This window comes from Eublepharis macularius, chromosome 14 (genome assembly GCF_028583425.1).
Source record: "Eublepharis macularius isolate TG4126 chromosome 14, MPM_Emac_v1.0, whole genome shotgun sequence".
NCBI classification, from domain to species: Eukaryota; Metazoa; Chordata; class Lepidosauria; order Squamata; family Eublepharidae; genus Eublepharis; species Eublepharis macularius.
Genome location: NC_072803.1, coordinates 69,288,070 through 69,519,350, shown reverse-complemented (window position 1 = coordinate 69,519,350; position 231,281 = coordinate 69,288,070). Strand labels below are relative to the sequence as shown.

General features: G+C 45.7%; 5 protein-coding genes and 1 pseudogene across 13 annotated transcripts; 2 read left to right on the top strand and 4 right to left on the bottom strand.

Annotated features, from left to right (window-relative positions):
- Window positions 1-7,278: 7,278 nt before the first annotated feature.
- ENTR1 (endosome associated trafficking regulator 1) lies at window positions 7,279-33,146 on the bottom strand. 4 transcript variants are annotated; one of them, XM_054997671.1, is made up of 9 exons: window positions 33,040-33,146; window positions 31,319-31,434; window positions 28,764-29,150; window positions 26,387-26,460; window positions 25,998-26,109; window positions 20,764-20,826; window positions 19,405-19,544; window positions 13,145-13,295; window positions 7,279-7,800 (listed from the first exon to the last, which is right to left on the bottom strand). In XM_054997671.1, the coding sequence occupies exons 1-8, from the start codon at window positions 33,095-33,097 to the stop codon at window positions 13,187-13,189; spliced, it is 1,059 nt and encodes a 352-aa protein (XP_054853646.1). In that variant the 5' UTR covers window positions 33,098-33,146; the 3' UTR covers window positions 7,279-7,800; window positions 13,145-13,186. The 4 variants fall into 4 exon arrangements, with proteins under 4 accessions (XP_054853646.1, XP_054853649.1, XP_054853650.1 ...); XM_054997674.1 differs by having other exon boundaries at window positions 31,331-31,434; XM_054997672.1 differs by lacking the exon at window positions 7,279-7,800 and adding an exon at window positions 8,889-9,625.
- Window positions 33,147-33,258: 112 nt separating this feature from the next.
- Window positions 33,259-61,529, top strand: PMPCA (peptidase, mitochondrial processing subunit alpha). Its single transcript, XM_054998329.1, has 13 exons — window positions 33,259-33,325; window positions 33,467-33,672; window positions 34,567-34,646; window positions 34,874-34,956; window positions 37,506-37,600; window positions 38,019-38,119; window positions 46,874-47,137; window positions 55,172-55,264; window positions 56,853-56,971; window positions 58,875-58,965; window positions 60,051-60,113; window positions 60,433-60,577; window positions 60,980-61,529. Exons 1-13 carry the CDS (start codon window positions 33,279-33,281, stop codon window positions 61,147-61,149), a joined length of 1,557 nt encoding a protein of 518 aa, XP_054854304.1. The 5' UTR covers window positions 33,259-33,278; the 3' UTR covers window positions 61,150-61,529.
- A 1,220-nt stretch (window positions 61,530-62,749) lies between these two features.
- LOC129341928 (uncharacterized) lies at window positions 62,750-70,401 on the bottom strand (annotated as a pseudogene).
- Window positions 70,402-86,452: 16,051 nt separating this feature from the next.
- INPP5E (inositol polyphosphate-5-phosphatase E) lies at window positions 86,453-143,758 on the bottom strand. 4 transcript variants are annotated; one of them, XM_054997539.1, is made up of 11 exons: window positions 143,644-143,758; window positions 139,844-140,605; window positions 126,037-126,160; window positions 124,650-124,747; window positions 123,964-124,088; window positions 111,039-111,158; window positions 110,130-110,237; window positions 108,904-109,065; window positions 97,158-97,273; window positions 94,683-94,819; window positions 86,453-87,462 (listed from the first exon to the last, which is right to left on the bottom strand). In XM_054997539.1, the coding sequence occupies exons 2-11, from the start codon at window positions 140,554-140,556 to the stop codon at window positions 87,336-87,338; spliced, it is 1,830 nt and encodes a 609-aa protein (XP_054853514.1). In that variant the 5' UTR covers window positions 140,557-140,605; window positions 143,644-143,758; the 3' UTR covers window positions 86,453-87,335. The 4 variants fall into 4 exon arrangements, with proteins under 4 accessions (XP_054853514.1, XP_054853515.1, XP_054853516.1 ...); XM_054997540.1 differs by having other exon boundaries at window positions 108,904-109,062; XM_054997541.1 differs by having other exon boundaries at window positions 87,320-87,462; window positions 94,703-94,819.
- Window positions 101,484-104,135, top strand: LOC129342059 (uncharacterized). Its single transcript, XM_054997543.1, has 3 exons — window positions 101,484-102,269; window positions 103,116-103,263; window positions 104,061-104,135. The coding sequence occupies exons 1-3, from the start codon at window positions 101,680-101,682 to the stop codon at window positions 104,094-104,096; spliced, it is 774 nt and encodes a 257-aa protein (XP_054853518.1). The 5' UTR covers window positions 101,484-101,679; the 3' UTR covers window positions 104,097-104,135.
- A 5,107-nt stretch (window positions 143,759-148,865) lies between the features above and the next one.
- Window positions 148,866-228,722, bottom strand: SEC16A (SEC16 homolog A, endoplasmic reticulum export factor). Of its 3 annotated transcripts, none has more exons than XM_054998244.1 (31): window positions 228,644-228,722; window positions 223,006-226,725; window positions 210,200-210,339; window positions 209,155-209,243; window positions 208,051-208,186; window positions 206,638-206,827; window positions 199,165-199,339; window positions 198,434-198,576; window positions 197,212-197,273; window positions 191,073-191,211; window positions 183,715-183,957; window positions 182,450-182,547; window positions 182,152-182,233; window positions 181,338-181,455; window positions 175,045-175,156; window positions 174,291-174,396; window positions 172,540-172,680; window positions 171,699-171,812; window positions 170,986-171,190; window positions 165,010-165,228; window positions 163,619-163,707; window positions 163,035-163,082; window positions 162,723-162,872; window positions 161,736-161,813; window positions 160,969-161,025; window positions 160,332-160,443; window positions 154,222-154,359; window positions 153,532-153,626; window positions 153,223-153,297; window positions 150,612-150,677; window positions 148,866-150,308 (listed from the first exon to the last, which is right to left on the bottom strand). In XM_054998244.1, the coding sequence occupies exons 2-31, from the start codon at window positions 226,660-226,662 to the stop codon at window positions 150,237-150,239; spliced, it is 7,149 nt and encodes a 2,382-aa protein (XP_054854219.1). In that variant the 5' UTR covers window positions 226,663-226,725; window positions 228,644-228,722; the 3' UTR covers window positions 148,866-150,236. The 3 variants fall into 3 exon arrangements, with proteins under 3 accessions (XP_054854219.1, XP_054854218.1, XP_054854220.1); XM_054998243.1 differs by lacking the exon at window positions 228,644-228,722 and adding an exon at window positions 227,671-227,735; XM_054998245.1 differs by lacking the exons at window positions 148,866-150,308; window positions 150,612-150,677; window positions 153,223-153,297; ... (7 more) ...; window positions 163,619-163,707; window positions 165,010-165,228 and adding an exon at window positions 227,671-227,735 and having other exon boundaries at window positions 171,108-171,812; window positions 228,644-228,660.
- Window positions 228,723-231,281: the final 2,559 nt, after the last annotated feature.

Genomic DNA, 231,281 nt, shown 5'->3' with positions numbered 1-231,281 from the left:
CAATCATGTCCCCCCTCAACCTCCTCCTCTCCAAACCAAACACTCCCAAGGCCCTCAGCCTTCCCTGTAGGGCCGTCTCCAGACCCCCGACCACTCCCGTTGCTCTCCTCTGCACCCTCCCGACCCCATCCACATCCCCCCTGAAGTGAGGCCTCCAGAATTTGAGGAGGTAGCTAACCCCTTTTTCAATAGTGACAACAAATACTCAAAAATAAGGTTTAGGGAGCATGAAAAGGGAGAAAATGTAGTAAAGATCAAGTGTAGTATCTGTTCTTATCAGTTCAATAGGGTGGCATGTCCCCCATTGGCTGGTGGTTCGGACTGCACATATGATCTTCACATATACACTTTCCTACTACAACTGCGCTGAGAAGAGGCGATGCAAACATTAGCTACTGTCTCTTTGAGGCGGAGTTAAGTCAATTTACTACCCAGGAAATGAATCACTTCCACTTATGTCCATAAGAGGAACTTGTGGAAGCTTTACAGTCATTCAGTATAATTTGGGCTACTTCTCCTGAGGAGGAGATCTGGGGAACAGGAGCTGTGCTATGAGTCTGAGAGTGGACACATTATGGTGGAGGATCTGGCCTCTGTGGATGAGATCTGGGGTGTCCGGTAAATGTATGAAATGGTTCTGGGACATGTCCCACAGAGTCAGAAACCAGTTTTGGTGTGGCCAGAAAGGTGTAATGAGGATGCAGTGTGTTTGGAAGTGGCGGATTCTGCACAGCTCTTCAGGAATTAGTGAGATGGGAGGAAAGGTCTTGAGTCCAGGCGATCTAAAAAGTATCCCCCACAGAGCTGGGGTCTTTGCCTGCCGTGGAACAAAAAGTCCTGGCCTTGGTGCTTGAGGAGGTTGCAAAGAGGTCCATCTCCAGGAACCCCCCCCCCCTTTCTGGAGTACAGGAAGTATGTAGCTGTTGTTGATTGACCACTCGTGTGGTTTAAATATCCTGCTTAGGGAATCTGCTTCTCCGTTTGTCTGCTATGTGAATTGCCTGTGGGAGGACGTTGTTCTGTATGGCCCACTGCCATAGTTCCGATGTCTCGGCATACAATGTCAGTGAAGCCGTTCCCCCTTGCTTGTTCAGGTAGTAAAGTGCAAGTGTGTTGTCAGTGTGTACCTGAGCTCTTTTATTCAGTAAGAGAACTGCAAAGGAAGCAAGGGAGCATCAGACTGCCCTTAGTTAAGAACGTTTATGTGTGTCTTAGATTCTGCATTTGACCACATATTCTGGGTGGAAAGGAAGGCCCTCCCCACACTAACATCAGATGTGGCCCCTATGAATTGGATAGATTGGGTAGCAGAGAGAGATGATTTCTTCCAATTAATAATGAGGCCTGGAGAAGACATCATTCATATGGTGATGTTGACATGCTCTAGGAGTAGGGCTCTAAGGCAGGCAACAATGAGCCAGTCATCTAGGTTAGGGGTAGATGGAACACCCTCTGGACCTAAGAAGCCTACCACAGTAGCCATGCACTTAGTGAATACCCATGAGGCAGAGGATAATCCAAAGGAGAGGGCAGTGTACTGGAAGACTTCCCTTTCGTATAAGAACCTGACATATTTCCTATGGTCAGGGTGTATAGCAATGTGTGAAAATATGTGTTCTTGAGATCTGTTATGGCAAACCAATCATCTGGTTTTAGATACAGTATGACACTGGATAGGGTTAACATTTGAAACTTTTCAACTTATTTAAACTACTGAGATCCAAAATGGGATGAACTCCACCATCCTTCTTATCAGTAAGAAAGTATCTTGAGAAAAACCGCAGGAGGGAACATCCTGAAGCACTTTTTCTATAGCTCCTTTGGACAGCAACTCAACAGTTGCAGAGTAGAGCTCTTGAGTGGAGGGATTCCCTGGAGAGGTTAAAGGGGGCTGTTCCAAAAAACATAGGCAGTAACCCTGGCCCACAACTTTAAGAACCCAGGAGTCATTTGTAATCATGCTCCAAATCGACTGAAAAGGAGCTGGTCTGTCCTTAAAAGGCTGTGGAACAGTCAGTCAGAAGAAGGGCTTCTGCAGTTGAGAAGATTTTGTAGACTGAGGCTGTTTGGATCTCAATTTGGTAGGGCGTTTTCCTCCCGGTCGATGGTAGAAGGAGTAGCTTCTTTGGGGTTGGTATGGCTGGTACATATACCTTTTAGATTGTTGATGGTAAGGTTGACAGTTCTGGTACCAATACTTGGACTGTTATTGTTGAGGTGCAATGACACCCAGTGAACAGGCCATTTGATGATGATTCTTCATTTGGAGAAGGGAATCATCAGTCTTTTCAGAGAAAAGGGAAGTACCCTTGAACGAGAAGTCTTCAATTTTATTATGTTTGTCCTGTAGCAGGGTGATAGAACGTAGCCAAGAATGATGAAGCAGAACAACCAAAGAAGCCATGGACCTGGCAAAGCAGTTGGCCGCATGTTTCCTAGCCGACATCTGTTGTTTGGCCAGCCTTGTGGCCTCACCCTGTAGTACCCTTACAAGTGCTTTCTTGTCCTTGGGTAAGTCTTGGACATAATTTGAGAGATGTTCCCACAGGAATAGATTGTAGGAGCCCATTATAGCCTGAAAGCTGGCTATGCGGAAGTTAAGAGCTGTAGAGGAATGTACCTTCCTTCCTAGAGTATCAAGTTTGTGCCCTTCTCTGTCCAGAGGGGAAGAGTGAGATCCATAACAGAATTTTGATTTGATCTCTTCAGCCACAAGTGATGAAGGACGTGGGTGATTGAAGAGGAAGGTGCAGTCTTGTTGCTTCAGTTTATAATAATTTTCAATTTTGAGAGGCATGACAGGTATGGATGCTGGTTTTTCTCAGATGCTATATGCAATATCCAGGAGGTCTTCAACAGCAGGGAAGGCCATGGAAGTTGGTGAGTCCGTGTAAAAGGCCTGGAGGACCTTAGTCTTTGGTTTGGATGTTGCTGTGGAGGCATTCAACTCAAGGGCCCTCGCCATCCTCAACTTCTGTTCGGAGAAAGGTGGAAGTCATCATTGGGAGTCAATGAAGCAGTTTCTCTGACCACTTCCTCAGGAGAGGGGTCCAATGTGAGGTCAAATGTGACATCTGAACATGAGACCACATCTTCCTCTGCCTCAGAATCTGAGGGAGTCGGGGATCAAGTTTGAAGGTTGCATGATGGAACTGACGTTTCCATTGGAACCAATGAGGTTGGAACCAATGTATTTGGTATGGAAGCAAGCAATGGTGCTATCAGTCCGTGGCAAGTAAATCCCCAAGTTCTCCACAGCAATCACACAGGTGAATTGGTTGAAGTAACTTTTATTAGAGATCTATCAGGTTCAAGGTGCTCAGACAGTGGAATTGGGAGAAGTGAGTATTGAGGAAAAGCATGGTTAGTTATAGGTTAATATCCCGCCCCCAGGTTAGTAGCCCGTTGAAATTCTGGCGCAAATGCCAGAGACAAAAAATATCACAGTTTAGACTACATATACAGAGTAAGCATGAAATCATCCCTGTTCCCAGGGGAAGCCTTGTTTGTGTTAGGTGCAGCTGGTCTCAAGGCTGATCGCTTTAAAAGAGAAAATATTCTGCTTTTTCGGGAAAGTGTTTACATTCATAGTAGAGATAACACACTTAATTTCCAGGCAACAGGCAAGAAAAGTTAACCAGAACTCTTCATAGTGTCAGAGGATTAATAGACCACCCACAATATGCTTATGGCATGTTTTGCAGATAGGCATACATGACTGGCGCAGCCTGCAGCCAGGACATGAATTCTTGCCAGTTTGGCATCTGAGGCGGGTAAAAGGAGCCTGGTGGCCAGGGCATAGGAGAAGGCGGAAGTACACTTGGTGGAATCATTAGTTGGTTCCATTGAGGTTGTTAGTGAATCGTATCTTGACTTGGTGGTTGGGCGGATGCAGATGTCATCGGAGTAGAAAGTGTTGGAATCAGGACGGTTGGAACTGATGTTGATGGAACTGACTGAGTCAGATCCACAGTGAAGACAGAGTGTAGTTCTTCCGTTGGACTCATGTCTTCCTCATGATGTAAAGTTGGCATAGGAAATGAAGGGGTAGACGGAGCAGTAATTATCCCCTCCTTGACAATTAACGATGGGGTTGAAGATGGAGAGTGATGGTGATGACGATGTGAAGACATCGAAGCTGGTCGCTTAGGATGTTTGCTCTTTGTTTGGACCTTTTTGGCTGGCGGCTCCGATGTAGTATGAACAAATCTATCTGGCGATCAGCGCTTAGTGGCATCCGCCTTGTGTTTTGGTCATCGGACAGGTGTAATTGCTGGGACAGGAGAGGTTCCGTAGGTGGTATGTTTGGAACTGGTGAACGGTTTTGGGTCAGACCTGGTATATGAGCCTTCTGAATTAAAGAAGGTTGTTGACTGGGCATAGCACCCCCTACCATTGAGAGCTTGGAAATCTTTCTCCATGACTGGGCTGTGCCTGTGAGACTGCACAGAAGACTGACAACAAACTGATTATTACCATCATAGTCACCATCATACACCCAGTATGACAGCTCTGATCCTCAAATCAAGGCCTGCTTAAGGTGCCAAAATGTAGGCAAATACGGTATTCAGTTGAGCCAAACCCGAGCATTTTCTGCAGTAACTCCTGTATTAGGGACAGCTCAGAAAAAACATGCATGTTATTGGTATTCTGGTGCCAGTGCAGAGTTGTTTAGAAAAGCCTTTCCAGAGTAGCAGTTTTTGTGGCTAAGATGTATGACCTTCAACTGTCTGGATTAACTTAACATATTTGTAGTTTTTAGTCTGATATATTTTATATGGATTTTAAATATAACCCATGTTGAATCCAGGAGATTAAAAATGCCAATAATGATGTGCTTTCTGTAAATACTAGGACTGATCCCACCAGATTTTATGTTGATGAAAAGGAGGAAGGCTTCAAATACTGGATGTATCTGCAAGCTAAAACTGAATCCCACGAAGATGGAGGTCCTGCACCTGGGTCGCGAGCTGACAGATTCCGTGATCCACTTCCCAACCCTTGATGGGACTCCATTGGCCCCTGGGCTGCTGGTGGTGAGTTCAGATGTGGTCTTGGATGCCTCCTGGACAATGGAGGCCCAGGTCATGGCAGTTGCCAGGTCTGTGTTTTTTATCTTTGCCAGGCCAGGCAGCTTGCTCCTTACCGCTCAACCGATGACCTAGCTGCAGTGATCCATGCAACGGTCACCTCCAGGTTAGACTACTGCAGCTTGCTCTAAGCTGGGTTGCCCTTGAGTCTGTTCCAGAAGCTACAACTGGTCCAAAATGCAGTGGTGTGTATCCTGGCCGGGATGCCGTTCCAGTAACATATTACACTGGTTTTGCGCCAGCTGTACTGGGTCTCAGTGGAATTCCGGATCAGGTTCAAGGTTTTGGTTCTAACCTTTTAAGGCTCTTAGTGGACTGGGACCAGTATACCTGTGGGACCGGCTCTCACCGTATGTTCCCCAGAGGCTGCTTCTTTCAGCAGACAAACACCTACTGGTGGTCCCCAACCACAAGGTAGTTTGCCTTGCCTCAACCAGAGCCAGGGCTTTCTTGGTCCTGGCACCAACCTGGTAGACCTCTGTCTGCAGTAACCCAGGCTCTTTTGGATTTGTTATCTTTCTCCAGGCCTGCAAGACAGAGATGTTTCATTAGGCATATGGTAACTGAGGCAGGCGAGCTGTCCAAACGGTCTGCGCTGGCCTCCTGCCATGGGGAGGGGGGATGTGTGACCCCCCCAATTCAGTGTCCATCTATAACTGGCCACCCTGCCCAGTTTGTTTAGGCTAAATGGATAGTGCAATATGTGCACAGCTGTTTTATACATTATATTGTTAATTGCTGATTTTACATTTATGCTGCCAAGTTTTATTACTGTATTTATTACTGTATATTTTACACAGTTGTGATTCACTCTGAGCCTGCTTGCGGGGAGAGTGGAATACAAATTTAAATAAATAAATAAGCTACATTGGTTACCATTTTGTTAAATTAAAGGTGCTAGTTATAATCTCTGAAGCCCTTCATTGCCTAGGTTCCACAAAGGGGAAAGACCACCTCTCCCCATATGCTGTTTGCCAACTGGCTGCTATGTTCTGGTTGCTCCTCTGCTCACTTGGCATCTACTATAGCCCATTTCTTTTCCATAATGGCTTTCACCTTGTGGAACTGGCTCTCTGAAATTACAACTGGTGTGCCATATGAAGAATTGGAGATGCTGTAAGGCAGTTTTATTTCGGGGAGGGGAATTTTGTTATATTTTGTATATTTTTAAACTTGGAATTGAGTCTTGAGCCACAAGGGAAAGACAGAGCACAAATTCTGTCAATGATAAAAGGAACAGTCAGTTCAGTTGCTGGAAGGCAAAGGAACAGGCAGGTAATGTTCTGCCTGGAAGCTTTACTTCCCTGGACACATTATTGCACAGTACCCAGTAGCAGCTTCAGAGAGGAAAAGTAGCGGTGTTTCAGGTGGGTAGCCATGTTGGTCTGCAGTAGAAGAGCAAGATTTGAGTTCACTAGCACCTTGAAGACCAGTGAGATTTCCCAGGGTTTAAACTTTCAAGAGTCAAAGCTACCTTTGTCAGGTACAAGTAGGTAAAGTGCGGTCACTGGACCAAAAGTCTGGCTTCCAACAATTTTTGCATTACCTGATCTTCATTTTGCCCATGATACTTTTCATTAAATATTTCAATACATTGCAAAGTTATCCCAATTATTTTGGGTCCTCCAGGCCAAATTTGACAAGCCAGTAAGGTAGGAAATTTTTTTTTAGGTCTGTATGTTTAAGTGGGTCCTGCCAAAACTGCAGGAACTTGTTGGATTTTTAGACCAAGTTTAGTGGGGCTGCTATTGGCTGTTTAAATTGTTTGGGAAGTAAATCCAGACCTTGGAAGGAAGGAAAACACAGTAATGGGTCTTAACCTGTACGCCTCCAGCTCATAATGTGCAGGAGCAGAACCTCGTGAGCCCTGGCTTGTGGGCAGACAACCGTTGAACTGGAGTGGAGAGTTTTCCGAAGTAATCAGGTATTTCTGGAGGAGTAACTGAATGCTGCTGCTAGTCTTTTGGGACAACTTCGTGTTTCATTACTGCCGTCTGAATGATTTTAAATTTGTTAGCTACCTTGATCAGGTCTCTGAAAAGGCAACAAAGAGATCTTCCAAACAAAACACAGAGCCTGAACAGTTCCAACTGTTCACCCCAATTTTTCATTAGCAAGTGATGGAATATATGAAAATGAATTGTTCTGGATGTAAGCCCAAATGTTCTCATAAACAAACAAACCAGACTACTATATATAAGCATTTTATTTTAAGAAAATTAAAATAGAATTACTATTACAAAACCTAATGGAATTAAGAAGTTTCAAAATGGCCCATTCAGGAAATTACTTTTTTATATTTTTGTTTCTTTACTAAACAAAATGTGATTAGATATCTCTCATCTAATGAACATTTTGAATGAAGCTCATGATAAATATCAAATCTTTTACTGCATCTTTTAAACAAGAGGCAGACAACATGACCATGGGAAAATGGAACCCTAGCAAGCATTTGTAAGTCAAGTAAGTTGTGTACTTACACAGGACCAGGGTGTAATATTCAAAGGCTGTATATTTCTAACAAGTTATACCATGTTAAACTATGGCAAGGCATCTTTTCAATACTCATTCCCAATAATTTATGTCAAGTTTCTCCAAGAATCTTCCTTGTAGTTTTCATGGTGAACCTTCAGGTATCTCAGAAATTCTGTCTATAGACTTAAGGAGATCAGCTACAAGTTGCAGTTCTTCTGCACCAGAGAGCAGTTGCCTAGAAAGACAAGGCTTGTTGTCAGTGAGCAGAAACAGGTTAAAGCAACATTGACAGACTAGTGACAAAGGCAGTGAAATGACTACAGCCACAAATGTTACGTCATGTGGGAAGGGTTAGAGTGACATCCTTATACACAGGCTGCCTTTGTTTATCCGTCCCTCTGGTTTCTTTCCAGAAGAATGTTTTCAGGGTTGGGAACTCAGTAACTTGGTTCAGAATAAAGCATCTATAGCTGGACATACTTGCTGCAGCATATAATGAAACACTGGACTTATTAGTAAAAAGTCCAGTGGCACCTTTAAAAACAACCAACTTTATTGAGGCATAAGCTTTCGAGAACCACAGCTCTCTTCATCAGATGCAAGTGGACTTATTGTGAGGGTTTTTTCCCCATCAACTGACTGGAGGGTCTCCTTGGGAGGGTTACTCTTCCCATCCACTCCAAAGGCAGGGCTGCGTTGAAGCTCTTGAATCACTTTCCAGCAGGAGGCTGATCCCCAAAACATGTCCTGCAGCGGCACAGAAGAAACAGATGCATCCTCTAGCTGAACTGGTCTACACAGGTGGCAGAATTCTGAGGTGCTAAAATGAGCGGCACCTTTCCAGGCAGCAGGTGGGGATTTACACTTCCTGTAAATCCAGCAGTGGCAGTTCAGGGAGAAAGGATACAGCTCAATCCTTGACATGCTGTGCTAGTTTTCCACTTACAGGGAATTATTATTGTCATAGAACTATGAAAAATGAAATCCCTTGCTGACTGAAACGGCACATTGCATTCTATCACAGCTCTCTGGCCCTTCTTGCTCTATGTGTATACCAGGAGTGAGTTGCTAATTGAACTAAGGGCTGCACCCTAAACAGGTCCAAGGGGTAGCAGGACAAGTACAGTCTCTTATTCTGTCTAACCATATATGACACCCTCTCCCTCCTCCCCTCACCCCCTATATCTGGCCATTTTCTTCATACCCTCCATGCATCTGACGAAGAGAGTTGTGGTTCTTGAAAGCTTATGCCTCAGTAAAGTTGATTAGTCTTAAAGGTGCTACTGGACTTCTTACTATTCAGGAAAAAGGATATCAGAGCTCAGTACTCTCTCAATAAGCAAAATTTTGCATTGGTCTCACAAGAACTCTGATGATATGAACAGATCCCCCACCCCTTTCATTCTGAAAAGTAGTTCCTCTGCACAGAAACCAAGAATGAGTTCTCTTTGAATCCATATAACGGACTATCATATTGGTGCCTAAAAATCCTACTATCTCAAAAGATTTATCTTTTACTCTTGGATAGCTTTCAGCAATTAGTAAGGCCTGTCAAACAGAACTGCTCTTTGAACAATTCTGCTTATCAGTACATTATTTATATAGGGTCTTTTTTGTTTTGCCCCTTCTCATCAAAGTACACAGACACCTTTCTAGAGTTTTGTCATGTCTGAGCCCCATCCATGCCAATGCTACTAATGAGCCATTGCTAATGCTGTACCTTAATGTCATTTTGCAAATGCCTTAACCATGCCTTACTGCCTGAACCATCACTTTCGTTTCATAAGCATCCTGAGAACACAGCTGGCTTATCTCTTTCCTTTGAAGCTCCCAGAAGCGACCTTGCACTGTCTGAAATGTTACAGTTTCTTCTTATGCCTTTTGTCCTGTCTAGGCTGATGCATAAACCCTGGAAGAAATTCCCAGAACATTTCCTGCACAAACCTGTGGTTTAGTTGGGAGGGGGGAATGATGGGGTATTTAGAGGTGTACTTTCTCCAAGTTTCCATTCCTGTCAAGGTGTGAGTACTGCTTAGATGCTTTCTTGCTTTTGAGTAATCCTATGGACATATATATGGAAATGATTTGATTTCTGAATAAAACCATTTAACCAAGAGCCTGGACTTCTTGTTGCAATGGTACAGGGATTTATTTCCTTTATTGAAATTACACCCTAGTTTTTTAATGAAACAAGTTATCCAAATATATATGGTTATTAATATAAATCCTATAAAAACAGAACACTGAAAGGCAATAAGAATTAGGTTTGCTAACATTCTCCCATGGAGGAAAACAACGGGCAACCCTGATGTGGAATTGGAGGAAAGCAACAAGACCAGGGAACCACAATGATATACAAAATTGTTGTTAATCAATCAAAGTGCAAAACGTGCAAAAGTGCCAATGTGAATAAATACAACGATGATTACAATACAATCATATAATACAAAAATACAGAGTCCATCAATGTATATCACACGCAATTCAAATTAGATATTCAAAGTCCGTAGAACTCATTCAACATCTTTAAAGTGCAACATGCCAACAGTAATAAGCAGCCAGTAGGTAGGAAGTAGTGCAAGATGTTATTCCTTTAACAGTCCAATAAATTAATATAATGCATCACAATGTATTTCTATGCTTACAGTGTGTCCAGTCCGAATTGTTATATGCCCAGGATGAAGCGAGGTTCCACTCACGAAACGGGTTAATGAAAAATTTGCCTGCATATTCCCGTCGGCGATTTGTGATGCATTATAATAACATCTTGCACTACTTCCTACCTACTGGCTGCTTATTACTGTTGGCATGTTGCACTTTAAAGATGTTGAATGAGTTCTACGGACTTTGAATATCTAATTTGAATTGCGTGTGATATACATTGATGGACTCTGTATTTTTGTATTATATGATTGTATTGTAATCATCGTTGTATTTATTCACATTGGCACTTTTGCACGTTTTGCACTTTGATTGATTAACAACAATTTTGTATATCATTGTGGTTCCCTGGTCTTGTAACATTCTCCCATGGTCAAGAGTGGGGCAGTACAGTACTCATGGAGAAGTAGCTCCTCCTCTTGCACAGGGTCAGACTAATCATCAATCCTGGAGGGGAGGGGCTCTTCCCTGGCACGCCAGTTTTTTCCAGCCCTGCTCAACCAGGGACACGAATCTCTTTGCTCCTGAGAGCAAACGATCCCAGACAACACAAATGGAAGAAAAAAATCGCAGCGACAAACTAGCACAGTGCTTAGCTTGCCTGGGAAAAGGGAAGGGCCTGTCCCTCCTCCCCCCATTCTCCTCCACTTTACGATTGGCATGCACGAGGGGCAGGGTGAGCACAGCCGACACCTCCTAAACTGTCTGGGACCTGACTCTGTCGAGGCAAAAGAAGAAGAGCACGCGAAGGAGGTGAAAAACACCAACGTGAGTGCAGCCTCCAAAATCAGGCACACAGAAGGAGCAGTTGTTAAAGCAGCCCTCAGAGTTCCTCTCATTCGGGTAACAGCGGCGGCCACAACAGAGAAATGCACAACTCACTGAATCATAGTAAGCGACCCCGGGAGAAACCTTAAACAGCCCTATCAGACCCCTAGTGAGAAAACAAATATTTGCTTTCACTCCCCCTCCCCCCGCTTCCACCTTGTCTTTTAGGCAGGAAAAAGAACCTGTAGGGCAGGAATGGCAACCAAGATGGGCTCTGTAGCATCCAAATCAACAGAGGGAGCTGTAAGCAGCTTGGAGCCACCGAGCTCACCCATATTCATGCAATCTCTACCAGGGTCCAGTGGAGAAAGCCAGGATAACAATGATCTAGACCTCTCAAGCCCAAACACCAAGGCAAACATGTTGGCATCGTTAAGAAATGAAATGAGGAAGGAACTCGGAGAGGCAGTGAAGGGAATAAAGGGACAAGAGGCACAAAAACTAGGTCCCAGTAAGGGCAAAAGACCAGTAAAAACTCATTCTCAAACAAAAACCAAAAGGAGGAAGAGAGCGGAAAATTGGATAGAAAGGGAATCAAGTCCTTCAGACAAACCCCCACTCAGGATCAGACCCTTCAGATGAATTATCAGAAAGTGAGGAGGGGGAACTATCGGACGAGGAAGCGATTGACCCCATACAAACCAGGTTATTCCCCCAGGAGCTGTACTCCAAATTACTTCCGAAAGTATTAAGAACCCTGGAAATAGCCCAAACAACTACAGGGAAGGAGGATGCAGACACATCCTATCCCCAAGGCTTGGAAAGGGCACCACCGAAAATAGGATCAACACAAAGAGGAGTGCCTTTACCAGCAATGTCCCATAGCATCCTTACAGCAGAATGGGAGAACCCGGCTAGGCCAAAAATACACCAATCTGTATTCAACAAGTTTTATTCCTTGGTACCAGACGCGACAAAGAAGATAAGACTGCCCATAGTGGATGATCCAATCTCTAGCCTGGCTACTAATTCAGTCTTACCTATGGATGCAGAGGGAATGCCGAAAGACCCATCTGACAAGAAGACAGAACAAGTGTTACGCAGAAACTTCGAAGCATCGGTAGCTTCCCTAAGAGCGTCAGCCACAGGATCACTTGGGCCTCAGACCTAGCAGCAGCGGGTAGCGAAGTGCCCAAAAGAAATCAAGAACGGTCAAGAAAATAGCTCTGGCAGCGGTTTTTGCAGCAGACGCCACTTTAGACTCATTCCAGGTGTCACCCAGAGCCACGGCTGAGAAACTGGGACGTAGATCCCCCAGCACGCAATAAGGCAGCAGCAATGCCCTTTGCAGGATCCAAACTATTTGGAGAAGCCCTGGGTAAATTTTTGGTGGAAGACGCTAAAAAAAGTCCTCCCATCAAAGAAAATTGAGAATTAAGAGTAGACGTTCCTTTCGTGACTCCAAATGAACCTCCAAACAAGGAAGCAACAGACCTTACAAGAGTCGATGGCAAGCCAGACCGAGAAATGACAGTAGGCCCTTCACCTTTAGAAAGCCAGGACAGCAATCAAAGGGTCAAAAGAAAGGAAATCAGGCATGACAATCAACCACAACAAACAGCCATTCAAATAGGGGGGTGACTACAGGAGTTTGCAAATCAGTGGCAATAATTAATAATAGACAAATGGGTAGTAGACACCGTATCCAAGGGCTACTCCTTGGAATTCGAAACAATCCCGCCAAATCGTCTCATCTAAATTCCAAGAAATCAGATGAAACAGAAACACACAAGGATAAAGGAAGCCATACACCTTTTAAGGATCAAAGTAATACAACCAGTACTATCGCAATACAAGACCCATGGGGTCTATTCAGTGCTGTTCATCATACCGAAGAAGAATGGGGATGTCAGGGCCATCTTGGACCTAAAATGGTTAAATCATCATATAAAATCACACAAGTTCAAGATGGAGACCATGAAATCCACCATTGGAGCTATCCAGAAAGAGAATTTTCTAGCCTCCATAGATCTATCAGAGGCCTATCTACACGTCCCTATAAGGGAGACTCTCAGGAAATACCTACATTTTGTGTACAATGGGGAACACTGCCAGTACAAAGCACTATTCATTCGGTCTGAAATCCTCACCAAGAGTGTTTATGAAGGTTCTCGTGACCCTTGTAGCCTTCCTCAGACTTCAAGGAATAGCCCTGTCTCCATACTTGGACGACGGAGAAGCCATCTGTGTAATCCGAGCTCGCTTCCATGGGAGACATTCCCTTCAAGGCTTGATGGAGAGCTAGGGGAGAGGGGCCAGTTAAGAGTGACTGCTACGAATAAAATGCAACAGCTCAGGGCCCAGATGGGGGAGATGCAATGTGACATGCATGCCTTTTTATGGAATCTTCAAGAGGCAAAAACCCGCCAACCAGCAACTACTCCTCCATTCCCCCCACAGACAAGGAGCCCATGCGCCTCTGGATCAACAGCCGCTGCCGCTGGACAGGCAGGCCCCAGTGAGGCTACCTGCATAACCTGTTCTTCCCGGCCCAGCACTGCTACTCCAGCAGCTGCCAGGAAGACTGTTGGGACTGCCTGCACAACCTGCTCCTCCCAGTCCAGCACTGCTGCTTCAGGTGCCACTAGGCAGGCAGGTGCTGTTGGGATTGCCGGCACAACCTGCTCCTCCTGGCCTGGCGTTGCCGCTCCAGCTGCTGCCAGGAGGGCTGGTGCTGGTAGGACTGCCCGCAAACCCGTTTGCCAGGGACCGGTGCAGCCACCACCCCAGCAGTTAGTAGGGCCAGAGGAAGTTTGAAGCCCGCTTTGACAGAAACTGAGGAGTTAGAATACTTTTTAGTGTAAGCAGCTGAGTTCTTACGAGAGTGGGGAGATACCTTCCCTGTTGAAGAAAGCTGGGTGAACTATTTAGGGTCCCAGCTGGGAGGGGAAGCTACAAAGTAATGCACTGCTCTGCCCAAGCCCTGGAGATCCAGAGTGTGAGAGCTTTTATGCGGGCACTGAGATTGCAATACGAAGATCCCCTGGAGGGGGAGAGGGCAAGAACTAAATTGAAGTGCATGTCACAAGCCAACTGATAACAGTCGAGCTGCAGCACTTTGCACTAATTGGAGCCTCCCAGTTAGCTTAGATGGGAGACCTATGTATAATGTATTACAATAGTCAAGCCTCGATGTTACCATAGCATGGAACCAGGTGGCCAGGTTGGCCGTGTCAAGATAAGCGAACTTCCAGGCAAGAGTGGGGTTGTAAAAAGCATTTTTTGCCGCTAGCTACAAAGGAAGGCTATGCTATGAGATACCCGTGAGGATTAATTTTGAAGAAAGCATTGGTTGAAGAGAATACTGACTGTACTCTTTGAAAAAGATGATTTGAAACGGGCAATTGGGATCTAGACAACCCGTTTCTAGACAACCTGTTAGAGGAATTACTACCAAGAAGAATGACTACCAAGTCATTTCATCAGAAAAAATATTATTCTGAATGAGTTACAGCCATCTGTGAGGAAATTGACATTGAATAATTCTTACCTACGAAGCAGATCACGGTGCTGTGGAAACTACAATAGCTGAGTGGACTTTTTTATATGGTGTTCTTAATGCATTTGCACTTTATTTTTTCTGTGCAATATATGAATAGCACTTCAGACACCTTGCACTTTATTTATTGGCATAGAACTTCCATGTTAGCACTGGTATGAATGGTTTTCCGCCTATGAGTAGGGTTTGCAATTATTAAAACTGAAGAAATTGTATATTAAGCCTCGTACTTCTGTGTGAATTGCTTTATACCACTGTGAGGCTTGACATTGGTTGTATTATAGATTTATTAGTGTTAGTAAGCCAGACGTGGGTAATTTTGCTTTTCGTCTGCATATTGATGACACCCAACTCCATAGTTGTGAATGAGTTCTCCTAAAGGCTTTACGTGGAGGTTGAATAACATGGGAGATAAGATTGCGCCCTGTGGAACTCCACAAGATAGTTTCCATTCTGGAGATAGCTAATCTCCAATGGCAACCCTTTGAGTCCGTTCCATGAGAAATGATTTAAACCAGTCCAGGGCACATCCTCGGATGCCCACTTGTTTCTAAATGCCTCAACAGGATGGCCTGGTCTACTGTGTCAAAGGCTGCAGATAGATCCAGGAGGAGTAATAAGGAGGTGTGGCCTTTGTCTATATTCAGACAGAGATAATCTACTAATGCCACTAGTGCCTTCTCTGTTCCATGCCCTGGTGTGAATCCTGACTGGAAAGGGTCCAGAACGCTAGAGTTATCCAAGAAGGTCTGAAGTTGGTCAGCTACTGCTCTCTCAATCACTTTGGCCAGAAAGGGCAGATTAGAGACTGGGCGATAATTGGCCACATCATTTTTGTCTAGGGATGGTTTTTTAAGTAGTGGATGGATAACAGCCTGTTTGAGCTGCTGGGGAAAACTGCCCTGAGTGAGCAACTGATTTACAACAGACCTCAGTGGTTCACTTATGTGGTCCTTACTTGATTTTAACAGCCAGGATGGGCAAGAATCGAGTGAACAAGTAGTAGCTTTCATAGACATCAGGATCCTGTTGTCATTGTAATTGGTTCAAGGCAGTCCAAATGTAAGCTAGATGGTGTATGAAGCATTTCTTCCATCTCATTTGCATTGCACTTAGAGTCTAGATCAGAGCGTATTCATGCTATTTTATCAGCAAAAAGCTAATTGTCAGTTCTTGGGACTTTAAAGATTCAGATTTAGGGGTCAGGAGGCATCTGGATATCTTAAACAATTGGGATGGTTGTGAACTAGCTGATGCAATGGTTGCCAAAAAATGACACTTCTTTGCTGCTTTCATTTCCGCTTCATAGGTCCTCCAATGGGTTCTTTAGCATGCTCTATCTGCGTCCGCACGATTTTTTCACCAGCGTCTTTCTAGATGTCTTCCAATCCTCTTTAAGTCAGCCAGCTCTGTGGTAAACCATGGGGCTGTCCCAAGGGCCAGAGCGGTCGACAAGGAACAATGGAGTCAAGAGCTTCAAGAAGCTTTGCGTTCCATGTTCCTACAGCAACTTCTGTGAAGCGTGTGTCTGGAATTCTAAAATTCCCAAAGAAATTCTCAGATACTGAGAGGAATTGGGCGGTGTGGGGAAAAGAAGCTGCCGCTGTAAAATTGGCACTTTTGACGAGGAGGCATTTGCTAGAGGGGGCAAAAATACCCTTTGAGGCATGGTCAGATCATAAAAATTTGGAAACTCTTCGTGTACACTCAGAAAACTGGGAGCAAAGCAGCTAAGATGAGTAGAGTTTTTCTCTTAAGTTCCAGTTCACCCTTAAGCATCTCCCTCAGAAATCAAACTTCTTGGCTGACGTCTTATCTCACCTCCCCCAACATGACAGTCAGAGGGAGGAAATCAGTGACTCTGTGTTTACACCTAGTCAGCTGGGAGAAGTTGTAGCACGATCTCAACTCCATCGGTCCCCTCCGCCCCAGCCTGACTCTTGGTTAGACAGAGTAAAGGCGGAAACTGAAAAGGAGGAGGAGCTACCGTTTTTGGTGAAAGGGGAAGATGGATGCTGGTATCGACAAGGGCGTTTATATATTCCAGAAACCTTAAGGGAAGAAATACTGAAACAGTGTCATGATGACAAAACCACGGGCCACTTCGGGTTTGTTAAAACCCTCCACTTAACACAGAGACAGTTCTGGTGGCCAGGAATGAGAAGGGATGTGTCTCAGTATGCGTCTACCTGTCAAGTCTGTGTAATGTGAAAGAAAAGAGGGGGAAAGCCGCCTGGCCTTTTTCAGCCTTTGGAGGCTCCATTCATTCATTCATTCATTCATTCATTCATTCATTCATTCATTCATTCATTCATTCATTGCAGCCATGTGCCTTTAATTTTTTAACTGTTACTGATTAACCAAAACGAAACACACAAAATGTACAATACTCCAATACCCATAATAACTTAAAAAATTAAAATGAAAAAATTAAAATAAAAAAAAAAAGTTCAATTCATTCAAAAAAACATCATAATCCTTCCTATTTGGGAGTTCAATTCATTCAAAAACACATCGTAATCTTTCCTATTTGGGATAATATTATTACACTTTAGATACTCTAATACCATATTCCAGCCCTCTTCATGACTAGCTTTCCACATATTTATGACATTTTCCTCAAAAAAGGAATTGTTGATTATTCTACTCATTGCATACATCTCCCATATTTTATTATACCATTGCATCTTTGTAGGTGGTGTATCCGATTTCCAATGTTTAGATCTTAATAACCTTGCTGCTGCCAACAATATGGGCTAGCAGTTTTAAACACTGATTTAAACTTAGATGGAGTCAAATACCAATTTGAAAACATTTTATAATATTGATATTTAACACACAAAATTTTTGATGTATTTGAAGGTGAGGCCCAAATTTTCTCCCAGTCTGGTTCAGTTAGCTCTTTTACTCCATCCTTTTGCCAACTTGTGACGTATCTTGGTAAAGGGGGATAGAATATTTTCACCAAATGTTTATATAACTTTGGGAGGCTCCCTTTAGACCTTGGGCTACCATTTCCATGGATTTCATCACAGACCTTCCCTCATACAAAGGGAAGACAGTAATTCTGGTAACTGTGGATCTATTTTCTAAGCAAGCCCATTCTGTTGCCTGCTCTAAAATCCCCACTGCAAAAAACCTAGCCCACTTGTTTATATAACATGTAGTACGTTTACATTCCTTTCCCAACAAGGTAATTTCTGACAGGGGGCCCCAGTTCGTTGCCACCTTCTGGCAGGAGTTACTAAAAGTAACTGGAACTGAACAGGGGCTGAGCTCCTCCCATCATCCAGAGACTGATGGACAAAGTGGAAGATTAAATCAGATTTTGGAGCAATTTTTAAGACGTTGTATCAATTACCAACAGTTTGGTGTAGTGGTTAACAGCACGGGACTCTAATCTGGAGAGCCGGGTTTGATTCCCCACTTCTCCACTTGAAGCCAACTGGGTGACCTTGGGTGAGTCACGGCTCTCTGGAGCTCTCTCAGCCCCACCCACCTCACAGGGTGTTTTGTTGTGGGGATAATAATGGCATACTTTGTAAACTGCTCTGAGTGGGCATTAAGTTGTCCTGAAGAGCAGTATATAAATCGAATGTAATAACAATAACAATAACAATAGGGTAGACTTTCTTCTGTTTGCATAATACTGTTACAACAACAGTGTACACAGCTCTACTGGAGCCACCCCCTTTAAAATTATGCAAGGATTTGAAGGGAAACCCATGCCCTTATTCAAGTCTGTCCCAGCAAAGGGGGGGGGGTGATTTACAGCAATGGTGGACAGGCATCATAAATCAATGGGATGTGATAAAGCAATCCTTGGAACAAGCTAAGCTGGACTATAAACATCAAGTAGACAAGAAAAGCTCTCCCCCCTGGGAATTAAAGGTGGGGATGGGAATAGTGTGTACATTTCTACCAAGTATCTAAGAAGCAATCAACCAAGAAAAAATGTAGTTGGAAGTTTGTGGGACCATTCAAAGTGATTTGTCTAATTAATTATGTTACTGTGGAGCTGGAGCTACCTAAAAATCTGAAACAGGCACACCCAGTATTTCATTTCAGCCTTCTGAAAAAGGACCCAGGACCCAGTGACACCCAGAACCAGCAACACCGCCTCCCATTATGGTTGAAGGACAGCACCACCATAACATCGAACTTGTGCTGGACTCTAAACCGAAAGGCAGAAAACTATACTATCTTTTCCAGTGGAAATACTTCCCGAAAAGCCAGGCTGAATGGGTAAAATCCACTGACATTTGGGCCCCTAAACTAATAAAAGACTTTCACATAAAGTATCCAGAGAAATCAGGAGAGTGACTCTTGGGGCAGCCGGATGTCAGAGGCTAGCATCTGCCATTGCCATGCTGGAAGAGGGGAGGTGGAGCTGACTGTTTTCACTAACCTGCTCCTAGCGCTGGGAAAAGAGTCTCGGTGGCCTTGGAGGCTTCAAGGCCCTGTACACACAGTTCCCAGCACTAAGTGGGGGAGGGATGCTAGCCTGGGAGGGATTTATGTGTCTATGCTGTTGTAGTGCCTTATTCTGGACAAAGACCATTGTAGGATGAGTATCGTAAGGTTATGATACTAGACTTGTTCAATAAAGCTTTACAAATCCTGTGGAGAATATTGGAAACGTGTCTTGGCATAATCCTTACAATAAGAGGGACTTAACCAAATAGCATAATTAGTCTATATTACCAAAATACTTTTTTAAAGAGCAGGCAGTCATTTGTTATATTAGTAGTTGACAGAAGAGGTTGTGTTAACCAGAGTCTCTAAAACTGCTGTCAAACTACCGCTATGTGGCATTTTAGTCTACCTACTTCAAAGGTTGAAAAAACCTACCTGATAGATGAGTGGGACTTTGTTATGACAGCAAGAAGGTTCTGCAAGGCAGTATCTGCATTTTGTCTCATTACAACCAAATCTGCAGAATGGCGAGACTTCAGGCCTTCGTTTTCCAACATGCAGTTCTTCATTTGAACCTTTAGGAAAACAACATGGCAGCTAATTTCGTTAAAGCTCCACACACAACCCGGGAAAAGTCCAGGAAAGCTAAACCCCAAGGATTTATTTTGAGTCTATTATTTTGAACATTACTGCTTACATTGAGGTCCTAAGGGTATCTTCTTGGGAAACCAGTCTTACCTGGCTTGATTGGGACTTCTTTACACATTTGCTTAGGTCTGGCTCAGAACTGAAAGTTCAGTGCCAGGGAGACTGCAGTGCAGTGCGGTGCTGGCCGAGGAAACAGTATATTCACTGATGAGACCTTGTACTTCCCACAGCACCATATTTAAACTGGGCTGCAAACTGTTCAAGTCAACTATACAGCACCTTGTGCAAGTAAGAAGTCCCACAAGAGAGATTTTTCTCCCTCACCTAATGCCATATTTAAAGCAGATTTGAAAAATCAATTGAATACTTCTGCCAGTAGTCTACTAGCTTACATAACCCTATGCTAGGTTACTACATCCTCATCTTTAGAAAATCGCTATTTCTATTTGCATCATCTTGTTTCCCATCTCCTTGTTGACTATCCAGGCGAAAAGACTGGTTTTTTCTTCTGGTGAGGATTTATAAGTCCCAGAATATTTCAAGACAAAAAGTCTTCCCCAATCATCCCACAAAGCACTACAAACCACTTGCAAGGCAGGGTGGGGTGGGGAGAGCAACAACACAGGAATGTTTGGCAATCGCTTGTGTAAGAAGCACAGCTACAGTGGCAGTTACATATACAGTTACACATACAGTTGTGCATGGACAAGAGCCAGTGGTTAGACTAGGCTCTGGGAGACCCAGGTTCAAAGCCCCGCTCTGCCCATGGAAGCTTGCTGGAGGACTTTGAGCCACTCACACTCTCAACCTAATTCAAAGGGTTGTTGTGAGGATAAAATGCAGGTGGGGGAGAAAGGTATTGTAAGCTGCCCTGCATCCCCACCGGGAAGAAAAACAGGATAACCTAAGGTAAGTTTTCAATAGCATTATCTAAAATAGGTTGGCTGACTAATGGGAGCACAGCTGCAACTGTTATACAGCCCCATCCATCCTGCATCCTAAGCCAGTCTTCCACAGCTACTGCTGAAGTTTCTGCAACAACCTGGTGTGCCAGTCAGGGCTCAGCAGTTCACAGACAACTATTGAGAAGAGTGCTTTCTTCATTTTTGTTGCCCCTGAACAAGCAAGCCCCAGTAGCTCCTGTACCTGAAGTCGTGCATTTTCTTGCTTCAGCTTTATGACACTGTTCTCTGCTTTCATGGCCCGTTTCTGGAATAGCAGATAACAAAACACGTGACTTGGCATCTGTCAGGACTAGTCCAGATGAAATGAAACAAGCTGCTCCTAACCTAAGAAACGCAAGCAGTCAGGGGAGCTAACTGCCAGGGAACCTGAGCTCTAGTGTGTTGTAGGAGTTGAAGACCAGAACTGGGATCTGGGAGACCCGAGTTCTGCATTTTTTTTGAATTTTATCTGCATTTTTTTTGAATTTTACGTTCAGCCTACTAAGAGTGCAGCAATGGGATGCATTTTGCAGCCAAAGGGGCCTACAGGGTGTGATTCTTCTTGCTGAGGATATGAGCAACATTTCCCAATAATGGAAGTTATGGAAATCCCTCCCCAGAGAGATTTGTCTATACTCCTCCATCATTGTTTTCCACCAGTGCATGAAGACTTTTGTTTCATTTGGCATTCCCTTACTGATCCTTCTTTTTAAAAATTATTTATATGTACTGTTGCTAAAAGTTGATTTTTAATCTCTTAATTGTTCACCACCTTGAAGAGCAGAAAGTGGCACACAAGTGCTTTAAATAATAAATAAATGATAAATGTTTCACCACAATCCCCAACAGGCAGTGAACATCCTGGGCGCTTTGGCCCCTGGAACAGGAGCTATGGAGGCGAAGGACTTGCACGCACCCTCTAGAGGAGCAACACAAGCTGCCTTGGGGCCACACTCTGAAGAAGCGCAGGCTGTCAACGAAGCAGACAAGTACATTTCCGAACAGCATTCGAACAGCAGCTCTAAGCAGGCGACCGAGACAGAACAGAATGGAGCAGAGCCTGCTTTAGCCTCCCAGAGCACTACAAACCTGCCTGTGAAAAGTGAACAGACAAGGAAGAAAGCCAGGAAGCTGATGATGTCCACTGCGACCAGGGTGTATGTGCCCATCTTCCCAAACTGCATGCCATGGGCCGGCCAGGGCACGGCAGCACTGAGGGCTCGTCAGGGGAAGAGGAGCCCCGGGGAGCCAGCCCTGAACAGAAACGAGCAAGCAGACGACGAGCGGCAGCCTCATCAGGACCAAGAGCCAGCAGCTGAGGCAGAGCCAGCCCGGAAGGAGCAACAGGTGAAATTCAGTCGATTGTTCCCAACCCTCCAGCATCACCTACCCCCTTGGAGCACTGGAGACAAAGGCAAAGAGCCAGCCTGCAGCCCGATGCCAGCTGCTTGCTGATAGTGATCAGGATCACTCCCAAGCAGCTGGCTTCAAGCCCAGCCCTCTGGTACCTAGCCATAAAACCCAGCCAAGAGAGACCATCAGGCATGGAAGCAACAAGCTGCCACCCCTCTGGCTCTTGCATTGGCTCCTGCCTTTTCCTGAAACTCCTTGGACTGGCCATGACTCTGCCTAGTCCTGGAACTTGCCTATAGACAACTATCAGAACTCCTGACCTTGCATATTGGACCAGGCTTTTTGGACTCTGTGCTTTTGACCTAGGGCCTTCTGGGGTGCTTTCTCTTTTAGAATGGAGTAGCCAATGCCTTTATCAAGCTTTCCTTCTAGATTTCCCCTTCGATAAAAGAACAGCCCAGAAACTGCTTAGGAGTTTTTGTACTTCACAGGGTATTCCTGCAGACTCAGGCTTCTTTCATGCCCTGCAGGAGCACATAAAAGTGCCCCTTCCGTCACAGCATGCACGCCACACAAGACAGGATGCCCGAGGGCCTCGGCTCAGTGGTACTGCTCCAGCTTTGCAGATTTAGTTCTCAGTTAAAGCACGCCACACAAGACAGGATGCCCGAGGGCCTCGGCTCAGTGGTACTGCTCCAGCTTTGCAGATTTAGTTCTCAGTTAAAGCACGCCACACAAGACAGGATGCTTGAGGGCCTCGGCTCAGTGGTACTGCTCCAGCTTTGCAGATTTAGTTCTCAGTTAAAGCACGCCACACAAGACAGGATGCTTGAGGGCCTCGGCTCAGTGGTACTGCTCCAGCTTTGCAGATTTAGTTCTCAGTTAAAGCACGCCACACAAGACAGGATGCCCGAGGGCCTCGGCTCAGTGGTACTGCTCCAGCTTTGCAGATTTAGTTCTCAGTTAAAGCACGCCACACAAGACAGGATGCCCGAGGGCCTCGGCTCAGTGGTACTGCTCCAGCTTTGCAGATTTAGTTCTCAGTTAAAGCACGCCACACAAGACAGGATGCCCGAGGGCCTCGGCTCAGTGGTACTGCTCCAGCTTTGCAGATTTAGTTCTCAGTTAAAGCACGCCACACAAGACAGGATGCCCGAGGGCCTCGGCTCAGTGGTACTGCTCCAGCTTTGCAGATTTAGTTCTCAGTTAAAGCACGCCACACAAGACAGGATGCCCGAGGGCCTCGGCTCAGTGGTACTGCTCCAGCTTTGCAGATTTAGTTCTCAGTTAAAGCACGCCACACAAGACAGGATGCCCGAGGGCCTCGGCTCAGTGGTACTGCTCCAGCTTTGCAGATTTAGTTCTCAGTTAAAGCATTTCAAGTAGCAGAGCACTTCTCTGCTATCACTTAAAGCGAGCACTACTGACCTTTGTGGGCCAAAGTTCAAGCTTATTCAGAGGCCATTTCATATGACCATAGTTGCGGGGGTGGGGGTGGGTGGGATCAGCTCTTTCAGGGGACCACAAAAACCAGAGAAGGGGCTGTATGAGTGCTTGTTTTTAACACTTTTATTTCTGAGTTAAAATTTATCTTGATTGGTTTTCAAACCATGATAAAAGTTTCTGGGTGGCCCAGGAGGTAGATTAGGGCTGTCTGAAGTGGGTAATGACCCTGGCACAGGAGTTAGAAAAGAGAGCAGAAGTTTACTATCTCCTCAGGGCAGCATGCGAGTCCCCTGCATTTTCTGGAAAACAAAGCATTGCTCAGGAGATAACAAATTCAGCTCCACAGTGAAGTAACAAGCAAGGTGAAATATTTGGGAATTGAACTGACTGCAAAGAACATAGACTTATTTAAAAACAATTATGAAAAACTATGGATTCAGATAGAGAGAGACTTGATTAAATGGAATAGGCTGAATCTGTCATGGTTGGGTAGGATTGCAGCAGTTAAGATGAATGTGTTACCAAGAGTAATGTTTTTGCTACAGACAATACCAATCATCAGAGACTCTAAACAATTTGAAAAATGGCAGAGGAAATTATCAGATTTTGTATGGGCAGGCAAGAAGCCTCGAGTGAAAATGAAAGTTTTACAAGATGCAAAGGAAAGAGGCGGAATGCAACTGCCCAATCTGAGACTCTATCACGATGCAATCTGCCTAGTGTGGCTGAAAGAGTGGATGACATTAAAGAATAAGAAATTATTAGCCCTAGAGGGATACAAAAAAATATTTGGATGGCACGCATACCTATGGCACGATAAAGTAAAGGTCAACTCGATGTTCCTGCATCATTTTATACGGAGAAGTCTATATACAATCTGGAAGAAGTACAGAATTTATCTACAAGAAGGAACTCCTTTGTGGGTAGTTCCATATGAGGTGATAGACCCGAGAGCTGTTGATAATGAACAACAATGTTTAACTTATAAAGAAATAACTAGAATTGAACTATCTAAACTTAGAATAAAGACGCAAGAGGAACTATCACCTCATTACGATTGGTTCCAGTATAGACAGATCAGAGACTTATATAATTCGGACTCTGTAAAGGGAGGTATACGAATAGAGAATTCGGAACTAGAGCAGACCCTTCTTAAAGAAGATAAGAAGAGAATATCTAAGGTATACCAAGTACTGTTGAAATGGTATACTGAGGATGAGACAGTTAAAACACAAATGGTGAAATGGGCTATAAATTTTAACAAAGAAATAACAATGGAGGCATGGGAATACTTGTGGAAGACTACAATGAAGACAACGACATGTACTAGCATTAAAGAGAACATTTACAAAATGATTTACCGTTGGTACATGACACCAAAGAAGACTGCGCTAGGGAATTTGAATATTTCTAATAAATGCTGGAAATGTAGGAAGCATGAGGGCTCCCTCTATCATATGTGGTGGTCGTGTGAGGTAGCTAGGCAGTACTGGGGGGAAATAATAAGGGAAATGAGTGAAATTTTACAATTTCAAATTAATAAGAACCCAGAACTCCTGCTACTAAACTTGGGAATGGAGGGAATTCCAGCCCATCATAGGACATTGATATTTTATATGACGGCAGCGGCTAGACTTTTGTATGCGCAAAAATGGAAAGTACAAGAAGTGCCAACTATTGAAGATTGGATTTACAAATTGCTGTATATGGCTGAAATGGACAAGATGACAAGAAAACTGAGAAATCTGGACTCAGGGCAGTTTAACACAGATTGGGAGAAGCTGAAACAATATTTGGAGAAGAAATGGGAGGTGGGAGGAAAACTGTGGCAGTTTGAGAACTACTGATGTACAACAAAGTGCAGAGGAGGGTGACTTTACCGGGGGGGAGAAGAGAAAAAAGCGAATCTATAAGCAGTTAGATTAATAGATGGATATATATATAGATATATGAAGGCTAACAAATAGAACATTGATAAAAAATAATTAACTATAAGGATTAAATATAAGGATTGAGTAACCAATAATATTTTCTTTCTTTGGTAAGATCTGTATAATGTACCAAACTGAATGTCTAAGGATAAAGATGAGTCAAATTGATTGACTATATGATTGATTGACTATGATGAGAGCTATATTGAATTATATTGAATTATTATAAGAAGACAGCAATATATGGAGTATAAGTTAAATTGTTTGACTTAAATGAATGTATGATTTACATGGTTTATGGGTTATAGAAATATTTGAATTATAGAAATTGGGATAAATTGTTTATCCAAGATGGAAATAAGGACTTACAGTTTGGGTATAGAATATTAAAAATAGTTAAGGATGTACTGCTTAGAATAAAGGAGAATATATATTTGTTTTAGGTAGAGGAATCAAATAGAAGTAAGGGAAAAGGGACAAGGGGTTGGAAAGCTGTTGGAAGTCAATAAAAGGGGGGGAAAGGGAGGGGGTTAGAAATGAAAAATTGGGGATAATTGAATGTAATGTAAAAATAATGGATTCTAACCCAATAAAAATTTTTTCAAAAAAAAACAAAAACAAATTCAGCTCCACAGAAATTGGCTCCTTAGCAGGACTTTGTCTGCAGGCCCTGCTTTTGAAGGTAGGGGGGGGGGGCGGGACTCACAGTCATCAGCTGGAGGTTTTCTTCCACCTGTTGCACCATGGCTTCTAAGTCTCGGGCCTCTTTGGCTTCTTTCAGTTTGTGATTCTCTAGCATTCTTTCCAGCTCTTTTACCCTAGTTTAAGAGAAAAGAAGGAAGGGGTATGTATTTGACTGTGGGTGATCTTTTCTGCAAGGTATATCAGGTTTATTTCATTGTCATGCATACGTGAAATAGTTTAAATACTCAACAGAGCTAGAAAACCACTGGCATTGTTACAGCTACACTGGGGACGCCTAGGTCTTACATTTACATACAAGTTACAGTTATGTTCTATAATAATTTGGGATGTATACAACATTGCAAGGGGGATCATCTTACATTTAAAGTTGGTTTTGAGTAAATACATTACCTGTTTGCCTGAGCTTCACAAAGTGCTTGAAGATAGCTCATTTTGTTCTTCAACTTTGAATTGTCTTGTTTTAGCTGCAAAAAAAAAGAGGGGGGGGGGGGAGAGAACATCCTCAACAGAAGTGTGCCTAGTTATGGTAATACCACTGATGTGAGAACGGCTGGACAAAGCCTGAGAAGACTGAAGTCAGAAATAATTGTTTGTGTAGTCCAGCACCCCATTTTCAAGAATGGCCAACCAGATGCTAAAAGAAGCCTACAAGTAGAACTCTTGATAATAGCTAGCTTGTTACCAAGGTCACTCTTCCCAGGTATGTGCTGTCTGCTCTGACTCCATCTTGGCTAGATTCATTGTGGCAGCCATTTCAGGAGCTAGCAATGTCATACTTTGGAGAAGGAAAAGCTCTTTTCAGCCTATGCTAATGAGTGGCCATAACTTTGGGCAGGAGACTGATTCGCTGATGGGACATCTGCATACCTACCCATTGCCACAGGGGCTTGCACCCACCTAGATCTATCAATTTAACCTCACCTGCATGGACATGTCTTCCTGAGCACAAAATATGATCACTATCAAGCACCTAGAAGGGCTTGATTATTTGTACTGACCCTGTCTGGATGTCTCCTATCAACTTGTTACAGGCATGAGCGAAGCCTCCACCCTGCCAGCCTTTTTGTCCATACTGCCTACCTTTTTGTTACCTTTCTGGGAAACCTCCTTCTAGCTCATTCCAATTCAGGAAATGCACACATTCACACCGCCTGAATTCCTGGGCATTACAAATATTCTTTTGTGCAGGCTCCTTTAACTACTATAACTATTGCTGTTCAGCTAGCCAAAGGCAGGCAACCCTAATCCCCTCTGCTGGTTCAGAGGCTGCCCACTCATGTCGCCTCTGGAACCAGCCAGCCTTTTCCTGGGGACCTTCAGAAGCCCTGCCTGAGGTCCTCCTCTCTCAATTTCTGGACCGTCAAAGCGGACAACATACTCGACACACCTCAGCAGACTGAGGATAGGGAAACTCCTTCTCTGTTCACTCCTTTTCTCTGAAAAATCTCGCCCCCCCCCCTTTGTAGCCATTCCAAGGTGCACAGTCCCCTCTCAGCCATAGGCCTGATTTTCCTCTTACTTTCTCTCCTTTCATGTAACTCTCCATATGCTTGGCCCTCTGAACACAACAACTGCACTGTTCTTAGGTTTGAGCACCTTTTGAGTTCCTGAGTCCATGTATTTCCTGCAATAAATTCTGATCCTTGCTTTCGAAAATATTTGGTTGTTTCATGGTAACTGGTAGCGTATTAGGGGCACTTTGTGCTTGCCTGCCCACTATCCAGGTGAAACATCCCTAAATCACATGTTCTGCTCCCCGTTACTGACAAGTGTGTCAGTTTTCCAAGCTACCAGGCTGTGGAAGCAAGAAGACGGTTCCCCTTGACACTGAGCTTAATTCCCCCCAATTGTTTGTGGTTCTGGGTGAGTGCCCCGAACCCAAGTTAGAGAGTCTATGCGTGCCTAAGGAAACACGTGAAAGGGAGCACCTGTGGTAACGAGCTCTCTTCCGCTGACTGTTTCCTAGTATCTGGCTACCAGAGCCATTGACCCTCAAAACCTGCAAGCCCCATTTGGCTATCATAGCCAATGACAGACTATCTACCATAAATCTGTCCTGCACCCTTTCAAATCCATCACATTTTGTGACAGCAAATTCCACAAATCAACTACCTTTTTTATTACGTAGTACTTCCTTTTGCCCGTCTTGAATCTGCTACCAATTTCATCTAGTGACCTCAATTTCAAGTATTATGGGGAGAGCATTAAGTTTCTATCTGTATGGTTTTGTAGGTTTCTCTATCATGTTACCCTTCAGTTGTCTGTAGTATTATTATTAGTGCCTGCACTTTTCATGCTTTGGCCACAATTTGGAAGACAAACTGTTTGGGGAAAAAATGAAAAATTAAGTGCAGGTTCTGCAACAGCCAACATTGCTAAGCTATCACAGTCGATCCAAAAGTAAGAGAAGAAAGAGCCCTGCTTGAAGAATTAAAAAATACCAGCCTTTTAGCCAACTCATTGTGAGGGGTGGGGTGTGTCACTATTATTTCGATTCTTCATCTGTTGCAAAGACTGAGAGTAGTAAAGGGCGCACAGCACAACTAGAGGGATGGCTGGAAGGAGCCATTTTTGGACTCGCTTTACTGCAGCCCTTGCCTGGCAGAAAATCAGCGCATAGCTGAAGAAGTAAAACAATCTGCTTCTGAAAATTCTGGCCACCACAGCTGGCTTGCAAGAAGCCCAGTGCTTGCTCTCCAGATGGAGGGAAGGAAGAAAGAAAAGGAACATTAGCAACGGCACCCATCAGAGCTTCCTAGTCCCTTACTTCTTCATAGCTTGGCTGCAAAGGTTGATAAAAGCTATCTTCTACGCTGTCTTCATCAAGAGAGAAGCTTTGGTCTCCCTTTCCAAGAAGGCCATGTTGATAACAGTCACTCCTTCCTAGCTGCCATGGTGAAAAAGTCTGAAGATTAGAGGAGTCACAATAAAAGGATTCAACAGTGCTGCTCAATGAGATACTGGGAACCCTGGCCAAGTGAGCCTCTTCCACAGCGGATGGCTGGTATGTGCCAATCCATCCATCCTCTTCATCTTCTAGCAAAGCACTTGTCACTGCTGAGTCTGGGGGAAATGGTTCCTGGCATTCCAAGCTCAATCCTAATGACTTAGGAGATGAGTTATTATCCAGCATTAGGGAGAACCTAGCAGACTCCTGAAGCGACAAAAGAAAAAAAAATCAGTCGTTCTACTGATATTTGATTTTACAACAAAGAAGAAAAAAGGGGGTGTGGGGGAAGGTTCCCACAAACTCAACCCAAACAAGCAGGAGAACAGAACAGAGGGGTCAAGCAACAACCTGAAAAAAAAAAATATATATATATATATATAAAAAATATTATATATTTTATATATATATATATATATATATATATATATATATATATATATATATATATATATATATATATATATATATATATATATATATATATATAACTTATATATATATAAGTTATTTATTATAGACGTGCACAAGTGTAGATTAAAAACAAGGCCTGAATGGCAGGCTACATGTATATGCTAAAACCTGCTACAACATCTCAAGGTACTGATGATGGTACAGCGCAATGACCAACACAGATTTTACACCAGAAAGACTTAATTAACATTACTTTCTTTGTGCACAACCAGGAACTGATAATGTCTCAATTTTATCTAAATGGCGCAGCATTAACCTAGATCAGTGTCTCTCAAGTTATAGGTTATGACACAAAAATGGGTTGTGAGACTCAAACGCTTGAGACGGAAAACAAGACTCTGGTTCCACTCATTTCAACAGTAAGGGAAGTAAGGTGGCTGCCAACCTCCAGCTGCACAGGGGACAGTGAGCATCACTTATAGCCTTGTTTCTAGACCCCTACTGCTAGGAGCCTATAGCAGTTAGTTACAAAATACACAGTGCGTTTGGAAAATGCACTAGTCTGTAGATTTACCTTGCCACAGCAGCACAGAGAACCAGCTCCTCTAGACCTTGGACACTGGCCAAGCCAAGGAATTCTTCCATCTCTGCACCTACAAGCATGACTAAGGCCTTGCCCAGACAATCGCCTGAGGCTAATCTGTGAGCACTGTCCATTTTGCCCTCTGAGACATCTGGGGATTAACCAGCGGCAGTCCAAGTCTCCATCAAGCACATGCCACCTACTTGATTCCGCTCAATCCTCAGAAGGGCAGCCAGTACAAGAGAGAGAGAGAGTGAAAGGCCTTTGTAGGAATTGCCCACAGGAAGGGCCAATACTCCTCGCCCTGCAACTCCGAGGCCCTGCTTTGTGCCTGGTCTCTTGCTACCCAGTGCCTTGTTATCGCAGGGACTGTTTGCTGCACTTGTGCACCATTGGGGGATCAGCTAATTGCCCACAGACTACCCTACTCCTGTGGTACCCCTTTTAGACAGTGTGTTTGAGCAGTGGAAGTCTGTGTGGTACAGAGAACAGTGACCAGCATTTAATAATTAAATAGCATTTATTAAAAAGTGAAAATGTTCACTCATACTTTCAAGCACAGCAACATATTTGAGCAAGGGATCCTAAAAGAAATGTGGAAAAACACGTCCTCTGCCCTAAGGCCAGCTCTTAAACTTAGAAGGTTCCAGCTTACTGTGAAGTTCCAATACTTTGCAGCCCTGGTTCAGGCCTCCACCGTCCGCATGACCAACAGCTGCCTGCAGGAGCTGAATGCCTGAGCTCCATCAGCCTTCAGACAAAATCAGTCAAAGAGAGCCTCCTCCCTGTGCCAGGAGATTTTATCATCTCCCTCTGCTCACCTACTGGGCAGGTCAAAGGGGCAGAGAGGATTTTCCTGAAGGTTCCAAAAAGAATCCACCCTGGCATTCTAGCCCTCCAAATCCTTGTTCCCTCCCACACACACGCATCTGGAAGGATCACCTTTTCGGAGAAAGCCTTCACTGGCCACCTCTTTATCCTCTGCCATGAAGGAGGGGGTCTGCATGACTAATGCCGCAGGCTGGGCATGGCTTGGGAAGCATTTGCCTTCCACTCCCCACTCCAGCCTGTTCTCAGCTAAAGGACAATTTTTAAACTAGGAGTGAAGGTGTTGATATAGTCCAAACCTACAAATAAAAAATATTTCTCCACACCCCTTTTGTTGCCTACAGGGGGATAATCCATAAAGCCATCCCTTGAGTGAGTTCTTTCCACCGCCATACAACACATTCCCTCAACACTCCTCTTGTCAGAGAGAAAACACAACTCCCCTGAGCCTGCCTATTTCTCCTGCACACTGCTGGCAAGTTCTCAGAATCGACGACCAAATACACAGGGCAAAGATGAAAATGAGCAGGCATTGCTTGCCCACCCTTACGTTGAAACTGGCCTTATTGCTACTGCCACTGTTGACATCCACTGCAGCATCACGCTGGCTCTGGCTCCGCACAAACTCCTTGAAGGAGAAAGGGTTGGCTTCCTCAGCAGCTCCATCTGAAAAAGAGGAGGCAGTAAGGGGTCAAGATGCTTTGTACTTGCCTAGAAGCAGACATGCAGGCAAAGAGAGGCTGTTTTCACATGCCTGTAAACCCTCTGGAAAATCACACAAAACTCATGGTATGATGGCGTCTTCATAGTGCGATTTCCCATCATGATCCCGTTTAACGGCGCAATGACATCAGAAATCGCACCATTAAATGGGATGACGAGAAATTGCGCTATAAAGATACCATCATACGTGAGTTTTGTGCGATTTTCCAGAGGTTACAGGCGTGTGAAAATGGTGAGAGAGAGAACTGTAGACAGACCATCAAACAACTGATTCTTCCCAGAGAATCTGCTTGTAACCTAAGTTTTTTTGCCTGAATACAGCACAAACAGGATGTGTGCAAGAACAGATTATAGCATCGTGGCCAGAGATGTAAGCTTTTCAGAAATTTTCTCTAAAATAATTACAAATTTGGGGGGAAACTGAAACATTATGGAGCTCTGCTCCATAAACATATGGAGCAGAGGTCCATCAGGGGCTATTAGCCACAAGGTATAGATGGAACTCTCTGTCTAGAGCAGTGATGCTCTGTATTCTTGGTGTTTGGGGGGGGGAGCAATCAGTGGGAGGGCTTCTAGTGTCCCTTCCCCACTGGCAGACCTCCTGGTGACACCTGGTTTTTGGCCACTTTGTGACACAGAGTGTTGGACTGGATGGGCCATTGGCCTGATCCAACATGGCTTCTCTTATGGTCTTATGTTCATTCACAATATTTACTTACCTGTCAAATCTAAGCTTCTTTTACCAACTAACTGACGTAAGGTGCATCATTTACAAGTTAGTCAACATATAAGACTGTACTGTCTTACATAATTATGTAATTTAAAAGCATAAGATCTTCATTTTCTGTAGAAAAAAACCACAAGTATACCCAATACTTTAGAAAAAGTTGCAAAATGCTGGACCCTATACTATCAAACACATATATCTTTATTTTTGCCATTTGAAAGGGAGGAAAAAATAGGCACTGAGGTTAAAAAGTAAATTCTTCAATAAATAAAGGAGATAGTGTATTATTAGGGCAGAAATACTGTCACAGAGTCACAAAAGATAAGATTACCAACATGTTTGGATAACAAGCTGAACTGCACGCTGAGTTCCCACTCATTAACCATGTTTTATTATCACACACCTTCCAGCACTTTGGTAACAACATTATTTAAACAACTGTAGTATATGTCTACTTCTTTTAAGCGCTGCCCAAATGTACTCAGACTTTTGCACTCCGTATATCTAGAAAAAACTAAACGCTTCGTAAAACGACGAGGAGAAAATGTTTCATGGCTTTTTCTTGCGCCTCCCAACATTTCCCCATGTTTTCATTGGGAAAACGGAAAAGCCCCCGGGGCTTCCTCAGGCGAGGCATCCTGAGCGTGGACACGCCCCCCCCCGCCCCAATCCCCATTTGAAAGCCCGGCCGCCTCACGGGCAAGAGCGGGGGCTTCGCGGCAGGCAGGAAGGCTCGCCCGCCCGGGCTGCTTTCGGGGCGCTCAGCGGCTCGCGCGGCTATTCGGCCGTCCCTCAGGACGCGCTTTCCCGGCTCGGCTCACCGGCTGTGCCCGCCCGGGGCTTCTCGGGCGCGGCCGGGCGACCCCCGCGGGCAGCCATGACCCCCGGCCCCTTCAGCCCTCGCTCGCTCGCTCGCCCGAGCGGCGGCGCCTCGCAACCACTTCCGGGGTGCTGCGCCGCCGGAAGCGCTCGTGCCAGGCCGGCCCCGCCCCTCAGGCCGGCGCCCATTGGGCGTCGCGCGGTGGCGTCACGGGAGAGGCCGGGCAGGAGCGGAGCCGACATGGCGGCCGGCGCGGTGCGGCGCTGGCCTTGGGGCCCGGCGCGCAGGTGAGGCGCGACGGAAGGGCCCTCGGCGGCTCTCCGCCCCGGCCTTGGCTTGGCGGGGCGGGTGGGGGGACGGGGACGAGGCCTGGCGGGCGCGCCGGCGCCGCTGACTGCCCTTCTCGCTCTCTTTCTCGCCCGCCTCAGGCTCGGGCTGTCCGCCTGCCGCAGCTACAGCAGTGGCGGGAGCAGCTCCCCCGGGGTCCCCCTGACGGCGCCTCTGCCCGGTGCGCCGACGCCCCTCTTCGCCACCGCCGACGCCCGGGAGGGCTTCGAGACGAAGGTGACGGTGCTGGAGAACGGGCTGCGGGTGGCCTCCCAGAACAAGTTCGGCCAGTTCTGCACGGTTGGGAGTAAGTAAGGCCCGCCGCGGCCGTACCCTGGGGAGCGGGCCTGGCGGTGGGCCTCTGGGCGCCTGCCCGTGCTTCCTGCCCGGCTTCGGCAGGCCTGAGAAGCGGGGCGGAGGCCAGGGATCTTCCCCCGACGGAAGGGCGGCCGCTTCGCCTGTGCAGAAGCCGCTCTCGTGCCCCGCTTGGTTTGCAAGCCTCTCACACGGGGGGGGGGCATCTGAGCTCCCCACAAGGGACCCTGCCGGCCTTGCAGGTGCATTTCTGAACAGGAGCTTCTGCCTTCCGGCTTTTCCAGGTATGAGGAAAAGAAACAGGCGGGTCTGATGATCCCGAAGTAACACCAGAGACCTTAACTGGCACCTTGGTTATGGATATGCTGTAATCTACTATTTCCATATTCACAGCTGTTCATGCTTGTGAAATACCTGCCATACAGTTTCCATCAAGTAAAGAGAAAACATAGGAAACCCAGCCAAGTTTTATTTGAAAATAATCTGCAGAGGAAATCCCTATCAAGGATTTACTGAAATTCAGGTACCTAGGTAGTGTAATGGGGCTGCCAAAAACACGAAGGCCTTTCAGGGAGCATTGCTAGAAGCACAGCACCCAGATCCTAAGAAGTAGCCGTTCAGGAACATAGGCAGACATATCCCCCCCGCCCCCCAGCTTAGGCCAGATTGTTTGTGGGAAAGACAGGCTCTGAAGGGAGAGACGGGCCAGACATCAGAGGCAGCCGCATGGCAGCACAGAGGATCCTTTGGTCCACTTGGAATATAGAGTTGGAAAGGTAGGATGTGCTGCTGAACTGGCTGCTCTGCTCAGCTTGATGTCTATCGATATTCTAAAGCTGTTTTGGGGTGCTGGAAGACTTCTGTCCTTTCTCTTTTGCTTCAATAGTTCTTATAAATTCAGGATCAAGATATGAAGCGAAATATGTTGGTGGTATTTCTCATTTTCTGGAAAAGCTGGCTTTTTCGGTAAGTAAAATGGTGTCTTGTGTTCTTGATCTTCTCTCTACCACCTTGAAGACCTGAACTGTATTATTCCAGAAATCTTTCAGAAGTTTCCTGTGAGGCACACTAATTTGCTTTGTCATTCTCTTGAACTGATTTCTTTCCGTGCAGTTACCATTCAGCCTTATTTAGTAGAAGTTAAAATACGATTTTTTAAAGGATCCAAGGCTTTTTCTCTTCTTTTCTGTCAGTCCACAGCTCAGTTTGGCAGTAAGGATGAAATCCTCCTCACCTTGGAAAAGCATGGTGGCATCAGTGATTGCCAGGCATCAAGGTATATACCTCTTTATTAATGGAAGCATATGGGTAGTCTTTCTCTATATTTTTTTTTCATATTGGGATGCACTTTTAAGCCCAACAGTTTATATTCATTTTTCTGGTGGGCAGCCATGGTGCATCTGCAGTAGAAGAGCAAAATTCAAGTCCACTAGCATGTTAGAGACCAACTAGATTTCCAGTGTATGAGCTTGGACTATGAAGTCTTCTACTGCTTTCCACTCCTTGTATCTGACCAAGGGAGCTTTGACTTTCAAAAGCTCACACCCTAGAAATCTAGTTGGTCTTCATAAGGTCCTTCTGGACGTCAGTCTCGCTATTCATTTTTCTGTTCCTCTTTCTCCTTTTGTCCATCTGGATTTACGATTAATGCCTGCACATAGTCTCTCAGTTGTTCAACCTCGTATTTTGCATTTTTGTGCCTCTCAAAGCATTTTCTCTACCATTTGGTTTCATTTGCTGTCTTATACCATAGTTTTTAAGAATGATTATTACATTATTTAATGTAACAGTTTTCTGTATGCAATGGCACTACTTTTGGAGTTCAAGGAGTTTATTTCTGGTAAATATCTATCTCCCACCACATGTTCCTTGGTCTAAGATCTTGCAGTGCTGGAACCAGTTAGATGTCTACTTGAAGAGTTTGGCTAGGCTTCAACCTGCAACAACAGTACTTTTGGCCAGGGATTTCAATGCTAGGGTTGGAGAGACAAATGAGGATCTTTTCCTGAAATGTTTTTAAAACCCAGATAAAAGAAAACTCATTAATGCTTTATAGAAGATCCAAAGATAGGAAAATTAATGATACTGGCAGACATTTTGCATCCTTTTTATCAAAGAATGATTTGGTGATATTAAATGGATGCATCCAGTTTGATGGAAAAGGAGACTATACTTGTATGAATCATACAGGGGCAGGTGAAGTATATTTTATTGCTTCTGCTGATTTACTCAAAAGAGTTGAAGTAATGGATTATTTTGGAGGTGATTACTGCCCAGTGCAATTACTATTGCACCTAGATATCTGTCGCCTTTCATGTAATGAACTTGGCTTTAGCCCAGACACACAGCACCTTAAGATCATTGAGATGGTGTAAAACTATGGAAGAGAAAGTTAATATAGAATTGTTAACTATAATAACTGTTTTATATATTTTAACCTTTATGTATTTTGTAATCTGCCCTGAGCCTACTGGAAATGTGGGGAGGGCGGAATAAAAATGGAAAATAGTAAATAAATAAAAAATGAATGCACAAATGGTTTTGATGAAAACTAGATACATAGGTTCCCAAGAAACCAAGCATATGGGAAATATGGAATTTCTTACTGAACTAATTGCCCTTTTAAAGCCTTTCTTGTGGAGCAGGGTATACCCAACAGAAGCAACTGGTATGATTCTGACTGTAAGGCACTAAAAAGATAAATTAGGAGCCTTTATAGACAGTTTAAATATTTGAACAGAACAGAGATATTGCCAAGTATTTTGAAGCTGAAAAAATATTTTAAAATATTGAAATTTAAGAAGTTTGAGGCCCAAAAAAGCAAATGGAAATGTTTATTCTGGGCCTAAAAATGAAAAAAAAAATCTGGTCTTTAATAGCGAAAGGATTAAAGGTTCTCAGTACCTTGCCACATTTCTGCAGCGGTTTGGGAAGCTTTTTTACTTCTGTTTTTGCAAATAGAAATAGAGATACGGCGGATGACAGACCAAAGCTGCCACTGAGCATGAAAGAATGGCCCCCAGTAACGGCCAAAGGTCAGGTTCTTAATCAAGCAACAACAACAAAAAAAAGGAAAAGCGCCTGACCCTGACCTAATACCAGTGAAATTATTTAAAATTGACCAGGGTTGGTGGGCACAGACTTTGGATTCAGTTTTTACAGACATAAATAAGATAGAAAATATGCCTGAAGTCTGGCACAGTATGATAATCGTCCCAATCTATAAAAGGGGGGATCTGATGGACCCAGCGAATTATCGTCCGGTAAATCTGTTATCCACCATAAGAAAACTCTATGCCGCAATGCTTTTTGAAAAGCTTAGATCCTGGGTCAGAAATAATATTCTGTGGAATGAACAGGCTGGTTTTAGGAAAGGAATAAGTACCATTGATCATTGTCATACACTCCAGTATTTGGTAGAAGGCATGCTGGCAACTGCCTTCATGGATCTTAAATCAGCATTTGATTTAAGGCCCTACTTATGGGGGAAAATGAAGAAGTATGGCATTGAATCGTGTCTCCTTTACCTAATACAACAGCTATACAGCAATCCTACTGCCTGAGTTAGATGTGGAGATTCAGGGCAGCTATCTGAGCCATTTACCTTAGATAAAGGCATCAAGCAGGGGTGTATTATTGCACTCCTGCTGTTTAAATTATAGATAAATGATCTTAGATTATTACATTATTTGAGAAGCAGGTTGATGGAATCCATTAAAAAGTGACTAACAGTGAAATCCTAAGAAGAGTAATTGAAGTCAATGAACTTTGACTGGAGTAACTGTAAAGCTACTGAATGTAAACCCAGTTTTGCTATGCTTTTAGGGATACCACAATGTATGCCATTTCTGCAGATGTTAAAGGCCTGGATACTGTAGTTGGTTTGCTGGCTGATGTGGTGCTGCAGCCCAGGTTAACAGGTGAGATAATACAAAATTTGATATTTTGAGGAGTAAAAACATAACTCCATGACCAGTTTTCTTGCAAGCAAAAATGTAGTAAATGTATTGTGTCAAGATCAGACATGAGATCTTGCATTGGCACAATGAAGAATGTACCACTTATAGTGGAAATTGCAGTTTGGCTGGTTGGAAGAGGTATTCTGTTAGGGCCTGGGTCGGAAAAAAGATATAGATGCATACTCCAGCAGAATCTGTCAGAGATTGACTCAGCTGATAGCTGTTGCTTAAAATGTTTGACTCTTTGGAGATTTGGGAAGGAATTTTCAACCAGGTCAGATTGACTTGTGAGACACTGTTATGACCTGCCCTTCTCAGTGTCACACTGTGTGGGCCTGGATTCCGTGGAGTTTATCCTTGTTTATTTCTCTTGGAATAGATGAAGAGATTGAAATGACTCGTATGGCAGTTCGCTTTGAATTGGAGGACTTAAACATGAGACCTGATCCAGAGCCATTGCTCACAGAGATGATTCATGCGGTAGGTTTTATAACCAGCTGGTGGTGAGTGGAATTCTTTGAGCACTTTGCAGTGAGACCCAGTCCATGTCTCGGGTCCACTTTCAGTTGTGCAGGGTTTGTGCAAGTAGGGCAGACTTATTTTTATCACCTTCTGTTTCCCAAAGCTTGCATCAAAAATGGGCTTGAACTTTTTAACTGCTCACTCTCCAGCGCAGCTTGCTTTGTACCCAAGAGATATGGGGCAGAAAAATATTTGAAATAGAACACATTCCACTGCTTGACTTTTTTCACAGAAAATTTTCCATTTCTAGAGATTCACTGGATGGATGTTGTTGCCAATACAATGAATGAACATTGTTGTCTATAAATATGAGGAAAGCCTGGTAGTTCCCTAGTTAACTATGTTCAGATGATTATTCTTTGGAATTGTGTGAGAGTATAAATGTATGTTTTATTGTTGGGAGGGAATAAAACCAAAAATATATAATATTCCATATTAAAAACTCATTAGGAATTCCCTTTTTTGGTCATGTAGGTCAAATCAAAATGAAACTAAATTTCTTGTTTATATGTCTTTTATCACATAGTGGAAGGGATATTGCACTGGGGATGTGCAATTCAGTTTTGGGGTTTGGTAAAAAATACTGAATTTTACCTCAATCCAGTATTGCTGAAGTGATTAGCAGTACTGAAGTGAAGTTTACCAAATTTATTCAGTAAACTTCAGGAGCTGTGGCAAGAAACTTCGGGAGCTGTCGACAAGAAACTGCTTCCTGCCTTTTTCCAATAGGAAACTTGATTTGGGGTTTTCCGGGGGCTCTGGTGGGCCATTTTTGGACCAAATTTTAACAACTTTTCTGGGGACATACTCCTAAGTGTCCTCTAACAACAACCCCCCCCCCCAAAGTTTCATGAAGATTGGACATTGTATTGCCCCTAGCCAGCCCATTTGTTTCTGTTGTGGGGAAAAAATAACTCCCTCCACAGAAACACAAGGATCATGGTTTCCATGTCTATAAGTACACTCCCAATTACAGTCAACTAGAGATGGGCATGATCTGCATTACGATAAAAAACCCCCCACAATAATGGCAATCTCCCGATCGTGACCTGGTGGATCGTTGTCTTCCACGGCAAACGATCCAGCAGTTGGGAGGGGGCTGGACCGGGGTGATCGTGATAGGATCGGGAAGTTAGACATTCAGGCGCCAACAATCTATTCCCCTGGCAACGGAGGCAGGGGAATGCCTGAGCTCTGTTTGAAACTTGATCATATTTCCCCTAGCGAGGAAAAGCAAACAGTTGTGAGTGAAAAGGTGGCTTCCTGAGAAAAATATAAGCAAAGTGATTGGGAGGGGAAGAGGTTAAGAAGAGAGAGAAAACAAAAACCCCTGGCTTTGAGTGCGGCTATCAGCAGAAGCTGTTTTGCGCTCCTCCTGAGTTCATTCAGTGCGTTGAAAGAGTTAACACTGAGAGTTAAAAACTTTTTACCCCTCTGCTCTAAGCGCGCGCGCGCGCGTGTGTATGTGTGTGTGTGTGTGTGTGTGTGTGTGAGAGAGAGAGAGAGAGAGAGAGAGAGAGAGAGAGAGAGAGAGAGAGAGAGAGAGAACGTCCCCTCCCTGAGGGGAGGCGGCTCGTCGCTGGGTTAAAAACTCCCCCCCCTCTGCTCTAAGTGTGTTGGGGGGGGGGAGGCGCCCCCTCCGCTTTGGCCTCTCAGATCCCAGATCGGAAACGGGACTTTATCGGAGTGAATCGGTGATCTGGGGTCATTGCCAGCGCAGATCCACGATCAGCTTGATCGATATTTTTTTTTGGATCGTGCCCATGTCTACAGTCATGAAGCCCCTCCCCAAAATACCCCAGTACTTGCTGAGCAGAGTGACCAGCCACTTTCCATTAGTTTCTATTGTGGGGAAACAATGGCTAAATTTTACTGAATTTGCTCTGTATTGCCAAGCTGAACTGGAGAATGAATTTTGCAATTGGACAATAACAAGTTTTTTTCTGATTCAGTATACCGAATCCAAACCAGCCATTTTTTTTTTCAGTCCATACCCCTAGTAACCACTAGGGCTGTGCAGTGCCAGTAATATTCGGGTTTCCCACTTCAGTATTTCTGAAGCAGGAAAAAGATTCAAAATCAAGCGATTTCCAAAGCGGCAAGTCACTTTGGAAATCGCTATTCAGGCCACGTCGAGTATGATTAGGAAAGATTCGGCCATTATTTTCAATAGGGACTGTGGTTTCCAAAGTCTTGGGGGTGCCATTTTCTTTCTGAATCATACCAGGCTTGGTGGGGACCTTCTATCTCTCCTCTAATAACCCCCCAAGTTTCAGAAGGATTGGACTTCGGGGGGCCATGTTATGGCCCCCCAAAGAAGGCACCCCCATCTGCCTCCACTCTCCATTATTCCCTGTGGGGAAAAACAAGGTCTTTCGAGGTGGCTTGGGGTGGCATTTTGCAAGCAAAATGTACCAAATTTTCAGGGGACCTGCTCCAACCTGTCCTCCCATGCGCCCCCCCCCCCCAAGTTTCAGGGATACTGGAGTTTGGATGGCATTGGGGGGGGGCAGGTGGTTTCCATCCCACACCATGTTTCTGCTGTGGGGAGAACTCCCACACAGCAGAAACACATGGATTGTGGCAACCAGTGGCTGCAGCCACAGTCCCACTTAAAATCCACCTCCCCAACAGCCCAACTGAACCCATGCCCCCAAATTCCCTGTCACACCCATAGTTGACTGGCCAGCCACTCTCCATTCTTCCCTATGAGGGCTAACCATCACACCAGAGAATCACACATACACAAAAATAATTTTAATTTTAATTTCTTAATAACAGCATTAAACATCACACCGCTATTAAATCACAACTTACAGTCCTAGATTAAGACAACCCCCACCATCACACCAGAGAATCACACACACACTGAAACTAGTTTTTAAACATTTTATTTCTGGGATTTCTTGCTTGCCCTCCCCACAAGTGGGCTGAAGGGAGGGTTACAGCATATAACAACATTAGTACAACATTGATTATACCCCCACCCAATAGACCTAAAGTGGTTCAAAGGGAACTGCACCATAGTATCACTTACATTCCACTCAAACCGAACTGAACCAGGGGAGACTCTTGCAACTCAGTCCAGCAGAACCATTGTCATTTCCTGCAGCCAGGCTCTGAGTTCAGCCAGTGGGGAAACACCACAGAGCAGAACTAGACAGTACAAAGCCACAAGCACAACACGATGGTATTTGCAGAGCACAGTTGCAAAGGATCCCCCCCCTTCCCCCCCAGCTTCAGGCTGAAAACTACAGTGTTGGAATCTAGCCTTCATCATCAGCTGGCGCCTGCCTGCACCATTCCTCCCTGCTCCTCCCACCCCTTCAAATGAGAACATTTAACAGCAACAACATTTAACAACAACAGCATGCTGCTCAGCATAGCTTAGTTTGGCTGCTTCTCTGGGTTTCCAGTTGTATGTCCCTCTCTAGTTCATCTAACCTAATCTCTCTTCCTCTCTTCTCATTCCAGTGGCAATCAACGTTTCTGGGGCCTCTGTTTTCAATTATCAGAATTTGTGCCCACAAGGACTGGGCCAGTATTGCATTGTGTATGTGTATGTGTGTGTGTGGGGGGGGGGGGCTGCCAAATTGCAAGGTGCGTTCCTTTTGCCACTGAGTTCCACCTGCCTCCTGCTGGTGTCCTAAGTTTATTTTTGGGAAGAGCGTTATTCCCCAGGTCATAGACTTGCAGAGGATGCAGGCCACAATGAGGGCTCGCTTCATTTGCTCTGGAAGTCCACTCTTGAAAAATCGAAGAGCTGCATGTTGACCTTCAGGAAGACCAACTGCTCAACTCTCCATGGGAGAAGGCGAGTGCGATGTACACTGACAATGTCGCTTGCATAAGAAAAGATGCGCTCGCTCTCCATGCTTGTTGGAGGGCATGAGAGGAGCCGCTGCGCCTTGAGGGAAAGGTCCAGCCAGATCACCTCCTTCTTGACCCAGTAGATCGGTAGACACCAACTCCAGAGCACCACAAACTAGTCCCTGACCATTGCCTCCACCGAATCCTGTCTCACACGACTCACGATCCCAGAGGGGCCAATGTCCTCCCAGAGCATCTCCATGGATATCCTGATGGTGCCTGCGGGGAGAGCCTGCTCAGAAGGGGCACGAGAGGGACTCACAGGGCTTGACCCCCTGCCCGTCCCCTCTGATGACAGGTGGCCCCTCTTGGCCTGCCTATACCTCACCCATACACAGAATCTCTGGGCATCTCTGGTACTTCTGAGGTTCCCATCCCGCTTGGCGAAAGTGCCCTTAATGCATGGGTCGCGCATGGTCGCCAACATATACACTCCTTCTCCGTGAGAGGCTTTAGCTTGGCAGCAATGCCCTGCTGCAGCCTTTTCATGAGCGTGAGTGCTTCTGGAACCAAGTCTGCACGTGGTGTTGCGTCTGGGTCCACAAAGGAGGCCATTGAACTCTGGAGCGTGTGCACCAGAGGAATGACCAGACCCAGGGTCACCGTGTCAGATGAGACTGCCACAGTAAAGTCCTTGAAGGGCTTCAGGACCTCCACCGTCTGGGAGATGGTGAGCAAATCCTCTTGGCTGAACTCACCCTCCTGCCTCCAAGCGTCACTCTCTTGAGAGCCACGCCTGGAGGGCGGCCTGCTGCTCCATCAAGCACTCCAGCATGGCACAGGTGGAGTTCCAGTGAGTGACTACGTCTGAGATCAGGCGATGCTCTGGCACACCTGTCCTGTCCTGCTTCTGGCGCAGTTCATGAGTGGACTTCACATTGCACGACAAGTGACTTGTGAGTCTCCAACATTTTTGCAGGAGACATTGGAGGTCACGAGTTGCAGGTTCCTGGGGTTCTGTGGGGGAGCCCAAACCAAGTGCAGTCCTCACCACAAGGTGAAGTTTGTGGGGCGCACAGTAAAAGCGCTCCCAGCCCACCAGCGCCAGTGCTGCCCTCATGTTTCAGCCACTGTCACCCTACATCCCATGGTGACGCTGCTGTTGCCTGCCCAGTCATCCAACTTCTCAAGGTGGTTGTGATGTTCTGCACCGTGTGCGTCACATCAAGAACCTCAGCATGGAGCAGAGCCTTGCAGTAGCTGGCCCAACAGTCTCCCATCCATCCCAGTCTAACACTGGGCACCCCACCACCGCCCTGAAGGTCCTTGGGTTGCCACCAGTGAGCAGTAAGTGACAGGTGCGCATGCTGCACACTAGAGCTGAAGCTGAGCAGAAGACCGAGACCTGGGTGAGGGAGGGCGAGACAGTCGCCTTGGGAGAACTGACCCCACAAGGTTTCTCGGTCCTTCACTAGTCCCAGACAGATGGCTGGGGGGGAGGGGTGGCAATACTCATTCAAGAGTCTCTCTCTTTCGGGACACTCCCCACACCAAAGATCGCTGGCATTGATTGTGTTAGCCTGGTGTGGGATGCAGAGGAGAGTTTGGCTATCTACTTGGTGTACCGACCGCCTAGCGCACCAGTAGCTACCCTGTCAAGCTTGTAAGAGGCGGTATCGGGGTGGGCCTTGGAACATCCTAGACTGTTCGTCTTGGGTGATTTCAATGTCCGTGTTGACGGTCCCACCTCTTCTCAGGCTACAGACCTGGTGTCATCCATGGCAGCACTGGGACTCTCCCAATTTGTTTCTGCTCCTACACATCAAGCGGGTTACACGCTTGATTTGATCTTTGGGGTGGAGGTTCAGGTGAACATTTGATCTTTGGGGTGGGGGTTCCTACACTAACTACCAGCTGGTAACTCTTTTAACACTCCCCCCAAGCACCTAGACAAAAGTTTGTTTAGTTTCTAAGCCTACCTACCTACCTACTCTAGATCTTTGTTTTTTGTGGCTCTGTTCCTTGAGATGGTCACAAAATCTCTTTTTGTGAACCCACACTAGCAAACAGCTGAATTCTTTTTCAGGAATCAAGGTGGTCCCTAAACCCCAATATAAAGGGAAACTTATTACAAAAAACGTGCCCCGGCCTGGCTCCAAGGGTGCCAGAGGTCGGCAGGGAAACCCTATTTAAGTGAGTACTAATGGGCAGCCTATTTATATGAATAAAATTTAAGCAGAACCTGAGCTCCCACTAAATCCATTCCTACACAAGCCTATTAAACAGGGAAAAGTAGCCTTTGATCCCTAACAATTTAGAGGGCAAATATTCAATGAATAACACAGGCCTACAACTAACCTACCTTATAAAAACAGTAAGAACAGTACTCTCAGAAACCCAAAGTATGCTACCCAAACACTACTATAATTACAAACACCACCACCCCAACTAACAAAACAACATCAACCATTAACAACAAACTCAAACTGTAAAACACCAACACCAACTAGTCTAAAAAACACCAACTCCAAACACCAACACTAAAATTTGCCCCCAAAGCCCCCAAAACAAAATCAAGCAAAGAAAACAGCAAAGCAACCCCCCTGAGTCAAGCACCCCCCCTCCCATCGAAGACCAGCTACCCCTCCCCAACGCACACAGCAGAAACCTTTAGCAAAGAAGCCAAAAAAAATTAAAACAAAATTAACAAACTCGGCCCCCCCCCAATTAAGCAAAGCAACCCCCCCAGTCAAGCAGTATCCTCCCATTGAAGCCCAGCTACATCCCCACACACAGCAGGAACCCTTATCAGTCAAATCAAATTAACAGGAATTTATTTATTTATTTTATATCATTTATATTCTGCCTTTCTTACTGAGGTTGAAGACGGATTACATAGTGTGAGATTAGTACAATCGGTGGCAAGGACAAGGGCAGGCATTTCCATACAGTGTCAAGAAAAGCAAGATTAACAAAATCAAGCCAAGCAAGCAATCCCGCCCCCCCCCCCCCCAAAAAAAGGCCCAGACACTCAAGCCAAATATAATCGAGCCAAGGAAGGCCATAAACAAGCAGGAAAATGTTTAAAAATAATTAAAATTCAAACAAAAAAAATTACCTTCCCTATTCCCCCCCCACCAACCCCCTCCTCCCAAAGAGAAAACCCAGTGAGTCAGTGACTGACCCTCCTACCAGTCTCCTGAAGTCCAGCGGTGAGTCAGTCAGTCACCAGGGAATCCAGTCCTCACAGTCCAGATGAGTCCAGCAGGCCAGCCAAGTCCCAGACCACCACAGAGACAGAGAATCCATCAGGAAGTCTCAATGTCTCTCTCTAGGCCAGGGAAGTTTGCTACAAGGCAAGCCTCCAATTTAAATCCCTGCATTAAGGTACTCTCCTTCCAGAGAATACCATTGGCTGGAAGGAGGATGCAGCTGCAGGATTGGACACTCCTAACTCCTCCTCCTTTCTCTGATCTCCCTCCTCCCCTTTGTACTCATCCTCACCCCTCCTTACCCCTCCTATCCAGGAAAATAGGCAGGAATCTCTGAAAGCACTTTTCTTGCTGTTCGCAAGCAACTTTGCAAACAGCAAGAAAACTGTATTGTCGAAGGCTTTCACGGCCGGAGAACGATGGTTGTTGTGGGTTTTCCGGGCTGTATTGCCGTGGTCTTGGCATTGTAGTTCCTGACGTTTCGCCCGCAGCTGTGGCTGGCATCTTCAGAGGTGTAGCACCAAAAGACAGAGATCTCTCAGTGTCACAGTGAAAAGAAAACTGCTTTCAAGCAAGAAAACTGCTTTCAAGCTTCCTGCCTATTATTACAAGATGGGAGGGGGGAGGTTGTAGTGAGTCACTCCCTCCTTCTCCCTCCTCCCCTCTCCTAAGAAAGAGTGGGAATTTGCCCCAGAACTTTGCTGGCGTTTTGCAATGCAAGCAGCTAGCAAAGTGCTGCCGGCTGCTCCTGAAGCTTTCTAAAGCGGACCGAATTGCTTCAGTAAGCTTTGTTTCAGTATTTCCGAATCCGGGCAAGCATGCTGGCCATGATTCAGACATACTGAATCTTTCTGAATTGGGCCAGATTCAGGTATTTTACAGAATCTGATACCCGAAGCACACACCCCTATTAACCACCAGGTTGATCTGAAAATAGCAAGTGATACTAAAGAGAGTAACAGGGAAACTGAGGTGTGCTGTAGTTGAGAATTACATTCTGTTGAAGCAGATGTGCTGTGGACATGGCACTCCTCTCATCAAGTACATTTCTTTGAGTTCGCTGAAATGCTGAATAGATTTCAGTGCCTTTTTAAAAACAATAACAACAATGCAGAGGAAAGTACATGCTATATTGTCTCCTCCAATTGCATAGGCTTTCCACTAATGCTGTGTTTACCAGATCAGGTAAAAAGGGGCTCTTAATACTGCGCAAATATGACTTGCTTTCTCACTTATTCTTGGGATTTTCAAATGAGTATCATTAGTTGGCTGGCTTATTGGCAAAGTACTGTCTGGCAGTTAAAAGATGTTTCCACTCATTGTGTTGTTACGTAGAAACCGAGAAATGTCAAGCATAAGGACAAATAGTTCCAGTCCTTTGGACAAGTATGTATTTTAAGATTGTCCTTGAATCTTCTAGTTTCAGATTCCGTTAAGAATGGGAAATAATCATGCCATTCTTTCATGCACCAACTTGTGTTTCCGTTCCATGCATAAAATTAGCCCCTAAAGGAATCAAAACCTGTTATGATAACACACTCGTTTTCTAAGCAGAAATGTACTTCATCTCACATAGTAAGGTACAGCAAAAAGAGCGTGTGTGGGGGAACCTCTCCTTCCCCATAGCCTTCTGCCAAGTGCTTGTGTGTCTCATCCAAATTCATGCCTGTGCTTTTTTTGCCTCTTGCAGGCAGCTTACAGAGGAAACACTGTGGGATTGAATAGGTTCTGTCAAGCAGAGAACATTGAGAAAATCGACAGAAAAGTCCTCCATTCATACCTGCAGAATTACTACACACCTGACAGGATGGTGTTGGCTGCTGTAGGGATTGAGCATGAAAGGCTTGTGAACTATGCCAAGAAGTACCTCCTTGGAATCAAGCCAGTGTGGGGAAGTGCAGTGGTCAAGGCTGTCGACAAGTCAGTTGCCCAGTACACTGGCGGGATACTCAAGGTAAAGCAAAACAAGGGTCACCGTTATCCTTTGGTCAGTCACGAGTCACATGGTTGCTTTTAGGGAATTTGTGGCTTCCTGGGATATCTGCCAAGATGAAACGTGCAATCAGAAGACCTTCTACTCCAGAACAATCATGAGCCCCCTGGTGACTGAGATGTTTTCTGGACAGGATAACTGTCCAGGGAATAAATGGAATCCAGAAAAACTTCTCAAACATCTCCAACCTGATTTGAATGTAACCTCGAGAGAGGCAAAATCCCATTTCTCTGAGGCTTTGCACTCATTTTGCTTCTCATTTAAGCTGAGTGCAAACTTGTCGGCTGTGGGGAGATAAAGCCAGCCACACAGGTGTGTCTCTTGCCTCCCCCTTCTTCCTCTCATTTTGGAACATTCGAAGGGTAAGCTCAGCACAAGGTGAGTTCTAGATGTTTGTGTATGCCCTTCCTGACCCCAAAGTGGCAATCGGCATTACCCTGGGCACATCAGAAAGGGCCATGAGAGCTGAGCTCTGACTCATCCCTTCCTGTCCTCCCTGTCATGATCTGCCTAAGTTCACACTGACAGATGGCCATATAGCTTCTGCGTAAAAATCTCCAAAGGAGAGTCTGCTGCCTTCCGAGGAAGCCTGTTTCACTACTCTTATCAGCAGGAAGTTCTTCCTCATATTTAACCAAAAGCTCTTCTAGTTTAATTTTTACCCGTTGGTTCTGGTCTGACTCCTAGGACAGCAGAAGACAACTGCGCTCCATCCTTTACATGCCAGCCCTTCAGATACTTGAAGATGGCTATCGTAGCATCTCTCAGTTGTCTTCTTCCCAGGCTAAACATACCGAGCTCCTGTAATCTTTTTTCGTAGGATTTAGTCTCTAGACCCCTCACTCATTTTGTAGCCTTCCTTTGGATGCATTCCATCTTGTCAACATCCTTTTTAAACTGTGGTGGTCAAAACTGAACATGATGCTCCAAATAAGGTCCACCCAGAGCAAAGTGATACCTTTACCTCATGTGATCTGGGCACTATACTTCTGTTGATACAGCCCAAAATCGTATTTGCTTTTTTAGCTGCTGCATCACACTGCTGACATTTTCAGGGTATGGTATACTGAGACCCCTAGATCCTTTACACATGTACTGCTGCCCAGACAGGTCTCCCCAATCCTGTAAGTATCCCTTTGATTTTTTCCCACCTAACTGCAGAACTTTACATTTTTCTGTTGAAATTAATTTTTTAGTTTTAGCTGTTTTTCAGCCTAAGATCATTCTAAATCTTGATTCCATTATTATATTAGCTCCCCCTCCCAATTTAGTGTTGTCTGCAGATTTAATGAGCATCCCCTCTATTCTTTCATATGAGTTATTTATAAAGATGTGGAACAACACATGGCCCTGGACAGATCCCTGAGGCACTCCACTTGTCACTGCTTTCCAAGAGGATGAGATACCATTTATGAACACTCTGGGTACAATTTGTACCCATTACAAATCCTCCTTCAGAAGGTCTTGGGAGAAAAAAATAAAAAAGAGTCCAGTAGCACCTTTAAGACTAACCAACTTTACTGTAGCATAAGCTTTCGAGAATCACAGTTCAATTTGTCAGATGCATGGAGGGTATGATGAAACTTGCTAGATATATATAGGTGGAGAGGCGAGGGAGAGTAGATGCAATCAGTGGCTTCTGATAATGGGATCAGTTGGCTTCTGATAATGAAATCAGTTACTTCTGATAATGAGATAACCATTCATAGTCCCTATTCAATCCAAGCCTGACTGAGTCAAATTTACATATGAATTCCAATTCAGCAGCTTACCGTTGGATTTTGTTTTTGAAAGGTTTCTGTTGAACTACAGTGACCTTTAAGTCCTTGATGGAATGTCCTGGTAGATTGAAGTGTTCTCCCACTGGTTTCTGGATGTTGCCATTTTTAATGTCAGATTCGTGTCCATTTATTGTTTTGCGCAGAGGTTGGCTGATTTGTCCAATGTACAGAGCAGATGGACATTGTTGGCACATGAGGGCATATATCACGTTGGAGGATGAGCAGCTGTAAGAGCCAGAGACAGTGTAGTTGGTGCCATTGGGTCCTGTAATTGTATTTCCTGGGTAGATATAAGGGCAGAGCTGGCATCTGGGTCTGTTGCAGGGCCTGGTACCTGTGCGGGTGACTCTGCTAGCCGATTCATGATTGTAGGTGAAAAGTCATTTAAGGTTGGGGGGCTGTCTGTAGGCAAGGAGAGGTCTTCCACCCAGGGCTTGTGAGAGTGAGGCATCATTTTCCAGGATGGGTTGTAGGTCACTGATGATACGTTGGATGGGTTTGAGCTGGGAACTGTAGGTGACAACCAGTGGTGTTCTGTTGTTAGTTCCTTTAGGTTTGTCCAGGAGCAGGCTATTTCTGGGTACTAGTCTGGCCCTGTTGATTTGTTTCCTCACTTCATTAGGTGGGTACTGTAGCCCCAAAAATGCTTGTTGTAAATCTCTTAAGTGGGAGTCCTGATCAAGAGCATTTGAGCAGATACAATTGTAATGTAAGGCTTGGCTGTAGACAATCAACCGAGTGGTATGTTTAGGGTGGTAGCTGCAGGCATGTAGATACAAGTATCGGTCGGTGGGTTTCCGGTATAAGGTGGTATTTATTTGTCCATTATGTAGTTGTACAGTGGTGTCCAGGAAGTGTACCTGTTGTGTAGAATGGTCCAGGCTCAGGTTGATAGTAGGGTGAAAGCTGTTGAAGTCCTGATGAAATCTCTCAAGGGCTTCCTTCCCATGGGTCCAAATGATGAAGTTGTCATCCAAGAATCTTAAGTACAGGAGTGGTTTCAGTAGATGGGAGCTGAGGAAGCGTTGCTCCAAGTCCGCCATGAATATGTTAGCATATTGTGGTGCCATGTGTGTGCCCATGGCTGTGCCGTTAACCTGTAGATGTAAGCTGTCACCAAATTTGAAGTAATTGTGAGTGAGTACGAAGTGGCAAAGTTCAGTGACGAGGTATGATGTGGTTTTGTCCGGGATAATATTCCTGATGGCTTGCAGTCCATCTGCATGTGGGATATTTGTGTACAGAGCCTCCACATCCGTGATTGCTAGGATGGTGTCATCTGGTAGGTTGTCAATGGACTATATTTTCCTGAGGAAGTCAGTGGTGTCCTGTAAATAGCTGGGTGTGGTGGTGGCATAGGGTTTGAGGACTGAGTCCATATATCCTGAGACTCCTACTGTGATAGTGCCAATTCCTGAAACAATGGGGCATCCTGAGTTAACTGGTTTGTGGATTTTGTGTAATATGTAGAATGTTCCTGGTTGTGGTTCCTGGGGTGTGTCCATACGGATACGTTCTTGTATGTCTCTTTTGTATTACTCCATAGGGTCAGAAGGTAGCGTTTTATAGAATGTTGTGTTGAAGAGTTGTCTCTCTGCTTCCTATATATAGTTATGTTTGTCCATGATGACAACTGCGCCACCTTTGTCAGCTTCCTTGATTACGATGCCAGAATTATTTTGGAGGCTGTTTATGGCATCTCTTTCTGCACAGCTGATATTCTGCTTTAAGTGGTGTTGTTTGCCAATTATCTCAGCTTGTGTATGTCGACGGAAGCATTCAGTGTAGAAGTCCAGTGAGGAGTTGCGGCCCTCAGGGGGTGTCCATGTGGAATTCTTTTTTCTGGAGCTTTGTAACGGTGATTTTGCATTGCTGGGTTGGGAGGGTGATTGCTGCTGTGATGGTGTCTGTTCAGTGCTTTGTTCATCATTTTGTTCAGCGGAGCGGTTGAAGAATTCCTTCAGTCTTAGGCATCTAAAATAGGCCTCCAGGTCTCCACAGAGTTGTATGGTTTGTGTGGGTCTGGCTGGGCAAAAAGAGATGTAAATTTGTAAATTTACATATGTAAATTAAACATATGTAAATTTGACTCAGTCAGGCTTGGACTGAATAGGGACTATGAATGGTTATCTCATTATCAGAAGTAACTGATTTCATTATCAGGAGTCAACTGATCCCATTATCAAAAGCTACTGATTGCATCTCCTCCACGCTCCCCTCACCACCTATATACATATATATGGCCAGTTTCTTCTTACCCTCCATGCATCTGATGAAGAGAACTGTGATTCTTGAAAGCTTATGCTACAGTAAAGTTGGTTAGTCTTAAAGGTGCTACTGGACTCTTCTATTTTGCTACTACAGACTAACATGGCTAACTCCTCTGGATCTTGGGAGAGAGTATCTAGACCCATTTTAGTCTTTTCTGGTTACAATTTTTATTTTATTGTGGAAAAGTTAAAAAGATAGTACAGAAAAGAGGGGAAAAAACATAAAGCATAACAATGACGTACAACTACTAAAGGCCTACAGTGGCCTACACATACTACCAGACAATAAAAAAGAAAAAAACAGTTTAATAGCTGTATTGTTAATCCTTACAGTTTTTTCCCTACGACACTTCCTCCTCTCATACTGATCACCTTGTGGTCTAATTAATATCTTTTTTATTTATCTCATCTCATCTTAACATCCCAACTCCTTATTCTTAATTCCACCAATGATTAGTTCATTTTTCTTAATCTCTCGCAGAGATTCATAAAGAGTTTCCAATTTGCCATGTGTGTAGACAATGATTTTATCTCTCATTAAAACTATAAGTTTGGCTGTCTCAGCTGAAACTCATCTTTCCAGTCCAATCTAATCTTCCACAGAAGGGTAAATCCTTACACCTCCATTTTAAGCATATATAATGTCGCTATTACCACATGTAACATTTTAAAAACATACCCTTTCCCCAAATTTTTATCCATATTTCCCAACATATAAAACTCCAGTCTAAACTATAAATCTTCAAAATTCTCATTGACATATATAATTATAGCCAAATTTTTTTCATTTTGTTACCACTCCACCAAAGATAATAACATAACCCTAACCCTACTGTTCCCCTTTCCAGTTCTTTAACATATCTTTAGTCATTTTTACTATTTTATCTAAAAACATCAATAATTTTTTTAGGGAGTTCTTAAGAATTTAACACAAAATAAATGTAGGGCCTACATATTTTCCATTCATCCATTTATTTATTTATGACCAAAGTTCTTTGCTCAAGTCCTCATCGCTGTTCTGTTCTTGTTCCTCTTCTTCCCCTTCCAGTCTAGGATATTCCTTTATTCCCACTCCTTCAAAAGATAATAAAAAACCCTTCATTTTATAATAACCTTCTTCACAACATGAATTATGACGTCTCTTGCTAGTTTATTTTGGGTTGCAAATCTGGTATAAACCTTGTAAATTCTGTTTCTACTTTTTGGGCATCTGTGTATAAGAAGCTGACTAATGCCTGAACCATTCTTTATCTGATATTTTCATCTTTTCTTTCTTTGATCCCACGAAGTAAATTCCTTCTCTCTTAACTCCAGTAAAGTCAGATTATTTTGATGAATCTCAAACTCTTTGTCAAATATCTCTTTTAGTAGTCCAATTTAATAAGAAAGAATTATAGAGTGCTATTTCTCATCAATCCAGAGGGTGGTGGTATTAGTCCAGAGTTTTATAATCAGGAAGGTAGAATAAAAAATTTTTACAGAGCGAGTTGTGTTATTTCCCCAGCTGGTAGTTGTCTTATTTCCTTTACTCAAGGTTAATCTCCACAGTAATTTTCCTCTTCTCCAGGCCAAACCTTTCCACTTGCCAAGACAAAACATAGCCTTCATCAAACATAGCCCTATGCCCGTTTGAATCTTTCTTTTTTCCAATGTAGATATAAACCAAGCTCTTAAGTATATTCATTTTCCTTAATTCTTTTTTTTTCAACAAGGAAAGCACATCAAAATTAGACTAGGGACTGTTTCTCACCCCAAGCTGCACAATTACTTCTCTGTCGCAGGTTCTAGACTGTAGTTAGAAATTCAGTGAGAAAAGTTGATAGATTTAAGATTGGGAGGCGGTCATACTTCACTCCAGCACAGCTTACAGCATAGCCCAGGCAGTAATTACTTCCATTGAATTAATCAAATGAGGCACAAATAGGTACTCTTCCGATCACTCTCTACCAAGAGTGATAAATGGCTGAAATGTGACTCTCCAGCCAAAAAAACAGCTGCGTTGTCTCTCCCATGGACATGGGAGCTTCAGGAAGCCATTGCCTCCCAAAGGGGCCAACCCATTTCAGTCTTGATTCAGGCTTGAGTTCGGGGAGGAAACAACCTCGGTTACCTTGACTCATATTTTTTCCAGGAGAGTGATGAGTGCCTCCCTGTTGATTCTTCTGAACCTTTCAGCAGTTTTCAGTATAATTGACCATAGTACTCTTCTGGAGATATTGGCTGGGTTGGAAATGGCTCTTCGACACTCTTTGTGCCTGCAGGAGCGATGTGGGTGGTGATAGAAACAGGGGTTTTAGGCCCCTCACCTATGGGATATTCTTTCCCTTGAGGCTTACCTGGCACCTGCCCTGGTGTATTTTAGGCACCAGGCCAAAATGTTTCAAACTAGACTTTTAATTAAGAGATTAATCTTTTAAATTTGTTTTTATAGCTTGAGGATTGTTTTTGAATCTCCTTTTAAGTGGCTTCATGTTTTATTCTGATTTTAATGCTGAGTTTTGAAATATCTTGTCAATTTTGAACAATTTTATATGTTATCATGTTTGTAAGCCTCCTTGAGCAGGTTTCCTGGAGAAATGGCACATAAATTTTCTAAATAAACAACAGATGGAGTGAGGGATTGGGGCAGCAGAACATCTGAGGCTTCTATTGCTAGAAATGACTTAGAGTTTGCATGCAGAGGGGTACGAGGCTGCCGTGTGCCCACTTCCATGCTTCGAGGTGTCTTCTTTTGGGTTTTCTGTTCCAGGGCATCTGCCACAGGGATAGGTAGGGCAGCTGTCTGATCTTTCATGCACACCTCCTTCAGGCGGTTCAGACTGAACCTTTTCATTTCTACTGGCCCATGCTTTGACAGATGGTGCTTCAGTGTGTTCTCCGTGTCTTTTTTTTCTCTACCTTTCCTCTCTCCAGGGGCTGCTGTCATTGCTTTGTAATGCCTCATTGTCTGAATCACTGGTGGGGTAACAGAGAATGTTCCTACTTAGTTAACCCTTCTTCAAATAGGGTTTATCCAGTAAGCAGAGTTCTTTAGCCCATAGTAACTTTTGGATCAGAATTATTTTTTGAGCAGAATAAAGGTCATATTTATTACTGAGGAAGTGACTGGCTGGTGAGGGAGTAGTGGGTGATACCTTCTAGCCCAGGCCCAGGCAGTTGTTTGTTCTATAAAGAATCCCTTTACTAGTGAATAGATAGGACAGCACCCAATTGTCTAGAATTGTCTGGTGAACAAGTAGAAAGAGAATTCGCTGGGTAAACAGATTCTCAGATGTAAATGTTTGTAACTTGTCTTTTAAATCTGTAAGCTGCATTATGAACCAATATCATTATGTCTGATTTTGAGCTGGGCCATAGAGTATGGATCAAAAAATCCACAGAATGGAGCTAGGAACGGACAAGAAGTACGGCTCTGTAAGCTCGGGGGGAAAGCTCCAGTTTTGCAGAAAAGTATGAAATTTAACAAAAAATTACATCTTGGGTTAGAAGAACCCAAAAAGCATAGAAGCAATGCTTGTTTTTTAAAGCAAGGTATGCCGCTTAAGATCACACGAGACTACATTGCGAGATACTGGTGGTCATTTTGGGGGAGGCTAAGCAGCCCACAGCCGCCATCGCTGAGAATTCCAAGCCTCAGTTAGTGTTGGTCTGGGGAAGGTGAAGAGAGATGGAAACGGTCAAACATGGCAAGGAAAGGATGGAAAATTTGGAGTGGGGAGGAACAGAAACCTCAAGAAGGTAAAACCTGAAATGGCCGAGGGGAACAGAAAAGGCTCAGGTTTTGACGGATGGGAGAGAAGCCTGTGGGTGGCGGCATGGCAAGCGTGGCAGTGTGGTGCCCGTTGTCTGGATCACCGGTATCAAGCTTCTGGCTTCTTTTCTTTATACAGGCCCAAGTTTTCCTAGTTCAGATCTCCACTTAATGTCTTCCTCCCTTCCCACAGCTTGAAAAGGACATGTCAGAGGTTAGTTTGGGGCCTACTCCAATTCCAGAATTGACCCACATCATGATTGGGCTGGAAACCTGTTCATTTCTGGTAAGCATTAATCCTAGAAATCCTTGCTCGGATGCAAAGCAGACAAGATGCATACAGTCCTTGAATCATGTTTGAGTTGGACTTGGGCAGAATTAGCACTTTCTATCCATTCCCCCTTCCTGCTGCAGGCAGCCCTTCTGCCGTCCCTCAGGTTCCCCTGTTTCCCAGGAGCAGCATTTGGTGATCAGTGAGCTGTAGTTGGAGGAGAGAGACGTGAAAGCTCTGTTCCACTGATAGTGTAGTCTGGATCTGGCTGCTACCCAAGTTTGTCCCCTGCCTCCAGAAGCATGCCTCTGAGCACGACCAAAGTGCAAACCAAAACAATAACACTGGATGCACGTCTACGCTGGAATCTTTTCCTATGTTAAAATAAACAAATAAAAAATATGCATATCAGGGTCCAGTGGTAGGGCTTTTGTTGGTTATGGTGGGCAGGGGACACCATTTACATAGGAGAGAAAAATCTCATAACTCTCTTGTGTTACAACTCATTATTGTGGGGAATTGAATGTCATGTGACAAATGCGATGAACCGCTTAGACATGAGTTTCTGGTATAAAAATGCTTACCAATTCACCATAGACATATACAGAAACGAGAAGAAATGCAATAAAAATTTACATGACAACGAACTGAGCACCAACAAGACCAGTCTGGAGTACGGTTTTCCATTCACAAGGCAGATGCAAATGCCACTTTCAGCTTCTAAGAACTAACACGAGGCTTAGTCACAATAATGTACAATATCAAAGGAAAGGTCACCAAGGCAAGGATTAAAAAAAACACTACAGAAATGTAAGCAAAGAGAGGCATGATGGCCTGCACACATGCCATAAGCGAGGATAGTTTCCACTATATACAGAACCAATGAGCATAGATTGCTTTTAAGCCGTATTGTTGTGATTTATCTTTTAATGCTTACATGTGGGTGCATAATAAGACCATATTACCTGTCCTGAAGAGCTGACCGTTGGGAGGTTTTTCTCCACTATTCTTCATGAGGTTTTCCCAAATTCAGTGGGGCAAATTGAGAAGAAAAGTTTAGCATTGCAGGTGCTGGAAAGGAAAGAATGGCACTGGACACTTTGAACGTGATAGAAAACACACACAGACCAAAGCATACAGAGCCACTGAAGGTGGCCAAACAGCATGTAAACCTCTTTTAATTTTTATAAAAAATAAGGCATCTAATTACCTATGATTGCTAGAGTAATCTTTGTGCTCTTTATGTGAGATACGTTTTGATCACTGGGGTGGGGCGGGTTAACTCCAGTGTGCAGCTGCGTTCAAGTCTTTCTTGTTGTGCTTACAGAGTAGGTGGGGGTTGAAGTGGCCCCCCTTCTTTTGGCTGTCTCTTACGCCGACTTCTCTTCAAGGATCTTCACGGTTCATTTCGAGTAGGGGGGGTGGGGGTCGCAGCAAATAAGCCATATCTTCCCCTTCCGGCTTGCACATGCTAGTGGACTATGCATTCATTATAAATATTGTTTATGTGCAAAAGCATAAGAGAGCAAATAAAATGGCTGCTAGGACATCACACTAAACGAGTATGCATAACTGAGCCAGCTTCTTTGTTCTGTTATTCCAGGAAGAAGACTTCATTCCCTTTGCTGTGTTAAACATGATGATGGGTGGCGGTGGATCTTTTTCAGCTGGAGGGCCAGGCAAAGGCATGTTCACCCGGCTGTATCTTAATGTACTCAACCGGTGAGTCTCCTGGAGTAGAAACAATTCCTCTGCTGAACGGTAGTGCCCGCAGGTGACCCCAGTGCAGGGGCATTTGGCCAGACTGGGTGGCAACAGTGCTGGCTCTAGTCTTTCATGTCTCTTCCTCCTGTGCTACCAGGGCCTGAGCTTGGCTCACTCCTGGCTGCCCTACAGGGCAGGAGCCCACTGGGAATTTTCCCCATATGATAACGGGCCAATTCACCCCTAGTCCTCCTGCCATGCCTCATTGTCTGAAGGCCTGGAACTCTACAGCTTTTTCTGAGGCAGGTGATGAAGACCGGAGAGCAAGCCAAACTGAACCGGACCTGCCGGAGTGGCCAGTTCCCCTTCTTGCCAAGGTTTCTGCTCTCCTGTGGGACTTGTCAGTTTCTCAGAGTGGACAAGTCTTTGGGAGTACTTCTCTCTGCTTCTCTTTGGAGTTGTGGTGTAGAAGCCTCTCAAGCTGGCTTTAGGCTGAAAGATCCTTTGGCCTCAGTAAGTAAGTGGCCAGAAGGAGAGTCACGCCATCCCACTCTCAGGAATAGCACGATGGGGTTTTCTTTCAGAAGCAAGTTTTTGCTGCTTTTTTCCAAAGACATAATTCTAGTTCTTTCTTCCTTTTTCTGCGACCATTGCATCCCCCCGGCATGGTGTTATTCTGCATCCCTGACATCCCAGGCATGAGCCAGGACAGAGGCCACCTGTGGCCACCTGCAACTCCTCATTCTCAGAGTGGGATTTCTAGTGGCAGCCTGCTCTGCACGGAGCACTTAGGGATTTTCTGCTCCCTCTCCTGAATGCCACATCCATAGAGACAAAATGTTTATGGGCTCAGAGCAGTTCTGCCTCAGGAGACCTTCTGAGTTCCGTCTGGACTGGGGGCTGGTCCTTCCCACCTGACTCTCGAATTCAGCCTGGGAAGCAGAGAGGGCTGATGCCGCCTGGCTACTCGGAGGGCGCTGTCATCCTGCTGCCTGGGCTGTTTGTTTGCTAGTCAGACCCTCTGCCTTTGCAGAGATTCAACTATTGGATCACAGCTACCACCCTCTGTTACCAAGCTATGTACTGGCCCATAAACCTCTTCCTGGGACACTCAGAACTCATTCCACCGGAGTTGTTCCCACCTCTGGCCATGGGACCCCCTCTTCTGAGCTCCGTGCTCTGCTTTTGTGAGGCACTTTGCCCTTGACACCAGAGCAGTCACACCTTTTGGAAAGGGCAGTGCTCAGCACCCTCTTCTAGAGGCACCTGTACCCCCTCCAGTAGGTGAGCTTGCTGGACTGCACCCATCCGTGATACGGAGAGACCACAAAATAGCAAAAATAAGTTGCTATTTAAGTATTTGTGTTGTGCTTTTCTCCCTGGAGGGACGCCAAGTAGCTTACAATAATAAAAAAAATACAGTATAAGTAAACTAACAAAACAAGAGTACATCTCTGGCTGACCCAGGATTCATTGGCTCGCTTGTCCAGGTTAGATGGAGAGCCCAGGCCGGGGGCTTCTGGCCACACCAAGCCACCTGCAACAGAAAGGGGGGAAAGCAGAAGCTGAGCCAGGATGTCACAGATGGCAAAGACTTCCCTCCCAGTCTTTCTGTCCTTGTTCTCCATGTTTTCTTTGCATTCATATGACCCACCCATCTTCCCTCAGCCAGGTGCCTTTTGCTTGCTGCAGCATAGGGATTTGGAAGGAATTTAGCAATGGCACATCCCTCAGCCCTGGGCAAGCCCTTACCTTATTTGTCATTGGCTGGTATGTTATTTGCAACAACTTCAAGATGTGGTGGACAAAACCCCTATCGTAAGCTTCCTTTGCAGTGACCTTCTTTGGCTGTTTCCTGTCCTGGTATTCTTTGAAGCACCCGAGTGCTCTTTCCTAACTCAGGCTCTTTCCCCCGTCTCAGGCATCACTGGATGTATAATGCTACCTCCTACCATCACAGCTACGAGGATACGGGCCTTATGTGCATCCATGCCAGTGCAGACCCAAGGCAGGTAGGTGGTCGCTCTTTAATTTACTCCCTGCTGTGAACCAGTGTCCTCCAGCACAGGAACATCCTTTCTCTGTGGTGTCTGCTGGCCTGCAGCTAATACTGCCATTTGAAGAGGATGGCTTACATTTCTTGCTATTTAAATAATGTTTACTCTGTTCCTACAGCCTCTCAAGGTGGGATCCACAAGATAAAAAGAATGAAATCAATTTAGGACTAAAATTGTGTGCACGCGCATATACTTGCAAACACAAGGCAATTGGCATTCAAGATAACAGAAGTACCTCCCTGGTACTCTACTGTAAGGAAGTGGTTGCAGAGATAGGGGTTTGCAGTTCTGTTCAGAATTCCGATTAAAATACCAATTTTGGCTGATTTGGTAAAGTCTGGGTATTCCGAATCAAAACCCTGGCATTCCAAAATTTTCAGTAAAAATGTGGTCATATTTGGCCTTTGTTTTCTATGGGGAAATCACGGGGGGCTACCTAGTAGGGGGTTATTTTTCAACCAAACTTCACCAAATTTGGATGGAAGCTACTCCAGACCGTCATTTAAAGACTCCCCAAGTTTCATGAAGATTAGACCCAGAGGGTCAATTTTATGGACCCCCCAAAGAAGGTGTTCCCTCCCATTTTCCATTATTCCCTGTGTGTGTGTGGGGGGGGGGGAGTGTCTGGGGGCTGTCCAGGGGCTGGAGGGCATGTTTCAAGCACAAGTCCATTCTACCATAACCAAACTGAAGCAAGGGAGAGCCTTGTGCTTGTGGCTGGGTGCTGCTTGGTTCTGTTCTGTGGTGTTCCCCCACTCACTGAACCCAGTGCCTGACTTCTCAGTGGTTTGGATGGAATGAGTGTGAATAAAATTAAATAAAAGAAATACAATAAGCAGCCTAATGTATTACATATAGTGCTAAACCTCTCAAGCAAAGAGCCAGCTCCTGCTCTGTTTGCCCAGCAGCTTGGCAAGATTGGGCCCGTTCCTTTTTTTTTGCCCTGTATCCTTTGTCTTCAGAGAGAAATAAGACTTGAACGAAGCCTCTTTTCCTGGCCATTCTAGGGTAACCCCCTCCCCCCCTTTTTTTCTTGCAAGGTCCGAGAAATGGTGGAAATAATTACCCGGGAGTTCATTTTAATGGCAGGAGCAGTGGGAGAGGTAAGTCCCTCAAATTTCCTTATCATCTTAAAAGTATTTTCCACAGTACAGTAGTCTGCAAATTGTGGGTTCCTGCCAGTGTTTGCTTTTCATGGCATCCTGGTATCTGCTTTGGTGTTGGAGGGGTCAGAGGTCGTTGCCCCAGGGCTGTGCCTGGCTGAGCTCTCTGCCTCCACTATGTTGTATCCTGCAGTTTCAGATGTTTGCAATATGAGACGCACTGCTAGGGCTCGCTTGACTGAAATGCTCAGTGGCCAGTAGCCCAGTGAACTAAATTAGCCTCTTCAGGGGCTGAAGCCACGTTCTTCTGCTCCTTCAGGTTGAGCTTGAGCGAGCCAAGACCCAGTTGCAGTCCATGCTCATGATGAACCTGGAGTCCCGGCCAGTGATTTTTGAGGATGTCGGGAGGCAAGTGTTGGCAACAGGCATGCGGAAGCTGCCGCATGAGCTCTGTGTTCTGATAGGTAAGTAAACCTGCTGACCTGGCCTGCCTCTTGCTGGAGTCTCTTTTTTGGCTTGAGATAACATCTTAGAATGTTTTGCTACCTTTTGGACCAGCCATTCCTGTCTCTTGCTTCTCTTTTTTTTTCTTGCTCCACTGCACACTGCTGTTCATTGGATTCTCTCTCCTTCCTGGCCCAAGCCTTCTTCCTTCGTCTGCCATATTCTCTTCCTTTTTCTCCTTACAACAAACAGCTGTTGGAGCTAGGACTTGCACATTAACTCTATAGCCTGTGTAAATTGAGCAAGTTTGCATAATTCAGCATTTGTTATTTATTGAAGGAGAAAGGAAATGGAAATGATCCTCATGGCTTCCCACAGCCACTGTAACACTGCCTGATGGCTTATGTTTCCCTCTGTTGTAGGTAAAGTAGGAACAGAAGACATCAAGAGGGTGGTAACAGAGATGCTGCATAAAAAGCCAGCAGTTGCTGCACTAGGGGACTTAACAGAGCTGCCCAGTTATGAAAATATCCAGGCAGCCCTCTCCAGTAAAGATGGGCGACTCCCGCGAGTATACCGGCTGTTTCGGTAAAGCTGCAGCAGACACCGCACAGAGGTTTCCTGTGGTGTGGAATAGGGTATTGGCGTGTGCAAGAAGTGCAGCAGATCACTCTTCAGCCACCTGCAGAGCTGGTCTGGTGTGTGTCAGTTCAGGTGCCTTGGGCCGTCACTCTTCCCTGCAAGACTTCTTGAGGTGCTGAGATAGCTTGCTTGGTTTCTTCCGGATTTGAGGTGTTATCCATGCTGATATCTTAAATCAGATGACTGTTAAGCAGCTGACCAAGACCTGTCATGAATCATGGAAGATAATACAAATTAAAAGTTCAGTAGGCCAGGCATCCTGTAACATCTTGATTTTTACTTGTGCATAAAAAAAGACTTCTTGTGGTTAGTAAACCCATCTTCCTTTAATCACCAGTGAGTTACTGTTGTGATTGTTCTTGATAAAGTTATGTAAGAGTTTTCTTTTGTTGCAGCACAAAATCTTGTGGTAGCTTCGTCAAGATTAGGTGAGGGCATAAACATTCATCGTCCGGAGGGGTAGCAGTATTAGTCTGCGTCAACTACACAAGCGGCAAAGCCTGCTGCTTAGGTACTTGACACAGACTTAGGGGAACCAGAAGTGTTACTTCTGACAACCCATGTTCCCTTTTTGTTTGCAGATAGTAAGATAGTAAGTAAGTATATATATGCTAATAAATTAAAATTAGGATCAAATAACCAGATGTAACTTTCAGCTTACACCAAGGAAGATTTGTGTCTGAAAATCTGGGGGACAGTAGTTTGAAAGAAGGGGTAGGGAGTGCCCTTGTGTAAAAATAAAAAAAATCACTAATGGCAAGTGAAATACATAGACTTGGTCATAGTGTCCATCGTCATTTAGCCAGTTAAGCTTTGTTTACTACTGAAAGAATGTAATTCAGGGTGCATAATTCTTGTGAATTTCTTACGGGCATGAGGAAGTCCCCTCATGGGAAGGGTGGGGTATAAGCTGAATAAAATAAATAATTGTATGTTCTGGGCGTGGGGTTGCCTGGGAGTAGGGATCCCTCAGTGCCAACCTCCACCCCCTGCCACGACTCAGGCCTCCTGGGCACACCTCCAGCCCGGTGTGACCATGGCCGTTTTCACACAGCCAAATATAGTGCAAATTTTGCAGAATGAATTGCTTACCTGCAAGATCCGCCTTGTCGCGCTCCCAGCAGTTCACACTTGCTTCAGAAATCACACAACAGTGGTCAGTATGTGTTCATGTCACAGTTGACATCAGGGCCATACCGCCTGCTTTCTCCACCTTTTTTTTTTTAAAAAAAGTAACCAAAATTTGTGCTATTTCAAAAATTAATTAGGCACTCTCGTCCTTCTGCACCGCAGCGCTTCCTGGAGACCTCCGCCTGCTCCCTCCCCACCCCCGATGGCTGCAGCAGGCAGGCTGGCCGGAGGCTCTCCCCCGCCTGGTGACCTTCCCCCCCCAGCCCTGGCTCCCTTGAAATATCACAATAGTGCAAATCACTTCCCTTTTTAAAAAAAACAACTGGTCAGCTTTGTTCATTCAGAGAAACATCGCAATAGCGCAATTTGTTTTTCTTCTTTTTTTAAAAAAAGGGGACGTCACTGGGATCCTGCAAAGGCTAGGGGAACCCCTGGACTTGCACGGGAAAATCCCAACGGTTCTGTACAAGAAAATGGGGAAGGGGCTAAGTGGGAAGTCTCTAATGAAGCATTTCCAATACTTTTTAATCGTCTCCAGTCGTTCCCACGAACAGCTAAAAAAGTGTCACGAAGCAGAATAAAGGGAACTCCACGATTGTGGGATGATACAGGTATTCACAGGTTTTAGAAGAAGAATAGCGAAAGTATGCGTGAGTTTTGCGCTACAATAAGGCCGTGTGAAAACGGCCAGTGTCACTCCCTGAAGTGACATCAGTGCACAGACCCTGGGAGGCCTCCCACACTTCGTCCCCAAATCTGTCCAGTGTGAAGTGTGGGAGCCCTCCCAGGGTCTATAAGATGACATCACTTTGCACATGCACAAAAAGATTGAAAAGGTAAGTGTTGCCTCTCAACACCCCCCCCCCCCCCCGCAGAAAGAGTGACCTGGCAAAACCTATCTGGGAGATATCAAAGAATCCTAGAGTTGTAAGGGGCCTTACAGACCATCTAGTCCAACCTCCTGCCCAATGCAGGAAAAGTCTAAAGCATCCCCAACAAGTATTCGTCCAGCTGATCCTTGAAGACTGCCAATGAGGAGGAACCACCACACCCCTAGGCAGCCAATTCCATTGTTGAATTTTCTTAATACGAAGTTTTTCCTAATGTCCAGATGGTACCTTCCCTCCTGTAGTTTAAACCAATTGTTTTGAGTCTTATCCTTTGTTGCCAACAGGAACAGCTCCCTCCCCTCCCCTTAGTGACAGCCTTTTAAACACTTAAAGAGAGCAATCATGCCCCCCCCACCTCCTCCGAACTGAACATTCCCAAGTCCCTCAGTCTTTCCTCGTAGGGCTTGGTTTCCAGTCCCTTTATCATCCTGGTTGCTCTCCTCTGCACCCGTTCCAGTTTGTCCACATCCTTTTTGAAGTGCACACAATACTCCAGGTGGGCCCTGACCAATACGGTATATAGTGGGACAATGACATCCTGTGATTTGGATGTTATGCCTTTGTTGTGCATTTGCCTTTTTTGCTGCTGCATCACACAGACGGCTCATATTTAGCTTCCCATCCACCCGTATCCCAAGTTCTTCACACACACACTGCTACTCAGAAGTGTATCCCTCATCCAGTATGCATGCTTTGCATTTTTGCTACCCAGGTGCAGAACTGGCACTTACCCATGTTAAATTACATCTTATTCAAATCCACCACCTTTCCGGGTATTCAGATCTCATTGAATTCTATCTCTGTCTTCAAGGGTGTTTGCTAGTCCTCCCAGTTTGGTGTCATCTGCAAACTTAATGAGGAATCCCTTAATACCCTTTTCAAGATCATTTATAAAAATATTGAAAGGCAGTGGACTCTGAACCCAGCCCTATCACAATCCACTGGACACCTTCCAGTCAGAAATGATGCCATCAATAACTACCCTGGGTCCAGTTAAGCAGCCAGTTCCCTATCCATCTTATTATCCTAGAGTCCAGTCCACAGTCCTCCAGTTTATCCCTCAGAACGTCATGAGGAACTTTGTTAAAAGCTTTATTGAAATCCAGATAAGCTACATCAGTGGCATTCCCAAGATCCAGTAAGCCTGTCACTTGGTCGTAGGAGGAGATGAGGTTGGTTGGGCAGGACCTGTTGGGGACAAATCCATACTGACTTCCCTGTATCACCATGTTTTCCATCAGATGCTTGCAGACTGATGCCTTTAATACCTGCTTCAGTATCTTCTCTGGGACAGAGGTTAGGCTGATTGGTCTTTTGTTCCCTGGATCGTCTTTTTTACTTTTCTTGAAGATTGGGATGACGTGTGATCTCCTCCAATCTTCTGGCATATCACTTGTCTCCAAGAGGTCTGGAAGATGATCAACAAAGGATCTGTAAGCTGTTTTGAAAGTTCTTTAAGGACTCTCAGGTGCAGCCCATCTGGCTCAGGGGATCTGTACACATCCAGTGGAGCAAAGTGCATCTCAACAACTCTGCCCATGTCAATTGGCAGCCCTGGTGCTGTGCCTTGCCTACTACATCTCTAGATGGACCTATTCTCTCCCTCTGGGGGAAAAACTGAGGCAAAATAGGCCTTGAGCCTTTCTGCCTTCTCTCTGTCCTCTGTCAGAGTTTCTCCAGCAGTTGCGGTATCATCCCATTTACTTGTTTGCTCCTCATGTATCTGAAGTCTATTGGTCTGTCTATCACATCTATAAACTTTCAAGGTACATTCAGCTCTGCTAGTTTTCTGTCCAAAATTTCAGCTGTGACGGGGAAGGGGGGTGGTTCTGCAGAAGGAGCTGGGTGCCCCTGTGAAAGCGTGGGCACTTCCCTTAGGGAACGGCTGGTTTCACTGTGTGTATTGCAGATCAGAAATCAATCATGACATCTGTACTATTTGGGTTGTCGCCACTGCTTGAGATTTCTAATTCTTTATTGCAAAGCTGAACTCACATAGACCTTTGAAGATATTAACAGTATATAATCAAAAAGAGTCCAGTAGCACCTTTAAGACTAACCAATTTTATTGTAGCATAAGCTTTCGAGAATCAAGTTCTCTTCGTCAGATGCCTGATACAGAGACTGGTCAAATACAGAGGAGGAGGGAGGAGAAGAGGAGGAGAGAGAAGAGGCAATTAGGGGGGGAGGGGGAGGGAGCAACCAAAACATTCCTTTGCTAGTATATGTAAACATCTCCTTTTAGTGTGTGTATCAGTTGGCTTCAAAGGAGTTTGCCCTGTTAGTCTGTAGCAGCCAAACAGCTAGACCATCCAATTCCAATGCAGTATGAGCCTTCGATAACCACAGCTCTCCCTGCCAGATGCATCTGACAAAGAGATCTGTGGTCCCCGAAAGCCCACGCCAGGTGTCACTGAGCTCCCCCAGACCCCACCTCTGTAAAGGAAATCTGTTACCTGTGATAGTGTGATTACCATTCATAGTCCCTATTCAGTCCCAGCTTGACAGAGTCAAATTTGCATATGAATTCCAGTTCAGCAGCCTCCCGTTGGATTTTGTTTTTGAAAGGTTTCTGTTGAACTACAGCGACCTTTAAGTCTTTGATGGAATGTCCTGGTGTATCAGTCTCTGTATCATGCATCTGACGAAGAGAACTGTGGTTCTCAAAAGCTTATGCTACAATAAAATTGGTTAGTCTTAAAGGTGCTACTGGACTCTTTTTGATTTTGCTACCACAGACTAACACGGCTAACTCCTCTGTAACAGTATATAAGAAAACTGATATAGTCAATAGCTAGGTGTAAAGATTTAAATAGAACACAATCCTACTTTGCAGAATTCTAACCAAAGAAAAAAATGCAGTGCAGTTCTCCGGTGGTCAGCAGGAGTGTGGCATTCCTTGCGATTGGGAAGCAGCTCCTCCTCTAGTGCAGGGTCAGATGACTTTCAGTTGAGCCTGGATAGGGGAGGGGCTCAACTAAAAGTCATCTCGTCGCGCCAGTTTTTTCTGGCCCTGCCTGAGTGCAGGACGTCGACAACTCGCTCCGTGCGAGCGCACAATCCCAGCTCCAGAAGGCAAAAATAGCAGAGGCTCGTGGGGGGAGGATAAGCCTGGCAGCGTCTCCCTCCCCTTTGGCTCGCTGCGGGCGTGACGGCGAGTGGCGCTAGGCTTGCCCAGCTTCCATGGCTCGCGCAAGGCCTCCCGCACCTTTCCCTCTCTCCCAGGAGAAGGGCCTGCCTCCCCTTTCGACCTCGGGGTGTGTGGCGGAGCAAACGCTGGCAGAGTGACGCAGGGGCCAAAAAAGCATCGCTCGCAGCTCTCCACTGCCGCAGCTGGACTCCAAACCTCCATTTCAGCAAGGCAGAGTAGTGCTGCAGAAAGATTGGCAAGAGGCCCTTTGGGACGCTCTTTTTTTCCTTTCCCCTCTTCCCGCGCTTTAAGGCTTTCCCCTCCCACCGCTCTCCCTGGGACGGTGTCCCTGGGACGCCTGCCATTTTCTCCTCTCCTTGACGGTGGGGAGACAGGGGATGGCATCTAAGGCAGGACTCAACCTGGCCTCTAGTGATGGGGAGGCCGTTTGCAATCTGGACCTTCCCAGCTCCCCTGCCTCCTTTTCCGCCACGCAATCTCCCAGGGGGGAAGGAGGGACTCCTTTGGACCCAGATATGATGGGATCAGTAGCCAAGGCTGAGTTGTCTTCCTGGCTTGGCACTGAAGTTAGGAGACACTTTAAAGAAGTCCTCGGGGAGCATGGTTTCCTCAATGAGGACTCTGGAGTTCCCAAGAAGCAAGGGCAGCCTAGATGTGCGGGCTCCAGTAAAAGGGAAAGAGGACATAAGGGCTCACTCCTACCCCCAAAGTTAAGAGACGGATGGAGGAGGGGAATCTTGCCTTACACAGGGACCCCAGTCCCTCGGACGAAGATGAGAGATCTGTCTCCAACAATTCAGAGATATCCTCAGCAGTAGAGGAGGGAGAGTTGTCTGAAGAGGAAGAGGACACCTCCCCCTCCCCACAGGTGAGGCTGTTCCCTCACGAGGTGTACACTAGGTTGCTTCCATAGGTCCTGAGAGTGCTGGAAATACAGCCTACATCTTCGGACAAGAAGGAAACAGACCCTGCCTTCCCTCAGGGGTCAGAAAGGGTCTTAGCCAAAAGGAACCAGACGCAAGCTGGTGTTCCTCTTCCAGTGGTCTTCCATGACATCCTGAAGGCGGAATGGGAGGCTCCTGCTAAAGCCCAAACCTACCAGCCTATCGTCAACAAACTTTACTCACGACAGATGCCTCCAAGAAAATAAAGTTACCGATCGTGGATGACCTGGTATCTAGTTTGGCATCCACATCAGTCCTTCCTATGGGAGCAGATGGCCTCCCAAAAGAACACTGCGACAGGCACTTTGTAGAAACTTTGAGGTGTCAGCTACTTCCTTCAGGGCCTCAGTGACCGGCTCCCTCTTTGCAAGGGCGGCCTTCTCCTGGGCCTCTGACTGGCAGCAGCCGAGAGCAATGTACCCAAGGAAATCATAGAATCATAGAGTTGGAAGGGGCCATACAGACCATCCAGTCCAACCCCCTGCCCAGTGCAGGAGCAGCCTAAAGCATCTCTGACAAGTATTCATCCAGCCTCTTCTTGAAAACTGCCAGTGAGGGGGAGCTCACCACCTCCCTAGGCAGCTGATTCCACTTTTGAACTACTCTGACCGTGAATAAGTTCTTTCTAATATCCAGCCGGTACCTTTGTGCATGTAATTTAAGCCCATTGCTTCGGGTCCTACCCTCTGCTGCCAACTGCAACAGCTCCTTGCCCTCCTCCAAATGACAGCCTTTCAAATATTTAGAGAGCAATCATGTCCCCCCTCAACCTCCTCGTCTCCAAACTAAACATTCCCAAGGCCCTCAGCCTTTCCTCGTAGGGCTCAGTCTCCAGACCCCTGATCATCCTCGTTGCTCTCTTCTGCACCCTCTCAATTTTGTCCACATCGTTTTTGAAGTGGGGCCTCCAGAACTGCACACAGCACTCCAGGTGTGGCCTAACCAAGGCAGTATAGTGAGGGGCTATGACCTCCTGCGATTTCGATGCAATGGCCCCTTTGATACAACCCAGGATTGAATTAGCCTTTTTTGCCACCACATCACACTGACTGCTCATATTTAGTTTACAGTCCACTCTTACCCCAAGATCCCTTTCACATATACTACTGCCCAGAAGTGTATCCCCCATCCAGTATTTGTGCTTCCCATTTTTGTGGCCCAGATGTAATACTGTGCACTTGTCTTGGTTGAATTGCATCCTATTCACAGCTGCTCACTTCTCCAGAGTCTTCAGGTCTTGTTGAATGTTAATTCTATCTTCTTGGGTGTTTGCTACCGCTCCCAATTTGGTATCGTCAGCAAATTGAATGAGCAGCCCTTCCACTCCTTCATCCAGATCATTGATAAAAATATTGAAAAGTACCGGGCCCAAAACCGAGCCCTGTGGCACCCCACTGGACACCTCCTTCCAACCTGATGAAACGTCATTGACCACCACTCTTTGGGTGCAGTCCTCTAATCACCTCAAGCATGAGGTGATTAGAGGTAAAGAAGGATGAGGTGAAGAAGATAGCACTTGCTACAGCTTTTGCAGCAGAAGCCTCCATGGATGCTCTCCAGTTTTCCTCCAGGGCCATGGGATTTAACGTAGTGGCGAGGAGAAACACCTGGCTGCATAAATGGGAGGTTGATGCGTCGGTGCAGGCAAAAGTTGCGGCTATTCCCTTTAGTGGGATGAACCTCTTCGGTGAAGCTTTGGAGAAATATTTGGTGGAGGATAAGGAAAAGAAGAAGGTTCTTCCATCAAAGAAGAAGGAATCACATCTTAAGAAGAGGTCTCAGCCCTTTCGTGACAACAGAAGAGCTTCCAGATTTGGAACTTCTGGGCCCGCAAAGGGATGCCGGTAGTCCAGATCCAGATCAGACAATAGGTCAGGTTCCTTCTTTTCCAAATTTAGCCTCTTCTCCAGTGGTTCAAAGAAGGACTCTTCTGCATGACTACAGAGGCCCAGAAAGCGGCCTACCTTTAGGGAGCAGGTTACTGGACTTTGCAAACGTATTGCTTCAGGATGTGTCAGACAAATGGGTCCTGGACATTGCAACAAATGGATACTCTTTGGAGTTCAAGACCTTCCCCAGGACGCATGTTATTCGAATGCCAAAACCCTCAGATGCCTGAAAACACCTGGAGATGCTGCAAGCCATCCAGCACCTTCTCAAGATAAGGGCAATAGAGCCAGTTCCTGCCCACCAACGGAATCTGGGAGTTTAATCGATCTTCCTTGTGCCAACAAAGAATGGAGACATCAGAGCCATCTTAGACCTCCAGTGGCTGAACAAACACCTCAAGACTTGCAAGTTCCGGATGGAAACATTGCGGTCCATTGTCACAACCATCCAGAAGGGGGACTTCCTGGCCTTAGTGGACCTATCGGAAGCATATTTACACACACCCCTCAAGGGACCTCACAGGAGGTTCCTTCGGTTTGCCTACAATGGGGATCATTTTCAATATCGAGCTCTCCCCTTCGGCCTCAAATCCTCACCCAGGGTGTTCACCAAAGTCTTGGTGACTCTGATGGCTCTTCTTCGGCAACAGGGAGTCTCTCTTTTTCCTTACCTCGATGACCTCTTGATAAAAGCCCCATCTCTACATCAGGGTGTGGAGGCAGTAAAGAAAACAACAGAGTGCCTGGAGAGGCATGGCTTTGTTATCAACTTGAAGAAGACCAATCTAACTCCAGCACAGAAGATTGTCCATTTGGGCGTTCTGATAGATACAACAGCGGACAGGATGTTTCTGTCCTTGGAGAGACGACAAAAGATTCTGGCGATGATATCCCAAATCCTCAGGAACCGTCAACAGGACTTGATGTTCTTGGCACAACTGGTAGGTGTCTTGGTGTTGTGTCAGGATTTGCTCCAGTGGGCACACTTTCATACATGACCGCTCCAGAGGGTTTCTTCTTCCTTACCAGAGAGCCATCGCACACAAAGCCCACCTCACGGTATCCATACTGGAAGGTCTCCTGCAGGAGATGAGCTGGTGGACCAGCCTGTCCAGGTTCCAACTTGGTGTCCCTCTTTGGGAGCCCAAGAGGGTCATCATAACCACAGACACCAGTCAGTGGGGCTGGGGGGCACATTCTCAGGGCCTTTCAGCTCAGAGGTCTTGGTCAGAAGAAGAAAGATCCAAAAGTATGAACCTGTTGGAACTGAGGGCGGTCAGGAAAGGTCTGGAGCTCAAGGACCAGCTTTCAGGCGCTCATGTTCTGGTTCAGACAGACAATATAACAGCGAAGGTGTACCTCAAGAAGCAGGGCAGAACCAGGTTCAAGACTCTACACAGAGAGGCCTGTGCCATGATGTCCTGGGGAGAAATCAATGTCCTCTCCCTGAAGGCTGTGCATGTGGCCGGAAAATCCAACGTCATGTTAGACTTTAGGCGAGCTTTGAGTTTCTATATTGATAGAACCAAAAGTTTTTGTAAGTTGGAATCCCTGTTTGTTTCTTTCAGAAAGTCTTGTGGGAAAGAGAATGTCCACTTCCACTCTCAGCAGGTGGATTAGGGGGTGCATTATCCTGGCCTACAAGGCGTGAGAATTGGACCCTCCTGAGGGTATTGTGGTGCATTCTCTAAGGGGAGCAGCCACTTCTGCTGCGTATAGATATTTCCCCTCCTTAGAACTGATTTACAAGGCGGCCACTTGGAAGTCTGTGCATTCGTTTACCAGACATTACAAGATAGCTTCAGCAGAAGCTGCCTTTGGGAGGAGGGTGCTGCAGCACACAATCTAACTCTGGACTCTTATTTAACCATCCCTGTGGCAACCAGCTTTATGATGTCCCAATCGTAAGGAATGCCACACTCCCGCTGACCACCGGAGAATGGAAGATTTCTTTTCACTTACCGTGAAGCTTCCTTTCTTGGTGGTCATCCAACCCTGAAATTAGGAGGAGCTACTTCCCAAATGTAGTTTGAATGCCCCACTCCTGGACCACTGAGAAAGGAAGCTTCATGGCAGAATGTTATGTATGTATGTCTACATATCTGCCATGAGTATTTTTCTGTATTCTGTGCTCTGTACTGATCCTCCGAGAGTATAGGAAGTTGCCTATCAGTGGCCTGTTCAGCTGGGAGTTGCATATCTTACAAGTGCCTACTGTGGTGTCTGCTTTCGTTTTCGCAGCCACTGGAGAATGTGTCCTTGAGAGCTGGCTTGCGCCTTGGAACTGAAAAGACTTCATTTTTGCTTCTCTCTTTCAATTCTCCTTTGCTCCTATCTCAAAACCCATTCCTGGCTTTTTCACACCAGAATCCTAACTGTCTATATCCTACAGGCAGAAACTTGCCCTATAACTAACCCCTCCAAACCTTTACACATCACTTCTGCCAATGCCGTTGTCTGTGTTTGCTGATATTGATGGATCTCTAATAAAGTAACTTTAATTCATACATTGGAGTGTGCAGTGGAGTACTATGGGGATCTAACTGCCAGAACCTGATATTTTGGCAGAAGTCACCCCAGTACTTCTGGAACCGGGACCCCGACTGAGACGGCTTGTGTGATGGTGGGATTCCTTGAGAAGCCAGAAGGGACCAAACCTAAAGACCCTGCAGAGCTGCATGGGCTCAGTGCAACCGCGCTGACAGGAAGTGAACCGGGCCTGTGGTGGGCCGCTGGCTTGGAATGCTGGGTCAGCTCACCATTGAGAAGTAGTTACCTGCCATGGGGGGACGTTACACCCCCCGAATTGCGCCTTCTTGGAGCTGAGAACCCTGAAGAGGGGAGGTGCAAATGGAGTCATTGGAGAAGCATCTGCCAAAGGACTTCGTTTCTCGACAGAGAACCCCCAGTAGGAGAAGGTGAACTGACGGCAATAGAAAAAGGGGAAGATTTGTTTTTGGTTTTTTTAATGAAATTTTATTGGATTAGAATATATAATCATTCAATGCAAACATTCCCCCTTTGTAAATATCTACTTCTAATCCCCTCCCTTTCCTCCCCCCTTTTGTTTGACTTCCAACAGTTTTCCAACCCTTTGTCTATCTTATTACTTACTTACTTAATACCTCATATAATCTATTAAACATACACTTAAACTCTCTTCTAAGCTTATCATTTTTTATAACACAGAATTTCCTTTAACCCCTTTTACTAAATCTTATATTCTGAATAACACATTGCTAGCATATATTAATAGTCTTTATATTATTAGTATAACATTTTATCAATTTTCTATTCCCTTACTTAATCTCTTTACTCTCCCCCATATAAGTTAATCAATTTAACTTATATTCTATATATTTCTTTAAACATTTCTTATTCTCAATCTATTTTAATTATATAAAATCTGTTATACTAAAAACTTAACTACAATAAAAAATACCTAGCTAGCATGCTCCTATATATTCATAATAATGCATCTATTATTTAATACTGTGTATAATAAAAAAGAAAAAAAAATTTTCTTAACCCTAATAATAGCTTAGAATCTAATAGTTAAATCCCCCTTTCCCGGTAAAGCCACTTCTCTCTTCCTTTATAAAGTCTCAGTAATTCTCGAACTGCCACAGTTTTCCCTCCATATCCCATTTTTTCTCCAAATATTGCTTCAATTTCTCCCAATCCATATTAAACTGTCCTGGATCAAGGTCTCTTAGCTTCCTTGTCATTTTGTCCATCTCAGCCATGTACAGCAATTTATAAATCCAGTCTTCAATAGTTGGTACTTCTTGCAATTTCCATTTCTGCGCATATAAAAGTCTAGCCGCAGTTGTCATATAGAATAACAATGTTCTATATTGTGCTGGAACAGCTTCCATTCCCAAGTTCAGTAGCAGCAATTCTGGGTTTCTGTTAACTTGAAATTGTAAAATCTCATTAATCGCTTCTATTATTCCTCCCCAGTATTGCTTAGCTACCTCGCAAGTCCACCACATATGATACAAAGATCCTTCATGCTTTTTACATTTCCAGCATTTATTTGACATATTAATATTTCCTAATGCAATTTTCTTTGGTGTCAAGTACCAACGATATATCATTTTATAAACGTTCTCTTTAATATTTGTACATGTCGTGATCTTCAAGGTCGTTTTCCACAGGTATTCCCACGCCTCCATTGTTACCTCTTTATGAAAATTTATCTCCCACTTCACCATTTGGACTTTAACTGTCTCATCTTCTGTATACTATTTTAAAAGTACTTTATAAATCCTTGAAATTTCCTTTTTACCCTCTTGAAAAATTACCTCTTCTAATTCTGAATTCTCCGTTCTTAGTCCTCCTTTCACACAATCCGAATTGTAAAGATCTCTTATCTGTCTATATTGAAACCATCCATAACTGGAGGACAGCTCCTCTTCCGTCTTTATTCTTAATTTAGAGAATTCCAATAATGTTATCTCCTTATATGTTAAACACTGTTGTTCATTTCCGACAGTTCTTGGATCTATTACTTCGAACGGAACCACCCACAGGGGAATTCCGTCCTTCAGGTATTTTTTGTACTTCTTCCAGACAGTAAAAAGGCTTCTCCGAATATAATGGTGTAAGAACATAGAGTCAGCTTTTACTTTATCATACCACAGGTATGCATGCCATCCGAATGTTTTTTTATATCCCTCCAAGCCAGTAGCTTGCAATCATAAGAACATAAGAACATAAGCAAAGCCATGTTGGATCAGGCCAGTGGCCCATCCAGTCCAACATTCTGTCACACACAGTGGCTAGAAATCCAGTGCCATCTAAAGGACTGTCAGTGAGGCCAGGACACCAGAAGCCCTCCCACTGCCTTCCTTCCAGCACCAAGACAACAGAGCACCACCTCCCCACAAAGAGAATACCATCTATCTCCTGTGTCTAATAGCCACTGATGGACCTCTGCTCCATATATTTGTCCAGTCCCCTCTTGAAGCTGGCAATGCTTGTAGCTGCCACCACCTCCTGTGGCAACGAATTCCATGTGTTTATCACCCTTTGTGTAAAGTAGTATTTTCTTCTATCTGTTCTAACCCGACTGCTCAATAATTTCATAGAGTGCCCACGAGTTCTTGTATTGTGAGAAAGGGAGAAAAACACATCTTTCTCGACCTTCTCTAACCCGTGCATTATCTTGTAAACCTCTATCATGTCTCCCCTCAGTCGTCTTTTCTCCAGGCTAAAGAGCCCCAAGCGCCTCAATCTTTCCTCATAGGGAAAGTGTTCCAACCCTTTAATCATTTTAGTTGCCCTTCTCTGTACTTTTTCCAGTGCTATGATATCTTTTTTCAGGTGTGGCGACCAGAACTGTACACAGTACTCCAAATGAGGCCTCACCATCGATCCTTCAACGTCATCCACTCTTTTATCCAAGTCAGGCAAATTGCTTCATGATATAGTCTTAGATTGGGCAGCTGCATTCCACCTCTCTCTTTAGCATCCTGTAGTACTTTCATTTTCACCTAAAAAAAAAGGGGGGGAAGATTTGTTAATGACCCTCTGTGAGGAGTTACTCATGACGAAATGTGACTTACTAGCCCTGACCAGGCTCATGCGGAGATGGATGAGAGCAGCCTTACAGGCTCCCCCTTGGGAGTCGAAGGGCCAAAGGCCACTGCGATGGAGGAAATCCCCCTCAAATCGGACAAAGAATTGGACCTCGAGTACTCAAATCCGTCCGAGGACCTGTGGAACGTACGCCTCGAGATGGAAATGGTCTGGGGAGAGTTGGGCAACCTCAAGGCCAACATGAAGCAAGTGATGGGCGGCTTACAGGAGCTAATGCGCCACCTGCCCACTCCCATGAGCACCGAACGGTGATTCCACCACTCCAAGGAGCGCCCATCACGCTATCTGTGACACCTCTGACTGTGCTGCAGCATCCAGGAGGGCCGGGGGCCCCACCAGGAGCTCCCCCGCCCGTAGAATGGTGTAAATTAGATGTCCGCTTTGAAGGAGACCCCGAAGAACTAGGGTTCTTCCTAGTACAAGCGATGGAATTCTTCCAAGAGTGGGGCCACACCTTCCCGAATGAACACAGCTGAGTAAGCTACTTGTACTCGTGACTGGGTGGCCCAGCAGCCAAGTGGTATGTCACCCTGTATGAAGCTGAAGCCCAGGAGTTAAATTATTTCAAAGCGTTTGTAAGGGCTCTCCGGGCTCAGTTTGAGGATCCTTTGGAAGAGGAGCGGGCTAAAACCAAGCTGAAACGAATAAGACAAGGCTGCTGGGCCGTGCGAGATTATGCAGCAGAGTTCCGGTAGTATGCGCCCAAAGTGTGGGACTGGACAGAGGGGATCAAGATCGAGTTCTTCTGGGCCAGCCTGAACCCCAACCTGGTGGCCAAAGTGCTGGTACAAGATGACCCCAGAAATTTGCTGGGATGGATCCAACTCTTGTGTGAGGTGGAGAACCGGGAGCAAGTAGTTAAACTTCTGAAAATACAACACCAAGTGGGGGTGTGGAGAACCCACCCAGAGCGGTCCCCAGGAGAGAAGAGGCTCCCGAAAATGTGGTCTCTGGAGACGGAGAAGGCTGTCGGGATGACAAGCGAGCTTTGTCTCCCATGCAGGGGACTGGCCACTTTGCTGCCGACTGCCCTGGGGTGAAGAGGGGACCACAAGAGAAACCTTTGGCTGTGCAGAAGGCTGGAGCATCAATGGATAAGACCTCATGTAACCCCTCTAAGAGACGGGGTGAAGCCGCGACCAGCCTGGATGTGGGAGGAAACCTGGAACCCTCAAGTGCAGATCTTTCTGAGGAGGAAGAAAACCCCCAGTGCCAGCGGGAAATGCCACCAATCTGCCGTGAGGAGGCCCCATCAGCAGGTTGCTGAGGAACCAGCACCCACCGAGGTGAGACCAAAAGGAGCTTTGCTTTACATGACAGTGACTCTAGTTAATCCTTGGAGGGGGACTCACATTCGAGTGCACACTCTGACTGACTCTGAGTGCACTCGAGACTTGATTGCCCCTGCATGTTATGGGCTTGGGGCTAAATATGTATAAATTAGCCCACCCTTTAATTTTCGAGCAAATGGATGGGTCTCGAATGAAAGGGGCTCCCCCCAGCCACAAGACTGAACTAACCCCCATGGGAATGGGGAGTCATTGGGAAGCCAGGAGCTTTGTAGTTAGCAAAACCACCACATTTCCTATGATGCTGGGGATACAATGGCTATGGGATCATGACCCATACGTAAGGTGGAAGACGGGCAAACTATGGTTTGTGGGAGGGAGCTGCCAGGACCGGACCATATGTGGAACAATGAATGGGGACTGACTGCACCCCATCTCCCGGAGGTGGGCGTTATTAAGTCAGGAGGAGCAAGGGCAGATCCCTCCAGAATACCGTGATTTGAAGCAAGTGTTTGATGAGAAGAAGGTGGATGAACTTCTCCCCCATAGGGCTACAGACTGTGCCATTGAACTCATCCCAGGGCAGAAACTGCCCAAAGGGAAGCTGTACTCTATGAGCCCTATCGAATGGGAGGAGCTACAGAAGTTCATTGACAGGAACTTGGCTAGAGGCTTTATCTGTTCCGCCACTTCCCCGCATGCCACCCTGTACTGTTCTGAAAGAAAAAGGATGGGGGGGTTGAGACTGTGTACCAATTATAAGGGGATCAATGCAGTGTCGATGTCCAATGCCTACCCCCTTCCCCTCATCAAGGACCTTCTGACTGTGGTTGCCCAAGGGAAGATCTTTCCTAAATTGGCGTTAAGGGATGTCTACTTTCGAGTAAGAATCAAAGAGGGGGATTAATGGAAAACTGCCTTCAACACCCCGTTGGTACAGTTCGAATACCGGGTCATGCCTTTTGGATTACAAGGGGCCCCTGGGGTTTTTATGAATTTAATTAACGAGGTTTTGCTTAAGTACCTGTATAAAGGTGTGGTTGTTTACCTTGATGACATGTTGATTTATTCACAAGATTACAAGTCCTACGTAAAAATGGTGCAACAGGTATTGAAAGCCCTAATGGATAACAATTTACTGGTAAAGCTGTCCAAATGTGAATTTCACAAAGAGGAGTTGGACTTCCTGGGGTACAGAATCTCGGGACACGGGCTGAAGATGGACCCCGCTAAGATACAAGCGGTAGTGGGATGGGAACCCCCCAAAACAAGGAGACAGTTACAATCATTTCTGGGCTTTGCTAACTTTTACCAACCTTTTATAAGGAAATTTATGATGGACTTGCTGAAAACTAAGGGGAAGGGACAGCAGGGGGTAAAGTCGAATGTTAAGCTGAACTGGACACAAAACTGTCAGGATGCATTTGAGCGCCTGAAAACCTTATTTATGTCTGAGCACACCCTGCAGCACCCCAATGAAAATCACAAGTTCATTGTGCAAGTAGACACTAGCGACGTAGCCATGGGGTGGTGGTGGGGGTCCTACTACAGAAAGATGATGAAGGGAAATTACACCCCTGTGCTTATGTCTCAAAAAAATTCTCGGAGATTGTATGCCACTGGGCTGTGTGGGATAAAGAGGCCTGTTAGATTAGCCCTAAATATCTAGAGGCACTGGTTAGAAGGGCTAAGCAGCCGTTTGAAGTATGGACAGATCATAAGAATTTAGAAGTGCTGCGGACCCCATGCAGATTGAATGCCAAACAGTTGCACTGGGCAGAGTTCTCCTTTTCAATTTTGTGTTAAAGCACCTTCCTGGGAAATCTAATTTTCTGGCAGATGCCCTTTCCCACGTCTCAACATGACAGCATAAGGGAGAAAGAGTGGACACCATGTTCTCACCAGTGCAGTTGGGATGAATGGTGACTACTTGGGGCCAGGCAAAGTCCGCAAAATCTAATACTGGCCAGAAGGTGTTGGAGGAAAAGGTGAAAAGAGAGACAGAAAAAGGGGGAGGAATGCCAAAAATTAACTGGAAAAGTGAAAACAAGTTGGTACAGACATGGTAAAATGTACATTCCAGCTAGCTTGAGGGGGGAAGTCTTAAAGAACTGTCATGATTCTAAGCTAGCTGGACATTTTGGGTATGTGAAAACATTACACCTAGTGCAGAGACAGTTTTGGTGGCCCTATATGAGATGGGATATTTCTCAGTATGTATCTTCTTGCCAAGTGTGCTTTATGGGGGGGAAAAGAGGGGGAAAGCCACCCGGACTACTATGACCCATGGAAACCCCCTCCCAAGGGTGGGCAGCGATATCAATGGATTTTATTACTAATCTTCCCTCTTCTAACGGGAAAACTCATTCTGGTGGTGGTGGATTTATTTTCCAAGCAAACTCATTTCATCCCATGTTCCAAAATCCCAACTGCCCCCAAACTGGCCACCCTCTTCATGCAGCACGTAGTCAGGCTGCACTCGTTTCCGGAGAAAGTAATTTCTGACTGAGGAGTACAGCTCATTGCCAACTTTTGGCGGGAGCTAATGAAAGTAGCAGGGATTGAACAGGGACTTAGCTCCGCCCATCATCCCAAGACTGACGGCCAAACTGAAAGGATTAATCAAGTGTTGGAGCAGTTCTTACATTGCTATATCAATTACCAACGGGACAACTGGACAGACTTCCTAGTTTTTGCAGAATATTGTTACAATAATTCAGTGCATAGTTCAACAGGGGCTTCCCTGTTCATGATTGCTCAGGGCTATGAGAGCACTGCAATGGCGTTTGTCAAGAAACCCCCTAATATGAAACCTGGGGACTTTTCAGAATGGTGGTCCAAACTAACAAACCAATGGAGAGTGATAAAGGAAACTGGATAAAGCAAAAGAGGACTATAAAAACAGGTGGACAAAAAGAGGTCTAATCCATGGACTTTGCAAGTAGGAGACTATGTGTATATTTCTACTAAAGAATCTGAGGGGAGAGCAACCAAGTAAAAAACTGGGTTGGAAATTCTTGGGGTCTTTTCCAGTAAAGCGAGTAATTAATGAGGTGACTGTAGAGGTACAATTACCAAAGAACCTGAGAAAAGTTCACCCTGTATTTCATTTCAGCCTCCTGAAGAAAGCTCCCCCTCCTGACAAATGGCACCTGAACCAGGGAGTTCCCCCCTCCCCGCTCTCCTGGTGGACAGACAGCCACAATATGAAGATATTCTGGACTCTAAACGAAAATGTGAAGAACTTTTTTACTTGATTCAATGGGTCCACTTTGATAAAAGTAATATAGAATGGGTAAAAGACTCCAACGTGAAAGCCCTTAAGCTTTTATGCAGATTTCATAAAGCCTACCCTGAAAAACACGGCCCCTCATGAGGTGGGGCCCATCGGGGGGGGGGCAGTATGTCATATACGTCTTTCTACATATCTGCCATGAGTATTTTTCTGTATTCTGTGCTCTGTACTGATCCTCTGAGAGTGTAGGAAGTTGCCTATCAGTGGCCTGTTCAGCTGGGAGTTGCAAGTTGCCTATCAGTGGCCTGTTCAGCTGGGAGTTACAAGTGCCTACTGTGGTGTCCTACTTTCGTTTTCGCAGCCTCTGGAGAATGTGTCCTTGAGAGCCGGCTTGCGCCTCGGAACTGAAAAGACTTCATTTTTGCTTCTCTCCTCCAATTCTCCTTTGCTCCTATCTCAAAACCCATTCCCTCCCCTTCCTGGCTCTTTCGCACCAGAATCCTAACCGTCCATATCCTACAGGTGGGAACTTGCCCTATAACTAACTCCTCCATACCTTTACATATCACTTCTGCCAATGCCCTTGTCTGTGTTTGCTGATATTGATGGACCTGTAATAAAGTAATTTTAACTCATACATTGGAGTGTGTGCAGTGGAGTACTATGGGGATCTAACTGCCAGAACCTGACACAGAGTCTCTCCCTCATGGGGATCTTTTTATATCTCCCCTCTAACACCATGGAGGGGAGAACTCGCCATCTTGCCAGGGAGAAAATCATGTAGCCAATTATCGCCTAGTCTCTAATTGACCCTTTCTGGGCAAAGTGGTTGAGATAGAAATAGCTGACCAACTCTAGGCCTTCTAGGACAATTCTGGTGCTTTGGACCCTTTTTGGGGGTTCCACAAGGCACAATACTATCCCCAATCTCTATGTAAGGCCTTTAGAAGAACTCATTCACAACTATGGAATTGGATTCCTTCAATATGCAGATGACATCCAGCTCTATAGCTTGTTATCCAAATCCATTGATGATGCAGTAGAGGTACTGAGTAGCTGCTTGACTGCTGTTGTCAACTGACTTAAAGCAAATATTGAAAATGAACCCAGAGAATATGGAAGTGATGCTGGGTGGAAAAGCAGAGATCATGAAGGACATCATGCTGCTGATCTTTGATGGAGTTCAGCTGACCCTGGCTGACTCAGAGCCTAGGGCAGGGTTTCCCAACCTTTTTGAGCCGGCAGGCACATTTGGAGTTCTGACACAGTGTAGTGGGCGCAGCAACAATATGGCTGCTACACAATGAGTGCTGCAGGAGATAGAGCCAGACACAAAATGGCTGCTACTGCTTACCTTTAGTCATACAGTGAAGATCCTTGTGCTGTGGAAACAGTTTCTGCCAAAGCAATGTTTTTAAAAATCTGCAGAGCCTATCAATATCCCAATGGCCAATCAAAAACAATGCTTTGCAAAAGTCCCATATTGTGGATTTTCCTCTTTTCCTCTCTTTAATTGTGTTCTCATGATTGCTAGTGTGTGCACAGTGTTTTCCTTCTTTAGACACAAGAGTAGATGTGAAAGTTACTGTGTTTTTAACGTCTTTGAATCTTAAAAGTTAGAGAGAGAAAAAGTTAGACGTTTAAAATAAGCCTCTGAGTTTATTATCCGTCAGCCCCCCCCCCCTTTTCTGCTAGGTTTCTGTGACACTGAGCATGGTCAGATTCTGGCCGCCTGACAAGATACTGACCTGCTATCGATTTTTGCTTCTGTACACTGGCTAATGCAAACAGCAAAAGCAAACACCACTTGTCCTCTCCTGTTCAGAATATGTCATTTTGGAATCTGTCCCAAATGAGCATAGCTTAATGTCAAGTAAAATATTCTGGTGCTTTTCGTGCTTAAAAGAAAAATGGCTTCAGGGTATCATGACTATGCTAGGCCTCACTATACAGGAATACAACGGTTATCTCCTGCGATAGGTGAAAGGCAGACACCACCTTAGGCAGGAATTTGAGGCATGGCCTCAGGACCACCCTATTGCTGTGGAACAGAATGAAAGGCGGGTCAGCCCTAAGTGCTGACAGCTCACTTACCCTCCCGGCAGACGTTATAGCCACTAGAAATGTTACCTTATAGGACAACAAGTCCAAAGGGCATGTGGCTAACGGCTCAAACGGAGGCAACATCAGCCTCGACAGCACCAGGGATAGTGACCATTGAGGCACCGGGTGTGACACGGGGGTAGAGGTTAAACATCCCCTTCAGGCACTGGCGGGACTTACAGTGCGAAAAAACTGTGCCACCGTCTACTTGAGCATGGAAGGCTGAAATAGCCGCAAGATGGATTTTGAGGGAGGTAACTCTTAAACCCTGCTCCCTCAACTGGCATAGATAATCAAATATGAGCCCCAGGGGGCTATTGGCACTTTGGACTTGTTGTCCTATAAGGTAACATTTCTAGTGGCTATAACGTCTGCCGGGAGGGTAAGTGAGCTGTCAGCACTTAGGGCTGACTCGCCTTTAGCAAGTGCCCAAGCCTCAAACCTACTCCACTTAGCCTCATAGGACCGTCTAGTGGACGGCTTCCTAGCGTTCAACAAGACCCTGTCCACCTGCTCTGAAAACACTACAGGCGGGGCTGGATCCGCCAGGCTGACAGGTGTAGCTTTGTGGGTTCGTGATGGAACAGGCTCCCGTTCTGCAGGAGATCCTGCCGGGGAGGCAGACTCACATAAGTCCTTTTGGACAGGTGCAGGAGCTTGGGGACCCATACCTGCCTCGGCCAAAACGGGGCCACAAGTATGCAATCCGAATTGTCCTCCTCTATCTTGCACAGTACCCTGGGTATCAGTGGGAATGGCGGAAACATATAGTGCAACCAAGTACCAAGTACCGACTCTTCTCCTTGGAAGGGTGGAGGCAGCCAACCCTGCCTTGAAGTCGAAGGCATCGGTTCCGAGAGCTCAAACCCGGCAGGGGCCCCCTTCCAATGGCAGTGGTAGGCCGGAGGTATGTATGAGGCCTGGCGATGGCGCGAGTCTAAGGAGTGCATGGAACCAACGCTCCCCGCCTCAGAACGGCGCCGGCTCTGGGTGGAAGCCGCCGGGGACCGGAGAGCAGCTGGAGCAGGTGACGGTCGGTTCCGATGGTGGGTTGATGGGCTCGGATCCGCAGCCGGGGAGTGATCACTAGGGATCACAATGAAGGCCCCAGGATCCGGTACCTCTTCCGGAGCGGGCGAATCCAGGTGCGGGGAAGGTGTGCGAGGGACCACCATCACGACCTCCTCAGCAGACGCCTGACGTGGCGACCGAGAGCGCCAACGCTTGGCCTTCTTCGGTTTTTTCGAAGGAGGCTCAGAAGAGGCCCTTGGAACCAAAGCCCTTTCAGTGGTCGGCCTCTTGCTCGAACTCGGCTTCGGATCCGACACTTTCCTCGGGGTCGGCTTCCCGGCGGCGAGCTGTGGTCTCGGCGCCGCACCAGCCGTCGGATCCACCCATGACCTCGGATCTGCGCTCCTCGGTTCCGAGTCCGATGCCCTCGGATCCGACCGAGTCAAAGAAGCGCTATGGGGCGGTCTCACCGACCCCTGCACCGGAGAGGCCGTTCTCGATGCCACAGCACTCGTCGGCCGAGATATCGACGCTGACTTCATGGACGCCGCTGAGCCTGCTCTCAAATGCCGTTCAGCAGAGGGGCTAGGGCCGGCCTTGGGGGAGGGCAATGGAGTAGTCTCCGACATCACTTTTCCACAAGGAGGAGTTTAAGCGGGCCTGATGCTCCTGCCGGGCCTTGTGGGTAAAGTTCTGGCATATCTTACACGCCGTAACGTTGTGGGTCTCCCCCAGGCAAAATAAACACAACTCATGGCCATCGGTCTGGGCCATTTTTGTGTGGCACTGAATACAGTGCTTGACTAAAGCTTTGGAAGCCATATTAGGGTCGGGAAAAAGAGTAGTCAAACAGTCCGAGGTTATATTTACCGAGTCCAAAACAAGATCCAAATCAGCAAGACGAAGAATAGTCAAATCCGAAGTCCGAAGTCAAAAAACCAGATTCACCAGATCAAGCAATAAAGCACTAAAGCACGGAGCTGCAAAGCAGACGTTCTCTCCAAGCGGCAGCAAGAAGAGAACTGAGGAAAAGGGGCCGTTGGTCGCTGGAGGAGCATGTGACTGTTTGGGCGGGAAAACGGTCACTGAGGCGTGTGACTAACGGCCCCTTCGGAGCTATAGAAGCGATAAAGAATTCTCCGGCGGCTGGCCTGCGCAGTCCCCCCCCCCATGTGTGGAGGCACAGAAGAACGAAAATGAACAAGCAGGATAGCTCAGAAGAAGGAATTTGACACTTAGAGCAAGGCTTTATCACTTGTCCACAGATTTGTGTGCTGGCAGCTAGAATGTATGCTCAGAGCAAGATCCCATAAAATGAGGCCTAAAAATTCCCTAACACCTAGCAGTGGCATTTCTAATACTGTGGAATCTGTTTCATGCCTTATGTTAGTCCCAGTTCCAGTCCAGGTTTTACTCATGTCTGTGTAAATTGGTTGAAGGACTGCTAAGGAAGGCCTGTGCTACGCCTTGCGTTCTTTTGTTTCTGCTAAATAAAGTTACTCTGTGCTGACTAAGAGAGACCCTCTACACAGTCCGAAATGACTGCTGAGTCTTACAGCAGTGAGACTGAGAACTGTGGAGAGAGCCAGCACCAGTCCCTGGCAGGAAAAGGGAGGGCAGCATGCATGGAACCAATGGGGGGAAAACTGCCTTCAGAAAGCACTGGGCTTAGAGGTGCAGGTGTATCATCTCTGTTAAAACAGATGCCGCTGAGGAGCCCCAATCATCAGACCGATGGTTCCAGGCTGCGATGTCACTGTGTGAGTGCTGTGTTAACTCCTCCCTCCAGGGACGGCATCTCGGAACCAAGGGCAGCATGGGGGGGGGAGAGGAGGAATTCCTTGAGACAGGCAGGCACATTTCCAAAGGCCGGAGGCAGGGGGGAGACTCCGCCTTGGCTTGCAGGCCTCTGTTAAGCTACACCTCCAGGTGCCTCCCTCAGAGCCAAAGCGGGGTGGGGGGGCTTTATCCAGGCAGACATGCAGGCAAAGCCTTTGGAAAGAGCCTCAGACATGAGGGCTCTGTCAGGCCGCATTTCCAGGCTTCTCCCCTTCGAAGCGAGGGGGCAGGTGCCTTTATTCAGGCTGTTGTGCCTTGAGGGAAGAGCCATTGTGGGGAGGCTCTGAGGGGCCATACCTCTCAGACCTTGATACTCGAGGATGCCAGCGTGGCAATCAGGCTGGCATGAAGCCACAGCCTTGGCAAAGAGCCGTTCTGGGGAGGCTCTGAGGAGCCACAGCTCTGGACTTGGCCCTTGGTACTCAAGAGGCCAGGGAGGGGGCAGGTGCCTTTATTTAGGCTGGTGTTTTCCAGCATCTTGAGGAAGCCCTTCTTGAACCATAACAGCGAAGGGAGACAGAAACTTATTCTTTAAATGTAGTTTTATTCTTCACTAGAACATATATTGATGATTAAAAACTTTTAAGAGAAGCAAGTCTCCTCAGCCTCAAAGATGAGGTGAGGAAAAAGTGGAGAAAAACAGTGGAGATACTCTCTCAGCGGTGGCAAAAAGAGAACAGAGGGAATAGTGCTGACCCTCCTGGTAGGGTTGTCAATTCCTGATAGAGAAATACTGGAGATTTTAGGCGTGGAGATTGGGGGTGGATGGGGTTTAGGGGAGTGTTTAATAAACTCATCTCAGCATCTGGGAGTATTAGAAGCCAAGTCCTGTAATAAATGCATGCGCAAGGAGTGCTGATGCTGAATATAAATGCACCACTGAAGAGGGAATAATTATAACAACATTCGCTTTATATACTGCCCTTCAGGAGAACTTAATGCCTACTGAGAACAGTTTAGAAAGTGTGTTGTTATTATTGTCCCAGAATCACCCTGTGAGGTGGGTGGGACTGAGAGAGCTCTGAAGACCTGTGAATGATCCAAGGTCACCCAGCTGGCTTCAGGCAGAGGAGTGCAGAATCAAACCCAGCCCTCCAGATTAGAATCCTGCCACTCTTAACCACTTCACCAAACTTGTTCGCAATGCCAATGAGTTTCTGCCCCCTTTTTAGCATCTAATGTATGGCATGTTACTTCTTTGCAACATACACAAAGCAAAAATGTTAGCCATTACCTATTATTTATTAAAACATTTATACCCCACTTTCCCATAAAGTTAAAGGCAGCTTACAACAGATTAAAAACATTTACAATTAAAATGGAAATAATTCCCAAATTCTTGTCTCCCTTAAAAGATGCCTGCCCTTCACACTCTAAATTTTTTTTCTGATTTGTTTGTTGCTCTGCTTCCATTAATGTGGCTATTCTATGTGACCGAGGGGCAGTATACAGTTTACGCTACAACTGATCCCCAAGGGTACAGCCTCAGGTGTGTGCCAGCATCGTCCCCTGCAATCCTTTCCAACTGGGAAGACCAAAGATCAAAGCTGGGGCATTCTGGAGGTCAATTATACATGTCAGTGCACAGCCCCCCCTGCCACCATTGCTATCCCTAATGCCTCCTCTTGCAGCGAATACTAGTGTGTAACATTCTTTCAGTAAAGAGAGTAGATGAGTGCTTAACTGTGGCTTTCTATCAGGAGTTCAAAGCTTGTAACTAAATATGTGGTGGTGAATTTCCAGACAATTCGCTCCTACTTCGGAGAGGGGCTGTCAAGATTCTTTTTCCTTTTCCTGTGCCTGACTCTTCTTTTCTAAGACTGCACCTCTAGGCCTGCTGTGCCATACTGGGAGATTCAAGCCATTCAGCCAAACTTCAAACCCTCCCCCAGTTCCTTAGGGCATTACAGAACCAATACCAGGCATCAGCATTATGTATGAATGCAGAATCTGCTGCAATATGTAGAAATCAGCATACTAAAAACTAGCATTTTGTTTTCTGAAAATAAGCTCCTACGCTAAATGGCCAGATGAAATGGTGTCAAACTACTCTGACTACATCATCCACATCCTGGATGGGAACCTCGTGTGGGCTACGAGTGGTTGAAACACACCCACTTATTGGGCTCAACTGTACAAAGGAAAGAAAGAAAAACTGGAAACAAACTTAATGTCGAGCTCCTTTATTTGTTAAAAAATTTTTTGGACACAAACAAGTTCCAGAGCAACAAGTGGTTGAATGGGACAAAGGCACATCCCAATCAATGTGAACATTCCTTGGATCCCCTGGCAAGCACTTGAAAGGCACGAGCAAGCCAGAAAGAGGCGTCTTCAGGTCCTCCACTTTAAGCCGGCTTGCACTGTACCTCTTCAGCTAACCAGCAGAATCTTTCAAAAAGTTGCTAATATGGATTGTCCCAGGGGAAGTCAACCTAGCCCGGTGCCCTTGGCTTGTGCTAAACCACGATCAAGGGAGGTGCCTGAGAGGCGCTTAGGACTCCAGAGCAGGTTGAATAGCAACAGCTCATTTCTCTTTGGGATATCTCACCAGGGCTTCTACTCCAGTGTACCTTTATTTCTAAAATACAGAAAATTGGGTGCTCTGGATACCTAAATTAGCATCCTTTTCACTTTTCCTTCTTATTCTGCTACCTGGCTGCAAATGCCGGAGGAAGAATAAAACCACCACACCAAGAGGCACCTGACAAAAGTTGTGGCCTTCCCAGATCTAGGTGTGTTGGTTAGGTCCTTCATTTCAGGCACAACTTTTCAAAAAACGCAGAAATGAGCCAGAACAGCATCTCATGCAGTGGATAAAAATGCCCTCCTTTGACAGATCTGCCAGTGCATCAAACCTATTTGAAACGGCAGGTGCACTTGACCAAAGGACATTCGCTCATTTCTCCCCATCACTGCAGCACACACCCAAGGAGAGCTTGAAGACCCAACTGCATAAGCCTCCAACAAGTCGCTAAGGCTCAACTCCAGGACTTTTCAGCATAGAGTTGGCTGAAGGCTGCCTCAAACTTCCTTTGGGTGGCATTTTAAGATCAGGAAACGGAACAGACGGTGCTGCCTTTCTGGTCAGCCTGCTTTTTCTGAAGTTCTCTTGTGATCCGTCGCTTGATGCCAATTAAATACAGCTCTCGGTCAAACTGGCCAGCAGCAAGTGGAATGCTGTAAAATACAGGGATGCAGTTAAATTAATGCCACTCAGTTGCAGCCAAAACACAAAAAGAAACTGAAGGAACACTTACACTATCTAGTTAAACTAGATTATCAAGAGAAGTCAAGGCAGTGCTTTGGAATGTGAAGGCTGCATTTTGCTGTGTCACTACCTTTAAAGCCATTGCCACATTTTGTAACAGTGAATTTTGCAAGTTAATCATGTGTTGTATGAATCACTCTTTATCTGTCCTGAACCTAAAGTTAGTTAATTTCACTTATTATTAGATGTGGCAGAGGTGGGGATGGGGGGCTCTTCTCCACCTTCTGGCTCTTCTGCAGATAGAAGGGATAAAAGGAAGCACTTCTTCACCCAAAGCATGATTAACACATGGAATTCACTGCCACAGGAGACGGTGGCAGCTTCAAGCATAGACAGCTTCAAGAGGGGATTGGATAAACATATGGAGCAGAGGTCCACCAGTGGCTATTAGCCACAAGGTATAGATGGAACTCTCTATTTTATTTATTTATTTACCTTCAATTTCTATTCCGCCCTCTCCAAACTGGCAGGCTCAGGGCGGATTACATTCTATAAAACAGCACATTAATAATAATGATTTAAAATTTTAAAATTAAACAATATAAAAAGATATATTGTCGAAGGCTTTCACGGCCGGAGAACGATGGTTGTTGTGGATTTTCCGGGCTGTATTGCCGTGGTCCTGGCATTGTAGTTCCTGACATTTCGCCAGCAGCTGTGACTGGCATCTTCAGAGGTGTAGCACCAAAAGACAGGGATCTCTCCGTGTCAAACATTGACAGTGTCTCTCAGTTTGACACTGAGAGATCCCTGTCTTTCGGTGCTACACCTCTGAAGATGCCAGTCACAGCTGCTGGCGAAACGTCAGGAACTACAATGCCAAGACCAATACAGCCCGGAAAATCCACAACAACCATCAATATAAAAACAGTACAATAAAAGTATTCAAAAGTACAAGGAAGGCAGCGCAGGAGTAATCAGTTTATCGATTTCAGACTGCCCCCAACCCACCATATTAAGATTCCTTGTGTAGTTGGTTAAAAGGTCAATGGTGGATGCCTCTAGCAGGGAGGACATTCACCTCTATTTGGCTGGTAGGGGCCCAGCTCAGCCTCCACCATATGCCTGGCAGAACAGCTGTCTTACAGGCCTGGCGGAAGGATAACAAATCCTGCCAGGCCCTAGTCTCATTGGACAGAGCGTTCCACCAGGCTGGAGCCAGGACTGAAAAGGCCCTGGCCCTGGTTGAGGCTAAGCGGGCCTCCCTGGGGCCAGCAGTTGTTTGTCACCTGATCGAAGCATCTTCTGGGGCACATATAGGGAGAGGCAGTCCCTGTCTGCATAGGGCTTTATAGGTATGTACCAAAACCTTGAATCTGATTTGGTACTCCACTGGCAGCCAATGCAGCTGGCGCAATACCGGTGTTATATGTGCACTACTAGGCACCCCGGTGGTGACACACACCACTGCATTTTGAACCAGCTGCAACTGCCGTATCAGACTCAAGGGAAGCCCCACGTAGAGCGCATTACAGTAGTCTAGCCTAGAGGTGACCATTGCCTGGATCACTGTTGTTAAGTCACGGGCAGAAAGATAAGGGGCAAGCTGTCTGGTCTGTCAAAGCTGGAAAAAGCAGACATGGTAACTGCTGTGACCTGAGCCTCCATTTTCAAGGAGGCATCTAGGATCACCCCCAGGCTCCTGACCTTCAGAACTGGCATAAGCAATGCCCCATCGAGGGCTGGGAGCCAGAGCCCCGAATCCACACACCCACGACTCAAGTACAGGATCTCCACCTTCATAGGGTTTAGTTTCAGCCGACTTTGTTTCAACCATCCAGTCATGGCTTCAAAAGCATGCTCCAGGACATCCAGGGCCAAGCCAGGCCAGCCGTCCATCAGCATACTGGTGACATCCAAGTCTGAAACTCCGCACTAACTGGGGCAAGGGGGCGCATATAGATGTTAAACAAGGGCAGTGATGCTCTGTATTTTTGGTGTTTGGGGGGGCAATCAGTGGGAGGGCTTCTAGTGTCCCCCACTGGCAGACCTCTTGAGGACACCTGGTTTTTTGGCCACTGTGTGACACAAGAGTGTTGGACTGGATGGGCCATTTGGCCTGATCCAACATGGCTTATGTTCTTATGTGCAGTGCTATTGAAGGGGGTGGCTCACCTCTCCCTCCTACCATAACTAGTTTTCCCAATAAAAACTGAGTTGCTGAGTTGCCTTTGAGCCTATCTTTTTTCCCCACACTGCCCAGGAAGCTAATTGAATTACTATCTTCCACCACAGGCAGAGACTCACCTGAACTCAACAGCTCCCTTTACTGCTATGAACCAACTCCAAACAGTTCCCTTTAGCCACCCACCCTACCCCTTTTGAAACCTTAGGGGGCAGAGCTGCGCCTATACTGTGAGTTGGTTCCCCCAAACCTGACTAGGTCTGGTTAATCCCCAAGGTCACTGCTCCTCTAATCCTCCTTCATCCCTTCTCTGTGCCTTTGCCAGCGAGCTTGCCTTTCTCGCTCTGCCCCTTCCCTTTTTTTATGCTGGCGATATCCATCTCTACTTCTGTCATCGCTAGGCTCTGTTCAACTCTTAACCCCTTCATTGCCTTGCCCGACCCCAGTTGGGTTTGCATAGGGCAATCCAGAGACCCTTGCTATCAGCCTTGCCCCCAGCCAAAAGCACAGGCTGGCAAAACTCCTGCTCCTGACACTGGGGGTGGGAAGGCTTTGCTGCGAGTGGTGCGCGCATGTGTGCGCACATGCACACACACCTTGGGCCATTATGCTCAGGGCTTTTTTTGAGGGGGAACGCTCTGGAATGCTGTCCCAGAAGCTCTAGAATATGCCCACCTGATTCCTTCCTCCTTCGGCCCTGTGGGCTCTGCAGAGGAGGTTAAGCTGCTTTGAGTTCATTCTGCTTTCTTGAGTGAGAGAGCGGGAGCAAGCAGACACTGCTTGGGCGCAGCACGGGCTCTGCAGAGGAGGATAGGCTGCTTTGAGTCCATTCTGCTTTTTCCCCATTCCTCTGTGAGTGTGTGTGAGAGAGAGAGAGTGAGAGAGAGCTGGGGCCCAGCACAAACTCTGCAGAGGAGGTTTAGCTGCTTAGAGTTCATTCTGCTTTTTTTTCATTTGTGAGTGACGGGGAGAGAGAGAGAGAGAGAGAAAGCAAGCAAGCAGAGCTGCTGGGGCTGGCTCTGCAAGAGGAGGCTTAGCTGCTTTGAGTTTATTCTGCTTTTTTTTCATTCGTGTGTGTGTGTGTGTGAGAGAGAGAGCAAGCAAGCAAGCAAGCAAGCAAGCAAGCAAAGCTACTGGGGCCAGCTCTGCAGAGGAGTCTTAGCTGCTTTGAGTTTATTCTGCTTTCTTGAGAGAAAGAGAGCGAGAGGGAGAGCAAGCAGACACTGCTCAGGCCTGGCACGGGCTCTGCAGAGGACAGTAAGCTGCTTTGATTTCATTCTGCTTTTTTTCATTCCTCTGTGTGAGTGTGTGAGAGAAAGTGAGAAAACAAGAGAAAGCAAGCAGAGCTGCTGGGGCCGGTTCTGCAGAGGAGGCGTAGCTGCTTTGAGTTTGTTCTGCTTTCTTGAGTGAGAGAGAGAGAGAGCACAAGCAGACGCTGCTCGGGCTGGGGCCCACCATGAGCTCTGCAGAGGCTTAGCTGCTTTGAGTTCATTCTGCTTTTTTTTCCATTTCTCTCTCTGTGTGTGTGATGTATGCCAGCATACCTACCATTATTGTATTCTGCATTTTGTGCTTATCATTACTGTTTTACTACAGTTGTATTCTGTCATAGCATCTGAGAGCGTGTAAACTACTAACATGAAAGGCAGGAGAGCCAGTGAGGCCTCTCCGTTATCTGTTGAAAATATGTACTTTCACATTTCCAGCAAGTGTCCTTGAAGGCGAGCTGATAGCAGCGAATGTTATATCTTTTCCCAGAGACTGGGATATTTTCACTTTGTATTTCATTTAGTCTAAACTAATCAGTTCCTATGTAACTTCTTTGGGGTTTCGTGCCAGAATGTCAACGGCTCCAAAGGGCAAGAAGTTTCCCTATAATTAATAATGCCCTTTGTTTGAATTGTCACTTCTGCCAATTGCCACCTTTGTGTGAACACCCTGAACTGTATGGATCTCAATAAAGTTGCTTCAGCTGGAACACCTGTGTGTTAACTGTGGAGAGCTTGAGGTACCTAACTACCAGGGACTGACAGTGTGTGTGTGTGTGTGTGTGAGCGAGAGAGAGAGAGAGAGAGAGAGAGAGATGGGGCCAGGCACAAGCTCTGCAGAGGCGGTTTAGCTGCTTTGAGTTAACTCTGCTTTTTTCCGTGTGTGTGTGTGTGTGTGTGTGTGAGAGAGAGAGACAGAGAGAGAGAATGCAAGCAAAGCTGCTGGGACCGCCTCTCCAAAGGAGGCTAAGCTGCTTTGAGTTCATCTTTTATTTCATTCAGGGGCTTCTATGTATGTGTGTGTTGCTTTGAGTTCATTATGTTTTATTTTCATTGTGGGAGTGGGTGGGTAGGGCTGCGTGTGTATGTGTGCTGCTTTGAGTTCATTCTGCTTTCTTTTCATGGGGGTGGGTGGGGCTGTGTGTGTGTTGCTTTCATTCTTTTATTGACTGAAGTTGACATTGTTATGGTTCCCACAACTTTTGAATGCAGTTTGGTTCTGTGTTAGTTAAATATATCAGTTACGGTTATTTGTATTAGTTAAAATAACAGTTATGGTTATTCCAGTTTTATGCTAGGAATGGATCACTGTGCACTGTGTCCAAGTCACAGAAGGCTTTTATCAATATATTCATCAGCATATAGGTGTTATTATGTCTTAATAGCTGCAACTCAAATGGTTCTCCCCATCCTCAGCTGATTAACATCACTGAAATTGCAGTGGACGTATGGGTGTTAAGGAAGTTTTTATGAATATTGTTTGTCTGGGACATTGGAATATTTATGAGCATTTCACAATGTCACGACGACTTAGCCATCGGTAAGGTAGAGTTGGCAGGCAACAAAAAAAGGCCATTTTAAACTAAGTATAAATCTAGTGCAGCTAAAGTTGAGTATCTAATTTTGAATTGTTCCAGTAAAGCAAAACATTCCCTGAAAATTTGAAAATTCAATTTTCATTAGATTAGGAATTTCAGACTCTGGAATTTTGAGAAAGAATTTTGGATTTTTTTTTCTATACTGGCAGAGAGAATCTGTTAGAATTTAGATTTGTGAGATGGGTTTTGGATTTTTAGAGGCCCCCTCCTTCTTGCATATTTTAAACTATGATTCCAAAGAAATGAAATGTTTTGGAAAGGGAATGGAAGATTTCACTTTTTGTGGAAGATACAAAAAGGAAAAAACCCATTCTCATAATAGTGTGATTTTCCAAGCTTGTTAACATTTGTTTTGTCATAATGCATTGTGCTGAGTTCCGGGAAGCGGCATCCGACGTTGGGCAGAGTGTTAGATAGTCTACAGGGCCCCTTACAACTCTAGGATTCTGTGATTCATTTCCATTAACCTACTCTGGAAAGACGCTGCTGGAGCTGTTTCTGTTTATCCACAACTTAGCTACCTACTTGCTCTACCTCAAAAAATGCTTCTTTCCAGTGAGTGGGCAACTAGGCATCACAATGTATCTATGCATTGTGATGGAGGACAGAGAAAAAGCAGACAGGTATAATGACTTTTTTGCTTCTGTTTTCTCCCTGAAGAACCTGAGCCCATCTAGAGATGGTAGAAGACATGATAGGGCACTTGGGAGGCTGGTTGACTTTGACAGAAGTGGGCGGTTCTGGAGAAGTGGGCGGTTGTGAACAGGATGCAATTCAACATAGGTAAGTGAACAGTATTACATCTGGGTCACAAAAATGTGAAGCACAAATACAGGATGGGGGATACACTTCTGGGTGGTAGTATATGCAAAACACATCTTGGAGTAAGAGTGGACTGTAAATTAGATATGAGCAGTCAGTGTGATGCGGTGGCAAAAAAGGCAAACTCAGTTTTGGGTTGTATCAAAAGGGTCATTGCATCGAAATCGCAGGAGGTTATAGTCCCTCTCTATACTGCCTTGGTCAGGCTGCACCTGGAGTACTGTGTGCAGTTCTGGAGGCCTCACTACAAAAAGGATGTGGCCAAAATCGAGAGGGTACAGAAGAGAGTGACGAGGATGATCAGGGGTCTGGAGACAGCCCTATGAGGAAAGGCGAGGGGGCCTTAAGAATGTTTAGTTTGGAGGAGATTAAGGGGGGGGGGACATGATTGCTCTCTTTAAATATTTGAAATATTTGGAGGAGGGCAAGGAACTGTTCCAGTTGGCAGCAGAGGATAGGACTCAAAGCAACAGGCTTAAATTACATGAAGAAAGGTATCGGCTGGATATTAAGAAAAACTTTTTCATGGTCAGAGTAGTTCAAAGGTGGAATCAGCTGCCTAGGGAGGTGGTGAGCTCCCCTTCACTGGCAGTTTTCAAGAACAGGCTGGATATTTGTCAGGGATGCTTTAGGCTTATCCTGCATTGGGCAGAAGGTTGGACTAGAAGGTCTGTATGGCCCCTTCCAACTCTGTGATTCTATGATACAGAAGCCCATTTCTGCACATAGATCTACTTTGCTGGATCAAGACAAGAAAGTTCCCAGTTCTCTATTCTTGCCTTCCCGAACACCAAAATCACATTTAAGTCACACTATGAAGTCCTAGCTTAGCATGAATAGTTTTGAAAAGGAAATGCCTTATCTTCATGTTAACTGTTAATATTTTCATCAGCTTATTTTATTGCAAATAAACTTCATTCTTATTCTCTCTTTTTAAAGAAAAATCATCTTGCCTCTGTCAAGTTACTTTATACCTCAGATACTAACCCAAGGCTCAGGTGAGGTATATCTCCAAGCTAAAATTCTATCCCCCAATATTATTCCCCTCTGGGATTCCCGGTGCAGTGGGGAAAGTAGGAAAGGGACATGTTCTGGGGTAGGCAATGACTTATTCCCTTTATCTTCTTCCAACTGAGTGTCAGCAGCAGCTGTTTCCAGGACTGAGGCTGCACTTTTCTCAGCAGCTTTCCCCAGGAAAATGGTTCTTGGATCATGATGCATAGAGGATGCCTTACACCTGGGTTGTGTTGGCTGGATAAGAAGAGTCCAAGATCCCAGATGTTAGCTATTAGTGCACCCTTAAATGTGGTACTAACTTGTCCCTTCCGGGCCTCACTTTAACACGAAATAACCCATAAACAGGTCGGTGGTCTGATGTTTTCATCCCAAGGCAGGAAGAGTATTTCACAGCTTGAATGTCACCGTTATTACGGCATCGGAATATCACTCGATCCTGAGAAAAGGGGGAAAGGCGAGTGAGAAATGGGAAGAAATGGCCAGCAGACACTGCAGAAATTAACGCTGGAAGAAGGTCTTTTCTTGCCCCTGGGAGGATCACGTGCATACCTAGATGGGTTACTCCTCCCATCGACATTATTCATGTCATTGAGAAGACAGGACTGGACTGGGGAAAGTTGTCCACTCTTTTCATCCTGCTGTCTGAGCCCACGTAGGTAGGTAATAGTTATGTGCACTCTCTTTTAAAGCTTGTGTGTGTGGTTTTTTAAAAAAGGAGATACATCAAGCTTCAAGCGGGCCAACAAGCCACTGAGTGGTGCAAACTCTTAGCCAGTCTGCAACAGCACCTTCACAGTGCAGAGACAGCAATTTATTTATTTATGTCATTTAGAGTCCTCTTTTTTCAGTGAGACTCAAGGCGGATTACATAATGTGAGATTAGTAGAGGCCCTCAGTAGAGGCCTGACAGCTGTGCTTTATTGGCCAAAAGTGAACAAATTGAAACTGAACCCAGACAAGATGGAAGTGATGCTAGTTGGGAAGGAAGAGACACTGAGGACACGGTGCTCACTTTTGATGCGGTTCAGCCAACCTTTTCAGACTTAGTCAAGAGCCTAGGGGTTATACTGGGCCCAGCACTGCAGCTAGGAAATCAAATTAGTGCAGCTGCAAAAAAGTCTTCTACAAACTCAGTCTAGTCCAGGAGATGGCCCCCGACCTTGACATGGCTGATCTGGCCACCTAGATCCATGGCACGTTAATATTGAGATCAGATTACTGCAATGCAGTCTACACAGGTCTCCCCTTAAAGTCATCTTGGAGACTCCAGCTGCTATAAAAAGCCACAGCTGGGTTACTATCAAGAGCTGGGTGGAGCATGAACATTACTCCCATTTTGCAGTCCTTCCATCAGCTACCCATCAGTTACCGGGCTCAATTCAAGGTATTGGGTATCACATGCAAAACTCTTCATGGCCTTGATCCAGCACAGTTATGCGACTGCTTCTCTCTCTTATGTTCTTCCACAGCAGCTTCGCTCGTATGAACAGGGCCTCTTGCAAGTGCCACCCTGCACATGGGCAAAATCAACAGCTGCTTGTACACATGCATTCTTTGCGGTGGCTGCAACCCTATGTAACGGCTTGCCTGAAGAGATCAGGAGAGCCCCCACTGTCCTGGCTTTCCGCAAACAATGTAAAACTGAATTTTTCAAGAGGGCTTTTTACTCAGATAGGAGTAAAAAGGTGTTCTCAAAGAGGAGCTTCACTAAAGAGATGGGGAACACAGATTTCACGGTTGTGTACTATTTTCTACCTTATGCCCTATCTGTTGCTTTAAGTAGGATCCTACTGGGTAGTTCTGTGGTTGTTTAATGTCAGGTTTAGAATTACTATGCACTGTTTCAGCATTTCTTCAATTCTGTATTGAATTTTTGCTGATGCGTTTGCAAATTTTCATTTATATATCCTATGCCATTGTTTATTGAAATGTCTTTGATACTGCCTGTACTAATCTCACACTATGTAATTTGCCTTGAGTCTCAGTAAGAAAGGCGGATTATAAATGACATAAGTAAATAAATAAAACACCACGTAGGATCATACTTAAAGCATAGTAACACACAGTGGTGAAGTCTATGTCCCTATCTATTTAGCGGAGCATCTCTCTGAAGCCATCTCCTTACAGTACAGCCCTTCCATCTGAGTAAGAAAACCCTCTTGAAAGCAAAGCATGTTGTGTCTCCCCTACAACTGCTTCAAGCAGGGGGCCTTCGGCAGCATCAGCTTGAGCTGCAAAAGCGAATGCACTCTGCAGCCCCGCTTGCTTGCTTGTCAGAGCCTTGCAGACCACATTAGAAGGGATGCAGTCCTCCCCTTGCAGGAGGAGACCTCAAGTCTTCAGAGAGGTTGCAGACTTTAAGCAGAAGCAGTAGGAGACCATCTCATGATCCAGGTGGGTGTTGACAGGGGGGGACCTAGAGGTGAGCTTTAATGCAAGACCACTCAAGAGACTCTCCAGGCCTAGGCTAAAGCACCCAAAGGGGCCTTGGTACTCTCCCTTCTCTTACCATCATTTAAAGATCCACGCAGCGGCCTAACACCCAGTCCTGCTGGGCAGCCCTTGGTGTCTTACGGGTGGATGAAGCAGAGATGCCAGAAGCCTTTGTAAGTTCTGTCTCCTCTAAGATAAGAAGAGTCACCCATCTAAGGATGTCCTCCTTTTCCACAAGCAGGAAGAAGAAGTCCAACATTCCTATTTCACCATGGTAGTTTCCTCCTTTCCGAAGCATACAATTCTAGCGTGGAATACTTGTCCCTCCTTTGAGTCCTTACCGTGTATGAAGGTGTCCTCTGTTTGGAGGTAGTGTCATAAGTGTCCCGGCCAACATCAAATTTGTAGGAAGGACAGAAATGGATGGGAGCCTCTTGGAACCCCTTGAAAACAGTCCCTAATGGAGCAGATAATGTGAAGGGTTACATTTTCATCACCAAATCTCATCATGTCTACATTCCAATTCTATACTGGTTAGAAAAAATGAGAAAAGCAGGGAATAAATACACAATAAGCAGAGACTGCTGCTTGCTGCCGTGTCCAGGAGATTGCTGACTCCCTAGTAGTCTCTGGCAAACTGCTTCAATGTGGGTAAAGATGTCTCCAATCCACCAATGAGAACACCTGTGGCAGGTGACATGTTTTGTTCTGCATCGCGGCAGGAAAATGTCCCTCAGATGGGCTGTGCTTCCCACTCCTTCTGTAGGCAGAATTCAAGCAAGTTTCCTTTGCAAGCCTTCCACATCCAGTCTGAGACAGATCTCTAGAACATGCCCTGGTAAGCTCTGCAGCTAGACGAGCTTCCACAGCCATCTTCCTACTAAGGTTAATTATGCTGAAAAACTAAGATAAACCACAGACACCAGGCTCCTCAGCTGGGGAGAGGAAAATGCTTTCATTAAATAGCCCAGGGCAAACTGAGGGACTCAAAGACCAAATGCAGCACCAATAAGCTAGAACTGAAAGCCATCTGCCTGTCCCTCGTCTCATTCCAGTATCTCGTGAAGGAAATTCACACCCTCAGTCTCAGCAACATGAAGACGAAGACCCATGTAAATCTACAGGGAAACACAAGATCACACTCCCTTCTGCAGGCAGAAATGCTTCTTTGGGCAGAAACAAACATCCCCTCCCCCTTTGGGCACAGTATCTCTGGGACATCTTAAATCTGAATACCAAGTGACTGAGATGGCAGGACTTGGACCCAGGTGAATGGGTCCTGAAACCCAAGTTTCCAGAGTAGTAACCAGGCAGCTAGACCTCCTGTGTCTGGACCTGTTCATATTCATAGCCAACAGTAATCCACTAAGATTCCCACTAGAATTCCAATCTGAGGGAGAAGGCATCCTCACTGTGTCAGGCAGGCAAGCCAGCCTGCCTGCCATGACTGTGAAGGCATGTCTACTGGGGTGGGTGGGTTGGGTGGACTATCTTCCTGTAGTGCAGCTTCCTTCACTATGCCTATGCTTCGCTATGAGACCTTATCAGTGCAGCTGGTAGTGTGTGGAAACCAGGCGTGGGAACTTTGGCTGAGCATCTTTTGCAGGACTTTTGCTCGATGGATTTTTTTGGACTGGGGGAGGGGAACTCTTGAGGAGACTGTACTTCAGCATTCTGGGCAATCTCTATGTATCGGTGCACTTCTAGGGAGTTTTATCTGAATAAAGTCCCTTTTAACTCATACCACTGTGTTGGATGGAGAGTTTGAGAGAATCCCCTAGCCAGTCTGACACACTGCACTAAGGCATCTGGTCTTTTCTACACCTCCCCTGGCTCCCATCATATTCAGAATCCTCAACAAGATCAATCAGGAAGCACACAGGTCCTCTCATGGCCCCCCTACTGGCCATGACTACTGGGTTCTTCCAACCTAGTAATAATGCTGCAACATTCACTCTGGATCATTCTGCCAGCTCATGACATCCTAGTTTAGGGCCCATTCCTCCATCCCAACTTGGGATGGCATCAAGTTCAAGTTTATTCAAGTTTAACAGCCGACAGGCCATACACTATAAAAACAAAATGTAACAACTGAAAACCACAACAAAAGTTTGCTACATCCATAATGCAGCTTTTTCAGAGGCTACTCAGAAGTCATCTTAATCTTGAAGTGTCAGGGATGGCCAAATACTTCAGTAGCCATTCCCTAAGAAGTCTCTCCCTGGCTGCTGCATACTTTGGACAGTAGAAACAGGCACGGGACAATGAATCAACCACTGCCAAAGGGCAGTTGCAGAAGTGCTGATCTGGAGGTGGCCTAAGGAAACAGCCCCTCGCCTGGGCTGCTGGCAGTGCATTGCAACATACAATCATGTATGACCACCTCAACTTTGGAGCACTCAGCCTATTAAGATACTGAGGAGGATCAAACTGGGTAGAGTACTTAATTCCCAGATGGAGTGGGGAACATTTTCATGCAGCATTTTTTTGGAGGGAGCCCCAGTCCAGTTTAAGCACCTTCTCTGTAAGTAATGTTCGTCTTCTTTCAGTTAAATTCTTTGATTCCCATGAACCTAATCAGTTTATTTTCATATCCACAGTTCTATTCCATTTTTTTGTGGTTGCCTAGCAACGCCAACTGAGTACACTGGTTTCTTGGGGGTTTTTTTTGGTGACTGTTTTTTTCTTAACTGTTTAACTTTTCTTAACTGCTGGAGAGAATTGGCTGAGTTGCTACTGTGTGGAAGGAGAAAGTCTGACTAGTGAGGAACTGCTGTTTCTGTCTGTCTGTGGCCTGGGCTGCAGCGGAGTGCAGCTGATTGCATGAGCTGATTGTTGCTGACTGGAAGTGTGTGTGTGCGAGAGCCAAAGGGCTCTTGGCCTGGGGGCTCTGAAAGAAGCCAAGGAAGGACCCACGGGGCAAAGGCCTAGTCTCCCAGTGTTCCCGATAAGGTAAGCAGGCTTTCCACAAGGAGAGCCACATAAATACGCAGGGTATTAAAAGGGGGAATATATATATTTATATATAAAAAATAAAAAGAAATTATGAAGGTAGTATGCCAGCAGGGGGTTGGGGGCTATCCAATGTTTTGCACTGAGTGTCACATGTAGGACTATCTGCCCCCTGGGCAGAAGTCTTGGGTGTCCGCTCGGTGCAAGGAGCTCCTGGTTCTCAGGGAGCGAGTTCCCACCCTTGAGGCTGAGGTGGATAACCTGGAGAAGCAGACACAGTCGGTCAGACACGTGGAGAAGACTCTGGGGGACTTGTTAGATGTGTCCCACTCTGAGAATGGCAGCCCCACCGCTGCCAGGGAGCATGAGGGTCAAGAGGAGACAGGGCACGGTGCTAAGGATAAGAGGAATATGCCCTCAGGAGGGACCTCTTCTTCAGTTGGTGAACAAGTATCCTTTCGCACCAAGGAACCATCCCTGGGCAAGGAGGGAGGGGGCTCTTGGTAGTTGGTGATTTGATCCTTAGGTGGGTAGGCAGCTGGGTGGCAAACCCACGTACTGACTGTATGGTGACTTGCCTGCCTGGTGCGAAGGTAGCGGACATCATGCAGGTTCTAGATAGGTTGGTAGACAGTGCTGGGGAGGAGCCAGTGGTCATGGTACATGTTGGTACCAACAATGTGGGGAAATGCAAGCGTGAGGTCCTGGAGGAAAAATTTAGGCTGCTAGGCAGGAAACGCAAGGCCAGGACCTCCAAGGTAGCCTTTTCAGAAGTGCTACCCATTCCATGCACAGGGTCAGAGAGAGAGGCTCAGATTAGGAGTCTCAATGCATGGATGAGATGATGGTGTGGGGAGGAAGGGTTCAAGTTTGTGACGCACTGGGATGCTTTTTGGAACAAGCGGGAGCTGTACAAAAGAGACGGTCTCCACTTGTCCTGAGAAGGAACCAGACTGCTGATGCTTAAAATCAAAAAGGTGGCAGAGCAGTTTTTAAACTGAATCCTGGGGGAAAGCCAACAGGAGACTAAATGTCTCTAGTTTGGGATGGTTCATCTCAAAGAGATGAAGGGTTAGCTGTTACTTTTCTACAGGGAAATGGATTACAGTTGTCCACTGAGACGGTGACAAACAATAAGGACTGCCTGGCAAGGTCTCGAGGCAGCAGGAGGAAAGTTGCAGACCGAACGTGCCTGGGAAATTATAGATGTTTAAATACGAATGCTAGAAGCGTCCAAGGTAAAATCGGGGAGTTGGAATGCTTAGTGCTGGGGGAAAAAATAGACATTGTGAGCATTACAGAAACTTGGTGGGATGAGGAAAATCAGTGGGATACGGCAATTCATGGATGTAAGTTATATCGTAAGGATAGGGAGGGAAGGGTTGGAGGTGGGGTGGCTCTGTATGTCAGAGAGGGTATACAGTCCAGTAAGATTGAGAAGAGAATTAGATGCATTTCTGGAAATACTATGGATTAAAATAGTGGGCCCAAAAGGAAACTTAACTCTAGGAGTTTGTTATCGCCCACCGGATCAAAAGATAGAGAATGATTATAACATGATGAAAGAAATAAGGATAGCGGCTAGATGAAATAACTGTAGTAATAGGTGATTTCAATTACCCACACATTGATTGGGTCAACACGCGTTCAAGTCGGGAGAAAGAGACTGAGTTTCTAGACACTCTCAATGACTGTGCTATGGAGCAGATGGTTGCAGAACCTTCCAGGGGAGAGGCGATCCTGGACTTGGTCCTAAGTAATGCCCAAGATCTGGTGAGAGATGTAAAAGTGGTTGCAGCGCTTGGGAACAGTGACCATAATGTTATTGAGTTCAGCATTTGCATAAATAGGGAGTTGCCCAAAAAGACCAACACAACCACTTTTAACTTGAATAGGGGTAACTTCTCTGAGATGAGGGGGCTTGTGAAGAAGAAACTGAAAGGTCAAAAGGGTCAAAACCCTTGGGGAAGCTTGGAGACTAAAACTACAATCCTAAAAGCTCAGAAAAAATATATACAGCAGGTTAGGAAAGGCACAAATAGGTATAAAAAAAGGCCTGCATGGTTAACAAACAAAGTAAAGGAAGCTAGAAAAGGTAAGAAGGTTTCCTTTAAAGGGTGGAAAGCTAGTCGGAGTGAGGTATATAAAAGGGAACACAGGCTGTGGCAAAGAAAATGCAAGTCTGTGATCAGGCAGGCAAAAAGGGACTATGAGGAACACATTGCAAAAAACATAAAGACCAACAATAAACATTTCTTCAAATATATTAGAAGCAGGAAACCAGCCAGGGAGGCAGTGGGGCCCCTGGATGATCAAGGGGTAAAAGGATTACTGAAGAACAATAGGGAAATGGCCGAGAAGCTACATGCATTTTTTGCCTCTGTCTTCACTGTAGAAGATGAGAGGTGCTTGCCCACTCCAGAACCGCTGATTTCGGGAGGAGTGCTGAAAGACCTGAGTCAGATTGAGGTGATGAGAAAGGAGGTCCTACGACTGATAAGGTAATTTAAAAACCAACAAATCACCAGGCCCAAATGGCATACATCCAAGAGTACTGAACGAACTCAAATGTGAACTTGTGGATCTCCTGACAAAGATATGTAACCTTTCATTAACATCTGCCTCCATTCCTGAGGACTAGAAGGTAGCTAATGTCACCCCCATCTTTAAAAAGGGTTCCAGAGGAGATCCAGGAAATTACAGGCTAGTCAGTCTAACGTCAATACCAGGTAAGTTGGTGGAAACCGTTATTAAAGAGAGAATTAGTAGGCACATTGATGAACAAAAGCTATTGAGAAAGACTCAGCATGGGTTCTGTAAGGGAAGAGCTTGTCTCACGAACCTGTTAGAGTTCTTTGACGGAGTGAACAAACATGTGGACAAGGGGGAAAACAGAGTTGCGCTTACCGTAACTGCTGTTCATTGACATCTTCTGTGCAGGCACACATGGGACTGCGCATGCACAGGCTTGCCGACCGTAAATTTCTTTGTAGCTAAAAACTCCACCAGGGGGCGCTCGCCTGCCGAGTGTGCATGCGCGGCATTTCCCGCTGAACACAACATCCGGCCACGGCGGCCCCTCACCCTCAGTTTCTCCTATGCTGCCGAACCTCCTGCAGTAACACAAGGAGGAACAAAGCGGGACAGGAGGGAGGGTTTGTGTGCCTGCACAGAAGACGTCAATGAACTGCAGTTACAGTAAGCGCAACTCTGTTTTCATTGTCGGTCTTCTGTGCAGTCCCACATGGGAGACTCACAAGCCACTTACCTTGGAGGTGGGCATGTTCCTCAAAGAAAAAGTGATTGGCGAACAGCCTGACCAACTGCTGCCTCTTTCTGCTCCAAAGTATCCAGGGCGTAATGTCTGGCAAACGTCTCCGAGGAGGACCAGGTGGCCACCCTGCAGATGTCACGAAGTGGAATCCCTCTCAGGAATGCCGCAGACGAGGCTTGTGCCCTTATCGAATGCGCTTTGACCTCCAAAGGGCAAGGAAGGTTAGCCTGTAAATAACAAGTCTTAACAGCCATAGTGACCCACCTAGACATCGATTGAGGGGTGGCCACCTTCCCTTTCCTAGCATCAGCATAACACACAAATAACTGTTGTGCTCTCCTAAATTGACTAGTCCTCTGGAGGTAAAACAGAATCGCCCTACGAACATCTAACTAGTGTAGAGCCCTTTCTGCATTATCTACAGGAGAGGGGAAAAACACAGGTAAAATAATGTCCTGAGAAGTGTGAAACTCAAGAAACCTTGGGTCGGAACCGAAGGTCTGGTCTAAGGACCACTTTATTCAGATGAAACTTTAGAAAAGGAGGGTCGTGTTGAAGGGCCGCCAGTTCACTAACCCTTCAGGCTGAGGTAATCGTCACTAAAAACGATACCTTGAAAGAGAGAAACTTTAACTCGCAAGAAGCTAAAGGCTCAAATGGGGCCTTCATTAGCTCTGCTAATACTAATCTAAGGGACCATTGAGGTACAATTTCTCTAACAGGAGGAAATGTATTCTGTAACCCCTTAAGAAAAGTCTTAGACAATGAGAAAAAACAGTCTTCCCATCTACCCTGGGATGAAATGCTGATATGGCTGCCAAATAAACCTTTACTGAGGAATTGGACAGCCCCTCATCCTTCAGACTTAATAAGAAATAAAAAATGGTGCCAAGTTGGCAAGTCCAAACATCCAACCCTTTAGTAGAGGCCCAATTTTCAAAACGCTTCCACTTGGCAGCGTAAGACTTGCGGGTATTATCCCTTCTAGCATTAGTCAAAATTTCTGTCACCCTTTCAGACAGTCCTATCGACCCGGAATAAGCCAAGCTGTTAGCCTCAGTCTGGGAAGATCGTGATATAGGATCCCTCTGCCGGACAGGAGATCTGGGTCCTGTCTGAACTGATAAGAGGATCCTAGTGATAGTTGCATCACCAGATGGAACCAGGGCTGACGAGGCCAAAAAGGAGTCACCAAAACCACGCGAGTCCCGTCCCGTTGAATCTTGCTGAGTGTCCTGGCAATCAATGAGAACGGAAGGAATGCATATAAGAGGTGCCCTGTCCAAATGATCTGGAAGGCGTCTCCCAGAGAACGGTGTCTGAGACCTCCCCTGGAACAAAACTGTGGAGCTTTCTTGTTGATTTCTGAGGCGAACAGGTCCACCTCGGGAAAACCCAAGTCAAGAACACCTCGCGTAAATGGGAATCTGCAATTGTCCACTCATAATCGTCAGAGACCAGACGGCTCAGCTTGTCTGCAATCACGTTCGACTTGCCTGGGATGTGAACGGCCTGTATGACAATGTCCCTGTCCAGGGCCCACTCCCAAATCTGCATGGCTTCGTCGCAGAGAGCCCGAGAAGTGGTGCCCCCCTGCTTGTTCAAATAAAACATGGCTGTACAATTGTCTGTTAGGATTTGAACCGTCTTGTGTTGCAGGGTATCTTCAAATGCGATAAGGGCAAAACGTATGGCCTTTAATTCTAACAGGTTTATGTGGAGTTCCCTATACTGGTGAGTCCAGGTGCCATGCGCCCTGAAGGGGCCACCTGAGCACCCCACCCTGTAGTACTTGCATCAGTGGAAATGGTAGCCTGAAACTGAACAGTACCCAAAGCAATCCCTTTGCATAAATTGCCATCATGGAGCCACCAACCCAGGGAATGAATTACCCCCTGGGGAATAGAGTATTTCTTGTCCTGACCCCCTAGCTGGAAATCATGCACTGACAGGAACCAAAGTTGGAGTGACCGCATGTGCAGTCTAGCCATAGGGGTTACAGCTGTGGCCGAAGCCATAAGGCCGAATAATGTCTGTATAGCTACTGCGGACTGAAAATGACATCTCGAGAAGAACCCTAATAAGTGTTTAATACGCAAAGCACGTTCAGGTGGCAAAAAACCCTTGTTTGACACTCCATCCAGGATCATGCCTATAAAGCGGGCTTTCTGTGAAGGAATGAGGACTGACTTCTGAAAGTTCACTAATAATCCCAGACGTGAGCAAGTGTGCACCACAAATCCTATCTGCCCTAGGAGTAACTCAGCAGAAGGGGCTGTAAGAAGCCAGTCATCTAAATAAGGACAGACTGAACAGCCCTCCTTTCTAAGGAAAGCCACCTCCGCAGCCATGCACTTGGTGAAAACCCAGGGAGCAGTGGACAATCCGAAGGGCAGAACCTGGTATTGGAAGATCCTTCCATTACAAATAAAGCTAAGGAACTTCCTATGTTCTGGGTGTATGGAAATATGAAAGTATGCATCCTTAAGGTCCAGGACAGCGAACCACATATTTTCGGGCATCAACTGAAGAACTGTAGTAAGGGTAAGCATCCTAAACTTTTTAACACGTACAAACCTATTCAGACATCTCAAGTCCAGAATAGGATGTGTTCCACTGCTGTATTCCTGTATAGTGAAGCCAGCCTATCCTTCGATCAGATCCTGGAATCCATCTTAAGTATGGAAAGCACCAGAATATTATTTTTCAGGCACAAAGCTGTGTCGCATCTGGAAAGATCCCAAATGACATGTTCTCTGAACAGGGAAGGACAAGTGATGTTTGCTTTTGCCGATGTTTGCATTAGCTTATGTGGACTGGGACAAAATCAATAATGGGAAGAGGGTCAGTGTTTTGACAACTGTCCAAGATTCGGTCAATCTCTAGAAAAAATGTCACAAAAGCCTAGAAGAAGAAGGGGGGGCTGATGGATTACAAGCCGTAGATTTTAAAAGGACAATCTTTTTTCCTTTTTCCTTTTAGCTTGTTCCACAGCTGTGAATGGGACAGCGTTAAAAGGCATCCCTTAAATCAATTAATGCTGCATATAGGGAACTTGGCGAGGCTAACACATATTTGCTTACCAGTGAGGCAAGTGTAAGGCAATGGTCTACACAAGTGTGACGCTTTCTGAAGTCAGCTTGTTTGTTGCCCAATACCTTCTCATCTATCCAGTGCAGCAGGGTTTTTTTTTTTTTGCAAAAGAGATTAGTACAGCTTGCTGATTACTGCCAGGAGACTAATTGGCCAATAGTTGTTTGGATCGGTTTTATCGCCTTTTTATATATCTCTATATATAAAGGCGATAAAACCGATCCAAACAACTATTGGCCAATTACACCTATGGGTAATCAGTGATGTTTTCCAAATATCTGGCATAATTCCATTCAGATTTACCAATGTGAACAAAGGTGCAAGCACTTAAGCCCACCAATCAGGGGCTATCTTCATAAGTTCAGCAGGGCCAGGGGACTTCCCCATTTCCGAGCTTTGATCAGTTCAACTATCTCATGGCAGGTAACAGGTTTCCATTTCGGAATTTGCTTAAGGTTGATTTCAAAGTCCAAATCCAGTTTGAGACTGTGTCTCTTATAGAGATTCTTAAAATGCTTTTCCTAGGTAGTTGGTAATATGGGAGTTACAGTATTGCTTCATGGTTTCAATATTGGAATAATTAAATGCCATGGAACCCATATTAAGGGTTTTTTTAACTGCTGCCATTATTCTGTCCCATAGAGATTTCATAGACTGGTGTTTCTTCTTCAGCATAGCTTTATATTCCCTTCTGGCTCGTATCAATGAATATGTTGTGATAATTGCATAACTATGTCTAAAAAGTTTGTAGTTCCGTTAAAGTTCCTGCAGTCCTTATCAAACCAGCTCTTTGTGTGATGGTAGAAATTGTTTGATCTACACTTTTTATTCCTGCTATTTAGTAGAACTGGATCAAACAGTTTGATGAGCAGATGAGGATTCCAATGCTGTGTGACAAACTTGTTCCATCTGAATCTCCTTTTTCAGATTTTGTGCTTCGATAGTGTGGAGCACTTTTATAGCAGCTTCTGCTGATTTGGACCAGCTTCATTTAGATGGCAATACTTTGGGGGCAGTTTGGTCAGTACTTGGGTTTAATGTGGTCTCCATTGATATTATGATGGAGATTGGGAGATGATAACTTATTCCATAGTCTTCTACCTTGAACTCTAAGACTTTAGAGAGGCAGGAATCTCCAATGAGCATATAGTCAATTACACTTGCTCCTTGTAGAGAGATGAATGTATAATCTCCTGAAGAATCAATGGTGCTATTTCCATTAATAATCGCCAGGGACAACTTGGAAACCATATTCATCAGCACCTGATCTATTTATTCTCTTGTTCTTGTCATGTCTGTAGCCCCTACACCCATGTCATAGTTCTAGGGGTGCTAAATGCTAATACTGTATTACTGTCTGATTTCATATTGCAACTGCTATGTACATCACTGTTTGACTTCATAGACTGTATGCATCACTTTTATTTCTCCCTCTCACAGCCTGGGAACACAGCTGGGAGAGCAGTGGGTAATCTCTTCCTTTGAAGCTCATTGAAATGACATTGTAATGTCTGAAATGTTACAGTTCTCTATATCTTGTCTAGCTAATGTATAAACTCCAGAAAAGTTTCCCAAACTTCTTCCCACTCAAACTTGTGGTTTAGAAGGGAGGGGAATGTTTGAGTATTTAGACCTATACTTTCCTCAAGCCTTCATTCCTTTCAAAGAAGCTGTACTGCTTAGTTACTCTTTGCCTCTAAGTAAATCTATGGACCTGTGCATCTGGACAATATCTGATTTCTGAATAAAGCCATTCAACCAAGGACCTGTGTCTTGCTGCAATGATCCAGGGATCTGTCTGCCATAGCCTGTCATCCATAGCCTGACAGTTCTTGGAGTGCTGTGCTCCCTCTGCAGCGTTGCAATAGAAGAAATTATCTTTCCAGAGTTTGGAGAGGAGTAGTTTGAACCGATTCTGGCACTGAAGCCCCCCACCCTGGCTATCATAATAGCTTGTGGGTAGCTACTTTGTGGGTCCAATAAATAGTCTTCCAGATAGACATTTACCAACAAGACTTCCTTTGGGCTGGTGGCGATCTTAACTGCCGTTGCCATGTTTGTGGGGCAGGGAGGAGGAAGAGATAGTTTGCCCAAGTTATTTGAAATAAAGCAGAGTAGGCCCCCTTGAGAGCACCCTTTTTGCATCTCTGCATTCAAATCACAAGAATTACTGAGTCAGGATTCTTGAATCATGATGCAATTGAAATTTGCCAGAAAACGGAAGCTTTCACCTTTTATGGAGGGGAAAGAAGAAAGTGTTCATGCGTAGTGGGAGGGGTCTTTGCCACAGAGCAAGCAGGGTATGGACTGGGCAACCACCTTGAGTTGCGAGAGGAAAACTGCAATAACTGATTGCTGCACCTGTAAAGTACATGGGAGATGTAACCCTCACAACAACATCCTGCTTCACCGAAAGAGAACTAGAAATGATTGCGCCATCATTCTGAAAGGACTGGAACACGTTGAGAAATGGCCTAGGTTCTTCACAGCTCTACTTCCTTTCATCCCTATAGAGCAATTCAGGATTGATTACTTGCTTCTGAGAAATGGAATATACCGCTTAGCTAATGGATTCCTAAGCCTTAGCATACAAATACAAACTCGCCACAGATAGCAAGATAGATTGACACCTCAGAATTCAACAAAGGCACACTGCTTCTGCAGCTAGAATTAAGCATGTTAAGCTACACATTGGCTGTCAGTGGCAGAACTTGCAAGTGCTTTGGAGAACTAAGAAGGAAGGTTGGGATAGGGAAAGCTGTCCTTACCATTATCCATTTCCTTCAATAGCTGGTCACACTGTAGCAACTTAGACAAGTCTGTTTCCAGACCTCGGCTGAGGATCTGCTCCACCACCTCCCGATCCTCGTTCAGGCGGAAGTTGAAGTCTCCAAACCAGAAGACATCATCAAACCGTGTTGTGACGTCTGCTGTAGAACCAAGCAAGAGAGTGAGAGAGGGAGGAGCAACCGAGGAGCACAAACTGACCATCAGAGAAAAGCCAGGCAACAGCCCAAACTGGGAGGAAGTGAAATGCAATGGAACTGCCAACCATCATAGAAACAATTTCAGTGCCTATTCAATCCCACTACTTAGTTTTAAATGGTAGAATACCTAATTTCCTTATTTAGTCAACAACTTTAATGGTGTATGTAACTGTAATAGTACAGACTAGTCTGAGCTTCAAAGCTAAGCAGGGATGGCCATGGGAGACCACCAAGAAAGACCAAGGTTTAGGTGTATAAACTTAAAAAATGGTATTTTCCAGATTTGAGTACTGCGAATCCTATGAATATTGGTATTCCCGACATTCAGATCCAAAGTACCATTTTTGAATTCAAAATCTGGTTTGGGGGGGGGATTGGGGGGATTTTGAAAATAACTTGATTCTATTATTCACTATGGGAAGACTGGTTCAAGGGATCCAATTCTGCCAGCTCCTGAACAAATCCTCCCCAGCTACTCTCCATTGGGGGAGGGGGTCCCATACTTTCTCCAGGACAAAGAAACCTTAGCCAAGCACACAAGAGCAACTACTGACCCAAACCCTTTCAAAAATAACAAAGCCCAACAGAACTAGAGAATCCCAGCAAAACTAACCTGGCAGAAGGCTCACACTTCTTGCCTAGAAGCTCCATCTTTGGTTTTTGTGTGCTTTTCAAAACTTTCCTGGGCCATGGAGGGAGGGGGGAAGGGAAGCAATTCACACAGGAGAATGGAATTGCATGTTAGGGAGAGCTGAACCGTCTGAATAGTTGTGATTGGACAGACAGTTCAGCTCTCCCTAACATGCAATTCCACTGCCCCCCACCTCAAAAAAAAACAACAAAAAACTGGCCCATAGACCAGTGTCAGCACCAAACCACATCTTTATTGAAGAAAGTTTCACTGCTGCACAGAGTAATTGGTAACAATGACTTGGAAAGGACAGATAAATTTATAGTGTAAAATCTTTGTATAAAAAGAGGGTACTTTTGACTGCCAAGTGACTTACACGGACTGGAGCGATAGGGATTAGTATCCGGAATGTTTCTGGGTAGTGAAAGAGCCTGGATGGTCTTGTTGTAGTCCAGCACCCTCTCATACACTTTGCCATCTCCAGCTGAAAAAGATGATATCTATGCAAGGCCTCAGAGAACAAGACTGGGGGCAGAGATCTGTATCAGCTGCCACTTGTGCTGAAATGAATTTCTAAGCAAAGAGGAGAAAATGGATGTCACTTCCAGGCCTGGCTCAGATTTCACTTGGCCAGCTTCAGAGAACTGAAGAGACCAAGGCAAAGCCTTGCAGAAATACTGAGCATGACATCAGGTTGTACCAAGGGAAGCCCCAAGCAAGTTAAGCACAGTTCTATCCAGATCCAGGTTTTCAAAGATCATGGAATATTTAAGAAGGAACATTTTTTCTAGCAATGGAAAAGTGGGAATGATATAGAGATTGATAAGAGGGATAAAAATGCTAGGAGACAGCAGCGAGATTAGGAAATGTGCCTTAACTCTGGCAAGTCCTATCTTGTTCCCTCCTGAAACTTCAGCGGGCACCCCATGCATATTTTCAGGCTCTGCTGCAAGGATTCAAACTTGCTTGGTGGCAAGAGAAGAGCAAGGAAGCGGAACTTTTAAGGATTCCACAGATCACATTCTGCAGTTGCACATCCACTGCAGTTTATGGAGGACATCCCATCCATCATAATACAGGATAATTCTCTCAGAACATTTCTTACCATCTTTTTTCTCTGTAAGACACAGTATGTACACGCATCCCCCCCCCCAACCAATCCCTTGCTTTTGTCTCTGAAAAAGATGACCTGCCTAATCTTCAGACCCTAGTAAACATCTGTCTATGGTCCAGAACAAAGTCTCCTTCCCCGTCTTATGCTGGTAGGAATTCGGGAGCTACTTACATGTGAAATGGGATGTGATGAAAAGGAAGGATGTGCCGAAGAAAGTAAAGCAGATTCCCAGAGTACCTTTGGTTTTGATCTGAGACACAATGCGAGTTGTCACTGTGGCATACTCTACCTCTGGAAAAAAACAAGGCCTGTAAAAGGGTATGTCGGGTAAATCCAGCCAAGGTACCACTAGAACCAACTCTTCGTCAATTGTTATCTCTAGCCCTTTAATTTCTATGGCCATTCTGACTGCTGTGGGTTTGGCCTATCATTCCCACAAAAATGGTAGTGCCTGTTTATTAAAATAACAGAGCTGCACTTACCTGTAACCATTGTCCATCAAGTTCTTCTGTGCAGGCACATATTGGCACTGCACATGCCCAGGCCGGCTGCTCTGCAGTTTTCCTTGCTTCTTTAAAGCTCCATTAGGGGCTGCTTCTCTCTACGTATGTAGGCACCGCTTTGCTGCCTATACGGTTAGGTGTTCTGAGAGAGGAGCAGCCCCTTCCCTCAGGTCTCCTGAGCTGCCGTGAGCCTCTGCTATATATCTTGCACCATAGAGTTCACAGCGGAGCAGGAGTTCTTCTCTGCCTGCACAGAAGAACTCAATGAACAATGGTTTTAGGAAAGGAGAACCCTGTTTTCACCTTCATTCTTCTGTGCACTCCCCCGTTGGGAGATACCAAGCAGCACACAAAGGAAGTGGGGTGAAATCTCTCCAAAATATAAAACTTTATTAATAACAGTTAACAATTACAAAGTGTGACGAGCTGTTGGCATAATCGAACTCTTGAGTAAAGGAACTTGCAACAAACAATTCAATGTTATAGACGTTAAGAGTCAAATAATCTCTATTGTTGTTTCATACTAGGTAAACAGAGAGTGCAATAAGGCTTTCCCAACAGCAGCGTCACATCTGGAATTAATGTCTAGCGCATAGGGTTTAACAAACGTGTTCGAGGATAACCAAGTAGCTGCTTTGCAGATGTCCTGTAGAGACACACCGTGGAGAAAGGTGGATGATGAGGCCTGAGACCTTGCTGAATGTGCTTTTGGTTGAAGCGGACAATTGACTGCAGCTTGCTTGTATGCTGATAGGATCATTGAGACAATGCACCTGGACACAATTTGGACAGAAGCTCTCTTGTCCCTATTGGGATCGCCAAAACACATGAAAAGATGAGGCTCTGTATGAATTGAGTTTGTTCTATGTAGATAAAAGGATAATGCCCTTTTGATGTCAAGCGTGTGTAATGCTCTCTTTCCTTTTGACTGTGGTTTAGGAAAAAACACAGGCATTGTTATGTCTTGTGCTAAGTGGAATTTTGATGCCTCCTTTGGCAAGAACTCTAAGCTGGGTCTGAGAATCACCTCCTCCTCATAAAACTTGATACAGGGATATTTTGACTTAGTTTTTTCTGTATTGATCACTAAACCTAGAGAACTGCATGTTCTTTTGACCAAATCTACATGTTCTGAAAGCAGACCCCTTGAAGATGCTGCTATAAGCCAGACATCCAAGTATGGAGAAACAGAGCACCTCAGAGACCTGAAATGGGCTATCACAGGTGCCATACATTTGATGAATACTCTAGGGACAGTGGAAATTCTGAATGGTAATGCAGTGTTCTGGTAGGAGGTATTATTATATTTAAAACACAGGTATTTCCTGTGAGCTTTGTGAATGGCTATATGAAAATATGCATCCTTAAGGTCAAGAACAGCAAACTATCCTTCTCAAGGAGTGCCAATATAGCTGCAAGGGTAACCATTCAGATCTTTGTTACCTTGAGAAATGAATTAAGATTATATTAAGATCCAGTATGGGCCTAAGGCCACCATCCTTAGGTACAAGGAAAAATCTAGAAAATAAACCATATTCTGACTCCCCCCCCCTCCCCGGGGGATCCTTTGTATTGTCTCTTTAAACAAGAGGAACTGCATCTCTGTCTCTAGTTGAGGCAGAATGTTATTTACAGCATGTTCAGCCAGTCGACAATATAGTGATTCATTGACAGGGTGGATAAAAATCAATGATATTTTAATTTTTTTTAAAAATGGACTTTTTTATTTAAATTGAATTTTTAAAATTTAAATCTATTTTTTTTAAATAAAATGTTTTTTGAGGAAAAAATTTATCTAAACATAGTTTTCTATTTAAGATACATTATAGTCCAAAGGTTATCATCATGAAATAAGGATTAGTTTTTAATTATGTAGCATGAGGCTGTATATTCATGCAATGTTTTAAATTTTTTGGAAAACGAATTCCATTAATCCATTCACAATGTCATGCTCTTCCAGAGGTTTCTGTAAGATTATTGGGCAATTTTTCTATCTAGAAGGTATTATCACAGATGCTTGGTTTTACAGTTCTCAAAACTGTGAACTTGTGTCTGCAGAGATCACGTCTCTTCTTCACAGCAAAAAGGTTATAAAATAAACATACACAGTTGAGAAAAAGATGTTAATCTCATTGTTCCTTTGCAAATCTTTGTACACAGAACCAACCCCTCACGTCTTAAGTGCTACGTTTCAAAAAATTCAATGAATAGAAGGTTGTTGGGAGTAGAACAGATCTGCACAAGAAGCTAAGTGTGAGGAGTCTTTATGTAGAAAACCATGATTTAAATCTAGTCTTACTGACTAGTGATCTCACTATAGCTAAGACCCAAGTGTCAGATGTTATAGCCTCTCAGTTAGAGGTATAGAATGACACTCTGTTCAATGAGATGGGCCAGCAGTAGGGAGTCCAGGCTCCAGTTAGAGCTGCTTCCTATGGCCCCGTTAATCCTTTTGATGCTGTGTGGGATGGGAGGGCCTCTCCTTGGCTGTGCAGGTGGGGCACTGTGAGAATGCTGATGTGTAGGCTAGGTCTGTGGTTGGTAATGCCTCTGTGATCTGTTGTAGTGATAGTGGTGGCGTTGGAAGAAATGTGGCCTCCTTTGTAGTTGTTTGGATGTTGTGACTCTGAGGGACTTGGTAGTATGCTTGTTTTTCATTTCTGAGAAAGCATATCATTATTTTTATCGGAGAAGTGAGTAGGGCCTTTGAAGAGTAATGCTTCCACCTTGATCCTGGTATCCAGAGGTAGAGCTGTTGACCGCAGCCATGAGTGGCATCTAGTAAGTATGGTGCTCGGCACCCCCCGGCCGCGGTCTCCACTACATGCCTGTCAGTGCTCATTTGTTTAGATAGTCGCACCGCCTGATTGTAGTAATTTTATGAGTGCTTTCTTATCTTCAGGAAGGAGTCTAATTTTCCCCTTATGTAGAGTTGATATGCCCTTGCAATCATTTGGTGGTTACCAATTCTAAAGTTTAGGGCCGAAATAGAATACTTGATGTCTCCCCATGTAGTCTAACTTCCTGCCCTCCTTGTCAGTGGGGGCAGAGTGCAAACCAGAGTGATGTCTCATTTGAATTTCCTCAGTCACTAAAGAGGAAGGTGGTGGAGGGGTACTTAAGGAAGCCAAGTACTTTATATAGGTGTTTAATTTTCCCAGGTGTGGGAGGCAAGGCAGCTGGTTTTTCCGTTATTTCAGTAACCATGTCACTAAAGCCTTCTAAAATGGGGAATGTGACCATAGGTGGAGTATCATTGTATAGTCTCCTAAGGATTTCATCTTTGGTTTTAGGATAATAAAAACAACAACATTCAATTTATCTACTGCCCTTCAAGGCAACTAACACCCACTCCGAGTGGTTTACAAAGCATGTCATTATTATCGCCACAACAAACACCCTGTGAGGTGGGTGGGGCTGAAAGAGCTCCTAGAAGCTGTGACTAACCCAAGGTCACCCAGCTGGCTTCAAGTGGAGGAATGGGGAATCAAACCCGGTTCTCCAGATTAGAGTCCCGCTGCTCTTAACCACTACACCAAACTGATCAGATGAGGAGATGTCTATCTCAAGTACTTGTGTTATGTCTTGCCCATGGAAGGAGATGGTCTTGGTTCTGGGGAGGCATGGCATTATCCAGACCCTTCTGGCCACTGGAAATGTCAAGGTGGAGGTACATAATGGGTACAACACTAAACATGTGGTTCTGCATGATGATATTGGATGTGTTTTGGTGTAGACTGGTGCCTGGAATGGAAGATTTGTATTTACTTACTGTGAAGCTTCCTTTCTCTGTGGTCAGGGAGTGGGGCAGTCTGTGACTCATGGGAAGCAGCTCCTCTTTGCACAGGGTCGGATTAATCAATCCCATAGGGGAGGGGTTCTTCCCTAATGCCAATTAATTTTCAAGCCCATATTCTCCATGCGTCTGTCGATACCTTCTTTTCTTCCCATCATCTCTTCATTATCCTATAATGCTTAATTGGAATGCTAACATAACTATATACAAACACACAATAATTTCTCCCCTTTTGTTCTGACTGAATTATATTCTCTGTATTTCCCGTATCCCCACTTCTACTAGAAATCTGGTGGGTTGGATTGCCCCACTCCCTGACCACAGAGAATGGAAGCTTCACAGTAAGTGAATACAAATCTTCCATTCTCCCATGGTCGAGGGACTGGGGCAGTCCATGACTTGTGATTTTTGGAGGGTTTATCAGCGTGATTCCTCTCAGGAATCTTTTAACATGTGGGCGTCTGGTAAGAGATGTTCCGTTCTTAGTTCCCTGTATGACCGAGATGGCTGCTACTTGCCATTTAAATGTGCTGGTGATCAAAACTCTGTCCAAACCTTCTTGTAGAAACAGCAGAATTTTTTTATGGGTGTAGTTAGGGGACTGCATCCTCTATCTGAACACCATCTGTGGAACACCTGCCAGGTCTTATTGTAACTCTTGTTTGTTGAGAGTTTCCTAGATGCCAGCTGTCAGGTCTTGCCAGGTAAATCCCCAAGCAGTTCATTGCATCACTCAGGTATATGAGTTAAAGTTACTTTATTGAAGAGAAATACAAGTATCAAGATGGGCAGACAGGATCACTGGCTGAAGTGACTCAAGGTAGCAAAGCAAGATTATAGGACAAAGTCCATGCCCCCCCCCCAGTGGGAAAGAAAGTCTTTTAGGAGTCAGGGGAAAAGGGAGGAGGGAAAGGATGAGCTCTGCTCAGTCTCTTAGGAGGTTGGTGCAGTCTCTGCTGGAACTTCAAGGCCACAATCTCAGGACTGCCAGGAAATTGTAACCCAAACACCTGCAAGATAAGCAGCTAGCAACCCGTCAGCAAAACAGGTTCCCTCTGCATGTTTTCAGAGGTATACTACACACTGCAACAAGGAATCCATAACTCATGACAGATATGCTGGAGGTGTATATGACACCAGCATGGTAGCAATTACTTTTTCTGTATACCCTAGTTCTTTCAACTGGTAGTACTCAATCTCCATGCTGTTAGATTCATGATTGTCAGGTTTGGATGCTGAATCTTCCCTTGTGTTAGCAGATCCATTCTGTGTGGCAGTTTCCATGGTTCTGCGTTCGATAGATGCACCACTTCTTGGAACCATGCCCTTCTCAGCCAGTATGGAGTGATTAGTATCACCTCTACCTGTTGCTCCACTATTTTTTGTATTACCCTGTGTAGTATTTGTATTGGTTCAAATGCATATAGTAGGGTCCAAGGCCATTCTTCGTTTTCTGGAAAAGAACCTGGGCACTTGGATGTTCTGTGCCATCGTGAATAGATCAATACCCTGTATTTCTTGCACACCTGCTCAAACACTTGTTCGTTCACCTTCCATTCCGCCTGATCCCCTGTGCTTTTGCTTAGCCAGTCTGCTGTCGTATTCTCTTGACCTGCTACATGTATGGCTCTTATCAATCTCAGATTCGATTCTGCCCATATCATTATCTCCTTCGCTTCCGAGTTCAATGTTCTGAACCTGGTGCCTCCTTGTCTGTTTACGTATGCTTTTGCAGTTTTGTTGTCGGTTTGCACCATGATGTGACATCCTGCTAGGTCGTCTTGGAACTCTCTTAGTCCTTTCTTGATGGCCCTTAGTTCCAGTAGGTTTATGCTGTTTTTCTTTTCCTGTCTTGACCAGGTGCCTTGGGCAAGTCTACCCTCCATTTGTGCTCCCCATCCTGTCAGACTCGTGTCTGTTGTCATCACAACTCTCTTTGGTTCCCTGAGAGATGTGACTTCGTTGAATCTGTTGGGTTCTGTCCACCAGCTCATTTCTCTGCGTAAAGTCTCTGGCATGCGTACTCTTTTCTGGAGTTTGTGTGATATGATCTTTTTTTTTTTTGTTAAAATTTTTATTGGGTGAGTATAAATTGCTATTACAAATTTTTCATTAATACCCTTATTTCTGATACCCCCCCACCCTTTCCCTCCCCTCTTTATCTAGGACTTCCAACAGTTTTCCCACCCTCTGTTAAATTTTATTACCTACTTCTCTATTCTTTTATTACATATCCTAATATATTATTATACTGGATAATATATTAATAATTTCAATAAACCTTGATATCAATCTAATAATAACAATTATAGTATATCTTTCTTCTTCTCTAGTAAAGATCTATACCTCTTCCAATCTACAAAATTAATAATTTTCTAACAACCATAATTTCCCCTTTACGTCCCACTTTTTCTCTAAATACTGTTTTAGTCTCCCCCAGTCTTTAAAGAATTCTTCTGGATTCTGATCTCTCAACCTTCTCGTCATTTTATCCATTTCTGCCATGTGCAGCAATTTTTGTATCCAATTTTCAATCGATGGTACTTCTTGTGTTTTCCACTTCTGTGCATATAAAATTCTTGCCGTTGTTGTCATATAAAATAGTAATGTTCTATATTGCATAGCGATTTCTTCTATGTTCAAGTTCAGCAGCAACAGTTCTGGGTTCTTTTTTATTGAAAATTGTAAAATTTCATTAATAACTTCTATAATATCTCCCCAGAACTGTTTAGCTACCTCACAGGTCCACCACATATGATACAATGATCCTTCATGGTTATTACACTTCCAACATTTATCTGACATTTTGGCATTCCCATATGCTATTTTCTTCGGCGTTAAGTACCACCTGTATATCATCTTATATACATTCTCTCTAATATTGGTACAGGTTGAAATCTTCAATGTATTTTTCCACAAGTATTCCACGATTCCATCATTATATCTCTGTTACAATTGATGGCCCACTTCACCATCTGAGCTTTAACAGTTTCATCTCCTGTATACCACTTTAGCAGTATCTTGTAAACTTTAGATATCATTTTCTTGCCTTCTTGAAGTATATTTTCTTCCAGTTCTGAATTTTTCCATTTAAGCCCCCATTTTAGACGATCCAAGTCATATAAGTCTTTAATCTGTCTGTATTGAAACTATCCATAGTGAGAAATAGTTCTTCTTCTGTTTTAATCTTTGTCACATTTTGCTCCATTTTCAATATCTCTTTATATGGCAAACACTGTTCTTTATTATAGATAGTTCTCGGATCAATAACTTCAAATGGTACCACCCAGATGGGGATACCCTCGCCCAAATACTTTTTATATTTTTTCCAAATTGTGAAGAGGCTTCGTCTAATGTAATGATGCAGAAACATAGAATCTGCTTTTAATTTGTCGTGCCATAAATACGCATGCCAACCAAATAGTTTCTTATATCCTTCAAGAGTTAGAAGTTTACAATTTTCCAACAACATCCAATCTCTTAACCACACCAAACATACTGCTTCATGGTATAATCTGATATTTGGTAATTGCAGCCCTCCTCTATCTTTAGCATCACATAAAACTTTCATCTTCACTCGGGGTTTCTTGCCTGCCCATACAAAGTCCGAAATTTTCCTTTGCCATTTTTCAACTTATTATCTCTTATTATCGGTATTGTTTGCAACAAAAACATAATCCGTGGTAACACATTCATCTTGATTGCAGCTATTCTTCCCAGCCATGACAAATTTAATTTGTTCCATTTAATTAAGTCTCTGTCTATTTGCTGCCATAGCTTTTCATAGTTGTTCTTAAATAAATCAATACTTTTTGCAGTAAGTTCTATTCCTAGATACTTTACTTTATGTGTTACTTCACAGTTGGTAATTTCCATTAATTCTTGTTGTCTTTGTTTCACCATGTTCTTGCATAGTATCTTTGATTTTCTTTTGTTAACAAGGAATCCGGCTAAATCACCACATTCTTTTATCTTGTCCAACAGTCTCGGCATATTTTGAACTGGGTCTTCTACAATAACCATTACATCATCTGCAAAAGCTCTAACTTTATAAGTAAATTCCTTCATTTTTATACCTTTTATGGCATCATCTTCTCGTATCTGCATCAATAGAATTTCCAGAATCATAATAAACAACAGTGGAGACAGTGGGCAACCTTGTCTTGTACCTTTCCTTATTTCTAGTTTTTTAGTTAATTCATCATTTACTACAATTGCTGCACATTGGTCTTTATATATCGCTCTCACCGCTTGGATGAATTCTTTTCCCATCTGTAACTTTTCCATTGTGGCGAACATAAAATTCCAATTTAAATTGTCAAAAGCTTTCTCTGCGTCAATAAAAAAGAAACCAACTTCTTTCTCACAATGCCTATCATAATACTCTATTGCGTTTATTACAGTTCTTAAATTATCCTTGTGATATGATCTTTTGATACGGTCGCCGAAAACTCTGTAGAGGGCGAGTGTGAAATCTTGACCACTGCAGAGTGTCTTAGCAAGACACCATCATTCCTTGGAGTTTTGCTAGTTGCATCACCTCCACTGTTTTCTGTTTCTGAACTGCTCTGACCATGGAGATGATTTTCTGTTGTCTCTCCTTTGATACAAAGACTTTGTCCTTGATTGTGTCTATCATTACTCCCAGGTGTAGGATTTTCTGTACTGGTGTCAGGATGCTCTTTGCCTTGTTGATCATGGATCCGTGGCTTTCCAAGCAGTCCATGGTGTGTTTCACAGCTTCCAAACCCGAGGCTAGGGATGGGGCCTTGATGAGTATATCGTCCAGGTATGGGTACAGGGATATTCCTTGGAGTCTGATGAATGCTATTAATGTCACCAAGACCTTTGTAAACACTCTTGGTGAGGATTTCAGTCCGAATGGTAGAGCCCTGTATTGATAGTGTTCCCCATCCTATGTGAAGCATAGGTATTTTCTGTGTGCTTCCCTTATGGGTATGTGCAGATAGACCTCTGACAGATCTATGGAGGCTTGGTAGTCTCCTTTCTATATGGCCCCTGCGGTAGATTTTATTGTTTCCATCTTGAACTTTCGGGATTTCATGTATTGATTCAACCACTTCAGGTCCAAAACAGCTCTGACACCCCCATTTTTCTTTGGTATGATGAAGAACACTGAGTAGACCCCCCGGTTCTGTTATGGAGTTGGTACTGGTTCTATTGCGTTTATCTCTAAGAGATGTTATATGGCCTCCTTTATCTTAACATGCTTTTGTTTCAGTGTGTTTTTGGAAGTAGAATAAGGTGTCTTGATGCAATCGTGTCAAACTCTAGGGAATAGTCCATAGATACCGTGTTCAGTACCCATTTTCTGTTATTGTTTGTTGCCACCGGTTCACGAATTCCTGCAGTTGACCTCCAATCTGCATGACTTTCTTTTGATCTTGATAGTCATGGCAGGTGTCCTTCCTTTTTGTCCTTTCTGTCCTGCCAACTTGTTGGCAACCGAGACCCAGAAGCGACAATAGGTCCAAGGACCTATTGTCGCTTCTGGGTCTCGGTTGTCAACAAGTTTTAAAGGGTTTGGCGTTTCCCAGTCACAGGGGGTGCCTGTTGTTACAAAAGGAGTGCCCGCTCTTGATCTTTGCCTCTCTCTTTTTTGATGGTATTACTTTTTTCTTCTCAGTATCCTCCACCAAATATCTGTCTAGGGCTTCTCCAAAGAGTTTTGCCCCAGTAAAGGGTATTGCCGCTACCTTATTACGTGCAGAGGGGTCGACATCCCAGTTTCTTAGCCATGTATTACATCTTGCAGTGACATTGAATCCCATGGCCCTTGAGGCCATTTAGAAGGAGTCCAGCGTGGTTTCTGCGGCAGAAATTGAAGCCAGGGCTATTTTCTTGGCTTCATTTTTGATCTCCTTAGCACCTCGCTGCCTGCCCCCGCTAGGTCTGAGGCCCAAGTGAACGCTGTCCCAGCAAACAGTGAGCCAGTTGTAAGTAATTGTAAAACGTATTATGGTCATTAACCAGTAAATAGTTTGAAGGGAAGCAAATAAATAACAATTAAGAAAAAAATGATGTTAAAAACAGACTACATTCCCATATAAACAGAGGTTTAAAATTTCAAATATTCTAAAAATTAAGTTAAAATATCAAAATTGAAGATACAATTAAACTTGTGGAGGTTCTTAAGGATGCTGCCAAAGCCTCAAAGCTTCTGCACGCCTGCTCTATCTTCTTGTCTGATGGGTTCTTAAGCAGCCCTTCTGCGTCCATTGGAAGGACTGAAGTAGTTGCCAGGCTTATAATGGGATCATCCACTGCCAGCAGTTTGATTTTCTTCACTGCCTCTGGTACCAGTGAGTAGAACGTATTGAACACAGACTGTGAGGATTTTGGCTTGGCTGGGTTATCCTATTCTGCCTGCATAATGCTATGGAATATTACTGGTAACGGTACTCCTGTTTGTATGGTCCCCAGTTTTGGAAGCGCCCTCTCTAAGCCTTGGGGAAAGGCTGGGTCTGACTCCACCTTTCTCGTGTCCGTTTGTGTAATTTCTAGGGCTCTGAGAACCTTTGGAAGTAGCCAAGAATACACTTCTTGAGGAAAAAGCCTAGTTTGTATAGGGCCAACTGTTTCCTCTTCTTCTTCTGAGCTCCCCTTCCTCGCTTTCTGAGGGTGGGTCAGAGTTCCGATTCAGAGTGGGGGGTCCTCTGAGGGGCTAGAGTCCTCGGGGACCCTGATTACTGCCCTTCTTCTTCTTTTGGCTTTTGGGGGGCAGGAAGGTTCTTAGATCTTTGGCCCTTGCTTAGGACTACACTTCAGTCCCCCCTTTTGGCAGTGTCTTCCTGCCCCTTAAATTCTTTAATGGCCTCTTTGAATTCTTTTTTGATTTCTGTCCTAAGCCATGCCAACAAATTGGATTTTGCATCTTGGCCAGACAGATCAATTTCACTGCCTTTCTGACCCTCCCAGTTGGGGGATTGAAGTGAATGATTGGAGGCAAGAGGCCTAAGCCACAATGGTCTCCCTCTACAGATCTGGATGCATCCAGTCCCGCCTTGGCTATCATTCCCTCCCATGGGTTTCCCATCTAAAAGAAAGAGCAGGAAAGGGAGGGGGATGAGTAAAGAGGGAAGGAAAGAGAGAGAGAGAGAGATTTTTTTATAAAGACCTCTGTTGGTAGCGCAAGGCTCTAGGGCTCCCAGGTGTGTATTCCGCTCTGGGTAAATCTCTACTTGGGAGCAGAGCCTCCCATCCAACCAGTGCCTCTGACGCGGTCACTTACTGGGGTTTAGCAGGCTGAGTGACGTGCTTTCTATTGTTGAGGCTGTTGTTGTCTGCTCCAACACAGCCTCAGTGGCTATGTAGCCTCAACGTCATTTGTGGCTGAAATAAGGACTGTGTCAGGCTCTGCTGCTCATCCTGCACTGCTCGCGCTGACAAATGGAGATGGGGGGGAGGGCCAGGCCCTTTTCCTCAGCGAGCGTTGTTCTTGCTTCTCCTTTTTTCCTTCTTCTTCACGTTGTCCTGGATCATTTGCTCTCTGGAGCAAGGTAATTCGATGCCCTACGAGAGCCAGTTTGGTGTAGTGGTTAAGAGCATGGGACTCTAATCTGGAAAACAAGGTTTGATTCCTCACTCCTCCACTTGAAGCCAGCTGAGTGACCTTGGGTCAGTCACAGCTTCTAGGGGCTCTCAACCCCACCCACCTCACAGGGTGTTTTGTCGTGAGGATAATAATAACACTTTGTAAACCACTCTGAGTGGGTGTTAAGTCATCCTGAAGGGTAGTATATAAATGGAATGTTGTTATTATTATTATTATGTTGAGCAGGGCTGGAAAAAATTGGCGTGTTAAGGAAGAGCTCCTCCCCTATGGGATCAATTAATTTGACTGACCCTGCACGAAGAGGAGTTGCTTGCCATGAGTCACGGACTGCCCCACTCCCTCGACCACGGGAGAATGTGCTCTTGGATCTGACCTGATCAATGAAGAGGCTCTCATATTAGACCAATGCTTCAAGGACGTTCTTGGATCCAACCTGGACCCACTCTCAATTCCAAATTATCATGAGGTGGAGATCTGGATGTGAGGGAAACTCTGCCGAGCAGCTGGTCTGCACATGCGCAGTCCCAATATAGGACTGCACAGAAGAATGAAGGTGAAGGAGGTGTTCTCACTAGGGGTGTGTGCACCTGGAAAAAATATGGTTTTCCTGCTTTGTGTTTACCCGAAGCAGGAAAATGATCTGTAATATCCCGAAAGCCAAATAAGAGTTTTTATCCATGGCCTTTTTAAAGGGCCTTACACCCTAGGGATGTTTAATAATAAAGCAGCAGTTTGAATTCTGAACAATTTTATCATTTCAATTTTAAAACATTAACAAGCTCACAATCTGTTTAGCTCCTATACATGTTCTTACATGTTATTTACTCTGCTACTGATTGTTGTTAAATAAAATAAATATGTTAACATTCTCCAGTGTCAGTCTTATGTGCAGATGATTAACCATAAGGGAAATACACAATCCATAGGCAGACAATCCAAGAATGCTGCACAGGTAGCCCTATGTCAGTTTTTTCAAGCCTTGGAAAATGGTTACAGCAACTTGTAAATGGTAAACAAATCCTTATCGTTTATTATTTAAACATCTAGTGTTTTCCATCCCTACTATTTGCCTTTAGTCTCAAAGACAGAGGCAGACTATAAATGAAGTAATAAATAAAATCCACTATTTTCCAAGTCCTCCAAAAGACAACTTTAAATTACCAATATGTGAATTAGTTAAGTCAAACACTTTATTAAAAACGTCTAATTGGCAAATCACACCTGAACAGAACCAGATAAGATCCCTTCTCAAGAAGATGGACATGTAAAGCACTCCATGGGCAGCTGCGTACAGCATGACGTAATGGGGGCCCAGCGTCTCCTGCAGGCGGATCTCCCATTCTCGCCTAGTGAAGAGAAGCAAAACAAAGCTGTTCCTCGTTACTTCTCAATAAATCACAGACTCTACCAGATTCAAGTAAAACTCAACGGGAAATTAATGACAAGATGGGCTTGCTTAGATGAGGTGGGCTACCTGAAATGAGTTTCGAGGTCATCAGTGCAGCGTACCTTATTTACCTAGGTAGGGTAAATAATACTTATGTCTGTGCTGGCAGGAAATTCTGGTCACGTGATACAGAGACAAGGCAATAGCCTCCAGTTACAAGGGAATGCTGTGTTTTCTGTATCTGACTTGGTGAATTAATAATCTGAGATTAACAAACAGGAAAATTGAAATGATGGTGAACATCATTTCATTCCCTCAGAATAAGACCTATAGTAGCAACATTTTAAAATGAAGTTGAAGACTGTTTTACCAGATGCAGAACGAGTTTGCTACAAATTTAGACTCCTAGTACAATCATCCTACATGCAAGGCTAAAGGTAGACAAGGTAGCATGCTTGAAAATGGTGGGTGGGTGAAAAATGACATTTGGTTTGAAAATCACTTCCCTCTGTTTTCATACCTATCGGGACAGCCTTCTTGGATTCCTATCACATACATGTCTTGGGCAAAGTCAGGATCTGATGGCAACAGCAAGTCATCCAGCAGTTCAGGTAGCTCCTGCAAGAAAAAGAAGACATTTCCAAAGTTTAGGTTAGCCCTTAGAGGGAGGGAAGAACTACAATTGCCAAAACCATTTCATTTGGAGCCCAAGGTGAGTCTGGATTTCCTCTGCATATGATCTGAAAAGCTCCAAGTTTTGTGGCTGCCTGAACATTAGCAGTTTTAAATCTACTCATGGATCCACGCGAATGAAGTACTGGCCTGTTCTCCCATTCAACACACAGCCAACAAAATGCAGCACGAGTCCTGCTACAAGGAAAATGCCATTTCAGGTACGTGGGGAGGGCTAACTCTGGTGGATGGCCAGGAGTTTCACCCACTGGCACGTGCCCCAAGGAGACGGTTCTAGAACCAAACTTCCTGAGAATCCTAGTGCTTCCTTTCCCCCTTGCACCCCACTGCTCCTGTGCGCCCTTTCCCTGAGACTCGCCCTTCAGTCTTGGTATTGTCTTCTAATAAAAAAAGAAATCCTTTAACCAAACACAGTAGAGAGCACAGAAGTGGATGACTGCTTCAGTTTCTGTTCCCAGACCTGTTCTCAAATACGACTCCACACATAGTAAATTGTTTTTTTTGTTTTGCTTTGCTTTGCTTTATACAGGTTGCAGCAACTAGCTTTGCTAGGCAGATTGTTTATTATTATTATTGATTAATAGATAGAGAACAATTAACAGATTGTAATCTTTCCTTGTCAATACTACAGACTAACATGGCTAACTCCTCTGGATCCAGATAACAATTAGCAAGTAATAAGTAATTAATAACCATTAGTAAGTAACAGACATTTTCAAAAAAATCAAGAGGAAATGACATGTGACAGACTGAAATGCTTGATAATTGTAAATATTCATTATAACAGTTCAAATATAGATTTATACACTTCTGAATTAGACCAGATATTATTATTTCCCAAATACTCAAAAGAAATTTTTGGACTAGATGGCCTGTAAGTATGATTCTACTTTGCACAGGAAGGACTTTCCCTTCATCAAAATAAAAGCTGAAGGGGAAAAAGACCCTGACTGGACAGGCACATGGATCAGGGCCACAAACTTCACCAGACACTGGAGCTGATTGGCAGCTTTCTTTCAGCAACCCAAAGAGAAATCTGAAAAATATCTGCATCACCTTGCTTGTTCACAGGGTTTGCAGGTATGGTGCTCCCAGGGCATGTGTTTGCACAACTTTAGCACTGTGATACTGCACGTTTTTCTTTTCACTCTCAATTTAACAAAGCAACCAAGGGTCAGTATTAGAAAAAGCCAAGGAAAACTTTCTTCCCTCACCTTTTGGCCCTGCATGTTCCAGGTGGCCACAAAGATTCCAATATTCCGATCAGGAAAATACCGGCTCAGCTCTTCTGCTCCCAGCAAAGCACCACTTGCCAGCAGACTGCCTTCCAAGTAACTTCTATGGAGAAAGGACAGCCAAAAAATAATAAAAATATACCCACCCACATCTCCTTCCTCACAGGATTTAATGGCACAGAAAAAGAAACCATATCCAAACCTGACATATACCGAAGAAAACTAACATTCTTCAAAAATATCAAAACTGTATGTTTAATCATTTTTTCCTAGCTTCTACATATGCATGGATGGTTTGCCTTTGATCTGGGGCTAATGGCCAGCTGGCTGCAGGCTCCTCCCCTCCCCTTTCTCATTCACAGCTATTTGCTGGGATGGCCATTTAACAGAGGCCTTGTGCAGGAGGCATAAACTTCCAGTGGAGATGGTAGCTGGGAGACATGGGAGTGGAATTTATCAAAGGTGGCCAGTATTGGGCACAGATGCCCACTTCTTATTTAACTTCTCTAGCATTATAACAGTCGAAAGTCCAAAGGCCACTACCTCCCCCACTGCAATACCAGACCTGTAAAGATCAAAGCTGCATGCCTTACTGGATTGTGGTAGGAAGAAGAAATACATGTGACTTACATAACAGAGACTTGGTTGGAGGAAAATGATGCAGTGTGCCTGTCCCAATTAACTCTGCCTGGCTATGCAGTCCTATACCACCAACCTTGCAATGACCAAGGACAAGCAGTTGCTATTATCACTCGTGAGTCATTCAACTTCTGCAGACTTGCAGTACAAGCTGCCTCTCCATGTATGCTTCACCGCAGCAGCTTTGCTCATCTGAACAGGGACCTCTGAAGATACCACCCTACAATTGGGCAAAATTAACAGCTGCCTGCACATGTGCTTTGTCTGTGGTAGCCCCCACCTTATGGAATAGTCTACCTGTGGTAGTCAGGAAAGCCCCTACTCTCTTGGCTTTCCACAATCTATGCAAAACTGAATTATTCAGGAGGGTTTTCTACCCAAATAACAGGACATACGTCATAAGAAAGTTCAGAAAGATGACTTGGTAGGGACGAGGGCTGAATGCTTCGCTATTGGGTACTGTCTGCTGATGTAGATATGCACCTACTAGCAAGTTTCCATGCTGCTAAACATGCCATGGAAATTAGTTATGCTTTGCTTCAGACAGATTTCCATTCTGCGCCCAGCTTTATGTGTCTTTAAAAAATTTTCTGCTACCAGTGTTTATTGTATTTGAATGTCCTAATTGTTCTCCACTACTATACTTTGTTCAGTGAATGTTCTAGCTGTTGATTATATTGTATTTTCACATACATTGTTGTAATCTGCTTTGTATCTCAGTGAAAAAGACAGACTACAAACAAACACAGCTGGCATCGACTGCATGCTCCTTTCATTGGGACTTAAAGACAGATCGGGTATTCTTCTTCTTTACTGACCATTCAATGCTCCAGTACGCCCCCTTTCTGAGTTGGCAAAGGTCCTCTCAGATGTGGTGTTGGAGACATCTGGATTGATTGTTCTGGGTAATTTCAACATGCATGCTGAATGCTCCAAGTCAGGGCCAGCCCAGGGTTTCATAGCTTTGCTGGCAGACCTGGGTCTCTCTCAAATAGTAACAGGCCCCACACATGAATACTCCCATTCTGCAGTAACTCCACTGGCTAAGTTAGGAAAGCTCCCAGTCTCCGAGCCTTCTGCAAACAATGCAAAACTGAATTATTCAAGAAGACTTTATAGTCAGATAGAAGGGCTATACTGTAAGGAAGTGGCCTCAAAAGAGATCCATCAGTAAAGGGACAGGGGACTATAGACTTTACTACTATGTGCTGTCTGTTGCTGTAAGGATGATCCTACTGGATAGTTTCTATTTTGTTTAATATGTCAGTCTTAGAATTGCTTATTATGACAGAACCCTAAGATACAACATGGCTCAAGAGTGCCACCTAGAGTGTGGACCCTCAGAAGCTGAGGGGGAGTGGGTTCTGTGTAGCTTGCTAGAGAGAGTGGTTCTGGTTAAGTTCTGTGTGGGGCTGTTGGGGGCTGTGTGAATTGCTGTAGTTTGCTGCTGGTTGCTGTTGCTCTTGGTTACAAGCCCCGCCCCCTAGTGTCCTGGGGCCCTGCTGGGCTAGGCAGGAAGTAACTTTTTGAAACAAAAGGCTCCTCCTCGCAAGAGGCAGAGCAGAAGCACCTGGGCAGAGGCAAGAGCACATGATGGAGAGCTGCTGCTAGAAGGTAATGGGTTGTTGTCTTTCTGGCTCTCGGCCTGTGGCCTGTGGTGATCTGCCTGGGGGACCCTAAATTCTGCTGGTATACTGGTACTGCTGGTACTCTAGGTATATATTTGGAAGGCAATCATGTCTACCAAAGCCCCCTTCGCAGTCACCTGCATGGAGTGTGCCATGTTTGTTTTCCTCCCAGAAGAGAAGACGGAGTTCACTTGCCAGAAGTGTAAGCTGGTCAGAGTTTTGGAAGAAAAGGTTCAGAGCCTGGAGGAGAGGATCACCACCCTTCAGGAGATCAAGGAGGGAGAGGATTTTACTGACAAGAGCCTGGGGGCTCTGCACAGCCAAGAAGAGGAAAGTCAAGGAGGCGAAGAAAGAGTCCATCTCCCTTCTGGGCCTCCTCTCAGATCTACAGTACAAACCCGAAGACATCAACGAAGAAGATGCTCTGGTCCACTTGAGCTCAAGAATAGTTTTGAAGTGCTAGAGATGGTGACGGAGATGAGAGTGGAAGGAGAACCGCAAAGATCTGGAAGAGGGTGTGCAGAAGACATGGGGCCACACAGAAGTGGAAAAAAACGGAAGGTGGTAGTCGTCGGGGACTCTTTGCTCAGGGGTATGGAACACGATGTCTCTAGGCCAGATCCCCTATTCCGAGAGATGTGTTGCTTGCCGGGGGCCAGAATTCAGGATATTACCGACCGGCTGCTGAAACTCATCAAGCTTGCTGATAAGTGCCCGTTTGAGCTGATTCATGTGGGAACAAATGACACGGCTGCAAATACTGTCGCAAGAATTAAAGAGGATTATGAAGCTCTTGGAAGGCAGTTGAAGACATTGGGGGCTCAGGTGGCATTCTCTTCTATCCTTCCAGTCATAGGAAGAGGAATGTGCAGGGAGCGGACCATACTTGAGGTGAATCGTTGGCTGAGATGGTGGTGCCAGCAGGAGCGCTTTGGGTTCTGGGACCATGGGATAGGTTTTCTTAGAGAAGGCCTTCTAGCACATGATGGGCTTCACCTCTCAAGGGCAGGGAAGAAAACGTTTGGAACGAACCTGGAGAACTTCATCAGGAATGCTTTAAACTGATGCCGCAAAAGGAAGGGGACGATCGACATGGCAATTTCAATGACGAAGTGAAAACAGTGGGGACCCACCTGGGTAGGACAGGTCAAACAATGGTACAAGGCTACGTCTATATACCAATGCCCAAAGTATGGGTAATAAGAAAGAAGAGCTTGAGCTTCTATTGCAAACAGAGGGCTACAATATAGTAGGAATTACTGAGACTTGGTGGGATGATTCCCATGACTGGAATGTGGTAGTGAATGGGTATGAGTTGTTCAAGAAAAACCAGAAGCGTAGAAGAGGAAGTGGAGTGGCGTTGTATGTGAGGAGAGGGCTTGATTGTCAAGAGGTTATGGAGAATGGGGCGGACAGCCCAGTGGAAAGCATATGGGTAGAAATAAGGGGAGGAAGGACAAAGGGTATTATTGTTGGAGTCTGCTACAGACCACCTGACCAGCGAGAAGAAACGGATGCTGCCCTCTTTGAACAGATTGGTAGAGTATCCAGACATCAGAACCGTGTAATTATGGGTGACTTCAACTTCCCCAATGTGTGCTGGGGGACAGGCTCAGCAAAGCGTCATGAATCACGCAATTTCTTGACCTGCCTGGCTGATAACTTCCTTTTTCAAAAGGTGGAGGAAGCTACAAGGGGCTCGGCCATACTAGATATTAACCAACAGGGAAGAATGGGTAGATGAGATGAAAATAGTGGGGACCTTAGGGGGAAGTGACCATGTCCTCCTTGAATTCCAGTTGCTGTGGGGGGGCCAAGGAAGTTCGTAGCCAGACTCGTAGGTTAGATTTTCGTAGGACCAACTTTGATGAACTCAGAGGCTTGATGAGAGTCATTCCGTGGGGGAGTGTGCTGGAAGGGAAAGGAGCAAGTGAAGGGTGGGCCATTTTCAAACACGAGCTTTTGCAAGCTCAAGCCCTCACTATCCCAGCAAGACGGAAACATGGTAAGGGCTCCAAGAAACCGATGTGGATGTACAGAGAGCTCCAGAATAAGCTAAGCGAGAAAAAGGAAATGTTCAGGAAATGGAGAGGACAGACCTCTAAAGTTACTAGGTACTGCAGATCAGCCATCAGAGAGGCCAAAGCTCAGTAACGAGCTGGGTCTGGCCAGGAGGGCTCGCTACAGTAAGAAAAACTTCTACAGGTATGTGAGAAGCAAACGCAAGGTAAAAGAGGCAATCGGACCGCTGTTGGGAGTAGATGGAGAAACTCTGATGCAGGACAGAGAAAAAGCAGACAGGCTTAATGACTTTTTTGCCTCTGTTTTCTCCCTGAAGAACTCAGGCACATCTAGAGATAGTAGAAAATGTGGCAGGACACCTGAGTGGCTAATTGACATTGACAGAGAGGTTGTGGAGAGGCATCTGGCTGCACTGGATGAATACAAATCCCCTGGGCTGGATGGGGTGCACCCAAGAGTGCTGAAAAAACTTTCTAAAGAACTTGCAGAACCCCTGTCCATCATCTTCAAGGCCTCCTGGAGGACTGGGGATGTGCCACAAGATCGGAGAAGAGCGAACGTTATCCCAATCTTTAAGAAAGGGAAGAAGGATGACCCAGGAAACTACAGGCCAGTCAGTCTGACTTCTGTTGCTGGGAAGATATTAGAACAGATTTTAAAGGGATCAATCTGTAAGCATCTGAAGGACCGCTCAGTGATCCGGGGAAGTCAGCATGGTTTTGTTCCTAACAGATCTTGCCAGACCAACCTGGTTTCCTCCTTTGATCGAGTGACCAGCTTACTGGATCGGGGGAACTCTGTTGACGTGATCTATCTGGATTTCAGTAAAGCTTTTGATAAGGTCCCCCATGACATTCTGATAGGCAAACTGGAAGACTGTGGAGTGGCCTATAGGACAGTTCGGTGGATAGGGAACTGGTTAGAGGACCGCACTCAAAGAGTGGTGGTCAACGGCATTTCATCAGATTGGAGGGAGGTGTCCAGTGGGGTGCCGCAGGGCTCGGTTTTGGGCCCGGTATTTTCAATATTTTTACCAATGATCTGGATGAAGGAGTGGAAGGGCTGCTCATTCAATTTGCTGATGATACCAAATTGGGAGCAGTAGCAAACACCCAAGAAGATAGAATTAAAATTCAACAAGACCTGAAGACTCTGGAGAAGTGGGCAGCTGTGAATAGGATGCAATTCAACAAAGACAAGTGCACAGTGTTACATCTGGGCCACAAAAATGGGAAGTACAAATACTGGATGCGGGATACACTTCTGGGCAGTAGTGTATATGAAGGGGATCCTGGGGTAAGAGTGGACTGTAAACTAAATATGAGCAGTCAGTGTGATGCGGTGGCAAAAAAGGCTAATTCAATCTTGGGTTGTATCAAAGGGGCCACAGCGTTGAAATCGCAGGAGGTCATAGCCCCTCTCTATACTGCCTTGGTCAGGCCGCACCTGGAGTACTGTGTGCAGTTCTGGAAGCCTCACTTCAAAAAGGATGTGGACAAAATCGAGAGGGTGCAGAGGAGAGCGACGAGAATGATCAGGGGTCTGGAGACTGAGCCCTACGAGGAAGGGCTGAGGGTCTTGGGAATGTTTAGTTTGGAGAAGAGGAGGTTGAGGGGGGACATGATTGCTCTCTTTAAATATTTGAAAGGCTGTCATTTGGAGGAGGGCAAGGAGCTTTTCCAGTTGGCAGCAGAGGGTAGGACCCGAAGCAATGGGCTTAAATTACATGCACAAAGGTATCGGCTGGATATTAGGAAAAACTTTTTCACTGTCAGAGTAGTTCAAAAGTGCAATCAGCTGCCTAGGAAGGTGGTGAGCTCCCCTTCACTGGCAGTTTTCAAGAAGAGGCTGGACGAATACTTGTCAGAGATGCTTTAGGCTGATCCTGCACTGGGCAGGGGCTTGGACTAGATGGTCTGTATGGCCCCTTCCAACTCTATGATTCTATGACCCCTAGGTTTTACTTGAGAATAACATTTTATGATCTATTCCACATTAGGGCTACCTGGCCAACTTAATCCTTTTTTGACAAAGGGCTATTTGGGCTAGATTCTCTTTTTGTCATGTTAGTGCAGAATCATTAAAATGGCAGGGTCATCCTGTAATAATTCTCTGATTGGTGGAAATAGTCTCTGACCTCAGAGATGGAGCTTTGCTTGGGGTTGGTTAGATCTGCGAGATCTGCAATTTCTCCAAGGAGCCTGGCCCAGGTCAGACTCCATTGCCCATATTTCTGCAAAACAGTAGAGTCCAGTAGCACCTTTAAGACTACCCAACTTTATTGTAGCACAAGGTTTTAAGAACCACAGCTCTCTTCATCAGATGTTTGTATAAATAAATATCTGGGAGCTCTGGACTTTTCTTTGGAACATCTGATGGCCCCAAGTGGGATAGGGGTTAAGGATTCATCCACTATATTGGTACTGTAAGGAACTTTGTACATGCTCTGAGGAACTGACTACAGCCTAGGTAAACTGTACTTAACTTAGGTAGCTCATAATTGTTTTATTTGAGAGGCTGTGTGCTGTATGCTAAGCGTGCTTTCTCCTCTATTTTGCCCTCCTTCTTACCTCTTTTGAATCCAGCCACACTTCTCCTTTTTTCCTATAATAAACCTTCTTTCTATAAAGGCATTTTTGGCTTCTTTAGTAGAACATATTTTTCTGGGATATTTCTCTGGAACTCTTCCCTATGGACCAGACTGTTTGGGCACTACCTAGTTTGCTATAAGATATATTTTCAGGGTTTCCACCCTGTTACTTTGCTATTTTGCTAGGACTGAGTTGGAAGGGCATCTTGATATCATTCTAGATGTTCTCGGGAGGTGCTTGTGCGGAGGCAAGTGACTACTAGGATGCTTTCCACAGAAATCTCGGTCTTGGGTTGTCTCCAGCAAGAAAACCCACTTTCCCCACTTTTCCTAACTATAACACGTTGTGGTTAGGAAAAGGGGACCTGGGCCGTTTCCACACGGCTTACCTTCTTCCGGAAAACAGCGTCTTCATGCACGAAATCGCGTGAGAAGACGCTGTTATTGTGCGAAATAGCGTGAGAAGACACTGTCTTCTGCAATAACAGCGTCTTCTTGCGTGATTTTGCGCGAGAAGACGCTGTTTTCCGAAAGAAGGTAAGCCGTGTGGAAATGGCCCCTGACTCATGTTCAGCATAGGGAAGACCCCTAGCTCCTTTTCACATATACTACTGCCAAGACAGGTCTCCCCCATCCTGTAAGTGTGCCTTTGATTTTTCTAGCAAAAAACTGTACACTTATCTCTGTTGAAATTAGTTTTGTTAGTTTTAGCCCAATTTTCCAACCTGTTAAAATCAACTTGAATTTTGCTTCTGTCTTTTACAGTGTTTGCAACCCCTACCAATTTAGTATCATCTGCAAATTTAATGAGCACCCCCTCTATTTGTTCACCCAAGACATTTACAAAGACATTTAACAACACAGGGCCCAGGACAGATTCCTAAGGAACTTCACTTGTCACTCTTCTCCAAGAAGGTGAGGAACCATTAACAAGCAAGCTTTGAGTGCAATCTGTCAACCCGTTACAAATCCACCTAACAGTAATAGGATCCAAACCTCATGTTACAAACTTGTCAACCAGAATATCAAGTGGAACCTTATCAAAAGTTTATAGCATTCTCCTGTAGCAGAAACTGTCTCAAAACTGTCTCCTAATCCAAATTTTCCAACTATGTTCTTTAACACCGAAAAAATTAGCCATAGCTAATAAACAGCTGTCTAACAAGTGTTGGAAGTGTAAGGAGCATGAAGGTTCTCTATTTCATATGTGGTGGACTTGTGGCAAGGCTAGAGACTTCTGGGCTAGAATATGTGCCGAGATGTCTTTAATACTCCAGTATAATGTCGTTAAAAATCCAGAAATGTTGCTGTTATCTTTACATTTGATAGACGTTAATAGAAACGATAGGCTATTATTGTACTATATGGTAATGGCGGCAAGAATATTATATGCACAATACTGGAAGAGAGAAGAAACACCTGAAATTGAAGAATGGATACGAAAACTGTTGTACATGGCTGAAATGGACAAATTAACGAGAAAACTGAGAGACCAAGATCCAAATGGATTTTTCGAAGATTGGAAGAAAATGAGAAAGTACTTAGAAAGAAAATGGGATGTTAAAGGACAATTGTGGTTTTTTGAAGTATATTAAATAAGGTAAGATATACTTTAGATCTTTACCAGTAGTAACAGACTAATAATTATAGTGTAGAAATATGATCAGAAAACGGGGGGGTTGGAGTGCTGTTGGAAGTCAACATTGAAAAGGGGGAGGGGGTGGGTGGGGAACATATACTTATGGGAACTGAAAAGAAATGTAGTTGCTTTTAATTTGATTGTATGTTAACCCATCCAATAAAATTTCATTTAAAAAAACCAACAAATTTTCCAACTATGTTTGATTCTGCTTTACTGCCTACTTTTGCATTCCAGTCACCTATGATTATCAGCATATCTTGTTTAGGTGTATGGTCAATTTCTTCTTGGACACTTGCGTAGAAGTTTTCTATTTCTTCCTCCTCAGCAATCATAGTTGGAGCATAAACTTGAATGATGGTTATGTCAACAGGCTTTCCCTGAAGTCTGGTGGATATTATTCAGTCAAACTTTGCATTGTAGCTCTAAACTGTTTGTGCTATGTCTCATCTCACTATTAGAGCAACACCATTTCTTTTCAGTTCAAGTTACTTTACTTAAATTCAGTCACACAGATTTTCTCTCAGGCTTCACACACAGATTGCCTCCTTTTGATATTAATTTCTCTCTCAATTACAAGAAAGACCTTTTCTCAGGCGCACACAGTTTGCCCGCTTTTCCTGACTGAAAGTTCAGGCTACCACACAGGTTATATTTCTCTCAGACAACATACACAAGCTCAGGCTGCACACAGCTTGCCTGCTTTTGATATTAATTTCTCTCTCAATTACAAGTAAGACTTTTTCTCAGGCACGCACACAGTTTGCCTGCTTTCCTAACTAAATGTTCTTTCACAAACAGTTCAGGTTTCCACATAGGTCATATTTCTCTCAGACAACATACACAACCTGAGGCTGCACACAGCTTGCCTGCTTTTGATATTAATTTCTCTCTCTGTTACAAGTAAGACCTTTTCTCAGGTGCACACACAGTTTGCCTGCTTTTCCTGACTGAATGTTCTCTCACAAACACACAGTTCAGGTTTCCACATAGGTCGTATTTCTCTCAGACAACATACACAAGCTCAGGCTGCACATAGCTTGCCTGCTTTTGATATTAATTTCTTTCTCAATTACAAGTAAGACCTTTTCACAGGCGCACACAGTTTGCCCGCTTTTCCTGACTGAATGTTCTTTCAAAAACACACAGTTCAGGCTACCACACAGGTTATATTTCTCTCAGACAACATACACAAGCTCAGGCTGCACACCGCTTGCCTGCGAATACCCTGACTCAGTATTTCTCTCAGAACTGCTTAAAAAGTGCTCAGGCTGCACCCAGCTTGCTTCTTGCCCTGACTGAATCTTTTCTCCCCCTCAGTAACTAAAAACTGAATTCACTCCACCCACACTCTCAGTCATCAACCAATCATCTCACTCACTCATCCCTCTCTTTCACCCCCACTCTTCATCTGTACCACACCAAGCATTTAAAGACACATACATGCATTTACTTAAAACCATTACAGCCGGGTTCAGGTAGGCAGCTCAAGGTTGACTCAGCCTTCCATCCTTCTGAGGTCGGTAAAATGAGTACCCAGTTTCCTGGGGGTAAAGTATAGATGACTTGGGAAGGCAATGGCAAACCACCCCATAACAAAAAATCTGCCAAGAAAACGTCATGATGCAACACCCCCCCCCGCCCCCCCCCACACATGGGTCGGTAATGAGTCGGTGCTTGCACACCTTTACCAACCTTTAGATAGGGTCATGCTGCAAATTAGATATATTGATAAAATGAGTTTGGTTTTTCTTCTGTGGATGTTCTTTGTAACTGTCAGATGTTATCTCTTCGCAGCAAATAATCAAGATAAGATAATGGATGGTTTTAGATCTCTGTTATTTCAGCATATTCAAAATAGCAGTGATATGACACTGGAAAGAAAATAATTTCCCTTAAGGAATAGGACAAATTTTGAATGGTTGCTAGTTGGTAAAGATCTAATCAGTTCAATTTACAAGAATTTTCTTGTAAATGATCTATTTCCTATTGTGAGGAAATAAATCATTTCCAGTATGGCATATAAATGAGATGGGACATCTTGTTGGTATAAGAATGTATTGTTAAATTTATTACTTATATAAATGTTTATGAACACATGAAATTGAAATTCATAGTTGTTTACATCTATAAACAAGATATATTTTTAATTTGTTCTGTAATGATCATTTTTTAAAAAAGAATGCCAAGTGCTTTTATAAAAAATGTTCCCCGGGGCTACAGATCCATTATTCTCAATAATCCTTACAACAACACTGTTAAGGTTAGTCTCCCACAGGTACTCCACAATGCAAGCAGGAGGTAGCTGAGGGGAGATTACTGCTTGTCTAAGAAAATCCAGAACATTGGAGACCTCTGCCTTTAAAAAATCCTTCATGGATTTCTTGTTCTAACAGAACTATTTGAGGGTTTTTTTTTTCTTTTTGCTCAATTACTATTAGTTTTTGAAAGAAAGGTCTACTCAGAAATCACTGCTGACCCCATTCAACCGCTATTCATAAAAATAAAACTTCAGCTTATTGGATCCTTGGCAGCTTTAAGAACTTGTTTACTAGATTATACTCTCTCTAATTTCATCTGCATAATTCATATGCATAGATTGCTATGTTTTGGTAACCCCAACACTCTTGACTCAGATTATTTAAGTCCAGTCATACGGCTGTCCATGGAAAATGAACACCTTGTTACTACATAACGGCTGTCCTCCTTTGGAGGTTTTTAAGCCAAGGCTAGATGGCCATCTGTCAGCAATGATTCTGTCACTCAGTATGAACTTAAGCAGATTGTGAGGATGAGCCAGTGCTCGGCTCTCGTGGCTGGTCCTTATATATGCTCAGGGTAATGCCAATTGCTGCTCTGGGGTCAGAAAAGAGTTTTCCTCCAGGCCAGATTGGCCAGGGATCCTGGAGGTTTTCTGCCTTCCTCTGGGCACTGAACAGGGGTCACAGAAGGAATGAGGGGGAGGATAGCTGTGGATTTCCTGCATTTTGCAGGGGGTCCCTTCCAGCTTTGTTTTTATGTGGACTTTTTTTCAATTAATACCACAGATGAGGTTACAGCTGAAACTTTTTGGGAGTATTTCATAGGAAACGTGAACTATAAAGAACTGAATGAGAAACTTGAGACATTTTAACCTAGTCCTTGAAAATATCTTGGTTGGGCAGAAATGCTACCATTGCCCAGTGAGTACATTACCCTAAACCTTCTATGTACCTCTGATAATTCATGGCTCCAAATAAGACTTTCTGCCAAAATTAATTACTAGGTTAATTTGGCACAATAAAAGCCTCAGAGATTGGCCAAAATACATCCCCACCCCACCCCCACCCCATCGCATCGCATCCCAGAAAATTCTCTCCCAGGCAATCTGGTCCTCTCAAGGGAAGATCCTTCTCCTCCCCACATATCAGCTTTAGAAATGTTTGGAAGGGAGACTTCAAGCATAGGCTGCAATTCAAAAGACCCTTCCCTGACAGTAAGCACTGTTGAATAACAAGGGATTTACATCTGAGTAGACCTACTTGGGCACATCTTGGTTTGTCATGCAGGGCTACCCAGGCACCTCTGTCTACCCCCATGAGGACACTTGGGATCACTGTGAAGAAAAGTGCCATGCAGGGGTGGGGTGTCTGTTCAATCAATCAAACTTGAAAAAAGCCCCTAATGTCCTCAATCATACTCAGCAATTCTAAGACGCTTCCCTGATCTTCATGCTATCTCCCCCGCTTTCCCTTAAGTTAGCCCGCTGCTCACCATGTGCACCTACTGACACTCGTCTCCTTTCAGCGTCTGTTGTTGTGTGTGGTGTAACTGATGGAAAATTTGGTGGGTCAATGGTTTAGAGGAAGGACTGTGTTCTGTGTGATTATAGGGCTGTTTAGTACAGTAACAACTGCCCCAAGGAGCCTGGAAGCCCACCTTGTAAGGAACGGGGCCGAAACTCATGATAGTGAAAAAAAACCAAAAGGATTAGAGCAGAGTTGGCAAAATTCCAGCTGGAAAAAAAAAGAGTAGGTGCATATTGGTTCAGAACCTTGCAGATCCAAAACTGAAATATTTCCAGTGCACGCCTCTAGTAAATATAGTGTGCTTATAGTTGTTAGGACTGTTGCACAGAAAATCAATCATGTTAGATGGGCTAAATATGGGATATTAAGTATGGACAAACCCCAGTACCTGTACATGGCCCAGGTTTGCGCATGGTGTATTTGCCTTCTTTTGCTAACACTACTTAAATTATTTATTTAAATTGCAAAACTTTTCCAAAGAACCCACACCACTGCCTTGAGATACTCTCGCCACAAGTCATTTAGGATGTTACTGGTAAGAACCAGCACAATGAATTCTGCTCAGAAAGAGACAGGCAGCCAGTGCAGCTATTACAGCACAGGGGTGATATGATCCCTTTACCCAGCCCTTGACAGTAGCCTGGCTACTACATTTTGGACCAGCTGAAGCCTCCAAGATCTCTCAAAGGCAAGCCAGCGTACAACAGTCTAACCTAGGTGTGATCAGAGGATGGATTGCTCTGACCAGATCACATTTTCTGAGCGACAAGCCGTAACTGGCGTATTATCGGAAACTGTCTTAGGTGGCCAGCCATATTGGTCTGCAGCAGAGCAGCAGGATTGGAGTCTGAAGCCAGTTGTCTAAAGAAGGAAGCTTTGACTTTCCAAAGCCTACACCCTGAAAATCTTGTGTCACTGGACTCAAATCCCGCTGTTCTATCGGAAATGGATTTACAGACTATGTTTGTTGAGATACCTCAAAATATTTCCTTACAAATGTTGTTCAGTTTTGATTCTCTATTGCATCATACAGAGGGAAAAATTAATCCTTCACCTTTTAGCAGACTGGTAAAATAGGATCTGGGGGTTCACTTTAATGTCTAAATCTTACATATTATGGAAGATTGGACTCTAGTTTACAATGTAATAGATTGAAAAATGGGCATCATTTGTAATGCACTGGAATAACTTATGTCTGTTACTGGAATAACATATATAACACTCATCCTTGTTCTTTTTGCAATTCTGAAAAAGTTTTCAGAGATTTCATGCTATACATTTGGAATAAATTAAATGCCTTTTAAAACAAAGCTTTTCTCACTCAAAAATAGATGTATTTCATAGGAGGCTTTTTTACAGTGCTCCCCCAAATTTTCTGATTTTCCATCAGAAAAATGAAAAAGAAATTCTTGAAAAAAGGGTTTTCCCCTGAGTTTTTCCAGGCCTTCACATCTCTCTACCCATTACTAAAAAGACATACCTGCTACGAACATCTCTGATACGGAGAGGTGTCAGAAGGCTGAAGGTGGACTTCATGGAGGCAGCGGAGCAATTGTCACAGACCATCTCTCGGCTGTGTAGCTTCGTGTCACTCCAGCTGCTGCCAGCCTTCGCACACAAGCTCCAGGAAGGAGGTCTGTAATCTGCACAATTCAGGTCAATCCTATTAGCTGTCCTCAGAGAAGGGAAGGTGCCGTCAAGTCTGAGAGAGGGGGGAGGACAGGTGGGCATTACTTTGGACAACTGAGGCTTGTTCTCACATGAGTAGAAAAAGCCAGTGTGTGGAGTTTCAGAGGCTTTGTGCAAGCTGTGCAGAGATTCCTGGTCACGGTTATGATTGCCACAGTAGGCAAGTCTGAGCACGCCAGGAGGATTTCCCTGCAGGGATCGGTTAGAGGAGCTCATCTCAGCAGTATCAACCAAGCACTCTTGGCTCATTCTGAAGAGTCTCCTCCTCCTCCAGAACAGTTCATCAAGAGAGGATGTTCGCTCAAGCCTTGGTTTCCGGGGAGGCTTTGGAGTAAAGGATGTAAACTTCCTATTTGCTTGGAATCCTTCTGGAGGGAATGTTAAAGTATCACTGAGAAAGGAAGGTTCCATTTCTTGCTGGTCCTCAGAAGGGAGAGTCCTGCTGTCACCTGCTTCCTTTCTTGCAGTTCGACTCATTCCCTTTGGTGGTGGGTTTTGTGGCATCCTGCCTTCAGCACTTGTGGTAAGGTTGTCCACAGTATACTGGCAGAATCTATTGGGAGGGTTCATGTTAGGGTATCAGCTACAAGGAAATTAAAGAATCATCCTCCCTTAATTTAAGGCAAATTAGGACGTTTTTAACATTTGTGAGAGAAACACAGAAGGTGGTCTTCACAAGGAATATAAAGAAACTAAACTGCATAGACAAATTCATCACTGAAACCAACCTACACGTTCTAAAAAGCCACCCAACCATTCTATTATAAAAAAAGGTGTTTTAAGATCACAGCATGCTTTCCAGCTGAGGCTCCCCAAAAATGTTCCACACATTAGCGTTCATTCCCATTTTGCAGATTGAAAACTGAGACTTACTTCAAAGTAATGACTCTGGGATCAAGATCCATCAAGTTCAACAGGCCATACTTCTGGGTAAGTCTGCTAAGGGATATCTACATAGATCACATTTGCAGAATACGGAACTAGCACTGGCATCTTAAGTGCTTGAACAACCAGACTGGTGGTATTTCTTTCTTTCTGCACACAGCAAGGGTTATTACGTGATCATCATGGCGTGATAACTGGAGGGAGAACACCAGCATAGAAACATAGAGCTAGAAAGGTCCCCACAGGTCATCTAGTCCAACCTTCTGCACAATGCAGGAAATGTAGAGCTATCTTCCACCCACCCCCACACACCTCCCTGAGTGACCCCTGCTCCATGTCCAGAGGAAGCAGAAAGACAAAAGGCACCCCCAGTATGGAAACTAAGAACACTCGGTGGACAAACCACACCTAGGGGTTAAAATAAGCAACATTAGTAAGTATAAATATATTCAATAAATAAATAAATTCAAAAGTCTAAAGTGATTTGTGCGCTAATAAATACTTACAAATACTTAAAAGTCCAGTTGCTATAAATAGAGGACAATAAATACTCAGTATTACAATAATCCCAATCAACGTTTGGTGTAGTGGTTAAAAGCGTGGGACTTTAATCTGGAGAACTGGGTTTGATTCCCCACTCCTCCAGTTGTAGCCAGCTGGGTGACCTTGGTTCAGTCACAACTTCTAGGAGCTTTCTCAGCTCCACCCACCTCACAGGGTGTATGTTGTTGTGGGGATAATGATAACATACTTTGTAAACCGCTCTGAATGGGTGTTAAGTCATCCTGAAGGGCGGTATATAAATCAAATGTTATTATTCTTATAATATCAGCCAAATCCAACAAGTAACCAAAAGTCTTCTCTTATAATATAGTCCAGTAATGTGTGTTTTCTTCTTTTTCTTTCAGGTGGTAGTGCCAAAGAGGAATGCTCAAATGAAGACAACAATTCAACAGGAAAGTATTCCAGACATTCAGAAGATTAGTTATTCAACTTATCTCTGTTTTTTTCAGGTGAAGATGTGAAGATGGGGGAAGGATCCAGAAGATCCCCCCTGCCCAGCTAAATAACAAAACTTATTTCATAATAGACACTTCATCAGGGGTAAAATAAGTCGGTCCACCAGAGCCAAGAAGAGTTCACAAACTCTAATGGACAAAACTTGAGTGCATTCTCTCAGTGCACCACAGAGTCAGCCGTTGCTCTTTGCTTAGTTATTATGAATGTTATTAATGTTGCTTAGTTATTTTTACCCCTAGGTGTGGTAAAAATTGTGTTGTCTGTCCACTGAGTTCCATGTCCAGAGGAAGGCAGAAAACCTCTGTGATTCCCGGCCAATATGGCATGGAGCATCCCGATACAGGTTAGGAACATTCTTATACAACTAGTGATGGATTTCTTACCACAGTAGTGACACAACTGTAAAACATCCACCATTCAGAAATTCTTCTAAGTTTTAGATGCTAAGTAAAAATATTTTTATTTGCCCGGGCTTTCTCTCTCTGTGCAACTCTTGCAGAGACTCTGCTACTGTTGATGCTGTTTTATTGAACTTTGAACTGATGAATTTGCTTTCTGTACATTTATGCTGTCATTTTATCCTGCTGCTTTATCAGTATTGCTGCACATTCTTAATATATGCATTGTAAACTACTTTGAACGTATTTTATAGAAAAGTGGCAAACAAATGTCATAAATAAAAGTATCTGGCCATTTTGCTGCATGCCCTGGTTACATCCAGACTAGATTACTGCAATGTGCTCTACAGGGACTCCTCCTGAGAAGTATTGGGAAACCTCAATTGGTGAAGAATGCTGCAGCCAGGGTGTTGCCTGGAGCAGATCACAACAAACATATCAGTCCAGTCTTGGCCCTTCTACACTGGCTTCCCAATCTGTTCCTAGGTGTAATTCAAGGTGCTGATCTGAAAAGCACTATATGGCTTGGGATCAACATCCCCGAAGGAGCATCTACCCCCTTATGAACCTACTGGGCCACTGTGGTCATCCTCTGAGGCCCCGCTTCAGGCGCCCTGGCTTTCGGAAACTAGGTGGGTGCCAACCCAGGAGGCGGCCTTCCTGGTGGTGGCACCGGGACTTCTGCTCCAGGGAGCTTCGCCAGCCCCCTTCTATGGCGACTGCCCACCAACGGGTGACGGCGTTTCCGTTGCATTCGGCCTTCCCTCAATTGTTCACGTGTGCAGCTCTCGTTGCAAAGGTGTTGTGCTGATTCTGATTGGTTCCAATAGTTTTAAAATGTGATTTTATTACGCGTGTTTTAATTTGTTAGCCGTTTTGGTGCCTTCGCGAGGGTGGAAAGGCGGGCTGTAAACGGTCTCAAACAGACACAAACAAACAGGCTAGACCCCGCGAGGGCCGCCCCTGGACCCGCCCCCCCCCGGATTAAAAGCGGGAGGGTCCCGCCGCAGGCCGCCCCTCTCTTCCAGGCGAGCGCCGGACTGCAGGCCCGGAGGGAGCGAGGCGGCCGGCCGGCCGGCCGGCCGCGACGGTCCGCTTCACACGGAGGGCCCAAACGGCCCACCGGCCCCAGCAAAGCACGGGGGGGGGGCGCCTCCCGCCCAGGGGCTCCGTGCGCCGCGCGCAGCGGAGGATGCCGAGGCCGGGCAAACCGCGGCAGCCTCCGGACACACCTCCGCGGGAGGCGGTTCCCCCGACAGAGGCCCCGGCGCCCCGCGGCCGCACGCACCTGCTTCTGCTGCGGGCCCGGCCCGGCCGCTCGCCGCCGCTGGGGCGCCTGAACCGCAGGCCACGGAGGCGAGGGCGGCAGACCCGCAGGCCGCGCGCCACCGGCTACTGCGGCGCCTCCCGCGGGCGGGACGAGGCCGGGCCTCCCCGAAGCGCCGCCCTCTCCTCGGCCGGGCAGGCGCCGGCGGGAAAGGAGGCCGCGGACGCCGCCCGCCCGCCCGCTGGGCTCCGGCCGCGCGCTGCGTCGCCCCGGCGACGGGGAAGGAGGCCCCGCCGGACGGGGGACGCCGAAGCGCTGGGCCGAGGGGGGCCCCGCCAGGCTCTCCCGCTCGGCCCCGAATGCCGCCCCGTCGTCGCGTCTCTCGGCAGCGTCAGCAGCACAGCCGCCGCCTGGGGCGCCAGGAGGCGCGAGACCGGCCGAATCCCTCGCCAGGCCCCCGGCCGCAGATTGCGCCACAAAAACCCCCTCTTCGGGGCCGGTTGGACCTTTCTAGCCCCCGTAGTTTTAGAGAATGGCTTAAGCGGGAGAAGTTTTCAGGCCTGTTGTTGGTTGGTTCGAATTAATAAACTAGTTAAGTTTAATGCCTGTTGAACCTCAAACCTCTTACCGCTACCCGACACGAGACTTCTTTGGGCAACAAGGATGAGGTTGGATTGCTGGGAGTCGAGTCCAGCAGTAAGCGCGACTGTTCGGAAGCGGTGCTGGCAGCCTCTGAACGGGGCCAGTTCAGGCACCAAAGCAGACGCGTGGAGCGACATTATAGCTGAATCGCCCCTGAATGCTGCCCTCCCCCGGCTCAACCCCCCCAATCTCCAGGAATTGCCCAACCAAGAGTTGGCAACCCTAAGATTGATTTGACTTTTAGTCCGCTCTCCCCGTGAACGGGCTGAGCAGATAACAATATTAAAAGCTACATGAAAAATTTACGTTAAATTCTTAATAGTTCAATCATAAAATAACTGAATGACCATCTCGAATTTACCCAGCCCCAATAAACATTTCTATGGGTAGGAGGTGGAGAGAACAGCCGCGGTCTCACTGATGGAAACTGGGGAGGGGGGTTACACTACCCCCCTCCCCAAACAGGAGACTGGTAGGAAAGCTCATCCATAACCCAGCCTCAACCATGTGAGGTGAATTTACCTGGATCTCCCAAGAGAGCTGGCTATACAGTTCCAGACCTTGTTTAATAACTTTGTCTAGTAGGTTCAGTTGTCTTCAAGCATGGTTGGCAAGGTGGACAGGTTACTCTTTGAAGGGTAAACTGCAAATTATGTGTAGCTACTTGATTTTTTTAAGGAAAGGAAGACTGAAATTCTGAGCACAGAATAAATAGGGAACACTAAACCCTTTGCCTCTGGCCCAAGTGTCCCATTAAACCACACATTACATATATGCAATGAAGCAACATAGCCATCCTCAATTATGTGTCCTCCAGTTTGGGAGGGGGGAGGCTCAACTGCATGCCACATTCTACATGTAAATAGGAGGAGAAATAAACAGATTCTTGTTTTTCATCAAGTTTCACCAGTATCCACAACTTCACTGTATTTTTTACTTCCTTCCTTTATGCCCTGCCTTCTCCCCACTAGGGAGACCTAATTAGGATCCAATGCAGTTTACATCATTCCTCTGTTCTCCGTTTAATCCTTACGACAATCCTGTGAGGTAGGTTAGACTGAGAGGGTGTGACTGGCCCAATGTCACCCAGTGGTAGAGCAGGGATTTGAACCTGCGTCTCCAAGACCCTAGTCTGACATTCTAACGACTATACTACACTAGCCAAGGCTAGAGCATTGAGAAGTTTACAGGGACAAAGCAGATCTGTTGTCTGGGAAGCTAGTAATTAAAACTCCGTAATTTCAAAAAGGAGGGGAGTGCAAAACCATTTTGCAGCTGAATTAATGTGAGACAGATTATTCCTTTTGGTTATTAATTTGGTGATTTCCATCTAGTGGATATGACATTCTCCATTCACAGACTGGACGGCAACAATCTGTGTACTGGATTTTTTTTGCACAATATGACACCACAAAGCACCACATGCAATGTTTTACAGTGGAAGCCATAGACATGGGTATGATTTCTCATTTCATGCCGCATTTTGGAATATTCTGTGTAGAAATTGTAAGGATAACAGGGCGCAGTTACTCTGAATTCCATGAAGTTACAATTATTTCTTTGATACTCTTTTGTGCTGTCTCCTAGAACTATTGCTGTTCAGCTAGCCAAAGGCAGGCAGCCTAATCCCCTCCGCTGGTTCACAGGCTGCCCACTCATCTCCCCTCTGGAACCAGCCAGCCTTTTCAATGGGAACTTCAGAAGCGCTGCGTGAGGTCCTCCCTCTCTTAGCCTCTGGACCACAAAGGCAGACAACGTACTCTACACACCTCAGCAGACTGAGGATAGGGAAACTCCTTCTCTGTCCACTCCTTTTCTCTGGAAACTCTCCTTTCCCATTTTCTCTTGCCAGCCCTTGAGGCAGAATCGGCACCTTGGAGCTGGGTACCTTAAGGGCTGGAAATACCTAGAACGTGATGGACAAACTCAAACTGTGCTGCAGAGCTCATTAGAAGATGTATGAGGCAGCAGTGATGCTGGACAACAAATCCTATTTTTGTGCTACTATTGTATCACTTAATTCACTCCCAGCTCAGTTCTTTAAAATATTTTGGTGCTTGTTAACTCTGAAGTCTGAAAGTTGTGACACTTCTGCAGTGTTTTTGGTGCAAAAAGTCTCATACATTCTGATTCTGATGCTAGTTGTAATATAGCTGAGATGCTACAATTGTATAGTACACCATGTGGTCCATTTATGGATCATTTTGATCTAGTACTGCAATGGTTGCTGACAGGATCCTGGTATCTGTAAAGGATACCAATTGTATTCTGGATCCTTGCCCATCATGTAAGAATCACATCAGTGAGTCCATGGTGGCCATCATAAATCAATCACTGACTCAGGACCTTCCCTTGGTTTCTAAAACATCTGCTACTGAAAAAAAATATTGTTAGAGAAGAATGATATGAAGAATTATCACCCAGTCTCTAACTTGCTCTTTGGTGTAGTGGTTAAGAATGGCAGGACTCTTATCTGGAGAGCCAGGTTGGATTCCCCACTCCTCTGCTTGAAGCCAGCTGGGTGACCTTGGGCCAGTCACGGCTCCCTGGAGCTCTCTCAGCCCCACCCACCTCACAGGGTGATTGTTGTGGGGATAATAACATAAATTGTAAACTGCTTTGAGTGGGTGTTAAGTTGTCCTGAAGGGCAGTATATAAATTGAATAATGTTGTTATTTGAAGGTAAGATGATAGAGCAGTTGCAGAATCACTCCAGGGGATTCCTGGGTAATGCGTCAGCTCTAGAGCCCTTTTGGTCTGGTTTCAGGCCATGGTACAGGATGGAGACTGTTGATGACTTTGATGATCTCTGTCTGAACGTAGACAACGGCCGTGCCTCTTTGTTGCTCCTTTAGGGTTTATCAGCAGCCTTTGGTGCAGCGGATCATACTACCTTGTTGAGACATTTGGAGGCAGAAGTTGGGATTAAGGGGGGAAAAACAAGGAAACATCAAGATGTATTCTAGTACTCTACTCCATATACTCTTCTTCCAAACCAGCAAAAACACATTATTGCATATAATGCAAATGTGAAAAAAAGTAGTCGTTTTTTCACTTTTAGAAATGGCACTGTTTTCGGGATACTTTTCACAATAGTTACTTTCCTAAGAAGCATCAGAGTAGGCTAGGGGGACCTTTACGGATTCAGGGGCAATGTGTACTGAAATTTTCAATATTTTTCACTATATACTTTTCAATATTTTTATCAATGATCTGGATGAAGGAGTGGAAGGGCTGCTCATTCAATTTGCTGATGATACCAAATTGGGAGCGGTAGCAAACTGTGAACAGGATGCAATTCAACAAAGACAAGTGCACAGTATTACATCTGGGCCACAAAAATGGGAAGCACAAATACTGGATGTGGGATACACTTCTGGGCAGTAGTATATGTGAAAGGGATCTTGGGGTAAGAGTGGACTGTAAACTAAATATGAGCAGTCAGTGTGATGCGGTGGCAAAAAAAGGCTAATTCAATCTTGGGTTGTATCAAAGGGGCCATAGCGTCAAAATCGCAGGAGGTCATAGCCCCTCTCTATACTGCCTTGGTCAGGCCACACCTGGAGTATTGTGTGCAGTTCTGGAGGCCTCACTTCAAAAAGGATGTGGACAAAATCGAGAGAGTGCAGAGGAGAGCGACGAGAATGATCAGGGGTCTGGAGACTGAGCCCTACGAGGAAAGGCTGAGGGCCTTGGGAATGTTTCGTTTGGAGAAGAGGAGGTTGAGGGGGGACATGATTGCTCTCTTTAAATATTTGAAAGGCTGTCATTTGGAGGAGGGCAGGGAGCTGTTCCAGTTGGCAGCAGAGGGTAGGACTCGAAGCAACAGTCTTAATTACATGCACAAAGGTACCGGCTGGATATTAGGAAAAACTTTTTCATGGTCAGAGTAGTTCAAAAGTGGAATCAGCTGCCTAGGGAGGTGGTGAGCTCCCCCTCACTGGCAGTTTTCAAGAAGAGGCTGGATGAATACTTGTCAGAGATGCTTTAGGCTGATCCTGCACTGGGCAGGGGCTTGGACTAGATGGTCTGTATGGCCCCTTCCAACTCTATGATTCTATGAAATTCTTTGACTGGTTAAAGGTTATTTCAGCCAAAAATGGAGGAAAAAATGAACACAGAAGTACAAGACAAAACCAAATGAGAATTTTCACAAATTTTGCAACATTTAGATGGAGATCCGATTTAAAGGCAGTCCACTCTGCTTTTAGAGAGGCTTTGGTTCATCTCCCAAATCTCGATTGCTTGACGCAGTCTCCTATGAAATACTCAGACGGTGTCTTCTTAAACAACAAACCTATTATTAGTGGTGGAGCCGCTCTTAGTAGCTGTCAGCATGGGACTGATAACCTGAGCCTGCTGCTGTGGGGAGGATGGAATATAAATAAATAAAAATGTTCTACTCCATATGTAACTGTTAGAATAATTAATCAAAACAAGTTACATATGTATGACTGTCATAAACCTCACTACCCATCTTTGTTCACCTTGCCCCTCTTCTCATTTCTTTGGCCCCCCAGAATCCTCCAGGCTGGTGGAGAGCCTCCTATGCCGAGCTGGCAACGCCAATAATCATGAGTCAAGTAAAATGTGAAAAGTGCTCCAGAGCAAAAAATATTTTATTTAAGAATGTACATTGTCATATCTAACATTTAGGAAAGACAGTGGCTCTTTGCTCCAAAGAAGTTTCTCAAACTGAAAGATGTTTGGCCATCTAGACAAACAGTAAAGACAGAAATCAGAAAAAGAAAATGTTTTATAGAAGGGAAAAATATGCATCTGAGAAGGCTTGGTGACATTGCCACACTGGATTGTTAAAAATTCCTCCAGAATACAATCCTTTCAAAACATACTTAAGGCTTTCTAGATCCCAAAGATATGGGATTTACTCACAAAGGGGCAGCGTTAATAAATACCCATTAACGTTCTACCCATAAGCGTTATTTGTGTTTGAGTGAAGTAGCTTCCAGAGCAAACCTTGCCCCAATGCATAGCTATTTAGTCTCCTATTGTTGGGCTATTCAAGTTTTGTGGATTTCCTGCACAAAACTGAAAGGAGATTCAGGTTGATCACTGGAGAGGCTTGCTGGATCCAGACCCACTTAAGTGGCGAATTCAGATCTCAGTCAGTGTGATAATGGAAGAAGTTTGAAAGAGCAGAAAAACAGACTGCCGTGCTACAGTTTGAAAAAGAAAGCTTTTGAGGGTGTCGCAGCTTCCTTTTCTGGAGTCTAAAGAGGGAGAAGGAGCCATATTGCACTTCAAGAGGACTCATCCAAAAGGACAGCGATGCCTCTACTGTACACAGAGCTTCTGTTTCAGACTATACAGCTGGCTTAATAAGGCGCCTAAACACAAACTACAGACACACTGGAGTAAAATCCACTTCCAATTAAATCTTAGATTACAAATCACAGTTTTGTTGTTTTAATTCATTATATGTCTGTTTATTTGGATGAGCTATGCTTCCCTCCAAGGGGAAAAAGGGGAGGGAAAAGGGTCAATGTGTGAGAAAAATAATCTCAGCCAAATATCTTAATGCTTCACGTAAGGAATTAGCCCAGCTGGTGGTTTATATGCATAAAAATTGTGCCCCAGTCCCTGTAAGGCCACAAACTGCGGTGTTAAAAGGGGATATGTATTCCCTACTCATTGGGGAAAACTTTTAATGAAACATTGGGGAGTAGTATCCACATTTCAGTCAAGTAAGCTGAAGGGAGGGGAACATCCCAGCAGCTTCCATTCTTGTACCAAACAGTGTGCAGTCCTTACATTCTTCTTGGTTAGTCCCTCTCTAGTCCCCAATAACATTTTTACTGGCTTCTGAACAACAGGTACATTTGGTAATTTTATCTAAGTAGACAACCCATACAAACTGATAATCCTCTCACTGCTGAGAATGGATTCTATGTGCCACAGGATCTCGAGTAATTGTTCAAAAATCCATGCATGAAGAAGTAATCTGCTGTATGCTATTTTAAAAGGGGATATTTTCTCTGTCCAGTTCTGCCACCCAGTCTTGAGCTTCCTGGAACTGCAGCAGGCTGAAAAGGCAAAACACTACTGTTAAATTCAAACACCTTGACTGAATCCAATTTTACCAACACAACGGGGAAAAAATCAACACTTTTCTCTAAATACAGGTGCAAGCCACAAGCACAAAAGCATTATATTCCCCCAAACCAGTAAGAAATGGTTTGTGCAAGCGCATTCCCAATAACCATAAGAGGCCTCATGGATTGTGAAGCAAATCCTGTTTTAGCTTTTCATATCCCTCCTATTCCAGCCTCAGCTCAGTGAAAGGACACCTGGAACCTTCACAGAGTGGAAGCCAGAAGGATCATTACCTGTGCAAACTGAGAAGGGTTGTAGAACTGGACAGTTCCTACTGGGGAGGATAATTCCACAGGAGGCTAAACGGGAGAGAACTTTCTCTTAGTGAGATGCAAATTAAATAAGCAATGCTCCATACCAAATTTATTCTGTGTACTTGTCAAAAAGAAAAGAGAGGACAACAACACTGCTATCCCAACTAAGCATGAAGCAGCAGACATTTCACGAGGATACAAAAACAAAGAAAAACCCACATGTCCCCCATATCTGGGAAGCTTTCATGTAACCAACACCGTTAGGTTCTGGTGAAAAAAAGGCCCATGCAAAAACCCGAAACAGTGCGTTCTGAGAAGAGGAGGAGGGGGAGATGCCTTAGGCACGCTCGCCAAGAACCACCTGGCTGGAATCGCGCCGACCGGCTGTAAGGGAGCCTCATGCCCAGACTGAAAAGCGAGCACAGCTGTGCCTCCCAGCATCACAGCAGCACCCCCCCCCAAAAAACACAAACGTACTGAGATGAAGCACTTGCTTCCTTCTGACAGAAGCTGGAGAAAGCTCAGCGTCTTCAACACTAGCCAGCTCAAACAAGTCATCCCTCATTTGCATTAAGGTCCCCACATGGTTACTAAGGATGGCTTTAAATGCACCAGCAGCCACAGGGAAGCAGCTTAAAAGAGCTTCCGTGTGCACATGCAGGCATAACAGGCAGTCTGGCTCTCCTCGGGGGCCCACGGCGTGAAGTGGAGCAAAAGCCGGATCAGAAGACAAACTGCAGCAGAGACCAGCCCTCGAAACTTGTCTGCAGCAAGTGGAAAAGCATCTCCCTCTGGGAAGATTCTGTGGACACTGAGGGTCCAATGGATCAAATCCCGAGAGTGGCTGTAGTTTTAAATTAAATTATCTTGAGGATTTTAATCAAAACATTGTCTATAAGTATTCCAATATATAAATATTTTAACAATCATCACCCTGTTCTGGGGACTGGAATGAAATTTTCCCCCAAGCAGAGAAACTGAGCTCCTAGCGTGTGGATCCATATTGTTCCGCAAGCACCTTTCTGAAGCATCCCTGTTCTGTGGAGTGGACCAACCAGCCCTACTTGCCTCTCCTAACATTGGCTAACTGGTTCTAGAAAGGCAAAATGACCCTGCACCCTACCCCGCAGCTATTTCTTTGGGGAAGCAACTCCAACCGAGACACCGTGTCTCCCCTTTGAGGGGACATGCCTAATATATTCAGATTCCTAATGTTGTTTCTGAGAGGGCTACTAAACAAGATGACAGCAGCTCCCAGAATAAATGGTGATTTCAATCATGTCATTCTCAGAAGAAGCCATTCATCTTTATGGTTTCATGCTAGTTCCACAAAATTGAGACGTGAGAAGGTGGAACGGCCTGCCTGACAAGGTCAGGAGAGCCCCCACTCTCCTGGCCTTCCGCAAGCAATGCAAAACTGAATTACTCAAAAAGGCCTTTTTTCTCAGCTAAAAGGGCAGTATTGTAGGAAAGGGGTCCCAGATGTTTCGCTAGTGAGTTAGGAACCATAGACTTCACCATTATGTTGCCTTACATATTATCTGTTGCTTTAAATAAGTAGTCCTATATACTACCTGTGCTTCATGTTGTTTAATGTAAGTCCCAGAATTGACTATGTTCTGTTTCAGCAATTCCTCAACCCCATATTGGATCCTTGCTAATGCTGTGTCTTTGAAAACTTGTATTCATTTACCCTGTGACATTGTTTATGGAAATGTTCTTGACACTGTATGGAAATGCCTGCCCTTGTCCTTGCCACTGATTGTACTAATCCCACACTATGTAATCCATCTTGAGTCTCAGTGAGAAAGGCGGAATATAAATGACACAAATAGATAAATAAATAGATAGATAAATAAATAAATAAGTGAAAGTACCGAGAAAATGTGAAAAAAGAGGGGTGCAGTGAGGAAGAGAACACAAAAGACAGCCAGTGCAAATGGCCAGCCAAAGGTACCTGATCAAAATGCTGGCTTACTTCACGAGATAATGAACTCATTGAACTAGAGCGCGAAAGCTACAAAACAGCAAAAAACACAGACCAAAAAAGGCAATCAAAAAGTCACCATGCAGGCCACCACTGCCTCATGCTTTCAGTTACCCTAGGTCTTTAAAAAAAGTAAAACTCCCAGCACCGCAAGTTAAAATTATCCACATTACAAAATGCAAGTTAGCGTACATCAAAAAGGACACTCCACATTATAGAACATACACTAACAAAGCTGCTAGGGAGAATGCCTGCATAATCTTTGTGATTGTAGCACGGTACAATTTAGCATGTTCCTAGCATTTAATTGATCAAAAACATGCATAAAGAAAAAGCAAAGCAGCTCCTCATTTTTTTTTTTTTTTAAAAAAAGCTCTTTCATGCCTTCTTTGGAAACTGCAGAAAGTTCTACTTGGGGTTTCCTGCTATAATTTAAACTAAACCCAGTGCTAACTAATTCTGATTTGAAAGATAATGTTATATTTTCCATCTTACGCTCCTTCCAGCCCCTGTTTTGCGACAAAAGGATTAAATAGCTGTAACAAAAGCATTTGAGATATGCAACCAGCTTTCAAAAAAACCCACTCAGCAAGTCAGACCTACCTCTCCACACTGGGAGCCATCTGGATTGGATAAAGGGAGCTCAGAGCCAGGTGGTAGGACAGCAGAATTTAAGTGCTACAGGAAAGAAATGATCACGCCATTAGTCAGATGGGGGAATAAACCAAAGGTTATAACTAAAGGCCCAAAGCAGTGTGCTTAAAAAGGTCTTTAGCTAATGTGACAATACAAATGACTTTGCTACTGAAAAGTCAGTGGAGCCACAAGTCCATTACCACTCGAGACTTCTTTGGGGACTAACAGAACTGTCCCAGTGCTGCCACCCAGCAAGATCTTCCACCTCCAACTTACAGGAAGTTCATCAGCTATGTCTGGTGTGGCTTTCTTCCCTGATGCCATCTGCTCTTCTGCCACCCTGCCTTCCAGAGGCTGCTGCTCCTCCAGAACTGCACGAAGAGACCAGATCATACGTTTAACAGCAAAACAAACCTTGCATTCTTTAGACTAAATTTAACAAATGGAGAACAAATTTAGTAAATGGAAAACAGCCATTTAGAAAATGAAAAAAAAAGCAGCGTTTTAGCTTAACAGGCCTTTGGCTTGGATCCTAACACAAAGATAAATCCCTCTGTCTTTAGAAGAGTCTGTGATTTGCTAGCAAACTGCAGTCTGTTAGAATCCTTTAACATACTATTTTGTAGGGGGGAAAGAATATTTACATTACTGTTAAAAGTGTTAAAATTAGAGATCACCGACTTTTAAACAAATCATCCGAACAAAACAAATACTGATGATAGCAAACTGTCTCCTCCAGTCACCTCTCCAAACAGCCCTTCACCTGAACAGCAAGCAGGTGCCCCACTGTTCTTCCTGCGAGCTCAGGGGGTCACAGAGATAATGCAATTCAAACACTTTTAGACAGGCAGCAGTTGCGGGGGATGAGAGAACAGAGTCTAAGATACAAGTCAGAGAAAGCCTATGAAGAGGAGGCCACGGAGGTCAGCCTATGGATCTTGATCCTCCTCCCCGGGCACTACTCACCAGAGTTTGGTAAAAACATGTTGGCTGGAATGGGCATTGGGGCCAATGGAGCAAACAGGTCAGACGGAGCAGGAACAGCACTGGATGGCTTGGTGCCACTTGGGTTTAAGACGTCAACGTATCGTGCTCGGCTTCCTGCTGCATAGTAAAGAAGACAGACAAGTTGTGGCTAAGGCTTCATCAGACAGCAAGGGAGGGGCTCCAGCCCTGCAGTGTGGGAAGCAACCAAGAAGCAGGAAGCCCTGACGAGGAGGGCCTTGAAGCCACACCTGAACTAGAAACCACCATGTCTCCCTTTCCAGATCTAAAGTTACTCACAAATAATTATACTAATAGTAAACAATTTTAATACATAAAGTGCTAACAGTGAACAAAGAGCAAAATGTATCCAATAAATATCATAAATATCAACAATATTTAAATAAATAAATCAAATCAGTCAAGGTATAAATATTACAACCAGTCAATAAATAATCCACACTGATATAAAAGATCGAGAACCTGTAAGTAGAAATCTGAGAGGACGTTACAAATGTGGACATTGTAGTATATGTCCCCTCATAATTCGGGGTAGTGTAGTTTCCCTTGAAAATCCGCAGAGGGAGATAGAACTTAAAACTTTCTCTACTTGTAACACCCAGTGGGTGGTATATCTTATTCAGTGCCCTTGCAAGAAATTGTATGTAGGAAGCACTAGTTGAGCCATTAGAATCCGAATCCAAGAACACCAATCTAAGGTTAGAAGAAAAGTGACGGAAGCTCCACTGACTGCCCATTTCCAGCAACTCCACCATAATGAATCAGACATCAGGTTGACAGTACTAGACGTGGTTCGTGATAAGGAAGGAAGGATCGCCATGGAAAAATTGCTCCAACGTGAGAGTTCTTGGATTTTTTATTTAGGGTCCAGAATACCTGTCGGTTTGAATGAAGATTTAGACATGCCGTGTTTTCTTTAAGAGATGTGGTCTTCATCTTTAAAGCCATTTCTGTGAAACGCTGCTAGTGATGTGTCGGGCAAGCGGCAAGCAGCTCCCCTTGGGGAAGGCGTGGCCACTCCTAGAACTTCGGGCATTTTGCCAACTACAGACGGAACGTGGAGTCTGATGTTATCATCTTTGGAGATGCTATAGTACACAGATGATTGATTTATGCTTGACTTGGACAATTGTGTTTTCCTATTACATCTTACACGGAATGTACATTTACTTGAAAGACTGTTTCTACCAGGGCTCATTTGGAGGGGGAACGCACCGGAACGGCGTTCTGGTAGTTCCGCCAACTGTCAGGTGGCCCCGCTCACCTGACTTTGAAACATTTTTGGGCCGTTTAGGCCTCGATTGGGGCCAAAATGGCCCAGATCAGAGCCCAAACAGCCTGGATCAGGTCAGTGCTGGGTGTGGGAACACTCCCCTGCCCAGGACCAACCCAATCCTGGCCAAAACGGGCCCCAAATGGACATTTTGGGCTCGTTTCAGCCTGGATGGTGACCAAAATGGCCCGGATTGGGGCTGAAACCACCCGGATCGGGTCGGTGCCGGGAGGAGGAAGCCTCCCCTGCCCAACACTAACCCCATCCCAGCCGTTTAGGCCCTGATATGGGCCAAAACGGGCCCCAAATGGCCATTTTCGGCCCATTTCAGCCTGGGTCAGGGCCAAAACCATCCAGATCAGGTCGGTGCTAGGTGTGGGAAGGCTCCCCTGTCTGGCACCGACCTGGTCCCGGCCGTTTAGGCACCAGTCCGGGCCGGAACGGGCCAAAAAAGGGCATTTGGGCCCAGATCAGGGTCCAAACCATCCAGATCGGGTCGGTGCTGGGAGGGGGAAGCCTCTATCACCTGGCACAACACAGTCCTGGCCATTTAGGCCCCGATCCAGCCTCAAACGGGCACAAAATGGCCATTTTTGGCAATTTTGGGCCCGTTTCATCCTGGATCGTGGCTGAAACCGTCCAGATTGGGTTGGAGCTGGGAGCCAGAAGCCTCCCCTGCCCAGCTCTGGCCCAGTCCAGGCCGTTTTGGCCCCAATTCCGGCCCAAAATGGCCATTTTCACCTACTTGGAGCCCTTCGGCCTGGATCGGGGACAAAACCATCCGGATTGGGTTGGTGCTGGGAGGAGAAAAACAACCCTGCCCAGCACCAACCCAGTCCAGGCTGTTTTGGCCTCGATTCCAGCCCAAAATGGTCATTTTCAGCTCGTTCTGGCCAGGATCAGGGTGGAAACGGTCTGGAACGGGTCAGTGCCAGGTGGGGGAAGCCTTCTCCGCCCGGCACCAACCTGGTCTCAGCCATTTAGGCACCAATCCAGGCCTAAACAGGCCCAAATTGGCCATTTTGGGCCGTTTTGGCCTGGATTGGGTGAAACTGTCCTGAACAGGTTGGTGCCGGGTGGGGGAAGCCTCCCCCACCCGGCACCAACTTGGTGCCAGCCATTTCAGCTCCAATCTGGGCCCAAAATGGCCATTTTAGGCCCATTTCGGCCAGGACTGGGGCTGAAACCGTCCGGATCAGGTCAATGGCGGGTGGGGGAAGCCTCCCCCACCCGGCACCAACCTGGTTCCGGCCATTTCAGGCCCGATCCAGGCCCAAAATGGCCATTTTGGCCCCCTTTTCCACTGGGATCTGGGCTGAAACTCCCAGGATCGGGTTGGTGCTGGGCGGGAGAACCTTCCCCTGCACGGCAGTGACTTGGTCTGGGCTGTTCTAGCCCTGATCCAGGCCCAAGCAGGCCCCAAATGGCGATTTTTGTCCATTTGGGGCCCGTTTTAGCCAGGATCAGAGCCCAAACTGCCAGGATTGGGATGTGCCTGGCAGGGAACCCCTCCCCTGCCCAGCACTGACCCAATCTGGGCTGTTTTGGGCCTGATCCAGGCCAAAAAGTGCCCCAAATGGCCATTTTGAGCCCCTTTCAGTCTGGATTGGGGCCAAAACGGCCCTGATCAGGCTACTGCCAGGTGGGGGAACACTCCCCCCCTCTGGCAGCAGCCAAATCCCAGCCATTTCGGCCTGGTCAAGGGTCATGGCATATGCTAATTCCTGCAGCTCTTTTTCTACGAAATGACCCCTGGTTTCTACTATTGATGTGTGTAACATGTGGTTTCTGGTTGTTATTTATTTATTTTTTTTTTATAAAAATTTTTATTGGATTAGAAATATATCATATCATATCATTTACACTCACATTCCTTTAAATTTCCAATTCTAACCCCCTCCCATTCCCCCCCCTTTTGTTGACTTCCAACAGTTTTCCAACCCCCCATCTATTTTCCCTTTACTCATATGAATTTTATTATATTTATTATAATATACTTTCAAATTCTTCTAAGCTTATCTATCATATTTGTGCTATTTCTGATTCCTTTCAATAATATTCATTCTGATCACCTATACTCTATTTTACTCTTTCTACTCTCTTCAATATGGGACAAGCAATTTGCCCCACCTTATACATATTTTCTAGTGCTTCTATAAACTTTGCAGATATTCATAATAAATCAATCAATTTGACTTATATTCTATATATGTTGCTCCTTACTTCCTTTTACATATCATATCCAATATAATTATCTAATTTCTCCATTATAGAGCTATTTAACTAGAGTAATCCATTCATATATTCGTTTAACATAAGTCAATCTATTATTTCCACATTTCACCTGCTGATATGTATCCATTCACCCTTTTGCAACTATTATTTACGTCAGAAAGATATTTAGTTTAGCTTTTATCCTTACATTTCTTATAATAATAGCACTACTAATACTCTATATAATAATCCAATATGGTATTTGCTTAGAATTATTCAGTCAACTCTCCCCCCCTCGGTATAGTCACTTCCCTCTTCTTCCATTATATTTCAGTAATTTTCAAACTGCCACAGTTCTCCACCCACCTCCCATTTTTTCACCAGATATTGTTTCAGCTTCTCCCAGTCCTTGTTAAACTGCCCTGGGTCAAGGTCTCTCAATTTTCTTGTCATTTTATCCATCTCCGCCCTGTACAGCAATTTGTAGATCCAATCCTCAATGGTTGGCACCTCTTGTACTTTCCACTTCTGCGCGTACAAAAGTCTAGCTGCTGCTGTCATATAGAATAACAATGTCCTGTATTGTGCTGGCATGTCTTGCATTCCCAAGTTCAGTAGCAGGAGTTCTGGTTTCTTATTCACTTGAAATTGTAAAATCTCACTCATTACTTTTATTATTTCCCCCCAGTACTGCCTAGCTACCTCACAAGTCCACCACATATGGTACAAAGAACCCTCATGTTTTCTACATTTCCAACATTTGTTAGACATGTTCAAATTCCCTAGCGCTATCTTCTTTGGTGTCAGATACCAACGATACATCATTTTATAAACATTCTCTTTAATATTAGTGCATGTCGTAATCTTCAACGTATTTTTCCACAAGTATTCCCACGCCTCTTGTTATTTCTTTATTAAAGTTTATAGCCCACTTCACCATTTGCACTTTAACTACCTCATCCTCAGTATACCATTTTAACAACACTTTGTAGACCTTTGAAATTTCTTTTTTATCTCCTTGTAGAATTACTTTCTCTAATTCTGAATTCTCCATTCTTATTCCTCCCTTCGCACAGTCCGAATAATAAAGATCTCTGATTTGTCTATATTGAAACCAATCATAGTTTGGGGACAACTCTTGTTGTGTCTTTATTCTAGCTTTAGAAAGTTCTGTTTGAGTTATCTCCTTATACGTTAAACACTGTTGCTTATTATCGACCGTTCTTGGATCAATTACTTCATATCTGGTTGTTATTTATTGATGGGATTATTTGTTGACTGATTGTAATATTTATAACTTGACTGTATCGATCAATTTATTTAAATAATGTTGATATTTATGATATTTATTGGATACATTTTGCACTTTGTTCACTGTTAGCACTTTACGTATTAAAATTGTTTACTATTAGTATAATTATTTGTGAGTAACTTTAGCTCTGCAAAGGGAGACATTGTGGTTTCTAGTGCAGTTATATCTCCCTGGCATGCCTCTGGTTGAGTTGGTAACATCTGAACTGCCTGCTGCTCCACGGAACCCAGTGATAAAGCACTTGGGAGGTGTGGGTGATGCACACAGCAGATGTACTGTCAGAAAAGCAATGCAAATTACAGGGCCTGTACAAAAGTTGGCAGTGAGGAGGTGAAACTAACAAAGCCTTTTACAAATACATTTCCTATCGAACAATATTCTGGTGCCAACAGAAGGAGATGAAATTCTGTATGCAGGACCAAGAGACGTGACTGTGTCACTCACACCAGTTCCAGCTTTTTCATTTGTGCCTGTGTGTGAGAGGTTCCAGCTATGAAAATTAAGCTGGATAATGACTTGCTCAAGGCTACAGATTTAGGTCCTCTGTCTAAAGCCCAACTCTATTCCTCACTGGGGGGAAACATGAAGGGTCAAACTCACACAAAGATGTGGTGGCTCAGAGGAAAAAACTCCTGGAGGTACCCGGAACACAGAGACTCACCCCCCACCCAGGGACTTTAAAAAAATCCAACGAAAAAAAAATGAGAAGCTCTGAAAAAAACTCTTATGAAATGTTTCCTCTATTGGAATGCATGAAATGCTAGCCACTGTGTTGCTCAAAATACAAGGTAAGAAGATTTTTATGTAACAATCTATAGCAACATTAAATAATTATACGTATACCTGCAGACACACACTACGTATTTTCAGAGATATGTTAATTGTTTAAATGGGACTAGTTTTGTCTACACATGGAAAAAATTATGTATGAGATTTTTCTGTCCAAAGAACAGAATTTATTTCATTTCTATTAAAACGGTGTCTTGTATTTTTAGCCTTCCCAACCCCAACCCCCTCATATATCAAACACTCCCTTGGCAGTACTGGATATATTCAGTTTTACTTGTAGACTGCAAAACCACTGTATGTTGTTAAACAGTAAAATAAGTTTAGATCTGATAAGCGTTACAAATATTTCAATTTTATATGCCACATTTGCCATCTAAACATATAAAGCATGAATGAAAGCCCCATGAAGCTCAACAAAGGAAGACTGACGTCATCAAGCTGACCAGCTCTACAGTTCAGAATACAGCTTGGGGGTGGGGGTACCTGCTCTCCTGGAGAACATGTTGACAGGGGCACTGGGAGGAGCGCCTTGTCCAGAAGAGGCTGTTTGAGGAGTTTTAGGGAACCCTGTTGGCGGTGGAGGCGGTGGCTTGCTCTGCAAGAAAGGAAGGTTAGCCCCTGAACAAACATCTTTACGAGTGCAAGGTTCTGTTCTTTGCCTTTCCTAATATTCCTTCTCACTTGACCCAAGCCACGTTGGGCTGTTGGCTATACTTCCATGGATTTATTCCTGTGTTAGAAGGCAGGCCCCCCTCCTTCCACCCACAAAATTCTATGGAACTGAAACCCATCCAATTGGGGCAGAAGATGATCTACATGTCACATTTCCTTTGGCTGCAACTATGTCCAGCAAAGAAGGCTTTTAACAGATATTATTAGCTCAAGAGGATTTTCTGAATTCAGGCATGATGGGATTGCAGCAGTCCAGGAAGCTCCATGGAGGAAGGATGGTGCTGGAAGGGGGAGGGGGTTGATGCTTCGTGGCTTAATGGCACCGCTGGGATTCCCAGCAACAGGTGGGGGCTTCACTGTTTCAAAGCACTGGATGGAGGACTTGACAAAAAACACAGACTGGTGCTCAACGGCACCAATTCAAGCATGAGCTCAGCAGACCATTTACCTCTTCTTCCGGTTCATCCAAGTTGATCCACCGCTGTTTCTTTTCATCCCAAACAATCTACATAAAACAACATTTCTGCTTTTATCCGGAGGATCAGCCAGTGAAAGAACTCAACTGCTGAAAAAGGCTCTGGATTCAGCTTCAGCTTCTAGCTCAGCGATACTCACTCCACACCTTGTGGAGAGCCGCATTCAAAATCACCATCAAGCACAAAAGCCACAGTTACTTCCATCCCAGGCACAGAGAGGCATGCACCTCAAGGAGGCTTGCAGTTTTTTCAGTTCCTCTGGAGCAGGAGTTCCCAACCTTTTTCAACCTGCGGGTACCTTTGGGATTCTGACACAGGGAACCATTACAAAAGGGTTGCCACAGGAGGTGGAGCCAGAGAGCAAGGTCATGCATAACTCTAGGAAAAACTATTCAACATTTCAGGTGGAAGCTCTGTTTATCAGGATGCCTTACAAACATATTTTTAAACGTACTGTTTAAAAATATATTCTTGCATACACACAGCTTTCCTGCAGTCATGCAGTGAAGATCCTTGCGCTGTGGTGGCAGCTACTGCCAAAACAAGTTGTGGCTCCCAAATCACTGATCTAGCTGAACATTTTGGGTTTTTAAAACCTCACATGCTAATTGCTGGACAAGTATATGAACATCACCTTTATTAGGACCTATGGGAACAGACACACACTCCCTCCTTCCCTTGTCAACCTAGTTGCATGACACAGATTCAGGTGTCACGGACGATGGTTCAGGGTACTTACCGATTTATTCTTATCATCAGGGAGATGAGCCTCATTCTTGCCTTTCCACTTTAGCCAGCCAAACCACGTTGTACCGCTCTAAACACAAAGACTCTATTTAGCTTACTTAAATTTATTCTGGATTGGAGGCTGTTATGTAAGTAACAGCTAGATGAAAGGCTCACAATCCAAGGCTATGAAAAGCCACAGGGGGGTTAAGACAGGGGTTCACCATTAAGACAGGGTTCATCAGAAGTGAGGCACTCTGTGGTCAGAGTTCGGCCAGTGATCAATGAAACAAACCAGCCCCCAGTTGGCTGTTAAGGCCCCAAGGGGCCTTGGAGACTCTGGCCAGCAGGCAGGTCAAGCCACTGCAGGATGGAGAGAGGTGGGTTTCCGTTACCTTGGTGATGGGAGGGGGGAAACTGGATAGCAAGTTCGAATTGCACATAGCAAATGCTAGGCATGCACTGGGAGGGGGAAATGACATTTTAAAACTTTGTGCATATTCAAGAGTGGCGTTTCAAGGAAGCAGAGCAAAAGAGACCCAAAGAGCCATACACAGGAATATATTCAGAGCAATGAACATTCTAATTTGGAAAAAAAAACAATTTTAATTGTTTGATACAATTTCAGAAGCGTTTTTGTAAGCTGAGTTGACAGCCTTCTAGCCTAGCATGGTCTAGCAATGATACACTTAAGACAACAGCCTGGAAACAGAGGATTAGATCATTGGTGAAGCTCACTGGAGGAAAGGCAGCCTGGGAATTCTCCTGTGTGGGCTGCTGGGACACTGCAGAGTAACACTACACACATGTGAGGAATCTCTGACACGCCTTCTGGACATAGAGCATCTTGTCATAATACCTGCACACTCTAAAGACTGTCATAAAACCTGCACCATACAGACAAGCAAGCTGGGGAGGAAGTGGAGGCACAGGTCAGCCCTCCAAGGTCACTAGCCAAGAGCAGAAGACAGAATGTTCAACAGAGGCAAGTCCGAGCTACCTTTTGGGATGGTGGTTCTTTCTTGGTTTCCTTCCCTTTGGGGATTGGCAGACAGGGCAGAGGGGGCTGCTGTAACAAGGAATTTGGCCTCTCTGGTCCTATAGAATGCACAGAGGATTCTGAGGTAGTCCGAGATCGCTGCCCAGAGCCCTGTGATTGGAAGCAACAAGGTCACTTTAGGCTCTGAAAGACATTTTTAAATGATGTCAAGAGTTGGGGGGGGGGGGGACAGGAAAAAATAAATAATAAATGGAGATGCAAAGTAAGACACATAGAAGTGATTTAGCTGCAGTAATTCTTTTTGTTACGTACCATGTGGGCTGAAGACTGGGAGGCAGATCTGGATTGTCGGCCCGAGCCCTGGTTGGATACAAAGCTCACAAATGAACAAACAGCTCAACTGATCCCCTAAGAGAGGAGCAGGCTTGGGCCTGGGCCTTCAGCCACAGGCCGGGTTTGTTAAGCAGCAAGGATGTGCCCGTCTCTGAGGCGGGGTCTCCCGCACATCACCTGTGCTGTGAGCAGCCAAGGGGAGAGGAGGCTCTGGTTGTCCTTTGGTCTCCAGAACTCCGACCCATCCCGTTTGGCCAGCAAAGGGAACTTGCTAAACCCACTTGCTTAGTATTACCTGCAAGGTGCTCCCCCTGTTAGACATGCATCCAGCCAGACCCTACCCCTCGCTCCACACATGGTGTATTCACAGGCATTTCCAACATCAGAGACAGTTCTGTGTGTGAACCACACAGCTAACTTAAGAATGCCATACATTGCCAGACAATTAGCATTTCTGATCAGCTTAACCAAGAATCTACAGGACAGGGAGGGGTGGAAGCTTTCACACTGCCCTTGGGCAACGTAAGGACCAATGCATCTAGAAAAAGAGTATAAATGAATACCATGTTTGCCATCTTCCCATAGAAGTCATCGTCCCTGGGCTCTGGGCCAGTCTTCCAAACAGGAGAATCATGAAGGGTGCTTTGTATTGCTAAGAAGCGCAATGGGATAAGTCAGTTTTGCTTTCTTAAGTGAGGGGAATTCTGCTCTTCGAAAACTGCACTGTTAACTTATGACAACTGATAGAACTGGTCTCTACTTACAGAAAGCTAAGCACAACTAAAACATTCTCTGCTTTCACTGATACGACTGGTAAAACCCATCTGGACAAAGATCTGTGAAACCCTCATTGAAAGAAGTAAACGCTTCAGAGCAAGAGAAAACTGACTTTCTTAATCTAGAAATAAAACAGAGGTGGATATTTTCCAGTATCTTCCCATCCATTCCAAGAGTTTTCCAGTAAATATTAGGGAGAACTTCCTGATGGCAAGAACAGTCCCTCCGGGGAACAGGCTTCCTTGGGAGGTGGTGGGCTCGTCTTCTTTAGAAGTTCTTAAACAGAGGCCAGATGGCCATCTGACAGTAGTGCTGATTCTAAGTATGAACTTAGGCTGGTCGTGACAAGGAGGACAGGAAGGGATGAGCTTGGCTAGGCTCTTGTGGCCCTCTCGTGTGCCTGGAGTAATGCCAATTGCCACTTTGGGGTGAAGAAAGAATTTTCCTCCAGGCCAGATTGGCCAGAGATCCTGGAGATTTTTTTGCCTTCCTCTGAACATTGAGCAGGGGGCATTGGGGGAGTAGCTGTGAATTTCCTGCATTGTGCCGGGGGTTGGAACTATACGACCTTTGTTGTACATTCCAGCTCTATGATTCTAGTTCTTTTGCCTCTGATGTATCCATAAACTCCATACCAAAGCATACTGAGACTTAATCAGAGTCCAGCCCTTTGCTCAGGCTGACTGCAGGGACAGCCAGGCAGTTCTAGAAACAAACAAGCCATAAGCCTACTAGATGGAGGTGAGAGGACTGGCTCTCAGTACAGATCAGACCATACTAAGCGGGAGAACTGGGGCTTTATACTTTACTTGCACATGAGCAAGTAGTGACACACAGGTGTAGGGTCAAAGAGTGCTTTACTTAGAGGAAGTATCCCCGCCCCACCCCACCACCATGCCCTGTTGAAGCTGACCAGACCTGCCCAAGCCAAACTTAGATATCCCACTAGAATTTCAAACATTCTAAACCTGCACCACAATCACTTTCACTCCTGCAATGGACAGAAATCCCAAATACAGCATTTCTGAAAGAGTCCCAGGGAATCCCCTAAGCGGTGAGCAGCCACCCAGAAAACCCCCTGCATGATGGATATTTTGTTATAGGGTAGATGACATATTGCGATAATCACAAATAATCCCTGCAGCCACAGGCACCCTTAACTCCACCCCAGACAAACCTGCTTCTGGGTTGATCTGCACAGGTGGCTGAAGTTCATTAGACTGAGAAGAGGGTGATACTAGAGGCACTGTTGTACCCTGGCCAGGCAAAGCCTGCTCAGCTCCACATGCATTTGAAAAGGCAGGCACTGGCTCCACCGAGGATGAAACGGCACCAAGCGCACCTGGCTGGGAAGGTGGCCGCAGGGCATCTGAGCCTTCAAGGATGTGTGGAGGCACTAGAGAAAGGATTTAAAACATATTAGCTTTTGAGTGTCAAAGCATATACTCAGTGGTATCTGAAAAAGTGAGCTTTGTCTCATGAAAGCTTATACTTCGTTAAGCTTTGTTAGCCCTTTAAGGTAAATGGTCTGCTGAGCTGATATTTTAAAATTCAAAACTACCTTGAAAACAATGCGGAGTAGTAGGAAGATAGCAGGAAAGGCAGAACCATTTTAGAATAAATAAAGAGGAGCCTGCATGCAATCTGAATTGATTGCTCATGCAGACACAGGTCAAGTAACCAGCACTCAAGAGTAGAGATGGGCACGAACCACATTACACACATCAAAAACCCACGAAAATGGAGATTGCGATCCAGCGGTTCGTTATCGGCCACGGCCAACGAACCAGTGGTCAGAAGAAGCTTGGTTCGTTGCGTTCGGCCGCGGTTCGGGAAGCCAGACACTCAGGCGCCAGCAATCAATTCCCCTGGCAACGGAGCCAGGGGAATGCCTGAACTCTGTCTGCGCTCCTTCTGTCACCCTGGAAACCCGAATGGAAGCTCAGCTTACTTTGATCGGCAGGTCTTCCTTCCAACCACGGAGCTGCAAAGCAGTTACAAGTTGGGAGAAGACACCCAGGGGAGGGAGGGGGAAGGGGGTGTCCTGTAGCCACGGGCACTCCAATCTCATCCCTGCAAACCCTGATAGGCAGCTCTGACGGCCAAACACAGACCTCCTGCGTTACTCAATGGGACCTGTGCTTATAAATAGCCGTGGGCTCCCAGGCTGGGTTTCACTTTCAGTGAGCAGTGGAGTGGGACAGAGCTCTTGCTTGCCACTTGCTAGCCTTTGGGGACAGAGACTGTGAGTGTAATTCAGCTTGGATTTGGGGGATAGGGATCTATCTCCTCTGGTTCCAGGGCTGCTGCCTGGCTCTGGGGCCAAGCTCAGTGGGCACCTTGGCTGAGGGCTCACATTGATTATTGATCAGTGCCTGATCTGTTCAGGTCTGTGGGAGTGGTGGGCTAGGGCTCTAGTCCCTCCCTCCCTCTGGTGCCAGGGCCGCTGCCAGGCCCTGGGGCCAAGCTCAGTTGGCACCTCGGTAGAGGGCTCACATTGATTATTATATCACTTCCTGATCTGTTCAGGTCTGTGGGAATGGTGGGCTAGGGCTCTAGTCCCTCCCTCCCTCTGGTGCCAGGGCTGCTGCCAGGCCCTGGGGCCAAGCTCGGTGGGCACCTCGGCTGAGGGTTCACAGTGTCATCTCCGTTCTTCTTCTCAATTGTTGTTTGCTGGCATGATGAGGCTTCGGGTGGGAGACAAGAGTGGTCGTGGGGGGCAGTGCAGAGATTGTCCCGGTTGCAGTACGGGAAGCAGTGCTGTGCAGGACTCTGGAGCAGCAGAGACTCCCACTCCCCCAAAATCACCAGTTGTGGCTGTGAAGGAGGCCAAAGAGGTCTTGCTGGCGGCGAAAGAGGAACTCCTGAAAATTTTTGGGGAGGAGGAGGCCGAGGGATCCTTGGAGGAATAGTTGGGGTTCGAGGAAACATCCAGCCCGTCCCCATCCCAAACTACTGGTGGTGCTGTCCCTGCCTGCAGTCCACCCATCACTCCGTCTTCCATTGCCAGCTCCGTGGCACATCCAGCAGCAACTCTTCGTCCTCCCTCCCCTGGAACCATTAGTGGTCCACGGTTCAACCTCAATGTTTGGAGGCACTTTCGGTCCCTTCCTACTGACCCCCGCATGGTGAGGTGCTGTGTGTGTGAGGGCCTGGTACGCAGGGGCAATGACCCGAAGCACCTGCCATCGACGGCCCTGACTCGGCACCTGAAGAGGCGCCACCTGAGCCTGTGGTCTCCATCCTCGGCCAGTGTAACATCTGTCGGGGGGAGACCAAGGGCCACCAGCTTGTCTGATCCAGGACCAATGGGAGGGTCTCCGGAATGCACCCCGAACAAGAAGCCTTGCCTCATGGGTGCGGCTGGTTGGAGTGGAAGAGTCAGGCAGGCCGCCCCGGGGGAAGTTGTTCCATCAGGGTCGGGGGTGGTGCCTCTGAAAAGGGTGAGGTCAAGGGCTCAGGAGGCGGGCGTTCATGTGGTGGCGCAGGAGATCGCCCTGCAAGGCTTCCCCCTATCAGTCGTGGAGGATGTGGGCTTCCAACTGCTGCTCTAGCACTTTGCCCCATGGTTCGCCATGCTGTCATGGCACACCGTTGGGCGTTGAGTCGTGCCCGCCTTGTACGAGGCAGTGCGAGACATGGTGTGCAGAGACCTGTCGGCCGCCCAAGGCAGAACAGTGCACTTCACGGCCGACCTGTGGAGCGGCTGCCATCACGGGTACCTTGCCATCACTGCCCACTGGTGGCGACCAGAGGACCTCCACCTCCCCAGGCCAAGATCTGGCAGCCATAAAAAGGTGCCCAGCCTGACATCGGGCTACAGGGCGGTTCTTCTTCAGGCCTGGGGGATGGACGAGGTCCACACCGGGAAGAACATCACCACCACCGTCAAGGCGGCTCTGAGGGAGTGGACGTCCGAGGTGTAAGCGTTTGTTCGTGGCTTCATGGTCACAGACGCGGGAGCCAACATGTTGGCAGCCCTGAAAGAGGCATCCCTCCCGGACCTGGTGTGCATGGCGCACAAGCTGCACCTCGTGATTAAGGACGTGCTTGGGCTGTGGAGCAAGCCAAGGGACAGCTGGGATGAGGGAACCTTGCGGACGCGCAATCTGCTGGACAGCTGCCGTTGCATCGCTTCCCACTTCTCCCGCAGCATAAACTCTTCCTGCGAGCTGTTCCAGAGGCAGGGGGAGGCAGGGGGCCCCAAGCACCAACTCTTCCAGGACCTGCCCACCCGCTGGAACTCCACCTACGACATGATATGTCGTCTGGTGGAGTAGAAGGGCACGCTGGAAAACATCCTGTCCTCTTCGGATGTGCTGAGGAGGGGAGAGGAGTTGAGCCTCAGCTCCTTGGACTGGAGAGTCCTTGCCCAGATTTCCCGGATCCTGAAACCCTTCAAGGATGCCACTGAGATCTTGTGCTCCTACCAGGCCAGCCTGGGTCAGGTCCTCCCTCTGATCCACGGCCTACACCAGTTTCTGGCCCAGGAGCTCCAGCAAGGGCAAGAACTACTCCCCAGGGTCCAGGACTTTGTCCAGAGGATCCAGGCCTGTGTCGCTGAACACCTGCGTCCTCTACGCTGCAAGGTGCCGTACCAACTGGCCTCCCTCTGTGACCCCCGCATCAAGGGCAGCATCGCCATGCAGGTGGGTCAGATGCAGCACTGGACAGAGACAGAGGGCAGGAGAGAAGGAACCGGGCAGCGGCGAGGGGCGGGTGGTGGAGGAGGAGGGGGAGGAGGTGGGAAGAGAGCCATGCCAGGGAAGAGCCACCCCAATGGCCACATTAGATCTCTGGGCCTCGTCGGTGGGCTGCGTGGTTGGCCGCTGCACGGCGGGCACATCTCTCTTAGTGGAGGACTTGGCGGGGGCCATGGTGTGCAAGTACCTTTCTGAGCCCACCGAGCCCCCCCATGCCAACCCGTTGCAGTATTGGGCGAGGAAATCTGACCAATGGCCGGACCTGTCCATCATCGCCACCAACATCCTGTCCTTCCCTCCCACCAGCGTGCAGAGCGAGCAAGTGTTCTCCCACCTGGGAGACCTCCTCCGTCCCCGCTGCGCACGTCTGCACCCGGACCCGGTGGACATGTTGACAAGGTGAACCTCAACCTACTGGGGCACCCTCCCATGGACCTGGACCTACCCGGGCTCTGAGCCACCCTGGGGTTGTAGCCAGCCCAGCTCGTCCACAGCGGGCTCAAGCCTCCCTCAGTTCTCGGAGCTGCTTCCATGGCTGGTGACCCTTTGCCCTCCTCTCCCAGACAAGTTCCCGTTCGCTCTTCACACCTCTCCCTCTCTGGATCTGCTCAGATGCCTCCCAACCTCTCCTGTCTTTCCCATCCTGTCCTTTCCGCGAAGGCAGCAAGGTGTGGTGCTGCCAGCTGATGCCACTTTTGGGCACGAGGAACAGCTCTTCTGCTGTTGCCGATGTGAGAGTGGCACCGTACGGTACCCCCCCCCCCTTCAAGGGCACCTGGTGTCCTGTCTGAGCAGGGGGGAATGGGTCCCTCCCACCCTTTCCACGAAGGCAGGAAGTTGGGTGCTGTCTGCTGCCGCCGCTTTGGACCCCAAAGGGCAGCTCAGAAGCTTTTGCTGAGCTTGACAGGTTTGAGCTGCACGGTGCACCCCTATCCATGTGTACCTGCTGTCTTCTCTGTGCATGGGGGAAATGGGACCCACGACCAGTCACGTGTCCTTTCCGCGAAGGCAGGAAGGTAGTTGAGGTCTGCCACTGCTGCTTTTGTGTACGAGGGGCAGCTCAGGAGCTGTTGCTGGTGTTAGTGTGGTGTCGCACGGTACCCCCCCCCCTTTCCATGGGCACCTGCTGCCCCCTCTGAGCAGGGGGGAATGGGTAATGCTGTCACAACCAGTCATGTCCTTTCCGCGAAGGCAGGAAGGTGAGTGATGCTGGTGACAACCTCCACTGTGACACAGGGGGAGCAGACAAGCCTCTGCCACAGCAGTCTGCGCACTCCTTCAGGGTGGATGTGGGGTCCCTCCGTCCCGGTCCTGCTGCGCAATGCGGCCAGGAAGCCTCGGGCTCAGCCCTCCTCTCCCACACAAGTACACGGTCCCTCTTCTCACCTCGCCCTCTCCGGAACACTCAGTCCCCTCCCAACGACCTCTCCGGTCCTGTCCTATTCCATCCTTTCCGCAAAGGCAAGAAGGTGGTTGATGCTGACTGCCACCGCAGAGTTCCTCAGTGGGAGCTTCGGAGGAGGCCTCGCGGCTACTGGTGGATCTTCCCACTTCCCCTCCAAATGACATGTCCTCTCCCTCCCGTCCTTTCCGGCAAGGCAGGAAGGTGGGTGCTGTCAGCTGCTGCCGCACTGTTCCTCAGTGGGACCCTCGAGTGAGGACCCTTGCTTGCTGGGGGATCAGACCCCCGTCCGCATGACATATCCTCTCCCACCCACGCTGGGAATACCAGCGCGCTCCTCTTTGGCCTGGCGGCCGGGCACATGGGGGGTGCTGCCGGCGAGTGGCCAGACCCCCCGCCCCCTAAAGGGGAGGTGGCTCGTTGCTGCCTCCCTGTGCCCACCAGGCCCGGCGGCCGCCGTCAACACCCACCTTCTGTACACTGGGCCAACGTCAACTGGTGGATCTAACTGTGTCGAGTGGGAGTTTCCTGGGGGCCTTGGATTGGAGAGGGTATAACTCCAAGATCCCTTTTGCAATCTTGTCCAAACTTGGGTGATGGCTGTAGGGGAGAGCCTGCAAAAGACTCCCTGGGAATATGGGCTTTGTAAGTGCCATGGGGGCCGTTCCGCGCCCAACGAACCACAAACCGGTTCGGTAACGGAAAATGTTCGTTGCGGTTCCCGATCTCGGGATCATTGTCGGCACTGAACCGCGAACCGCTGGTTCGTTAAAGTTTTTTGGTTCGCGCCCATGTCTACTCAAGAGCGCTGTCAATGGCAAACCTCACTTTGGCCTGTACTCTTTTGCTCAGACAAGTTCTTAACCATAAGCAAAGGGTCAAGTTGGATGCTTCCCAAAACCCAGCATGGTGTTGCCTTAATCTCTGAGTGGGTCCCTGAGTAAAACAGCAACCTGCAACTTAGTAAGCGGGCTCAGGGGCCTCCTGGACTTTTGACCCCTACCCTCATCTAGAGTTTTCTACATTTGAAGAAATGGGAAATACCTACCTGAAGGCAGCAGCTGGATGCTCTGCATGGGGTGCACCACTGTAGGAAGCAAGGAGGCCAACAGAGGGTTGCCAGGACCTGAGTTCATTTTCTGGCCAGCTCCCATTCCCTCACTTTGGCCAACATGGTCTAGTTCAGAGCTTGGTGTACTGCAGGCACATTGCTGAGGTGTGGATCGGTCTATGCTGTAAGCTATAGAACCCTCCTGTGGTGAGAGCAATACAGACAGAATCCCAGAAAACACTTCCACGACGCCACTTGCTCAGCCCAAGTGCCCCTCTGCAAAAGGTTTCTGGCCTGCTTCCTGGTTTCTCATGCTCTCCTCCCCTCCTCTTGTAAGCACAGCAGAGATCCTGCAGAGATCCATGCCTCCTCCGTTCCCATCCATGTTCCTGTGCATCTTTTGCAGGTTTCCTTTCTCACTGGAAGTTCCCAGTGCTTCTATCACTAAGCTTGGAGGAACCCTAGAAAGGGATTCTGACTGAACGGAGACCACCAGTGTTCGCAGATGTCCCTATTTTTTATACTGAGCCAAATGCAAACTGAGGAGCCACACATTTGGAAGGAATAACCTGATATAATTTTGCAATTTTTTCCTTCTAGGCAAAAAAAGATCCTAAGCTACAATCCTAGGTATATTTCTACAGAACTCAATGAGGACTTCTCAGTAAACACACTTTGTATTATAAACTCAGAAAGCAAGATACACTCACCTTTATTTGTCCATCTAAGTTTCGAAGTTGTACTAACCAACTCGGCTCAACAAATAATTCCTGCTCTGGCTTCTCCTTTATCTGAGGGTCAAAGAGCCGTAACTGAGAAGAGATCTGAAAATAAAGCAATGAAAGTGAGGAGTATGCACCACGAAAGCAGCATAAATGGAGGTTTCCAGGGTTTCCACATGTCAGGTGCATCATCTGTCCTATCCAACAAGATCCTGTGTGATGTCTGTGCTCTAAAAATATGGTTATAACTAAAGGCTGAAGCTGTTGCTTGACTGTGATGTGAAAGTATGCAAGGGAGGGGCTGTCTCGACTGTCATCTGTATGCTCTCCTAGACTCCTCTCTCCTTAGCCTGGGAAGAGGTGCTTGCACGGACCCTGATGAGCTTGAGACTTCGCATACATTAACTCTGGTCTTTCCCACCTAGATGCTTCCTTCTGAACTTAGCTGACCGTTACCTAAAGGGGGTGAGGATCTGGGAATTCACCCACGCTTAGAATCCTACATATGTCCTGCGCTTGTAGAGAAACGCCATTCCTGGCAAAGAAGGAAAAAGAGCCTGAAACTGGCAGCTTATCAATAAAGTTCTTTAACTCATGCAGTGAAGTCTTTTTGAGAGTGACTTGGCAGATCCTTACACCACACTCATTAGAGACAGGGCAGGCAGCTGTAGCTGCTTGGATCTGCTACCTCACTCCAGAAGCCAGAGCTATTGTCACTGGAGAGCCAAAAGGAAAGAAGCACTTGCTACTCGATGAGTGCTCCAGCCAAACAGCCAACCTCTCATCTGACAAAGAAAGAGCTCCCCAACCACGATGGCGCACACTGTACCTGCATCAGCTGGCCGATAAGGACAGGAGAATAGTCACAAGGGCTCTGAAGCACAGCTCTGGAAATCACTTCGCAGTAATGGAATGCTGGAGCAGCCAGGCCCATCTCAGCCAATCGACAAGCATAGATAAACTTGAAAACCTGCAGGCATCAAGAGGCTGTAAGTGGCTGCCTTGTTAAACACCAGCAAAACCAGCTGGTGCAGGTCACGGGCAGTTCTGTGCCACGTCAGCATTCTGTACCCTCAGCACTGCTGACACACTGGATACAGACCACATTGCAGGATACCTTACTGGCCACCCTAGAACTCCTTTCCCCTTCATCTCACCCTGCAAGTGCAACTTTTATCTCAGCGGCTGCCAATGTGCAGCCAGAAAAGAATTGGTGGGGGGGGGGGCATGCACCAACACTCAACCACTGCAGAACTTTCTCAATCACTTCTCAGCAATGGGGCTGGATTCCATGACTTGATTCCACCAAGTCTTCACCCATTGGAGAAAGATTTCTTTATGCATAAAGACATGCTCTATCAGAAGACACTCTCTGTTGGAAGAATTCTTTCTCCACTGCAAGACAATCCCTGCATCCAGCCCATTGATTTTCACTGAAACAGCCACTGACATGCATGTATACGTTGAACCACTCCCTTTCTAAACCACGTAGAAGGTCTGTTGCATGATGGAGGTAGGTTTGAGTCCACTGAGCATCCACAACTGATGGCTGAGCCATAAGGTTTAACAAAATTGTGGTGTAGTAGAGTGTTGGACTAGGGTCTGTGTCACGTCTGCACAGCCATGCCATGATTGTCTCTTTGTTATATTGCTTGTGCCACAAAATGCTGAAGCTATACTGCTTTATTACTAAATTGATGTGTGACTCTCTCTGATCATTTGTAACCATACTGCAGACGTTACTTGCTTGGAACTCAGAATGGGCCTCTCCTGTTATCTTAAGAGAAATATGTGAGTCTCAGCTAACCGTGACCTTGGTGTGTCTAGATGCCAGCTTTCGCTACTCTTCCCAGATGCTGGGAATACTTTACTGCGTACCTGATGCATAGTCATAACTGAATGGGTTCTCAGAGAACTCTTGTAGGCTTGCGCACCAAAACCTTAACTGTCGTTTGGAGCGTGGGAAAATCAACTATAACACAGACTGCTTGATCTGAATTGTCACTTCTGCCAAACTCCGTGATGGAGCACAAACCTGAACTGCACAGATTCCAGTTTAGCTGCTTCTGCTGGAACCTACGTGTGTTCACTGTAGATGGGCTTGAGGGGTCTACCTGCCAGGGACTGACAGTCTGAGAGACTCAAGTTTGAATCTCCGCTTTGCCATGGAAGCTTGTGGGTGACCTGGGGCCAGTCACAACCTTCAGCCTAACTTGCTGTGAGGATAAAATGGAGGCAAGGAGCGAGATGGGAGCTGCTCTGGGACCCCACCGGGAAAGTAAATATATAAAGAAAAAATAAACAAACAAGGCCTGGAAACCGTTTAATACAACTCAATGCCCACTCAGAGAGGTTTACGAAGTATGCCATTGTTATCCCCACAACAAAACGCCCTGTGAGGTGGGTGGGGCTGAGAGAGCTCTGAGAGAGCCATGACTAGCCCAAGGTCCCCCAGCTGGCTTCAAGCGGAGGAGCGGGGAATCAAACCCGGCTCTCCAGATTAGAGTCCCGCACTCTTAACCACGACACCAAACTGGCTCTCATGCATCCTAAATGAAATGAGGAAAAGGAGACCCAAACCTGGAAATTTGGCATGCGGCATGGCTGAGTCCCCAGCGACTGGGCATATTCATAAGCTTCAGTCCTTTGAATGGCTTCATTGGTGGCAAACTTTAAAAAAGGTAAGCTAAGAAAACAAGAGAGAAAAAGCACATTAATTGGGTCAAAGAAAGGTGCCTTCTTGCACTTACAGTCTTGGTTGGCAACTAGTTTTCCTGGATTGCTTGCCTGGGGGCAGGGGAGGGAGAATAGGACAAAAGTCCCAACCTGCAGCCCCCTCAAAGTATTCACATTTCAAGTCTTACCAATCATGGTTTTACACTGCAGGGTTGACAACTAGGAAAAAGCAACACTCCTTCATTGGCGCTGAATTGGCCTAGAAGCCACCAGTTGCTAACACTTCAGCCTTTACAACTGATGGTGTTATTCTTCCCACTTAAGGCCCAAGCAAATCCTATTCTGGGTTCCAAGCAATAATGTATTATTTACTACATTTATACCTCACCTTTCTTCCCAATCACCACCATTTATTTTGGAGGCACTAGTAACTGCAACCAAGCAATCAAAACAGCAGGCCACTACGGCCAGCCCTCCCAGAACGGCCACCTGCAAACCCAAAGCAGCCAAGAATGCTGAGAGGCAGGAGGGGTTTGCATGAGGAGTGACAATACAAAAAGAAGAACCCTTGGGGCCACCCATGCTTATGACTGGGACAGGGCAATGACAGACAGGCAGATCCTGAGTGGCAGCCCAGTGGTCATCCATTTCTCCACACCTGTGATTTGAGCCAATCAGCACCAGCTTTGCTGTTTTCTTCATATATATTCCGAATCCAACTTGAGCCATCAGGTAGCAAAAGTGAGCAGCGTCCAAGAGGCCTTTTGAAGCTGTAAAAAAAAGACAACCTTCAAAAAATTGCATCCGAAAGGTAGATCAGTCAGTGCCATTTGGGTTCAGTCCAGTGAAACGCACTCTGTGGTTCAGAGACCCATACTCACATTTACCATCAACCAGAAGAGTCACATGACTACAGTTTGCCCTGTGCCACTCCACCAAATAGATAAAGAATAACGTAAGATATATTAAGTTTATAATTACAACCTTTTAAACTGTCAGAGTAACTCCAGATATGCAGAGGTGTCTCTCCCCACCCATCTTGAATGCTAAAGTATCTGGCGTGAAGGGAAGGGTTTCCCTCTCGGTCGTTTGCGCTCTCTTCTCAGCATGAAGCGCAGCAGCTCAGCAAGACAAGAGTGATTTTGCTAAGTGCCTGGTGGAGATAAAGCTGACTGTGGAGAAAGGGAGTAAAATCACCATCAACCCACTGTGGCCAGATTGTCCTGTTCCTGTGTAACTGCCACGGTGGTGATTTTACTCTCACTTCTTTGCAGCCATCTCTTTCTCCTCCCAACAGCTGCCCAAGTGCTGGGATGATAGTGTAGAGACTGTGGAGAATGGTGCTGGGTTGTTGGAGAGTGGGCCCTCTACTACCATACCTGGACCATATGCTCAGGGGACCTTGCTATTTACTTGCCCTCCAGTCCCTGCAATGTTTTATGGTGGAAACTACAAATGCTACAATGCAATGGCTTTGCCCACTTTCCTTAAACTTGGAATGGGTGTCATATTGCGGAATGGTGCTCAGAAGAGTGAAATGTGGCATGTGAAAGAGCCACATATGGCTCTGTCCTGAGCCACTGAATACTACTGGTCTAGTTATTCAAGATCTAAGATCTAAGGTCAGCAAGTCAAACTCTCTCCCCCCCCAACCTGTGCAGAGGCCTGACCCAGCACAGCTGCCGTTCACCAGCCTGGCTTTTAGTGACAGCAAGAGGGTTTGCAAGGCCCTCTTTGCTGAGGTGGCTACAGGAGCACCACCACCCCAGGGGTGCCGGCTGCAGGAGCTGGCACTCGGTAGAGGTCTCCTGCTGCGGCCCCCGTCTCTAGCCATTGAGACCTAGTAGCGGGAAGAGGAGCAGCATGAGGAATCTTTGGGGGGTGGGCTTGGAGAATGTGAGTTTTCCATCCTTTGTGCTCATCCCAGGGACCCATAGGATGTTGGAGGAACTGGAGATGGGACCCACCATCTGTGAGACTTCCCCAGTGTTCTCTGAGGAACACAGCAGACCTTTTATGGTGAGGCAGGAGGAGATGCTGGAGGAACAGGGAGTGTGGAAGTGGTGACTCCATCTCTACCCCTTCACCCTCAGCCATCTTCTTCGGCCCACCTTAGACACATTGTGTCTGGCCTGAGTGCCTCACAGGAGGCACCTCTTGAGGTGCCTGCAGCTGCAGGGCCACAGCGCCCCCCTCCCCGGTCCTCCAACGTCTGGGGCCATTTCCATTGCTGGGGCCTCCATTCAGAAGATGGAGGACTACTGGTATGCACAGTGCCAGCACTGTAGTGCCCAGGTCAGCCAAGGGAAGTATGTGAATCATCTCTCGAAGACCAGCCTCAGGAACCACATGAGGAAGCACCACTAGGCAGTGCTTCTTCAGCAGGAAAAGAGAGACTGGAACTGCACAACTACCAGCAAGGTAATGGGTGTGTGTTTGTGTGTCATACTGTGACCACCTCTGGTGCTCCCCCCCCCCAGGTTTCCTGTAGGGAAAGGGTGCCAAGATGTTGGAGATGTTTGGTGTGCATGGCTCTAGTGTGCCAAGAGAGGGGATTGGGAGGGCATCTAGGCTCGCCACTCGGAAGATGGCGGAAATGACTGCATTAAGATTGCTGCAATAATGACTGGGTAATTGGGGAACCGATGGGTTAAATTATCATAGGTTTCCAAAAAGAAGGACCAATAGTAGGTCAGTACATGTCAATCTGGAGTTGGAGGGACACAGGTTTATATTACTGTAAAGGAGAAATCAACCAAATATATCAAAATAGTCAAAATGAGGTTGAATGAGACCACCACTTCCAATTCAGAGATATTGAGGGCAGATGAAATGAGGCAGGCCAAGCTGCTTCTTGGCCTCCCCTCACCCCTTTCTCCCCATTTTGAGCCTCCTTAGAGAAAGTAATGTATCCTGGAAAAGTGATGAGGTTGCTTAACCAAATTGCTTGTATTAAAATGATTCCAAAAGTAGATAAACAAGGAGTTAACTTCTGGAAAGGAAGATTTAGTCTTCCAGCCCATTAGAGATGTTTGGCGCATATGGCCCTAGTGGGCCAAGCAGATCTAGGGATCTAGGCTCATCACTTGGAAGATCATGGAGATGACTGCCGTACATAGATAGCAGTAGAGGACTTCAGCTTCCCAGGGCTGCTCCAGCTAGTCTGTACTCCAGCTAGTCTGTACACGCCCCCTGCTCGCATCATGCTGAACTGGACCCTGGTGCCCTCCTTTTATGGGGCTGCCAAGGAGCACGTGAAGGCACAGTTGTCTCATGCCGCCGGGAGAACTGCGCACTTCACATCAGACATCTGGACCTGCATTCAGTCGCATCATGCACACTTCTTGCTTACTGTGCACTGGTGGCAACCCGATGACCTTCAGGGTGGGGAGTGGGATGGCCAGCATCAGGCAGAGCCAGAGAGGAGACCACTGGTCTGGCCACTGCCAGGCTTTGCTCCATGCTGAGGTTCTCGATGTGATGCACATGGTGGAGAACATCGCTATAACCATGGAGTTGGAGTTACTGGACTGGGTAGGCGAGAGCAGCGTCATCACAAGACATGGGGGGGTGACTGAGGGTGTCACAAACATGAAGGCAGGGGTGGCACGAGTGGGCCTCAAGTGCACTGGCTGCTAGGTCAGAAACTTCACCTTGTGGCGAAGGATGTGTTTGGTCTGGATTCTGATGAACCTGCAGGGGACCCCACAACTTGTCGATTCCAGTTATCTCCTTAGGAGATGCCACTGACTCGTGAGCCACCTTCTCATGCAGTGTGAAAACAACTCACCAACTGCTCCAGAAGCAGGCCGAGACAGGCATGCTGGAGCACTGCCTGATCTCCAGTGTTTTCACTCGCTGATACTCCACCCATGCCATGCTTGAGCGTTTGGTGGAGCAGAAGGCCGCCCTCGCATAGTGGCTCTTGGAGAGCGACAGCTGAAGAAGGGAGGGTGAGTTCAGCCCAGAGGACTGGCTCACCATCTCCCAGACAGTCGAGGTCCTGAGGCCCTTCAAGGAATTCACTGTTGTGGTCTTTTCTGACATGGCAATCCTGATACCGTGATTCTAAGGGGCTGATAAGCAGGTACACAGAAATTTGCAGGATGACTTCTGAATCAAATCTACTGGCTCAAGTTGCTAGAAAAATCTTAATATTTTGAATACTTCTGTGTGTTTTCTTCACAATAAATAGTTTCTTTAAAAAAGAATCTGGTTAAGGATACCATGTTAACTTCTCATGTAAACTACCCAATTACCAGGGATAAAAGGAAGAACTCATTTGTCCCTAAATTGGGGCTTTATAATAAAGAAAATTGAATCTGCATATTCAGATGTGTAGTTTAAAGTCCTGAATGAATGCCGTGGAAGCAAGAGTAATGGCTGGGTCAATGCAGTGTCCCAACGGGACCCAGTGAATTTGTTGCCGCAGGGGGAGCAAGTGGCCAGCTACTGTGCACAGCCATCTCTAGCCAATCCCTGTTCCTTTTCCACTGTTCCTGCTAGAGGCCCATTTTGCTACGGAAGGACCAAGAATATTTCTACTGCCAAGCAAGTCTTCCTGAATCCCACCAGTGGTAGTTAGCACTAGCCTCAGCTGAGTGCTGTTGCTCACAAGATCACCCTACTCTGAAGACTGCAAGCAAACACAAGTGCAGCTGAAGCTGGCCAGATTCCCACAACTGCCTGCTGGATCCTTTGTGATAAATAAATGGGGCAGAAAATTTTAGAAGCAACACCTGTAAAGAGTAGCTCTGGATAGAACCAAGAAGCAGCAGAATTTTTAAATCCATGCTGTGATTTGCTGTTATGTTTAAATTCATTTTTGTGTTCACCACTTTAAATTCTGAGAAGAAAGTCTTGATAAATCAGTATGTAATGTACCTTATGTTTATACCAAATTATGGTAATGAACTCTTTAAGAGTAATGTCTCCGGACGGAGTAGGATCTTGGCCCCCTTTTCACTAATATTTGCAATGAAGGCTTGATTCCACGATCACAGTTAAATTCAATAATTGTTCCTTTATGTAAAAAGGGGAATCACTCGTCGCCAGGGAATTATAGGCCAATTAGCCTATTATCCTGTCTAGGAAAACTGCCCAGTTCTTATTTAGTTACAAAATTGCAAACTTGGCTGCCAGAGAACCAGACCGTTATGCCTTCCCAGATTGGATTTAAAAGGCGTTCCTCAGTTTTGGACCGTTGCGCCATTCTTGTGCACCTGACTGAGAAATATTGCAAACCACCCAGAGGTAAATTGTATGCAGCTTTTATTGACCTAAAATGCCTTTGATTGCATACCTCGAGCCAGATTATGGGAAAAGCTAGCAAAGACTTCTATTGATTGCTGGCTTCTCTGGCTAATCTACAAATTGTATCAGAATAACATAGCTCAAGATACGGAAATAGTGGTTAATTAACAAAAGAAATTCAAGTGAATAGAGGTGTTCGCCAAGGATGCCTTTTGGCCCCTTTCCTTTTTAATTTATATATAAACGATATTGAAAGCAAACTTTCTGGTGAACACTTCCATCCCCCTCACCTATTCCAGACTCCTACCTCCAATCTGTTCTATGCAGATGATGCTGTGTTGATCTCACAAACTCGCGTGGGGTTAAAATGTTTACTAGATGCATTTGTGCTTTATTGCTCTCAGGAGTCTTTAGATATTAACTATCAAAAGACTAAAGTTATGATCTTCTGTAAAGGTGTCCCACCTCGTCACTTCCCATGGAACATGGATGGCCTCTTAATTGAGCAGGTCAATGCTTTTCAGTACCTGGGTGTTCTTTTTTCTTATAGCACGTCATGGACAAGCCATAGGGCTGCTGTCGTGAAGTTGGCATCCATACACTCAGCAGCCCTCCTGAGATTTTTCCGGACATCAGGAGGCAAATACCTGCTAGCTGCCATCCAAGCATTTAAAGCCAAGGTAGTTCCATTATTATTATTTGGGATACCTTTAGAAATCGCCAAAGTATATGGGAAATATGATACCTGTTTAATTTCCTTTCTATGCTCCATGTCTAGCTTACCAAAGTGTATCACTTGTCCAGCTATTCGGCTGGAATTTGTGGAATCATCATTGCCATGTTTATCTTTAGATTAAAAATTGTTCTTTTCCCAGAGGAGAGTTATCTGCATCTACTCGTTGAAGATGGTTTTCAGAGTTCTTGGCAAAAACTAGTCGATGATAAATTACAGAGACTAAGTTTATCTCTTGAGACCTTAACACAAATGGAATTCTCTTCTGCATGTAAACTGATTAAATCCAAAATGTTACACTTTGATAAATGGAGCACCAGCTGTACAGCAAGAAGGGTTTGCTCTTTGCACTATCTGGGTCTCCCTCTTCCAAAGACTTTACCTGCATACTGTAAATTCTTAACTGTTCCTAAATACAGAATACTTTTTACTAAAGCCAGATTAAACGTTCTGCCACTAGGAGAGTTAACAGGCAGGTTTTTAGGGATCCCATTTTATGACCATTTCTGTGATTGCAAATCAGGGAATCTAGATACTATTTGGCACCTCTTTACTGACTGCAAGAAGCATGTACTCGCCAGAGATAGATGGATCTCAGTACACATCCAGAAATGGGGGCGTGATTCAAAACAAGAAGTAGTCGCAAAACTTTTAGCAGATACAGACCCGAGTGTAACTCTTGCTGTAGCAAAATTTTTATCTATGGTTTTTAATGATTTTCTCTTTTAGTGACATATTTTATATTTTGTAATAAATACTGGCTATTTGATCAACCATTTAATTGAATGTTATTATTCTGTACTTTAAATTATTGAACCTGTTTTGCTTATGACCTGTTGGTCTGTGAGCATGAAATAAAGAATCTGAATCTGATTTTTAAATAAATCCAGCTATCTGAATGCCAACCCACATCCAAGAGTCCCTCCATTCCCAGAGACTGACCCCCCTTCTCCTCCACTGGTTACCAAGTGTGTCGCCCATAGTGGTGATTGTCCTTGATTCCACATCCATATTGTTAGTCAAGTTGGACAGGACCATTGCGAGGTGGGGTCTCCAGTCTCCCCATTTCTCATCTCCACAGCACTGGAAAGAGGAGAAAGGCTTATATACTGTTAGCTGCTGGAAGGCAAATTAAATCAATTCACACACTCATATCACTCTGTTTGAAACACTGCAACATTTGTCTTTGCAAAATACTGGAAAAGAACAGTTGGATAAATGGGTTGAAAGAACTGTTACAAACTGAACAGGTTAACAGCATTTTTTAATTTAAAAAATGGAAACAGAATAAATAAGGCTTAGTATTCCTTATTTCTAAAGATGGAAAAGTACTATCAGAAACCTGCACCAAAATGTATAGAAAGTGGTTTTTTGGGGGATAAATGGAATCCTAAATGGTTTTGGTTGTGGAAAGTGCTGTCAAGTCATAGCCAACTTATAGTGACCCCTGCTGGAGTTTTAAAGGCAAGAGATGAGCAGAGGTGGTTTGCCATTGCCTGCCTCTGAGTAGCCACTTTGGACTTCTTGGTGGTCTTCCATCCAAGTACTAACCCGGGCCAACCCTGCTTCTGAGATCTGCTGAGACTGGGCTAGCTTGGGCCATTCAGGGCAGGACAAAAGGGTTTTAATTATAAAATAAATTTACAAGGAACAGGAGCACCAATTCTGCATCCCAGTTCAGGCATACAAAGAACTGAATTAGAAACTGCTCACTGCTCCTTAGCCTGGGCAAGATACCATTCAGATGAACCTCAGTGGCCATTTGCTGTTCAAACTCACGGTGGAAGCTGCAGGCATTCTCCCAGACATTAGCTGGTAAACAGTCTGTAGAGGATCATTAATTGGAAGGCTGTTGGCAAATCTGTCAAAACAAGAACACACAGGGCAGTCCTAAATTCCAAAGTTAAGCATCTTTCAGCAGAAACCGCAAGGAGTCCTGTAACATCCTAAAGTTCAGCACATTTATTGTAGCATGAGCGAACACTGACCAGAGCCTCTCTCTCATCAGAGGTATAAAATACAGTTGTACTTGGTATCAACAGCTGACCGAAATATGGTGAGCAAAGACATTTCTTACCTGGTCATTACTCTTGCATGAGTTCTGCTGTCCATTTTACTGGCAAGTAATAATGCATGACCCCACAGCCCGTGCTTCATGGCAGATTCCAGAGCATCCTTTTGAGACAGAAAGGAGCGTCACTGTCGAGCAGGGTATGAACGGCAGCGTGACAGACAGTGCAACACAATGGGCAAAGGGCTACAGATCACCTCAAACCACCACTGCATCACAATGGACGGTGCTTCACAGACCAATAATCTGGTTCGTAGACAGAAGGGCCAACAGGTTAGGTGGAACTACAACTGCACATCTAGTGCCAAGACAAATATGGAAAGCAAGGGACCCAACAAACAAATCTGAGTTTGGTCTGCAGAGATTGCCTCATCTCCCAGACAAAAGGAAGGCTCAGATGGGAAAGGGGGGGCAGGAGGTAAAATGATTATAGATCCCCCCAAAACATGCATGCATCTAGGTTAAAGGGAAAGAATCCTCTAAGCCCAAAGTGGCTTTTCCAAGATCTCAGGCAGGGGTAGTTCCCAGCCTGCAACCTAAGATCCTGCACCTTTTCACCACTTGCACAGAGCTGCCCCCCACTGGAGAGTACATTCTTCTCACACAAGCCACTTTCTGCTCATGTGAGACGCTGAACTTGCAAGCATGGAAACTGCTCAGCTCTGGGGGAACAGGGACCAGACTTGGTATGTTTTGTGTTGCAAAGCATGTGCTCTGCTGCCGGGCCAGGCCTCCAATCCATATCCACAGACCGAGACAACGGACTGCCTTGCCCTCTCACTTCTGGAACCAGAGTGGAAAGATTCTGGAGAACAATACTGAGTCTAAGCACAAAAGATATGCAGAGAAGGGACTTGCAAATGGCAATGGAGGGAACGCAGATTGTGGCTGTGCACATGTACCCCTCCCCCTTGTGATTATCTCCTTCTTGGTCAGGGCCGGGCCACCTCACACTTGTGTTCACTGAAACACACCCCGAGAACACCACATTTAACTTTTCCTCTGAGCAGTGAATTGCAGTCATTCACTGAACTGGAAGCCAGCCCGGAGAACTGGCCCCATTGACCCCAAACACTGAAAATCCTCCCGGGCCATCCTGGTTTCCGTTTCTGGGTCGCTCATACTAAACAGTGAGAGAATGCTGGGACAAGAGACCACGAGCGCCAGACTCTTCGTACTGGAGAGTTTCATCATGGAATGGAGAAAAGACTCATCTTAAAACACAAGGCCAAAATACACTGAGGAGGAAGGATTCCAGTGTTGCAGTTCACCTTCTTACGACCATAAAGCAGAAGCTCCCTGAATTTCTCTGTCTCCTTCTCAAGGCTGTCGATCGTGGTAATGAGGCTGTCTGTGAGGAAAGACAGCTGAGCCTCCCCAGACTCCTCTTCTGCCTGCTCCAGAGCCTCATTTGTGAAGTCGATCAAATTAGCCTCGTTGGGTGATTTCCCAGGTAGCCACACAGTTTTATGATCCCGCAGAAGGAGCTCAGCAATATCTGTGCCTACCACTGTCTAGAAATAAAATCAAGAGAAGCATTGTGCAGTTGGGTCATGGGCAGTTATATGATTAAGAATGAACCTGAAGCAACCCTGAAGCACCAAGCCCTCAGCCTTTCAGAGAAGCAGAATGTATTTTTTACACTGAATAAAGTTAACATAAGCAAAGAATTTCAGGGTGCTTAACCACAGTGGAACAGAAAATGTGAATTAAATATAAATGCAAATGTAATACAACTGAATAAAATACTAGCATGTAATTCAATCCAAAAAATGAAAGTTCAAAAGTATGATTAAAAACAGCAACAGTGTAGTTCACAACATGTAAGTACCATTATATATACACATAGTAAAGTTACAAATGTACAGGCATGTTAGTACATTTTATCTCCATATGTACTGAACCAGAATCAGATGCATTTCAGCCAAGGGTCTTCCTCAATGGTATATATTCATACAAAGTATTTGTGCAGGGTCAGGCTTTTAGAATTTATTAATTATACTGATTGAGTGTCTTTGGCAGAAGCAATTAATGAATGGTGATAATTAACTGGTGGTGATATTATGCTACAGTAAAGAAACACTGAAACATAGAGCTAGAAGGAACTCCAAGGGTCATCTCGTCCACGGCCAACCCCCCCCGCACAATGCAGGAAATTCACAGCTACCCACCCACCCCCACCTCATTTCCTCCAGTGACCCCTGCTCTATGCCCAGATGAAGGTGAAATACCTCTAGGATCCCAAGCCAATCTGGCCTAGAGGAAAATTCCTTCCTGACTTCAAAGTGGTGACCGGCCTTACCCTGGGCATGCAAGGAAGAGCCACAAGAACCTAGCACTGATTTATCCCTTCATTCCCTACCTCTTCCAACCTGCATACATTCATATTGAGTCATAAAATCATCTAGGTTACTCTTAAACATCTTCAAGGAAGGACAGCCCACTACCTCCCAAGGAAGCCCATTCCACTGAGGAATTGCTTTGTCGGGAAATTCTTCCTAATGTTTTTTTATAATTATAATTATAATAATTATAATAATTATATTAGATTTTAGTCTGCCCTCCCCGCCAGGCAGGCTCAGGGCTGAGTACAACATTTCAAATTAGGTAAATACAGTTAAAAACAGATAAAACAGTATACAAATAATGTATTGTCGAAGGTTTTCACGGCCGGAGAACGATGGCTGTTGCTACACCTCTGAAGATGCCAGCCACAGCTGCTGGCGAAACGTCAGGAACTACAATGCCAAGACCACGGCAATACAGCCCAGAAAACCCACAACAGCCATCAGTATACAAATAACATTAAAACAACGTGTACAATACAGCTTCTCTTCAGATGGCGATAAAATACTGCTTTTCAAGCCCTGGCTCATATGGGGGCGGGGGGTGGACAGATCTTTAGTGGGGCCAGCGGGGGCCCAACCTAGCCTCCACCATATGCCTGGTGGAACATCTCTGTCTTACAGGCCCGGCGGAAAGATAGTAAATCCCGCCGGACCCTGGTTTCCTCAGACAGAGAGTTCCACCAGGTCAGTGCCAGGACGGAAAAGGCCCTGGCTCTGGTCGAGGCCAGGGACCACCAACAGTTGTTTATTTGTTGAACGAAGCATCCTCTGGGGTACATATGCGGAGAGGCGGTCCTGCAGATATGCTGGGCCCAGTCCACATAGGGCTTTATAGGTCAACACCAAAACCTTGAACTGGACCTGGTACTCAACTGGTAATCAGTGCAGCTGGCATAGTATAGGTGTTATATGTTCCCTAATTGGGACCCTTGCAATTACTCACACAGCTGCATTTTGGACCAGCTGTAGCCTCCAGATCAGGCCCAGGGGAAGCCCTGCGTAGAGCGAGTTGCAGTAGTCTAATCTAGAGGTGACGGTTGCTTGGATCATTGCAGTTAAGTCATGGGTTGATAGGTAGGGGACAAGCTGCTGGGCCTGTCTTAGATAGAAAAATGAAGACCGGGCAACCGCTGCGACCTGTGCCCCCAGTCAGGGAGGCATCCAGGATCACCTCCAGGATCCTAACTCTCGAAACTGGCACAAGAAGTGCTCCATTAAGAGCGGGGAGCTGGAGTCCCGTGCCCATGGCCCCCAGACCCCCATGCAGGACCTCCATCTTTCTGGGATTTAATTTCAACCAACTCTGCTTCAACCATCCAGTCACAGCTTCGAAGGCACGCTCCAAGACATCTGGGGCAGAGTCAGGCCGGCCGTCCATCATCAGATATAGTTGGGTGTCATCAGTATATTGATGACACCCAAGTCCAAAACTCCACACCAGCTGGGCGAGGGGGCGCATATAAAAATTAAACACTAATGGGGAGAGTATTGCCCCTGAGGGACACTGCACACCAATGGGTGGCGGGATGACAATTTCTCCCCAAGTGCCACCCTCTGTCCCTGACCGTGGAGAAAAGAGACAAGCCACTGTAAGGCAGTTGCTTGTATCCCCACATCGACAAGGCAGTGGGTCAGTAGATCATAATCGACCGCATCGAATGCTGCTGACAGATCCAGTAGTATCAGCAGCGCCGATCTGCCGCAATCCAGCTGCCTGCGGAGATCATCCGTGAGGGCAACCAGCAACGTCTCCACCCCATGTCCCGGGCAGAAGCCAGACTGGAAGGGATCTAGGGATGAGGAATCATTCAGGAAACCCTATAGCTGCTCCACCACTGCCCGCTCAATCACCTTACCCAGAAACGGGAGGTTTGAAACTGGGCGGTAACTGACCGGGTCGGTGGGGTCCAAAGATGGCTTCTTCAAGAGAGGCCTAACCACGGCTTCCTTCCAAGGCTTCGGGAAAAATCCCGGAGCTCAAGGACATGTTGACAATGGCCTCCAGAGTAGTTCGTAGCCCATCTACGCTGGCCTTCACCAGCCACAATGGGCACGGGTCCAAGGAGCACGTGGTAGATCTCACTGCTCACAGGGTCCTTTCAATCTCATCCCTGGAGAGTGGGTTGAAATGATCTAATATCATCATCCCAGTAGACGGCCAAGGGGCCTCTAGTTCATGTACTGTGTCAATTGTGGCCGGCAAGTCACGGCGGAGAGACAAGACTTTAATCAGCAAAGAAGCTCCCCAAAGCCTCACAGCTAATATCTGAATTCAAAATTTGACGGTCTCCCCCTGATAGGGAGACCAGTGACCAAACCACATTAAACAATTTTGCTGGGCGTGAGCTAGCTGATGCAATGGAAGCTGCGTTTAGCTGAAAACTCCTCCACTCATCATACCCTCTGGGACAGCAGAAAACTCCTCCACTCCATTCTCCACGTGACAGCCCTTCAAATACTTGCAGAGGGCTATCGCGTCACCTCTCAGCCACCTGCTCTCCAGGCTAAACATACATAGCTCTTTCAACCTTTCCTCACAGGGCTTGTTCTCCAGACCCTGAACCATCTTTGCTGCCCTCCTTTGGACATATTCCAACATGTCAACAGACTTCTTAAGCTGTGGTGCCCAAAACTGATCCCAGTACTCTAAATGAGGCCTAACCAGTGCAAAGCGATACTATCACTTTGCCCTATACTCCTGTTGATACAGCCTAAAATCACACTTGCCTTTTTAGCTACCGCATCGCACTTCTGACTCATGTTTAGTGTATGATCTACTCAGAGGCATAGCTCCTTTACACATGTACTGCTGCCAAGACAAGTTTTCCCCATCCTATAATTATGCAGCCCCATCAAAAACAAGGTTACTATGAGCTTAGATCTCATGCTTAAACATCAGGTGGGCTTGACACATAGGACAGAAAACTGGCTGGATGATAACTCTGATGTCATTTTATCTCAAATGATGCCAACTTAGTATACCATCCTTCACCAACCTCAGTCAAGAAGACCGGGGGATGGTGGGGGTGGAGTCACAATGATCATTCATTTTTCTCCTTCTAAAGTTAGCACCTGGGCTCTGATGGTGGTTTTTGTGCTGTGCACCAGAGACAGATTTGGAGTCCTGTTGGTTTATCATCGACTCGGCTTGTCAGTTGAGGCCCTGGCTGAGCTAGCAGAGGAGATTTCGGACCTGGTGCCGCAAAACTCCCAACTGGCTGTGAACCTTGTCTGACCATGTAGACAATTTCTTGACTGCCTCGACAATCATGTAACTACCTCAAGTTTTGTGGGGCCCAACACACCAAAAATGTATATACTAGGCCTGCTTTTCTGTAGCAAGCATTTGGTTGATGGTCAGGAGGGGGGGGGGGACTATAGATTAGCCTTGTATCATGGCCATACCATTTACTCTGAAAACATGGTGGAATGCGCCTACCCTCCCCTGCAACGACTGGCCCGCCCTCAGAGACAGATGCATTGCTCTGGGTAAATGCAGGTTGAGCAGGCTGAGCAGCCAGTAGAATCTTGGAACGGGGTTCCTGAAGCTACTACTGACAGGATTACTCCCTGGCAACCTTTCCCTCCATCTTTGAGATTCCCAGTTCCTTGGTTTACCAGAGAGCTGGGGGACAGGAAGCAGATGGACAGATGTCTAGAACACAGCCGGCAGAAAACTGGGGATGAACACACCTTAGAGCACCTTTCTGGACCTATGAGGTGGCAGTGACAGCGGTGAAAAAAACCTGCTCCTTCTGCTCACCCAGCACAATGATTTCAAATAGTGAAGACTCATGTATTTGGGGATTCAGATCCAGACAGAGTAGGAACTTGAAAGGCCCTGTGATTACTCTGCTCCAGTTCGGATGCTGTTGTTTTAAAAGTGAGCCTTGGATGATGGTGCTGCCAAACTTACTCACGTTTGATTGATATTTTCAATCTAGCTCCTGACCTGGTTTTGGTACTGAGACAGCACTCATTGCCCTGGGCGATGGTCACCAGCTGCAAACTGACAAGGGGAAAACCTCTTTGTTGATTTTCTTAAACCTGTCGGCAGCTTGGTACTGTCGGGAGTACAATCTTAATAAACCAGTGGTAAGACCTAGGGATAAAGGGCTTAGCACGGAGATGGCTTCATTCCTGTCTGACTGACAGATCCCAAAGGTTGGCTGTTGGTGACGGGCAATCAGTGGAACAAGACCTGTGGTGTCTCTCAGGGATCAGTCCTTTCACTGTTGCTGTTTAACATCTACATGCGTACTTTGACAGAGATTGTCTACAACCTTGGGATTGGCTGCCACCAATATGTAGATTACTTCCAAATAAGCCACCATAAGCAGTAGTCTCAGTGCTAAACTAATGCTTGGAAACAATAGTCAAATGGTTGGGGAAACGAGCTGAAACTAAATCCAGGAAAAGGATGCGATACTGGTAGGGAAGGTATGCGGTTACCAGTAATACAAATTTATGGCATGATGGCCCACTTCTCTGACTTGGTGAAATGCTGGGAAGTAGTGCTGTACCCAGTGTTGCTCTTAAAAAAAGGAAGGGACTAGGAGTGCTTTCTATTTTTCATGCTGAATGTGCCAACTGGCCCCCATCTTGCCTGTACTGAACCTGCCTTGCTTATCCATGCTACTGTGACCTCAGATTACTGTAATGCTTTGTATGTTTGGCTGCCCTTGAAAACTGTATGGAAACTTCAGTTGCTGCAAAATTTGTTTCCAGGAACAATTCAAGGTGTTGGTTGTTGCCTTAAAGCCCTGCAGGGTCTAGAACCTGCACATCTAATGGACTGTCTTTCCTCACAGGACCCCGTGTGCCAACCAAAGTCATCAGGTGCCTCACTTGTGATGGTCCCCGCTGTGTGGGAGGCTTGTTCAGCTACAATCCATGCAGGCTCATTTTCAGTGGCCATGCCCACACTTTGGAACAACAACAACAACATTCGATGTATATACTGCTCTTCAGGACAACTTAATGCTCACTCAGAGTGGATTACAAAGTATGTCATTATTATCCCCATAACAACAAACACCCTGTGAGGTGGGTGGGGCTGTGAGAGCTCCAGAGAGCTGTGACTAGCCCAAGGTCATCCAGCTGACTTCAAGTGGAGGAGCCAGACATGGTATGGGAAGTTTTTACACACTCTTCCTTCCTTAAAAGATGCAAACCAGAATGAATTTAATGTGCTTTTACTGAAAGTAACTAATGAATGTCTCTGGCAACTCCTAGTGCCAATATTTTACCATGATGTATTTTAATGTATGTATTTTAACTATTTTTTGATGTGTAACTTTGGGCCACTGACACACACTCAGCCTTACTGTCACAAGGCTGTTGTGATGATAAAATGGAGGAGAGGAGAACAACGCCAACTATTTCGGTCCCCATTGGGGAGAAAAGTGTGGTATAAATGAAGTAGATAGACAGAAGGCTCACTACAAACCAAACTGCCTGCCAGAAGGCTGCCCAGAATCACACCTAAGATCAATCAGAGGTTGGTTGGTTGGTTGGTGTGTGTGTGTGAGTGAAAGAGAGAAAGATTTTTTACGGACACATAACAAGCATAAGATCAGTGTTACAGTTGATCTGAGTCATAGCAGAATTTTCCAACAATATACTTCTTAAAAAATTAGCATTGCATCTGTGCATTTTATTCCACCTTTCCTCCAAAGAGTTCAGGGCAGGTACAATGATTTCCAATCTCTCTCTCTCTCTCTCTCTCGCTCTCACACACACACCTTTTATCCCCATAACCACCCTCAAAGTAGATCAAGATGAAGAGCACTAATGGCCCAAAGTCACCCTGTGAAGGGTGAGGGGAGTCCTGAACCCACGTCTCAGACCAACACTCTACACCACACTGCAATGTGTCCCCAATGGTGCTCCATATTTAAAATTTTTTTTGCAAGGTCTTGAGGAATCTGGGGTGGATCAAATTTATAGTTTACCTATTCTTTAATTGCTTGAAGACACTTGCCAGGAGCCTGAACAGAATAGTATACTTTGCTATGTAGATATTATGAAAGGCTCAAGGTGAGAATTATCTCCTTGATGAATTTATTCTTGCAGCAGCTCCATATGACTAACCATCTTAGATAATTCCAAAGCTGATCAAAGAGACCCCTGGATCATCCTGGCTCTCACATTATGCATCTTACATCAAGGACAGCTTTCTATATTCTAATTATCGTGATGCTACTGAAAAGATGAAGATAAAGTCTGTAGACAATGAAGAAAAATTTCAAAAGGTTTAGGAGATAGTCAGGAACTCGTACCCCATTCTGCCTGCACAGAAGAACAATGAAGTCCCAGAGCAGCTGTGCAGACTCCCTGTCAATCAGAGTTCCATTCTGACAGCACCGCGTAGCTTTGTTCTGGGCAAAATTAATAACATCAACTTTGTGGGTGTCATCTCTGGAAGAGAACGAGAAGGCAGCAGTAAGACCAAGAACTAGAACGCAGATCGCAACAACCATTAACAATGCTCACGGCCAATGAGGATGCCCTCCCACAAGCACACTACCACATCATAAAAGGAAAAAAACAGTGTTTCATACCTGTAACTGTTGTTCATCTAGGTCTTCCGTGCAGGCACACATGGGAATGCGCACGCGCAGGCCTGCCGACTTCGGAGATTTTTACAGCTCAGAACCACTAGGGGGCGCCCCTGCCTCCCAACGCGCATGCGCGGCCGTCTTTCCCGCCGAAAAACGGCTCCTAAGAGGCGGCGCGCCCCCGACGTACCCTCAGTCCTCTTTCGCCGCCGACTGCACCAAGAGATTTAGCGGGGAAGGAGGGAGGGTATGTGTGCCTGCACGGAAGACCTAGATGAACAACAGCTACAGGTATGAAACACTGTTTTTCATCTGCGGTCTTCCTGTGCAGTCCCACATGGGAGATTACATAGCTAAATACCTGGGTGGTAGGTATAAATGACTCATCACAGGAAGACTGATTGTAGGACCGCCGTGCCCACTATCGTTTCCTTCCTGTCCAGCACATCTAGGGAATAGTGTCTGATGAAAGTTTCCGCAGACGCCCAGGTCGCCGCCTTGCAGATATCTTGTAGAAAGACACCTCTCAGGAGCGCTGCTGAAGCTGCTAGCGACCTAGTGGAATGAGCATGTACCTCCAACGGGCAAGGTAAGTTCGCATATTTGTAACTTAACAAAATAGCTTGCACCACCCACCGAGCCACAGTCTGAGGACTGGTTCCCATCCCCTTTTTTGGGCCTGCAAAGCAAACAAACAGGTGAGAATCCTTCCTAAAGGGCTTCACCCTATCCAGATAAAACAAGAGAGCCCTACGAACATCTAGGGCATGAAGGGACCTTTCAGCATCTGAAGAATGATCTTTGAAAAATACAGGTAAAGAAATTTCTTGCGATAAATGAAATTTGGACACTACTTTAGGTAAAAATTCTACCTTTGTCCTAAGGACCACTTTATCAGGGTGGATACTCAAATAGGGGGGATAGCGATCGGATCGGAGGAACTACGCGCTAACGCGACCAGGGTCGGCGGTCTCGGGTCGGTATGAACGGGAGACTGGCGGGAATGCGGCGATTTCTCCGCAGATTTTGAAATCGGAGTGGCGGATTTTTCTGGCGCGGGAGATTTGCCTGACGCAGGTGGATCTGTTACCGCCATCGCACACCGCCATAGATAAGCTTGAAGTCTACCCGATCTTTCTGCCCTGGCCTTTGGCGTGAAGGTGCGGCAGTACTTACAAGCCTGCGGGTTGTGGGTCTCGCCCAAACAGTATAGGCATTGAGAATGACCATCCGATTTGGTCATTTTTCGATCACACGTCGAACATCGCTTGAATAAAGCTTTCTCAGACATCTTCCAGAAACACGATGAACGCTATTCCAAAGAGCAGAGCTATCCAAGAACCTCTCAAGACGGCGGCAAAAGAGGAACTGAGGGTACGTTGGGGGCGCCCCGCCTCTTAGGAGCCGTTTTTCGGTGGGAAAGACAGCCGCGCATGTGCGTTGGGAGGCAGGGGCGCCCCCTAGTGGTTTTGAGCTGTAAAAATCTCCGAAGTCCGCAGGCCTGCACGTGCGCAGTCCCATGTGGGACTGCACAGGAAGACCGCAGATGAACAAAGGCAGTTACAGAGTCAGTTCAGCTTAAGACACCAGTCTTGTCCTTTATTATTTCTTGATTCCACTGTAAACCTTCTCAAGCACAAAATAGGGTGGAGAGGTGGTACATAAGTTAAATAAATAAAGTGCCACAAGGGGCAATGTAGAGCTGCGCATGTGCCATGAAAGGGGAGCATGCCTTTTTGCACTTGGAGGCGGCTCCTAGAACCTCTGCCCCTGGAAGTGTGCCAGGTGTCTTAGAGAACAGGCTTCATCAGAGGAGTGCCTAAGGCAGGCTCCAGAGCTCCTTCTGCATCTTTTGGAGCATTGTGGGGGAGGGAGAAGAGGAGGACAAAAAGAGAGAGTAATCTGTGCATCTGTACTTTTGTCTTCCCCTCCTGCTCTTTAGAAGTCCCTCCTTTACATCTTTAACAACCTTATTGGTAATCCAGTAGCAAATATCATGGTGTAGGGATGTCCCATCAAAAATGCTTGGAAAGGAGGAAAAGTGTGATCCAAAAGCCTAGATGGCTGCAGTCCCCTTTCCTTTGCAGATCACTCACTGAACAGGGAGTCTCATTGCCACCAGTAAGTATGAGCTCTGAAGCCTTGGAGTTACTCCTGCCTGCTTGATTTGTATTGGAGGGATTTGGTGCACGAGAATCGAAAGCAATTCCTTCCTTCTCCAACTGCTTTTCATCTGTAGCCACTGGGGTAGAGGTTGTGGTCGTTAGAAAGGATCCTGTCTAAGGTGAGACCTGGGTGGGGGGAGCGCGTCTTTGGGCAGGCTTAGTGGTTGGGGCACCGGCCATGCCTACAATCTGGAGAGGTGACGCAAGCAAAATATTTATGGGAGGAGAGCCAGTCATTTCCTTGACTTTGGAAGCAGGCAGGGACTCAATATCTGCCCTTGAAGTGGATGGTCTGGCAGTCAGGGCCTCTGCTGAGTGCTTTCAGTTCTGACAAAGTGTCCTTGCTGAGTGCGCTGGAAAGGCATGGGAAAAGCGCTGTAGCATGATGGTTAAATGGCTGGGTTGCAAATCAGCACTCTAATGGTTCGAATTCCACTTCTGCCATAAGCTCCAGAGCCCCAGCTCCCCTGCCACGTTGTAGAAATGATAACAACACTGACTTTGTTTAATACTCTGAGTGGGGCAATAATCTGTCTAGAAGAGTGGTATGTAAGTGCACTTATTATTGTTATAGGCAGCTGCCCCACCCAATGATTTTTTAGTGCATTTTGGCATCTTGATTATTTTTGTCTCACTAAGCCTAAAAACTCTTACTCTTTAGGCCAAGGGTGACCAAACGGTGGCTCAGGAGCCACAAGTGGCTCTTCTAGACATATTGTGCGGCTCTCAGGGGTCTCTGAGTATTGCCATGGCCACACATTTTATTTTAGTTTATTTCCCTCCCTTCCCTTCTTTCTTTCCATGTCTTTCCCTCTCTCCCTTTCCTTCTTTCCTTCCATGTCTTTCCAACCCCTTTCCTTTTTTACTTCCTTCTTTTTTTCCATGTCTTTCATATTTTCAATAAAATTGTTGGGGTTGCCAAGTCTGACTCAGAAAATACCTGGGGACTTTGGAGGTGAAGCCTAGCTAGGATGTGACATCACTTTTGTGATGTCACTTCCAAGTCAAAGGTCAAGTGAGGGTCTTCCCAAGCTCCACCTCTTCTGATGATGTCTCTTCCAGCATACTGCACCAAAACCCCACCCCTTCCTGTGATGTCACTTGCAGGACACTCCCCCAAACTTGCCTCTTTATCTGAAGTCACTTCAGTGTATCATGCCTTGCTCTATGTGGCTCTTACATTAAGCAAGTTTGGCCACTCCTAGAGTCTAGGCTATTTTCACTTTTGAAGAGCTGTGGAAGTGACCAAAGTAGAGCAACACAGGACCTAGACTGGGGCTCACCCCTATACAGATGCAGAAGCAACACACAAAAAATTACATAGCCCTGCTTGTGGAGCAAATAGAGCCAGTTCGGTGTAGTGGTTAAGAGCAGTGGGACTCTAATCTGGAGAACCAGATTTGATTCCCCACTCGTTTGCTTGAAGCCAGCTGGGTGACCTTGGGTCAGTCACAGCTCTCCGGAGCTCTCTCAGCCCCACTCACCTCACAGGGTGATTGTTGTGGGGATAATAACAACATACTTTGTAAACTGCTTGGTGTGGGTGTTAAGTTGTCCTGTATAAAAATTGAATGTTTATTATTATTATTGTTGTTATTCAGATTATTCGAAACACAATCAACAATAAGCAGAGGTCACATGTTATTACTGATTGGCCTTGCTAAGCTGATAAAAGTTTCCACCGGAGACCTAAGTATCAACCAGATATTGGCGTAATATGTACACTGTTCCAAGTAGCACCATCTTTTCCAGTTCTGTACGTGTTATGTCATAAAGCTGCAGTTTTTCCATATGAATTGCAACATTTTTCGAGATGGTTCCAAGTGCCCTATGACAATGGGAACTACTGTTGCATACTTCTTCCATAGTCAGAGGGTTTCTATTGCCAGATCTCTATATTTAATCATTTTTTCTTGTTCTTTTTCTTCGACTCTGGCATCCCCAGGAATGGCAATGTCGACTATCCAGATTTTTCGATTTTCCACAACTGTTATGTCTGGTGTACTATGTTCAAGGTGCCGATCAGTGTGAATTCTGAAATCCCACAAGATCTTGACTTGTTCATTTTCTAGCACCTTTTCCACCTGATGTTCCCATGAATTCTTTGATACTGGCAAGTTATACTTTTTACACAAAGACCAATGAAACAGCTTTGCGACCCTGTCATGTCTAGCTTTGTAGTCCATCTGTGCAATTTTGCTGCATTCAGAGATAAGGTGGGACACAGTTTCATCTTTTTCCTGGCAAAGTCGACAATTGGATTTTCACTGATTTTCTGAATTTTGGCTTTCGTAACATTTGTTTGCAATGCTTGTTCTTGTGCTGCGAAGATCAGGCCTTCGGTTCCTTTCTTGATTGCACCTATGCCCAGGTTAGGCTGCTGTCACATTATTACTATCATAACCCAGTTCAGGACATGTTCCACCACTGCTGAAAAACTGTTATGCGCCGTTCTTCATCTCCAGTTGGTTAATCATTCATGACAACTGCACTGTTACAAATGATACTGGAATGACACAACTGTCATTTTGGTAACAAATCAAAATTACAAAACAGGACAGAATAAATGCAAGAGCATAAACTGGCTTGACACACGAGATTTCAAATTTCCCAGCAGTTGTAATTTTTGGTAGAATGCACAGAATGGCTGGACAACTTTGCCCTTTTAAGTATAAAAACTCACAATTTTCAGTGACATAAAGACAGCCCTCAAAAATCAACTGACTGGGAACCTGACATACTTTTCTGTCCTAGGCAATTTCACATATTAAGATGAAGGTAAACCCATTAGCCTTTTCAGGTTTTTTAAAGGAAAACTGATGCAGGGAAGCAAGACAGTGAAGTGTTAATAGTTATTGTTTAGCTTGGCACAAATAATGGACTTCACTGGAGAATGTTTATCTCACCTCACAGATGTATCCTCCAGGCAGAAAAATAACTCCAAAACGCTTAGCATTGGTACTATTTATTTATATTTCAATTTATATACCGCCCATCCCCAGGGGCTCTGGGCGGTGAACAGTTAAAATCGATAAAAACAAGAACTAAAATCAATATACAAACAATAAAACAAATTAACAAAGTGCAGTGGTGGGGAGAACCCTCCCCCACCCCAAAGGTGGGAGGCCGACATGGCACCGCCCCCTTCAACCACCGAATGCCTGGCAGAACAGCTCTGTCTTACAGGCCCGGCGGAACGATAATATGTCCCGCTGGGCCCGGGTCTCCATTGACAGAGCGTTCCACCAGGCTGGGGCCAGGACTGAAAAGGCCCTGGCCCTGGTTGAAGCGAGGCGGGCTTCCTTAGGGCTGGGGACCACAAGTAAATATTTATTCGCTGATCGAAGCGATCTCCGGGGAACGTACAGGGAGAGGCGGTCCCGAAGATATGCCGGTCCCAACCTGCTCAGGGCTTTAAAGCAATGTACTTGGCAATGTTTATGTTGGTTTCCTAATGTCTTAGGTTCAAAGCTCCTGCACTGTGAACCACTAATTTCTGCCGCCAAAATCAGCTTGGTGACAGCATGAATGTGGAGGTGGCAGGGCCTGGACCTGGAATTCTCTGTGTGTCATGCACATACCATACAGTCACTAACCCATGGCACCAGCAGACATGCTCAGAGGGACCCAGAGTGCACTAATGCCATGAAAAGCAATGCCATGAAAAGCAAGCTCTTAAAACCCACTAAACATACTTGGTTAGAGGGCCTGGAAATGCTCTCATCTCCTCTTGTTCTGACAAATGTTGCAATATCATCTGGAAGACAAGGTAAAAATCGTTCACATACTGTTCCAATACTGCAGTTCTAAGTATGCTTATTTTGAACTTAGCTACACAAAGCTCGTGGGACTTACTGGGAAATATACCTGTCATTATGATTGCTCTGCATTTCAGGAGTTGCCACTTAGTGAAAAAAACCTTTAGGAATGAGAATGAGCTTATTCTGCTTTAAGAACATGGTTTATCCCCTTATTTTACTTAGTCAAGTTAACGTTTACTTAGTTCCACATAACACATAATGAAGTTTTTCTAAACCCTACTTTTTCTTTTCACCCTATCACCTCATGAAGGTCATTTACATCTACTCAGAGTTCACAGTTAGACTATATACTGATGAACAAATGTAGACTACACTTGACTGGATTCAGCCTACAATCTGGGGAAGGGGAAGAGAGAAAGGAAGAGAGGAGATCCTTTCCAATGCAATGCCAGGAGATGCTGTAAAAACGTCCAAAAATACCTGGGATGGTACTAGTGGCTGAGAGATGTCCCCAAGATGGGAACAGCCCTCAACTGAAGGTTCCCAGCTGCCCTATGAGTCATTGTTTGCCTTCAGAACTGTGAGGCAGATCTCTAGTTTTGTCACCTGGCAGATGGGAGAAATATGTGGTTTATTGGCTGATGCGATTGAAACATTTCAACCTCAACTTTCTCCAAGGTCTCAAGGCAGCAGCTAATACAATTACTACTACACATACATAAGAACAACACTGCAAAATTGCAGGGCCACAACGTTTCTCACAAACAAGACCATTTCCAGACATAAGTTCTGAACGAAAAGTCTTCTGAAATAGAGATGCCACACAAGCCTTCCTGAACATTAACTGAAGCGGCAGTCTTCTCCTCTTCTCTGGCAAGCCATTCCAAGGGGACATATGGAACATATGTCAATTTGGCCTCTGGCTGTAATCACTTTGGAATTGGACAGCCAGTGCTCACTGGATCACAGCTGGTCAAGTCTGTATCAAGTGTTCCACATGTACATTTGTATGGTTTACATTTCTCACATGCTCACACTACATGTTAGGAAGTTTGGGGGAGGTGGGTGGGATGAAATCAGAGTACATCAACCTGGCAACTAACTTTATGCCCAAAAATCGCATGTTCAGGTACCTCATTCCTTTTTCCTCACTTACCTCCATGCTGGAAATTTCAACCAAAGCAGGCTGCCCCTCCGAGGGGAGGTTTGGTAATACCTTTATTAGGTAGCCTCCAGGGCCAAACCTTGCACACATGTGAGGCACAGAAAACTTCTCAGGTGTCAGAGGTCTTGAAGGGGCTACAATGGGAAAGGCAGCAGAAAGCCAGGTTCAAGTCCAACAATCGCACTACAGCCATGTAACATCTGTTTATCTTCCAATGCTCTGGGCCATGAACAGGCCAGATATACAAGGCAGATTTGCTTAAAATGTTTGTCATCCTCCCAGATGATGAAAAGGCTGCAAAACGGCCTCTCAACATTTTTACCTATTCTACATTTTCCCCTTCTGATTGTGCTGAAGAAACAACTCATAACTAGGGCATCACACTTCAACTAACACTTCTCTAGACTTCAGCTTTCTCAGTCAACTATGCTTACACAAATCCTCCTAAAACCTGCTGGAAAAGGAGAGTCCACTGCTTTTCTGGATCCACCCAAAGGAAGATTAGAAGGCACATGACGCAGCTGGACTGCCAAAACCCAGCAGGTGCCTGAACAGGAGACAATCTGAAAACCACACCTCAGTTCATCATATAGAGCCCCTTGGAAGAAGAGGCCGAAAGTGTAATATGACTCATAGTAACTGACACAGCCTTTGGGATAACAGGGCCCAGAGGATGACATTACTGACCTCATAATCTACCACTAAAATATTTTGAGCATTACCTTGTTCAGCTGTTGTCCAAGCAGATTTGGCTGGGTAAGCATAATCTGCAAAAGGTGACTGGTTATTAAAGTTGCTGTACCCCCCATAGGAATATTCTGCATGGAGTGAGGATGGTGGGTTAGCGGCTTCATAGGCACTGGAGGTCAAATCATGATTGCTTCGATAAAGCTGGCTCTAGAGAAGAGATGCCAGTGCTTGTGTTAATGAAGAGAATAATCCATCATCATGAGGAGGCACTTCTCCTGCCCCCCAACCAGCTCATAACTTGCCAAACCATAGAAGAAACAAATCCACCCCTTGTGTTGCCAGCTCAGAATACAATCATATTTACTTTGGAGACCTATACTGGAGATACTGTACATCTGAATGACGGAAAATCGATGATCCTCTATATTCCTTACGTCGACCAGAGTAGTTCCTCTCCAATTCCTCCTCTGCCAACTAGGGTGGGTAAGGATACCTTCCAGTCCACTGAGGAGAAGAAACCCTCAAGGTAAGTCAATGTCTCGTTCTCCATCAGTGGAGGAAGGTATCCTTGAATAGGATGCTAAAATGCTCCATTATCTCAGCTGGGAAAAATAGAGAGGGCTGAAATTGCTGAGGAACTACCTTTCGGAGGACTCATTTGCCCAACACTGCCTCAGCTGAGGCGAACCTGTCTATATTGTAGTGCCTCACAGATGCCCATGTAGCTGCCCTACAAATTTCTGCAATGGATGCATTAGTTGATACAGACGTGGAAGTAGTGGCCACTATTGTAGAGTAGGTAGTTACTCTGGAGGAGATCATGAGACCCAGAACTCTTGTCATGGTTATCAGGTCTGCTGTTGCATATCTGAGGCGAGCAATTGCTACCCTGAAGATGAGGTGACAATATTCTGTTGGGATAGAGAACTGAGCTATGTCAATCGATGTCCCTAGATGGAAGATGTTCATGAGGGTGCGAGGGAGCTCTTTTGCTGGTTCAGGACCTCCATGGGAGTGGATGGCCTGTAGGGTAGTTTTAATATTCCTGTGATCTGGATGGTGATCAGATCAGTAGGTCTTCCAGGTAAAGTAAACGTACACACTTTTGAGTCCTGAGATGAGCCACTACTGCAACTGTCACGTTCATGAAGATTTTAAGGGAGAAGGACAGATGAAAGGACAGTGCCCACTACTGAACATGGTGATTGTAGGCTAACTGAAGGTACTGTCTGCAGCTAGGATGAATGGGGAAATGAAAATAAGCCTCCCTTATATCTATTAAGAGTGGGAAGTCAACCAGCTGAGGAGCCCCCACTGTAGACTGGAGAGTTTCCATGAAGCATTTCCTCTTCCTCACAAGCTTGTTGAGGTGCTTTAGGACCAGAACTGACCCCCAGTCACCATTTTTCATGGGCTTGACAAATAAAATACAGAAGGTCCTAAAAAATCTTTCATTCTCCAGAACCGACTGTGCGGCTTCAATCTCCAGCAAATAAGTGATCTTGTAATATGCACAGCTGCCTTTGGGGCTTGCTGGATTTTTGGATGCAATGAACCTCTTTCTTGGGGTGTGGTGGAAGTCTGTGATGTGTCCCTGGCTGACAGTCTGCTGAACCCACTGGTCCTAGGGGGAACAAAGCCAAGCAAGCGTGAAAGCCTGAAGTTGGCCTCCCATTATGGCAACAGGAATTTAAGGGTTTCTTTCCAGGCTTACTGGACAGGAGACCCTGGTATGTGGAGGCAGACTTAAATGGGAATCAGAATCTGTTACAGGTTTGCTTGTGGAATCTGGAATCTCTAGAGTCCTGGAGCCGAAAGGATTCTGTGAATGAATGAAAAGGAGTCTTGGCCTGAACTGCTAGGTCTGTTGTTCTCTTTTTTGGAAACAGAAGGCATAGCTTTCTTTTTTCCCTTGGTCTCCACCAGGACTTCACCTAGTATAGAGTCCCAGAGAAGTTTAATAGCACCGTTAAGACTCACCAACTTTATTGTAGCATAAGCTTTCAAGAACCACAGCTCTCTTCATCAGATGCACAGAACTGTGGTTCTTGAAACGAGCAGGAAAGGGAGCTGCTAGAGTGGTGAGTCTTTTTCTGTTGCCTTCCATAACTGCTGGGGGAATTTGCTGAGGTTACTGTGTGGGAGGACAGTGTTTGGGGCTGCGTGAGTGTGTAGAGCCTGCTGTAAAGTGGTGCCAGTTGGAGTGTTTCTGTTTGTCTTTTTGTCTGAGTTGGAGCTGATTGCAGAGGGGGGTCATTACTAATTGGAGAGTGTCTGTTTTGCCTGGGACTAACTGCTGGCCCCACCCTCTACTGAGTGAGCCTTGATTGAATCGGGCTCCTCCTCACCAGAGGCACATCACAGCCATCTGGGCTCGGACAAGGAGAAGGAACGGGACCTGCAGCTAGAAGACTATTCTTGGAATATACTTGGAAGGCAATGATGTCGACGGAAGGCCCCTTTCCTGTCACCTGCATGGAGTGTGCCATGTTTGTTCTCCTCCAGGAAGAGAAGACAGACTTCGCTTGTCAGAAGTGTAAGCTGCTCAGGCTTTTGGAGGAGAAGATTCAGAGCCTGGAGGAGAGGATCACCACCCTTCAGGAAATCAACGAAGGGGAGGATTTTATGGAGAAGAGCCTGGGGGCTCTGCACAAGCATGAAGAAATAAGTCCAAGGGAAGAAGGGAGAGTCGATCTCCCTTCTGAGCCTCCTCTCAGTTCTGCAGTACAAACCGGAAGACATGGACTAAGGGGACATTCTGGTCTACTGGAGTTCAAGAATCATTTTGAGGTGCCTGAGATGGTAACGGAGACAAGAGTGGAAGGAGAAATACAAAGACCTGGAGGAGGCAGTTAAGAGGGCATGGGGCCACACAGAAGTGGAAGAAAACGGAAACAGGTGGTTGTCAGGGACTCTTTGCTCAGGGGTATGGAACGTCATGTGTCCAGGCCAGATCCCCTACTCCGAGAGATGTATTGCTTGCCAGGAGCCAGAATTCAGGATATTAATAACAACAACAACAACAACAGATTTATATACCGCCCTTCAGGACAACTTAATGCCCACTCAAGAGTGGTTTACAAAGTATGTTATTATTATCCCCACAATAATCACCCTGTGAGGTGAGTGGTGCTGAGAGAGCTCTGGAAGAGCTGTGACTGACCTAAGGTCACCCATCTGGCTTCAAGTGGAGGAGTGGGGAATCAAACCCAGATCTCCAGATTAGAGCCCTGTGCTCTTAACCACTACACCAAACTGGCTCTCAGACTGACTGCCGAAACTGATCAGACCACATGATCAATTCCCTTTTGTTCTGGTTCATGTGGGAAGGAATGACACGGCCATGAATAACATCGCAAGAATTAAAGAGGACTATGAAGCTCTTGGAAGGCAAAGCTTCATCAGGAGAGCTTTAAACTGATGCTGCAAGGGGAAGGGGCCAATCAACATGAGGATTTCAACATGAGGATCTGTCCCACCTGGGTAGGACAGATCAAACAAAGGTGTAAGACTACAAGTGCCTATATACCAATGCCCGAAGTACGGGTAAAAAGAAGGAAGAGTTTGAGCTTCTCTTGCAAACAGAGGGCTATGATGTAGGAATGACTGAGGCTTGGTGGGATGATTCCTTTGACTGGAATGTGCTACTGGATGGCTATGAGTTGTTCACGAAACACCGGAAGGGTAGAAGAGGAGGTGGAGTGGCATTGTATGCGAGGAGAGGGCTTGATTGTCAGCAAGTTCTGGAGAATGTGGTTGACAACCCAGTGGAAAGTATATGGGTGGAAATAAGGGGAGAAGGACAAAGGGTATTGTTGGAGTCTGCTACAGAGCACCTGACCAGACAGAGGAAATAGATGCTGCCCTCCTTGAACAGATTGGAAGAGTATCCAGACATCAGAACCTTATAATCACGGGTGACTTCAACTTCCCCAATGTGTGCTGGGAGACAGGCTCAGCAAAGCGTCATGAGTCATGTGATTTCCTGAACTGCCTGGCCGATAACTTCCTTTTTCAAATGGTGGAGGAAGCTACAAGGGGCTCGGACCATACTAGACTTATTATTATCCAACAGGGAAGAATTGGTAGATGGGGTGAAGGGGGTAGGGACCTTAGGGGGAAGTGACCATGTCCTCCTTGAATTCCAGTTGCTGTGGGGAGCCAAGGAAGTTCGTAGCCAGACTCGTAGGTTAGATTTTCGTAGGGCCAGCTTCGATGAACTCAGAGGCTTGATGAGAGTCATTCCGTGGGGGAGTGTGCTGGAAGGGAAAGGAGCGAGTGAAGGGTGGGCCCTTCTCAAACACGAGCTTTTGCAAGCTCAAGCCCTCACTATTTCAGCAAGATGGAAACATGGGAAGGGCTCCAAGAAACCAATGTGGATGAATAGAGAGCTCCAGAATAAGCTAAGGGAGAAAAAGGAAATGTTCAGGAAATGGAGAGAAGGACAGACAATTAAAGAGGAATATATGAGGGTTACTAGGTACTGGAAATCAGCCATCAGAGAAGCCAAAGCTCAGTATGATCTGGGTCTGGCCAGGGGGGCTCGCTACAATAAGAAAAACTTCTACAGATATGTGAGAAGCAAACGCAAGGTAAAAGAGGCAACTGGACCACTGTTGGGAGTGGAAGGGGAAACTCTGATGGAGGACAGAGAAAAAGCAGACAGGCTTAATGACATTTTTGCCTCTGTTTTCTCCCTGAAGAACTTGAGCCCATCTAGAGATGATAGTAGACACGAAAAGACACCTGGGGGGCTAGTTGACATTGACAGAGAGGTTGTGGAGAGGGATCTGGCTGCACTGGACGAATACAAATCCCCTGGGCCGCATGGGGTGCACCCAAGAGTGCTCAAAAAACTTTCTAGAGAACTTGCAGAACCCCTGTCCATCATCTTCAAGGCCTCCTGGAGGACTGGGGATGTGCCACAAGATGGGAGAAGAGCGAATGTTATCCCAATCTTTAAGAAAGGCTAAGGCTTGAAGGCTAAGAAGTGCATGGAAAGTTACATGGCAGAGGCTGGCATCAGCAGAAAATTCAGAGGCTTTCTTGATTTTTAGGAAGTTTTGCCTGAGTCTGACTGGGTCAAGAGTCTAGATCCTGCAACAGCACCTCTGTTCAGAGAATGAAGATTCTGGAGAAGACCAATGAGGCTGTGCTTGTTCTAATAGTGAGTACTGATGTCTCATGTGCCTTCTTGATTGAGAAATCATCTTTCCTGTTGCTTTGATCTCTAAGGGTGTTGTCCCCATCCTTATGGAGAATAGCCCATCAAATAGGCAGGCCAAGTGCCGGGGTACTTTTAGGGCTTTCACAGGGTAAGGTATATATTCTCTTTGCCATAGAGGTTAAGTTTCTTCCCTTGCTGGGGGCCCCACTTGCTTCTAAGGGCCTCATCATAGGAGTCTAGAAAAGAAATTATAGCAGGGATTGAGGCTGGCTAGCAAAAGAACCTTCTGTGTTCCCTGTTGGAAAAGCCTCGAAGGGCCTCAGGGGCAGCTTGCCCAGTGAATCTTAGGCCAGAAGTGACCTTCCCTAGAAGGCACAGAGAATTCTCTAGTTTTCCATTAAAACAAAAACAAAGTATTATGTGGTATATCAAAAATAGGGGTGCACTATAAACTGCAAACTGAAAGCACCATCTGAACACACTGTATTATAAATACACAGTTTTCACTGCAAATTCATCTAACAGGAGACACTCTCAGATTTGCTTGGGGCAGCAATTACTACCCAGAAGGAAGTTTGGTACCCTCCAGGAGTAAGAGAAAAGGCTGTTGTCAAGAGGAAATTTGGGGCAGCCATGAGGTTTTTCTGATCTCCTGGGACATGAGGGAATGGGACTGAGAGTTTGTTCTTTCACAGGTGCCGATGAACTTCTGTTTTGTTTTGCTGCAATAAACTAACTCCTCAGAGAAAGCATGTTAAGGACAGCAATTTAAAGTTTCTATAAAGTGGGCTTTGTAGAGCTACTAGAAATTGTGGCAATTAAGGAAATACTATTTAAGTAAGGTTTACATATAGTGTTCAATTTCTTGGTAAATTCTAATCCTGCACTTTCATGGTGTATATTCCTTCCCCCCCCCCTTTTTTTTTTTTGCAGAACAGTGACTTGTCTACAAATGCTGTGATTTCTTATGTCAGATATGTGTTCATTAGTTCTCTCATGGAGGGACTAAGCAAATCCTTTAAGGCAGATAGTAGAAGGGCACTGTTGTCACATAATGACATACATAAAATTGGATGATGTGCATGAGCCCAGGATGGTGTAACTTATGTTATCAGGACCATTTAATAGTATTGGCTGAGTGTATGAGAGGACAAAATGGGCATGTAGATCTCTTGCAGGGTTTGGTTCCTGACTCTGTCTATTGTGTGGGGGGAGCGGTCCATTATTAGTGAGAAGCTGTTTTAAGTTGAGGGGCTGTCTGTAAGTAAGGAAAGGTCAGCCACTCGAGGCTTGTGAAAGAGGTGCTGGTTTTAAGCTATAAAACCTGTTAATATCTCGAAATAGGTGAAGGACTGCTTGAGGTCAGCACAGTGTCAAACAATGAGAGATTCCCCTTTTTCAGAAGTTCCTTTTGTGCTCCATTAAGGCTTCCACTTTCTCCATTTGTAGAATGACTTGCCAGAAGAGGTAAGAACAAGATTTCTCTAGTAAAATGTAGGAAGTACTGGAAAGCCATATTGCTTCTGTAACACTTTGACATTAATTTGATGGTGAACCTGACAGCCTGAATATCTGTTGAAGACTGAATGAACAGCCCCCCTCTATGAGAATGAAGATGCCGTGACTAGTATGGGCAAATTATTTTCTGAATTTTCTTGTTATTTTATTGTGATGACTTTTTATTTTAATGTTTTGGCAGTAAACGTGTTGATAATTCTGTTAATCCTGTATGGGCTGTGAAGAAGCAAGATGGAACAGTTTAAATAAAATACAAGTTTATAAATTATGCATGGTGTGAAAGAGATTGGGAGAGAGAACTTTTCCTCACTTTCCCATAATACTAGAATTTTCAAACATCAAATAAAGTAAACAGATTCTACTGAAGTAAATTCAGAACAGGCAAAAGGAAGTACTTCTTTATTCTCAGAGTAACAAGCTTATGAAACCATTGTCACAGGATGTGGCCTCTAGTTAAAAGTGGCTTAAAATCAGATTAGACAAATTTATGAAGGAAAGGTCCATCAATGGTTATTAGTCACCATGTCAGAACCAAACCTCCACGTTCAGAGGCAGTCTCTCTTTTAACAGAAATTGTCAGGAGGCAACAACGGGGGAAGTTTTGGTCTCCATGCCCCAAAACTAGGCTTTCCATGGGCATTTGTTCAGCCACTGTTTGAAACAAAATGCTCAGTTAGGTATTGTGTGGGTCTTTCCTGTCACAGCTGCTCTTACATTCTTACAGGAGCACGCAACATGCAAGCAATCATATGACACTTCCCCCCCACCCCAGTACTGTCCTCTTCTAGAGGGGGAAAAGTAGAGGGCAATATCATCTTACTTGTTGAGAGTGAGAGCTGAAGCTGCTCTGGCGGCTGTGCGCACTACGAGAACTGCGAAGACTGTGGCCTGAATGTTCACTATGGATGCTGCGCCGATCTAATTCATCCCCATAGGGGTCCCTGCGAGGCTCCAAGTCATCCTCAAAGCTGCCAGCAAAACGAGGGTCATATCGCCAGTGGTCTTCATGACTAGTGAATGGAAGAATACAGAGAGTCATAAGGCATGCTTGCACCCTCAAAAGGACTCCAACACTAACATTTATTTCCATTCAATTATTTCACTGTGCTAGTCCTAGGCAGACTTCACGAGGATGCCTTTAAGCCTACTCATAAGTCTGTGATTTTGTATTCTACAGTGCTTACTTTTGAACAAAAATTAAGGAAACCAAACACCTAAGAGCTTGATTCAATCAGCGAACCCCAGACTGCAAGCAGAGGCATGGAAATGTAAATCACCATTCAAGGGGACACAAATGGGAAAGATCAATGAACCACAAACCAACTCTTGGCTGAGATACTGCATCTGAGACAACAACAGACATGACAGATGGAGAACATTTGGCATCTGACCTACACTCAAGCTCTCTCCTCCTCTCACACCTTAATACCTAAGAAAAACAATGTTTTGTTGGCTGTTTGAGTGGAAGGGGGAGGGAGAGAAGAGGGCAACAAATGGCAAGCCACAGTTTACAACTGTAGTAAGATGCAGGTGTGCATAACAATCTGCAGACCAAGCTGCCATGATTTTGTTTACGAAGCATATAGATCTAAGTTGATTTCTATCAGGAAACTGAATTTTACACTATTGCAGGCAGATTTCCAAGTGTGCAAAGGACAGACAGGAATGTTAACCCCTTCCAAGTACTGCTACCTCTTATGTCAGCAGAAACTTTTTAGGAGGTAGAAGCCTGAATAACAACATGCATGTATTACGCCCTACTATAGACTGAACTCCTGCTTGTAGCCTCAATAGAACCAACTTTTCAGTGGATAGCAACTTATTTACATTTGTATACCTCCTTTCAAGAATAGCAATTGTTTAAGAAATTCACAATAGCAAAACAATTAAAAATAAGATTAAAATGGCAATTTAAAACCACGATCAGGAACTACAAAAACAAAGCAGCAGATACACTATGGCACAATGTCAAACCCCAAAGCTGTTAGATAAAGAGAAACAGAAAAGGCTCAACAAACAGGTCACTACTCTCCATGAAAAGGAAGGGATGTGCAAATCTGGTCTCAAGGAAGATAAACTTCCATAGCTATGGGGCTGCCACCAAAAAGGCTATATCAGGAAATGTTATCCTTCCATTTTCTGTGCCTTTCAGATTAAACGTGTAAGAATGTAGTATTTCAGGAGCTATTAACTAGCGTCATCCTGCAAGAACAAGTCCCAGAAGTTTACTGACCTGTTTTCATATGGATACGCCTCTCTCTTTGGATAGGGATTCTGTTCTAAGTCATACCAGAGTCTCTGGCCATAGCCTCTGGAGTCTCTGAGCCTGGCATCATAAGCTGACTGGTAGTGGTTCCAGCGGCCTGGATCTTGAGAGGGGGGAAGGAAGAATTGAACAGTCTAGAAGCCTTGTGTGACCACTTAACCAACTGCAGTCATCACTGTCACAAGCAATATCCACTAATATCCTATCATAATCAATTTTAAAACAACATTGTGGGTGTACCAGTAGTGTGACCTTGAGGCAACTGTTGCTACAATCAAGACTCACCTCATAGACTCTGCGACGAAGACTCAAGATTTCGCAACCCTGGAGCATCTTTGCAGCCATAGCCTTTGCAGTGACCAGGAAATGGGGACTTGTTCCCAAGAAAGCAGAGCCTTAGAAGGCAGCCTGGGAGTTTTAACACAACTACCCCTTTTCAACCCAAGGCTTTATTATTATTATAACATCACAATGAGCTGCTGTAGCACAATAGTTAAGTGGTTCAGCTGTGAAGCTGGTTCACTCTACTGGTTCGAATCCTGCTACTGCCATGAGCCCAGTAGATGGTCCTGGGTAAGCCCCCCTCTCAGCCCCAGCTTCCCAGCTGTATTGTGAGGATAATAATAACACTAACTTGTTCACCACTCTGGGTGAGGCACTAATTTGTCTAGAAGAGTGGTATATAAGCGCAGTTGCTATTATTATTATTTTATTAACGCTAATATTTTCAACAAGGTATTCTCTTATCATTCCAGAACATTCAGAGTGAGATCTGTAACAGAGCCACAAACCTTTCTCATACACAAAGGATTAAATAATTTTATAATTGAAATATCTTCTCACATCATTAAGGGCGCTGGGCTTGTTTTCCAGGCTTTGCCAATCACTGTTGTAGTGGCTGCTGGCAAACTTTTTTAGTTTGCTGTAACCCAGGTCAGGAAATAACATATTTTCACTTAGCAGCCAGACTCAGAATTTAATCCAGCATTGTTGGAATTAAGCAGAGATACTCTAGGAACTCATTACGGATTGTCTTTTGATGGAGGAAAAAAGACCACTGGTATCCCCTACCTTCATAATCATATGAATTTGCAAAATAATCTGCATAGTAATTGTTCCATCCACTTTTGGAGTTGTAATATTCATCTGGATACCCTTGTCTAGAAGAGAGGGAAACAGATTTTTTTAAAAATGAGAGAAAACCTAGAAGCATATACACACCACTGGAAAGTACCGTGGGAGGGGTTATATTCACTTTGGGAACTGGTTGTGTCTTGGTGAACAGTCCACACACACACAGGGGCTCATTTTTGCTGCTGGTGCTGAAAGTGCAAGACTTCCCCAAAGACACTTGGCAACCCCGCTGACCGCTGACGGTTCCCATACAGATCCCAGCAGAACCATCGGCCCTTCCTCCACAGGACCCAATTATTACTCTTTTCTTGATCTCAACCGCACCCCTATACGCCATCTCTCTTTTCTGACCACCCCTCAACAGAAAACCCTGTACGTTGTGAACATTATCGCCTTACTTTTTCTAAGAATCATGAAGAGCAGCTTCTAAGATTCAGCTCCTAACCATCACCAGAGCAGAAGACAAAATCACACCAACATCTTTTTCACCCTCTAAGCCAATAATAATTTCATTCAGAGATACTGAAGTTCTCAAGACAAGCCTGAGGATGAAAGCGTTTAGCAGATCATGAGAACTCACTTATGACGGATACCTCTCAGGCTCTGTGCAATGCCCCACTTTCCACAGAGGCCAACAGCAGCATGAGCTGGCAAATGCAGAGCCCAGTTCTGTGGAAAGAGAACCCCAACCACAGCAAGCAACATGATGTGAAGACAAACAGTAAGCTGGGAGAGCAATGTTGGCATTTGGATCTAATTGAGCTTCTCGACAGATGGAATGATGGGCTATCTGCTTGTGGAATGTGACTTCCTTGCCATCTCTAAATCAGAATTCGGCTCTATTAGATCCAAAGCGTGGGTGTTTGACTGTACTTTTAAAACAGTTTACTGCACCTCAGTTTATTAAAAACATCAGAGATGGAGAACTGGAATGAGCTGCAAGTTGACCAACTACCCTACAGAAGAATTTTGAACTGCATACCTGGAAGATGGCCTGTCTGAGGTGTGGCTGGCTCTCGAACTGGGCCGTTCAGGTTCCGCATAGCGATAGCCCCCAAGATCCCTGCAGGCTGTGCTGTCATACTGCCAGAAAGCCCGGTCATAGCGGCCATAGGCATCCTCCTAGGAGAAACAGATTTTTCTTAACTAAGCAGAGCCAAAGTTTATCCAAGTCCAGCTTAGAAAGTATCAGTTGATGGACGGCTAGCCTGGCTCTCCCTCTGAAGCCCTAATTAAAACTTTGGAGGCTGTGTCTGGGTGGGTGAAGCAGAGTAGACTGAATCTGAATCCCATGAAGATGGAGGTCTTGTACTTGGTCCGTGGGGTGTCGGGGGGGGGATCCAGCTCCTGGCCTTTGATGGGGCACCACTTGTGCCCGATCCATTGGTCAGGAGTCTTGGTGCGACACTGGACTCCTCCTTATCAATAGAGGCCCAAGTCGCGGCAGTTGCCCGGTCTGTTTTTTCCCACCTTCGGCAGGCCAGGCAGCTTGCCCCTTATCTTTCGACCCATGACCTAACGACAGTGATCCACACAACGGTCACCTCCAGATTGGACTACTGTAACTCACTCTACGTAGGGCTTCCCTTGGGTCTGACCCGGAAATTGCAGTGGGTCCAGAATGCTACTGCGCATGTCCTGGTGGGTACACCATATAAGGCACACATAGCAACCTTGTAGCAGCTACACTGGCTCCCCATGGAGTTCCGGATCAGGTTCAAGGTGTTAGTTTTAACCTATAAAGCCCTAAATGGACTGGGCCCAGCATACCTGAGGGATCGCCTCTCCCTGTATATGCCCCGGAGGATGCTGAGATCAGCAGGTAAAGATCTACTGGAGGTCCCTGGCCCCAGGGAGGCTTGACTGCCCTCAACCAGGACCGGAACATTTTCGGTCCTGGCCCCGACCTGGTGGAACTCTGTCGGAAGACTCTTAGGCCTGACAAAATCTTCCATTCTTTCGGCGGGCCTGCAAGATGGAGATGTTCCGCCAGGCATATGGTTGAGGCCATCATTAAATTCATCAAATGAGTCCCTGCCAGTCTCCTACCTGGCGGGCAGCTATATGGCCACCTGCCCCCCGCCCCCATGCACGAGCAGCCACAAGATACCGATCCAGACCGTAACCCTTTCTCTATATGGTGAGCAAGTGAATTTCTTGAAATGTTGCGTTGTGTTGTTAATTCTGTGATTTTATTGTATTCCTGTATTTTATCTTATTTATTGTAACCCGTCCTAAGCCCGCTTGCAGGGCGGGCGGGCTATATATCAAATAAATAATAATTATTATTATTATTGAAATTATAGATTCTGATGCATAAGGACTAGGGAAGCATTTATCCAAAGTGACTTCAACTTTCACCAAAAGGAAAACAGAGTTGCACTTATGTGTAACTTCTGTTCATTGAGGTCTTCTGTGCAGGCGCACATGGGACTGTGCATGCGCAGGCCTGTCAAACAGTGTGGTCTGTACAACTTTAAAATCTATGAAAGGGGAGTTAGTCCCCCAGAGTGCATGCGCTGAAAATGCCTGCCTTCTGGGAGGACGATGCCCCTTCGCACTCAGTTCCTCCACAGCCACTGGCCTCTCCTGAAGAAGAGAGAGCCGAGCAGGGTAGGAGGGAGGGCATTTGAGCCTGCACAGAAGACCTCAATGAACAGAAGTTACAGGTAAGTGCAACTCTTGTTTTCATTGTTGGTCTTCTAGTACAGTCCCACATGGGAGATTAACAAGCCAGTCACCTTGGTAGGTTCTCATCGGAATAGAGATTGGAGCACCGCCTGGCCCACTGCTGCCTCTCTTCTGTTGTCTACGTCTAGCACGTAATATCTGATGAAGTTGTCAGGAGATGCCCATGTGGCTGCTCTACAGATTTCCTGAAGAGGAACCCCACCCAGGAGTGCAGCTGACGATGCCTGTGACCTAATTGAATGTACATGCATATACAACTGACACAGTAAGTTAGAGCTTTTGTAACCAAGTTTTATGGCTTGAATCACTCATCTGGAAATAGTCTGGGATGTGGTTGCTTTCCCTTTATTAGAACCAGCGTAACACACAAACATATGTTCACCTATTCAGAACGCTGTGGTACGGTGTAAGCAGAAGAGAAGCACCCTGCATACATCTAAGGTGTGGAGCCTTTTTTCTGCTTCTGACACAGGGGATGGAAAAAACACCGGTAGAATAATCTCTTGTGACATGTGAAAATTAGTGACCACTTTGGGAAGGAATTCTACACTAGGCCTCAATACCACTTTCTCCTTATGTATCTTGAGAAAGCGTGGATTAATACAAAGAGCTGCAAGCTCACTTACTCTTCTGGCCGATGTAATGGCGAATAGGAAGGCTATTTTCATAGCAAGAAACTGCAGGTGGTATGAAGCCAGCGGTTTGAATGGCGAGAACATCAATTTAACTAGAACCAGGTGTAGGGATCATTGTGGTACTATAGGTGTCGGCTTGGGAAACATGTTCTGTAAACCTCTGAGAAACAGTTGTGTAATGTAAGATAATAGTTCTCTTGTCAATGGGGACATGAAATGCTGATATTGCTGCTAGATAGACCTTGATGGAGGAATTGGATAGTCCAATGTGTTTAAGATGTAATAAAAATTCCAATACATATGTGAGAGGACAATTATATGAGTCAATCCCTTTACTGGTGGCTCAGTCTGTAAACCTGTTCCATTAAGATTTCCTAGTTGTTTGTTTCCTAGCATTTAAAAAGACTTCAGCCACTCCTTTGGAAAGGGTGCCTACTGGATGATCAGCCACGCAGCTGGTTTGAGTCTGTGCACATCGTGATGATGTACCCCTCGGAAGTCTAGGTGGTCTGGAACTAACAAGTGCATGAAGGTGTTTTTGGACAGATAGACTAATCTGTGAAACCATGGTTGACGTGGCCAAAAGGGTGTAATCACTATGGCACTGGTTCTGTCTGTATTTTGCTGACGGTTCTTGATATAAGTGGAATAGGTGAAAGGTGTAGAAAAGTCTTCCTGACCATGTAAATTGGAAGGCATCTCCTTAGAGACATCATGTCCATACCTCCCCCGGAGCAAAAAGCAGGCACCTTGAGATTCTCCTCTGTGGCAAACAGATCCACATCTGAAAAACCCCACTGATGGAAAATTTTGTCTATGTATTGATCTTTCAAGGATCACTTGTGATTGGATGAGCTCAGTCTGCTTAACTTGTCAGCGATGACACTGTCCGTCCCTGGGATGTGCACCGCCTGTAGGGTGGTGCCCCTGCTGGTGGCCCACTCCCACACACATAAGGCCTCTATGCAGAGTTTCCTGGATGTTGTGCTGCCTTGTCGATTGATGTAAAAAATTGCTGATGATATATTGTCGAAGGCTTTCACGGCCAGAGAACAATGGTTGTTGTGGATTTTCCAGGCTGTATAGCCGTGGTCTTGGCATTGTAGTTCCTGACGTTTCGCCAGCAGCTGTGGCTGGCATATTCAGAGGTGTAGCACCAAAAGACAGAGATCTCTCAGTGTCACAGTGTGGAGAAGATGTTGGCAGGTAATTTGTATCTACTCAGGAAGGTGGGTTTGGGCTGAGTCATCCTGTAAGAGTTTCCCAGGGTGTGGAATGCTAATGGCGGGAGGCTTCACTGTATCCTGAGGTTCTTTTGCATATGGATTGGTGCTTGATATGCTAATCTTCTCTGCAGCACTATTGTAGGATGTAGAGTATTTTGTTAGCCTGGTGTTTTTCAGGACTGGAAACCATGCTCTATTCATTCTTAAAGTCTCTTCTTTCCTGTTGAAATTGTGCTTATGCTTATGGATTTCAATGGCTTCCCTGTGTCCTGTTTGAGTTAGGCTATGTTCAGCCACTGCTGATTTTTCCGGATAGCCAAGTCTGCAGTGTCTTTCATGTTCTTTTATTCTTGTCTGGATGCTATGCTGTGTAGTCCCGATGTAAACTTGTGCACAGCTGCAGGGTATGCGGTATACTCCTGCAGAGGTGAGGGGGTGTCTACTGTCTTTTGCTGATCGTAGCATCTGTTGTATTTTTCTGGTGGGTCTGAATACTGTTTGTAGGTTGTGCTTTTTCATAAGCTTTCCCATCTGATCAGTGATTCCTTTGATATATGGCAAAAACACTTTTCCTGTGGGAGACTGTTTTTCCTTAGTTGTTTGATTTATCCTTGGTTTAATCACTCCTCTGATTTCATTTCTGGAGTAGTCATTTGCTTGAAGTGCATGGTTTAGATGATTAGGGAAGCCCTCTCAGCCCAGTTATAGCAAACTTGTCACGGGCTGGGCCAGTCCAAGCAGGGTGGTTCAAGTCCAAACCTTATGGCCAAAGTCAAAGGGGAGTTCCAAGAGCAAAAGCCAAGTCAAACCAGTGGTCAGAGCACGAGATAAAGCCAGGAATGAGTCCAGAGTCCAAAAGCAAGGTCAGGCACAGTCCAAGGTCAGTCACCGATAATGTTAGGTCCAAAAGCAGGCACGGGCAAAGTTCACGAAACACGGAGTGATTGCAGGCAGTAGACACATTGCTTCTACGCCCAGCAGTTCCTCCAGACTGGCTCTTATAGCCAGGCGTGGTTTCCAGCCAGCTGCTGGGGCTCTATCCTGCCACTACTCATTGTCACTCTCCAGCAGCTGGCGTTGGCTCAAGAGGCAAGCACTGCGCCGTCTCTCCTGCAGTTCCAGTCTCTGGCACTGCCTGCGGCGTTCCTTAGGCGTGGGTGAACCTGGAGGGGGGTGAAGGCTCTTGGCTGCGCTGCACCTGTAGAAGTCCCTGGCTGAGCTTCCTCTGTAGTATTGGAGCTAGAGGGTGCTGGTGCCTCAGCTGCTGGCTGTAAGCTCTGATCAGCCAGCAGCTGTTGCTCCTGATTGCTGGCTTCTGCTGAATCAGGGCTAGGGCTGGCTACACAGGGCTCCTCTTCTCCTGAGGAGTCCTGGCTGGCTACACGAGGCTCCTCTCCTCCAGAGGAGACCTCACTCTCAGACTGGGCCTTGACACAACTTCTACATGGGACATTTTGAAAAAACAGCTCTAGAATCAGCACCCCACAAACCTAGTGTCTGGTTCTGGTTCGTGGATGATACCTTTATCATTTGGAGCCAGGGTGAGGAAGAATTGATGAAGTTTTTAAACCACCTCAACAATATCCACCTGAACATACAATTCACCATGGAGAAAGAAATCGAGGGTAAACTTCCATTCCTAGATACCTTGGTCATCCGCAAAGCAAACTTTCAGTTAGGTCAAAACATTTACAGGAAACCGACTCACACGGAATGGTACTTACACAAAAACTCCAATCACCACCCTTGACAGAAAAGAGGCATAATAAAAACATTAGTAGACCGTGCAAGACGGATATGTGAACCGCCAGGACTTAGATGAGACTTTTTAAAGTTCAGCACAAGTCCAAGCTTTTGACATTGCTGCATAATGATTTGTACATGGGATTCTAACTGGCCTTCAGAATTTGCAGCGATTAGCCAGTCATCTAGGTAAGTGAAGATGGAACGACCCTGAGTTCTTAGATGAGCAACAACTGGTGCTAGACATTTAGTGAATACTCTGGGTGCGGTAGCAAGATCAAAGGGGAGTACCTGGAACTGATAAATCTTCCCAATGAGGGTAAACCTCAAAAAATTTCTAAATAAAGGATGGATTGGGATGGGTAAATAAGCATCCTTAAAGTTGATTACTGCAAACCACGAGTTAGGTGGAAGCTCTTGCATGACTATGTGAAGAGTAACCATCGTAAATTTATGTACAGCAATAGAATAATTTAAGTTCCTTAGGTCCAGAATAGGTCTGGAGCCTCCATCCCTCTTCTGTACCAGGAAGAACCTGGAGTAAAAACCCCATAGACTTGTCATCGTCTGAACTGCCCCCTTTTCTAACAGTACTTCCAATTCCCACGTCAATTCAGTAGTAGATGACTGGGCTGAGGGAGACTCAGAGGCAGAAAATGTTCAAATTCAACTTTATAACCAGATGAAACTATATTCAAAATCCAAACAACAGAGGTAACTTTAAGCCATTCTGAGAAAAAGGATGATAGCCTGTCTCCAATTATAACGGGACCCTGCAATTCTAAGAATTGTTTGTTATGCTGGCCGAGGTCCTTGTTACTCGAGGAGTTGTGTTCCTGTCTATGTTTTTGAGTGGGCCTTCACCTTTGGTAACTGTCCTGTTGGGCAGGGCTTTGCCGGTCCTGTGGATACTGGTGAGGTTGGTATCTGTAATAACGGTTCCTATAAGGCTGCTGCTTGTAGTGCTACCTGTATGGTTGATACTGTGTAGACTGTTGTTGTGGAGGTAACACTCCATATGAACAAGTAGTCTGTCTATCCTTTTTCTTTTGGGATAAAAACTCGTCAGTTTTCGAAGAAAAGGGGTCTGACCCTCAAAAGGAAGATCTTCTACCTTACACTTTGTTTCTAATGGTAACACATCCAGTGTTGATTTGCTGCTTTGAGAGCCATAAGGCTTCCTCCTGCAGGACCTTGGCAAGCGGCTTTTGGTCTTCAGGCAGGTTGTGGAGGAAGAGTGTCATCTTGTTCATAAAAAGATTTGATAAGCCCCCATAATTGCAATATAATTGGCAGTTTTTATGTTCAAGGCTGAGGAAGTGTATATTTTCCTTCCTAGGCTGTCCAGCTTTTTACCCTCCTTATTGGCAGGGGTTGAGTGAGTACCTTGACGATGCTTGGATTGTAATTCCTCTGTAACTACAGATGATGGGGGTGGGTGTGTAAATAGGAAGGGACAGAGATCCTCCTTTGTTTTGTACCATCCCTCTGTCTTTTGGGATGTTGGAGGCAGTGAGGCCGGCTTTTCACAAAGAGATGTCATCATCTCGGTAACACCTTTAATTATAGAGAAGGCTATCATAGAAGGAGCCCCAGAATAAAGGTAGTGTAAAATCTTGTCCTTAGGCTTTAGCTCAGAAGCCAAAATGTCAAGATCCAGGGACTTGGCCATGCAGACTAATTGTTCTGTGTAGAGACAGAAATTGTTGGAGAAATTGAATGGTCTGTTGTCAGTGCCTCATGCGGTGATGGGTCTGATGGGGCACTTGGGCTCTTGTCCCCTGGGCATGGATCATAATCAGGCTCTGGCAACTGAAAGGCCATAGAAGACTTGGGTAGATAATAAGGATTTCTGTGTCTCTTGGGTGAAAGAGGCTCCTCAGATGAAGCCGACTGAACCCTGTATGATTCTCCTATATCAGCACCATAAGAAGAGATGGTATCTTGGTGGAACCAAGGGTCATCAATGTGAGAATGAGAGGAGTAGGATTGGGTGTGACCTTGATCACAGCTCAAATGACCTGATGGAAGATTAGGCAGTTCACCCTCCTCTTCAGATGAGTGTGCGGATTGAGACCTCAAGTGTACAGATCCCCTCAGGGTCTGCACAATCTGTGGTTCGGGCGGCACAAAGTTGTCAGTAAGGATACGTTTAGCATCTTGCGACTTCTTCTTCTGAGTGTGGGGCTTAGATTTAGCCTTTTTCTTAGGTGATTCACTAAGCTGAAATTGAGGAATGCAGCACTGAAGTTGGATCCAGATGGGCAGGAGCCGATGGTGCCAACTCGGGGTTATGTCTCGACCCCAAGTGGTGTTTACTTGATTTCACCTTGGCCGGTTCCGAGTAACTAGGTGAAGGCAGTGCTGAGCAGGGTTGTCGGCTCCGAGGCCTGTCTTGTAGACCCTGAATCTCCGGAGTCGGGCGTCAGAACGGAGGCGGCTCCGTCAGATTCGAAGGATGTTGCACAGCAGAGGAGGATGGCATCGATGGAGCCGAGTGTTTTCAGTTCCAGTGTTTTGTTGGATCCAATGGGGGGGTGAGCTGCCGATGTTGAAGGTTCCGGAATCAATGGAGCCAAGTGTTTTTGGTTCCGATGCAGTGTTGGATCCAGAGGAACGTGAGCTGCCCATGTTGATGGTTCCAGCAGAGTTGGGTCTGAGTGCATGGCTAACTCCGACAAGCTGGAGGATTTTGCCACCTTGCTGGCTGGGCTAGTTGGGATCAAAAGCACACGTTTCCACAGCGATGCCTTAAGCCTCGCCTCCTTCTCCATCCACACCTTAGCAGTAACCTTTTAGCAATGCTTACATGCTTCTCTCCAAGGCATAATAGGCATAACTCATGACCGTCTGTGCGGGTCATCTTAGTGGAGCACTTTGTGCACCGTTTTAAAAGAGCTTTCTCTGCCATTTTTTTGCATCCTGATCTTTCGAAGAATGAAAGTAAACGGTGGAGCGCAAGCTGTTTAGAATCTCTTAGTTCAGGGGTGGGCAATTGTTTTGGCTCGGGGGCCACTTTGTGGGAGTGGAGGTTAGTGGAGGGCCACACCTTTTAAAATGATTGCATTCATTAGTTAACTTTGCATTTCAGAAAAGGTATAAATTGTATCATAAAAATCAATAAATATAAATTAAATAAAATAGTGGTAGCTTTATTCAATTTATTTATTGTGTTAATTTCATATCATCTATAGCTGCAAGCACATTTAATTTTAGAATCAGTTTAATGAGACAAATGTACCCTATCACATTTTTCTACAATTTTTTTTGAAATCAGGAGTGAGATTTTTCTGACCGTCTTGGCGGGCCACAAAAAACTCTGTAGTGGGCCGCATGTGGCCCGCGGGCCGCAATTTGCCCACCCCTGTCTTAGTTCAGCGGTGAAAGAGGAACTGAGGGCAAAGGGGCGTCGTCCTCCAAAAAGGTGGGTGTTTTCGGCGAGAAATGCTCGTGCATACACTCTGGGGAACTAACACCCCTTTCATAAATTTTAAAGCTGTACAGACCTCACCGTTCGAAAGCCTGCACATGAGCAGTCCCATGTGAGACTGTACTAAAAGACCAACAATAAACTCTCTACTATTACCAATCAGGGGCCCACCACATGCTCTCAGCACCTCATTATGTAGGGGCCCATCCAGAATCAAAATAAGAGACCCTTTTAGGGAGAAATTCTTAACTCTGCCAAATCCAAGGTACTTAAATCTAGAGACGAGCCATGAACAGACAAGACAAATCTTTCTACGAACTCGAAAAATGCCTGAGGTTTGCAGAATTAAAAAAAAGACATTGTCAGGGTTAAAACCCCTCTAAAATGAGAGGAGTGCCCTCAGTGGCCATTGCTAGGCCACCACAACAGTTTCACCAGCATTCCAGGTTAGGTTTCTGTCAGTAAGAAGCAGGGGAGGGAGCAGGGCACTTTCCAAGGCTGTTTTGGCCTTTGAGGAAGGACATATCAGGGCTGCATGCAGTAGCGATCACTAGAAAACTTGTTCAAAAGCAGTCAATCTGCAAAAGTCAGTGTGATCTAGTGACTAGAGTTTCAGACTAGGGTCTCGAATCCCTATTCTGCTATGAAAAATTCACTGGGTGACCTTGAGGGGCGGCAGATCAGCCATTAAGAGCATCATAACACCTCCCAGTAGGCCAATGGGCCTCTCCCCACCCAGGGCAAGCAAGCGCTGTGAAAGAGGAGCGGAGCCTGGCATGCCTGAGTCCCATGTGAGGTGAGGTGGGGGAGGTGGCACCCAGCCTGCCCAAGATGTGTGAGGTGGCACCTGAGGCCCATGCCAGGCATTGATGCTGGACTCGACCTGCCCAAGCCCAAAGCGGGGCAAGGTGAGGGAGGTGGAGCCTGGCTAACTATCAGGCTGGCTGCCTCTTCTTCTCTCTCTTTCTTTTTTGGTGTTGGGTCCTTTTCCAGCGTTTTTTACACCCAGTCCGACCCTGCTTCACTGGGCTGTTCTGAGAATTAAAGAAGAATAGAATGATGTAAGCTGCTTTAGGTCCCCATTATAGAGAAAGGAGTAGTATAAGCACAGGAAATAAATAAAAAAGCTGAAGATATGGGGCAGATAAAAAGTAGAGGAGTGGGTGGGAAGGAGAGAAGGAAGCGATGAAAGATGAAGATGTGCAGGTTGCCAAGAGGGAAGGAAATAAAGTGGGGAAAGTGATACAGGAGGAAATTAGGTGCCCCCACAAGTCCTCCTAGGTTCTCCACTGTGCAACTGGGCCCAGCCCAGCTACTGGAACTATGTAACGGACCACTGTTTTCCTGAGTCAAAGCTGCCAGTGGAAGTGAAGGAAGGAAAACTAAAGATGGGTGGGAGAGATAAATGTAGGTGGGCTGGTGGGAAGGAGAGAAGGAGACAGGAAAAGGGGAGAGGCTATGAGGGCTCTCGGGGAAGGGGAAAGAAATGGGGGGGGAATGAGATGCTGGGAGAACCTGGAGAATAGGAAATATCTGGCAAACCGGCAGAATGATTTGTGTGGTCACTTGCCGCTTAACCTCAATGGGGTGTCAGTTCTGGAACCTTCACCTAGAAATTTGAGGTCAGGTATTAATTTTCCACAGGCTGGTTTGGCTAAGGTCCTGGAGGTGTTTTGCCATCTTCTGAGCATAGAGCAGGGGTCACTGGGGCAGTTGGGGGGTAGTTGTGAATTTCCTGCATTGTGCAGGGGGTTGGACTAGATTACCCTAGAGGTCCCTTCCAACCCTGTGATTCTGTTCTATGAAACTGCAGCCTTGCAAAGTGGTCACTGCTGAAGTATTTTATATGCATCAAAAGTTTAATCCAACACATATAAATATATATATATATATATATATATATATATATATATATATATATATATATATATATATATATATATATATATATATATATATATATATATATATATAGTTTAAATATATTTATTAAAGTGAGTTTTAATGTTTGTATTCTACTGTATTACTGATTTTTAATGTTGAAATTCCTATTTTAATATTATATTACATATTATTTTAATAGTTTTTATATGTATGCTGTAAATGGTCTTGAGCACTAAGAGAAGGTATACAAATTAAATAAATAAATAAGCATGGTGTTTGCATTCTAAAAACAAGAATCTTTCATTATGTTTTTTAAAGCACAAATTACTAATTGCAGATTAAACCAACTAACTTCAGATGAATAACATCACCGTAAATATCAGAAAATTAAGAGCATGCATACAGGGGATAGAAGAAGCCTTTTTGATTCTGGTACATTAGCAGTAAGTTAAAATACATACACACACACAGGGCTTTTTTTCAGGGGGAACGCGGGGGAACGGAGTTCCGGACCCTCTTGAAAATGGTCACATGGCTGGTGGCCCCGCCCCCTGATCTCCAGACAGAGGGGAGTTTAGATTGCCCTCCATGCCAGGCGCGGAGGGCAATCTAAACTCCCCTCTGCCTGGAGATCAGGGGGCGGGGCCACCAGCCATGTGACCATTTTCTCTGAGGGCAACCCACTGAGTTCCACCACCTCTTTTCCCAGAAAAAAAGCCCTGCACACACAAATATACAAACATAAACAGAGACTAAAAACAGCCTTTCTTCCCGAAAGTGGTTGATATTATTTTCTTGTTGACTGTAAATTCTTCGAAAGGCACTGATGTTTGATTTTGAAAATATGCAGATTTAAGCTCAAATCTATCAATTTGTTAACTATAACTTCAATTGCTAGACCGATGTAGATTGATTAGAGATTCAAAGTAGACTTATTAGATTCAAAGTTCTGAAATGAATTTAAATCATAGAAAGGCAAGGCAAAAAATTTCCATAATCTTCTGTAGGCCAGAGTAGGCATGCCACACAGCCTCCATTAATTGCTCTTTACATTTCTACATTCCTGATCTCCTGGTCAGTTGGCATGCCACACGGGAAGACTCAGGGAGTAGTTTAAATGTGTAACAATAAGTCTCTCACCATTCAGAGCACAACATTCCCATACACTCTAAGTAACATTCTCCTATGCTCAGAGGCTCATGATGTACCTTTCTTTCCGTTATACTTCCTAGATAAGACAAAAGTCTGATCACAGCAATATTTTGCTTAGTTGGCTGAGAATGGAATGTGTAACTTGTAACTGTTGCTATAACCATATTTGGGCATCCGGGACTTCCTGAATACAAACTAATAAAACTCTCGCCTCCATCTTTGGAGGGACAGACTTTGCATCCAGATCCTGTCTCGTGTCGTTACTACAATCTTCCTAAAGATCTACTCACATAATTCAGATTATGGGATGTCAGAAGCAGAGTGTGTGTAGGTGAAGTACATCACACTAGAGGGTCCCATAAAAAGCAGATGAAGCACATACATCAGAAAAACCTGGTTAGATCAGACCAAATATCTGCCTAGTCCAGCATGTTGTTCTCACAGAGACCAACCAGGTGCCTCCAAGAGGTTTATGAACACATAAAACTTGCCTACCAAGCTTAATATTGTCTACTCTGACTGGCAGCAACTTTCCAGGTCCTCAGTACCCGTATCTTTTAAACGGAGACAGAATATGAGACCTTCTGCATGAAGAGTAGGAGGGGAGCTGTCACTCTCAAAATCTCATACCCTGGAACTCTAGTTGGTGCTACTGGATCCAAATCTTGCTCTTTTACTACAGATCAACATGGCTAGCCACCTGAAACTAACTGTGTGAAAAGCAGATACTCTACCACTGAGCACACAAACAGGATACAAAGGCAACATACCACCTCCTCTGTATGAGTTCGGAACCTGAGAAGAGTATTGAGCCAACCCAACATTACAGTGAAAGGCAGACTTCCCCCGTCAATGTGATCTGGGAGGGGGGGAGGATCCTGCCAACACCAAATATGAAACAAAACTTCTCTTAGAAGCAACCCTACTTGCATCAAGTTTTCTGGTTTTGCCCAACACACCCAGCATCTCATCTGCAATCATGTAAACAAAAATGGCTAAGAAAAATGGAAATCAAACTCAACTCTACCTGGTAGTACAGATGAGCTGTCCTAGGATCCACAGGAGGATACGGTGGTTGATACTGAGCTGGATAGACATCATAAGGATGTCTGTAGTAGTAGTAAGAGTCTGTTGCAGGGCCAGAAGCTGGCTGAGAATGTTGCTGGTCTTGTTGAGAGGGGCCCACAGTTGGCTGACTGGGGCCAACAGATGTCAAGTTAGAGGGCAGGCTGGTCGTAGCTGCGGCACTTGAAGGCTGGACCAATGTGGCCTGTTTGTTATTAGCCAAAGCCTGACTTTGGCTTGTGGGGAGATGTGATGAACTCTCTTCTAGGGGGCCAACCAGGCAAGACCTGCTGGTTGGGGCCTGAGCAGAACCACTTCCAGGAGGAGCTGAAGAATATCTAGATGGAAACACTTCCCATGCTGAAGCAGTCTGCATTTGCTGCTGTGAGGGTGTGGTTCTATCCAAGAGCACTGGAGTCTGTGTGTCTTGCATTACCTGTGCATAGAAATGCTGCTGGCCATGCACCTCAGGCTCCATTTGCCTAGCAAGACAAGCTGGCTGAGGAATCACCAGGCCACCAGAAAGCAGCTGACTTTGCACTTGGGCACAACTGCCCATGTTGCCCTGCTCCAAGGTCTTTGCTACTGTAAAATCAGGTGTTCTAGTGGGCTCATGACCATTGGAACCACTCTTAGATATAGCGTGACTGACATTAGGAGGCACTGTGGTACCTGCTGGAGAAGCCAACACCCTACTTGGATGGCCACTGAAACCAGAAGAGTTAATTCCAGGCTTGCTAATAAATTCAGGTGGCAGCCCTTCTAAATTGGCTGCCTGCTGACCTTCTGAAGCCAAATTGAGTGGGACTTGAGAGGTAGATTGATACAGGAAATGTTCAGATTTGTTTAAATTAATTTCAGAAGAATTGGGAAGGTCTTTTAATATATTAGGATTGGTTAAAGCAGAAACAGATGTTATAGCTACAGGACTGGACTGCAACATAAATGGAATGTTGTCTCCAGAAGGGTTGCTGTTACTGTGTGTGCCAAGCAAAGGCTTATTACTAACTCCGAGATCCTTTGCTAAATCATTCTTTTCATTCTTGAGTTGATTAGCAAGGGAGAAGTTAACAGGCTGTGTCAAATTGTAGCCTTGATTTGGCTGGGCAATCAAGATAGGGTGGTTCTGCAGGGCCTCAGTAGGTGGAGAAGAAAGGAGGCTAGCATAACCTGAGCTCGCTTGGGAATGGAGGGCCTCATCATTCCCCACTTTAGGAGGATTTTCCATGTTTTCAGAAGATGTATTTCCAACTTGTGATGATGGGAGAACCGGTTCCGGCTTACCAGGCTGCTGACCAGGCAACCCTTCATCAGGTGGCTGGACCACCTGAACTGTCTGCTTGGCTGGGACGTAAACTGCAGGGGCAGCTGGGGCAAGCAGCACATTGCCCCCAAAGTTGGGCAATTCGTTTGGTGCCCACAGTGTCGTGGCTGGACTCTCACACTTTTTAGTGATCCCCTGAACTCTGGCTGATGGTTTCTTCTCAAAAAATGACTGTATATTTTCCACCATAGACCCAACAAGGGGCTGCAGCCCATTTCCAGCGTCATCAGCAACTGTCACAAGCAAAGGATGGGCCTGAGGCATAAAAATAGTTTCCAAGTTATCAGGTGGCTGTTCAAGATTACCCGGGGAGACGACAGGCATGGCTGGACTCTTCTTAGTAACCCTCTGGCTTGGGCAATTTTCTCTCAACTCAGCCACCATCTTAGCTTGGTCCATCTCTATGGGTTTTACTCCAAACCCATGGGACTTGACTGGCTCAAAAGAACTGTTTGCACTTGTCTGAAACACCCCCGTTGGTTTGGGCGGGTTCAGCGTTGGCACCTGAGGAAGACTGCTGCAGAAATTTTTACTCTGGTTCTGATCACCTGCATCTCCCTCCAAAGGGGAGGAATCAATTTGCTTAAAGAAACCTGAAGCAGAATCCTCAGCAGGCTTCCCACTTTCTTGCTGAATGAAGGTGCCCAACTCTCGTGGCCGTGTAGAACTAGACAGGCTCAAATTACTATAGTTGGAAGATCTGCTCTCAGGCCGGACAGGTTGAGGCAATGAATCAGGCGCTTCCAGGTTTGGTCCTCCTTCCACATGGCTTGCAATGCTGTTCTTTGGAAGCAGAGGCCCCAGGGAGGCGTATTTACATGGATCAGAAGCTGCACTTGGGGAAGACGAGTTCTGGGTCTGTGCCTCACTTGGCAAAACTTCTTGATTCTGAATATACTCCAGATTTTCAACATTTTCATACTGGGGACCAATATGGCCATGAACTTCAGTAAGGCCAGCTTTGACTTCACTGAAGCAGGCCATGTTTTTATTGTCCTCGCTGTCGAGAGGCTGACATGTGGCTCTGGCTGAATGCTGGGCATCCATCCCCTTTTGTACAGTCTCAGTCGAAATATTAGCATGTGTGCGCACTTGAGGGAAAGCAGTTGCTAAGATCTGCTGAGCATGCAGTGGCTGGTAATAGGTATGTCCTGAAGTCTGCTGAACAGCCTCAAAGTCAGTTTTGCCAGCATCACTATTTTTTTCTGATGAAAGTATCTCCTCATTTTCAGCCTCATCTCCTTTGAAAAACATTGAAATCATCCCTGAATCTGCATCAGCTGCATACTGCCCACTTACTGTTTCAGAAACATCTTGGGATTGTACCGAGGGACTGTTTTCCTGAATGGTGGGGTGACTAGCATCACAGCTCGATTCAAGTGGCTGCAAATAAAAGTGTTCTTGAGGAAACTGTCCTTCCCAAGATCTGGTCACTCCCATACTCTGCCAAGTGGTATTTTGCATGCTAGAGGCATCAAACATCAATGGTACCTGCATGGCACTGTGAACAACGGGTTGCTGTGAAGGGCTCTGCTGGGGAACAGTTTGTGGACTTGATTGGGAAACACCAATGGCAGACTGAGTGACAGCATAAAATGCATTTTGAGATGGCAGCTCTGGGTAGGGAGAACAAGTCTGGCCTTGGGGCTGCAAGTTATCTTGGGCAGGCTTCCACTGAGGAAGACTTTGTTGAGCAAGAGGGAAGAATGACAACGATGGGTTACTTGGGTTTTTGTTAATGTCTTGCATACCTAGCAGCCTTTCTGGCACAGAAGCCAGTCTCTGGTGTCCACCAACAGAATTTTCAAAGGTGGTTCCCATGGAATGAGATTGTCCTGAAGAGTTGCATTCATTACGTTCCAGGTTCGGGTGAATTTCAGTGCTATGATTTGTGATGTTTGCAGGAACTGAGGATGAAGGGGCTATATCTGAAAATGTGCTGTGTGCTCCAGATGGAGGGAAGGGTGTTGGTAATGAAGTATGTAGGTCATGAGAACTGTCCCCAGCACGCAGGGAGGGAGGATGAATAGCAGCCGGTGGAGGAAATGTCACTGGAGAAAAACCTTGTGTAAGAGATGGATTGCTTTTCTGTATGTTGTCCAACAGAGCGCCTCGTGGTGCTTGCCTCCCAAAAGCAAATGGGTCTGTCACAGGTTGCACTGGACCAGCTGCCACCAAGGTCTGTGCATTTGCCCGCCTGCCAAATGGGCCATTTCGCCAATACATGTTTTGTGGAGCTACTGGAGGTGGTGGGCAACCTGCCCCTGTGGGGACGGCCTGTGGTGGACGTTGCATGACCAACTTGCACCCAAGTCAAGTATCAACCGATACTGTGAAACTGCCTTGTCTTCCCACACACTGCAAGAGAAGAGACACAAAGTAAGAGACCTGCCATTCAAAAGAAGAGTGAGCTAGGCATCTGCACAATTCATGCTATGTCTTTATGAAAAAAATGTTTTTCTTTTCCTAAACAGGCATTGAGAACATAACACCTGCACTGGCTAAACCAACGAAGGGTTTTTTAGTCTCTGAAAGATGGACTTTCTTTAGCTTACTCTATATCATGCCACTTCAACAAGATACACAAACGTAAATGAAAATAATATTTTTTTATTTACACCAACAGCCCCTACAGCCTAGCATTCCATGTTTGATGGTAGCCAAACCAACATGCTTCAGTAAGTTCATACAGCAAAGGTTACAAGAAAAAAGCCTAATCCCTTCCACTTAATCCCACGGAAGGATAGTTTAAGGGAGTGCAAACAAGTATGGGCTGTTACTAGAGATGAGAAAGTCCCAAAAATACTAGGAAAAAAGGGTGTTCCCTCTCAAGAGCCTCTTTGGGAAAAATTTCTTCCAGAAAAAAGCGCAAAAAGGAGCAACCAAAATAATCATAACTAAGGAGAAAACATGACGTAAATTTAACAATATTAAACACGAGGGAGTCAGGGAGAAAACCTTTTGTCCTTCTCATGCAATTTCACAGCTTGGAGACACCCAACTAAGTTAATATGCAGTAAGATTCAGGAGAGACACTCTTGGCCACCCATCAGTTACCAGATTCAATTCAAGGTTTTGGCTATCACATGCAAAGCCCGTCATGGCCTTGATCCCTCATATCTACAGGACCGCCTTTCTCCGTGCCCCACCATGGCAACTTTGCTCATCTGAACAGGGCCGACTGCAAGTGCCACCCTGCAAACGGGCAAAATCAACAGCTGCCCGTCCAAGCATGCGTTCTCTGTGGCTGACTCCATCTTACAGAATGGCCTGCCTTAAGAGTTCAGGAAAGCTCCCACTCACCTGGCTTTCCACAAATGATGCAAAACTGAATTATCCAGGAGAGTTTTTCTACCTAGATTACAGGGCTGTGCAGTAAGAAAATAGTTTTAAAAGATGCTTCGATAAAGGCTGTTACTGTTGTTTATTATGTCATGTCAAATTGCTTATTTTCTGCAATCTACACCATATGGTACCGTTTTATAAATGTCTCCGCTGCTGATCACTATGAATTATACTGTGTAATCCAACGAGTCTCAGTAAGAAAGGTGGGCTATGACTAACACAACTAAATAAATAAACAGAAGAACTAGTTCATGCCAGGAACCATGATTCAATGGAATCCCTGGGTTCCTGAAAGATGTTTCTTTCCCCAAACTCAAAAGCGTTATGGTGTCTTAATAAAAGGTACTGGGCCGCTTTTGCTTTGGGATGTTCAGAGCTGCATGCCCCCCCCCCCGGATGACAGACGCCCGGGCAGCAGGCTGGTCCCTGCAGGAGACGGAACAAAGCGCCCCACCGGGCTGACCCAGTGCGGCTGAACAGGCCGGGCCAAAAGAAGCTCCAGCGGCCAAATGCGCCACCCCCCGCGCGCCTCACGGGCCAGGGCTACAGTTCAGCAGCCACCCACATTCCCCAGCCAGTCCCCAAGTCGGAAAGCCCCTCAAAGGGCCCCAGAGTCTCCTGCTTTACGAACTGGCCCCGGCAGCCTAAGAGCCTGACAGCCGTGCCCAGCAGCGACGGGACGGAGGCGCTGCGCCTGCGCTTGCCCCCCCCCACCCGCGGAGGCCCACAGGCCCAGGCGTTCCCGGTCGTCGCGGCGCCGGAGCCGAGGAGTCCCGGCCTGAGCGCGGCCCTCTCCCTGCGAAGGCGCAGGCTCCTGGCAAGGCGAGCGCCCGGCCGTGCCCGCTCCGCTTTCCCCGCCTCCCGGCTCCGGCGCGGTCGGGGGCGGGCTGCCCGGCGCGCAGAGGCCGCCCTTCCCGGCCCCAGAGATCACCTCGGCTGCCCCGCGCGGCCCCTCAGCGGCGCCCACCGGCCGCCATCTTGAAACATCCGGCTCCAGCGGCGCCGACGTGTCTCAGACGCCCCGTGCGCCGTGACGTGACACGCACACCTTCCGCCGCCTGGCGTCTTTCCGGTCTCTACCTAAGGGCTGCGTAGGTCAAACGGCGCCTGCAGTTCGGGCTCCCAAGTGACCACGCAGAACGCCGGCGAGGGGCGGGGCGGCTCGTGCGGTTGCCCGGATACAGGGTGGCGCGCGAGGCCTGCCGTTCCTCGCCTGTCGGAGCACCCTAAGGGAGGCGCCGGTCTCGGGGCATGTGCAGAGGGCCGGGCAGCCCCGCTCGCGCAACCGGGAGGGGCCGTGCGAGGAGCCCCGCCCGGCAGGAGAGCTCGGCCCTGGCTTTGCCCGGAGCGGCTCCGCGCCGCCTCGGACGAGGGGGGCAAGTCGAGGGGCCCGTGGCGGCCGCTCCGGGACAGGCTGCTGGCTGGGCTGGGCTGGGCTGGCTGAAACGCGCCGGGGGTTAAGGCCCCGCCGGAAAGCGACGCCTGGCCGGCGTGGCCCCCCGGCTGCGCCCCGCGGAGGTCTCCCGGAGCTCCGGAAGGCGGGTCGAGACGAGCGGGGCTTTCCTCAGGCTGCGCGGCTGGGTCCCCCGGGGGGGGGGGGCTTTCTGCTCCGCGCAGAGGGCCGTGCTGTGCAGGATGGGCCAGGGGGCCACTTGGGCGACGGTTCAGGGACTCTGGGGAACGGCCCCTCTGTGCAGCTGGCGCAGCCCGTTGCAGCAGGTGGAAGAAGTCGGCTCTGTAATTTTCGCATCGTCTAGTTAATGTTTATATTCCAGTTCAGTTCTATTTTCAGATTTCTGGTTGATTCCAGATATCTACAATATCAGTCATTTTGCATTGTTTACTGGATGTCCCATCCTTTTGATTGTATTGACTTACTCTATGTACTCCGCTTTGAGTGCAAGTGGAAAAAGGCGTCTATAAATAACATCATTTAATAAAAAACAAATAAATGGGACCAGACGCATTATCATGTTGCGGTGATGTTATGGTCATCTGCACTTTCCTCTCTGCTGCCCCGTCACTGCAAAAACCTGCCTGGCAGTACTTTTCTGTTGGGCTTCTGTCTCAGGCCCCTGAGGATGCAGACCCAGGAAATGTGCCCGCATGCATTTTGCAGACAAATGGTTCACATCTGCCTGACAGATGCCAGAGATGACAGCCAGATGAACTGAAGCCCAGGGTGTGAAGACTCAGGACTTCTCCATGGCGCAGAGGGCCTTTTGTCCCCTTTGAATAGTATGCCATGAATGGCCATGCCTTTAAGAATGTGACCTGGCCATGGTGATCCATGAACTGGTCGCATCTAGGTTAAATCACTATAATGGGCTTTACATGCAGCTGTCTCTCAGAACTCTTCAGAACTTTCCATTGATCCAAAGTACAGTGGCTAGATTATTTTTGGAAGCTGGAAAAAAGGCTTTATAATCACTGTGCTGAAGGAGCAGCACTGACCGCCTCTCTTTTTGGGGGCCCAGTTAAAAGTTCCGGTTCTTACCAATAAGAACCTGAAAGACCATCTCTCACTTTGTCCAGCCTGCCAGTTAATGATGCTTCTCACAAGCCCAGCTCTCTCTGCCCTGTCTTCAAAGCTGAGGTAGATGGCAACCAGAGACAGGCCTCTTTCAGTGGTGGCACCTTGCCTTTGGAATGCCCTCTCCCTTGAGGCATGCCTTGTTCTCTTTATGCACCAAGCCAAAACATTTCGCCCACTATTGTAACTGAAGGTGTTCCACTTTTAAAAAAAACATGATTATGCTCACTGTCCTCCTAATCTCCAGCCCATCCTCAGAAATGAAGGGCTGTCCCTTGCACCCCCGTTGCCATGCCCTGGAAGGGAGGGGCAAATCAAACACTTCCTCCAGACCAGGCACCAGCCCAGATTCTTTGCTTGCCACATTTTTGGTTGGTGGTAGGAACAGCACATTGACTTGTGGTGTGCTCTCCCCCCCCCCAATGTGGCTTCTGTCTCTCACCAAGCCACCCACTCCTAAGGGTTGTTTTCCCACCACTACCAGGCTGGTGTCTTCCTTCTCCTCCTCCCACAGTTTCTCCCTGTCTCTTCCTCCCCTTCCTCTAATGCCCAGCATTCTCCTCTAAGCTAGTCCTCTTGCTGGTGGCTGTTGGACCGATTGTCTTTCTGTGCTCTCTTTCATCCCATGCCACTTCCTTGGCTTCCCCTTTTATTTCTGGCCTTTTTAGAGCCCAGCCAGCTCCTACCACATGACCTTCTCATGGCTAACCATCGGACCTGTCACCGTGCCCCCAGGGCAGCCCTTATACTGCTGCTGCTGCTTGCAGCCTTGCCCAAGCAGTGGTGCTCTGGTCTGTCGCAGCGAGAGCTGGAAGATGCACTCCTGTTCAGTGGCCAGAACCTAGCCATGACTGTAGTTCTACCACTGCCTGCTCTCTTCAGACCAACATAAGCCCATCAGCCAGCCCTCAATCTTGGCCATGGTGGGGCTGTCACACACTTTCTCTGACCTTGATGTGGTATAATGTCCAATGTATTAAAGGTTGCTATGTTGACTGAACAACTCTAACAATGGAAAAGAGCAAGAGTCCAGTAA

Excerpts from the sequence above, each read along its gene's own strand:
- ENTR1 (XM_054997671.1), bottom strand. The coding sequence starts at position 33,097 with ATGGCTGCCCGCGGGGGTCGCCCGGCCGCGCCCGAGAAGCCCCGGGCG. Across the intron at positions 26,461-28,763 it reads TGCAGCCAAGCTATGAAGAA|CTAAAACAAGACAATTCAAA; the intron begins GTAAGGGACTAG and ends TTTTTTTTGCAG. Across the intron at positions 26,110-26,386 it reads TGTGAAGCTCAGGCAAACAG|GGTAAAAGAGCTGGAAAGAA; the intron begins GTAATGTATTTA and ends CTCTTAAACTAG.
- PMPCA (XM_054998329.1), top strand. The coding sequence starts at position 33,279 with ATGGCGGCCGGCGCGGTGCGGCGCTGGCCTTGGGGCCCGGCGCGCAG. Across the intron at positions 47,138-55,171 it reads ACACTGGCGGGATACTCAAG|CTTGAAAAGGACATGTCAGA; the intron begins GTAAAGCAAAAC and ends CCCTTCCCACAG. Across the intron at positions 58,966-60,050 it reads CCAGTGCAGACCCAAGGCAG|GTCCGAGAAATGGTGGAAAT; the intron begins GTAGGTGGTCGC and ends TTTTCTTGCAAG.
- LOC129342059 (XM_054997543.1), top strand. The coding sequence starts at position 101,680 with ATGAGGGGGCTTGTGAAGAAGAAACTGAAAGGTCAAAAGGGTCAAAAC. Across the intron at positions 102,270-103,115 it reads GAGGTCCTACGACTGATAAG|TATCCAGGGCGTAATGTCTG; the intron begins GTAATTTAAAAA and ends TCTGCTCCAAAG. Across the intron at positions 103,264-104,060 it reads ACCTCCAAAGGGCAAGGAAG|ACAGTCCTATCGACCCGGAA; the intron begins GTTAGCCTGTAA and ends TCACCCTTTCAG.
- INPP5E (XM_054997539.1), bottom strand. The coding sequence starts at position 140,556 with ATGCCACAAAACCCACCACCAAAGGGAATGAGTCGAACTGCAAGAAAG. Across the intron at positions 97,274-108,903 it reads ATTGAAGGAAATGGATAATG|GGACTGTTTTCAAGGGGTTC; the intron begins GTAAGGACAGCT and ends CTGCTCCATTAG. Across the intron at positions 87,463-94,682 it reads GTGAGGCCCGGAAGGGACAA|CATTCCACTTGCTGCTGGCC; the intron begins GTTAGTACCACA and ends TGTATTTTACAG.
- SEC16A (XM_054998244.1), bottom strand. The coding sequence starts at position 226,662 with ATGCAACGTCCACCACAGGCCGTCCCCACAGGGGCAGGTTGCCCACCA. Across the intron at positions 206,828-208,050 it reads GCGTATCCATATGAAAACAG|TCATGAAGACCACTGGCGAT; the intron begins GTCAGTAAACTT and ends TCCATTCACTAG. Across the intron at positions 171,813-172,539 it reads TTATCGGCCAGCTGATGCAG|ATCTCTTCTCAGTTACGGCT; the intron begins GTACAGTGTGCG and ends CTTTATTTTCAG.